The 280,283-nt window shown below is 46.7% G+C and overlaps 13 protein-coding genes, 3 long non-coding RNA genes, 1 other non-coding gene and 1 pseudogene across 29 annotated transcripts in view; 8 read left to right on the top strand and 10 right to left on the bottom strand.

The window, feature by feature from the left end:
- LOC146893543 (uncharacterized) overlaps positions 1 to 1,070 on the bottom strand; it is a 2,467-nt gene extending 1,397 nt beyond the window's left edge. Inside the window, exon 1 of the long non-coding RNA XR_015003171.2 lies at positions 851 to 1,070. This is a non-coding gene — a long non-coding RNA (uncharacterized LOC146893543). The remainder of the gene's footprint in view (positions 1 to 850) is intronic.
- Slc29a2 (solute carrier family 29 member 2) lies at positions 372 to 8,557 on the top strand. Of its 3 annotated transcripts, none has more exons than XM_048458247.3 (12): positions 377 to 821; positions 1,068 to 1,149; positions 2,381 to 2,541; positions 2,717 to 2,856; positions 3,434 to 3,568; positions 3,765 to 3,862; positions 4,396 to 4,480; positions 5,287 to 5,429; positions 5,645 to 5,750; positions 5,837 to 5,922; positions 6,854 to 7,049; positions 7,530 to 8,557. In XM_048458247.3, the coding sequence occupies exons 1-12, from the start codon at positions 793 to 795 to the stop codon at positions 7,571 to 7,573; spliced, it is 1,305 nt and encodes a 434-aa protein (XP_048314204.3). In that variant the 5' UTR covers positions 377 to 792; the 3' UTR covers positions 7,574 to 8,557. The 3 variants fall into 3 exon arrangements, with proteins under 3 accessions (XP_048314205.3, XP_048314204.3, XP_048314203.3); XM_048458246.3 differs by having other exon boundaries at positions 383 to 821; positions 6,850 to 7,049; XM_048458248.3 differs by lacking the exon at positions 7,530 to 8,557 and having other exon boundaries at positions 372 to 821; positions 6,750 to 6,870.
- Positions 8,558 to 15,064: 6,507 nt separating this feature from the next.
- Positions 15,065 to 16,050, bottom strand: LOC125415567 (uncharacterized). Its single transcript, XR_007236639.3, has 2 exons — positions 15,734 to 16,050; positions 15,065 to 15,272 (listed from the first exon to the last, which is right to left on the bottom strand). It is a non-coding gene; the product is annotated as an uncharacterized LOC125415567 (long non-coding RNA).
- On the bottom strand, positions 15,566 to 15,647 carry Trnas-gcu (transfer RNA serine (anticodon GCU)). The gene has a single exon. It is a non-coding gene; the product is annotated as a tRNA-Ser (tRNA).
- A 64-nt stretch (positions 16,051 to 16,114) lies between the features above and the next one.
- B4gat1 (beta-1,4-glucuronyltransferase 1) lies at positions 16,115 to 18,350 on the top strand. Its single transcript, XM_048457870.3, has 2 exons — positions 16,115 to 17,283; positions 17,692 to 18,350. The coding sequence occupies exons 1-2, from the start codon at positions 16,228 to 16,230 to the stop codon at positions 17,881 to 17,883; spliced, it is 1,248 nt and encodes a 415-aa protein (XP_048313827.1). The 5' UTR covers positions 16,115 to 16,227; the 3' UTR covers positions 17,884 to 18,350.
- Positions 18,351 to 18,510: 160 nt separating this feature from the next.
- Brms1 (BRMS1 transcriptional repressor and anoikis regulator) lies at positions 18,511 to 28,934 on the top strand. 3 transcript variants are annotated; one of them, XM_085693503.2, is made up of 10 exons: positions 18,511 to 18,894; positions 24,894 to 25,118; positions 25,207 to 25,297; positions 25,455 to 25,582; positions 25,726 to 25,805; positions 25,879 to 25,975; positions 26,507 to 26,599; positions 27,593 to 27,657; positions 28,049 to 28,083; positions 28,439 to 28,934. In XM_085693503.2, exons 2-10 carry the CDS (start codon positions 24,950 to 24,952, stop codon positions 28,500 to 28,502), a joined length of 822 nt encoding a protein of 273 aa, XP_085549629.1. In that variant the 5' UTR covers positions 18,511 to 18,894; positions 24,894 to 24,949; the 3' UTR covers positions 28,503 to 28,934. The 3 variants fall into 3 exon arrangements, with proteins under 3 accessions (XP_085549629.1, XP_048313830.1, XP_048313828.1); XM_048457873.3 differs by having other exon boundaries at positions 18,736 to 18,894; positions 24,973 to 25,118; positions 28,044 to 28,083; XM_048457871.3 differs by having other exon boundaries at positions 18,737 to 18,894; positions 28,044 to 28,083.
- Positions 27,060 to 29,849, bottom strand: LOC125415566 (uncharacterized). Its single transcript, XR_015003172.1, has 2 exons — positions 29,760 to 29,849; positions 27,060 to 27,252 (listed from the first exon to the last, which is right to left on the bottom strand). It is a non-coding gene; the product is annotated as an uncharacterized LOC125415566 (long non-coding RNA).
- Positions 29,768 to 35,696, top strand: Rin1 (Ras and Rab interactor 1). Its single transcript, XM_048457869.3, has 10 exons — positions 29,768 to 29,922; positions 30,068 to 30,248; positions 30,356 to 30,470; positions 30,559 to 30,631; positions 30,742 to 30,833; positions 30,955 to 31,695; positions 31,860 to 32,165; positions 32,434 to 32,565; positions 32,697 to 32,848; positions 33,660 to 35,696. Exons 1-10 carry the CDS (start codon positions 29,768 to 29,770, stop codon positions 34,107 to 34,109), a joined length of 2,397 nt encoding a protein of 798 aa, XP_048313826.2. The 3' UTR covers positions 34,110 to 35,696.
- An 11,095-nt stretch (positions 35,697 to 46,791) lies between these two features.
- On the top strand, positions 46,792 to 49,336 carry Cd248 (CD248 molecule). The gene has a single exon (XM_048458391.3). It carries the CDS (start codon positions 46,824 to 46,826, stop codon positions 49,116 to 49,118), a length of 2,295 nt encoding a protein of 764 aa, XP_048314348.1. The 5' UTR covers positions 46,792 to 46,823; the 3' UTR covers positions 49,119 to 49,336.
- An 8,958-nt stretch (positions 49,337 to 58,294) lies between these two features.
- Positions 58,295 to 63,193, bottom strand: Tmem151a (transmembrane protein 151A). Its single transcript, XM_048458369.3, has 2 exons — positions 62,964 to 63,193; positions 58,295 to 60,671 (listed from the first exon to the last, which is right to left on the bottom strand). The coding sequence occupies exons 1-2, from the start codon at positions 63,036 to 63,038 to the stop codon at positions 59,340 to 59,342; spliced, it is 1,407 nt and encodes a 468-aa protein (XP_048314326.1). The 5' UTR covers positions 63,039 to 63,193; the 3' UTR covers positions 58,295 to 59,339.
- A 2,766-nt stretch (positions 63,194 to 65,959) lies between these two features.
- On the top strand, positions 65,960 to 69,620 carry Yif1a (Yip1 interacting factor homolog A, membrane trafficking protein). Its single transcript, XM_085693509.2, has 8 exons — positions 65,960 to 66,179; positions 66,820 to 67,031; positions 67,157 to 67,261; positions 67,385 to 67,463; positions 68,523 to 68,580; positions 68,750 to 68,905; positions 69,228 to 69,321; positions 69,416 to 69,620. Exons 1-8 carry the CDS (start codon positions 66,149 to 66,151, stop codon positions 69,560 to 69,562), a joined length of 882 nt encoding a protein of 293 aa, XP_085549635.1. The 5' UTR covers positions 65,960 to 66,148; the 3' UTR covers positions 69,563 to 69,620.
- Positions 69,621 to 69,994: 374 nt separating this feature from the next.
- Positions 69,995 to 75,616, bottom strand: Cnih2 (cornichon family AMPA receptor auxiliary protein 2). 2 transcript variants are annotated; one of them, XM_085693510.2, is made up of 6 exons: positions 75,318 to 75,616; positions 71,861 to 71,929; positions 71,411 to 71,458; positions 71,039 to 71,151; positions 70,788 to 70,931; positions 69,995 to 70,628 (listed from the first exon to the last, which is right to left on the bottom strand). In XM_085693510.2, exons 1-6 carry the CDS (start codon positions 75,396 to 75,398, stop codon positions 70,601 to 70,603), a joined length of 483 nt encoding a protein of 160 aa, XP_085549636.1. In that variant the 5' UTR covers positions 75,399 to 75,616; the 3' UTR covers positions 69,995 to 70,600. The 2 variants fall into 2 exon arrangements, with proteins under 2 accessions (XP_085549636.1, XP_085549637.1); XM_085693511.2 differs by having other exon boundaries at positions 71,835 to 71,929; positions 75,322 to 75,613.
- Positions 75,617 to 76,363: 747 nt separating this feature from the next.
- On the bottom strand, positions 76,364 to 85,920 carry Rab1b (RAB1B, member RAS oncogene family). Its single transcript, XM_048458573.3, has 6 exons — positions 85,797 to 85,920; positions 84,213 to 84,285; positions 83,886 to 83,981; positions 83,698 to 83,793; positions 77,825 to 77,956; positions 76,364 to 77,746 (listed from the first exon to the last, which is right to left on the bottom strand). The coding sequence occupies exons 1-6, from the start codon at positions 85,808 to 85,810 to the stop codon at positions 77,552 to 77,554; spliced, it is 606 nt and encodes a 201-aa protein (XP_048314530.1). The 5' UTR covers positions 85,811 to 85,920; the 3' UTR covers positions 76,364 to 77,551.
- A 660-nt stretch (positions 85,921 to 86,580) lies between these two features.
- Klc2 (kinesin light chain 2) lies at positions 86,581 to 96,277 on the bottom strand. Of its 5 annotated transcripts, none has more exons than XM_048458569.3 (17): positions 96,075 to 96,214; positions 95,538 to 95,693; positions 95,160 to 95,398; positions 92,472 to 92,702; positions 92,312 to 92,381; positions 91,582 to 91,804; positions 90,789 to 90,876; positions 90,581 to 90,682; positions 90,324 to 90,497; positions 90,099 to 90,198; positions 89,331 to 89,380; positions 89,156 to 89,223; positions 88,630 to 88,738; positions 88,380 to 88,538; positions 88,182 to 88,306; positions 87,956 to 88,013; positions 86,581 to 87,522 (listed from the first exon to the last, which is right to left on the bottom strand). In XM_048458569.3, the coding sequence occupies exons 3-17, from the start codon at positions 95,385 to 95,387 to the stop codon at positions 87,439 to 87,441; spliced, it is 1,869 nt and encodes a 622-aa protein (XP_048314526.1). In that variant the 5' UTR covers positions 95,388 to 95,398; positions 95,538 to 95,693; positions 96,075 to 96,214; the 3' UTR covers positions 86,581 to 87,438. The 5 variants fall into 5 exon arrangements, with proteins under 5 accessions (XP_048314526.1, XP_048314525.1, XP_048314529.1 ...); XM_048458568.3 differs by having other exon boundaries at positions 95,538 to 95,688; positions 96,075 to 96,213; XM_048458572.3 differs by lacking the exon at positions 95,538 to 95,693 and having other exon boundaries at positions 96,143 to 96,277.
- LOC146893546 (uncharacterized) lies at positions 95,386 to 96,548 on the top strand (annotated as a pseudogene).
- Positions 96,549 to 108,652: 12,104 nt separating this feature from the next.
- Pacs1 (phosphofurin acidic cluster sorting protein 1) lies at positions 108,653 to 240,536 on the bottom strand. 2 transcript variants are annotated; one of them, XM_048457925.3, is made up of 24 exons: positions 240,001 to 240,536; positions 148,917 to 149,004; positions 139,273 to 139,362; positions 137,998 to 138,123; positions 132,926 to 133,070; positions 132,108 to 132,199; positions 131,947 to 132,027; positions 129,319 to 129,378; positions 128,137 to 128,297; positions 127,735 to 127,828; positions 122,733 to 122,813; positions 120,042 to 120,181; positions 119,794 to 119,929; positions 118,743 to 118,847; positions 118,280 to 118,386; positions 117,493 to 117,647; positions 117,224 to 117,334; positions 116,593 to 116,695; positions 115,970 to 116,012; positions 113,792 to 113,834; positions 113,476 to 113,611; positions 111,373 to 111,599; positions 110,154 to 110,273; positions 108,653 to 110,061 (listed from the first exon to the last, which is right to left on the bottom strand). In XM_048457925.3, the coding sequence occupies exons 1-24, from the start codon at positions 240,348 to 240,350 to the stop codon at positions 109,946 to 109,948; spliced, it is 2,910 nt and encodes a 969-aa protein (XP_048313882.2). In that variant the 5' UTR covers positions 240,351 to 240,536; the 3' UTR covers positions 108,653 to 109,945. The 2 variants fall into 2 exon arrangements, with proteins under 2 accessions (XP_048313882.2, XP_048313883.2); XM_048457926.3 differs by having other exon boundaries at positions 120,066 to 120,181; positions 240,001 to 240,534.
- Positions 240,537 to 241,710: 1,174 nt separating this feature from the next.
- Sf3b2 (splicing factor 3b subunit 2) lies at positions 241,711 to 258,384 on the bottom strand. 2 transcript variants are annotated; one of them, XM_048457989.3, is made up of 20 exons: positions 258,219 to 258,384; positions 258,000 to 258,046; positions 257,509 to 257,586; positions 255,764 to 256,003; positions 254,341 to 254,458; positions 252,009 to 252,115; positions 251,621 to 251,717; positions 251,217 to 251,308; positions 250,724 to 250,939; positions 250,442 to 250,579; positions 250,202 to 250,282; positions 249,811 to 250,038; positions 247,986 to 248,135; positions 247,249 to 247,338; positions 247,031 to 247,138; positions 246,172 to 246,279; positions 245,782 to 245,924; positions 245,591 to 245,692; positions 242,224 to 242,509; positions 241,711 to 241,932 (listed from the first exon to the last, which is right to left on the bottom strand). In XM_048457989.3, exons 1-20 carry the CDS (start codon positions 258,349 to 258,351, stop codon positions 241,861 to 241,863), a joined length of 2,634 nt encoding a protein of 877 aa, XP_048313946.1. In that variant the 5' UTR covers positions 258,352 to 258,384; the 3' UTR covers positions 241,711 to 241,860. The 2 variants fall into 2 exon arrangements, with proteins under 2 accessions (XP_048313946.1, XP_048313945.1); XM_048457988.3 differs by having other exon boundaries at positions 252,009 to 252,118; positions 258,219 to 258,383.
- A 1,452-nt stretch (positions 258,385 to 259,836) lies between these two features.
- Positions 259,837 to 270,970, top strand: Gal3st3 (galactose-3-O-sulfotransferase 3). Of its 2 annotated transcripts, XM_085693508.2 has the most exons (4): positions 259,837 to 260,953; positions 261,719 to 261,917; positions 264,496 to 264,732; positions 269,250 to 270,970. In XM_085693508.2, exons 3-4 carry the CDS (start codon positions 264,608 to 264,610, stop codon positions 270,421 to 270,423), a joined length of 1,299 nt encoding a protein of 432 aa, XP_085549634.2. In that variant the 5' UTR covers positions 259,837 to 260,953; positions 261,719 to 261,917; positions 264,496 to 264,607; the 3' UTR covers positions 270,424 to 270,970. The 2 variants fall into 2 exon arrangements, with proteins under 2 accessions (XP_085549634.2, XP_085549632.2); XM_085693506.2 differs by lacking the exon at positions 261,719 to 261,917 and having other exon boundaries at positions 259,838 to 260,953.
- Positions 270,971 to 280,283: the final 9,313 nt, after the last annotated feature.

Below are 280,283 nucleotides of genomic sequence, written 5' to 3'. Positions count from 1 at the left end.
TCCTGGATACAGCCAGTAGGGAAATAGGACAATAAAGTTTAACAAAGACCAGATGTTCCTACAGATATCCTATATCCTGTCAACATTTTTGTGATTTCCTGCAGACTTGCTGCCAGCAGTTAGTAGCTTCCTGCCTATAGCCTAGCCAATGATTTTAAAGAATGATCTCACCCTGCATCCCCTCACCCAATCATAAAACGCCAAGACATATAGCTCCCTGCTCGTGGTTTTTCCCTATATAAACCCTTTGTGATTGGGACTGGGGCCTTCTTCCCTCACTAGCTATCCTGGAGTGTTGGACAAGGTCCTTACCCGGGCTCTAATAAAGAAACCTTTGTTCTTGCATTGGAAAGTTGGCTCCGTGGTGGTATTTTGGGGGTCTCGCGATGCGGGGAATAACAACCCTCTCTAGAGATCCCGGCCCCTTGGGATCCCCAGAGGCCTACAGAGAGGACAGGAGCCTGCGGGAAGGGCAGTGGTAAGACCCAGCTAGCTGCATACGTGCAAGCAGCAGGAAATGGGATCCCAAACCCAAAGGCACAGCCGCCTGCGAGACGGAAAACCAGCGCTACGGGGGAGGGGTGCCCGGCCCTTTGTTCCCGCCCCGGAGGCGGAGCCGAGATCTAAACCCGCAAAACGTAGTTCGGGCCGTAGCCCAGCCTGGACCTCCGTGTCCCGACCTTGGGATTCCAGGAGACCCGGCTCCAGTCGCTGTCCTTCGACCACCCAGCCCCGCATAGGCTCAGGTGCGGCCGCCCCGTGCCGAGCCTGGCGCACTGGGCTGCGGCAGCCATGGCGCGAGAAGACTCCCCTCGGGACAGGTGAGGTGGGAACCCCAGGTGGTGCGTACCGGAGCCTCGGTGGCCACAGGCCTGTGAATTCCCGCTGGTCTGCATGCTCCTGGGCTTCAAGACCAACGGGACTACAATTCCCATCAGCCGATTCCCTTGACTGCTTGCTTGAGGGTGGTGGGGGTTGTAGTCCGGTCTACTGAGGGGCGGCCTCGGAGGCGACTAGGGCGGCCCAGGCGTGCGTCCTCGGGGTGACCTTCTGACTGATCCTCACAGCTACCACCTGGTCGGGATCAGCTTCTTCATCCTGGGACTGGGCACCCTCCTCCCCTGGAACTTCTTCATTACCGCTATCCCGGTGAGACCCGCGGCCAGTGAGCGACCGCATGGCCACAAACCTCCATCCCTCCAGCCGCCTTGGACTGCGGTTCCCAAGCCGCTTTCCCCACCACGCCTTCTATGTCTCACTCGTCAACAGAAGCACAGAGCCTCACAGAGGGAACGCCTGTTACCTGGCTAGGCAAACTTTTAGGAATGCCCAGATCCCCATGGGGCAGGGCCATCCTCGGAGGGAGTCTGACCAGCAAAGGAGCTACCAGCCCATGTTTTTTTGTCGTTATTTCTGGCCAATCATTCCGAAAGTGGATTTTCCAAACCTTTACCTTTCTTTGCAGTGACATGAATTATATTTATTCAACTAGTATTTAGTGTGTAACTACTGTGGATCAGGCATTGCAGCTGTGGAGGAACCATGAGAGAGGGGTGTTCTAGTCCCCAAAGCATGCATTCTTTGATGGAAAGGCAAAAATGTGTAGCATGCATTTTCTTTAGGACAGGGTTATTCAAACATATTCAGTGGGGCAACTTTCCAGGTGCCTATGGGGTGCCAGTGTCAGTAGTGGACCCTGGATGCCCAAAGATGAATCAGCTACTGAACTGGAGATCCATGGGACCAGAGTTATTAATAATGTAACGTGACACGTGTCTCTCCATTCCAGCCTGAAGCAGAGTGCTAAAGGTTCGCAGGAGAATATCTTCTGCTTCATAGAAGGGAGTTGTAAATTGGGAACTGAGCAGGCAAAGGTGGAGAGAGGGAATTCAGAGTGGAGGCTAAGAAGAGCTAGAAAAGTGTCTAGAGCCTGGAGCTTACCAGGATGATGCAGAAGGCAGACATGAAGGGGAGTCTGGGCCTAGAGTCCTAAAACATGAGATCTGCCCTGCAGGCCATGGGAAGCTAAGCACAAGAGTGGCGGGTTATGTGTGGCAGAGAAGATGTTGTTGCTTAGCACCTAAGCTGGGGCCTGGCATACAGTAGGTGTTCAATAAATGCCCACAAGATAAATGGACATAGAGCCGCTGCAGGTGTGGGAGTGGGGCTGGAGCCAGGACACTGAAGAGGAGATATGACCCAGATGTAGCAAGGCCCTGGACTCAGTCCCAGAATCCAGCCATTTATATACAGTGCATATCCATCCTGCTCAAGCTGTGTGCCAGGAGCTGGGGACAGAACAAAGACGGGCCCAAAGATTGTAGCCCAAGTGTGGAAGGGGACAGTGGTTCCTGACGCTACGCTGTCTCCCATCTGGCAGTACTTCCAGGGGCGGTTGGCAGGGGCCAATAGCACAGGTGAGGCTCTGGGCACCAACCACACCGGCCCCACAGACTCTTACAACTTCAACAACTGGGTGACGCTGCTGTCCCAGCTGCCTCTGCTGCTCTTCACACTCCTCAACTCCTTCCTGTATCAGTGGTAAGAGCCAGTGGTGGGACCCCAGCCTCCTTGTGGAGACGTCATAGAGGCCAGGAAGACCTCCAGCTTCCTGTCTTTTCCCTGCTCCCACCTTCCCGCTCCAGCTCCACTGCCCTGCCCCTTGCCCGTCTTCCCCTGTCTGGCCGTCTGATGTCCTCTGGCCCTTTCTGAGCAGCATCCCTGAGGCGGTGCGTATTCTGGGCAGCCTGCTGGCCATACTGCTGCTCTTTGTCCTGACAGCGGCATTGGTGAAGGTGGACTTGAGCCCTGGGCTGTTCTTCTCCATCACCATGGCATCTGTCTGGTTCATCAATTGTAAGTACACTGCTCCCCCCCACACACACCGCAAACACACACTTCTTCCTTGTACTAGAACAGGCCAGCAGATGCTTGAATGAAGATAATGCCATTATCACCCAACCCCCCCCCCCCAAAAAGAAACTGATCCCAGAGAGAGGGAAATCACTTGTCTCAGACCACTGCTCATAGTGACCTAAGAGCAGGCCTCTTAGTCAGAAGTCCCACAGACCAGTGGTTATATCTCAGAAGACAACAGGCTGGGTGTGGTGGCTCACACCTTTAATCCCAGCACTTGGGAGGCAGAGGCAGGCAGATCTGTGTGAGTTCAAGACCAGCCTGGTCTATAAAGTGATTTCCTGGCTAGCAAAAGCTACGTGGTTGAGACCCTAGCTCAAGAAAAATAAAACATAAGAGAGAAAGAGAGAAAAATAGATGGGGGGGATGTTCTAGCAGACTGCCCTAAATCCCTAGGAAAACCCATGCCTGCCCAGCCTGGACCAGAGTTTCCCATGCACTTTATGGAGACTGCCTCTCAGATGCCTCCAAGGCTGCCTGAGTATTGGTGCTCCCTCCCCCCACCATCTCTCTACAGCTTTCTGTGCAGTGCTCCAAGGCAGCCTTTTTGGGCAACTGGGTACCATGCCTTCCACCTACAGCACCCTCTTCCTCAGCGGCCAGGGCCTGGCTGGGATCTTCGCCGCCCTTGCTATGCTCATGTCCATGGCCAGTGAGTCCACCTAGGTGGCTGGAGGGTTGGGGAAGAAGAGATGGGACACAGGAGGAAGATGCCAGGGTATGGGGTGGAGACTGATGGGTAGGGGTCTTGGGCTTCATCCTAAAGGAGAATGACCAGGTGACGTAACAGGAAACCATGTGGGAGTGTGGGGCTTGCCTCTCCTCTGCAGCTGAAGTTTCTGCCATAGGTGGCGTGGATGCCCAGACCTCTGCCCTTGGGTATTTCATCACACCCTGTGTGGGCATCCTGCTCTCCATCCTGTGCTACCTTAGCCTGCCCCATCTGGTAAGCCTACCACTGGGCTAGACTTAGGGAATTTTGAACAAAGCCCTGGGAGATGAGACCTCAGTTAATGCTGATCCCCCTAAAGGAGGTGTTGGTTGGGGTACAGTCTTAGTTAAGGTTTCTATTGCTGTGAAGAGACACCATGACCATGGCAGCTCTTATGAAGAAAAACATTTAACGGGGGTGGCTTATAGTTTCAGAGTTTAGTCCATTATCCTCATGGCGAGACACGGCAGTCATGGTGCTGGAGAAGTAGCTGGGAGTTCTACATCTTGATCCTCAGGCATAAAGAAAGTGAGCTGTGACATTGGGCATAGCTTGAGCATAGAAGACCTCAAAGGCCACACCCAGAGGGACACCTCTTCCAACAAGGCCACATCTACCCTAACAAGGCCACACTTCCTAATAGTGCCACTCCCTTTGGGGGCCATTTTCTTTCAAATCACCACAGGGACCTCAGCCTCCCAGCGAAGGGTGTTGGGGATGGCTACAGACAGGCCTGGGGCAGGACTGACTTGCTGATTCTTCTGCAGGAGTTTGCCCGCTACTACCTGGCCAAGAAGCTGTCCCAGGCCCCAGCTCAGGAGCTAGAGACCAAAGCTGAGCTCCTTCAAGCTGGTAAATCCCAGGACCTTGCAGGGGAGGTAGGAGAGAGAGCAAGTTCAAGTAGACTCCTGGAAACTATTCCTTTCTGTCCCCATTACCGCCCCATCTCTTTGAGCCTTGTACAAGCAAAGGCAGGTCATGAAGGGGAGCCGTCCCTGCTACCCTGTGGTCTGCTTCCTCTTGAGCAAAGAGAAGAAGCGGCAGAGAGCATTCTGGATCCACAATCTCTAGGCTCTACAGCCTTGGGCAGATCAGTGACTTCCTCTAGTCTCCATTTCTTTTTTGTTACTGTGACTTTTGTCTTTTGGCGACAGGATCTTTCTGTGTAGGTTATGCTGGCCTCAGACTCAGAAATCTGCCCACCTTCCTGGGTGCTGAGACTAAAGGCGTTTGCCACCATGCCCAGCTTAGCCTCCATTTCTTCAGGGCAAAGAGACAATGAGAGAATCCATCCAAAATGCTTAACTAATTACCTGGCACATAGGCAGGATAGCAAGTCAAAGGTTGAGGTAACAGAGAGTTCTAGGCCAGCCTGGGCTAGAAAGAGATCCTATCTTCAAAAACAAACAAACAAAACAAAAAACATGGAAGTGCCAGGGTGTAATTCAGTGAGTGACTTGTCTAAGAGTCCAGGAAACCACAGACCAATCCTCAGCACTACAATAAATAAACAAATAAATTAATAAACAGGCTATGGACACTACTAATCTTCTCCTGAATTTTGGCTGGGAAGAGACACTTCTTTTCACCACCAACATTTCCTAGTTTTTGGAAATTTGAGCCACGGGGCTGATCCCCCAGCCTTCCCTCTCCCCTAGATGAGAAGAATGGGATTCCCATCAGCCCCCAGAAGGCAGGCCCAGCTCTGGATCTTGATCTTGAGAAGGAGCCGGAGTCGGAACTGGAACTAGAGGAGCCCCAGAAGCCGGGAAAACCTTCAGTCTTTGTTGTCTTCCGGAAGGTTCGTTGTCTTTTGGAAGGTTCAGCTGAGAGATAGCTCCTAACCATCTACCCAGGAACATTTTCTCCACCCCTGGGCATTAGTGCTTATTCCCTGTTGTCATTGGGTCGTGGAGGCTTAGCGATGCAGTGGGTGGGGCTACAGCAGCACAGTTGGGGACTGCATGATGGAGATGGGGCTGCCCTGCCCACTCACACCCTGCCTCCGGCTCCCAGATCTGGCTGACGGCGCTGTGCCTTGTGTTGGTCTTCACAGTCACCCTGTCTGTCTTTCCTGCCATCACAGCCATGGTGACCAGCTCCACCAGCCCTGGGAAGTGGAGTGAGTGTTGGGGTGAAGAGGGAGGGGCTGGGAAGTAAGGGGAAAGGACAGATGGGGATGGGGTGACTGTCCGCTCTCTACCCCAGGTCAGTTCTTCAACCCCATCTGCTGCTTCCTGCTCTTCAACATTATGGATTGGCTGGGCCGGAGCCTGACTTCCTACTTCCTGTGGGTGAGCTTGTTTGCACTGACCCAGTCAAAGAGTTAGGAAGTAACTGGGGACCAAAGGGTGCACAGGAACATGGAAAGGTGACCTTCATTAGTGCCCCTGATCTGACAATGAATGGCTCTCTTAATGGCAGTAAGTAACTGGCCCCCCGGAATGGGCAGGCCAGGCTGGGGATGAATTCCACCAAAGCCACCACATCTGGTGGAGCGCCATGTCCAGCCCTCTGCTTCGTGAAGATTCTTGTACCTGGTGAGAAATTGGACGTGATTCTTAATTAATGGATTGCTGTCAGTAGGGCATTGTTTCCTTAATAGAGGACTCCCTGGGAATGTAACAAATACAGCAACAACAACCCAAGTGGGGTCACAACCTTGAGACCCAGCCTCCCACTTGCTTGGAATCTGATGGGAGAACTGGCCAAAGGGTTCTGATTGTAGTTAGGTTGAAGAAATACTTGCTGGCGCTCCAGTGCACAGTCACTATAGATAATCTGCATGTCCTGTGTGTGTCAGAAAACCAGAGGACCAAATTTTCAATGCTCTCTCTTTTGTTTTTTAAATTAATTCATTTTGGTTTTTCAGCACAGGGTTTCTCTGTATAATAGCCCTGGCTGTCCTGGAACTCTCTTTGTAGACCAGGCTGGCCTCGAACTCACAGAGATCTGCCTGCCTTTGCCTCCCCAGTGCTGGGATTAAAGGAGTGAATGCTTTTATTATAAAGAAATGATCAGGGGCTAAAGAGATAGCACTGACTGATCTTCCAGAGGACCTGAGTTCAGTTCCCGGGATCCATGTCTCTCTGCTTACAGTTCCCTGTGACTTCATTTCCAGGGGTCAGACAGCCTCTTCTGGCCTCCTAGGGCACCCGCACGCATGTGACTTGCCCCTCACCTAGCTGCGGGGCCCACACTCACCTGAACCTCTGTCCCAGCCAGATGAGGACAGCCGGCTGCTGCCCCTGCTGGTGTGCCTGCGCTTCCTGTTTGTACCCCTCTTCATGCTCTGCCATGTGCCCACGCGTGCCCGGCTGCCCACCATCTTCTGGCAGGACGCCTACTTCATCACATTCATGCTGCTCTTCGCCGTTTCCAATGGCTACTTGGTGTCTCTCACCATGTGCCTGGCACCCAGGTCTGCGGAGCAAAGGGTTGGGTGCTGGTGGCAGGGAGACCCTAGCTCTTAGGACAGGGTTCTGCAGAGGGAGACCATCAGCCCCAGGCTGCTGTCTTCAGCTCTGGTGTCAGCCTACAGGACTGTGGCACTTGCCCCAGGCTGGGATCTGGGGACGTTACCTGTCTAGGTGGCCCAGCTATTTTCTCCAGGGGTGGTAGGGCTGGGACTCTCAGACGAGTAAGCACGGCAGGAAGAACTAACCAGGACATTTTGTTGAGAATTAAAGTGATGGAATCTAGAGAGATCAGGTGCTTTCTCAGCACCTTCATTTTACAGAGGAGGGACCGGAAGCCCAGAGAAAGACCAGGCTGTAGTGACACAGGGTGGGGTCAGACCAGACTAGAACCCTAGTGCAGAGGGACAGCAGAGGGTGCAGAAGCTGTCTCTAAGGTCATGCCCAGCCTTCTCCATATAAGTTTCTGTTTCTATGTGTTCTAGGCAGGTGCTGCCACATGAGAGGGAAGTGGCCGGAGCCCTCATGACCTTCTTCCTGGCCCTGGGACTGTCCTGCGGAGCCTCTCTCTCCTTCCTCTTTAAGGCTTTGCTCTGAGAGCCCTGAGTGCTCCCCACAGCCCTCCTCACCAGTGCCCCTACAGCCCTCCTCTCTCTCAGCACGGCTTCTGGAGCTGGGACTTTCCCAGGGGACAACCTCCGCTACACACGCCTCTTGGTCTGTGGGTGCCAGGAAGGGGCAGAGACGACCTTGGCTGGGTGCCATATTACATATGGCGAGGAAGAATCTACCAGCAGTCGTTCTGTCCCTCACCCAGGGAAGGATGGACCTCACTGAGACGCACAAAGGAACGAACTGGAAGACAATACTCAGGAGAAAGAGCGTGCAGGGCCAGGGCCTTCCCTGCCACCAGGACTGCGTTTGTTCATCCCACCGTCCACTGACCCCAGGGAGCAAAGCCACCGCAGGCCTTGCTGAGGACACCCTGATGGTCTCTACCTCAGCTCAGAGTGGGAACTGGGGCCGGCTCCAGAACAACACTTCCACCCTCTCACCCCCAAGGCCCATGGGTAGGGCGTGAGGTGCCACGGAAGTTGAGGGGAAGAGAAAGCTTAAAAGGGACCAACCTCTGAGCCTCCAGCAGTGTTTTTTTCATAGTCAGTACTCCCTAGCATCCAGACAGGCCTGTCTAACACAAAGGCAGCTAGCTTGCATGTGTTGTGCACTGCACTTTACAATTTGCAAAGTTGTTCCACAACCACTGTCTCACGGGAACCTCAGTGAGGCCTGCAGAACAAGCTGGATGGGGATTGCGCCTCCCTGAAGTATCCCTTGGCTGGTCCGTGGAGAGTGAGACCACAGCCTCCTCCTTGCAGGTGCTGACCTTCCAGCTCACCACTTGCTTCTCTTTCTCAAAGGTCTCCAGGCAGGTGCCCTGGGCACTTGCACCATCTTTTCACCCCATTTCTCCTGTGACCCTGTTCCTGAGACCAATAAAAACTGTTCGTTTTTATGATGGCTTCCTGGAGTGTTTACTTCTCAAGTCCCGCTGGCTCTGTTGGCTTCAGTAAACTGGGTGGGGTAGGGGTGGTCGTGCCCACTTGACAGATTGAGATGGCAGATTCCGTGATGGGCAGAGGATGTGCACTACTCTCCTGGCTCTCGGGACCTCTTGACAGCTGAGGAGGCTGGATGGGTCTGCAGGAAGCTCTGGAGAGGTGGCTTGGGGTTTAAGCTGTTTTAGATCACCCAGGTTTGATTCCCAGCACTCACAGTGGCCGGGAATGTTGCGACTCCAGTCCCAAGGCATCTAATGCCCTCTTGTGGGCTCTGTGGGTACCAGGCACACACATGGTGTACATACGTGTGTGCAGGTAAACACTCATGCACACAAAATAAAGATAAATCTAAACTGTAGGAAGCAGTGGCTCCGTGCTCCTAAGTGAGCGCTTGGCTGAAGAGCTAACTACCGCGTCCCTTTCTTGAGCCCAGCTCTCCCCTGCACCTGCTTTCTCTCCCAGTGTTGCTCATTCCCAGAAATCTTAGCCTCAGAGAGGCAGTCATTCTGAGTAGGAACCTAGTCAGGTCCCTGACAGATGGAGAAGAGGCTTCCTTCATCTTTGTACACGTGCACACCTGCTCTGCTCAATAAGGTTTCCTACCCTCTGTGTTCCATGAACATTCATGGAGCACATCACACACCAGGGGTTGAGCCAGCACAGAGCACTTGCTTGGAAGCCATAGGCTCTTGATATTAGAGGATGGGAAGGCAAGCTATGACTTTGGAAACAGAAATAAGTCACAAGCAAGAATAGTGATATTTCGTTTGTATTTTAATAAATAAAGTTTACCTGAAGATCAGAGAGTAAAACAGCCCCACTGGTCAGCCTTACAGTCCAAGCAGTGGTGACACACACCTTTAATCCCAGTAGCCACACTAGTTTGCCACAGAAACCGGGCAGTAGTGGTCCACGCCTTTAATCCCAGCCCTAGAAAGGAATATAAGACGGGAAGAGACAGCTCTCAGACACAGTCTTATTCCGAGATTCCTGGAGGCGGGATCGCCATTTTGGACTGAGGTAGAGGAAAGAGCCAGTGGTTGGCTGCTTTGCTTTTCTGACCTTCGGGTTGAACCCCAATATCTGTCTCTGAGTTTTTATTAATCGTGCTACCAAAGACCTCAAGTAAAGGTTTATTTCTCTCACTATTGTTTGTGGATACCTGCTCTAACTGGTCTGCCGATTGAAACAAAAAAGCCTTGATCTATGATCCAAGGCCATGAGAAGTAGATGGTAACCTGGACACAGCTTGTGAAGGTCGCAGAAGCGTGTGGTACAAGCCACCAGGGAGGTCAGGATTAGTTTTACCCAAGCTGGACTGTGAGGAGGGAATATGAGTTTTCTGGCGATAGAGGAAGAAGAGTGTCCCTTTCAGGGCAGCCAGAGAGTGGAAGACAAACAAGAAGCTTGCCATGGGGCTTTCCGAAAGGAGTCTAGGGGCACGGGCAGGGCACGGCAGAGGATGGCGGACATGCAGGTGACAGGAAGGGCAAGGACGGGCTTTATGTGAACAATCCTTTAGAACTTTGTCCTACAGTTAAAGGGCAGCAGTGGCAGGGCTCTCCAGAGTGTCCTAACCAGAGCTGTATGTGGACAGTGACTTGGGACAAAGGGACCAGAAGCAGAGAGACCACAGCCAAGTGTCCTTGTAGCTGGGGAACAGAGAACAGAATGTGGATGTGGACAGTACGGCTGTTTCCTAAGAGGCAACCCCCCCCCCCCACAGTGCTGTAAGGCTGGCCAGGCACCTGTGGTTCAGATCCAAACCTTTGAGGGCGGAGCTTGGAAGTTAAGGAGTTTGTCACCTGACACAGAAGGCGGAGGCAGGCCTTGGACCCAGCCCTAGGAAAGTAACTAGAGTCACCAGAACTCTTGGCAAAGACCTTCGGACTGAGACTCATAGTCCTGGATCCCAGTTCCTTCAGAGAACTCTCCTGGGACCAGAGAAGCACCCCTCTACCCACTTACAGGCCAGGCAGTCTCAGAAAACCAGCAGGGGCCACTGTCACCTGGAGCAAGCCAAGAGCTGGGTTGAGCAGTGGAGGACCAGTCCCAGAAAAGGACACTCGTGGTGAAAATGTCCTGAGGTCACACCTAGAATATCCATCTTCCCACTCAACTTTTTCATCAGACCAGGAGAAGCTGACTTTAAAAAAAAAAAGTATTTAAAAAAATTATGAGTACGAGTGATTTGCCTGCATGTATGGCTCTGTACCATGTGTGTGCCTGGTGCCCACAGGGGCAGACAAGCATCAGATCCCCTGAGACTGGAGTGACAGATGGTTGTGAGTTGAGATGTGGGTGCTGGGAACTGAACCTGGATCCTGTTCAAGACCAGCTGGTGCTCCCAACACTGAAACATCTCTCCGGTCCCTATCTGCCCCTCCTGTTTTTTGAAACAGGGTCTCACTGTGTAGCTCTAACCGGACTAGAACTCACAGAGATCTGCCTGCTCTGTCTCCCAAATCCTGATACTAAAGCCATGCACACCACGCCTGAAGGAAGCTGGTTTTCTGGTTAGGAACAAATGCTTGAGCAGATGGGCTGCACCTGTCCTGATACTGCCATGCTTTTCCTATGATGTAGCCCTGGCTGTCCTGAAAACTCACTCTGTAGACCAGGCTGGCCTCAAACTCTCAGAGATCCCCTGGCTCTGTCTCCCAAGTGCTGGGACTACAGGTGTGTGCCACCAAGGCCAGTCAGACAGTCCTGCTTTTTGAAGAAGACTTTGTATGTTGAAAGCCCAGATTTGTCTGCTGTTGTGGAGATTTCAGGGTGGGGAGGACGCCTCAGTGGGTGAAGCGCTGACTGGGGCTCCCCAGCGACTGTGATAAAGCTGGGCAGGGTAGTGCTTGCTTGTAATCCCAGCACTGAGAGCACAGAGGGCTAGATTCCAGGTCAGCCAGCCGGTCTAGGCGAGTGGTGAGCTCCAGGTTCAGTGAGAGATCCTGTCTTGAAAAGCAATGTGGTGGCGCACGCCTTTAATCCCAGCACTCAGGAGGCAGAGGCAGGTGGATCTCTGTGAGTTTGAGGCCAGCCTGGTCTACAGAAAAGTTCCAGGCCAGGCTCCAAAGCTACAGAGAAACGCTGCCTCGAGAAAACAGCAACAACAACAACAAACAAACAAAAAAAGAAAAAGAAAAGTGGAGAGTGACAAGGAAAACACCTGAAGTCAATCTCTGGCCTACACGTACATACACACCTGCACACACACACACACACACACACACACACACACACACCTGTACACACACACCTGCACATACACACCTGTACACAATGCACATACAACACCCGAAGTCAATCTCTGGAGTCAATCTCTGGCCTACACATACATACAAGCCTATATACATACCTGCTCATACACACCTGCACATACATACCTGTACACACACCTGCACATACAACACCTGAAGTCAATCTCTGGCCTGCATGTACATACACACATGTACACACATCTGCACATACAGACACATGACATACACACACCTGCTCATACAGACACACAAGCCTGAAAATACACACACACACACACACACACACACACACATATACATGACACACACCTGCTCATATAGACACACAAGCCTGGAGACACACACACATACACATATATGCATATACATACATACACACAGAGTAGAGCCAGAGCCAGAGAGAGACCGGTTTAACTGAGTATCTCAGAAGGAGCAATGCTGCTCATTTAAGGAAAAGAATACTGACTTTTATGGTTCTTTTTTTCAACTTTTTGTTCTGCTTATGGGTTTGAGTTTTTGCTTTCTGTGTGTTGTTGTGTATGATGTGTGTAGGTACAGGCACATACATGTCATAGAATGTACATGGAAGTCAGAGGAAAGCTTTAGGGAGCTGGTTCTCTCCTTCCACCATGTGGGTTCCAGGAGTCAAACTCAGGTCATCAAGCTTGGTGGCAGGTGCCTGCGTCTGCATCACCTAGCCTTGTTCTGTGTTTGTTTGGTCTAAGTTTTAAGTTTTAAACAGTTTTGTCAATAAATAATAGAAGAAACAAGTTATTTTTCTGGAAAAAAAGTTTAAGGCAACTAAAAATGATAGGAAAACTTTGTAGTATTTTACCTGTCCTTGCCCCCCACCTCCCCACCCCTCCAACCGGGATTAGGGTTGGTTGTTACAATTCGGCTCTTAAATGTTCCTTGTCCTTGCCCCGCCCCCTCTGGGGTTAGTGGTCCGTCGTTGCAGTTTGGATCTTAAATGTTTCCTAGGATCATGTGTTGGGCCTGGTTTTGTTTTTTGAGACAGGGTGTCACCATGTAGCCCAGGCTACCCTGGAACTCATCCTACCTCAGTCACTGGAGTGCTAGGCTGCCAGCCTGTGGCACTATCACAGGCGGTAAAACAATGAGGAGGTGAGACTTAGTGGAAGGAAGTTAGATCACTGAGGCCACACCTTTCAAAGGGACCCTGGGAAGCCAGTCTGTCTTTTTGCTTCCTTCCTGTCAAACAGCAGCGTTTTTACCTCATCACAGGCACCTCTGATGTTTTCCCTGCCACAGGCCCAAAGGGATGGGGCCAAATGGCCAAGGTCTGAAACTTCTAAAACCCTTTGTGAGTTTTTACGTCAAGGATTTTGCTACAGCCACAGAAAATCAGCTCCATAGGGGTGGTGGTGAGGAGCCAAATCATTGGCTCCTAGGGAGGGGAAGCCAACCTTGTTCATGTTTCAATATGTCTAGGAACCCATGCAAGGGACTGATGCCAAGCACGCATCTGTCGTGCGAGAGAATTGTCTGTAATCTGTCAATCACGTGAAGTCTCAGGAGGGAAAACGCTCAAGTCAAAGGCAGTTTTCTAAGACACAATGGGGCAAATTAATGCCCCATTCCTGTCTGCAGTAAAGGCTACAGGTGAGGCAAACAATAGCTCACAATCTGGCAGGAAGACCTGGGAGGGATTTTTTGTGGCAAACTGAAGCACTCCCTCAAATATCAAGGAATTTAGAAAGTCAGGTACATGCGCAGCGAGGTGCCTGTGAGAATCGGCGTGAGAAGACCCTAAGCTTTACCTCAGCAGGTTGTTGAGGTGAGGAGTGAAGGCTGAATTGTAAGCAGCTTGGTCGCTGTTGAGGACAGACTTCAATACAGAGTGAGGAGCCGCGCTGCCTCTCTGGACAGAGGTCACCGGTGGGAACGTAGACCATATCTTCCAAAATTTGAAACAGATTTTGAGTCAGACATAGTATGCATGCCATAATCCCAGCATTGAAGAACACAAGGCAAAAGAATCAATGTGAAGACAGCCTTGGACTCCATACTAAGACTATCTCAGGGCAGACTTGGTGGAGCATACTTTTAATGCTAGCACTCAGGAGGCAAAGGCAGGAGGACTCTCTGTGAGTTGGAAGCCAGCCTGGTCTGCAGATTGAGTTCCAGGATAGCCAGGACTACACAGAGAGACCCTGTCTCAAAATAAACAAACAACCCACAGAAAGAAAACCTCTATCTTGAAAACACAAACAGTAAAATAATAAAGCAGCCAGATGTGCCGGCTATAGTGCAAACCTATGATTCCAGCACTCCAGAGGTAGTAGCAGGAGGTTCACAAGATCAAGCCCATCCTGGACTACAGTAGCGAGATACTCTTTAAAATAATAATAATAGGGCTGGAAAGATGGCTCAGAGGTTAAGATCACTGACTGCTCTTCCAAAGGTCCTGAGTTCAATTCCCATCAACCACATGGGGTGGCTCACAACCATCTGTAATGAGATCTGATGCCCTCTTCTTGCCTGCAGGTGTACATGCAGGCAGAATACTGTATACATAATAAATAATAAAGAAGATATTTAAAATAATAATAATAAAATAAAACAGGGGTTACCTGTCGAGTGGAGCGGCACCCAGTGCCCACCCTAGCACATGCTCACTTCACCTCCCTCCACTGTAGCCCCTTCTCAGCCTTTCCTCTGTGAACACTATTTATTCTGAAGCTCTATTTTAATAGTATTTCTTTTGCAGAGTTTATTATTCTAAAAGCTCCGTTTGTGAAGAAAAAAAGTTAAAAACAGAAGCAGACAGATCTCTGAGTTGGAAGCCAGCCTGGTCTACAGAGCGAGTTCCAGGACAGGCAGAGCTACACGGAGAAACCCTGTCTCCAGAAACAAAATGAAATCCTCACAGGGCACAAAGTCTCATTTCTGAGCGCTGTGTCTACAAAACCTGTGCTGAGAGGTTCTGAACTTTTCTTCGAAGCCTGTCTCCAGTGAAAAGTGCAGAACCTGCATGTGCAGGCCCTGCCCCAGCGCCCAGCACAGCCTTGGCAGAGAGCTGGCACTCCCGAGTGACAGTATCTATCACTCTGTGAAACATAGGTCTCCCGAATATTTGGGCCCCTACAGTCTGTGGAAGACCCCACCCACCCCAGCCAACGCTGTCACTCCAGTGCTCCTTACCAAGACGCACAGTGTTCTGCCCTAAGGATGTCTCCTGACTTGGTTTTTAAAAAGTCGAGTATTTATTAAGTATAATTGCTGAAGCAGTTGAAGTGCATGCCCTTCCCCGACACTTCTGCTAAAGATTTTATGGTTCCCTTCATCCAGAAACACTAGGTGCCTTCAGTGTACAGTGGCTGGTGTTGCACAAGTCTTCTGCTTCAGTGTGTGTGTTGGGGCAACTGTGTGTAGATAAAATGTTTCCATCCTGGGGGAAGAGAGAGGAAACAGTAGCGCGGGATTAGCAGATAACATCAAGCGAAGAGCTGCTGGGCAAAATCCGGTTACCAGGCTTAGATGGCAACCACCCCTGCGCTGTTCTTAGGAGAAAGAAAAGTGGAGCAATGTCCCATCCCATGGCACGTTCTGAAGGCTGGAATACGTACCCACCGGACACATGGTCGGTTAGTGGGCAAATACGGACACCAAGTTTCTTTATTTTGCTGCTCAAGACAGGCGGGACATGGAAAATTAAGAAGACTTTTCCTTATAAAACAGGACCGACGAGGATGGGATTCGAACCCACGCGTGCAAAGCACAATGGATTAGCAGTCCATCGCCTTAACCACTCGGCCACCTCGTCCCACACAGGACGTCTCTTTCCACATTCCCATATCTCTCATCTCACGCGCACCTCCTGCACGCTTCCATCCACGTCCTAGTACCCACCTGGAAAAGTTCAGAGGAATAAGAAACAGTAACAAAGAGGTTTTTAAAATTTCCTCTCCAAGGGCTTCAGTCGGGAACCGCGCCATCGTTGACTGAGCCGCAGCTGAACTCTGCATGGGTTCCACTTCTCGCGGCCGGGCGAACGCACTGGGGTTTTCGGACGCGCATGTTCCGAGGGTCTGCGTCCCGACCCCACCGGAGAGGTCTGCGGCCAGGGGTCCGCGGCTACACGGATGTGGTCGCAGTTAGGTTCGGCGTTTGCAAAGCGCGCGCAGAACAGCGACCGCTGCAGTAGCTCCTCCTCTCTCACAGAGGGCGAGCTGGCCCGCACCTAGATGGAGGCGAACAGGCCGAGGGCGGGGTTGAGCGCTGGGCTCGGCTGGCCTCGGCTGGCCTCGGCTGCGTTCGGCAGGCTGCGGTAAAACTAGGCTTGCGGTGGCTGGCAGAGGCTACGGCCCGGTGGTACCCGCTTCGCGCCGGGAGCCCCGAGAGCCATGCAAATGTCCTACGCCATCCGATGCGCCTTCTACCAGCTGCTGCTGGCCGCCCTCATGTTGGTGGCAATGCTGCAGCTGCTCTACCTGTCGCTGCTCTCCGGACTGCACGGGCAGGAGGAGCAGGAACAGTATTTCGAGTTCTTCCCGCCGTCCCCGCGATCCGTGGACCAGGTAAAATCTCAACTCCGCACCGCTCTGGCCTCTGGAGGCGTTCTGGATGCCAGCGGCGATTATCGCGTCTACAGGGGTCTACTGAAGACCACCGTGGACCCCAACGATGTCGTCTTAGCCACGCATGCTAGCGTGGACAACCTGCTGCACCTGTCCGGACTTCTGGAGCGCTGGGAGGGCCCACTGTCCGTATCAGTGTTCGCAGCCACCAAAGAGGAGGCACAGCTGGCCACGGTGCTGGCCTACGCGCTGAGTAGCCACTGCCCTGAGATGCGTGCCAGGGTCGCCATGCACCTCGTGTGCCCCTCACGTTATGAGGCTGCTGTGCCCGACCCCCGGGAGCCTGGGGAATTTGCCCTGCTGCGGTCCTGCCAGGAGGTCTTTGACAAGCTAGCCAGGGTGGCCCAGCCCGGGATTAATTATGCACTGGGTACCAACATCTCCTACCCCAATAACTTGTTACGGAATCTGGCTCGAGAAGAGGCCAACTATGCCCTGGTGATTGATGTGGACATGGTGCCCAGCGAGGGACTGTGGAGAGGCCTGAGGGAAATGTTGGATCAGAGTAACCACTGGGATGGCATGGCCCTGGTGGTGCCTGCGTTTGAAATCCGCCGAACCCGCCGGATGCCAATGAACAAGAATGAGCTAGTACAACTCTATCAGGTGGGCGAAGTCCGGCCTTTCTATTATGGGCTATGCACGCCTTGCCATGCGCCCACCAACTACTCCCGCTGGGTCAACCTGCCAGAAGAGAGCTTGCTGAGACCTGCCTATGTGGTGCCCTGGCGGGACCCCTGGGAACCATTTTATGTGGCTGGAGGAAAGGTGCCCACCTTTGATGAGCGCTTTCGGCAGTACGGCTTCAATCGAATCAGTCAGGTGACTAAAGGGGAGAAGGCAGGTGGGACAGGGGCTGGAGTGTGTCAAGGATGGAGTGGCCACTAATAGAAAGGAGGCCATGAAGCAAGAGGAAGGTGGTTGGATGATGTAGAATTCCCGAATGGGGTGTTGGGGGTGGAGTGAACCTTTAGGGATGACTATTTGGGCCCTGGGGACGTCTGGGGATGTCATTAAATTATTGTGACCTCTCTCTCTCTCTCTCTCTCTCTCTCTCTCTCTCTCTCTCTCCGTGTGTGTGTCCTCTCATCTCTGTCTCTTCTCTGTCTCTCTCATATCTCTGTCTCTTCTCTGTTTATGTCTCTCTCTGTCTGTCTCCCTCCTCTCTCCCCTCTCTTTTTCTCTGTCCCCCTCCTCCCCCGTCTCTCCGTCTCTCTCTTCTCTCTCCAGGCCTGTGAGCTGCACGTAGCAGGATTTAATTTTGAGGTGCTGAACGAAGGTTTTCTGGTTCATAAGGGCTTCAAAGAAGCAGTGAAGTTCCATCCCCAAAAGGAGGCTGAAAACCAGCGCAATAAGATCCTTTACCGACAGTTCAAACAGGAGTTGAAGGCTAAGTACCCCAACTCTCCCCATCGATGCTGAGTTCTTTCCTTTCATGGTCTGAGAATGTTCAGCATCTGGCTCCTCAGGCCTGACTGGGGTGAGAAATACCCCTCCACTTTACAGAGGTAGCTGTGGTTTTGGAGCACTGGACTTGACTTTGGGGTGCTGGGATCAAGTCCTAGCTTTACCACTAACTAGCTGTGTGGCCTTGAACAAAAATCTGTTACCTCTCTGAGCCTCCATTATCCCGTCTGTAAAATGGGAGGTGAAACTACCTACCTCACAGAACTGTTGGCTCAGATGAGATGCTATATGTGAAAACATCCTGTAAGCTTCGTACAAATGTGAACTATTATTAATATTATTACAGTGTTACTATTGTTATTATTATATTGTTATTATTAACAATGTTGGGTGGATAGCAGCAGGGCAAAATGTATGACTGAAATAAATCTGAGAATCCTGAGTACTTAATAAAACGAGCTTTTTGGAAAGAAAGATGAAAACATGGAATGCAGTGCTCTGACTGGGGTAGAACGTAAGCTTCCTGGTTCTCCCTTTGCCCTTCGAGCTCCCTGAAGGAGGGGAGGGTCTGTAGGCCCCGGGGTGGGGGTGGGGGGTAAAGTATCAGCTCTGGGCCCTCCAGTAGGTTGTCTTCGTGTGACAGTGTGTAGATAAACGAGCGTTCAGACCCACAGCTGGCTCGGTTACTCTCCTGAGCTCAGGGGTTGCGGGCAGGAGCATCGTGTTATCGGCGGTGGACCCTAGGCCACAGATCACGATGCTCGGGCAAGTTGGAGGCCTGGGAGACAGTGGGCCAGTTGCTATGGAGACCCGCCCGCGGTATCCCGGCATGCCTGAACACCAGTGGCTCAATAGTAAGCTCCGCCACGGGCGCCTTCTGATGACGCACACGGAAGCGTCGGCACCTCTTGGAGAAAGGGAAACCTGAGCAGCTCTGTCCCTGAAGCCGGCGGCGGCGGCGTTTCCACCCGGTCAGACAGCTCTCGGGGAGTCTCGGACGTGAGGCCCGAGACCCCAGCCCCTACGGTGCGTATGGTCATGCCTGGCGCTAGGTTCGGCTTCCCGGGTCGGAACCAAAGCGGAGACTTAACCGGTCCGGCTCGCGCGGTGGCCTTAGGGGAGCCCGCGGTTCCCTGGCCAGCGCCGGTGAAAGTGAGGGTGGATCGCGGCTGGATGCTCCTGGAACGCCGCAGAGAAGCTGTATTTATTCTCTGTGTCTGTAGGGAGGAGTCTGCCCTTCCTGAAGGCTTGCTCTGGAGGTACTTAGACGTCTATAGAGAGAAATTGCATATGCACCGCGCTCTTTGTAGTGTGCCTCTTCCACTTCTTACGACCTTCAGCAGTGGTATATCCGCCCTGTTTGTACCTGGGTTAAGGAGAGACGGTTATGACTTCATTCAACGAAGTCAGAATCACAGTCAGCTGGAGGAAGGATATCTTTAAGACTTCACGCTGCATCTAAGAAAGGACACACACTTAACAGTAAAAGGGGATTGGCAGCGCGGGAATCTGAGACTAGAGAAGGGGACCGGTCAGGCTGTTTTGGAGACCTGTGTTTTCAGAGCAGGAGGAAATGCTACTAAACTCTTCTACAGGTCCATCACTATAATTAGTTGAGTGGGTAGCCACCGCTGTAAGTAGGGTTACCATGAAAAAAAGAAGTAAAAGCCAATTCCTGCACTGCAAAAGTTTTTTGTTGTTGTTGTTATTTAATTTGTGTTTAGAGATCTCCGGTCCTCAGGTGAGTTGGGATTGTCCTGGGTGAGTAAGATAGTTGTGCAGCTCCTGCCCTGGTGAGGTGTACACATTCGCCAGATGGATGGACATGAAAATGGGAGACTAGGAAATGGAGAGCCAGAAAGCCCGGGAGGAGGGAGTGTGGTCCACCCACCGGGAAGACTCAGAGCAGCAGCTGGAGATGTAGCAATACCATCCGCATGGAATAGAAGCCCCCTCTTGGCAGAGAGCAGCCGCCTCCAGGGTGGCTTATCTCCCAGGTGGTCTGGCAGCATCAATCTCTCACATCTCCTTCATTCTGGAAATCTCTTCAGCTCCCTGACTTTGAGCTTTTCCGCTCTATTTCTGCAGCGGTTTCTCCTGTCCCTCTTTTGTTTGTTGACCTTAGGCCTTCCATCACAGACCCCTTCTCACGTGTCTGCCTGACTAGTCTCTGCACAACTCGCCCAGTAGATAACCAGTTCCTGAAGCCTGGGTCTAGTGGGAGTACATGCCCATGTCCCTGGTCCCTTTTCTCATTTCTAGGTCTTTGTACTTGTTCTTCCCTCTTGTCTGCCTAGCCCCCACCTAGTCTCTCTTCCTCTGGAAGCTGTCACTGCTGCGGCAAGCTCCAGATCCTGTCTAGACACCTCTCCCATAACACTCTCATTTTGACTCTCTTCACACCATTACAGAGGTCTGTTTCTTCACCTTCTCTCCCAGGAACTTGTCATTTCCTTGAGGCAAAGACTGTGTCTGTCACAGCTATCTTCTAGCATCTACCACAGTGACTGTTCGGTACCTGGCATGTATTAGGTGCTTAGTAAATATAAGCGGGGGGGGGGGAGGACTTACCAGTGTTTAATATTAATGAAAGGCCACCTAAGGCAAGCACTAAAAAATGCTGGCAGTTGCTGCAAGGAAGTTGCTGTATAATTCTTCCAAAGTAGTTTCAGTGTGAGTGCTGGGTACCCAAACAGCAGAAGAGTAGGAGGTGGAAGTCAGAAGAGCAAGTATGTATGAAGCCTGGAGAACTAGAAGTTGATATGATGGGCCAAGTTTCATACGCATTCATTCGTTTACCACCTTACTTTCGGGACTTTTGACATCGCCTCACCAGCTGTTGCCAGCTTGAAGCTCACTCTGTATACCAGGCTGGGCTTGGATGTGTAGCAATCCTGCCTCTGCCTCCCGAGTATTAAGATAACAGGCCTGTACCACCAATCTGGCTCTATTTTTTTGTTTTTCCACAAGGCAGAGGAGCTAGTCCAGATGTCTCTGTAAGCAGAGGCTCTATCACTGAACTCCACCCCCAGACACTGCTTTTGTTTTTGTTTTTTATTTTAATAAAAATAATAATAAAATTATTATTTTATGTTTATTGGTGTGAGAGTCAAATGCCCTGGAACTGGAGTTACAGACAGTTGTGAACTGCCATGTGAGTGCTGGGAACTGAACTCAGGACCTCTGGAAGAGCAACCAGTGCTCTTAACCACTGAGCCATCTCTCCATCCCCTTGTTTTTGTTTTAAGGCAGAGTATGTGTCACTAGCTAACCCAGGATGGCTTAGAGCTAGCAGATCTCCTGCATCAGCCTCTGGGACTGGGATTACATATCTGTATCACATCAGGCTCTCTCTTTTTTATTTTTTCCTTTCTAGTTCGGAGAATTGAGCTTAAAACCCATGCATGCTAGCAACTTGCTCAAGACTTCTACTTTTTTTGGCTTCTATGTCCCCCGTTCCCTCCTCCCCCCGAGACAGGGTTTCTCTATATAGTCTTGGCTGTTCTGGAAATCATCTGTAGACCAGGCTGGCCTTGAACCCAAAGCTCTATCCACCTCTGCCTTCTGCATGCCTGGACTAAACTGGACTAAAGGCGTGCGCCACCACCCCCTCTGCTTTTCTTAGTGGTAGGAAAAGCCTGAGCCGATCTGAACTTTCACCTAGAAAGGTGCTCTCTGTCCAAGGCCGAAAGGAACACTGGGGTATTGCTCAGTGGTAGAGTTAGGGCTCGGCACTTATAAGAACCCAGGTCACAACCCCCAGTCTTTGACCTGAGACTGGGGTCATGTATAATGAAGAGAAATTTGACTGGGTGTAGTGGCACAAGCCTGTAACCCTGTAGCTCCAACCGTTTGGGCAGCTGAGAGGCTGCTGGTCTGGGCAACTTAATAAGACTGATTCTCAGAACATGCTGGGAACATAGCTCAGTAGTAAAATGCTGTCTTTCCCAGCATGCTTAAGAATCTTGAGTTTAAGCCAACAGTTTTGTGCGTGCCTTTAATCCCAGCACTCATGAAGCAGAGGCAGGATCTCTGTGAATTGGAGGACAAGTTCTCGGATAACCAGCACTGTTACATAGAGAAACCCTGTCTGGAAGAAAAGGGGGGGGGGCCAAAGTGGGGAAAAAAACAGTTTATAGCTGGATGATGGTGGTTCACGCCTATAGTCTCAGCACTCAAGAGGTGGAGTTCTAGACCAGCTTGGTATATACAGAGTGAGCTCCGAGACAGCCAGGGCTACACAGAGAAACCCTGTCTTGAGAAAAAAAAATCAATTTAATCCCCAGTGTGAGAAATTTTCTAAAATGGTGTTGGTGCCCTGGAGAGGTAATGGCTCAGCAATTAGGGCACGGGCTGGTCTTTCCGTGGACCCAGGTTTTATTCCCAGCCCCGCCATGGCAGCTCAGTTACATGTCTGTAACTCCAGTTCTAAGGGATCCTATGCTTCCTTCACAAGCACTGCACACACATGGTACAAAGACAATTCAAAGCACTCTTACATATAAAATAAAAATTTCTCAGAGTCCTATGTCTGAGGAACCTGTGTCTGGCAAGAGCCTATTTGCTGGAGCAGCTCATTTCAGAAGGTAGGGAGGAGAAACCCAAATCTTACCAGGAATCTCCTGCTGATCAGGCATCAGTACGTTGAGGGTGGACCTACAAAGGTCCCACCTTGGGCTAACCAAATGGTGCAGCAGGTAAAGGCAACTGCCACCAATGTCCAGCGTTGATGGCAGAAGGAGAGAGCTGACTTCTACGCGCTGCCCTCTGACCTCCACACTCTCCATGGCGTATATGAATATTAAATGAATAACAAGGAAAACCCTGAAGGCCTCATCTCTAAACACTATTTTTTTAATATTTATTTATTTATTATGTATACAATATCCTGTCTGTATATATGCCTGAAGGCCAGAAGAGGGCATCAGATCTCTTTATAGATGGTTGTGAACCACCATGTGGTTGCTGGGAATTGAACTCAGGACATTTGGAAGAGCAGGCAATGCTCTTAACTGCTGAGCCATCTCTCCAGCCCCTCTAAACACTATATTTTCTTTTTTTTAAATTGATATTTATTGAGCTCTACATTTTTCTCTGTTCCCCTCCCTGCCTCCCCCCTCCCCCCTTTGATCCTCCCCCAAAGTCCTCATGCTCCCAATTTACTCAGGAGATCTTGTCTTTTTATATTTTCTACTTCCCATGTAGATTAAATCTATGTAAGTCTCTCTTAGTGTCCTCATTGTTGTCTAAGTTCTCTGGGATTGTGGTTTGTAGGCTGACTTTCTTTGCTTTGTGTTTAAAAACCACCTATGAGTGAGTACATGTGATAATTGTCTTTCTGTGTCTGGGTTACCTCATTCAAAAAAATGTTTTCTAGCTCCATCCATTTTCCTGCAAAATTCAAGCTGTCATTTTTTTCTGCTGTGTAGTATTCCATCGTGTAAATGTACCACATTTTCCTTTTCATTCTTTGGTTGAGGGGTATTTAGGTTGTTTCCAGGTTCTGGCTATGACAAACAAAGCTGCTATGAACATGGTTGAGCACATGTCCTTGTGGCACGATTGGGCATCCTTTGGATATATACCAAAAAGTGGTATTACTGGGTCTCGAGGAAGCTTGTTTTCTAATTTTCTGAGAAATCGCCACACTGACATCCAAAGGGGTTGTACCAGCTTGCATTCCCACCAGCAATGCAGAAGTATTCTCTTTTCCCCACAACCTCTTCAGCATAAGTTGTCATCAGTGTTTTTGATCTTGGCCGTTCTTCCAGGTGTAAGATGGAATTTCAGAGTTGTTTTGATTTGCATTTCTTTGATGACTAAGGATGTCGAACATTTCCTTAAGTGTCTTTCAGTCATTTTAGATTCCTCTGTTGAGAGTTCTCTGTTTAGGTCTGTACTCCATTTTTTTTTATTAGATTATGTGATCTTTTGGTGTCCAATTTCTTGAGTTCTTTGTATATTTTGGAGATCAGACCTCTGTCTGATGTGGGGGTTAGTGAAGATCTTTTCCCATTCTGTAGGCTGTGGTTTTGTCTTGTTGACCATGTCCTTTGCTTTACAGAAGCTTTTCAGTTTCAAGAGGTCCCATTCATTAATTGTTTCTCTCAATGTCTGTGCTGCTGGGGTTATATTTAGGAAGTGATTCCCTGTGCCAATGCATTCAGGTATATTTCCCACTTTCTCTTCTATAAGGTTCAGTGTGTCTGGCTTTATGTTGAGGTCTTTGATCCATTTGGACTTGAGTTTTGTGCATGGTGATACGGGTCTATTTTCATTCTTCTACATGTTGATATCCAGTTATGCCAGCACCACTTGTTAAATATGCTTTCTTTTTTCCATTTGATATTTTTTGCTTCTTTATCAAAGATCAGGTGTTCGAGGATGTGTGGATTGATATCGGGGTCTTCTATTTGGTTCCATTGGTCCTCCTGTCTGTTCTTATGCCAGTACCAGGCTGTTTTCAGTACTGTAGCTCTGTAGTAGAGTTTGAGTCAGGGATTGTGACGCTTCCAGAAGTTCTTTTATTGTACAGGATTGTTTTGGCTATCCTGGGTTTTTTGCTTTTCCTCTAAACACCATTACATTGCAGATTAAGCTTTCAATATGGGCCAGAAAGGAGCTGAAGATGGGAGGGAGAAAGAAACGCTGAGCATTGAAAAAGCAGATGACAGAATTTGATCTAGAACGTAGAGAAAGACTAGAGAATTGTGGGACAGGACTGGGAAGAAAAGCTGAAGACATTGTAGGTAGAGCAATTACATGAACAAAAAAAAAAAAATGGGGTAGGATGTGAGAACTGGCCATTCAATGAAGTGAAGGAGCTGGACTTAAAAAGTTCAAGTCCGGTTCATGAAGGGTCTTGTAGGACCCAGTGAGAAGCTTGGGTCCAGTTCCATCAGCAATGGGAAACTTTTCCCATTGTGGCGTATCCCTTGGCCACATTTCCAGGTACAGGTGGAGCAAATTCCACCAGGTGCATGTCCAGTGTGGTACAGCAGTCTCTTCCCCTTATTTCACTCAAGGCTTCTGTTTGGTCGGCTCCCTGTTTGACCGCTCTGGTAGTGGGCAGTGGTGAGTGATGGCCCGTGCTCCCTCTCCCAGAGCCCAGATGCCCATCCAGCCTCCAGGCAAAGAAGCAGAAGAGATGGAGGCAGAAGGCGACTCAGCAGCTGAGATGAATGGGGAGGCAGATGAGAGTGAAGAGGAGCGGAGCGGCAGTCAGACGGAGTCGGAGGAGGAGAGCTCAGGTGAGCACCTGCAGTGTGTCACACACACATGTGCACACAAGAGCAGCAGCCCCTCCACAGAAGCAGCACTAACCGGCCTCTCCCTCAGAGATGGACGACGAGGGCTATGAGCGGCGCCGCAGCGAGTGTGTCAGTGAGATGCTGGACCTGGAAAAGCAGTTCTCAGAGCTGAAGGAGAAGTGAGCTTGGGAGTCTGGGGGCGGGCCTCTGGGCAGCGGGGTGCAGGTGCCTGGGTGATGGGCTGTAAAACAGGAGCAGGTGTCTGGCAGGCACGTGCCTGAGAGGGCAGGTGATCACGGGAAAAGCCAGTGTGCACAGCTGCCTTTTTACCTTCAGGTTATTCAGGGAACGGCTGAGCCAGCTGCGCTTAAGACTAGAGGAAGTGGGGGCTGAGAGAGCCCCAGAATATACAGAGCCTCTTGGAGGGCTGCAGCAGAGCCTAAAGATCCGCATTCAGGTGGCAGGTCTGTAGCTGTCCTGCCCTCCCAAAGCCACAGTTTTCTGTCACCCGCCACTTTTGTCCCTGCGCTGCCTTTCCCTATTCTTGTGGATCTGCTTTTGGGGGACATTAGGGCCCCAAGCCAAGCAGATCTCTTCCCCTTTGTAGGAATCTACAAGGGCTTCTGTCTGGATGTAATCAGGAATAAGTATGAGTGTGAACTCCAGGGAGCCAAACAACACCTAGAGGTGAGCAGCACGTGGGCCTCTGGGAGGGAGCCTGAGTCCAGCAAGTGCCCTGCTGAGTGCCTCTCCCCCCCAGAGTGAGAAACTGCTGCTGTATGACACACTGCTTGGGGAGCTGCAGGAGCGGATCCAGAGGCTGGAGGAGGACCGCCAGAGCCTGGACATTAGCTCTGGTGAGCCAGGGCCCAGTGCTGCAGTGCCTTCCCCCGCTTTGGAGCTCAGCTTCCCAGGCTGCACAAAGGAAGTCTAACAGCCCACTTCCTGTGAGGACTGAATGAGACTTCAGGAAAGGGCTTACCTCAGTATTTCACATATAGTGGGGACTCAGGCAGAGTGGGTCCCCTGCCTGCCTCCATTCATAAAGGGAGGTATCCAACTGTCACATGGATGCATATATAAAAACCACAGTCCTCTCCATAACGGTGACATCTGTTTCACATGGGGCCCAGGAATGCCCTTCATTCCGTGTACTGAGTGGAAAAACTGAGGCATACCCACAAAGGGCAGTGTCCCATTCCCGGGCCTGCACTAGTGTGCAGTCAAAAACCGAGTGGTCCCCAGAGGCTGCCAGCCTCAAGCCCAGGGTTGGGACCACTGCCCTGGAGGTGATGGGGAAAAGGGAGGCCTGGCTGGTCCATGGTAAAGCCACAGGGATGGTGGGAGTTAGCTGTGGGTCACTGTCCTGACCCCGACTCTCTGGGCAGAGTGGTGGGATGACAGACTGAACGCCAGAGGCGGCTCCAAGACCTGGGACTCACTGCCACCCAGCAAGAGGAAGAAGGCACCTCTCGTTTCTGGTATCCTTCCACTCAAGGTCACCTGAAACTGGGCAGGACAAGGCAGCCCTGGACTCAGGGAGGTGTGGGACAGTCACTCTAGAATCATTCATGGTCATTTGGTATTACATGCAATGTCCAGCTGTCAGAATTTTCTTCCGCATCCTAGGTCCTCAGCTCAGTGGACCCCAAAGAAACAGAACACTCACTGACTCCTAGTAATTCCCTGAGTAAGGATCAACCTCTAAAGCCTTCTGTCTTTCCCTCCATGTCCTAGGGTAGCCCTATGCTGTCGAGGCCTTGCTTAACCCTTCTGGAGCTATTGCATGTCGGCACAGTGGTGTCATGTCAGATGCTCTTTCTGAAGTCTTTCCTGGTCCATTCCCCCAGCCCTGTGCATGTGCTCTCTTCTGTACTGAGCATCCCGTGCTGCACAGCACTGAGCTGGGGTCTTCCATGTTCAGTGTCAGCCCTGGGACAGTTGTGGGATGGAGGCTTTATTGAACCCTTGTGGGTAAAGGTAGATTTCAGATACAGAGCACAGTGCTATCAGAAGGAAGGGGCCAGGATCCACCTTTAGGTAAGGAAGGGTCCAGTGAGCTAGTTCCTGACAGAACCAGACAAAACAGGAGGAACAGAGATCCTCAGGATGGGGTGGGCCTTGGTCAGCTGATCTGGAAAAAGAGAACTGGGTTAGGATTCTTGCCCAGCACAGTCCCCACACTCACCTGAGGCAGGAGGTGGACTTGGATTAAACCCAAGGTCTGGCTGAGTTTAGTGGCACACACCTTTAATCTCAGTACTCAGGAGGCAGAGGCAGGCGTATCTCTGAGTTCCAAGCTAGCCACGGCTACATAGAGAGACCATGTCTAAAATAAATAAAACTCTTGGCACCCCCTCCACACTATCCATGTACCACCTCTCTTAAGCCGTGGGTGGGTGGCACTGCCACCTGTGGCCTTCTAGTGGAGCTTTGTTGCGTGTCTCTTGTTGTCATCCTTGACCACTGTGCAGGCCCATACATCGTATACATGTTGCAGGAAATCGACATCCTGGAAGACTGGACGGCCATCAAAAAGGTTGGTCCCCTGCTGCCTGTTTCCTGTTTACTCTGACATACATACGGTGTCAACTCCGGTATCTGAGGGTAGCCGAGCAGTTTTCTGCTTGCCCCTCAGCAATGTCTGCCTTAGCCCTGGTGCCCCAACTTTGTCGTAGCTTGTAGTCCTCCTGCCTAAAGACTGGCCTGAGGAAAGGATGTGTTCGTGTTAGCCCCTGTTCCAGGGGCTTTGCTGGAAGGAGGGGAGGCTGCTCGACTGGCTCCTGAGAAGAGACGTCTCGGAGCTTGGTGTAGAAAGTTTTTATACTTCATGCAACTTTTCTCAGAGGCTTTGACCCTGGGCTGTGGTGGGCAGTGTTGGCAGGTTGAAGTGGACGCTAAAGGGCCTTTCTTCTCTCCACCCAGGCCAGGGCAGCAGTGTCTCCTCAGAAGAGGAAAGCAGATGGTAAGAACCAGCGCGGCGGCCCCCTCAGAATCTGTGGTTTGATTTCACTTTGAGGGTTTTGTAGGAGTTTGGGAAGTAGGAACCAGCTGGGGAAGCTCTGGCTGATGGAACAAGGACATGTAAAGGTGGTATGTAGGGCCCAGTGGTAGAGTGCTTGCCTAGCATGGTTAAGACCCTGGTCCCAGGCTTAGTACCACAGAAAGATCAAGGTGGACTGGAGCCCGTGGCAGGGTGGGTCAGCAAGGGCAGGAGAAAGAAACCCTGTAGTGAGGGAAGTCTCCCTCGGTGCCTTCAGGAAGTGGTGGTTGTCCTCCGGATTCAATGTCCTTTCAGTGCGTTTTCCTTGTGCCCCCAGGACCCTGACCCTGTGTTCACACTCAGAGGGTCCTTGGAGCAGCTGGTACCTCACACAGGACTAACACTTTTCTGCAAAGGCAGGGATTGCCTAGTAGCTGTCCAGTGTCGCTGCTGTCCCCTGACCTCTGCTCTCCATGGGATCGGCATAGCTGTGGCCCTGAAGCTGACCTGGCCAAGCAAGACTGTTGTCTCTATCCCTGACCAACTCACCATTTCCCCCTCCCAAAGAGTAACTTCCTCAGTGTCCCTCAACCAAGAAGATGGGCTTCTTCCAAAGCAGCAACTCTCCTGACTTTCAGCCCTGCCCCCTAGCCACCGAGCCAGGAACTGGGCTCCGCTGCAGGAGGAACTCTAGAGCCAGAAACATTATGTTGGGGTCTTGCCCATCCTGGCTGTCGCTGGAGATGACAGCTTCCCAGACTTTCTCAGGGCCATTCCTGGTGTCTGCCTCCCAGATTCCAAAGACTGGAATAAAACTTATCCTGGGACCTTGACGTGACTGATGTGTGTCTGCTGTTATCTTATAATGGAATCAAGGCTTTTATGGGGGAACACCTGAGACAGGTTCTTCTGGGGTCCCTGGAGTTTGGGATATTGTGACTTAGAATCTGGGCCCAGAACTGGAAGCTACTGGCACAGGCAAACAAGTGGAGCACGTGGCTTTGAGTGGTGAGGGACTGTTGCACGTGCCTGGGGACTGGGTCATGTCTGTACCTGCTCCAGTCACTTGGCAGATTGGCAAGGCAGGCTAGCAGAGCCTGTGTGTGGGAGGCAGCTAGCAGCAGCACCATGTGCTGACGACCTCACAGCCATACTCCCCCTGGTTAGCAGTGAGTGTCAGAACCACCCCCAGAACCTCAGTTAAGCAAAGGGTTTAGTTTCTATGGAGACACAGCATCCTTTCTCCATAGCAACCTGAAATCACAAAACCAAAGTTAGGTTCAGGAATGAGTCATCTGCGACCAGTAGGGGGTGCTCTCCCACAAGGCCGACCCTCTCGAAGGCTGGAACAGATGAGCAAGTGACCACAGACTTCTTAAGGTGATCCAGGGGTGAGTCTTGGGCCTATGGGAACTTGGTCTGCCTTGCTTAACTACTCCCTACCCTGCTGCAGTGTGAGGAGGCTTATGGGAAGCACTGTATGGAGGTGGTCCTCCCACAGCTGGGACCCTAATAGTGATAGGAACATGGAGGGGGTCCTTGCCATTCAAGGCTGAGTCTGGAATAGAAGAGGTGGACACTGGCCACATGGAGTGGACATACAAGAGTTAACTGGCGGGGTGTGACAGGGCGAACCGCCTTCAGGAAGTGTTACTCACCGCCAGGAATGTGCACGCCTGTGCCTTGGGGGTTGGATTCTCTTCCTGAGTCCCAGGAGAAGCTGAAGGAGCTCCCAGCCATGGAAGACCCTGGGGAGACAGGAGCACACCCTCTGGGAGCTGCCAACCTGAACTTTCTTCCCAGGCACCAACAGAAAGAAAAGTTAGTGAAGTTGGGAGGGCAGCCGGGTGCAGAGGGTAAGGGCAGTGGCAAGAGGGTCCGGCAAAGGCAGGATAGGTGGGAAGCCCAGAACCGGGAAGAGGTGTTCACCCCAGACCCCTGCTCAGGCCCGGGTGTCTGCCCCCAGGCCATCTCCAGACCCACTGTATGACACGCCTGACGCCAGCAGGGCACAGGCAGGCAGGTCCCAACAACCAGCACGCACTGTGAGCCTGCGGGAGCGGCTGCTGATCACCCGACCTGTGTGGTTACAGTTGCGGGCCAACGCTGCAGCTGCGCTGCACGTGCTGCGGACAGAACCTCCAGGGGTGAGTCTTTCCCCTTCCGCCCGGACTGGCCCGCCAAACGGGGGAGAGGGGAAGAAAAAGCGCCTCAACGTGGAGGCACTGAGCCTCCTAATCTTGTTCACTTGCAGACCTTCCTGGTACGGAAATCTAACACTCGCCAGTGCCAGGTTCTGTGTGTGCGGCTGCCAGAAGCCAGTGGCCCCTCTTTTGTCTCCAGCCACTATATCCAAGAGAGCCCTGGCGGTGAGGGGGCTGGCCTGGCGGGAAGGGGCTGGAGACAGGCGGGGGAGGGAGGTCCCCGGAGAACAGCCTCACTCCCGATGTCTCTCAGGCGTCTCTTTGGAGGGTTCAGAGCTCACGTTCCAGGACCTGGTCCAGCTCATCTGTGCATACTGCCATACCAAGTGAGTCTGCCTGTCAAGCACCTGGTGACCACAGGGCCTGCTTTCTAGTGCTGCCCGCCTCCCGCACCCAAGCACCACGCTCTCTTGACCACTCCTTTTGCTGACCTTAGGGACATCCTTCTCCTCCCACTCCGGCTCCCCAGAGCCATTCATCAGGCAGCCACCCACAAGGAGCTGGAGGCCATCTCCCATCTAGGCATGGGTAAGGGTTCCCTGCAGCCCATTGTACAGATGAACACATAGAGGCCAAGGGAGGGGGCAAAAGGGCAACCGGGCACCCTCTTGAGCCAGCTCTGAGGCCCCCATTGGTTTCTGATTGCTAGAGTTCTGGAGTTCCTCCCTCAACACCAAGGTTCAGCAGAGGTCTTCCGAAGCCCCACCGATACCCAGGCTGAAGGCTCGCTCCCCTCAAGAGCTGGATCAGGGCACCGGTGCAGCCCTCTGCTTCTTCAACCCCCTCTTCCCAGGAGATTTGGGCCCCACCAAACGTGAGAAATTCAAGAGAAGTTTCAAAGTGCGTGTGTCCACAGAGACCTCCAGCCCTCTGTCCCCACCTGCTGTGCCGCCTCCCCCAGTCCCGGTGCTGCCAGGGACATCTTCCAGCCAAACAGAAAGACTGCCTTCTCGACAGCTGCTGCAGAGGGAGAGCTCGGTGGGGTATCGCGTGCCAGGGAGTGCTTCCGGCCCTAGCCTTCCTCCCCTACCTTCGCTCCAGGAGGTGGACTGCTGCTCCCCCAGCAGCTCAGAGGAGGAGGGTTCTTCGGGGAGCCCTACAACCTCCCCACGCCTGGGCCGCCCAAAGCAGCGGCGGCCTCTGCTTCGGTCCATGAGTTCTGCTTTCTGCTCTCTGCTGGCACCGGAGAGGCAGGTGGGCCGGGCGGCCACAATGTTAATGCAAAACCGATACACAGCTGTGGGTCAACTGGTGCAAGACCTACTGACTCAGGTTCGGGCTGGTCCTGAGCCTCGGGAATTGCAGGGCATCCGCCAGGCCCTAAGCCGGGCCCGGGCCATGCTGAGTGCAGAACTGGGTCCTGAGAAGCTGCTACCACCGGAGAGGCTGGGTAAGGTCCCCCAGCCCCAGCCTCCACAGGTTCAATCCCTGGCTCTCCATCCTTTCTCGCGACTTTCTCGCAACTGCTACAGTGAATTCCATCCCCCACCTCTCTCCCTACCTCCTGCTCTTCCAGGCCCCTTTCCCCTGACCATGTCTACTCTCCTCTGCCAGAACTGGTCCTGGAGAAGTCCCTGCACCGCTCTGTTCTCAAGCCTCTTCGACCCATCCTCGCTGCCCGCCTGCGGCGCCGGCTTTCCACAGATGGTTCCCTTGGCCGCCTAGCTGAGGGCTTCCAGCTGGCCCGAACCCAGGGACTTGGAGCCTTCGGGTCCCACCTACACCTCTCCTCCCCAGTGGAGACAGAACAGGTGCGCCAGAAACTGCTTCAGCTGCTCGGCACCTATTCACCTAGTGCCCAGATCAAGCGGCTCCTGCAGGCCTGCAAGTTGCTCTACACGGCCCTGAAAACCCAGGCGGGTATGGCCCTCACCACCTCCCCCAGCTCAGCTCTTTCCGAGAAGAGACTGAGCCCCCTCTCTCAGGGAGAAGGTCCCAGGATCCCAGAACTGCAAACAGGGCATAGGGGTCCAACTCTCCCGTCTCAGGAGCTCTAGAGAGTAGAGTCTGTGGTCCTATCTAGGGGTCTAGCAGAGGGAGAGGAAGGGTCGCTGTCTAGGAGGGGGATTGAACCCTAGCTCTTGGGTCTTTAAGGAGGCTTGAACCCCCTCCTTCTTCATCTCCACAGGAGAGGATGCAGGCGCTGATGAGTTCCTGCCTCTGCTGAGCCTTGTCTTGGCCCAGTGCGACCTTCCTGACCTCCTGTTAGAAGCTGAGTACATGTCGGAGCTCCTGGAGCCTACCCTGCTCACCGGAGAGGGTAAGGGGAACGTTCCCTCACTTCCCGTCTGGGTGGAAACAGGGCTGCTTGTAGGTCCTGAGTGAGCATGGAAGGGAAGGCAGGACGCCCTATCTCAGCCTGAGCTGCATCCTATGTACCCTGTGTCCTAGGTGGCTACTACCTGACCAGCCTCTCGGCCAGCCTGGCCTTGCTGAGTGGCCTGAACCAGGCCCACGCTCTCCCACTCAGCCCGGCCCAGGAGCTCCAGCGCTCTTTGGCCCTCTGGGAACAGCGCCGCCTGCCGGCCACCCATAGCTTCCAGGTAAAGGGCCCTTCCACAAGTCAGCCCCAGGCTGGCCTTGCTTAGCCCCAGGCTGGCCTCTTACATCACCCAGCACAGTATCTTGAGCCCTGCATCAAGTTACAATAGAAATAGAGACCCAGCTGAGTATCAGAGCAGCCCCTGTAGGAATGGGTTCCATGGGACAGGTTGTGAGCTCCTGGGCCGCCTCCTTGAATCTTCACAGAAACTCTGAAGTAGGGCCATTATTTTCCCTATTTTACAGATGAGTAGGTAGAAACTGATACGGAGAGCAACAACTTCTTGTTCCCTAGAACCAGCCAAGGCTCTACCTTCCTTGTCCTCGAACTTCAGTTTATGCTTGGCCAGGATGCACCCCATTTAACTTCAACCTTCTCAGTCTTGCTATGAATCTAGACTTTGTAGCCAGGCCCCAGATTTGTCCCAGCTCTGTCACATTTTTCCTGTGCCTTGGTTTCCTTGTCTCTAAAATGGGCACCTGGGCTGCATGAAGATTAGGTGCACTGGTGAACGCTGGAGGTAGTTCTAGGTAATTAGCCCAGGAAGAGTTAAGCAGAGAGCCCTGTACACAGTGGACTCCTCTTGGGCATCTTTTCAGGATTCTGAAGCTCCCTCTGGGCTGGCCTTGCACCTATACCACTAGCTCAAATACATTTCTCTCTGCCCCAGTGTCCTCTTGGAGCTCACAGGGCTCCTGTCAGTCATTTTACATGAGTGTGCACCACCCCACCTTGTCCCTTCTGCCCTGGAGAATAGCTGAGGACTATTCTTGAATAGCATAGCTGAGGACTTATTCTTGTCTTCTGCACAGCACCTCCTCCGAGTAGCCTACCAGGACCCCAGTACAGGTTGTACCTCCAAGACCCTGGCTGTGCCCCCAGGGTCTTCGATTGCCACCCTGAGCCAACTCTGTGCCACCAAGTTCCGAGTGACTCACCCTGATGCATTTGGCCTCTTCCTCTACAAGGACCAGGGCTACCATCGCCTGCCCCCTGAAGCCCTGGCCCATAGACTTCCTGCAACTGGCTACCTTGTCTACCGCCGGGCAGAGAGGCCTGAGGCCCAGGGGGCTACAACAGAGAAGGCAAAGGCAACCAGTGGGAGGCCAGAGGCAGGAGCATGGGAAGAGAAGAAAGGAGGCCTCAACAGTGAGGGGGAATCTGAGACAACTGTTGACCAAGGAGGTGAGGACCAGGTCCAAGGAGGCCATGGGCAACCAGAGGAGCCAAAGGCAGAGGGAAGCCAGGCTGTGGAAGAGTAGCCAGAAAGAGCCAGGAGAGCTACCTGGGCCTCCAGAAGCTTCTCAATCCGCTCTTCCCAGCTGCCAAGCTTCCTTCACCACCCACACCCAGTTCTCTGTTGTGTCTGCCACCACCTCTAACTGATCTTTATGAGTCCATGTGCTGGGAACGGGGCTGACCACAAAGACTAGGGTAAAGTTAAGAGAGTTAGGAGACTCCAAACCCCTGTGTCCAAGGCCCCTAGCCTCTGCTTCTCCCTAGCCCACAGGAATAAACATGTCTGGGAAGGGACGAATCCATCTCATAACCAACTCCAGCACAGGGAGAGAGTGTTCCTGACTTCCTTGCCTCTCCCACTGTCCAGGGGCACAGGCAGGGTTGCTGGAGCTTCAAAACCCTGAACAGCTCCAATCTCTCCTAGTTCCATGGGCCAGGGAGGTGGCAGAATGATAGCAAAGGTCCCCAAACAAGTGGCTCTTCCCAGAGGCAGTGTCCTGGCCTGCAGAGAGGGAATATGAGTACTGCAGGGCTCTGGAGTGACCCACGCCTCACGTGGATGGTTGGTGGCTAAGTCTGGGCAGGGGAAAGAGAGGAAAGGACAGGTGTTGGCAGCTGTGTTATTCCTTAGAGCAGCTGCCCCCACCAGGCAGGTCTCCGTCCTCTGTTTCTTCTTTCCCAGTCAGTCCAGAGATCAGGTCACAAGAGAGAAAGCACTTATGTTCCAGTCTTTTTTTTTTTTTTTTTAAAGATCAGAAACCTACTGAGGCACTTCAGTATTTCTGGGAAGTAATGCCCACTAGCAGGGAAGTTTCCAGAACAGAGAGAGGGGTTCCACAAACATTGTCCTTGTAATCCTCTTTTTGGGCCTTTACCAAAAAAAAAAAAAATTTAACAATAAGGCACAGTGCATATAGTAAGCCCTACGGCAGGTGATTCCCAAGACGTCCTAGCAAACTAGCCCTCAAGGCCAGGGCTGCACCCAGAGGAAAACCAGCAGCGAATCTGAGCAGAGGAAAATACCCACCAGCAGCCACAAGAGGGTGTGCACAGCCTAAGAAGCTGCAGAGGGTGACCCCCACCAGCAGCTGGGAGGGGTGAGGATAGAGAATTTAAGAGCCACAGAGCATAGGCGTCACTGGCCTTATACGCTCACAGCTGTTGACAGCCTGGGAAATGCAGGGCAGAGGCCATTCGCTGTCAGAGATTCTTAGGAAAGAGTTGTTTCCAGACAAATGAGGGCCGCAGTCTCAGAGGTCCTCCTGGGGCCTCTGAGCACGAGGACCACATGCTGTGGACCCTGACTTTCAGATCCACATTTAGCCAGTGTAGGACTCCAAAGTAGGCCACCAATGTTCTTTCTTCCCCACGTCCATGCCTCTCCCCAGCAGGGGAAAGTTCAACTGGTCTCTAACGTCCTGGCGAGGGGGAAGGTGGTCCCAGCTCCTTTAGCCTCTCTCCACCACCCGGAGGCACAGACAAGGTTGCTTGGGGCTTGAAGGCCCATATCGAACAATATGGCTCTTTATTCCATGATATGCCTTCCTTTCCTCCAATGCTTTGTACAGGATGGAGCACTCCACCGGTGCCCAATAAATGGTGTCCACTGACTGAAGCTTGATAACAGCAGTGAGGGACTGATGTGGCTGGTGGGGTGGGGTTGGAAGGCTGGGGTGGCTGGTGGGCTGGGGTAGGAAGGCTGGGGTGGCTAGTGGGCTGGGGTAAGAAGGCTGAGGTGGCTGGTGGGCTGGGGTAGGAAGGCTGGGGTGGCTAGTGGGCTGGGGTAAGAAGGCTGAGGTGGCTGGTGGGCTGGGGTAAGAAGGCTGAGGTGGCTGGTGGGCTGGGGTAGGAAGGCTGGGGTGGCTAGTGGGCTGGGGTAAGAAGGCTGAGGTGGCTGGTGGGCTGGGGTAAGAAGGCTGAGGTGGCTGGTGGGCTGGGGTAGGAAGGCTGGGGTGGCTAGTGGGCTGGGGTAAGAAGGCTGAGGTGGCTGGTGGGCTGGGGTAAGAAGGCTGAGGTGGCTAGTGGGCTGGAGTAGGAAGGCTCGGGTGGCTGGGTGGGTGGGGTAGGAAGGCTCGGGTGGCTGGGTGGGTGGGGTAGGAAGGCTCGGGTGGCTGGTGGGCTGGGATAGGAAGGCTCGGGTGGCTGGTGGGCTGGGATAGGAAGGCTCGGGTGGCTGGTGGGCTGGGGTAGGAAGGCGGTTTCTGGGAATGAGACACAGGATGTGTGGCGCTCAGTCCCAGGGGAAGGACCTGGAATGTCTGCAGAGGCTGCTCTGAGAACCCCAGGGGCGAGATACGGAGCTGATCTCATGGGAACCAGGTCTCCAAAACCTCCACAGGCCCTGCGTTTTTGTGCTCAGTTCTAATTCTGGGCTCCTAGAATTTAATGTAGATCCAGCAATGGCTTCTTCACTTCCAGGGCCTGCCTGCTGTCTGGACTTTTTTTTTTTAATCTGATTACCCACCAATCGAGGTCAAATCAGTATGAGCGCAGGTTGGGATCAATGGAAGACACACCAGGCAGAGTTGGTGATAATATGCCAGTCAGAGACTGGTGTCTCCACCTTATTTTCCCCTTCCTGATGTCTCCATTTTATAAACTATGAACCCGAGGCCTTCTTCAGGAAGGTGGCTTGTTACAGGACAGAAAACTCAACATACACCTTCAGAGAGAATCATCTAATCATACTCTTCACAGACCAAGCCAGGCACAGGAGCACATCTGTAATCCCAGCACTTGGGAGGCTGAGACAGGAATCAGTTCCGGATCATGGCTATATAGTGGAAGCTAGCCTGGGTACATAGCAAGACCCCCATCTCAAAAAAAAAAGGGGGGTGTGTACCAATTCTGTGATCTAGGGGGTAACTGGACCACTACATTCCAGGGAATTCAACCATTCTTGCCATCTTCCATGTCCTAAAAGGCAAGGCTCTGAGATGTGCCTCATCTAGTGTCCACTGCTGTAGTGCAGGGACACTGACTTGGGTGCCTTAAAAGCAGACATGTCATTTCCTTGCTTAGCAATGTTGCATTCGTCATTTAAAGTCACCCCAGTTGTCTGTGTGAGTTTGTTTATTGTCTGCCTTCCCCACTAGCAGGCCAGAGCCATGCTGGCCTTCTTCCCAGCAGGCCTTCAAGGACCTAGAACAACGCCTGTGCCGGAACTGGCACTTGTAAAAGTACATACGGAACGATGCAGGATGCAGGAAGACCTCAGCAGAACCCGTCCTCTCTGTGCCGGGGTGGCGCACACTCTGCCACTTCTACCAAGGGCTGTGCGCACCTCTTCAGCCCTACAGCAGGGGCTCCTCTCCCCAGGTGCTGTCCTGCTGGTGGTCGGTGACCTTCAAGGCATCACTTGAAAGGGGGTCGGGGTAGAGTGAGGAAATTCTGGCTGCCTGGTTCAGGCTCGAGGGCCCAACTGGGCCCCAGCCCGGTCATCCAGACTCCCTCTGACCCACCCTCCTTAACATCCTGCTGTGGCCTTATGACCAATGTTCACACCCACAGCTTAGAGCAGCACCCTCTGACCCACATTCCAGGGCTAAGTGAGACTGCTATCCTGGTGGGTGCTACAGTGCCAGGCACCCCCAAAGGTAACAGGCACACCCAACACCACCTTGATATATATGGGAGCTGTTGACACAGGCCTATAGGGACACAGACTTCCTGACACAGGCCTATAGGGACACAGACTTCCTGACACAGGCCTATAGGGACACAGACTTCCTGACACAGGCCTATAGGGACACAGACTTCCTGACACAGGCCTATAGGGACACAGACTTCCTGACACAGGCCTACCTATGCAAAAGTGCCAACAACCCTCACGTCATCACTCAGCACAGCTACATCCATGCTCTGGAGACAGACTACAACTTCTCCTTCCTACTCCAAGTCCACGAAACGAACCCCCCCACACACACACACACCACACACATGATTTTATCTACTTCCTACTCCATCTAAGGCCTGGAAGTGAACCCCCCTTCACCCCCCCACACACGTTTTTACACTTTGGAGCATATACAGGAACTCCAACCTCAATCTCATATCTGGCCTACTCCTGCCTCATTCCCCCACCCAGCCCCTTGTGGGCCCCCTGAGGAGACTGAATTGCTGAGAAGACCCCTGCAAGGGTGTGGTGACCTCACGGGCTAGGCAAGAGCTGAGGCAGGCAGGCAGGCTGGGCGGGGCAGCCTGAGCTCATCAGATTCCAGCCTGATTCACAGGAGGAACTGGAGGATGGGGACCGGCTGGCCCTGGCCCAGGAGTGGGGCTCTGGGGGCCTGAGTGGGCTTCGGATCCAAGTGTCATGGTGATGTCCCTTCCTGAAGGGTGCCCCCTGGGTGAGACTTAGGCCCTGAGCTGAGCTGTGGGATGAGACAATCAGCCCCGCCCTCCAGGCTGGGACACCCTCACCTCCCACCCCCACCCCAAACCTTCCCGGGCCTTAGCAGCTGGATGTCTTTAGCTGGGGAGGTGACTTTCACAGTCCTTCTTAAATCCTCCAGGCTCAAGCTGGACTCTGAAGGTCGGGAAAGGCCAGACTTGTCTGGTCCCATTGCGTGGGGCTGATAGGGTTACAGACCCGTGCTGCCCTGCCAGGCGGAGCCTCTGCCAGAAAGTGAGAATACGAATGCACAGACTGCCCCAGTGCCTGGGATGTTTTCTTGCTGAGATCGAATCCTTTGCTCCAGCCTGCCATCTCCAGACTCCTTGTATTCCCAACTGAGGGATGCGTACAAGAGGTGGGGGGACCAAGCTGCCCAGAACCAGCTGCAGGGTGACAGGAAAAAAGATGGGGGCAGGGTGAGGGTACAGGAAGTGCCTTTCTTGGAACTCTGCACCAAAATAGCCCGTTCCATCCCTACTCTGGGTCTGGTGTCCCACAGGGGAGGTGTGTATCACCAAGGAGACCCTCGCTGGGGAGGAGCATGAACTGACCTCAGTCTGGCTTTTGCTTGCCAGCCCCCATCCACCCCCACCACAGCCTGGGCTCCACTTTGAAGTCTCAACGTAAATATCATGTCTGCTCGGGTTCTCCTTCCTGGCCTGGTCACAGACCCCAGACCTGGCTTCCACCCCAACCAGCTCCCGGGACACAGCGCAGGGAGAGAGGAGGGAGGCTAGACCACCCGGGGCTGGTGTCAAGACAGAGACACTGCTACACAGAAGGGGAGAGATGAGAGGCCTAGAGCAGAGACACAAAGGGAAGCTGAAAGCAAAGAGACAGACCCCAGGCCAACAGGGGACAGTTCTTGGGACAGGAGATCCCTGAAGAAATGGAGACCCCAGACACAAAGGAAAACTGAGGACTTAGCCAGGAGAGACAGAACAGGGATCCTGGGGGACAGTGAGAGACCAGGAAGGAATGCAGTCTTCTGGACAAAGAAGGGACAATAAGAGCCTCCGAAGCAAGGCCAGAGTAGAGGTGCTGCCGAGATCAGAGAGCCTGGGACTAGGGTAGCCAGGAAAGTATACAGCACAAAGAAACTAGTCCCTGAGTCAGTGGGACCAATCATCTTGTCTACCCAGGCCTGGGGTGTGTATGGTGGGGTAAGATCTTAGCAGCTGGGAATAAAATTAGAAAAGTCCTCAACAGCTAGCGGTGGTGGTGCAGACCTTTAATCCCAGCAATCCGGGAGGCAGAGACAGGCAGATCTCTGAGTTTGAGGCCAGCCTGGTCTACAGAGCTAATTCCAAGTACAGCTAGAGCTGTTACACAGAGAAACCCTGTCTTGAAAAACAAAAATAAACAAAAAACCAAAACAAACAAACAAACAAAAGTGTTTGCCTGTACAACTCAGGCAGGGCTGGTCCCTTCTAACCAAGACACAGATTCCAGGATTTCTTTCCTTGAGGGCGATGTGGCCAGATGTTCAGGTCAGGCATCTGCTAGGAGAGAGAACTGGGCTCCCGGCTGCATCCAAATTGCATATTCCAAGGAGCCATTTGCTTCCTTCTCAGGTGTGGGCCCAGGTGTGGACTTGCTGGAACACCCAGCTGTGCACATGTTTAGCCATGCCAAGGTTGTGCAAATACATGTGTGTGCACATGCCCGTGCACGCAGGCATATTATCCTGTAACCACAGGCACTCAAGGTCTTCATTGACAAAGGCCCGCTCTACCATCGGCTACCCCCAGCTGTCAGAATTCTTTGGCCTCAGGGATGCTGAGGAGCGCCAACACCCCTTCTTCCCAGTTTGAGTTCTCCAAACCTCTGTCTCCCACCCATCCTGTCCCCACCAGCAGCATGACCCCCTCCCTGCAGTGCTCTCTTGCCAGAAGCACAGAGGGCGTGGCCCCAACAGTGGGGAGGGGAGGAGGTCACAAATGTACCCTTCCCTCCACTGCAACTGCCCAGGGTAATCCTCTCTCACCCACCCACCTTGGCTCATACTCAAGACTGGGTGCCTCCCACCCTCTCTCAGCCCTTCCTCCTGACAGCCTGAGAGCTGGGATGGTTTAAGAAGAGTTTAGACAGGGACTGAGGTGGGGGTGGGGACAAAGAGAGAGAAGGGAAAGAGGTGATTTGTACACAAAGCAATGTGCTGGCTCAGCGGACTAGCATGCCAAGGCTCTTCAGGATGCCTGCCGGGGGGGGGGGGTGAGCACCCCCCCAATCTCACCCAATCCCCCCACCCAGCTGTTCCATGGGGCCCCTCTCTGGGCCAGCCATTCTTTAGGCCGCCTTCCCCCTTCCCTTCTGGGCCCACACACTGCATCCCAAGCCTTCTCCCTTCTGCTTTTCCCGGACAGGTTTTCCTGAAAACGCGGGCTTCTGTTTCCATGTCTATCTTCTACAGAGCATCTCCCATGTGGACCACTATCAGCAGGAAGACCTGGCCCTCTGGCTCCCACTGTGAGCAGAATTTGAGATGGTACACCCTGCCACTCACTACCCCCCACCCCCAGTTCAGACAAGAGGAAACACTGGTCTCAGGGCCCTGGTAGAGAACACAGTTGTGTGTGGGGACTCCTCCCATTTGTTTCTCAGTGGTAACCCAAGCTGTCCCTGTCTTGGACTGCCGTCCTGCAGGGACGTAAAGACCATTCTCAGCACGCCACTCATGAAGGTGGCCGGCAGTGACAATACAGGCAGCCTTCTTTATATCCTGTATATATTCTTTGCTTATATCCTACCTCTACCCATGCATCTAAACATTTTATAAACCAGGTGGTGAAAGCCTGTAATCAATCCCAGCACGCGGTGGTGAAGGCACAGAGATACGAAATTCAAGGTCATCCTTGGCTACATAATAAGTTTGAGGCTAGCCTGGTATATGTGAGACTTTGTCTAAAAAAAAAAAAAATTTCTACATATACATCTCCCTGCCTATCCACCTTTCCACTTACAATACATACATACATACATACATACATTGGTCTCTCCAGTCAGCCAGTCAACAACCCTTCCTCCCTCCTAACCATGAATATTCATACAGCTGTGTGTGTGTGTCAATCCATGTACCTATCATCTGTGTATCCACCCATGTACACAGCCATGCATCATTCACCCGTGCGCATGTCTAGCCATCATCTGCCTGGATATCTGTCCATCCTTCCATGCATCTATCCATCATTCATTCCCCTATGCATCCATTCATATATCCACCCACCCAAGCTTCTTCTCTGCACTGTGAGTGAAACAATATGAATCACACTCAACCAGAACGGCAGAAAACTTAAGTCAGCTGGCTCTCTAGCTCCTGATCTCCAGATCCTTGGTGCTATACTCATGGTGTTGCCCATTCGAACTATGAAAGAAAGTTCTTAGGCAACTTTCACCCCACTTCTCCCAACCTGGAAGAGGATTGGGCACCCAAGTATGTCTTTCTAACTTTTATTTTTGAACCACAAAACCTTTAGGTTTGTTGAAGTGAGAGGTGTGCCCTCACCCACTTCTCAGCCCCTTATCCTGCCTTGGCTTCCCTCCAAGGCCTAGCTAGTACATCTGGAAGTTGGCCTTTGACCCTCTTCCTTCTACTTCCTTTGTCTGCTCCCCCAATCCTACACTCCACTGAAACTAGGGTCCTGACCTCTGATCTGACACACCCACTTGCCAGACATCCTAGAGACTCTTCTTGGACGCTCAGCACTGGCCATTGCCCGAAACATGACTGGGCTCACCACACCCTTGGACCGAGCTCAGAACCGCCCCCAAGGAACCTCCAGAGGCTGCCTCCCCCAGCCCGGCCCGCCCTGTAGCCCAGCTCTCCAGCCAGATCCCTTCCCTTTCCCAGATGATTGCAACAGTCTCCTAACTGGTCCCTGGCCTTGGGTTCCCTCCACCCACCATCCACCAACCACGGAGTTCCCTCGCCATGACTCTGTTCCCATGGCATCCACGTGGAGCTCCAGCCTCTCAGGGGCAGCTTCGAAGCCTCCCAGCCCAGGCCTCTCCTCCTTGCCTGATGTTCTCTCTCTGCTCCCCGCCATTCCCCTCTCCAGGCCAGGAAATAAGCTCTTTGCATCCTCCAAACCCATCTGAGCTCTGGCTCCAGAGCTAGCCTTCGGCCCAGGCCATCTTCCTGGCAAACTACCTCCCAGCCTCTGCTCAGAGATAACACGGGTGCCGCTGCTGGAGGACTAGTAGGATGGGAGTCAGGAGTCCAGGTTCCAGGCTGAGCCCTGCCGCTAACTCCCTGTAAGACTAGTAGAATGGGAATCAGGAGTCCAGGTTCCAGGCTGAGCCCTGCCGCTAACTCCCTGTAAGGCTCTCAAAGCCTCAGTTTCCCTATCTACAAAAAGACAAGTACACCACCAGGAATGTCCTGCTTCAAACGGATAGCTAGCAAGTGTAAGTGCGGAGAGCAACCAGGCTTTTGGATCCAGTCACATCCCAGCTTCCCAGTGGCATCTTCAGGAGCCAGGTTCTTCCCTTCTCTGTGTTCATTCAAGCCCGTCCCGTGGCCACCTTTTCATTTATTTATTTATTTTAAGGTAGGGTTTCTTTTCTTTCCTTCCTTCCTTCCTTCCTTCCTTCCTTTCTTCCTTCCTTCCTTCCTTTTTCTGAGGCACAGTTTCTTTGTGTACCCCTGGCTGTGCTGGAACTCCTCTGTAGACCAGGCTGCCCTCAAACTCAGACCTGCTGCCTCTGCTGGGATTAAAGGCATGCACCACCACCTGGCTTCACCTTGAATTTCTACTCTCAGTTTCCACCTCTGATTTCAGCCATGTACCACCAACCCTAGTAACAAATTCTTACTAAGCAAAGTCTCTGGGCCTGGAACTTTCCAGGCTTTGCGGCACAGTAGGGACCATGATGAGCCTGCTGCCATGAAGCTCACAGTCTCCCAGGACAGAGGTTCTCCACTGGGCATGTGACATTTGGCAATATCTGCAGATTCGTCTGTGTTGTCCTAACTGGAAGGATGCCAAAGTCAGGGCACAGAGCAAACCACTGATAACCACTATCTAGTCCTGAGTATCCATAATGCCAGCCACAGGTGAGGGATTCTGGCTGAATTCAGGTCCTAAGAGACTTAACAAAGCATATACAAGGACAGAGAGTATTCAGTGAGGGGTGGGAGGTAGGGGGAGTGGGAGAGAGGAGAGTTGCGTGGGGGTGTGGTCAGGAACTCTGCTGACTCATCTGAGACTTCGAAAGGTAGAGCCTTTGGATGCTGCGGGAAAGAGAGTGAGAGAATTACAAGGCTCTAGATAGGAGATGGAGCAGTGACTGGGACAGATGGGAAGGGAAAGGCGGTACTGTGAGTGGTCACACTGTTGATGCAGTTTTTGAAAATGACGCTAACGGGATGTGCTGAGTTCCTGGACAAGGGGTGGGGGAGAAAGAGGAGTGAAGGATGAGCTCAAGGTTTGGCTCCTGCACCAATGGAAGGATGGACCCTGCTCTCCTGAGAAGGGAGTAACCCTGTGTGCTTTCAGCACAAGACTTCTAAGCATAAGGCAAATGCTGTACAGTGGTCTCACAGACTGGCTGCATCTGCAGGGCCAACTTGGGCACTCTGAGGTAGTTAGTGAAAGCAGCTTTGATCCCCACTGGCGTCTAGACTTGTTCAGACTACTGAACGTTTGTCTTGTGCTCTGAAGTTGACAAAACACATTTGCAAATAGAGAGTGCTGTGGTCCAATAGTCTGGCTGAGCTGCAAGATATGGACACACTTATCCCCATACTGTAGCTGCGAAAACTGGAAGCCAGGCATGGTGGCCTACACCTGTAATCCCGATACTGCTGCACAATAAGACCTGGACTCAACCAAAGGAAAGAGGGGGAAGGAAAGGAAAGGAAGAGAAGAGAAAGGGAAGTGAGATAAAGAAAGGAGAGGAGAGCCTGTGTGGTGTCACACATCAATCCCACCAAGAGGCAGCTGGAGCTCTGTGAGTTCCAGGCCAGCCAAAGTTATAGAACCAGTCTTAAAAACAAAAAAACCAACAAAACAAAATGACATCAACAAAACGGGATTGGGTGGGGTGGAGCAATGAAGGCTCAGAGACAGTCTCCGATTCACATGGATCAGCAGCAGAGTGATAGCATCTGGACCAGGGCAGTGTCCCAAGAACAAATCTCTCTCATCCATGGCTCAAAAGGTTTTCAGTGCTAGGAATCCAACCCAGGACCAGGTGTTACCCTGCCACTAAGCCACATCCCCAGCTGGCTCAAAAATCTGCTAAAAATATAAAGCATAAGGTGTTAAAGCCAGGCCTGAGGTGTTAAAGCCAGGCCTGAGGTGTTAGAGCCAGGCCTGAGGTGTTAAAGCCAGGCCTGAGGTGTTAGAGCCAGGCCTGAGGTGTTAGAGCCAGGCCTGAGGTGTTAGAGCCAGGCCTGAGGTGTTAGAGCCAGGCCTGAGGTGTTAGAGCCAGGCCTGAGGTGTTAGAGCCAGGCCTGAGGACGTAGGCAGAGCAGGAGTTCAAGGTCGTTCTTGATTACATAGTAAATTCCAGCTCAGCCTACACTACGTGAGACCTTGCCTCAAAAATCAAAAATAAGGGCTTAGAAAGATGGCTCAGCGGCTAAGAGTATTTGTTGCTCTTGCAGAGAACCCAAGTTTGGGTTCCAGCACCCACATGGTGGGTTACAACTACTTGTAACTCCAGTTCCAGGAAATGTGATGTCCTTCTCTGACTTCCGAGGGTACCAGTTTTGTACATGGTACAGATGCATATGTGCAGCAAAATATTCATAAAACAGAAAATAAAATTCAAAATATTAAAATAAAAAACAAGAGTATTACCAGGATTACTTGGTATTGGGTGACTGTAGTACCAGCTACTCAGAACCCAGGAGTTTGGGGCCAGCCTTGGCAACATAGCAAAATCCTTCTCTTAAAAAGAAAAAAATCGCCAGGCAATGGTGGCATATGCCTTTAATCCCAGCACTTGGAAGGCAGAGATAGGATCTCAGTGTTTGAGATCAGCCTGGTCTACAGAGCAAGTTCCAGGACATCCAGGGCTACACAGAGAAACTCTGGCTCCAAAAACAAAACAAAAAAATTTAATAATAATGATAAAATAATACTAATAAATAAAGAGTACATAGAAAATGCAGGCATTAATTCTTCAGACAGAGTCTCAGGGGCCATCCTGGGTGCTTGGCCCAATGCACAAACTTCCAGAGGCTTCTAGGAAGGGCAGGAAGAGAACCCGGCCAGGCTATGCAGCAGGCCCTGGGAGCAGGGAGGGCAATATGATGCCTGTGTCATACATGCCTATCCCATTGTGTACCCCATGCCCATACATGGCCTTGCACGGGTCCCCTCATAAGCAGCTCTGCTTGCCCTGCATATAACTCAGCCTCCACTTAGCCCAGAATCTTGCACCCTGCCCTCTTGCTGCAGGAGCCCAGAGAGGCATTTCCTGTTTGGGGGCTGCCTCCTCCCCCTCTAAGTCCAGGTTCCCAGGGCCCCTTACTGAGCCAGGGTAAGGAAACGGCAGCCCTTGGCCTCCTCCCCACTCACTAACCCCTAATGCTGGTCCTGTTGGAGCCAGAAAACTTGGATGTGAGATAGGCTGAGCAAAGGGGCTCATCAAATACATGTCTGGTTGAGGTTCTCCATTCTCAGCATGGGGGTTATCAAGCTGATTCTCATGTAGGGCCTGGCAGGAATGGGAGGAGCTTCATAGATTAGACCATTTAGCATGCCACATCATCCTCGCCCTTGCCTGTCCACCTAAGGGCATAGCATGTCAGGAAGACTGCATGTATGAGACTGGGGTTTGGCTGCCTGAGATAGACAGGGTGTCAGAGAGGATGCTCTTGCCAGGATTTGGAAGAGGAGTCTGCATACATACTGTGATGGGAAAGGGCTGGCCCGAGCAAGTCGCTGAGCTGAGAGTGCAGCCACATACTGATACTGGTGAATCCAGATTCGGGTCTCCACGAGTCTCTCAGGAAGACAACTGTCTTCACCCAACTGTCTTAGCTGCGGATCCTGATGAAGTTTCAGAGTGCTGAAAGGATGCCTCTCAGGCAGGCAGTTCCCCTTTTCCGTGACTCTCAGCTCTATAAGGCCTGAGGTAGCCCGTTAGTTAACTGCACCTCCTCCCCTCCTCTGCCCTGCTCCTCTCACCCCAGAACCCCCCACCCCACTGCTTCCTGCTCCTACAGCCCCCGGGGAGCTAGCAGGGGAGCTGGCAGCCTCCCCAGCCCACTCCTTACAAGGCGTGAGTCCGCAGGGCCCGCCCCCCGGCCCTCCCGCCGGAGGCCTTGATCCCTCCCTCTGTCAAGAGCAGCGGAGGACCCGAGCCGGGCCAGTCGGGGGGCGTCACGATGCTGCTGCGTCTGCTGCTGTCCTGGGCGGCCGCGGTGCCCGCTCTGGGCCAGGTCCCCTGGATACCCGAGCCCCGAGCCGTCTGCGGCCCGGGCAGTTGCTACGCGCTCTTTCCCCGGCGCCGCACCTTCCTGGAAGCTTGGCGGGCGTGCCGCGAGTTGGGGGGTAACCTGGCCACGCCACGGACCCCGGAGGAGGCCAGGCGTGTAGACAACCTGGTGGGCGTCGGGCCGGCCAACGGGCTGCTGTGGATAGGACTGCAGCGGCAGGCTCGACAATGCCAGCCGCAGCGCCCACTGCGGGGCTTCATATGGACCACTGGAGACCAGGACACCGCCTTCACCAACTGGGCCCAGCCGGCTACGGAAGGACCCTGTCCGGCCCAGCGCTGTGCTGCCCTTGAGGCCAGTGGAGAACATCGCTGGCTCGAAGGCTCCTGTACACTGGCTGTCGATGGCTACCTCTGCCAGTTTGGTTTTGAGGGTGCCTGCCCTGCCTTGCCGGTTGAGGTGGGCCAAGCAGGCCCAGCTGTCTACACCACACCCTTCAACCTGGTTTCCAGCGAGTTCGAGTGGCTGCCCTTTGGCTCTGTGGCAGCTGTGCAGTGCCAGGCTGGCAGGGGAGCCTCTCTGCTGTGCGTGAAACAACCTTCAGGTGGTGTTGGTTGGTCCCAGGCTGGCCCCCTGTGCCCAGGGACTGGCTGTGGTCCTGACAATGGGGGCTGCGAACACGAGTGTGTAGAAGAGGTGGATGGTGGTGTGTCCTGCCGCTGCAGTGAAGGCTTCCGGCTCGCCGCAGATGGGCGCAGTTGTGAAGACCCCTGTGCGCAGGCCCCCTGTGAGCAGCAGTGTGAGCCTGGTGGGCCACAAGGCTATAGCTGCCATTGTCGTCTGGGCTTTCGGCCAGCTGAGGATGAGCCACACCGCTGCGTGGACACGGATGAGTGCCAGATTGCTGGAGTATGCCAGCAGATGTGTGTCAACTATGTTGGTGGCTTTGAGTGCTATTGCAGCGAAGGTCACGAGCTTGAGGCAGATGGCATCAGTTGTAGCCCTGCAGGAGCCATGGGTGCCCAGGCTTCCCAGGACCTTAGAGATGAGTTGCTGGATGATGGAGAAGAAGGGGAGGATGAAGAGGAAGCCTGGGAGGCCTTTGATGACACCTGGACAGAGGAACAGAGGGTTCTATGGATGGCACCTACACAACCACCTGACTTTGGCCTGGCCTATAGGCCCAATTTCCCACAGGATGGAGAGCCTCAGAGATTGTACCTGGAGCCTACCTGGCCACCGCCACTCAGTGCCCCCAGGGGCCCCTACCACTCCTCGGTGGTCTCTGCCACACGGCCCATGGTGATCTCTGCCATGGAACCCACAATGTCTTCTGCCCACAAGACTTCTGTTATTTCAGCCACACACCCAGCCCTCAGCCCTGTTCACCCACCTGCCATGGCCCCTGTCACACCTCCAGCTGTGCTCCCTGAGTACCGGATCCCCAAAATCAAGGCCAATTATCCAGACCTGCCTTTTGGCTACAAGCCTGGGATTATCTCAGCCACTCACCCAGCCCGGCCTCCTGCTTACCAGCCCCCCACTATCTCAAGCAGATATCCCCAGGTATTCCCTCCCCACCAGTCCCCTATGTCCCCAGACGCCCACACGGTCACTTATTTGCCTTCAGTCCCACCTAACCTTGACCCTGAGGATGCCACTTCCAAAGCTCATCAACGCCCCCTGGCCCCAGATGTTCCAGGCATCAGAACCCAGGCTCCCCAGCTTTCTGTCTCAGCTGTCCAGCCCTCTCTGCCTAGCCCCTCTAAGTCCTTTGCTCACGAAGCCCCTGTGCCTGCTGCCACCCATCCTCCGGCCCTCCCGTCTTCTCTTCCCCCGCAGAACCCCGTTAACCAGACCTCAACTATCAGCTCTACCCGCCCCTATTCCAGAGCCCCTCTATTCCCGAGGGAAGGAGCTCCCAGTCCCAAACTGCTGCCATGGCTGCCCTCGGTGGCCCCTACAGCAGCTCCAACAGCCCTGGCAGAGGCGGGTCTTGCAGACCAAAGTCAGAGGGATGACCGGTGGCTGCTGGTGGCACTCCTGGTACCAACATGTGTCTTCTTGGTGGTCCTGCTTGCACTGGGCATCGTGTACTGTACCCGCTGTGGCCCCCATGCCCCCAACAAACGCATCACTGACTGCTATCGCTGGGTCACACAAACTGGGAACAAGAACCCAACAGAACCCATGCCCCCCAGAGGCAGCCTTACAGGGGTACAGACCTGCAGAACCAGTGTGTGATGGGGCACAGATACCCCTTGTGGGGTAGGAGGAAGGGACTTGCTTTGGACACATGGATGAGACTGCACCAGGGACTTATGGGGGCTCCCCAGATGGACAGAAAGAATTCTGCTCCTTGGGCCCAGCATTCATGGCAAAGGAGACACCAAGGCCTCCAGGACCTCAAGGGGTGGGTGCTGGGATCTTCTCCAATAAATGGGGTGCCAACCTCACCCAAAGCTCCTGACCCCCACTGATGCCTGAGGGGAGGGCCTGGGAAAACTTGTGGGAGAGATATAGAGTTCCCTTCCATGTTCTAAGTAAGGTAAGAATTCTTTAAAGGAGGTGTGCTTGAGAATTTTCCGTGAACTGAGCTGAGAGAGGGCAGGCTGACTGAGCCTTGCCCACTGTCACACAGCAAGTCCAGGATTCTAGAGGTTTGGCAGGGAAGAAAGTCCATATTTGCTCTTTTTATTAAAATCCAAAGAAAAGCAGGGAAGACCTTGAGACGAGGGTTTCTGACAAACTGGACTCCACCTGGGGCTTGGGAGTCACAGGTCGGAGGGTGTTGGAGATTCGGGGCACAGCGCTTGCATTTCTGAACTTTCTTCTGCGCATTCATTCTTACCAATGTCATAGGCTTCCCAGAAGTCTAGATGGGGGGGAATCAGAGTCACCCAAGGATGCTACCACCCCATGGTTGTAGGGACTCCTCCTTCATAGGAGGTAGTAGGGGAGGAGGTAAGACTAGGTGCCCAGGAGGCTGAGAAAGAAAGCCCAGTTCTATCTCCCTGGGTCCATTCAGAATCAAGACCTTCCCATTAGAGGCCACACTTTACTCTTCCCTCTGTTGAGTGGAAGTGGAGCTGCTAGGAGAGAACCCAGAAGACCCTAGCTTGAGGGAGGGCCCAGGATATTCAGGGCTGGTGTCTGGTCAAAAATCACCGAGTGTGGGATAACCTCCCCGTCATCCTCAGCTGATTGTCCTGGGGGGAAGGGACGAGACCTGGAAGAGGGAGGCGCCGGTTCCACCACCTCTATAATTTTTCAGCTCAGCCCTCTTGAGGCCTCTAATTAGGACTGGGGAAAGCCGCACTCCCTCCCCCTCCCCTCCCCCCTGCCTCAGGCAGGTGAGCAGGGGTGGCCCGGCGCCCTTTCTCTACCCGAAACCCCTATGCCACATTCTCGCCCAAAGATTGTACCTTAGGAGACCAGAACGGGTGTGGAACTGGGAACCAACTGGGAGTGGGGGTTAACAGAGGGGGTGGAGGGAACGCATCGCCGGGGTAGCCACTCTCACGTTCCCCTAACTCAAACCAGACGCTCCTGCCAGATTCTTCCCAGCTCTAACCTCGAAGACGCAGTCGAGGGGGCGGGTGGTGGTGGGAAGGTTGATGGATGGAATGGAGGGAGGTCGCCTGGTTTTCTAGAAAGTCTGGGTCTGAGGGGATGCAGGTATCACTTATGGAATGACACCGCCTGTTGGGACAGAGGCCTGAAGCTTCTTCCCGTGACCCCTGGCAGAGGGTCGATGGCACCCTGAGGGAAAGAAAGAGTTAAATGCGCTGCAGTCCGCGGGAGGATGGGTGTAGGGAAGGGGGCCCAGAGCCGGCTCTTTGTCATCTGGTAATGAGCACCAGATGCGGAGCTGCGTGCGGGCCTAAACAGACGGCCTCCCAGGGCAGAGCCCCCGCCTGCGCCCAGATCCAGGCTCCGCCTAGGCCGAAAGCTGAGCCTCAGGCTCCGCCCATTAACTCCTAGGCTGCGCTTCACCTCACCCGGGCGGAGAATGCTTAGGTTATCAGCCCCGCCCCTCCACGAGCCACACCCCTTGGAGGGGAAGAAAACTTTCCAGAGGCCCCGCCCTTCAAAGCAAGAGCCTCGCCCGCCCCTTGCCAGCTCAAAGATGCCTTCAGAGCTATTGCCCGCCCCTCTGCCCTATCAGCTCCGCTAGGGCCCCGCCCAAAAGTGACAAGCGGTGTCCCCACATCTGGACAGAAGCGGAGACAAGAGGAGTTTATTAATCCTGTCTTCCCTGAGGTATGAACTCCGCCCAGAATTTGGACATTCTCACGCAGTTACTCTGAGATACAAACTCTGTTCCTAAGAGACGCAACCAAACTCCGCCCTCCAGGGAAACGGAGTTGCCCTCAAGCTCTTCAGACTCCGCCCCCTCACTGAGCTCACGCCAGCGGAACTACCTCCAGGTAACCGACCCCCTCCTCTGCCCAGCACTATGAAGATGTTCACAAGCCACGCCTCTTCATAATGCCTTTAAATCGGGTCCACCCAATGAAGCCCTTTAAAGGCCGCAAGGTGGCTCAATGGGTACTGCTGTCAATCCTGACAGGGAACCCACATGGTGGAAGTAAAGAATAGATTCCCGCAAGTTACCCAGTGACCTCCACGGGTCCATTATCGCCAATACAAAACAAAAAATTTAAAAAGCATACGCCCTCTCGCCGGCTAGGCGGTGGTGGTGCACGCCTTTAATCTCAGCACTCAGGAAGCGGAAGCAGGCGGGGCTATCTATGAGTTCAAGGCCAGCCTGGTCTAAAAAGCGAGTTCCTGGACAGTCAGGGCTATTACACAGAGAAACCCTGTCTCGAAAACTCAAAAATAAATAGAGAAATAATAATAATAATAATGCCGTCTCTCCAGACTCCCCAGAAGTACCGTCCACTCTGGGAAAGAAACCCTACCTGTCCCCTCATGGTCCGCCCCACGCTTGTGGTTAACCCCCCCCCCCCACATCTCGACCCCGCCTCCCTGAATGCAAAATACACTCGGGGCGCGCACGCCCGAGCACACACGCGCGCGCACACACGCACATATACACACACACACACACACACACACACACACAAAAGAGAGAGAGAGAGAGAGAGAGAGAGAGAGAGAGAGAGAGAGAGAGAGACTCTCCTCTCCATCCTCTCCAATCCTCTTATCTCTACTCCCAGCGCCCCTGAACCTAGAGCCCTTCTTACCTACGAGAGAGCCGGGCAGTGTCAATGAATGGCTATTTAGCGCCACCTGGCTTTCGCACCACGGACTTGCAGGCCACCAGGAGGTGCTAAAAAGCATACTGGGGGCTGGAGAGATGACTCGGTGGTTAAGAGCACTGACTGCTCTTCCAGAGGACCTGGTTCAGTTCCCAATACCCACATGGCAGCTCACAACTATCTGTAGCTCCAGTTCCAGGGGAACTGACACCCATGGCAAAACACTAGTGCATATAAAAGAAAAATAAATAAAATCTAAAAGGCATATTAATTATTCAATAATTACTTGATTTGTTTGTGCTACTTAAATATCTTCTGATTCCCCTGCCCCACAAGACATATATTCATCCTTCTGTTTGGGATTCTGTACCCAAGGGTGCTTGGCTTTAGTGGTCAGGCCACCCTATCAAGTGGCCCTGAAAAACGTTTACATTGACTGGTGGGACTCTAATTGTCCCACCACATAATCCTGTTAGCAGAGGAGAAAGCACACCTTCTCACCTGGGAGCCCAGAATCCTTGGAACTGGCCCTGGCCGCTCCAGTGAGTGCTCTGACATTCGGGTGTTTACTGTCCGTGGGTGTGATTTTCGGCTCCGAAGCCCTGTTTGGAAGCCCAAGGTGGTAGTTTTTAGGGAAGTGTTGACATCAGCCAGAATCTCAGGAGATTCTCTCAGCCTAAACACGACCTAAAATCACTTCCATCCACTCCATCATGAGAACATGTTTTAGAGGGCAAAAGTTCGCAGGGTTCCATAGAACCGTTTCAAGCATCACTAGGGTCGTGGAGTATCACAGGCGGTGGGGAACCATTGTCACCTAGAAGACTTCTGTGGGGCACCCTTTCCCAGTATGTTTTAGTTAGTGGTAAAGTGCTCACCAGTCCCATAGCCCCCTGGGACAGCTTCATGCCCAGAGACTTGCAAGTCTTTACAGGTAAGGTTCCAACTGCAGCGCCTTACCTGGAATAGCAGGGAATTTCCTGCCCATTCCTAGTCCAAGACACACCTGACTCTATTGAATGCTACAGTATAGGACACCATGGTTTAGATGCTATTTTTTTTGGGGGGGGCAGGGTTTCACTGTGTAGCCCTGGCTGTTCTAGAACTCGCTGACCTCAAACTCACAGAGATTCACCTGCTTCTGTCTCCTGAGTGCTGGGATCAAAGATGTGCACCACCACTGCCTGGCTTTAGATACCATTTGTTTGGTTTGGTTTTGTTTTTTGAGACAGGAGAGACAAGATTTCTCTGTAGATTTGGAGCCTGTCCTGGAACTCACTCTATAGACCAGGCTGGCCTCAAACTCACAGGGATCTGCCTGCCTCTGTCTCCTGAGTGCTGGGATTAAAAGCATGTGCTACCACTACCCGGCTTTAGATACCATTCTTATTACCATAAAACATATAGGAAAACTGAAGGCCTTGCTTGAGTAAGGGACCAAAGCAGAAACAGAAAGCAGATCCAAGATTCTGTGGTCTTTGAATTTTTCTTATTTATTTATTTATTTATTTATTGTGTGTTTGGGAGTGTGATCATCATATCAAAAAATGTGGAGGTCAGAGGACAACTTGGAGTGAATTCAGGTCATCAGGCTTGGTGGCCAGTGCCTCCATTGAGCCATCTTGCTGGCCCAGATCCCCACATCTGAGTCTGGCCAGATCAGACAGCCATGTCTCTAAATTAGAAAAAAATTCCCACCTCCCAAAGACTGGCTTTAATCTTGTTTTAAGTTTCTGAGAGGTGTGTGTGTTTGTGTGTGCCCAGGTGTGATCTCGACCATAAACTTGATGGGACTTAGCATTACCAAGGAAGTGATCGTTTGGGTGTGTCTCAGAGGGATTGCCTAGATTCGGTTATTGAGGTGGTAAGACCAACCCTGAATATGGCGGTGCCATGCCATGGACTGGAGTCCCTTTGACCAAAGGGAGCTAAGGGCAGCAGGCATCTCTCTCCTCTTTCTCCCGCTGCCTCGAGTCTTGCTGCTGTGCCTTCCCCGCCATGACTGTACCTTAAAACTGTGAGCCAGAACCAACCCTTCCTTTCTCAAGTTGCTTTGGTCACAACATTAAGACAGATAACTAACACAGGAGGCACACGTGTGTGTGTGTGTGTGTGTGTGTGTGTGTGCGCAGGTGCATGTGTAGAGATCAGAGGTCAATGCTGGCTGAGTGTTGACAACGTGGGTGTACTTCCTTGGGGACTGTCTACCTTACCTTTGGAGACAGGGTCTCTCACTGGGTCCTGGGGCTGGCTGTCCAAGGAGCCTCGGGGGTCCTCCAGGGCTCTTCTTTCCCAGCTCTAGCATCATGAGCAAGCACTACTGGGTCCTGGGGATTTGAACTCAGGTCCACATGCTTTCCATGCAAGTACTTGCCCAAATATCCCCAGCTCCAAGAGCTTTAAGGATGAGACTGCATATGGAAGAGTCTCCGGCTGATGATACTGGGATTGACGACTTCTCTCAGTGTGGAGTTAATCACCTGTGGCTTGGGTTGGGGGGATGCTGGGAAAAAAACATTTCCTATGAACATGGGATCCGAGCAGTGTGTCCGAACACGCTGTGGTGGTGGTGGGGCTCTGCAGTTCAAGCTTAGCAGAGGTTTTCAAGAGATCAGAGATTTTTCACAAGATGGTCAGTACTAGGAGCTGGTTCTCAACACAGGTTGGGGTAGGTTCCAGCTTTGTAACTTCATGGCTGGGGCACCTCAGGCAAGTTTTCTGATTTCTTTGAGTTTGCCTGCTTGTCTAAAAATGAGGGGCCTTCTATAATAGTTAGGACACCCACAATCTATTACTCATATACCTGGTCACTCATCTCTTCAGTTTTTCTTGAAACCCTGCCATGATCAGACTCTACTAGAGATCCGGACACGAAAGGGGCCGGAGAAGAGAGCAGCAAGAATTCATAAAGTAAGACCAGCTGGAGCACTGCTGGGTGTCCTAATCAGGCTTCTGTTCCTGTGATGAAGATGCCTTGACCCAAGCAGGTTGGGGAGGGCAGGGCTTATTTCAGCTTACAGCTCTCAGGACCCACTTTGCCACTAAAGGGAGTCTGGGCAGAACTCAAGCAGCGCAGACGCCTAGAGGTGGGAACTGAAGCGGAGGCCCTGGAGGGTGCTGCTTACGGGGCTTGCTCCCCATGGTTTGCTCAGCCTGCTTTCTTACAGTACCCAGGACCATCAGCCAGGGGTGGCACTGCCCACGGTGAACTGGGCTCTCCCACGTCAATCATTAAGCAAGAAAATGCACTATGGACATCTGGTGGGGGCATAATCTCAATTGAGATTTCCAAAATGACTCTGGCTTATGTTGACGTAAAACTAGCCAGCACAAGAGACAGTAGAAACTCCGGCCTGACCACAAGCAGTGGTGGAACTGGGCTGAGAGGAGTGAGCATGCAGATCTGAGCAGGACCCAGGGATGGATTGATGTGAAGGAGAGGAAGGGCTGATGAAGACTTCTGAGGGTTTTGTTTATTTATTTATTTTGAGACAGGGTTTCTCTGTGTAGTCCTGGAACTTGCTCTGTAGACCAGGCTGGCATTGAACTCAGAGATTTGCCCTGTGCCACCACTGCCCAATACTTTCAAAAGATTTTTAACTTTTAATTATGTGTATGTTACATGTATGACTGGGGGCAGAAGACGGGGGTCACAGCCCCAGAAACTGGAGTTATAGGTGGGTGATTATGAGTCGCTCGCTGTCTATGAGTGTTGAGAGTCAAACTTGGTAAGTGCTGTTAACCACTGAGCCATCACTCCAGCCTTAACTTCTGGGTTTTGACTTATCCCCCAGGTGATGTCATTTATTGAGGTGGGAGCTTAGGTAGCCAATCTAGTGAGGTATCATGGTTAGTGCTGTGGCTTCTCGAATTTCAATTTACAATGTAGCAGTGCTGAGAGGTGATGGGGCCTAAGTGAAATGTACTTGAATCATGAGGGCTGACTCAGACAGCCTGTTTGCCAATGCTGAGTTCGAAGTGTTTAGAGGTTATCCCTGGATTGCCCAAGACACGTGGACACTGGCATCTGCGACTCTAGACAGAGGACCAGACTGAAGATGTGGGTTTGTTGTCCATCCTATTGTGCTGCTGAGGCTCTCAGAACACTGCCAGGGCTCCCAGTGAGCCCCGGTACTCCAACCATTGTGTGCCTAAGTTCTCTGGGGAAACAGACAGGTTGAATTTTGTTTTGTTTTGTTTGTTTGTTTTTTGAGACAAATTTCTCTATGAAGCCTTGGCTGTCCTGGAACTCACTCTGTAGACCAGGCTGGCTTCAAACTCAGAGATCCACCTGCCTCTGCCTCCTGAGTGCTGGGATTAAAGGCGTGCGCCACCATCACCCAGTTGGACTGATTGGTTTTATGTTACTATAACTGAACGTCACAGACTGGGTGATTTATAGCATTAGGAGTGTACTTACACTGGACAGGGTAAGTTTCCACTCAGTGGGGAGGCCCAGGCCAAACAGGAGCCATGAGAGGCTGGTCTCACCAACAACTTCAGCTGATCCCTTGACCCCTTTGTCAGACCTGAGCATGATGGAATCTCAGAGCAGCTCAGACTGACTCCGAGTCCTCTAGAGGTAGTCTTCTGTGTAGGCAGAGAGCGAGTCTTCATTGTGCCTCGACTGAATTCTTGATCCACAGCAGCCAGAAGAGAGGGCAAGGAGTACAGTTTCTTAAAGCCAGATAATTAATACAGGCTGTTGGTAATAGAAATAAGGGGAAAATAGTGACTTAAATTAACATTTTGCTTCTTCTTCATTGAATTTGGGAACCCTACTGTGCCAGTAGAAACCCAGGATCTTTTACTTGACCTGACGACTCTCTGCATGGGGCTGCAATTTTCAAGGTCACTTCCAGGTCCACCGCAACTGCTCAAGTTTCAACCCTCACCTATGCATTCTGATGTGAATACAGGATGTAGCAAAAATGACAATAGCCTTTTCCAGTATGGTCTGTTCCACAGGGCATCTTTGGAAGTCCCTTCTCACTCCTCGCTTATGTCTTAGAATCATGTCATTCTGCATATGCAAGGAGGATAGACCTGTCTTTTGGTTGGGTCATTGCCATCTAAGGCACAATTGGACTTCTACTATTGAGAAAGAGAGAAGAGCCAGCCAGTGGGCTGCTGGTGACTGTGGTACCAGTGGAGAATGAGAGAGGACAGAGCCTCCCCTGGGAAGCCTTCTTCATGGTTTGGATACTGTAAGGTTTTCTACTTCAACTGTTTATTATATGGAGTCTCAGGTATCCCAGGCTGATCTTGAACTCCATGTGTAGCTAAGGATGACCTTAGACTTCCAACCCTTCTGCCTCTACCTTCTGAACACTGGATGATAGGTCCGTATAATAACAATTACTATTCCATTTTGGGGCTGGAACTCAGAGCCTCTTGCATATTAGTCAAGCACTCCACCCACTGAGCTACACTCCCATTCCACGTAACAGGACTTTGGCTAAGCGCTTCATGTAGAGCCTTGCCTTTCCCCTTCTCAGTCACTCGCCATGGCTCCAGTTTGCCCCAGTTTAAAAACAGATTCTGGTGTTTGGTTTAGAGCCATGGATTTTTGCTTCTACTTCCCCATGCTACTCAGGGCTAGGTTTTGGGGATCTGATTGCTCTTCTGCTTCTCCCCCAGCCCAGCGCTCCTGTGCAGTAGATTTCCCAAATAACAACATACAATGTTGATACTTTGCCCAGACGCTTTCTGGTGCTGAGGCCCTTCCTTTGTTCTTTATTCTCTTTCTTTAGATCCCAATCTGGCTTGCCCTGGTTCCAGCTTTGTGTCCCCCAACCTGCTCAGCATCCATTGTCCCAGACTGATCAGTAGCCACCGAAGGAACTGTATTTCTCCCTGTAGTGGAAACTAGACCTCACTTCCTTAGACCTCTGCATGCCCAGCAGATTTTCATTTGCCACCTAGCTGGAAGAGGAGTCATTTGGGACAATCCATAAGATGTAATCAGTTTCCAATATTGGGGTTGAGTGCAGTTAGCTACTCAGGGTATCTCAAAGCCGAGTCTCAGAGGCGCTGGGCGAGGCAGGAAGGTTCCCACTCTGTTTATTTTATCTGAATGCTAAAAGCCACTCTGAGTCTCCGCCCTGAATCCACCATTGCACCTGACTCAGTGTAGCCCAATGGTCTTGCAGTGGTGGCCTTGGACCCATCACCCAGGAATGCACGTGGGAAACCTTTCCTGTTTTCCTGTTTCATAACTTTATTTAATGTTCTCTGTCTCCCCCCGCCCCGCCAGCCCCTGAGAAGGGAAAGGACTATTCTGTTCTCCCTAGGGAGGGGTGGTGTCCCCAGGACAGGCTCCATGAATGGAAGAAGCAGGGGCTTTCAAGACAAGGCAAAGGCATCGTCCAAAAGGCTGTGGCCAGGGCAGAGCCCCTCAGATGCCCTATGGTCCTACATCCTGTGGATCACCTAGAAGATGAAGAGCAGAGAAACCTGGGGGAATGGTGGAGACAAGGCTAGGGTATTGTGCAGCTGACAGAGAAAGGTGTGGATTTTAGGATGCTGGGATGGGCTGTGATGAGGCTTGGCATTGGGAATCCTGGATCACAAGGGAAGCAGGATGTGGTGAAGGTGCAGCAAGAATCAGGGAGACCAAGGTGGGGGCAAGAGGGTAAGTCTGTGCTCTGAGAACTGGGCTTTGTGAAGGAACTGCACCTTAGGGTCTGGGAACAAACAGGGCACTTGCCCTGAGCAGAGGCTGGAGGGCAGTTGAGAGGGCTGCAGCAGAGGAGGAAGAGAACTCTGGTGGGCAGGGGACCAAGCTGTGGGGTGTCCACAGCCAGCTGTCCAGCTTCAGGACAGCCATACCTGCTGGGCATGGCCCCAGGCCACCAGTTTGTGCTTCTATATTGCTGGAGGGCTCCCCATGTAGCTCAGCCATGGCAGAGAGGTAGGCAGCTTCGCCCAGGTCTCCTCCCCATCCCAGTCTCTCTGGAGGCCTCTCTCCCTGCCCAGCATCATCTGCTATTACAGGAGAGAATGGTGATGGTTGGGGGAGCCATGCTGGGGACAGATCACAGACTCAACTTAGGTGACATTGACTTCCCCCTCAAATGACCACAAGTAACTGCGTTTTAGTCTAAGGATCCCACCCCACTCCCGCCCCTTGTGCACGGCTATCTTTTTTTTCCTGTTTTTGAGAATTATTCAGACATCCAAGCCCATGGTGAGATGGTGAGGAGAGAGGGGTGTTTTGGGGCTGTAGGGGGCGGGTATCTCAGAGTGCACCCTGTCCATCTCCCCGGCAGCCGCTGTCCCCGTGGACAATGAGCACTGGGAAGTAAAGGGCATCCTCATAGCATGGAGGACTTTCCAGAGGCTCAGTGTCCTCCCCTCTGCGTCCCAAGGGACCCCCACTCAAGCTGCGGAAGACCCCTGGGGTGGCCCGGCCCCCAGCACCCAATGAGAGGCGACTGCGGCTGAAGGGCAGGCGAGGCCCACTGGGCCGGGCAGGAGGCAGGGAGTTGCTGCTGACCGAGCGGCGGCAGCGCTGGCAGCCTCTCAGGTAGGCCCCGGAGCTGGCACCCATGACCACAGCCTCCGAGTAGCTGGGCACCAGTTGCCGATTGGAGCAGATGTGCCACTCAAGCTCTGTGAAGTCCACGGTGGCCACTCGAGAGAGTGGTGGCCCGCTGGGCACAGCCCCTGGGGGCGGTGAGCTGGCACCGAAAAGCTTCTCCACCTGGTAGTGTACGTGGGCTGTCCCATAGGCTGCCACCACGCGCAGTGGCCAGGACAGTGTGGCTGCGGACACCAGCCAGAAGACCCAGGCTCGGGCGTACCAGGGTGGGCTGTGGGGGTCTGCAAAGACCATGAGGGACTCACGGAAGTCCACGTCCTTCAGATGCATGCCCTCACGGGCCTCCAGGTAGTCATCCAGGCCCTCATTGGCACTGAAGAAGCGAGCCCTCTGCGTGAGGTATGAGGCCTCGGCCTCAGCACTGCCAAAGCTGAAGCACTTGGTGAAACGCAGTCGTGTGGCTGCGTGGTCTGCCAGGCCCACAAGCTCCTTGGAGACATCACGGACACCATGTGCAGTGTAGTCGAACTCACCCCGAGCTGTGCGACTGTCCGCCCTTTCATGGTAGACCTGTGTGGTGGTGTAGGCATCCCCATTGCGGTAGCGGGTGATCTGGCGAGTGCGGCGCACATAGTGGTAGCTGGTGGCCTTCCACCAGACACAGGGCGGAGCCTGCTGCAGCCGGTGGATCAGGGCAAGTACCGTGTTGGCATCGGTGCGAGGCGCCTGGCATGACCGCACATGACAGTGCCAGCACTCTGCCAGGTAGAGGAGGTAGAGGAGGGAGACGAAGGCCAATGGGATGTACAGGTAGCCATCAGAGCAGGGACTGGCTGGGTAGGTGGGCGGTGGACCGCCGGCCCCACGAGCCAAGGCTGCCTCAGGCCCCAGGACCAGGCGAGGCACAGTGGCCAGGCGACACCAGGCCACCACAGCCCCACAGGCATGGATGAGCAGTGTGAGGAGCAGGCACTTCCAGTGAGACTCTCGACACAGAGAGCCTCCCAGGGACTGCTTCAGGGGCCGCTGCTGCAGGGTGGGCAGAGAAGGAGAGGCACATGTCAGTGGGCACCACTGCTGTGAAGGAGGTGGTACCCTAGGACCCACTTCATAGAAGAAACTGAGGCTTCTAGAGATTGAACTATTCTGCAAGCCCCACAGTAGCAAACCTTGTCTATTTGCTTAGAGCCTGCCTCCCTCTGTGCCCTGCTGTCTCTCAGTCAGGAACCTCCCTACCCCGTAAGAACACAATGGAGAAGAAACGACCCCCTCCCCGTGACTACTGAGAAATATGACTTCTGGTAGTTCCTGCTGTTTCTAATTTGCTGTGTGCATTTGGCCACATTTTTACCCTCTCTGGGTCTGGATTTTGGTCCTGTTGGTCTGGGAGGCTGATGTGGTAGGGAGCAGTGTGTGTGTGTGTGTGTGTGTGTGTGTGTGTGTGTGTGTGTGTGTGTTTGAGAGAGAGAGAGAGAGAGAGAGAGAGAGAGAGAGAGAGAGAGGGAGGGAGGGAGGGAGGTGGACTACGGAGACAGCTATATACAGCAGTTCTGGGGTTCCAACTCTTCAGTGGCTTGGGAAGACCACTCTACTTTAGCACTGTTTCCTCATTCATACATCTGGTTGTTGAAGATGCAGAGAGATCACATGTGGGAATTTGCTAGCATAGGGTCTAGCCCTGGGAATAAACACTTTTGCTGCTACCCTGCGACTCCCATTGGTCCTTTGTTCCACTAGGGATGGCAGGAGACTTGGGAGAGGCTGTTAAGTGAGAGAGTGAGAGAGACATACATACACACATACACACACACACACAGAGAGAGAGAGAGAGAGAGAGAGAGAGAGAGAGAGAGAGAGAGATGGGAGACGGGGGAGGTATGAGTCTCAGGGCCGGGAGCAGATGGAGGGCCACCCTTCACTCAGTGCTGAAGGGAGAGATGGAATACAAGCCGCTGGACACCACAGACTACTTCTTGACCCAGAGGCTTGGCACATCTTCCATGGCTGGTAGGACTGACAGCCTGGCCACCTCAGCTCTGGTATCAATAGAAAGGGAAGGGAAAGAGGAAGGGGGACTGGGAGAGAGGAGGTGGAAGGGGTAGATGTCACCTACTCAGTCCCACCATGCCTTGAGAGGTCTAACAGGAGAAGGGACTGCCCTCAGTCCCATCCAGGGCAGCCTGCTCTCATTTGTATCAAATTTATAGGTGCATTCTGCCACCTAGACCTGTACCAGCCAGGTGCACACACCCACTCACCCACACCCCCAACACATGCTCATCACAGACCCACCCACTGCAAAGGAACAGCATCCCTCATAGAAGAAACAACAGACCTTTGCCTGTTTTCAGAGCACAAGCCTCATGGCCATAGCAAGGTATACTCAGACACACCATCACTTCACCACAGGACACACATGTACATACATATTACACAGTCATCCAGACACATAAGACCCTCACCTGACCACAGTGCACATCTACCCCACCCTATAGCAACCTGACACCCACAGCCCACACTTAGCCACACACTAAAGAGGTACAGCATGAAATCATACACACCCACACTCTTGGGTGAAGAAGACCCAAGGCAAGGAACCCACCAGAGCCTCACCTGACTACAGGGTACATATGTCCCTACTGGAGATACAGGGAACATACAACCAGAATTCTGTCTCACACACAAGCACATTACATCCACTCACACACACAGACCCAGACCGCTGGCCACCCTGCTTTCCACACTACCACCTATACATCCTACACTTGGCACATCTTCCTGACCAGAGCTGAGGAGGGGCTCTGGGGATCTCAACCACTGGAGTGAGCCCTCAGTCCTCACCTGGGGGTGAGGGAGAGAAGGGTATCAGCAGCCACTCCCTTCTCTTCCCTTCTTCCCTCCCCCACCCCCAGTCCGTGCTACAGCTGCTGCATTGCAGGCACCGCCCGACACCTCGTGAGCAACCGGGCAGTCCTGGGGACCTAACCCCAAGGCCCTGGCAGTCGGGGACAGCATCCCAGGCTGCGCTCCGGAACAGGGACGCGTGGGGGCCACAGGCGCTGACGTCACAGGGACGGAGAGGATGGTTGAGGGGGCGCCGAGGGCTCAGGTCTCCCCTACATTCCTGCTCAACCATTCCTGTCCTGACCTACACGGACCCCGAAACCACGACCCCAGCCAAAAAGCTGTCTCCCCAATGACGTCATTGCTGGAGAGGCTCCGGGACTTTCCTCCTCAATCCCCCTCTGGGGTTCGCCCCTCCACTTGTCCCCTTCACCTCTCTCCAGCCCTGGCTCGGTCCCCACCACACGCCGCCTGTACCTCCTCCCGCAGCGGCTCGCTGTCCGGAATGAGTGCGGGCACCTCCCCGCAGTCGCCACCTTCGCCCTCCGGCATGGTGTCCTGGCTGCTCCGGCTGCCGGGCCCGGGCCCCGGGCATGATAAGCGGTGGGGCGCGGAGGGCTGCGGCGCTGCCCCGAGGGGCGTCCGCTCGGCTCGGCGGCCGCTGAGGAGTGCGCCGAGCCCAACCGGAGCACAGCCCGAGCGCGGCGGCGTTGGCGGCCGCGGTGCCCGGCGCCCCGCCCTCCGCTGACCCCGCCCCCGCGGCACCGGCGGCGCCGCTGGCCGCGCCTGGCACCGCGGGCGCCCCTCGCCTCTGGGAAGCCCAATCTGGGCCGCCGGACGCCTGGATTCTCTGGCCAAGCTCGCACTTGCGACCTTGGGCGAGTCCTTGCTCTATGGTGTTGGAGTCTTCCCAGCTGCGTAACGAGGCCGGTGGTTGTGCAGGTGGGTGGGCGCCCGCCCGGGCGCCCGCCCGGCCCCTCTCTAGGGAATGGGCCCAGCGCTATAAGCCCACCCAGACTCCACCCCAAAAGCTTTGCTTGTTAATACCCAGAAGGGAAAGATTAGTTTCATTCGCTGGACTCTGCTTATGGCTGGAGGGCTGGAGCTAGGGCACCAGGAACTCTAGGCTGCACGATCTTTGACCATGTTTCACCCCTAAACTCAGCTTTTCTATCTGAGAAATGGAGATGGAAAAGTGTAGGATTAAATTCACTAGCTTTCTCAGATCAGGCAGGGGAATAGGTTCTGCCCTGAATGGGACAGCGTTTCCCCAGATGCATAAGGCCCCAGTACTCCTCCTTCTCCCTCCCAGGGCTGGGTTCCTCACACCCAGGCTTGGGTCTGGACCTTGCCTCCAATCTAGATAATTAATGGGTAGGACAGAGGGAGCTGTAAGCTAGGTGGGCTCTTCATTGTGTGTTTGAACAAACGGTAACTCCATGATTGTTTGAACATTAGAAGATGGTGTAACAGTTATAAAGAACTGTTTTGTGCTTTTTATTATTTTTGGTTTCTTTGAGACTTGGTTTCTCTGTGGAGCCCTGGCTGTCCTGGAACTCGCACTGTACATCAGGCTGGCTCTGCCTCCTGAGTGCTAGGATTAAAGGCGTTTGCCACCATCATTCCAATTTGTTATTTGTTTAGTTATTTATTTCGTGTTTATTTTTTAAATTGTTATTTTGCCTGTATGGGTGTTTTGCCTTTATGTGTGTTTGTGTAGCACATGAGTGCAGTGCCCACACAGGCCAAAAGAGAGTGTTGGGTCTCCTGGAGCTGGAGTGAGAGATGACTGTGAGCTGCCATGGGATGATGGGAATCCAACCTAGGCAAACAGTGCTCTTAACTGTTGAGCCATCTCTCCAGCGCCCCATTTGTTTACTTGCTTAGTGAGCACAGATGTTTGCTGGCTAGCTTCTATGCGTAATTCGTGTGCTTGGACACTAGGAGGACATAGACGTGGAGAATGACAAAGTCCTTGTCTCATAGAAGTTATCCAGGGAAAAGTCTGGCTAAAGATGGGAGGGCTAGAGACCTGAGCCTGGCCTCTGTAAGAGCTTTGACCCTCTGTAAGAGCTAAACTGACCCCCCCTATTTAAAATGTAACCACGTTTTAAATTTATTTCATCTCTCTCTCTCTCTCTCTCTCTCTCTCTCTCTCTCTCTCTCTCTGAGTGGGGTGTACGTGAAGCGGTGCACTTTAAGCACAGTGCAAGTCAAAGGATGACCTCCGGGAGTTGATTCTCTTATTCCACTGTGCAGGGTCTGGGATTGAATTTAGGTTCTCGGGATTGGCCATCTGCTGAACCATCTCACACGAAGGCTAATGTGACTCTTAAAGGTTCTGGACAAACTGATAAGATGGGAACGGGCATCCCAGGTGGAGAAGCAAAAGCAGCAGTTAGACCATCATGGGCTAAGTTTGGGGAGCAGAAAGGTCTCACCTTATGTAACTGAACACTTAAGTAGCTAATCAACTGCAAGATCAGAGGGCATGTCATGCTCTCTGGAGAACAACGTCCACGAGAGAGGGGCCCTTGAAAACTGTCGCCTGTAAGGGCGGGAGTGCTTACAACCTGGTGAGAAGAAGAAAGTCTGGGAGACTAAGAGCGTGGATTAGGGGCCTCACTTTGAGATCCCAGGACCGGTGATGACTAAGGAGTTTCGACTGCACCTCAGGGGACAGATCAGCACACTTCTGCCTCCCAAATCCACTGGACCACTGGAGAAAACAATGGGACAAGGCCCAGTGCGGATTCCTGCCTCATGTATATCACCATATCTCCGGAATTTCGTATCTTCTGGGTCTCAATTTCTGCCCCCTGCCCCGTGCGTGCATGCATGCGTGTGTATACACGCGCGTGCGCGCATGATGTATTGAGTGCGATCCTAAACCCTCCCAGCAGAGACCCTCGCAGATGAAGAGAGCGGCGGACGCTAAATGGTATTTTCAGCACCAGCTGACGGACAGCACCTGCTCGGAAAGGAGTGGGAGGACAGAGGAGGAGTCAGCGTTTTAGGGTTCTGGACCGCGCTGTCACTCGTCTAAAGCGGGCAACACCACCACATTCCGCTGCAGGACTGAGTGAATTGGAGGAAAGAGAGAACAAGAGGACGGTCAGGGATCGGTCAGAGCTTGACCGACTGCCAAATTCCTCCTGAACTGCGTTGCGGCGGAGGCAGCTCAGCATCGTGACTAGCTGTGTCGATCCTGAGTTTCATCTTCCTACCGGCGTAGTCGTGGCAAGGAGCGTCAAGCGTCCCTCGGCGCAGACGCGGAACTAAGTTACAAATCCTTCCCACCTATTGGCTGGTCGTGTCGCAAATTAGCAAGCCTCCTACTCAATCGGAGACCGTCTTGAATAGTTCCGCCCCCTACCTATCGGAAGTTGAATATAACCAAATCCGATTGGCCTAAGGCATACTAGTAGCCAATTGGGAGTGTGTGTGTATGTGTGTGGGGGGGATAACCGGCTCCTCCAAAAGGCCAATGGTAGACAGCGGACTGTGACGCCCCGTACATGGCGGCTGCGATCGGCCAGCCGTGGGACGTGTCTGGCTGTCGGGTAACTTCAGTCAGTTCTGGCCCAGAGAAGCAGCTGTTTCAGTAGTGTTTGTATCCGACTCAGCGCAGCCTGCCCTTGGGTAGAGCGATCGTCTTGGTCATGGCTTATCACTCGGGATACGGAGCCCACGGTGCGTGAGGAATGGGGAGGGCGGGGCGCGGCCTGGCAGCAGGGTGCCAAATCCCCTGCGAGACCCACTCGCCCGGAGGGAGACGGCCTGCGGTGACTGCTGTCCAGGGAGGGGAATGTCTCTCGGGTTCCTGCCCTGCCACACTACAGCGTGTCCTGGACTTCGCCCTTGCTGGCCAATCCTGAGATTAGGTGGCGATAGCACAACTGAGATTCCCAAGTCTGATCCTACATGAACCGGCCTCGCCTCCTGAACTTCCTTCTATGTTAAACTCTGGCAGCATTCCTGACCACTGTCCAGGAACTCTGAGTAGCCAGTGTTGACTTTTCTACCTGTGTTAAGGGATGTCTTTCCGGTGATCGTACTCAAGCAAACAACTGTTCACTCTCTAATATTCAGGGATCATCTCCCTTGTGAGACTTCCCAGAAATCCCAAATTCTAGGTGCGCGTCATCCCCCACCGGCATGTAGTAAAGGATTGCTCCAAAAGGATAGGAGATCTTTCTAAAACTGCATCCTTACTTTTCCTCAACCGTTGTTTGGTGTCCCAGGACCTATGCACAGCTTCTCATCCTGGGACAATGGTTTGGGTTCTTGCTCAGTATTTCTGTTACCTACTTTGGTACTCCCACACCTGCAGGTTCCAAGCACAGGACCCGGGCAGCTCCAGATCCTCCTCCACTCTTCGATGATACAAGTGGTGGCTATTCCAGCCAACCAGGTGGATACCCAGCCCCAGGAGCTGATGTAGCCTTCAATGTCAACAACCTGCTTGGAGACCCAATGGCCAATATGGCTATGGCCTATGGCAGCTCCATAGCATCCCAAGGGAAGGACATAGTGCACAAAGAGGTGTGACCTGTGCTCAGGGAAAGGGTGACAGGATTTCTGGCTAGGGTTGGGATGTCACAGGCTCCCATTTGACTCCCCACGCAGCCTCTAGGAACACATCTGCAGTCTCTTTTCTTTACTTCCAGCTGCACCGCTTTGTCTCTGTCAACAAACTCAAGTATTTTTTTGCTGTGGACACAGCCTATGTAGCCAGGAAGCTAGGACTGTTGGTCTTCCCCTACACACATCAGGTGAGCTTCCTACCAGGTGAGCTGGCAAACCTCTCCCCACTTTCGGATAACCTGATCCTCAGACCTCAACCCGTTTCTCCTGTTTTCCCCTTCTCCTGCTTACCTGACCCCTGCCACTGCTAGAACTGGAAAATGCAGTACAGCCATGATGTGCCTCTGCCTCCACGGCAAGACCTCAACGCTCCTGACCTCTATATCCCCAGTGAGTCTCTGATGTGGGCTTGGGGACATGGGCACTTGTGTCTTGAAGTATCATTAGGAAGGAGGAGGCTCAACTAATGACCCAGCCTCCATTCCTGGTGTGTTCATGTGTGATTGTTGCTGGACACCAGGGTGACAGGGTGACCAGTAGGAAACTTCCTGAATGGGACCTTGACATTTCCATAACGCCTTTTTGCCTTTGGACCCTGTCTCTTTCCAGCCTGGAATGCTAGGTTACCTGGCCCAGCCGCTTCCAGCTATAGGACTTTAGGCTGATTCTTTCAGTCTTTAGTAAAGCAAGACCAATAATGGCTTCTACTTCAGAGAAGTGTCATGGAGAGCCAGGGAGACGATGTGTGCTGTGCATTCCACCTGGCGTGAAGGAGACACACCACACAATAAATGCTAGCTGTCGTTATATTACCCTGTCCACTGAGGCCTGCTCCACCCCCACCCCCTGCCAGGAAACCTGAGCCCAGGAGCAAATGCCTTCTCTCCTCTGGATTCTCACAGCTGCCTGTCTCCATGGCACCTGTCGGGCTAGCTACATAGCCTCTGCACCTCATTCTTCTCTGTCCTGTTGGCTAATCAGGGTCAGGCTCAGAGGACACCCACGAGCAGATTTGCTAGGGCGGGGCTGTCCAGAGGAGCTGCCAGGAAGGGCACCTGCTAAGGTTGTTCCATTCAGATCCTCTCCTGATCACTGTTACAAGCTGGTACAGTCATCCTGTCTCATATGTTGAAGCCATGGCTCTTGGGGACTTAGCTATCCCATAGTTTACAGGTGGCAATGCTGTGCCCTCTGGTGGCCACATCAATTAATAAGAGGGAAGGTGATGGATGGCTTATAATCCTGGGTGGTCCAGTGGTATTCAGCTGGAGGGGTAGTCAGAGGGGCGCATCAGACAGGACACTGGAGAACTGAATGCGAAGGGTGAGCCATGTTGGGATATTCAGGGGGGAAGTATGGGAGACTTTAGGATATCGGTGGACTTGACTGCCTAATGAGAGGCTTTGGGCGAGGAAGCCAGACTGACTACTTGCTTTCCTCTCTTGGCAGCCATGGCCTTCATCACATATGTGCTGCTGGCTGGGATGGCACTGGGCATTCAGAAGAGGTTGGTGCTAACCCTTTTACTCTCCCTTCCGGCTTCTCTCCCTTCCTCTCTAGGGAGTGGGTGCCGGGCTCTGTGCCAGGCCCCAGCTCACTCAGTGCTACCCTTAGCCTCTCACCTCACACCTGCTCCAGGATGGCTCATTCTGACCTACCTTCTGCCATGGCTGCAGGTTCTCCCCAGAGGTGCTGGGCCTGTGTGCGAGCACAGCACTGGTATGGGTGTTCATGGAGGTGCTGGCCCTTCTTCTGGGCCTCTACCTGGCCACCGTACGCAGTGAGCTGAGTACCTTCCACCTCTTGGCCTACAGCGGTTACAAATATGTGGGGTGAGTGCCTGTGGGGAGCTTGCAGGGCCTGCGGCCCCTGTGTAGCTGCAGCCTTCACTGCCATGCTGGCGATGCCTCGACCCCATCTCTACCCCACTCTGCTCCAACAGTCTCCTCCTGGAGCTAGTGACTTCAAAGAGGTTGAGGATTTGAGTTATCTTGGGGAGCCCAAGGAACAGGAGGGGATTTCAGGTCCTGGGGCTGATCCATCTGGAGTCTGGTTCCCCGTGAAGACGGCCTGCTGTCATGGGTGGTGGTGCTGGGTGGCTCTTGGCCCTGGTGCAGCCCTGGTGGGGCTCACCAGTCCATTGCTGCTCCGCAGGATGATCCTCAGTGTGCTCACAGGGCTGCTCTTCGGCAGCGATGGCTACTACGTGGCCTTGGCCTGGACATCATCCGCGCTTATGTACTTCATTGTGAGTGCAGGGTGGTCCCTCCCCTCTCCTCCCCTGGGCCGGCTCTGGATCACATGTCCCCTCCTGGCCCAGCCTTAGTGCTCCTCTCTTCTAGGTGCGTTCTTTGCGGACTGCAGCCTTGGGCCCTGACACCATGGGGAGCCCAGCCTCTCAGCAGCGTCTCCAGCTCTACCTGACTCTGGGAGCAGCTGCCTTCCAGCCCCTCATCATCTACTGGCTGACCTTCCACCTGGTCCGGTGATCCCTGGTCCCAGGTGGCACTGATTTTTTTCCATACATTGAAGATTTGGTTTCCTTGACTTGGCTTGACCCTGGTTCCTGGGGCCCAAGGGGGAGCCATGAACACCTCTGGGCCTGTGCATTGTCCAGGGGACTCAGCTTGGGGATTTTTAGGAGAAGGGTAGGTAGGTCCAGGGAGAGCATCCTGGAGACGACTTTTATACTGCCTTGAAAAACAGCTGGAAGGGTTGCATCAGACACAGCTGGAAAGGTAGCATGGAAAAGTGGCTGCTAAGGAAACCTCCAAGGCCTTAGACACATCCACGAGACTCCTGGAGAAGCCTGGAGCTAGTAGGGTGAGATCCAGTATGCTGGGGATTTAGCTCCAGGTCGCCCTCTTCAGAGTGCCCCACCTAACCCCATCTGTTCAAGCCTTTCAGGAACAGAACTTTGGTTTGTGTATTTTCAGTCATTTATTCATATTTTGTCACAAATGGCCGGGGAGGGGGTGCCGGACTCCTCCAGGCAACATAGAAAAGAGGACCAAGGGACAGGGTGGGCTGGGTGTGGGATAAGTAGAGACTGGACTGGGAAGAGAGCTTGGGGAGAGGAGAGGGCAGACTAGGGATGGGGCTGCCCCCACACTGAGCCTGCTCATTCCTGGTGCAGGTGCCCCCCCACCTGCGGGGGGAGCTTCAAGGTGAGGGCCAAGGGGGGCTGCCCAGAATTTCCAAGATCAAGGTCTGCCTGGCGGCAGGGCCCAAGTTCTCCTGAAATGGACAGGACCAGAAGTCCAGCCCCTTCCAGGACAACTGCCATGCCTAGCTGCAGGCTAGCGGAGGAGCCCCCACCCCTGTTTAGAGCTTTGCCTGGCCCTAGTTGGAGGAGGAGAGCTCTGAAGGCGGGGGGTCCCCGCAGCAGCAGTTTGGGGGGGTGGAGAGGCTGGAGGCACCAGTGCCCCCGTCTCCCCAGGGCTGAGGCCTCTCTGGCCAGAAGGGCAGGGCTAGGGGTGCACAGGCGTCCGGTCCATTCTGGGCTTGCTCCCTGGCCGGCTTCACCCTTAGAAGCTCACCAACGTATAAACCATACTGTGGGCGAGATGAAGCTGTGAATGTGTGCCTGAGAAAGTCTGCCACCCTCCCAGTCATGCCCTGTAGTCCTCAAGGGCAAAAAGAGGGCCTGGGGATTGAGAGCCTGAAGCCTGGGATCCCCCTTGCCAGTTCCCAGCTGCTGTGGCCAAGCCTCACCTGTACAGGTAATAGAAGAAGGAGAGCAGGTAGAAGGCGAGTTTGCACCAGGACTCCTTCTGGCAGTAGTTGAGGATGTCAGCATTCATGATAGAGACCGCATCATACATGACCTCAGAGCCATCCGCGGGACGGTGGAAGTACCTGGGTTGGGGAGGTCTGAGTGCCCCCTCTAGCCACCCAGGTCTGACCCCCCCCCCATACTGCCCTGCTCCCATCTTCACCTCCCCCAGGTAGATGCCGTCCCTCACCTCCAGAGGTGGTAGAAGAGGAGGGGGATGTTGAGGCCCAGGGTCACCCACTCTGCTGCACACAGAAACATCAGACAGAAGAGGCCGTGGATGGAATATTCCGGGACCACGAGCTGGGGGAGTGAGGGTGAGAGGTCAATGGCTTGGTGCCAGGACCAATCCAAGCTTCAATGGCACAAAGGGGTGATGAGGTTTAGGAAGTACCAACCCACCATGATCTCAGAACTAGAAGGCCTCTCCGGCTTGCCATTCCCACCCTCCCAGGCAGCAAAGTGGATCAAACAGGCTCAGAGAAGAGCAAGACCTCACTGGGCTACAGAGCTTGAGGGCAGCACTAGCTAGGAGCTCCCTGACCCCTGTCCTGACACTGACCTTCCTCAGGAGGCAGCAGATGCGTTCGATGTTTTTCAAACGCTCGCGCTGTAGGGAAGGAAAGGGCCTAGATAAGTGAGGCCGAGGAGCAGAAACCAGGGCGCCTCCCACGGCCCTGCGTGTGGTCGCCAGAGGGCGCCAGAACACTCTGCGGTGTCTTTCTCTCAGGAAAGCAGCCGGGTCCCCATGGCGACTGTCGCCATGGCAGGGCCTTCACCCGCATCTCCATGGCAACGGCCCGGAGCCTGGAAAAGGCTGCCCCACCAGGAGGAACCCGAGCCCTAAGCCCGCTCCAGGTGTTTGTGAGAACGGGGACAGGGAAAAGGACAGGGTCACGTCACCGGCCCTCCACATCGCACCCCCATCTTCCCAACCCCCATTCCCACCTTCCACCCCTGACAGAAAGACAAACAGACGGACACACCTCAGCACAGCACATGTATCACTTACTGCCCGCGCTGGGTTCCCCTGGTCGATGGGGTTCTTGAAGTCAGTCCGCAGTTCGTCAAAGGCTATAATCTGGGGGTGGGGGCATGTGCCTGTCAGGGTTGGGGCAGGCCCACCACCATCCCGAACATCCCAAAGAACATGGGCTTCTTGGAGGGAGCTGGATGGCAACTCCCCCCCCACACACACACATATGCACGCGTGCCTGTCCTTCCATGGGATAGGGATTTATACTTGGGGACCCTGCCATATGGAGTTTACTGCAAAGTGAAACAGAAGGACAGGTCTTGGCCCAGGCTCACACAGCAGTCGACAATGGAATCTACTGTACTCCCCAAACATTTCAAGACATGGCCTCTCTCTCCCAGGCCTCATGCTGAGCACAGAAACCCTAGAGGGCTGGAACACAGTTCTTGCCCTGGAGGTGCCCCCAGGGGAGCCGGGGGGCGGGGGAGAACTTTGACTGAGTGGTGAGGGGCAGAGCCGGACTCCATACGGGTTGGTGGGTTCAAGCTAACTGAGAAAGCATATGGTGAACAAATGGGAGAAACGCAGTCCAAGCAGGATAATGACAGGCACGAAGGCACAGAAGGTTGAGAGAACATTCAGCGGTTCACGGGGCTGTGCTGTGTGAGAATGGGGAGGGAGGGAAGGATGCAAGGCTGGTGGAAAAGGTCAGCAGAGCCTGTCCCTGCAAGGCCAACCAAGACGGCGCTTTACTGCAAGAGTAGAGGGGTCCTAGAGGATTATAAAGCAACAAGGGGGGCAGTCAGATTCAGGTTGGTGGGGACACAAGCTGGCAACAGCCACAGCCAAGATATCCACCCAGCAGGCTTTATTAGCTCACTGAACGCCTGCACCAGCCTAATGGCTTAAGCCCTAGTATATATTCATTTCTGACCTACAGATGAGAAGACAGGTGAGGTGTCCTGTCCAAAGTCACACAGCTACTAAATGGTAAACTTGCAATCCAGTTAAAAGTACTGCCCACTTGGTTACACTCAGAGCAGACCACTGACAGGCCTGTTCCAGTCAGGGAGGGCTTGGCGGTGGTCTAAGTGAGAAGGATGGTGGCCATGGCAGTGCTGTCGACCAGCTCCAAAGGGCCTGTGTGGGAGTGGGAGTGGAGGTAGGTGATCCCAAGTGACTTCTGGTGTGGTGTTCGGGGGAAGGCAGTGTACTCAGGAGTGGGGAACTCCTGAGGTAGCGGATATTTGAGATGATGGTGTGGACCTGGAAGAACCTGTCACTGGGGGAGGCAGGCTGGCAAAGAAGCTTGACTGAAAGGGAGGGGGGGAAGGGGAGGGAAGGGGAGTTCCCTCCCCTTCCCCTCTAGCCCCAGAATGAGGCAGCAGGCCCACCACCCCCAAACATCCTAGACCCCATACGGTTCAGAGGAAAAGAACATGGGCTTCCTGGAGGGAGCTGGGGCCATCTGGAGCCCCTCCCCCAATTCCGACTCTGGGCAGCTGCTTGCCTGATAGGCACAGCAACCGGGTCCAACAGGGGCGGAAGGGTGCCGTCTGTCTGCCCCAGAGCTGGCACCACCAGCAGGCAGAGGGTGTCGAGCCTCCCACCCCCCAGGTTGCTTGGCGCTGACTCAGCGTTCCCCCACCCCGGAACAAACAATTCCCCACTGTGACAGCTGATACACGTCACTCACCAGGGTTGCCTAGTGACTAGTAGGGCCTGGGCTGAGGGTTGAGGCAGGACCTGGGCTCCTGGTTCAGAAGGTTCTACTTCTTAACAACTTTGAATCAAGGCTCACATCTCCTCTCCCAGACCTCATTCTACAAGCCCATTTTACTGAGAGGGCACAGCTCCAGCTAACTAAGATGACCCAGCTAAAAGGCTGAAACAGTGTCTTGCAGTAGGGGCTCCAGAAAGGTTTGTTGACACAACAAAGGTGCTGCTCCTTAGCAGACTTCATCTCGGCCTGGGCATTCATTCTGCAAGGGCAAAGTCTGTGTCTCATGTAGCCTGACTCCCATGCAGCTGCCATGCAACTGTGCTAGGCAGGCTGCTCTGAGGTCTCCTGAAAAGAGGGGTCCTACCAGAAAAGAGGGTATGTGAGTGGGAAGTGGGCTTCTTGAATTTCAGGAGCTAGTTACCTCCTGTGCATCCCCATTCTTTTTAATTCTTAGGATCCAAGCTCTCCCGCTCCCACAGGACTGCCCAAGGCCCTAAGCCTGGGACAGGAAGCTCAGAAAGCACAGAATGGATCTGAGATGATAGAAGGGAGCAGTGGGCAAGAAAAAAGCAACTGGGAAACTCGGATCAAGACGAGCAAAGTGAGGGGTAGGGCTGGAGACAGGGCACATGTCTGGAGATACTCGTGGGGGCTTAGGATCTTCATATAGTAGGGAGGGCAAAAGGAGAGATGGGGAGACTTCCCCGAGTGTGTGTGGGGGGGGACTACTGGTGAGCAGTCAGCAAATTCAGGAAGAGAGAGGAAGTAGGAGAGCAGGGAAGAGGTAGGTTTAGGTTTGCTAAAGCAAGGAGGAAGGGAGGCATGCTCATGGCTGTTGGATACGAGGACCCCTGAAGGAGGATATGCCAAGACCAGGGAGGTGTGCGCAGGTGTGAATAAAGAGCGCTGGCAGCTACAACAGACGGGCCTGCATGGGGCAGAGCGGAAGCTGGAAGGGGGGCTCAGGACCCCAACAGTGAGCCAGAGGCTCACAGTTCTATAGTGAAGAGAAAGGGACCAGGTAGAGGGTACCCTTGGAAAAGCCCAGGAGAGAACTGGGTAAGAACCCTCCCCAGGGGAAGCCATCAGGATGAGACAGAGCCATTCTGGAGTCAGGCTAGGCCAGAGTGAGAGCAGACCGGTGGGTGGGAGGTACGAAAGACAAAGGGCATGTGTGTGGGGAATAGGAAGGAAACCGGGAAGTGGAAAGAGGACTGGAGGGTTATCCAAAGTGAGACAAGGTGGGGGCTAGCTTTCTGGGGTTACTTCGAACCAGTCCCTCTTGGGTCAGATAAAGGTCCAGAAGGGGACTGGGTTAATGGGTTCCAAGATATGCGGGTATTGTAAACAGATGCAGTTGCCATAGCAACCAGCTCCATCACTCTGCTTGGAAAAACCCACAGAGGAGGGGTGTGGGGGGGAACAGACAAACTGCCCGATGGACAGACGGGGGTGGATAGATAAAGATGTAGAAGGATCAAGAATTTCGCCCCCCTTCCCAATGACTGGATGAGGCAAGGAAAGGGTCAGGACCTACTGACATATCCACAGACAGGCGGGGGCGGTGAAGGAAGGGGGGCTGCCCTCGGTGGGGAAAAAGCCGACAGCAGGGGATGTTAAGGGGGGGGGGCGAACAGAAACCAATAGATGGGGGATAGTGGAAAAGGCCATTCAAGTTTCCCAGGGGCACTAAGTCCATCCGATCCAGCCCCATCCTGCTCCCTAAGCCCACTGCCCCCCACCCCGCCCCCAGAGTAAGCCCAGTCTTACGTGCCAGATGACAAAGAAGATGAGGGAGGCGCACAGCACCAGGGTGAGCATGTAGCAGAATGCTGCGAAGGTGAACGCCATGGCCCCCGCGCCGGGCGGCGGCCCGGGGGGCGCCAGCGCGGGGTCTGGGCGCAAGGGGACGCCCCCCGGCCCACACTTAGGGTCGGCCGGGCATGGCCCAAAGGACTCGAGGGACACGGGCGGCGCGTCCGGGACCGGGGCCGCGGGGCCGTGGGGGACGCGGGGCGCGGGCCGTGGGGCTCGGGGGGCGCGTCCGCTGCCGGCTGCCCGGGCCCCAAACGCTCATCCTGCGATCCCTCGCCCGCGGCTCCCTCGCTCTCCAGCCCGCGAAGCCGGCGGGGCGGAGCCGGGGGCGGGGCCGCCGTGCAGCGGCCTCGGGCGGGGCTGAAGCTCTGAGCTTCCCTCCGCCAGCCTCTGCCAGCCCGGACTGAGGGCCTAGAATCGCCACTCGTGCTCCGTCAGAATACGGAAGACCTGGACGCACGTTCCTAGCACAACTTTCACACTAGCCCACCACAGCCGCCTTCAGTACTTCGTCTCTAATCCTCACATACAGTGCTGGCGTGGAGAGACGACTGAGGCCCTAATGTGAAGCACTTGTCATAGTTCAGGGTAGCTGGCATCTTGCTTGAAGTCAGAAGAGGGGACTGAACTCGACTGGAGGAAGGTGAAGACCAAGTTCAATGTAATACGTCTGTGCGGTCTAATCCCCACTCCTGGGTCCGGCTCATGCCCAACTTCATACCTTGCAAGTTGTCCCAGTGAATGTTGATGGTGGATCACCCAGTGGCCTTCTGCCTGCCTCCCTCTGACAGATCCGGATCCGTTCTGGGCCCTTGGGGACATCCCACAGCAGCACAGCAGGCTTTCCCAGCCCCAGTATGTGGGTCAAGGGCTTTTACCAGCAAACTTAGGCCACAGTCCGATCCAGGACCCCCTGTGTATCACACCAAACTCTGGATTCCAGTTCCATCCAGCAGCTCAAAGCCAGACTCAGACCATATAGACCACACTCACACCACAGCTTCCTTGCAAAAACCCTCGGCTTATCCAAGGGCCAGTGGAAATTTATTTTTTTCATCCTTTTCCATCTTTCCCCAAGTGGCTTTTCCTTGCAAAATGCCTGACATGACACCAGAGGGGGACCTGGGAGATGAGGCTCCCTCCCAGAGGGGCAGCCCAGGGATTTAAATACACACTGGAAGGAAGGGAGGGGTGTAGGGAGAGATGGCAAGAAGACAGCATAAAGGACATGGCTTCTTAGGTAAAGACCAAAGGATTTCTGCAGGAAGCTGTGCCAGACGGTAGTGGCCAGGATTCTGAGTGGGGAGGGGAGTGTGAGAGAGACCCACAACCCCCAAGTGGCCCCCACATTCCCCAGAAAAGTAGGTCTGGCCGCCTCAGGCTCTGAGGAACGGAGGGAGGCCAGATGTGCTGCCTCAGGGAAAGAGAAGTGATGCTGGCAGAGTGAGGGTTAAGGCTGGTGCCCGGCCTCTGGCGCGGTGGGCCTTCCGCCTCCGCCTTTCTCAGGGACAAAGGGGCTCGGTGGGCAGGCAGCACATGGGCCTGGCTCTGGCAGGGCAGGGGGAGGCAGGAGCAGGCTCCCTCTGGGCTTGAGACACAGGCCCAGCACAGCCACCCGCCCACCCACCCTAGTTGTGCTCAAGACCCAACAGCAGCTGGACGGCTCAAGCTGAGTGTGGGAGCTGTAGAGGGGGGCAGGGGTAAGGAAAAGGTAGGCTGTTGGGCTCTTGCATGTCCCCTTGCCTGTCCTGAGGTCCGATGCAGGACCCTGGATCTGAGGCCCTGGATCCCCTGGCCACTGCCTGCAGCCAGGGGCAGCAGAGGCAGGGAGGCCCTCAGTTATTGGGAAGGAAGAAAGGAAAAGAGAAACCCAGTGCAGCATACATGGGGGTGAGTGACAGACAGCGGAGCCCTCATTCCAAAGAAAGGTGCGTGGTGGCATCTTTTCAAGGTACCTAGAGGCAGCAGCAGAGCAGTTCCTGTGACCACCCCAGTCGCAGGTTCTGCATGTCCTCCATGGGGGCCCTGACAGGACTAGGACTCAGAGCAGAAGGCAGATGGGCCAGAGGAAGATGGGGAGCCCAGGACACCCCAAAGCCACAGACTCAAATGCCCTAGGAGAGGGAGGCACTTCCTGTCCCCTCCAGGGGCATCATCTGGAGAAGGTGTCCCTTCCCCAAGTGCCCCTCCTAGCAACAGCCACCACTAGCTGGCTTCACAGGGGTGCTGTCGATCTTCAGGTTGGGTCGTTCACCCCCAGAAGCTGCTCCTGGCCCCATCCGCTTTTTGATCTCTGCAGCCATCGTCATGAATGCCTGCTCAACATTGGTGGCATTCTTGGCACTTGTCTCCAGGAAGGGTACACCCAGAGAGTCTGCAAATTCCTGCCAAGGAGAGAAGAGAGATAAGAGCAATGAAGAGAAGGCCCTAGCCCCCGGACAGCCAGGGCTGGCCCTGCTCACCTTAGCTGTGGTGTTGTCCACGACCTTCTTGGTGGTGAGATCACTCTTATTGCCTACCAGGAGTTTATTGACGTTCTCGCTGGCGTAGCGATCTATCTCCTGCAGCCACTGTTTCACATTAGCGTAGGATTCCTAGGTACAGGGTCCAAAGTTACTGAACTCCCAAACCCAGTCTAAAAGGGCTCCTTTGAGGGAAAGGCAGAAGCCCTGAACATGGGAATACAAATAAGTCTTCCCTTCTAGGCTTAGCTTTTCGTCCGGATCTCTTCCATGTGGAAACCCAGAAACCAGATGACATCAGACATGACTGATGCAGGCAAATGATCCTAGCGATGAAGTAAGCTGAGGCATTAAGATCACAAGTTCAAGACCAGTCTAGGGAACATAATAAGACCCTCCTCAAAAAAATGAAAAGGGGGTCTGGGGAGAGGGTTAAGTGGTTGATAGCACCAGCTGCTCTTCCAGAGGACCTGGGTTCAATTCCCAGCATCCACATGGCAGCTCACAACTGTCTGAAGCTCCATTTCTAGGGGATCTGACACCTTAAACTTGCAGGTAAAATACCGATGCACATGAAACAAAAATAAATATATCATTAAAAATAATGAAAAGGAGCTGGGCATGGTGGTATATTCCTTTCTTTAATCTCAGCACTTGGGAGACAGAGGTAGGCAAATCTCTTGTGTTCAAGGCTAGCCTGGTCTATAAAGGGAATTCCAGGACAGCCAGGGCTACACAGAGAAATGCTGTCTCACCCTCCCCACACTCACCCAAAAAAAGATGACCTAAGCAGTTCATGACTAAACTACGTACATCTCCAGTCTTCCCTTTAAATTCTGAAACCCTGGAGACCAGTGGGAGATGAAGGTTCCTTATAGGGGAGACCTTGGCCAGTGAAGGAGACAGGTTCATTCCACTTCTGACACCAACAATCACCTCACTGAGCCTCAGACCCCCTAGCAACCTGACACTGAACTTGTGAAAGGGATGTAATTTCTAGAAATGCAGTCAAGCCAGAGCTGTGTTTCCTCTTCTTTTAAATAATGTTTCCTGCCTGCGTGCACGTATACCCTGTACATGGTTCATGCCCTTGGAGGCCAAAAGAGGGCATCAGCTCCTCTGGAATTGGGAGTTACAGACAGTTGTGAACTGCCATGTGGGTGCTGGGTACTGAAACCCAGGTCTTCTGTAAGAGTAGTGAACACTCTGCCAAGCCATCTTTCCAGCTCCTATTTTTCCTTCCTCAAGGTATACTGGGCTCTAATGTATACAACCTCATGTTCTAAGCTGGGCCCTATACTAGAAGAAGGAAACAGAGGGACCTTAACTATACACCCACATTAGGTCATTCAGGGAACAGTAGAGGAACAGACCACCAGTACACACACATATGGCAAGATGGGATCAAAAGCCAGAGTTGTGCAGCATCAGGGCCACTTCTGCCTAGAAAGCTACAGCTGACACCAGCTTGTATGCATGAACTCAACTAATGTAAAAGCTACCAGTTGAGGAGACACAGCAGCTGCTAGAATGGGAAGGTGTGGTGTCTTTGGGGAGTAGGGAGTGGGAAGTGGGAAAACAGCAGGCTGCAGGTTGGGAGGGGCTGCTGGGGGTGGTCAAGGACAGAGATGAAAGGTTTTAGCCTGGATAAACTTGGCATACCTATGAGACATGGAAGGCTTCCTCTGGTGAATAGTAACTGGCGCATATTTGTGTTTTGGAAATAGGATTAGAGCACACTAACAAGACGCAGAGCCACTGGGAAGTGTCCAGAATAATCTAGAGTAACGTCCCAAATCAGGAAATGCAGCCAGGAAGAGCAGAGGCTTAGAGTTAGACTATCCTGACTATTGATAAGCTTGGTCATCTACTATGTGACCTCAGATATCTAGTCACCTGACCTGGGTCTCAGTTTCCTCTTTTGTTCCAATAACACTTCCCAGCAGAGCTGTTTGCATGAGAAAAGAATGCAGGGCTGTCTCATAACATAAAGTGCCCAATTAGCAAGAGCTGCTATTATCCTCATCACTGCTATTATTATGAAGGGACAGCTCTGAAATGATGGGGAGAGAATAGAGGTGCCTTGAGACTCTAAGGAGAAGGGAAGTTTTCTGGTCAGACTTACAAGGATTGTTACAAAATGAGGATGCAGGAGACGGGCGGGGAAGATGGGAAGGCTAGGGCTAGAATCTGAATCCTGCAGCTGGTATGGAGCCCACAGAGGCAGCTGAAGGCAGGGCTTTTTTTCTTTACTGGGACATCAGAGGCAAGTTTTAACACCTCTGGAAAACAATTTCTTCCTGTAGGAAACATGGTGTACTAGTTAGCATTTTCCAACTTGACACAAACCTAGACATCTGGAAAGGGCTTCTAATCTGAGGAAGTGCTTCCATCAGACAGTCCTGTGAGCATGTCTATGAGGCATTTTCTTGATTGATGGTGGATGTGGCAGGGCCCAGCTCACGATGGGCAGCATCACCCTTTGGCAGGTGGCCTTGGGTGGTCTAAGAAAGCAGGTTGAGCAAGCTATGGGGAACAAGCAGTAGGCTCCCCATGGTTATTGCCTGAATTCATGCCTTGGCTTCCTTTGATGACTATTACCTGGGAGTTTTAGGTGAGACAAGCCCCTTTCTCCTACCTGGTGTTTACTGTGGCAACAGAGTGCAAACTAGGGCACAGAGGCCTCAGCACTTACTTCACTGGGTAAGAGCATGAAGATCATTCTGTTATAGACACCACGGGCCAGCACAAGCACACACAGTGATGGAACTCATGGGACATCTGTCCGGACATAAGAATTCCAGAACACAAGGCAATGGTCAAACCACAGAAGTGGTGGGGTTAGCTGGGATATAGAAAATACAGGGCTAATGGGCAGTGAGGGGCTGGGGTGTAGCACACTGGCAGATGTATGCTTAGTGGGAGGCAGTGCTTCAGATAGGAGTTTTCAGGATAGAGAAGAAAATGGAATACAGAGTTACAAGAAGTCAATCTGGGCAAGAAGTTGATTGGATCTGACAGTTAAAGCCTTGGTGACCTCTGAGTGGCACCAAGCTCACTCCGCTGTCAGAAGAGCTGGGAGGTGAAAGCATGGGTATCAGGAGTCTCTGGTAAGTGGTCACTGCCCTTCAAAGCAGGAACTCTCACAACCCAGGACTAACTGGTAGAAAAAGCAAAGCAGATGGATGACGAGTCTAGGCCTTTCGCTTCTGCCACTAACTAGCCGGAAGCCCTTAGTAAGTCACTGCCCCAGCCTGAACCAAGTCTTCATCTTTAAGAAAGGAATGTGAACAGATTCAACTTAATGCCCATCAAAATCCCAACAAAATTCTTCACAGACCTCAAAAAAATGGTACTCAACTTCATATGGAAAAGCAAAAAACCCAGGATAGCCAAAACAATCTTGTATAATAAAAGAACTTCTGGAGGCATCACAATCCCTGACTTCAAACTCTACTACAGAACTATAGTACTGAAAACAGCCTGGTGTTGGCATAAGAACAGACAGTAGGACCAATGGAACTGAATAGAAGACCTGGATATTAATCCACATATCCTCGAACACCTGATCTTTGATAAAGAAGCAAAAAATATCAAATGGAAAAAAGAAAGCATATTTAACAAGTGGTGCTGGCATGACTGGATATCAACATGTAGAAGAATGAAAATCGACCCATATCTATCACCATGCACAAAACTCAAGTCCAAATGGATCAAAGCCTCAACATAAAGCCAGACACACTGAACCTCATATAAGAGAAAGCGGGAAGTACACTTGAACGCATTGGCATAGGGAACCACTTCCTAAATATAACCCCAGCAGCACAGACATTGAGAGAAACAATTAATAAATGGGACCTCCTGAAACTGAAAAGCTTCTGTAAAACAAAAGACACGGTCAACAAGACAAAACCACAGCCTACAGAATGGGAAAAGGTCTTCACCAACCTCACATCAGACAGAGGTTTGATCTCCAAAATATACAAAGAACTCAAGAAACTGGACACCAAAAGATCACATAATTCAATAAAAAAAAATGGAGTACAGACCTAAACAGAAAACTCTCAACAGAGGAATCTAAAATGGCTGAAAGACACTTAAGGAAATGTTCAACATCCTTAAGTCATCAGAGGAATGCAAATCAAAACAACTCTGAAATTCCATCTAACACCTGGAAGAACGGCCAAGATCAAAAACACTGATGACAACTTATGCTGGAGAGGTTGTGGGGAAAAGGGAACACCTCTGTATTGCTGGTGGGAGTGCTAGCTGGTACAACCCCTTTGGATGTCAGTGTGGCGATTTCTCAGAAAATTAGGGAACAACCTTCCTCAAGACCCAGTAATACCACTTTTTGGTATATATCCAAAGGATGCCCAATCGTGCCACGAGGACATGTGCTCAACTATGTTCATAGCAGCTTTGTTTGTCATAGCCAGAACCTGGAAACAACCTAAATACCCCTCGACCAAAGAATGAAAAGGAAAATGTGGTACATTTACACAATGGAATACTACACAGCAGAAAAAAATAACGATAGCTTGAATTTTGCAGGAAAATGGATGGAGCTAGAAAACACTATTTTAAGTGAGGTAACCCAGACCCAGAAAGACAATTATCACATGTACTCACTCATAGGTGGTTTTTAAACATAAAGCAAAGAAAGCCAGCCTACAAACCACAATCCCAAAGAATTTAGACAACAATGAGGACACTAAGAGAGACTTACGTAGATCTAATCTACATAGGAAGTAGAAAGTATAAAAAGACAAGATCTCCTGAGTAAATTGGGAGCATGGAGACCTTGGAGAAGGGTTGAAGGGGAGAGGGGAAAGGCAGGGAGGGGAGCAGAGAAAAATGTAGAGCTCAATAAATATCAACAAATAAAAAAAAAAAAGAAAGGAATGTGAGTAACTTCTCATGAGCATCAAAAGCAAGGCACAGTGGTAGGTACCCAGTAGCCCCAGTTACTAGGGAGGCCAAAGAGGGACAGGCTTGCAACAGAGTGAAACTCCCATTTTGTGGGGTAAGCAACCAAGGAAAGTTTCTGTAACTGTAATGTGATGTTTTATTTGCGCTATAACGAATAAAGCTTGCCTGAAGTCAGAGTGCAGAGCTAACCACACTAGTTGGCCATAGAGGCCAGGCAGTAGTGGCACACACCTTTAATCCCAGTACTTGGAAGACACGCACCTTTATCCCAACACCAGGGAGGTGGAGACAGGAAGGGACATGGCTGGGCAGAGAGAAAAATATAAGACAGGAGGAGACAGGAGTCAAGGCATTCAGTCTGAGGACTTGTAGAGACAGGTACCCCATTTGGTCTGAGGACTTTTGTATACATAAGAACCAGTGGCTGGCTGCTCTGTTTCTCTGATCTTTCAGATTTCACCCCCTAATATCTGACTCCGGAATTTTATTATTAAGACCAATTAGAATTCGCGCTACACTGGAAGACACAGTCAGGACAATTTCTGGCTGCTGAAGCCACCAGAGTAGATACAGGATTCCAGAACTTCTGCTTACCCTGGGCTCCCAGTTTCTTGTCTAAAGTCTTACAATTGTTCCAACTGTCTGCAGCCATCAGGAAGCAAGGACCCAGCAGTAACTGACCAGCTGACTAACTACCACCAAACATGGGTAGTCTGCAAAGTCTAGAAAAAGGCAGCAAGAGCCATGAAGCCTGGTTCTATCAAGACTTCACGACAGAGTCTTGGTAGGATCCATTTTTTGTGGCCTGTTGATCTTTTTATGAGGCAATTCAGCATAGGGTCTCCCTTCCAGAAAGCTTTCAGAAAAAGAAAACAGGAAAAGAAGCAAGAGTCAAAAGTCAAGGCTCAGGAGGCAAGGCTGTGAGGTAAATTCAGGAGTACCTGGTCAGTGACGTCATACACCACGATGATGCCATGAGCCCCCCGGTAGTAGCTGGAAGTAATGGTTCGGAACCGTTCCTGACCAGCCGTGTCCCACTATGAGACAGGAGAAAAAGGGTCAGCCACAAGAGAGCCCCCACCCCAAGGCAAACCCTTCAGTCTCAGTGCTGGAGAAAACCCATACTCACAATCTGAAGTTTGATGGTTTTGCCATCCAGCTCAATGGTTCGAATCTTGAAGTCCACCCCGATAGTGCTGATGTAGCTCTCTGTGTATGTGTCATCCTGAAAGGTTGGGGCAGGGAAACAGCCTGAACAGATAGGCCCAAGAACCTCCAGCTCTCTGCCCCTGCTATGCTCCTCATCACCAAGCCTTAGTTCTAAGTACCCCAACTTGCGAGGCCTGGGCCCTTATTCTGGCAGCTCTGGTAACTCCTGTGTTCTGAGTTGCCCCTTTTCCCTCCCAGTGGCCAGCTAGGACCCCAAGTGAGTGGCATAGGGGTGCTTCTTACTCACAGCAAACCGCAGGAGCAGGCACGACTTGCCCACACCCGAGTCACCAATCAAAAGCAGCTTGAACAGGTAGTCACTGGCAAGAGAAGATGGGAAGGTATGAGGGCAGGCAGGAAGTTCTCCCCAGCCCCTGCCCCTGCAGCAGCGCGGCAGCACTTTGAGGCATGCTTCTGATTGGTGTACTATGGTACTCACTAGATCCCCCCACTATCTTGAAAAGGGACAAAAAATAGACCCTCACTATCCCCAATAACCTAGCCCACAAAACCTTCAGCTTGCTATGTCTGAATACTCACTTTGTGGCAAAAGCAAGGAACACAATTTGCCAAGAAACACAATCAGTTGGGTGCCAGAGCTGAGACTAGTTTGGTAGGAAGTATTTAGGAAACCCACACTAGGCCGTATAGTGTGCCAGCCTAGGACCCAAAAATGAAAACCTGAACCCGTGAAGCCAAAACAAACAGGAAAGAGCCTGCCATGAAGTCACGAGTAAGAGGCAGTCAACAAGTGGCCATGGAAACAGCAGCTAACACTTCTTCAGTGGCCTTGTGTGAAGCACTTAAATGCAAGCTCTCATTAGACCCTCACCACAGTGTAACGGAGTGAGAGTGTTACTTCCAAGTACCAGGAAACCAAAGGTCAGAGAAGGGAAGCGACTTACCCTAAGCAGTAGCTAACTGTGAGGCTGGGTACTAGGCCTGTCAGCCTCCCTTCTCTGTTTTCCTCCTAACCCTGCTGAGCTTCACCCTTTCTCAAGGAAATCTGAGGCCTAGAGCTGAGGAAGAAAAAGGAAGCGGAGAAGGGGAAGAAGATAATACGGGGGCAAAACTGTCTGTGGGCCATCTACTCCAAAGGGTTTGAGTTTGACAAATAAAAATTCCATTCTAAGGGAGCAAGGAAATTCCACATTCACCTAAAGTTCTTTGGCAGTCTGACAGGTGAGGGAAGCCGTGTGACAGAGGCACTGGAGGCCCGAGTAAAGGTGAGAGGGCAAAAAAGGACGGACCGCCGGCAGCGATTGGACAGCGCGACCCAGGTAGGGCAAATGGCAGCCCCAGAGGGGAGGACTTGCAGGGGATGTGACTCTAGCAGGGGCTTGGGCTCCCCTCTTGTCTGGTCAGCTTCTGTCTGGGCCAGCCCCGAGAACCAGGCTCCAGAAGAAAGTCAAAGGCACAGAGGCTCACGGCCCGACTAAAAGTACTGGACTATGGGACCAAAAACTATTCTGATGGGATCCAAACCGCCTGCCCGTGGTCAAGCAGCGGATGGGGAAACTGAGGCTCTGGGAGAGCCTCAGGGTCACATAACCGAAAAAGTCTGGGAGAGCCGATGCTGCGGGCTCCAAGTGCTGCCCTTCGAAGTTGTGCCTCCGGGCCCTGGCTGAGAGAACTTGGGGTGTTGAGCCGGGGTCCTGGGGTTCTCGGGGGGAGGGGCAGGACCCGGATGTGTGGGGGGGAGTCAGCGGAAGAGGGACCCGGATGTGGGGGCGCCGCGCAGTTCTGACCAGGGCTAGACAACTTCGATAAGCATATAGCCCCATAGACATGATCGAGGCTGCGCCACACAGCGCGGGCGGGGCTCACTCACTATTCGGGGTTCATGGCGGCAGCGGTGGCCCGCTCGGTCGCTCCCAGTCGGCTCTGCTCCGCCTCCCGTTCCAAGATGGTGGCCGCTCCGCCCTAGAGGCCCCGCCCGCACTGCGCAAGCGCAAACACTTCCGACAGGGGTTGCCCCGCGGTGCCTTGCGGAACATGTAGTTTCTTACATGATTTGTCACTGCTGCGCAGGCGCAACCCAGGCAACCCAAGCGGCCGTGCGCTTCAGTCATCGCCCGTGAACTGCCTTCTGGGGTCTGTAGTCTTCCCAACCCCTGAACGACCTGCTGCGGAATCTTGGTTGGAGACTCTTGTTAGCGCCGCGGTAGGTGTGGTTTACCCCTGAGATAGGCAGCCACCCTCTTTGTTCTCAGATTGAAAGCATTAAACGAAAAGGTACGAGGTATTTAGGACCAGAGAAACTTGACTTATTCAGCGTTCTTCATGGGATGAACACTCCGCAGCTCGTCTCAGAACTGTCATCACAAGTATTAATTACATACAGGAAAAAATCGTCTCGGGACACTTAATTCAATCCAAGAACATATTAAGGTGTAGAACTCAAAGACAGAATTGTCTAAAACCCCATAAGGGCATGCTTTAGGAGAAATCCCAAATCTGTAGCATCCCCTCAAACAGTTCAGGACAAGGGCAGAGTATTAGTTCCAGCCTCAAGGGACAGGGCATGATGTGTGTGTTGTGTCCCTCACTCCTTCAGATTCCACCCCACCCTAGGGATGTTCAGGGGCTTTGGGCATTCTCAAAACAAGCCTGGCTCAGATTCAAATCGTCTTTATTTCTACAGCAACATCTGAAAATAGAGAGCGACTGCCTCGCCCAACGAATAGGGTAGCCCCTCCTACTGCGGGGGTGTGTGGAGGGTACAGGAGAAGCTGAGGCAAGAAAGGCGTGGCAGGATGGCTCAGCGGGCCGTGCCCAGGGCGGGGTCAGGCCATGCCTGGGCGGGGCTGGGTGGGAAGGATGGTGCATAAGTCCGGGAGTCAACGCAGGGCCCGGTGGTGTGGGAGTCCGGGCATCTGCAAGGTTGGGTAGAGCACAGACCTCTAAGACCAGGATGGCGAGGAGGTCGGGGAACCCTTTCGGAGTCTCTGCTCCTAGAACTTGGAGCTTGGGAGATACCACCACTCGGAACGGGGGTTATTTAAGGCCTGGGCGGTACCACTGGAGAAGGGAGAGGCAGGTGGCGGCCCGGGAATACCGTGGACTAAAGGGGGTCGACTGAGGATGACACGGCCAATAACTTATTTCTATATATACAGAAGCAACGGCCGGAAGTTGGGGGGGGCAAAGATGCTGAGGGACAGCAAGTACTTAGTGTTCTTGGCTTTGGGGGTTGGGTAGGCAGGCCACCACTCCCACAGGCCCTGAATGTAGGGAAGAGAGGCCCCCTGCTGGAAGGAATAAATAAGGAACAGAGTTGGAGCCGGCAGACCCGGCTTCCAAGGGCCCTGGCTGAGGGCTGAGATGACAAGGGAAGAGGTTACCCTGAGTTTGAACAGAAAAGACAGGGGTCCTTGGGAGGGGCAGGCAGGACAAGCAGCAGGCCCATGCGCAGGGCTGGGGTAAGGGATCGTGTCAGATGAAGGCTCTGGCGATTGGCTGCCCCTTCAACTTTAGCCCACGAGGGAGCTTCTTCGAGAGAGGTCCATGGAGCTGGAGCTCAAGGTGCGACTGTCGGAAAGACCTGTGCCTCCGGGCTGTGGGGCAGAGTAGAGAGAGCATGCATGCGGCTTAGACTTAGGCTGCTGGGACTGACGGGAAGGGGTAAAGGGAGCGGGCCACAGCAGAGTATAGGATGATGAAAAGGGCCTGACCCAATCCAAGTCCCTAGTCCAAATCCAGTGAGTCAAACACCGGCCAGAGTTAAAGTTTAGCTCACACCTCAGGCCAGAGAGATTCAAATGGGTACTAGCTAATTATATATCTGCCCCAAGGCAAGGGCTACATACCCTGACCTGCCTGCCCCTAGTTGTTTGTACCTCTTTCCTCCCTGCCCGAAGCGGGCCTGGAACCAGACAGAGCTGGTGCTGGATGAAGACTCACCAGGGAAAGTTGGGTGGGAACATACACAGATGAAGGGCCGGGAACTATGGGTTAGTGGTCTGGGTCTAAGCTGCCCTCCACTCTTACCTGAACTGGCTCTTCCACACTCTTGTTAAGAAAGTTGAGAGAGCTAGCCCTCTTCATCCTGAGGGAAAAAGAGAACCAGGATTTGTTCATGGTGAAGCAATAAAGGGACATCAGGCTGGGTCTTTGGAGGGAGGGCAGAATAAAGCAAACTTGGTGGTAGTGTTTCCTGGGAGGGATGGGAAGTCACTTAGGAGCCAACGGGATATGATCAGAGACAAAAACTCACCTAGAATTAGGGGGCTCCTGCGGGCCACCCCCCTGCAGCTTCCTGACCAACATCTCACTGCTACGTCTCAGGGCATCCCTGAGCTTCCCAAAGGAGCCACTGCGCCGCAGAGAGCCACTGCCATCCTGTAGGGAAGAACTGTCTCTAGGCCCTACTTTCTCTGTAACCTTACACCCTATCTCAGCCTCCCACACTCACCCCACTCCACTCAGCTGCAGGCCCTGACTCCTCCAGGTCAGACTCAGACCGAGGCCCAGCACCCCCAGACACATCTCGGCTGCCACGGCGGTCTCCTCGTCCACCACTACCATCTTTTAGGAGTTCTACCACCTTGGTCTGGCTGGCAGGATCCAGGCCCTGAAAGGGGGCAGGAAGCATCAGGCCCTGGATGAAGCACACGTGGGGTCTCAAATGTCCCTATTCACCCTCTCTCACCATGGAGGCCCACCTGCTTGCGGCTACGGCTGGCACAATCTTCCAGTGTGTGTGCAGCTTCCAGCTTGCCCTGGCGCCGGTACAAAGCACCCAAGCTTCGCAGAGTGGTGTTGACTGTGGGACTGTAGATAGCAGGGAGTCTCAAACTCTTTATCCAGCACCAGCCCACATGGGGTTCTAGGGACCAACAGGCCATCCAGAATCTGTCCTTTCCTATTCATCTGACCCTGTGGTAGACCCACTGCTCTGTCCCATCCTGAGAGAGCCACTCTTGGGCTAGAAACCTGGCCTGGCCCTTAAGTTCTCTTAGGACATTGCCACCACGACCAGAAGCTAGGAGACCCAGGAGTGATCAAACCAGTTCCAGGGGAGCTATCTCAGTACACAAAGTCTTCTTGGGTTCAGGCCTTGAGAGATGAGCTATCAGAAGAGAGGTGTCTCAGAGGTGAAAGGATAGTGTGAGGCCTGGGTCTCACTGACCAAGGACGCTGTTTCCTTGGTCCTCACTTTATCCCTAACCCAGACCTATCAGCCCTCACCTGTCAACCTTACAGGCTTTGTACCAGCTGCCATATTCCCCATAGGGGGCGTTGTCCCGGCGCTTATCCTGAGAGAAAGAACAGTCAGTGAGGGATGGGAATAAGTTCTCAGCTCCATACCTCCCAGCCTCATACCCGTCCCACACTTGCAAGCTCTGCCCACAGTGCTACTCACCTTGCTCTCCTCCCTTTCCTCTGCGTGCATCCAGATGGGCTTGTTCTCTCCTAGGGGGAAATAAGGAACTGTCACCTGCCTGTCATATAGGTCTTTACAATTGGGCTGGACAAGGGACTAATTAATGTCTGGGGAAAGGGACAGAGGTGTGTAGGAAGGACCAGGACCAGGACTGGGCTTCGCTATAAATGAGGTGGGGTTAGGAGTGATATGGCAGGCCCTTACAAGTCGTAGACCAGAGACTGGTCGAAAACTGGCCTAAGACTGTTCTAAGCCTGGGCTGAATGAGGGGCAGGGGCTGGAGGATGGGGAGTAGGAAATGGCTAGCACAGGGGCCAGAGGCTTTTCTGAGAAGGAAAGACACCTGGACCAGCTCTCAAAGTAAACAGTAATTGTCATGCAGAGAAAAAAGACTGGGCATAGTGGCACATGCCTTTAATCCCAACACTTGGGAGGCAGAGGCATGTACAAGTCTGGTCTACGTAGTGAGTTCCAGTACAGCCAGAGTTACATAGTTAGACCTTGTCTCACAAAAACAAAACAAAACAACCCCCCCCCCAAAAAAAACAAAGGGGGGATGACTCAGCATGGGGTTTTCCAATTTGAATTAGGTGAGTGGGTTCCTGCAGGCACCATCCACAGCTGAGGCTGGGTTTCCTGCCAAACACTAGACAGGATGATCTGCAAAGCCAAGTACTATACTGGGTGCTCCTGGCTGAGTAGGTCTCTGCTGAATGAACTGGAGGCATGTGGCAGTCATGGACTCACCATTGACAGAGCCAAACTCCTTCTCATGAGCACGGGTAAGGATCTCCTTGTACAGGGTCTCTGCATCCTGGTACTTGCCCTGTTTCAGGTAGCAGGAAGCCTGGAGAGGAAAGACAGTGGGTAAGCAGCATGCAAGGACCTTAGTCTTCCTTCTCCTTCCTCCTGGACATCAGCCCTCACTCCCTGCCTCCTTCCTTTCCAGCCTCCAGCCCAGCCTCAAAACACCAGATTGTTCTTGGTCTTTGCCACATTGGGGTCATCTGGTCCAAGGCGTGTAGCATAGATCTCCAGGGCCCGCCGGTAGTAGTATTCCACCTCCTCAGCTTTGCCCTGGTTCTGGCACAGCAAGGCCAGGTTGCTGAGCTGCTTGGCCACATCTGGGTGAAACTTGCCCAGGACCTGGAAAGAGTCAGTGGCTGCGGTCAGAGTTGCTTAGACTCTATTCTGTCTGGCCAGCACTCCTAAGCCCTATCTGCTCCCACCTTCTCCCGGATCTCCAGTGCTCGCTTGCACAGTGGCTCAGCCTCTTTGTACTTGCCCCGCTTGCCATACAGAACAGCCAGATTGTTCAGGGTTGCAGCCACCTGGGTGTAGGAGAATGGAGGTGCCTTCATTCAAAGCCCTAACAGGCAAGAACTCTAGGACTTTTGAAGGGTGGAGGGGGCCACACTAAATCCAATTCTTACTCACAGCTGGGTGGTCTTTGCCCAGTGTCTTCTCCCGGATAGCCAGGGCATCATTGAGCAAGTGTGCAGCATCCTTGTACTTGTTCTGGTCCCTGGGAGCAGGCAGGACATTCAGAGATGTCCTCCAGGCTGAAGCCTGCCCCCAGAGGCCTGCAGTTCCCACAGGCACTCCTCCTGAGGTCATGACAGGAGTGCAACTCAGAGCATGGGAGGCCTGGACAGCCCTGCCCTTGAGAGCACGGGAAATAGGCAGTTTATCACACATCACTAAGGACTCACCTCATACCCAGACCCCTGAGCAACACTCAACTTTAACTGACCCCCAGTGCCTTGGCTCATTGTCACTTTCTGTCACACAAACCCTGTCACACATTTTGAATTCTGGGTCAATTTATGTTCCCACACCACTTTTCTTTTCCCATTCTTTCTCTTTCTAGGGTCTCGTGTATCCTAGGCTAACCATGAACTAGCTGTGTAACCAATTCCTGATTGTCTTGCTTCTACTCCTAAGTGCTGGAATTACAGTGTGTACTACCATATCTGGCTTCCAATTGATGTTTCAAAGCCCATACTCAAGCCTGGGTGCCTAGGGAAGCTATGCTGACTCCCTGTGACCCTGGTGTTTTCAGATGACACCTTGCTGTTGTTCACAGTCAATCTTTTCTTAAAGCTCTGACAGGCTTATTTCCAGTTGGAGGCCAGCTCTATATATGCAGGCCCTTCCTCTGCTGCTTAATTGTCCCTTGAGACATCCATCTGGAAGGATGCAGGCTTGCCCACACAGCCAGAGGCCTTACCGATAAACCAGTGCCAGAATGTTCAGCATAGTGGCCACGTCAGGGTGGTCATGGCCTGACGTTTTCTCCAAATCCTCCAGTGCCTGCTTGCAGAGGGGCACGGCCACCTCATAGCGGCCTTGTGAAGCATACTGGATTACCAGATTGTGGAGGGTACGGAGTCGCGCTGGTATTTCATAGCCCCCATGCTGTGCAGCTACATCCCCTCCTCCAGGACTGGGAGCTACAAGACCAAAGACAGGAAGTTAGATGTACCTTTTCCTTTCTGAGCTAGGCTGGCATATGTCAGCCTAGATTCCTATCCATGTGTTCCTGGGCAAGTCACCACCCTGCCTCAGCTTCTGCACTTACAGAGTAGGTCTAGTTATTGTACAAAGAGTGAGTCCCAGCCCTTCAATCTCATCTGCATTATGAGTGAGGCAATCATGGCCAGCTCAGCAAGGCCCTGCATGAGTTTTCTCTTACTGTTTAAGGAGGCCCAGAAAGAAACTAACAGTAGAGCCAAATTTGGATCCTCAGACCTGCTAAGCATGCCACCTGCTCGCCATAGAACTCAGGGATATAAGATGTAACAGGGAAGACTTGCCTTATAAGTCATAACATGCTGGGATAATGTGATTGGAAATGAACAAAAAGAACACAGATGCCACTAATTCTCCATCTCCTGTGACCTTCAGGACTTTACACGACTGTTTCTTCCCTCAACCCAGGGCTAAGTGACCTTCTCTACCTGGGCTCTGCTCATCCTCATTGGGAAACAAGTCATCTAGGGAGTCTTTGGGGACATCACCCTTCTCCTCCTGGAAAGGAAGACAGGAATGAGTGTCAGAGAAGGTGGCACAGGTATCAGTCGGCATGTGGGAACTGGATGTTGGCCAGCTGAGGCTCACATTTGGGGAAGCATCCTCATCCAGCTTGCGGATCTGGCTCATGAATAACAGGTGCTGCTTCTCTTCCTCCAGCTGAGCCACCGCCTGTTCGCTGCGCTGCAGCTTCTGCTGTGTCCCTGCCAGTTCCTCACGCAACCACTGGTTCTCTTGTACCAGGCGCCGCACCTGAGCCCGCAGTTTCTGCTTCTCTGACTCCACAGCCCCCAGATGGCTTGACAGTGCCAGGATCACCTGTGCAGTCAGGCAGAAGAAGGTCAGAGTCCTAGCCATCCCTGAGCTCGCAATTACAGCCTAAGCCACCTGGGGAGCCAGTGAAAGGCCTAGCCATGGCTGGCCTGAGTTCTCCCCTACCTAGGGTCGGACTTCAGTTGAGGGCTCAAACCAAGAGGAGGTCTGGTGATTTTGACTGCCAGGATCCTTGTGGGATCTCTGAGCTCTCAGACTCTCCCTTTAGTTCTTCAGTTTATACTCCACCCACTACAGCCATGGCCAGTGTATCACTGCTTCCTGCCCAGCGCTGTGCTTGCTCAAAGAACCCTGATAGGTGGCCGAAAGGCCACAGAAAGACTCATACTGACTTCCGTTGAGCATCCACAGCACTCTGCCTGCTGAAGGGGAGAGAAGCAGCATGTGTCCAAAGTCCCCAAACAGTCTGAAGAACCAACCCAGGGACAGGTAAGAGGATCCACTGGCCCTCAGCCTCACTCAGCTCTTGCAACATCTGAAGCCCAGATTAATGCTCCAGGTTCTGTCTGTCATGGGCCCTTGGCACAGGCTATATATTCCTCTCTGTGCTACAAGGGCCAGAATCATTGTCTCTTCTCAGGCATGCTTTCTCCTCCACTCCATCTCCACTGCCAGAACCCTTTATGCCGTTCTGCTCCCAGTCTGTGAAAGAGCTGCACACTAGTGAGAGTGGAACCCCGTCTACCTCTCTGTACCTGACAGCTAAGTGCCTGAGGGGGCGACACTGCCTTTCCAGAAGCCTGGGAAGTCTAGGATCCTGCATTTTTTAATTTGTTTACAAACATTTTAAAATTTAATTTACTTTTGTTTTTCTTTCAAGACAGGTTTTTCTCTGTGTAGCCCTGGCTGTCCTGGAACTCTTTAAGTAGACCAGGCTGGCCTCAAACTCAGATATCTGCCTGCCTCTACCTCCTGAATGGTGGAATTAAAGGCATGCATCACCATACCCAGCTGTTTGAAAACAGTTTAAGGGACAGGTGTTTTTATAACCACTGGTTTAAAAAAAAAAAGTCCCTATAGCACATGCTTTTAATCCCAGAGCTCAGGAGGCAGAGGGAGGTGGATACTTGTGTATTCAACACCAGGCTGGTCTACACAGTGATCAGGACAGCCAGAGCTATGTAGAGAGACCCTGTCTCAAAAAACAAAACAAACAAAATGGTCCCTAAGCAATCTGGAAATATATACAACAGATGGCATGATCCCTATTTTAAAGAGAAGGAAACCAAGGCAATACAAGCAGCCCAAGATTCTGAAGCCAGGCAGTGGCTTGGCCAAGAACCAAAGAGACTAAAACCCTTTCCCACAGAACCTAACCCCTTCCCTGCCCAACAGTCCTCTTTATGGGGGCCTCGGCAGAACTCCTAAGAGATCCAGGTTCTTTCATCACTGAAACTGCCGAAATCACAAACTTCCAGGAGCTGTACTGCACCTTTTCTCTCTCTTCCTCCCCTGGCCCTGCTAAGCCGCCTTTCAGATCTAGAACTGGTGTCTTTATGGCTGCCCATTTCATCTGAAGCCCAACAGTGGCTTCCTCATCACTGTTGCAAGGCCATTCTTGACCTGCTAGTGTTAATTCTCCAGAGCTCACATAGAGTTTCAATACCTAAGTCGGACTATGTTCTCTGCTTGTTAGCACCCTCCCAAGGCTTCCTGATGCCCTGGACATATGTTGGCTTCTGTTCCCCACAGGTCTCTCCTGTCCCCCTCTACAAGCTCTAGTCACACAGTTCTCTCCTAGCCTAGCTGCCTCTTCTGGACACTGGCCATCTCCTCCTTCAGCTCTTGAGTTAATGTCATCTCAGAGAAGTCTTGCCTGGCCAATAGACAAGACTTCCTACTATAAACTCTCACAAGATCTTATTGTCTTTGAATCACTGATCACAATTTATTCTGAGCAATTAATCAAATGTGTGTATGTGTTTCTCCTATTGCACTAGGGGAAAAAAAATCTTAATTTGGAGGGGACACTAAGGTGGGACCGGGTCTCACCATGTGACCCAGATTGGCCTGGAACTTGAACTCCTGCCTCTGCCTTTCAAGTTCTGGGATTACTGACAGCATGCCCAGTGAGGACAAGGATGTTGCCTGCTTTGTTGAATCCTGCATCCTTGACATTAGTGAACTGCCTGGCACACACTAAACAAGTGGTAAAACTGCAGAGTTTAATGAATTAATGCAAGATTGAACTGTGAAGGGAGGCTACTGAAGCATTTCTGTTTTCCTCTGCCACCCAGTCTGTTAGGTAGAAGGAATGGGGCCTGGATGTGGAGGTAGGGGTGTCCACCCAGGCAGGGCTGGCATCTCCAAAGTGTACTCATTTAACATTACTTACTGTCCTAGTATGGCACTTTCAGAGACAAGTGTTTCCTGGTTGAGAGTGTTCCTACATTTCCAAGACCCTTTTAGTAATCTTCCACTTTAGCCCCAACACTGACCTACCTGAGCCTCCCCAAGTCCCAGCTCGATGGCCTCCAGGGAGCGGCGCAGGAGGAGGCAGCGCTCCTGCGAGCCTGGCTCGGCCTCGCTTGCCTCATGAGAAGCCAGGGGAGCCAGTAGGGCACGATGCTCTCCGCGCAGAGTCTCTAAACCTTGGATAACAGCCTTGGTACCGAGCACGATCTCGTCCTGGCTCAGCTTCTCCTCCCGCGGAAGCACCATCGTAGCCATGGTCGTGTCTTCTGCGGAGGCGAGAGGCGGACAGGCCGGCGCCCGGCCAAGGGTCACACCACCGTGCATCCAAGGTTAGGTAAACACCGGGAAGTCCCCGTACGCCTAGGTCCCCAAGGGTGCCCAGATCCCCCAGTCCGCAGCCCTCACCGTGCTAGCACTCAGCCTACAGGGGGCGCGCCAAGCTCGTCTCGCCTAGGGAGACGCAATGCGGTGTGGCAAGTGAGGCTGGACCCTGATTCCTCCCTAGACCACCGGCTAAGATAGGCTTTCGTAGCCCAGCCACGGGGCTTTCCCGGAACTGTCCTAGTCAAGACACAGAGCACTAGGGGACAGTAGGGGGATCGTAGGCGTTCCCATGCCGGAGACCACAGCCCCTCCGGGAGGTCGGGTTTCAGGCGACAGCCCCCTCCCCCAGGGCAAGCGGAACCGTAGAGCCCCTCCCCCAGGGCTGGCTGAGCCCAGACTCCCCCTTCCACCGCCCCCGGGGCTGCGGTCTAGAGTTACGGGACAGGTTTCTGCAGGCCGCGCCCACAGCGACCCCTCCCACAGACTGGCCAAACGCCCGCAGACCCTCCCTAGAAAAGGCCCCACTCCTAACCCCAGCCCAGGACCGCGCCCCCTCCCCGCAGGCCGGTCGGGTCCTCCCACAGGCCGCGCCCACGACGACTCCTCCTCTAGGCCGACCTGCAGGCGCTCCTCACTGTCGGGCCTGACTCGGTCTCCCGGCCAAACCGGCCCGCGCCAACCTGCACCTTCTGCTTGGGCCAGTCTCAGGCTGCGGCTCCTGCCCCGCTTCACCCGGATCCGCGACCGTGAGCTTGTCTAGCTGCCTCCATCCCGCCGGCCTTCCCAGCAGTCCCCGCGCCGCCTTAAAGGTGAAGCCGCTACCTCGGCGGCGTCGGAGGGGGCGAAACGCGCTCTGGCAGGCCAGTTCTCTGCCTTAAAGGGGCCCGGCGGGCCTGCGGGCTCCGGGGTGGGGCCAACCCTGAAGGGACACCGAAGGGGCGTGGCTGGACTGGCCCCCTCGGACCAGAGCTTCCTGGTCTAGTGTGTGAAACACCCTGGGGCCCAGTGGCTGAACAGCGCTGACTGAGGAGCAGGAAGATCCGACCTCCTCCTCTGAGTCTGGAGCAAGACAGTTCACATTTATTGAGCAAAGTCAAGTGTTTTGGTTATTGTCTTTTGTTTGTTTAGCTTTGGAGCCTGTCCTGGAACTCGTTCTGTAGACCCGGCTGGCCTCCAACTCACAGAGATCCGCCTGCCTCTGCCTCCCATGTGCCGGGATCAAAGGCATGCGCCACCAACACTCGGCGTGGTTGATGTTTTAAGTGTATTAGCTTAAGGCTCACAAAGGCTTGTTGAGCTGGGTACTGCCATTACCCACATCTGACTCCCCTCCCGAGGCTTGTTTGTTTCTAGAGACGCCCCTCTTCCTAGCTTCGGAGTTGTCCGTGTCTCTGTTGGGAATTCTCAGTTTTCTAGGGTTACTTTGTGAGGGAACGGAAGGAGGCTTCTTGGTAAAAAGGATGGAAAGGAGCAGGCTAAGAATGGTGGAGAGAAGACCCATGTCCCTGAGGGGACCATCCGAGCTGACCAGATAGAAGTCAGAGGAGTTGTCTTTGGTCTGGGGTGGTGTCATTGGGGACTTCGGATTAGGTGTCACCAACTTGGAAAGACCTCTGTGCTGGCTAGTTTTATGTCAAGCTAACTCAAGCTAGAGTCATCAGAGAGGAGAGAACCTCAGCTGAGGAAATGTCTCCATAAAAGCAGGCTGCAGGCACACCTGTGGAGCATTTTCTTAGTGACTGTTGTGGGAGGGCCCAGTCCATTGTAGTTGGAACCAGAAAACGGGCTGAGCAAGCCAGGAGGTACAAGCTAGTAAGCAGCTCCCCTTCATGGCCTCTGCATCAGCTCCTGCTTCCAGGTTCTGCCCTGTTTGAATTCCTGTTCTGACTTCTTTTTTTTTTTAATATTTACTTATTTGTTTATTATGTATACAGTATTCTTTCTTCAGTCCAGAAAAGGGCACCAGGCCTCATTACAGATGGTTGTGAGCCACCATGTGGTTGCTGGGAATTGAACTCAGGACCTTTGGAAGAGCAGGCAATGCTCTTAACCGCTGAGCCATCTCTCCAGCCCCCTGTCCTGACTTCTTTCACTTATGAGCAGTTAGCCAAACAATCCCCCCAAGTTCCTTTTGGTCATGGTGTTTCATCACAGCAATAGAAACCTAGGACACCTTGCTCCTTAGCCTACCAGATTTACAGCACTCTCTGATCTCCACAGCACACCCACTTGGCACTGTCCGCAGGATCAACATTACTAACATTCCATTGGTTTGCCTTCTCAAATGCAGTTCATCACCTACCGGTAAGCACCTGAAGTAGCTCAAGATAGAGAATACAGCAGCACTCAGTAGATGCTAGTTTATAAAAAGTGCGGGGAGGGTAGGGGAATTACTGGAAAGATGGCTCAGTGGTTAAGAATGCTTATTTTTCTTGTTGAGGACCCAAGTTACATTCCCAGCACCCATGTGTTCACTCACAACCATCTTTAATTCCATTTCCATGGCATCCGGTGCAACCGTCTAATTTCTGCAATGCGCCAATCAGCCACGTGGTACACAGGACAAACACATGACTGAAACACTCATTCACATATAAATAAATCTGGAAGGAAAGAAAGGACAAGAGAAATACACTTACCAGTCCTCTCAAACCTAGGTTTGATTCGATTCTCTGTAACAATGGCCAGCTAAGATCCTCACCTAACCTCCTGGTTGACAACTCTAGGAGATGACAGCAAGCTCATCCCCATCACAAAATCCACACAGTGAGAACTGGATGAGTAGGGATGAACTCGGGACAACGTTCAGCACTTGGTGCCATCTTTCACAAAGAGATTGCCCAGTACTCTTAGTTTGAGTATATGCTGTGACAGGGAGCTCTCTTCTGAGACACCCAAAATATGAGAAAGTGCCCTCACCCCACTCCCAAGACAGGGTCTCATGTAGCTCAGGCTGGCTTCAAATTTGCTATGTACCTCAGGGTAACCTTGAACTTCTGTCTGCCATCATCTCCCATGTGCTAAATTTGCTACCACATCCAGTTATATGGCTTGCTTGAGACCAAACCCAAGGCTTCATGCATGCTAGGCAAGTACTCTACAGACTTAGCTGCACCCCCATCTTAAAATGCCTTCCTTTTATACTCATAGTTTCTCTCTCCAGCAAGGACTCTGCTTCCTTTCGCCAACGGAGATACTCAGAGACAAGTAACATGCCCCACTCAGTCTTTTCTTTATCTGGCTTAGTTCCATGTCTTTCAATGAGTGCTATTATAGCTTCCTGGCCCTTCACCCCTCTGTCATTCCAGATGCTGCTCATTATGTGGTGGCAGGGCCTAATGATCCAGAATGAGTGAACTGTATAGTCACCAAGTGATTGGGGCTAGTGATGCATGCACCTGCACCATATCAGTGGTAGTACCTGCCTAACATATATGAAGCCCTGGGTTCAATACCCAGTGCCGCAAATAAACAAAGATACAATCTTTCCACTTGTGAAGCCCAAGATCAGCCTGACTTTGACAGCTACCAGGAAAGTTTGTGGTCTGATAAGACACTAAGTTACCACTTCTACTTCAGCGAAAACCCTGGCTGTCCTGGAACTCTGTAGACCAGACTGGTCTTGAACTCAGAGCTCTGCCTGCCTCTCCTGAGTGCTGGGATTACAGTTGGATGCTGCCATGACCACCACCTGGCAAAGGGACCATCTTCTTAGCTGCTGTTCTCAGGTAGCTAAGGCTCCCAGTGACCAGTTCTTCCCTCTAATCCAAATAGTTTGTCACTACGAGTGTGTGAGGAAACTATCATGGAAGCCAAGTGGCATGCCATTGCCAATGCAGTGGCACAAACGTACATACCCTCAATTTACCTGACACAGGGTCTCCCAGAAGTGGAGATACCTGCTGTCTCTCTACACTCTCTATGCTTCTGTACGCCCCTGAATTGCATGAAACACCCCGGAGTATATTATCCACTACCTCTGTCTCTCCCCCTTTCCTCTCTACCTAACAAAGGAGTTCATTCTTTTTTATCACCTTGTCCCAGGTAAACAAGGAGCAATGTTCACTCTTGCTTTGTGGCTTTTGTTGGTTCTAGCAGAGGCTGGTGTGCAAGCCTTAGTGGTTTCTTCTGTGCTTCTGTTTAGGCAGCTGGCTTTGTCTCCAGGGTGCTGGGGAGGAAGGGCTGGGCCTTTTCTGATTGTTCTCTTCCCTTTATCTTACTTTCAGTACTCAATCACGCCTGTGTTCAACCTTTCCAGCCACTTGTCTTGTTATCTGGTCTCTGAGGACTACAGTGTTCCCTGAGGGAAGGGACTTTAATCTGTCCTGCTCTGTCCTGGGCTCCTCCACTTCCAGCTGCTGATTTCCTGCCAGGCTGCTGATGGGTGATCAGTAAATGGAAAAAAAGGAAGAAGGTGTGGAGGGGTGGTTCAGCTGGGACTGTTTCTGTGATGCTCAACAGCATGCGCACCCATCCCCAAGCCTTTAGAAGTTGTACTTGCTACTTATTTTTTTTTTTAATTTTATTTTAGCCCACGACCTTTAATCCCAGTACTTGGGAGGCAGAGGAAGGTGGATCTCTGCGAATTTGAGGCCAGTCTGGCCTACAGAGGGAGTTCCAAGACTGCCAGGGTTTCACAGAGAAACCCTGTCTCCAAAAACAAAAACAAAATAAATTTTAATATATGGGTGTTTTGTCTGCACGTGTATCTGAGCACTGTGTGCATGGAGCACCCAAGGACATCAGGAGACGACATAGGGCCTTCTGGAACTGAGTTACAGACAGTGGGGAACTGCTATGTCTGTGCTCGGAATCAAACCTGGGTTCTTTGGAGGAGCAGCAAGTACTCTCCAGCCCAACTTTTTTTTTTTTTTTTTTTTTTTTTGAGCCGGTTTTGGTGGTAGTTGAATGTAATTGGCCCCCATAAGGCTCATAGGGAGTGGCGCTAGTAGAAGGTGTGGCTTTGTTGGAGTAGGTATGACCTTGTTGGAGGAAGTGTGTCATTGTGGGGGAGGGCTTTGAGGCCTCCTGTGCTCAAGAGAGTCCATTACCTGTTGCCTGCAAGACATAGGTCACTCAGCTGCTTCTCCAATTCTCCAGCATTGTGTGTTTACAGACTGCCATGCTTCCTAGCATGATAATGAACTGACCCTCTGAACTGTGAGTGAGCCACAGTTAAATGTTTTCCTTACAAGAGCTGCTGTGGTCCTGCTGTCTCTTCAGAGCAACTGAAACCCTAAGGCAGAAGTTGGTTACCAGGGACTGAAGCTTTGTTGTGATAAGCCAGACCATGCTTTTGTCTGGAGAAATATGGACATTGATACTTTGGGTTATGAAAGCACTGCTTAATGGGCCACACTAGCAGGAGCATGGAAGACAGAGGTGCTAAGAGTTATTGAACTGTGGGGGCTCATCTGAAAGGTTTCAGAGGAGAAGAACTTTAGTATGTTGCTTAGAGATCGTTTTTGTGATATTTTGGTGAAGAAAGTAGCTGCCTTTTGTCCTTGTCTGAAGAGTGATTGAGGCTAAAAGTGAAGAATTTTGGATTAAATTGGCAGAGGAAATCCCAACACAGCCTAGTATAGACTGTTGTGTGATTATTAGTGGTAACTCTAGTGAAGATTTATAATGAAAAGATGCAACCTGAGCAGAGTAAATTACAAAATGTAAATTTTGAGGAGAAAAAAAAACACACCAGGAAGTAGAATAGAGTTAAATCCTATTTCCCAGGAAATAGAATGATTAAGAAATGGGTTAAAGGAAGCTTTGGTGACTTTAGGGCAAATTCCCACCCTGCTAAGTTTCCAACTTGTGAGAAAGAACTAAAGAAAAGCTTACATCTGGGTGTAGTGGAGCACACCTTTAATCCCAGCATTCCAGAGGCAGAGGCAGGCAGATCTCTGAGTTTGAGACCAGCCTAGACTACAGAGGAAATTCCAGGACAGCCAGGCTTAGGGAGTGAAGGACAGAAAGCAGGTGAAGATGTAATTAGATAAGGGTGCCACGTCCCAGCCCCAGTCAACAGCTGAGCTTCTGTCTTTAGAGTTATGGATAGAGGAAATGGGCTATGGAATTTGCCCCTAACACTAAGGAAAGCTGCTGAGGCTGGGCATGTATCAGGGGTGTCCCTGAATGGACGCCCAGAGAGACCATTTTGTGAAGCTGTGAAGGAGAAACCTGGATTGCCTTGGAGACCCCCAACATGTCAGAGACGCCAGAGTGGTGGGAACCTGCTAAGGAGAGCTGCTCACAGGGAGTGGAACCAACCTCCACTGGAAGAACAGAGAGGGAAAGAAATGTTCAGCAGAGAGAAGGCTCAATGGCAAAGAGCACTGGTGGCTCTTCCCGAGGTCCCACCTGCACCCACATGGTGGCTCACACCTGTCTCTAACTCCAAGATCTGACACCCTCACATAGACATACATGCAGGCAAAACGGCAATGCACTCGCATGCGCGCGCACACACACACACAAAGAAGTGTGTTGCAGTCAACAAAGCTGAAAGGAGTTGGAGATCTGAAGAGCGCTTTGACATTAGACATGGAGATGCAGAGTTTGAAGTTTGCCCACATTATAATTCTGCATGAGAGGGACCTTGGCAGGTGGGTCCAAACCACAGTGAGTAAGAGCCCAGGGCAGGTGAGGGACAGGCATGCTATGCAGATACAGCTTAAGTGAGGAGTTTATTCAGATAAAGGGAGTGGGGAGGGAACAGAGAAAGAGTCTAGTGGTTTTAGGTCTTGCTTTGGTCCAGTATTTCTTCACTATGCTCCCTTCACTATGTTTTGGAATGATAATGTGTATTTTGTGCCATTATATATTGGACTTATGTGATCTGTTTTTCTATTTTGATTTTAAAATAATTTAAAATTTATTTACATTTGGTATTTTGTCTGCATGTATATCTGTATGAAGGTGCTAGATCTTGGAGTTACAGACAGTTGTTAGTTGCCATGTGGGTGCTGGGAATTAAACCCAGGTCCTCTGGAAGAGCAGTCAGTGCTCTTAACCACTAAGCCATCTCTCTAGTCCTTGATTTTGATTTTATAAGGGATTACAGTTAAGAGATTGCATGAATTTCAACTGGGTGGTGGTAGTACATGCCTTTAATTCCAGCACTTGGGAGTCAAAGGCAGGTGGGTCTCTGTAAGTTTGGGGCTAGCCTGGTCTATGGGGTGAGTTCAAGGACAGCCAGAATTGTTATACAGAGAAACACTGTCTCAAAACAAAATGGCATGAATTTCAGAAGGGATTTTGAACTTTGGGTTTTTAAACATTGTTGAGACTGTGATAGGTTATAGGGACCTTTGAAGTTGGACTAAATGCATTTTGCATTATGATACTGTTATAAGCTTATGAGAATCAGGGAGTGGAATGTGGTAGTTTGAATGTAATTGGCCCCATAAGCTCATAGGGAGTGGCACTATTAGGAGTTGTGGCCTTTTTGGAGGAAGTGTGTCACTGGGTGGGGAGGACTTTGAGGTCTCCTATGCTCAAGATATCTCCCAGTGTCACGATTCATTTCCTATTGTCTGCAAGATGTAGAACTCTCAGCTCCTTCTCCAGCACCATGTCTGTCTGCATGCTGCCACGTCCCACCACAATGATAATGAACTGAACCTCTGAAACTGTGAGCCACCCCAATTCAATGTTTTCCTTGTAAGAGTTTCTGTGGTCATCACAGCAATAGAAACTCTTAGACAGTTTCTATGTATAATCTCTTCCTGCCCAGCTATAGGCCAGTCAGCGTTTTATTAACCAATGAGAGTAATGCACTTTTACAGTGCACAGATTGTTCCATAGCAACTGGGGCACTGTCTCTGAGGGTCTGATGCTACTTGAAACTTCTGTGGATTCACCATAAGTGCTCAAGACTGGCAACCCTTTAAAGAAGTGTCTCTCCTTTCCTATGGACATTTCCTTTTCTTTCTTTCTCTCTCTTTCTTTTTTTCAAGACAGGGTTTCTCTGTAACAGCCCTAGCTGTCGTGGAACTCACTTTGTAGACCAGGCTGGCCTTGAACTCACAAGATCCACCTGCCTCTGATTCCTGAGTGCTGGGATTAAAGGCGAGGCCACCACTGCCTGGTTTGGACATTTCTAACTGTCCGCTTTTTCTACAACTGAGTCAGGTTCAAGTCCACCCAGAGCTCTCAGGAAAGGCCTCTGGTTTCTGTCCTGGCAGCCACAAGGCTAATCTGCTTATACCCTTCCTGTGAATTCCCAGTCAGGCTGGAAGGGTTCTTACCCTGCTCAAGATGGAACACAAAAGGCTGGAGATGGTTCAGCAGTGAAAAGGACTAACAGCTCTTGCAGAGGACCTAGGTTAGAGTTCCAGCACCTACAAGGCAGCTCACAACTCTCTGTAATTCTAGTTCCAGATAATCCAATGTCCTTTTCTGGCCTCAGCACACTGCATGCAAGTCGTACACAGACATATATGGAGGCAGAGTACCCATACACATGAATAACAGAATAAGAACACAGGGGTCAGACTCCACTGAAGTCAAAGTCACACTTCTGTTTCCTAGTTGTGCGGCATTTTAGGGTGCTGTTGTTTCTACCCACTTCTTCGTCTGAGTAACGACTTACCTAACAGCTGCCTTGCTGGGGGTGGAAAGCAGTGGAACACAGAGACTTCACAGCCACAGTCACTGCTCCTCATACGTGCTGTCACCTACACAGAAAGGTTACGAGTCGACAGACTGTACTAGGAAGCAGGGGCAGGAAGAAAAGTGTAAACTATAGATAGGACAGTCTTTGTTTACAGTGTTGTTGGAGAGGAAACAGGGACTGAGATTGGTGGCAGAGAGAAAGGTGAGCCCAAACAGAAACAAACACGGAGGGATCTGGGGCTTACAGGAGTGGGTGTGGGAAAGATGGAGGACTGTGTGTCCCTCTTCCCATCTCAGCTCTGCAGCATGCCAGGGGAGATGCCCAGAGTCCCAGCTCTAGTCAGACCCCAATCCGCTCAGAATGGCACAGCATTCATGTCTGTACAATCTCATTCTCAAGTCTGCACATGTGGGGCGGATGGCCAGTCCTGTCCTCAATCTTCTCTCCTTCAGCCCTGCTGTTACCCCTCCCTTCCTCTTCTTTCCTCCCCTAGGTTCCCTCTTCCCTCACTACCCTCCTGCTTTGAGAGTCTCATTGTATTCCAGACTGGCTTTGCACTTGTGATCTTCCTGTTTCCCACCCTTGAGCAGGGGAATTCCAGATGTGTACTACTTCCCTAGGCATTAGACCGGCTTTCTAACTATCCACCCTGCTTATTCTACCTCTGAAGTTGTTCTACACACTTCCTTTAGTATACATCCTCAGTATATTGTATATTATTTCTTTTCATTTTCTCAGACAAGGTCTTTTGTTTTGGTTTGTTTTTTCCAGACAGAAGAACTTCTCTGGGTAGCCTTGGCTATCCTGAAACTCACTGTGTAGACCAGGCTGGCCTTAAATTCAGAGAACTGTCTCTGCCTCTTGAGTCCTGGGATTAAAGGTGTGTACCACCATACCCTGCTACAGACAGGGTCTTAACTATGTAGACCAGGCTATCCTTAAACTCACAAGAGATTGCCAACACCCTTCCCCCTAGTGTAGGGATTAAAGGCATGTGCCACCATGCTTAGCTGCTGCTGCTTCTCCTCCTCTTCTTTTTTTTTTTTGGTTTTTCAAGACAGGTTTTCTCTGTGTAGTCTTGGCTATTCTAAAACTCATCTGTAGCCCAGGCTGGCCTCCAACCACAGAGATCCACCTGCCTCTGCCTCCTTAATGCTGGGTTTAAAGGTGTGATCCATCACTACTTTGGTGTCCCATGTCTGGCCACGTTTATCCACATAACGCCTGAAAAAGCTTTAAAAGGAAGTTCAGAACACAGAGTCAACAAAGCTTCATGGTGACCTTCATCTAAGGGGTAGGTTAGGTGCTGTACAGAAACGCTGCTGCAGGTTGGAGCCAGCTGCCAGTGCCACGTGCTAAGCTGAATCATGTGGTGGTTGACATAGCAGTTTAAGATTTGTCTCATGGGGTCAGAACATTGCAGGTGCTCAGTAAAGACAGATACAGACATCTAGGCGGTGGTGGCAGCCACCGGTCTTCATGGTTTGTCTCTACTTTTCTCTTCAGCTTTCCACTGCCTTTTAGTGGCTTGGAATCACCAGTGGTTCTCAGATTAGGTCACCCCCACCCCCAATGGTTTTTATACATGCTGCTTCCTGTGCCTAGCACATCTACCTTGTTCAAGCATTTTTAAGATACCACTCAGGTACTATTTCCTGTGAACCCTTGGACCTTTTTTCCCCCTCCAGGTTGGATTAGATACCTTCCTGAGGGCTTCTAATCATATCACAACTGTCCACTTAACTCTGCTAACCTTGAGTCCCTATGTATGAGAACTCAAACATAGCATATCTTTTTATCAGCGGAGCTGTGTCTCTTTCCTTTAGCTGTCCTTCAAGTTTGCTGTATGGACACAGGTCACTGATCGACTGGGTACATTTTCTGGTAAGCTTGAATACAGGATGTATGCTGGCACTGGTTACCAAGACTGAGAAGAGTAGTGTATCAGAGTCCTGCTTCGGCCAGATGAGGGCTGAAATGGTTGTAGGACCTAGGTTGTCAACACAGTGGTTAAGCTAGTGAGGGTCTAGTGCTGGGATCAAAGATTTCATGTGGAGGAGGCAGCAAACAACAATGCACAGATGACTTCTCTGAGAACTCACAAAGCGAATGTAAGCACTTGGCAGAGGCCTGGCTCAAAGACAATGTCCTGGGAGGGGTGTGTGTGTGTGAGAGAGAGAGAGAGAGAGAGAGAGACAGAATAGCTACTAAAGCTTTCCTTGGATACAGCAGTTGGGAGATAAAATAAGTATTTTCAGTCTTGCACATTATGGTGGCACAGGTCTATGATCCTAACATTCCAGTAGCTGAGGCAGAAGGATCACAAATTCAAGGCCAAGCTTGGCTACATAGTGAGACTGTCTCAAAAAGTAAAATAAAACAAAACAAAAAAACCACACACAAAAAATAAAAATGGGGGCGGTGGAGGATAGATGACTCAGTAGTTAGGAGATCTGAGGCCTGTTGCCTCTGTGGGTACCTATACACATGCATATTCATATGCAAACACACACACCTGCTCATAATTAAAGATAAATCTGAGAGACTGCTCAGTGGTTAAGAGCACTGACTACTCTTCCAGAGGACCCAGGTTCAATTCTCAGTACCCACATGGCAGCTCATACCTGTCTCTAACTTCCAAGATCTGACCCCCCTCACATAGACAAACATGCAGGCAAAACATCAATGCTCATAAAATAAAAATTATTTAAAAAAAATCTTTGAAAATTTTAAATGGAGCTGGGTGTGTGATGGCACACACCTTTAATCTCAGCACCAGAGGAGGCAGAGGCAGGAGGATCTCTATGAGTTTGAGGCCTGGCCTACAGAGTGAGTTCCAGGACAGCCAGGGCTACATAGAGAAACCCTGTCTTGAAAAAAACAAACACCAAAACCAAACCAAACCAAACCAAAATTAGTGGTGAGCTAGCTCAGCAACTAAAGGTGCTTGCTGCCAAACCTGATGATTCGTAGGACCCACATAGTGTAAGAAGAAAACCAGCTCCTGGAAAGTCTCCTCTGATCTCCACACGTGTGCTCAACACCCCCCCACACCAAATATGATAAAAGTCAGTGTAGAGTTGGTGCAGGTTACATAGGTCTTCTTTACCTGCTCATCAAAATGTACCCCGTCCTTAGACAAGGTCTCTGACAACCTGGGGACTGTGTTTCTTCATCTTAAGGTCTAGGCCAGGGCTGCTGTATCCTGCTTGACAGAAGGAACTGTTCCTGCCCAGCTTCGCTTCTCCTTGTGGCTCCAAATCACTCTTCCCTGTTCCTTCATGCCTATGAGAAAAGCATCTTTTGTGATGGGGCATAAGCAGCTGTTATAGATATTATTCTGAGTGCAATAGCTGTCATTGTTATCAGAGCAGTTGTGACTGTTTCTAAGACCCTCAGGCTTAAGCCTGTTGGTCCTGGATGTTTCCTTGTGGGAGGGGGGCAGGATCACTGGACCCCAGTGAGTGTACTCATGGTCCAGAGTGGGCATGAGCCCAAGTTCCTGTGTCTCAGGCTAGGCAGTGAGGGAGGGCCAGGGAGCAAGGCAGGAAGAGACCCTTGACTCGGCAGCCCAGGTCAGCAGGAATTTCTGCTTGGTCTCTAAAGGACACAGCCTGAAACGATGTGAAATGACAGCAGCTCTGCTGAAGGGCTCTCGCGGGTGTCACTGCTGTGGAGAGTATAGCTTTATGAAGTCATCCCGGCTCCCATTTTCCATGGGCTTCAGGGATCATCAAGTGTTCTTTCCCAGACAGCTCACCAGTCTTCTCTGAGGCACTTTTCCCAGCCCTCACTGGCTTCTGGTTCTCAGGAGTTAAATACTATTAACCACCCTGGAAAGTCTGTCCCTCAGCCGGTTGGGCTCTGGATTTTTCACAGCAGGGCTTCTAGGCACAGGCTATAGGAGTAACTGTCAGTCTGCCCATTTGTTGCTGTTTCTTGGGGCTACACCTGCATGGTGAGGCCAAGTTTTGTTCCTCTTTCATGTGAGCCTTCATTTTGGGTACCTCTAGGAAGGCTCTGTGTCTGGGCTCCTGGGAGTGTAGAAGAGTTACACCCAGGACATTGGTAGTGGTGTCTAGTTTTTTTTCTTTGTTTTTTGAGACAGGGTTTCTCTGCATAGCCTGTCTAGGAACTCACTCTGTAGACCAAGCTGGCCTCAAACTCACAGAGATCTGCCTGCCCGTGCCTCCCGAGTGCTGGTTTGTCAGGGTACTTTATAACAGTAGTGGAAAACAAAACTAGGATGCTGACCCCCATCTCAGGTCAAGGAACAACAGGAAAATAAACGACAGATCCAGGCTCCAAACCATCCTCCAGCCAGAGCAAAGACCACTTGGACTTAGAAGGGAGGGACGGGTGTATATGCCACTGCCTTGGGAGGTGGGGTCTGGAGAAAAACAGGATCTAACATGGGAACAGCACCCACCCTTCTGCCTGCTTCCTACTGGGCAGCCACTTTCACTCCTGTTTCCACAATGAAGGGACACAGAAGCATACTCCTTCCCACTTGTGCTTCTGGCTTATTCTGTTGAGGGTGGATGGTTGCAGTAACAGAGTGAGGGGCAGAAGCACAAGGCAGTTGGTAAGAAATCACCAGTTTATTGAATGAAAAAAACCCAACATGGCCCCAGTCTTCCCACCCCACTTATTCTCAGGCCCAGCCAGGAGACACTCTGGACAGTAGGGCTGGGCAGTGGAGAAGGACGTGAAGAATCTAGGCTGTGGAGAATGAGAAAACACGTTCCAAGTGCAGTTTCGTGCCACACTGCTAAGAAGCAGTGAAAGGGCAACAGAGAAGCTCCAGAGATGCCAGGGGGCATGGAGGCTGGGCCGGCTCTGCCCCTTCTCAGCCTCTCCTCAAGACACTGATGAGGAGGCTGAGGTAGGTCTGGGACCCATCCATGGCAGAGAGGGAAGGCAGCTGCTGGAGGAAGACCTGGTGGAGATGGGCTTCTTTCCGCTGCCCTGCCACGGAGGAAGTAAGGAGACAGAGCAGTGAAGGGGAGGCAAGCTGACACAGGAAAGGGAGACATATGGCTGGATACGAGTCACAGACAATGGATGTTGGGGGGCAGGGCTTGCTGCCTCCTACCTCATGAAACCACAGAGTTATCTTAGGTGGGAGGAGGAGGCAGAGGAAGGAAGGAGCCTCAAGGATAGGACCAGTGCACAGGACAAGTTACCCAAACAACCAAAAACAAAACAAAACAAAAAAAACAAAAAACAAAACAAAAAGAAATAAAAAAAAAAAAAACCAGACACCACTCAGGACACAAGACGTCCACATGGACTTGAGGTGGCAGGAAATCATGCATGGGAAGAGACTGGGAAGGCCCTCCATCCCAGAAACGTCAGGATGCTCAGGTGTCCCCCCAACTCTATTGGGAAACTGTGGTGCAGGTGAGGTCACAGGAATGGTAGGAGGCCCCACCCCTGTAACAGTTATCATGTAGGGAAGATAGGGTGTGTAGCAACTAACAGAAGAGCCTTGGAAATAGAGCCTGGTGGCCAGGCTACGGTAAAGTGCTGGGCTGTCTCCCTGTGTACCAGTGTTCCAGGTGTTTCATTTCCAGAAGGGGTGAGTGACGGGAAGGACGGTTCAGATTATTCAATTATAGGGATTATGGGCACCAGAAGGCAGAACCACCCAGCTCTGGGCCTAGAACAGGATGGAGAAGGGTAGTCCAGAGATGGGCTGGGCAGTGAGGGGAGGGCTGCATCCCCAGTGGCAGTGTCCGTCAGGACCGGGCATGTAGAGGCAGGCCCCAGTGCTGGGAAAGGGAGGCTGGGCCGGGGCTTGCTCGCCTTTCCCTGCCTGCAGGTGGTGAGGCTGGGTGGCAGTGCCAGGAGGGAGTGGTTGGGAGGCAGGGTCTCAGGTGGTCTTGCTGCCACTGAAGAGGCCCACGGGAAAGTGCTTGACATGAGTGGGCCACTGGGCAGCCAGCTGGAAGAACTTGATGTCACTCCACTCAACTCCATCGATGGACACTGGGTGACAGAGAAGAGGAAGAAAAGGAAGATTAGGGGCTAGCTAAGTCATCTCCCTACTTCTCCCTCCCCTGCTCTCACCACCATCGCACCTCTCAGCATGGTCTGCTGCTGCTTTGCGGAGCAGATGAGGCGGCTGATGCCCTCGATGACCTGGCTCTTAGAATCCACCTCCTTTTCCCGGGGCTTCTTGCTCAGGAAGATAGTGGGCACTGGAAAGGCAGCGGGAACCACCTGTCACAGACTTGGGAAGCAGCCATCCCTTTCCTTCCCAGCCCATCTGCTTCCTTCTTGCTTGGGATGGGGAGGTAATATGCTCCCCAAGCTCCCTGGCCCTGGTTGTTTGTGAAGAACTTTAAACTCCTGCGTCACTTTGCTAAAGATTCTGCATTTCTGCCTGGGCCTATCTTCACCTGTACAGTGAGGCCCTGGGGTCAGAATGTCTCCCAGGTCTCTTCTAGTGGGGGTGTTCTGGGCACCTTGGGCCAGTTCACCAAGCCTGTGGCTGAGGAGTGATGAAGTGGCAGATGTTTGCATTACCTCCACCGAAGCAGTGGAAGTACTCCCAGCTGGTTCTACTCTGGGAGGAGGGTAGGCAGGGCAGGCCCCTGCTGAGTTTCTGGAAGGTCCCTATGCCAGTCTAGTGGTGAGCCAGGCGTGCAGCCCTTGGGAGAAATCTGGAGGGAGGAGAGACTCATAGAGCACAGCTGCTCGGGATCTTCTGTAGGGGCAGATTTGGGACATACACTGCAGGTGCACACCTGGAGCTACAGTGTGTCACGCTTCTGGAGCACAGGACCCACGACTACTCCACAACTCTGCTTTGGATGCTTTAATCTCCCCGCTTATTCACAATGGGCTGTATGCTCCTTCCCACTTTTGTACATGTGTGCGTTGTGTGCATGTAATTATTTTGAGGTAGGGTCTCATTATGTAGTCAGGTGGCCTTGAACTTGTAATTCTCCTGCCTCAGTCTCCCAAATGCTGGGATTACAGATGTGTACCTCCAGGCTCAGATCCTCATCAGATCTTTCGTTTCTGAAGCTTCCCTGGAATGGCTACCATCCCTTGGCACGAGTGTTCTGCTCTAAAACCATGGTGGCCATGGAGGGGGCCATCCCACATCCATCCTAATGCAGTGGCCTTGTCCTCTAGGAGATGCAGAGCTGGCTTTTGGGTCCTAGGCTGATCTCAAGATCTACATACTAATACATGCATTCTATCCAGAAGCAGATTCCTGCCCAGACACTAGGACAGGGACTTGGAGGGAGGCCACCAAAGTCTGCTGGCCTGGTGTCCTCCCTGGCCTACCTTTCTTGTTCTTCTCTTTGGTGACAACAGTCATTGCCATGGTGCCAGAAAGTTGGGCTTCCCCTGCATGTGGCAGGCGAGAAACCTGCACCGAGCGGAATACACTCTTAAGAGTATTCTTTGAGCTGGCATCCCTCTTGTCACCTTCTCGCCTGCGCTCCCCAGGGTGGCCCAGCCAGTAGTCCACCTGGAGGCCAATCACATCCCCATATGGACTATTTGGGCTCCTGGAGAAGTGAAATAAAAACAAGATATTGGCTTTGACCTTAATGCCTAACCACATGGGAGCAATGAAGGATAGAAAATACTGCTTTTGGGAGCAGGAGATGGGGAGGAAGGCCAGCCAGCTGGCTCTGTTTCTGCCTGCAACATAGAACCTGCTCATGTGGGGGTGGAGAACTGGGGTGATTTGAGAACAAAGCCAAAGAAGATAAAAGCCCAAGTCACTGTGAGAAAAATCAAAACTGTCACAAAATGAAGGAAGCAGAACAGAAAGATTTGTGAAAATGTACACTCATACACAAACATACATGTACACACACACATGCAAGCAAAGCCAATGCCCAAAGTAGGCAGATGGCTGGAGAGAAGCAGCGGGCAGGGGCTGAAGCAGCACCATGGCTTCACAGCCGCCTTGGGAGCCAACGGATGCTGCCCTGCACTTTTGGTTATGTATGGCACTTTTAGCTCAGTGATAATTTTAGCTCCTGGGGGAAAATGGAGTGTTTTCTTGAAAGAAGGCGTCAGACACAATAGGTATCCAGGCTATGAAAGTCATCTGACTTTTTCTTCTGCTGGTGGCTCCATTAAAGACAAGCTTAAACTGGATGAGAAAAGAGGTCAAGGTAGAGGTTGGTTCCACAGTCCTGAAATCCAAGTTGGACAGAAGCCCTTCAGGCAGTGGATGAAATAGGAGAAAGCAGGCTTCCTAGAAGTCTACACGACTGAGGCAAAATGTGGCTGTGTTCCTAAACTGTCTCTTCCATGGACAGCAGAAGACCATGAAGAGGATGGAAGGAGAAGGGCTGGACCCTAGCTCCGGGGCCCATTCCTTCCTCAGAAGAACGGTCATGGGCACACCTGAAACCTACTGGGAACGCCTCCCTATTGGCAGCTATGAGGAAAGGAAACAGTGAAGACAGAAGAAAGAGTGAAAAGATGTTGGATACCGTGCCTGGCCACACCCAGCTTTTCTTTGTTCTCTACCTCATTACTTAGGCTTGTCCTCCCTCAGATATGGCAGAAAAGCAGCTTGCTGGCCATCTTCCTCAACTTTAAATACCTAGAATCCTAATGTCATCTCCCTCCCACCACTCCCTGCCATCTCAGTTACAAGGTCTTTGCCATCTCAACACTGTAGGCCCAGTCTGGAACCTGAGCCATTGGCTGCTACAGCTCCAGGGCCTCCTATGAGACAGGTACAAAGAGTGTCAGCCACTCTGAGGCAATTCCCACACTGACAGTGCCGTTGCCACTCAGGCCTCACAACATCCTTGTGAGCTGGCTCATTCACCTCTGCACACAGCACAAACTAAGGTTCAATAACCTGCTTAAGCCAACATAGTGCACACAGGATGGGGTGCCACCTAACCCAGGCATCCTTGACTCACAGTCCCACACCATTCTTCTAGCTCCAGCACAGTGCTTCTCAACCTTCATAATGCGGTTTCTCGTGTTTTGCTGACCCAACCATAAAATTATTTTCATTGCTACTTCATAACTGTAATTTTCCTACTGTTATGAACTGTAATGTAATCTGTGTTTTCTGACCATTTTAGGTGATCCCTGTGGAAGGGATTGTGACCACAGGTTGAGAACTACTGCCCTAGGTCCTGTAGGAAGCTACTTGAACCATACTTTAATAACCCACGGGGGTCACTCTGTCAATACAGCCCCAGCTGACCCCACAACAATGCAGTGAAGACAAAGCAAGAAGCGTCAAACTTCACTGAACTTTCCTGCAATGTCTCAGACTCTGAACTTTAATCTATGCCAGTGCTCTCACCCAGGTGGCTGTGTTGTGCCTGTGTGCCATGCCCGAGAAGGGAGTGGGCCTGGTTGGAGGAACATGGCAGGACAGACAGGGTTGGGGAAGAGCCTTACCCCACAATGGCGAGGGCACTGCTCATGGATGGGGATGAGGGAGGGGTTGCTGTGGCATCTCGGCTCAGGCCTGAGCTTGAGGGTGGTGACGTGGAGGGCACAGTGAGGCTGACCACAGGTGCGTCGTCTCCATCACCTGTCAAAGGGACAAACACAGTTGGCCACTGGTGGCAGGAAGTGTGCTTTCCTTTCAGGGGACCCTAGGGCATCTTGAAGGAGCGGGGCGCATGCCTTCTTATTCAACTCAACCAATTATAGCCCGGAAGACCTGAGAAGTGTGACCCTCACTCAGAGGATCAAAGGAGCTCTAGCTCACCTGCGGTGGACGGCGAGTCTTCAACAAGCCCCACTTTCACAACCTGGAGGGAAGGAACATGTATCAGGTCCTCTGTCAGGGTAGCAAGTCCAAATCCAATTGTTAACAGATGGCCAGCACCTCAGCCATGACTACATAGTGTTTTGTCAATAACTAAAAATCTTCACATATCTGGAACAGTCTAGTATTTAAAATGACCCACACCCCACAAAAAAAAAAAGGAAAGGAAAGGAGAAGAAAAAGAATAATAATAGTTCATGGGCTTGAAAGAAAAGAAGTCAAGTTCTGTGAGGTGGGCCATAAGACTTGGCATCCCTTCTCTGGGGGTTAGAGCAGAGACTACTTTGAGGGCAGTATCCTGACCTCATTTCTTCTAAGAACAGCCTTGCAGGGGCCTAGGAAACTGGCCTGTGTCAAGGCAAGTGAGCTTTCCTACTTCCCACTTTCCTGGAAACTGAAGTAACCTAGGAGGGATGTCTCAAGAATTTGACATGGACAGAGTATTCTGGAAAGGATGGAGGGAGCCCTCTAGTGGCCAGAGAAAGATACAGCTAGAGGCAACCTAGCTAATATATTCTTGTGTTCTAAATGACCAGGGGTGGGGAGGTGGGGGGTGTCTGTGTCATGACACTGGGAGACGGTCTATGTAGCAGAACAGTTGGACAGGAGGCCAAGGGCTGGGGCTGCTACAGCAGAGACCATGTGCCTTTTTCAGGTGGCTCCTGGAGGATACTTTGGGGTTTTCTGAATACAGCCAACCCCTCTCTAGCACCCCTGGCAGTTTGTGAGTTAATCCATTTTTTTTTTTCTTTTGAGATGCTGCAAATGAAACCCAGGATCTTTTATGTCCATTTCCCTTTCCCTTTGTCTTCAAGTTAGGGTTTCTCTGTGTAATAATCCTGGCTGTTCTGGAACTCACTCTGTAGACCAGGCTGGCCTCAAACTCAGAGGTCTGCCTGCCTTTGCCTCCTGAGCGCTGGGATCAAAGGCATGCACCACCACTGCCCAGTGCAGAACCTAGGGTCTTATGCATGTGCTCTGTGACTGAGCTATGGCTGAAAACTTTAAGTGTCTCACTTGGTTCTGAGAGTCCAGAGACTAACAATTCATGTTCCTAGTTTCTCGAAGGCAGCAGCTATACTGTCAGCCCAGGTGGCAGCCAGGATTCTGAACTGCCACAAGCTATGGGAGTTTTCCAAGGGCTAAGTAGGCAGTGAGTAACTAGGTGGCTGGAAAGGTCAGAATAAGCCTACTCTGACCTAAGTCACCCTGGATGTGACCATTCAGGACATCCTTAGATGTTCTGCAATCAGGACGGGGACAGTTAAACCCAGGCCTGCTTTGCTCTTTCCCTGTAAAGATTGTGAGATATTTTCAAGATTATAGGAGATAAAAGTCAACTTTGAAGGGCAATCAGAATGTTTTCCAAATGGAAACACCAGGTTTTAGCCCTCTGTAGGGTTAGAACTCCTAGGTTCCTGAGATTCAATTACTGATAAATGAAAAAAAAAAAAAAATCAGGGCTGGAGAGATGGCTCAGAGGTTAAGAGCATTGCCTGCTCTTCCAAAGGTCCTGAGTTCAATTCCCGGCAACCACATGGTGGCTCACAATCATCTGTAATGAGGTCTAGTGCCCTCTTCTGGCCTGCAGACATACACACAGACAGAATATTGTGTATATATAATAAATAAATAAATAATTTAAAAAAAATCAAAGGTATCACAAGATTCTTTATTTCAAGATAAATTCACTTGAATTTCACTAATTCACTAATATATAAATCTGCATCAGGGAGGCTTTTCTCTAAAGTCAACCTTGTGAGGTAGCTGGTTCTAGACTTTTTAGAATGCCAAAGTTTAACTATTTCTGAGTCCACCTCCTCTTCTCTGAGCCGGGAGAAGCCACACTGTGGATTGAGCTCCAGAGATATAGGGCCCCAAGTTCATGGCTTGGTACAATAAACAGGAGGCACCAATAACTAATCTGGGGATAGTTCTTGATTAGGGAAAGGATGTTGCTTTGTAATTCTAGCATTTAGGAGACTGAGGCAGGAGGATCACAAGTTCAAGGCTAGCCTTAGCTAGATTGAACACTGTGTCATGGACAGCGTTTTCTTGTATGGAAGGAAAGCAAGAAGGCTGGGAGGCTGGGGTTGGAGGAGAGGGGCAAGTACGTACACCAATGAAGGGAATAAACTTCTGATAGGAGTCTTCATCAGGGCTGTTGGGAAATAGAAAAGGATTGCAATTAGTGGGTTTGCAAGAGTGCTGGACAATTAAGCTTCCCACACTGAGTCCAGAACACAAGGCTATAGCTTCCTGTCACACTGCAGGGAGGCCACTCATTGAGGACAGAGTGGAGAGCACAGAACAGAGGCAAACAGCACTGCTCAGACTTGCCAGCTGATTTCAATCACTATGGAGGAAATAACTGATGCCTAAGCAGGTGAAGGCCCAGGTGAGGAGGAAGCGACCTGCATGGAGGCTATAAGGAGTCAGGCATGTCCTGTCTATGACAGGAAGTGGAATTGTGGAAAAGGAAAATATGAAAAACAAAAGGATTCAAGGTTCCTCTAAAATACCCAATCTGTTTTTTTTTGTCTGTTTGTTTTCTCCTTTGGTTTTCTGAAACGGTTTCTCTGTGTAGCCCATGCTGTCCTAGAACTCACTCTGTAGACCAGGCTGGCCTTGAAATCAGAGATCTGCCTGCCTCTGCTCCCGGGTGCTAGGATTAAAGGTGTGTGGTACCACCGTCTGGCTACCTAATCCGTTTTTAAGAAAACTCCTAATGTTGGACTTACAACTTATGCCTGCAGGTTAACATGGCTTCGGCCACAGGCAGCTGGTGCGTTGTGGCTGCTCCATTGACATACTGCATCACACGACCCACCACATCCAGTGGCTCTGCAGAAAAGCCAGGAGGGACGTGTCCATTTTAGTGTGCAGCTATACAGCCCCTCAGAGAGGCCCCTAAGTCCCCAAGGCAGGGTCCTCAGAGCTGAGATGAAGAAACAATTCTAAGATCCTCTTGGCCATGCATCAAAGGACTCATAAACCAAAGCACAGTCCTCCCTGACCTTAGCTGATGCTAAGTACTCTGATGCTAGCATCACCAGTGGATGGTATGGGGACACCTGCTGGAACAGTGTCACTCATTCAACAACAGACTATATCAGTGGCACTCCCCGTTGCCTATTTCATCTCTTCAAGCAGAGCTGGCCCATGTACCAGCCATATGACCTCCTTACTTTTAGCTGTAGGCAGAAGCTATCCTGAGGAGAGGGTCACACAGGGTATACCTACATTAATGAATACCAACTGGGAAAGGGGTGAGAGCTATAGGAATGGGAATAAGGTTGCTCCCCACCCTCTTCAGCTGCATGGGGGAACCAGAAGCCTCACTCTTTGCGAGTTTCCTTTAGGGGCCCTTACCTGACACTGGGGGCTCTGAGCGACTGAACAGGTCTCTCCAGGCAGAATCAAGGAAGGTGCTGCTATATCTACTATCTACTGAGCCCAAGTATTTGGCCACTGGATGAGAACCTGGCAGATGGAAAACCAGAGTAAACGATTAGTGGGTAGAAGAAAAAGGGAAGCAGCTATCCCCAGCCAAGGTTTAGCCTTTAGTTTCCCTGATCAACTCCCATTCTGCAGGAACCGAGTCTGCTGACAGAGGTCTCCTGAATGCTGCCAGACTTTACCTAAGGGAATGATGAGGAAGCGCATGTAACCCAGCCAGTCCGGTGTTTTGCTGGCAAGGGACTTGACAAAGAACCGGAGAATGGAGCTCAGATAACTCTGGCTGCCCACAGCTGCCACCTTGACTGGCCTCGGCATGGATGAGTTACAGTTGCAGCTGAGGAGAAAGGGGACACACACCATACTTAAGTCTCAGGCCTCAAGCTCTGACTTCATGCATTTCTAAAAGCCATGGGGACACATGCCAAGAAACAAAATGATACAAGGAGGCATCAACAAGCTATATGTGCTCGAGAGGGTAGGCAGCTTTCATAGAGGAGGCTGAGGCTAATAAGGACAAGCTGCAAGTGCTGCCTGTGGGGCCTAGAGTTAGCCTAGGCCCAGAAAACTGGAATCTCCTTGCTGTGTCACATGTGAAGATGTGACAGGGCCTCCCTCAGATGGCCCTGCAGAGGGAAACACAGGATCCCATTAAAAAACAAAATGTTACCATTGAGGAAAGGAATTTTAAGATATTTTAGAACCCTGGATTCTGTTCTTTATCTTGGGTTTATGAGAAAGATGAGGCAGGTCAAAGTGAGGCGCGAGTCCAGGGTGTAAAGGTGGCAGGGGCAGAAGTCAGGAGCTGATATTCTAGGGGCTCTGAGCACTATTGCTGACTCTGTCTCTAAGTACAAGCTGGAGCTGCAGCCTCCTAGCTAGAGAATATTGCCATTGCTAGAAGTCAGGGTTGGAAGATGAGGTAGAGAAATCAGAAAACATTGTAAGAAGAAAAGCCAGAGCCCTTACTAGCGCTGAATCCTAGTGAGCAGGGCAGACAACACGGCCTGGACCTCCACTATTGAGCAGGTGCATACCACAGGCTTCCTCTGGTCTTGGAGCAGTTCAGCCACATACTGGAGGGGAGGAAAGCAGGGACATAGGTAAGCCACATCACTCCCTACAAATGCTGAGAGGTCAGGCAAGGCCCAGAGTGAGCTGTAGAGCCCCAGTCCTCTGGCAAAGATAGTCAGGTTTCCTGGCTATGTGTAAAAAAAGGGCACAGCAGACCCTGTGGAAACATGCTAACTATGAAATGGGAAGGATTAAAAGTTCCAAATATCACCTATGTCTAGGCATCTCTGGAACCAATGTCTTACAAGGCAGACAATAAATGGCAGATGAAGTCACTCTCCTGCTTCCCTGTGTGCATTTCAAGTCACACACTGGGAACATCTATAGACCCCATACCCTTTGACCCTCAATGTTCTACCTGGCCCTGCCAGTCTGTGGTGTTCACCAGGATGACATTTTCTGGGAGGGCTGCATCGGATACCAGGATCTGATTCAGTTGGTCATATACCACCTTTCTTGGAATCTGCAGAAATAAGTATTGGTTGGGTATTGCCCAGAGAGGTGGGAGTAGACAGAACTCCTGGAACAGGGTAACTAAGGATGTGTGGAGACAGTCTCCCATTGATCATACTAAAATGGAGATGAGAAGGAGGAAGATCAGTGTCCTTGGTGAATACACTGACATACTAGGCACAAAGTCACAGCAATGGTTGCTCTGGGGAGAGCCTGTGGGGCTGGGAAGCAATAGCTTCCCATGAAGGGCACAACTCCCAGATAGCAGGGTGAGGAGTTGCAAGCAGTAAGCTGGTGCTTGGAGAATGCAGCAAGGGCAGTGGGGAGAAAAAAAATGAGTAGTAGCAGGCACCATGTGGGGCCCACGGTCTCAGGAAACAAAGGTATTTCAGGAACAGCGATTAAACAGAAGGACAATACTTCATCCTAGGGGTCAGGCTATTCTAGTCTCAGGTTCATTTGCAGATTTGTGATAGCATCGAATTTAGGAAGTCATACCACCCCAACTTTGTCCTTTCACAATATTTATCAGAGAAACTTGGCTGCATAACTCTAGGAGAAGGGTAACCAGCTTGGGTTACTTGCTACCTTGACTCTGATACCAGTGTCACAGTAAGGACTTACTTGCCAGGTCTGGTTTATGTTCACATCTTTTCCAGCTAACCTCAGGCTCGAGAGTTACTAAAAAGAGCTTGAAATAACCATGGCAGCTCATTGACTGGAGAACAAAGCCAGCAGTTCCTACCCAGAAAAATTCGAAACTCCTACCCCTCAACTCAACTGGACTCCAAATTCTACATTAGCAGATAACAAATGTGGTAGACTCCTCTAACTTAGGTATCTCAGAAAAACCTTGGAGTCATAACACTTCCTCCTTCTTCTCCACCCAGCTGTCTAAGAAACAAACACTGAAATCCAAGGGAGGGGTTATGACCGTGACAGGAACCCAAGATTACCTGTGTGCTGTGGCCCAAGTCAGGAGACCGCTCACTGTCGGAGCTGTTGGTCCTCTCACTCAGGGGCTTGGAGAGCTGCCGCTCCTTCAGGGGCGTGCTCCTCTTCTGCCGGGGTGTGTGTGTCCCTTCCACCTTGCTGATTGTAGCAGGGAGGGGGTTAACAGCCTTTCCAATCCCAAAGTCACATCAGCCCAACCACTCTTTCCCACATGCAATTGGCATTGAGTATGGCTGCAGGTCTGTGTTACCTGCTTCCTTCCTCTCTGGAGTACCTGGGGGAGGCAGAGCCCTGCAGATCTGTTTTGCTGGACTTCATAGGAGTTTTGACTTTTTCTGGTACAACTAGACTTGTGCTCACATCTCCAAACATGTCCTGATCAGTGATTTCCTGCCACAGAAAAGGTGACAAAGAATGTTACCTCTTTCTTGGTAACTGTGCAGGAGACTCCTCAGAGCCCTGCTAGAACCTATCTTCACTCTGAGGACCACCATTTTCCTGGGAGCATCTGAGTAGGCGCACACGGTTCTAATATTCTGATCCTAGGAGGAAATGTTTAACTACTGTCCCATTGTGCTGAACACCATGTGCTCCTACCCAGGCACAAGAGGGAGTAACTGATGACATGACTCCACTGCACCAACAGCTCTGCCTACTTAAGAGGCCTTTTGAAGCCTTCCCTGACCCCTGGACCACTTTCATAAATCAATCTTCACCCCTTACTCCTTGAAGTACCGCTCTCCCAGTATGTCAAACTTGCTTACCTGCTTGCATCTGCCTGTCTACCCTTCAATTTTTTTAAACTGATTCTTTTTGGGTTTCACACCATGAATCCAGATCCCATGATCCCATCTACCTCCCTGTCCCTTCATATCAGCCCACCCACTTTGCAACCTCCCCCCCCAAACAAAACAAAATTCAAAAGAAAAATAAGAACATAAACTAAAACCAAAACAACCAAACTAACATACCCTTCAAAAAATTTTAAGCATTCACTCCTTGAGAGATAACTTTACAAAGTACTCAATCTAAAATATAAACTTGACTCAAGAATAAAAAGATGGAGATAAGGTCATACGTATCCCAGTGCGGCTCTGAACTCCTAATCTTCTAGATCCTGCAAACAGGGATAACTGGCACACACCACTACATCCAGTTTTATGTAGTGTCAGGGCTTTATGCATATTAGGCAAGCATCTATCAAACTGAGTTATATCCCTAGCCCCAACCTTGAATTTGTATGCGCTAGGGATGAAACTTAAGAGCTCAAACATACTAGAAAAGAAGTCTACCAATGAGCTACATCCCTAGCCTGAACTGAATTTCAATGTAAATAGGGCCCTGGGACCATTAATTAGATCAAGAGAGAGCACTCCAGCATACCTGAACTACTATTTGCCTCTTTCCACTTCTATAGTTATCATGTATCCTGACTCCCATATGGATAAGGAAATCCTATGGCATGAATGCTTTGCACATCTGCCTACTTTCCTGGACAATGAGTTAAGATTAAGTCTGAGATTTGATCAGTCGCTGGAGAGTCTGAATCAGGAAGTGACAAGATTGAAATTTTATCTTGAAAAGATCACACTGTATTGGTTGTGTGTAGTATGGCAAGCAATGGGTAAGGAGGTAGGGGTTTATTTCAATTATTAGAAGTAATGGTACAGCAGGTCTTTAATCTTGGATAGACCTAATAATGCTTTATCATTTTGTTTATTACAGTGGCTACTTACTATAGAAGACATAAGCCTAAATACTCTTAGACTCAAGTCAATCACTAGAAGGTCTTGCCATGTGGCTCAGATGGCATTTTGTAAAGCTCCCTCTCCTTGCCATCCAGTCTAGCTCCTTGTCTCATTGGATATACATTTCCAGGTACCTTATGAGTGCAACCAACTCAGAGGATCTTCAGTCTGCATCCCAGGGCCTCCACTGAGCCTGGTTCAGATTTGCACAGGTGGCTTCCCCTGGGGAAGGCTTTGATAGCATCTTTGTATTCTCTGTGCTCAGCATTAGCAGGTGCATAATGAACAGTGTGCTTATGTGATGGTGTTCAACTGATTCAATTCTACTTCATGGGGGCTTTGAACTGCACTCCTAGGCAGTTCCAGCATCTCCTCAAAGGAGAAGCTGACCAGTGACCCTTAGAGGCTTTAACACCATGAGCTTCCTGAACATTGAAAAGGCAACAGGGATGGAGAAAGGGACAGATTCCCAGGACAAGACACTGGCCATTGTCTTTCAGAAGGAAATGAGGGTAAGAGTGAGAAACTAGCATTTGGTCAGTTCTACTTAGGGCAGAGCGGGAACATCTCTGGACGACTGGTCTGGAGGAGGACCTTGGCCTCACGGATGTGTCCCATTGGACACATGGATAAGGATTTCATGGGAAAGGAAACAGAATATTCTTTTTTTTAAAAATCTATTTATTTATTATATATAAAGTATTCTCGGTATTCTGTCTGCATGGATGCCTGCAGGCCAGAAGAGGGCACCAGATCTCATTACAGATGGTTGTGAGCCACCATGTGGTTGCTGGGAATTGAACTCAGGACCTTCGAAGGGCAGGCAATGCTCTTAACCACTGAGCCATCTCTCCAGCCCCCAAGGAACAGAATATTCACAAGCCCACAGATTAAGGCAAAATGTTCAAGATGGTCCTTTCTCAACATCTTTCTAAAAAGTAAATCTATTACTCAGTCCCTCCGTGTGTGTGTGTGTGTGTGTGTGTGTGTGTATTTCATTATGCTGCCTTGGCTGACGTAGAACTCATTATGTAGACTAGTAGACTAGGGTGGCCTTAAACTCACCTGCCTCTTGACGTGGGATTCTCTATACCACATTAGTTTCTGCCTCTTGACTAAAGGTTTTTCCCTATAGTTTTAAAGGTACAGAGATACCCTGAAGTGATCAAAGCACGGGACTAAAGCATACTTACCAGAGTATCTGTTTCAGTCAAGCTGTCATCTTGATTTTTAATCCAAGTAGATTTGACTTTTTCTAGAGCGGCCAATTCCATCTGAAAAAAAAAAAAGATTACTAATAATTAATTATCCCTAATCCAAATAACCAGCACTCTAACTTATTTTACTAGGTCCCCTAAGAAGCTTAATATATTTTCACTTCATCCTCAACCTCATGCAGCCTTTAATGTTTTCATCTTTTGAGAGGAGACGACATTTGTGTGTGTGTGTGAAAATTAAGCCCCAGAAGGGCCCATTTGTTTCAGGAAACAATTAAGTATGGATTGGAGAGATGACTCATTGAGCACTTGCTGCTCTTGTAGAGAACCTGGGTTTGATTCCTAGCACCCATATCACATAGTTCTCAACCACCTGTAACTCCAGTTCAAGGAGATCTAATACCTCTTCTGGCCTTTGAGGGCACTCATACTCAAATGCATATTCTCATATACATACAAAATTAAAAATAAATATTTTAAAAATCATTAAGTAAATGATACACTGGGGTACAGAACTAGAAACTCTACTCTTTGGTTTTTATAGACAGAGCTTCTCTGTGTAGCCCTGGCTGTTCTGGCTGTTGCTCTGTAGACTAGGCTGGCTTCAAAACTCCATCTGCCTCTGCCTCCTGAGAGCTGGGATAAAAGGTGTGTGCTACCAAGCATGGCTCAGAGTCAGAAATTCTGACTCCCTGTTATGTAGTGCAAAGGGGCTTAATGTTAGATGGTTTTCTGTTGAATCTGTAAAATTCTAACGTTTTTGCTTCAAAGGGACACATGGCATGGCACTTCTCTGCTTGTCAAAGAAGGTCTCAGTTCTGGACCTTCATTTTGAGACTAAAGATACCAATGGTAGTTAAATGTTTTGCTTGGTAGAAGGATCCAGAAAACCTTCTAACAGTATATTAATCAAAAGAGGTTCCATGTGAAGCTATCAAGTGTGAATTAATTCACTGTCTTATTAGCATTTCTCATAAATGCAAAGAGTTTATTAAGCAGACACAGATGCACAAGCAAGATTATTCATATTTGGTAATAATCTGGCCACACAAGCATCAAACCTACAGTTATAGGCCAAAGGGTGCAGATGTCAGTGAGGCACTGGCTTCAGAATTTCTTTCTTCTAAGGAACCAAAAGAGGAAGAAAATATTTAGGATATCCCACTTAATCTCAACACTCAAAGTTCTCTCTCTGTGTAAAACATACATCCAGAAGTGACAGGCTAATTAAGTCCAGGATGCTGCTGAGTAGCCAACAAGGGCTACAAAAGCAGCCTTGCTCTGCTACACTCCACCCAGGGTTTCTCCACCTGGACTGACATTTAGGGCTGCATCATCTGTGCACTGCAGGGTGTTCAGCAGTGTTCTTGGCCTTGAGTAGTAGTAGCTCTATCTTGTTGAGTTAAAATTTCTCCAATCAATGGCAAATGTCTTTTGAGAGGCAGACTATCTCTAGTGGAAAACCACTGTTCGAGGCCATCTGCAAGACAAGTCTGACATACCTGAGCTAGGCAGTGACCTCAGGGCTTGAAATGGCACCACCTGTGTAATGACTCATAGCCACACAGAACAGGTTGCCTCCAGACTGCACAACTAGTCCACTTACACGATGTTGATTGACCAGCATTACAGTCTAGAATCTCAGAGAAGCCCTGCTTGGTTGAACCTAGGGTAGAGCTCGGCACAAATTTCCAATGGGTGGTTTTGAGGTAATACGACTTGTCAAGCCCTGAAACCGTTACAGTGTTGTTGTCACAGCAGCATTTGGGAAGATCTATTCCCCATCTCTACAGGAGCTGTATTAAGGCATGTGACAAAGAAAAAGGAACACAATTCCTGACTTGTTGAAGCTCTGTTCCTGCTCAAATATCTGAAGGGATGGGCTGGGCTGTAGCTCAATGACCTCAGCATGTGCCTGTAAGTGAAGCACTGGTCTCTAATGCCATCACTGACAGTGTGATGAAAACCAGTAACTTCCAGCAGCAGGCAGTCTGAACTGACTATATCTTGGGAAGATGTCCTGAAGCACTCACAGCCTAAACTTACTCTTACCAACACAGAGAATCAAATTATGTGCTACTATGTGTTCGAGTCTTGAGAAAATTCCCTAACTGCCACAATTTGTGTCAGCAGTAATCCCTTCTGGTTCTAGCAATATATTGAATTCTTTAAATATTGGTGCTTACAAGTATAAGATTAAGAAAAATCTACAAGGGGCTGGAGAGATGGCTCAGAGGTTGAGATCACTGTCTGTTCTTCCAGAGACCTGGGTTCAATTCCCAGCAACCACATGGCAGCTCACAACTGTCTGTAACTCCAGTTCCAGGGCTCTGACCCCCTCAACAGACATACATTCAGGCAAACATCAGTGAACATAAAATAAAATTAATTATAAAACAAAATAAAAACCCACAAGTCTGAAGAATTGGTTGAGGGAATAACAGTACTTGATGCTCTTGCAGAGGATCCAGGTTCAGCTCGTGACACTCATAAGGTGGCTCACAACCATCTGTAACTCCAGTTCTAGGGGATACCATATCCTCTTCTAACCTCCATGGGCACCGGGCACATATGTGGTGCACATACATACACCAAGACAAAATATGCATACACAAATAAAATAAATAAAGAAAAGAAAATGAGGCTGATAATACAGCTCAGTGGTGGATAGTATCTACATAAGAAAGCTGAGTTCTAACCCTGTACCACAAAAAGAAAGAAGTTAAAAAGCTGGGCATGGTGGCACACGCCTTTAATACCAGCATTCGGGAGGCAAAGGCAGGCAGATCTCTGTAAGTCATGGGCCAGCCTGGTCTACAAAGTGAGTTTCAAGACAACCAGAGATACATAGAAAGACCTGAGACCCTGTCTTGAAAAAAACAAAACAAACTCCTCAAAAAACAAAACAAAACAAAAAAACCCTAACAGTGCTTAGCAACAGGAGTTCTCAAGGTGAGAGCAGAGGTGCAGGGCCCTTGGATCAACAATCACACTTTCTCCTCATCGACCCACATGAAGAGCATGAGCACAGCCTTGTTCCACCATCCCAGTGTCTTCATACTAAAGGATTCCACAGCTCTACACCCACACCAAGACATATGGGCTCTTCAAAATAGAATCTCAGCAGGGGAACAAAGAAAACCTGAGCTCTGGCCAAGGGAATCAGAATTTGAAGGACTTATGTATAAGACATTCATAGTCTATCAATTGTGGGACCCCAAAAGTGGAATGTGCTAAGGAATTGTACTTCTTGTAAGTCCATCAGTCAGCACACACTGCTGAGGACTGACCCACAGGATCTCACAGCATTCCCACATGGCCTTAAGAGCATGTGCTTTCCATGTAGGCTTTGAAGATGTGGAAACAGTCTTGAGAAGCAAGTCAATGGGAAAATGGAATAAAGATTCACTCTGGAAAACCCACCCTTCACAGTTAAGGATTTTATTTCCTTGTTTGTTTGAGATCAGCCTGTCTCTGTCTTCTAAGTGTTGGGATGAAAGCCATGTACTACTATGTCAGGCTTGTTTGTTCTTGCCAAATCAAGGGCCTATCAAACTAGCTACACTGCCAATTTCTGTCAATACTGAAACCCTTCTTTCCCTCCTAGGAAACAGCTCCTCCTCTTGCTGATTTAGTAGTCATGGGCATTGACTGAACAATCAGTGTATGCCATAATCTATGCTTACTGCTTCATGGTCACCAGCTTGGCCAACACCTTACTTATACTCTGTCACAGTAGTACATTGCCCATCGTTCGCAGAACACTGTACAGTAGCCCTCCCTTCAGCAGGTCCTGGGCTTCTTCCCACAGAGCTACTCTAAGTGATTCTAGTGTCAGTCATTTCTGCACATGATAGAGGCTTTCTGTAGGATTCTTCCTGTGGGGAAAAGCTGCTGAGTTATGCCCCAATGCTACAGCACACTAAATGCTGCCTCCTTGACTCCAGATCACCGTGAACATGCTTGAAAGGTGCTGGCGTGGAGATCAGCAAGCAGCAGGGTGAACTTTCTCCACAAGGTAATTTTTAATATGGGCGTGATTTTCCTTCTTTCAATTCTTTACTAGGAAACAGTTCTTGGTGGGGTGGGTTGCCAGCTGCTCTTTAATAATGAAGACAGATAAGATGGGAGACAGCCCCACCTGGTGGCAGAAGGAAGAAGGGTTGCTGAGATGCCCCAGAAGAGGGCACACAAAAGACAGGAGAGCCTGGCCAGCTGTGGACTGCTTGTCAGCAGATGGAGCGCCCCGTACCTTGAGCTCAGTTCCCCACAGTTAATAGCCACTGTGGGTGAGATGTGTGTTCTCCCCATGAACAAATGACTGCCTCATTGTGCCAAGGCAGCAACAACTGGAGAACTTCAACTTCTCTCAGCAACAGAGAAACATGGCCCTAACAGAACACCATAACTCAGTTCTAAAACTATATTCGATGACCATTTGCCTTTAATTGTGAAGAAAGTCACAACTTCTTCTCCAGGTCTAAGGAAGGCTTGGCATCCACAGGCTCCTATCTGTGACTAGCTGCTGGAGCCACAGGAGATCGCTCTCTCCTGCGCAGCAGGCAAATAGAAACCTGCTCACTAAACTGTACATTCTTCCAAAGTATTGCTCTCCCCTGAATCCTTCATCCAGCAAAACCTACACTACCTCCTGAACAGATCCCTTTGTCCTTGTCCTTTTATATTCTTTCTTTTCATAGCCCGAAGGCAGAATCAATACCCGCTGGCCAAATGGTATGCACTATGCCCTACACTCTCAGCTACCTCACAGAGGGGAAGGTCCTGAGGCAGGGAGAATGGCTCTATGCCATGCTGGAGCAGAATGAAAGAATACTCTACTCTTGGATTGCTAAACTCCCAGCCAGGGATCAGAGGAGCAAGATTGGAGCCACACTCAGAGACATGGAGGGCTCAGAGTGAGAAGCCAATACGATAGGCAGGTCCCTCTCCCACCCCTTTTCACCATGAGTCTGCTCACAGGGCTGGTGGTGTCTTTTCCGAGGCTGCCCTTGCTGTTGAGGCTGCCAATCTCCGTCTGTGAGCTGGACTGAGACATTCCCTCAAAGAAGGGCCTGCAGCAAAGAAGCACAGCGGAGTCAGCGGCGAAGGCTGAGTGGGGCCGCTGATCCAGGCAGGTCAACAGCCTAGGCTCTGAGAACACTTGTTAGGTAGGTTAGGAGTTGGTCAAGGGATTTCCAGAGACTCCTATCGGGATTTTTGTCAGTTAGAAGCAAAACATTGATCTCCAACAAGAGAATGAGAAGCTTGGAGATAATGAAAAGCCATGACTCCCTGGATGAAGTAGGAGAGGATGCAAGGACATCATGATGAAGGGAAAAGGGAGCCCTGGAGGCAGCCTAGGAGCAGCTCTGGGCCTCACTTGAGCTTGGGCTTTGGGGTGCTGAGGATGCTCTCTGTTTCCTCCATTTCAGGCCCACTGTCGCTGGGGTTGTACATCTCTAGACTGTCGTAGAGTTCGTCCAGATCCTCTTCCACTTCCCGAATCTGCTCCCGTGACACATGTTCTAGCCCAAAGCCTACCTGTGAGCGAAATAAAGATCTATGAATCTGGGGCTCTTTTTTATTATTAACATTTGTGGTTAGACAAACAACTGTCTTCTAGGTCATCGGTCAACTAGTATTCTCAGTAATTCCTTCTAGCGGGACATGCTAGCATCACGGTAGAGTAACCTTTGTGTCCTTTCTTTTCCTTTTTTTTTTTTTTTTTTTTTGAGACAGGGTTTCTCTGTGCCACCCTGGCTGTCCTGGAACTCACTCTGTAGAGCAGGCTCTAGGCTGTACTTGAACTCAGAGATCTGTCTGTCTCTGATTTCCAAGAGCTGTGATTAAAGGTGTGTGCCATACTACTACCACTGCCTGGCTCTTTGTCCTTTCTATGGTCTGATTCTGAGAGCAGGGGCATGCTGAGGTTACTTTCCCTCTCTGCTACTACTGATATCCATACCAGGGCTGGCACCAAGAGGAAGAGATGTGTTGATGTGCCTCCCAAGGAACAAGAAAATCCAGGTCTGATATGCTGGTCCATCTTCTGTTCTTCCTTCAAATTCAGGTACAAGCTGCTTTTCTTTGCAGCACACAGTGGGACAAAGACCTTTTCCCAACATTTTCTATCTTTATTCGTTTTTAGTTTACTTAAAAGCCTGTGTGAATGAAGACAGGACCCCCAGGGCCTAGGGGATTCTGTCAAGAGCTGACCAATGAGGACATATCACACTCGGGTTATCGCTCACTTGTAGCTCCTCTTGTGCTACGAGGAAAAATTAAATGGTTGGATTTGTCACTGCTGTCATTTGTCAATAGCAGAGAATTGATTATTGACTAACGATTGGATACAACTGTGCTAAGTGTTTCCAAATACACGAAACTGCACTCTCCATGTGATGCCTTTATTCTCTCTTCATGAAGCATAATGCTCTTCTCAGCTGCCTTCTCTCCTGGGCTCTGTTATGCATGCAAGTGGGCAGGAATCATTCTTCCATGATCCTGATGAACAGTGGCCACACAGGACCTAGGTGTGAAACTGGAAGTAAGGGGGTCATACCTCATCGGAGACTTTGAATCGTTTCAGGAGGGCCACAAACTTCTGTTTGATGTTAGGTTGCTGTGGGAACAAATCATACAAATTATTCTCAAGTGACACCTACTGAGGTCAATTAAAGAGAGTCAGTCTACCAGGCTCTTACCCTCACAAGGAACAGAAGAAAAATAGCTGGCAGATATAGCAGCTGCACTTGCACTGAAAACCTCTTTAGAAAGAGAGGCAAATGCCGATGCAGCCCAGGACCCTGGGCAGCTAGCTCAATGGAGATCTCATTCCCCAAGGAGGCCAATGATTTCCAGAGGTACAGCTCCAGCCCACCTTCTGTTCTGTCCAGCAGATGCAGGGACCAGCTGGTGAGTATCCTGTACCTACATGCTCAACATTTCAGAATGGCATTTGTCATCTTCTTGCACAACCATCTTGGGTAGCAGTCTTACCAACCCACTTAAGACTACTCCTGGAGTTTTTCCAACTCTGGCCCATCAGCCTGCAACGGACACTGCCAGAAGAGGTCATTTTTCCTTTGTGTCATGACTGTCCCTATGCACTCACCTGCTGTGTCATAGTTACTTGCTGGGATGAGTTTACACTTCTAGGCTCTAGAATTCACTGATGGCCCTGCCTAGGCTCCTTGATCCATGTTTCTTGTTCTGATTTAGGTACCAGGCTTAGTTTGTGGTCACACATATTTCTGGCCTAAATAGCCAGACCCTCATGTGGGAATGGAAACAACTGACATGCACTTGAGAATGAGAGTAGTGGCTGACCATAGACCCTCTGTCCAGAAACTGATGGAAGCAGATGCAGAGATCCACGGTCAAGCACTGGGCTGAGCTCCAGGGGTCCAGTCAAGGGTAGCAAAGAAGGATTATGTGAGTGTGTGTGCGTGTGTGCATGTGATCATGATGGGGCAACCCACAGACAGTTGACCCAAGCTGGTGAGGGCTCAGGGACTCTGGACTGATAGCTGGGGAGCCTCCCTGGGATCAAACTAAGTACTCTGCATGTGGGTGGCAGTTGTGTGGCTTGGTTTGTCTGTGGGATCCCTGGCAGTGGGACCAGGAACTATTCCTGGAACATGAGCTAGCTTTTTGGAGCCCATTCCCTATGGTAGGATGCCTTACTCAGTCTTGATCAGCAGGGAGGGCTTGGTCCTGCCTCAGTTTGACTCCTCATAGGGAGTCAACAAAGTCTGAGTAGTGGATAGGGGGGTGAACAGAGAGGTGGGGGAAGTAGGAGGGGAACTGTGGTTGGTATGTAAAATGAATTTTTTTAAAAAAAGAATGAGAGTAGTGGGAAGAGTATGATCAGCAAGGGAGAAATCCAAGTTCATACTGACAGAGAAGTTAAGACATAACAAGTCCATCACTGAGAAAAAAGTACTCTTGGTGGGGAAAGAAGAATGTGCATGGACAGAAGGAGACAAAATAAAGGATTGTTACCAAGTGTCCAGAAACACAAGTGGGAAGTACCTACAGCTTCTGGTAATGTCTCTGGGAGATGGATATTATCACTGATCTCTGGCTATAAACTGGTAATGCTATGGAAAAGACCACAGGAGAGGGGACTTAGGAAGCTCAGGAGGTATCCTTTGGGGGATAAAAAGACTTTCTTATAATCGCAGAGCAGAAAAGATAAAGACTCAGAAGAAGGAACAGTAAGGAGGTCTTACAGCTGTTTTCCTTCTGGAGTTTAAAGGAGGAAGGGTTGGTTTCAGGGGACCTGTCCTCCCAACAGGGCTTGAAAACCTGGGAGAAGGGGGCAGATCTTATGCTCTGAGTCACTGATACAAAGGGGAAGCGAGGGCTTGCTCTTGAGTCTTATGAACTCCATGCAGAGGTTAAGAGTGCTATGTCTTGGTAGGAGGCCAGGCTGGGATGTACCTTTGAAAATCATTTGGCCTTAATTTTACCCCGAAGGAGAAAAAAACCCCACTTTTAGGGTATTAGTCTCTCAAATGGCCCTGTGCTTGAGAGAACCAGAATGAGATTTTTTTCTTCCTAGAAGCTCTTGGTACTTCTGACCATTTTATTCCCTAGAATACAGGAGCTCCTGGATCAGTCAGAGGTCACTGAAGACCTCAGGTTTTAGCTTCTCAGCCCAGGACTCCAATTTTAATATGTGCTCAAGAAATCTTAGTTAGGAGACATAATTCAAACACTGTCAACTTCAAGGTTAAGAACTGTATCTAACGTAACTGAATCTCTCAAGCCCAGAGTTTCTGCAGTTCTCCAGTACTAGTCCAGCACAGCAATAACCTAAAAGGCTGGCTTTACTCTGCAGTAAACAGTGCACCACTTGACACAATCATCCAGAGAGGAAAAATCTGAGGCATTATGCTCCTTAAAGAAATATCTGGATTGTTTTAAGATTTAGAAAAACGGTTATAGCCTTCTTTCTATTCTGCATTATCTATGGCCTATAATATTCTGTGTACCACCGGGGTTCCTAACATGCTGATTCTTAGTGGGTGGTAGTAGGGGTGCTGGTGATATATCAGAATATTGAGAGTGTGACCCCAAGTAGACAGGGTTCAAAACCCCACAAGGTCTTAATGTACCACTCACTCCTCACCTACTTTAGACCAAGAATCTGAGTTGTGCCATGCCCGGGACCTGGGTGGCTCACCCTAGTGATGGCTGAGGTTGAGGTCAGTTTCCTCCGAGTCTTCTTGACTTTCCGAAGATCCTCATCTTCGTAGAACAGGTCCTGAGTGAGCAGGAAACAGAATGAGCTGGGAAATTCAAGGCGCCTCTCAAACACTGTACAGAAGAGTCATAGGAAGTTACCTGCCCATGCAATGGGTCATCACTGCCTTCCTGCTCTGAGGAGAAGCTTTCTTCCTCTTCTTCGGAGTAGTTGTCGATATCTGGGGAGCGATCTAGAACAAACACTCTGGTAAGAACCTTGACCTGATTTGATCTAAATGACTTTCAAGAACAGGGATCAATAGGACTGGGTTGGAGAGGGAAGGGTCACATAGAAAGTCATGGCCACACATTACTTTCAGGGATCTATAAGTGCCTCTTTCTTGGGCACTTTTCATGTATGTTTGACTCAGCTTTTCTAGGATGAAGGCCAGTGCACTGGCTCCCTTATCTTCTATAGTGTCTGCAGACATTGCATATATATATATATATATATACACATATATATATGTATATATATTAAGATTTTATTCATTTATTATGTATACAGTGTTCTGTCTGTCTGTATGTTTGCAGGACCAAAGGAGGTACCAGATCTCATTATCGATGGTTGTGAGCCACCATGTGGTTGCTGGGAATTGAACTCAGGACCTCAGGAAGAGCAGTCAGTGCTCTTAACCTCTGAGCCATCTCTCTAGCCCCTTGCATATATATTTTTAAAAATTATTTAAAAATTTACTTTATGTGTATAAATGTTTTGCCTGCATGTATTTATATGTGCCACATGTGTGTCTGATGCCCTTGGATGTCAGAAGAGAGTGTCAGATCTTTGGGAACTAGAATTAGGATGGTTGTAAGCTACTACATGGATGCTTGGAGTCAAATCCAGAGCCTCTGAAAGAGCAACATGTGCTCTAAACTCCCGAGTCATCTCTCCAGCCCCACTGTTTATATCTTACCAGACAGTTTAGACTTGATTCCTTCATGGTCAATGGGCTGGCTGGATAAAGAATAGATTTTTATTTCTGCCACAGGCACAGAGACATCCTTCACGTTGCTGTGCAGGCCAAGCACCAAAGCACCCTCGTTAGGGTGTTGCATCACCTGTGAGCAAAGTATATAATAAAACACCTTAGCCAGTGCCAGGTTATCACTATAATAAACCCACATGACATGTAACAATGCCAACAGCATTCTGTTAATGTATTTTCCTTCTCACTTCCAAATATATGCCTACTGCTTTTAAGGGTTTACTTTAAAAACTATCTCCAGGAGATAGAGATGGCTCAGGGGTTGTGAGTGCCTGAAGTTCTTGTAGAGGACCTGCGTTCTGTTCCCAGCATCTATGTTAGGTGGCTTACAACCACCTGTAAATCTAGCTCTAGGTAATCCAACACTCTTTTGGCCTCCTTAGATACGTGTATTCATTGCACATACTGCAACACCCCCATACTCATAATTCAAAAATAATAATAAATCTCAAAAAGAAAAAAAATCCTGCAGTTGCTTCTAAGCTATTAGCGATGCTGAACCTGGCAATTTAAAACAACAACAACAACAACAACAACAACAAACAACAATACCGCTACCTCTAGAAATACCAGCTGCTAATCAGGGTCATGTGCTTATAGACAATAACTGAGGCCGGGCAGTGGTGGTGCACGTCTTTAATTCCAGAATTTGGGAGGCAGAGGCATGTGGATCTGTGAGTTTGAGACCAGCCTGGTCTACAGAGTGAGTTCCAGGACAGCCAGAGATACTTAGAGAAGCTCAGTCTCGAAACAAAACAAAATGAAACAACAAAACAACTGAGGCCTGAGGCTGAAAATGGTTGCCAATCTCCAGGGTTCCATGTTAAATTAAGTCCTTTACATGAATACTAGCTTTTGAGTCTGGGTAAGGCCAGGCCTGTATGCATGGTTGGTCAGCTGTGTGGCAGTGAAAATAAAAGAGCCAGAAAACAGGAAAATGGCAGGGCTTGGCCCAGGTGGAAGAGTGGGATGATGCTGTTAATTCCTCCCCACAGTACCTCATCCTCAAATAAAACCTCAAGAGGTCAGGAAGATGGGTTGGGAGAAGACACAAACACATTACCAGAACCGTAACATTTTTTCTATTCCACTTATTATTATTTTTTGAGACAAGTTCTCCCAATCTATCCCTGCCTTTTCAGGAACTATGTATAGACCAGGCTGGTCTCTAAGTCACAGAGATCCACCTGCCTCTGCCTCCTGAATGCTGGGATGAAAGGTGTGTGCAGCCAAATCCACTGTGTTTCATTTATTAAGGTACAGATAATTTAAAAAGCCTTCTTTCAGCATCTTTTTTTTTCTTTCTCTTTCTTTTCTTTCTCTGGCATACAGGAGTACTGTGTAAATGAGCAGAATATCAAGGAAAATGGGAGCTTAGTTTCTTGCTGTTGGAGAAAGGAACTTGATAGGAAGAAGAAGGAAACAAGATCAGGCCCTATGCTATTGGGTTGGAACAGAAGTAAGCACAGTGTGCTCTGGGTGGGATAGCTATGCATAAACAGGAAATGGTCATGGTGTGTTCATGTATACACACCTTCTAGTTTCTTAGTTCTTTCAGCAGAAGTTATTCCGGTTGTGCACAGGAGCACTGCTAGGATTCTGATCTGATTTTTTTTTTTTTTAAATCCCGGACAGGGTCTCGATATATAGCTCTGGCTGTCCTGGAACTCACTAGTAGACCAGTCCTGCCTTGAACTCATAGAGATCCAGCTGCTTCTCTGCTTCTGCCCCCAAATACTTGGATTAAAGGCTTGTGCTATCACACCATGCCTGACGCTACCTGATTTTCTTTAAAATTATTTATTTATTTATTTATTTATTTATTTATTTATTTATTATGTATGCAATATTCTGTCTGTGTGTATGTCTGCAGGCCAGAAGAGGCACCAGACCTCATTACAGATGGTCGTGAGCCACCATGTGGTTGCTGGGAATTGAACTTAGGACCTTTGGAAGAGCAGACAATGCTCTTAACAGGCAATGCGCTTAATCACTGAGCCATCTCTCCAGCCCCCACTATCTGATTTTTAAAGTACTGTTTGCCACTAAAACACCCAGAAGCCTCAGAAAATCAGCTCTTCCAGGACTGGGTCAAGGCAAGAACAAGATAAGCTTGAGCTATTTTGTACCAGAAAGTAAGATGGCCTATAAAGAAGGAAGGGTCTTATCAAAAACGACACAGAAGACAGCTTGGAAGAGCTCTTACTGGCCAAACTAGAGCATTTTATTTAAATTAAAATTTAACCCCATCCAAAAAAAACCCCACAAGAATCCACAGTCCATAACTGACAGAAATAAGTAGATCAAATGGTAAGTGGAGGAAGAAAGAAATGCTCTATTTGTCAACTGACCAATACAGAAGGGATAGCTAGTTTAGAAATTCACAGTTGGACAGGCATCAAAATAGTAACTAATTCAGTTCAAAATCATTAATAGGTGGGGGCTAGGGAAATGTCTCAGTGGGTAAAATTTCACTATGTAAAAGTAAGAACATATGTCTGGGTCCTCAGAACTCATGTAAAGACAGATGCAATAGTTCTACAGTAGCATGCTTCTGTAATCCTAATGGCTCTGACACTGAGATAAAAGGTGGAGCCAGGAATATCCCTGGAAGTCCATGGGCCAGTTAGCCTAGAATACATGGATATAAACAACCAAAAGACCCTGTTTCAAACAAGCTAGAAAGCAAAGACCAACACTTGAGGTTGTCATCTGATCTCCACAAGTATGTCATGGCATGTTTACACCCATATTCCATAATACACCTTTACATACCCACTCACGCACATATAAAAATAATTAATACATTAATCAGTGAAAGATACAATAATATAGTCTCAAATACTTCTATATAAAATATTTTTCACTAATGAGGACAAAATACATTTTCTTCTCTTCCTTCCTTCCTTCCTTCTTTCTTTCTTTCTTTCTTTCGTCCTTCTTTTTTTTTTTAAATATTTTATTTATTATGTATACAATATTCTGTCTGTGTGTATGCCTGGTGGCCAGAAGAGGGCACCAGACTCCATTACAGATGGTTGTGAGCCACCATGTGGTTGCTGGGAATTGAACTCAGGACCTTTGGAAGAACAGGCAATGCTCTTAACCTCTGAGCCATCTCTCCAGCCCCTTTCTTTCATCTTTCAAGACAGCGTTTCTCAGTGTAGCCCTGGCTGTCCTGGAACTAACTCTGTAGAGCAGGCTGGCCTTGAACTCACAGAGATACACCTGCCTCTGCCTCCTGAGTGCTGGGATTAAAGGTGCGCACCATATCACCTTTCACTACACAAATTAACGTGCAGCTGTGCAACCCATACTGTGTTGGAAAGAAGACTGCTTCTTTGGTAGTTATTTTGACAAAAATGTAGACACTGAACCTAATTTAGAGACAAGGACAGAAAAAAACAGACTGAGGAACACTTGATAAAGTAACTAGCCTGTACTCTTCAAGAACCTGCATCAGTGGTAGTGTACACCTTTAATCCCAGAACTCAAGGGCAGAGAGAGGCATGTGAATCTCTCTGAGTTTGAGGTCAGACTAGTCTACAGACCGAGTTCCAAGACAGTAAGGGCTGTTACACAAAACACTGTCAAAAAAATAAAAAATAAAAAATAAATAAATAAATAAATAAATAAATAAAAAAGACCTACATCACAGTCATAAAAAGCAAAGAAGATATGAAGATCACCTCAGACTGATGGAGCCCAAAGAAATATGACAAAGAAATGTAATGAACCAACTTCTAGGTCTCATCATGGGTCTTGGGAAGTTCACTGAGACATGGTGAAGTACACCATGAGGCTGGGGATTATGAGTTAGACAGAACCTTATGTTAGTGTCAACATTCTGACTGTGGTGGGCAATGAAGCTTAGGTAGGACAGTATCCTCATGCTTAGAAAATTAAAATGGTATAACATTAATATGTAATGGTATAATGGGGCTTCATGCAACTGTCAAACTGCTCAGGAAAACAACAACAACAACAAAAACCCAGCAGGTGGTGACACATACCTTTAGTCCCAGAACCTAGGAAGCAGAGGCGGGTGGATCTCTATGAGTTTGAGGTCAGCCTGGTCTAATCAGTCCCAGAACAGCCAAAGCTATATAAATTCTCTTTCAAAAATCAAAAAACCAACAAACAAACCCTATAAAAGAATAGCCACATTATACAGAGAGACTATCTAAGCATAATAATGTGTTATCAAGGAAAGTATTTTGGTGACTCTGCATACAGAAATTTTTTTCATTATTCCTACTAAAACTAACTTAAAAATACATACATACACACACACATATGTGTATATATTAAAGTTAGAGCTGGTCCTGATGATGTACCTCTAGTACCATTTACGTGGAAAGCTGGAGTAGGAGGACCACTTGAGTCTAGGAGTTTGGGCCTAGCCTGGGAAACATAGCAAGACCCATCTCAAAAGAAAAAGGGAGCTAGAGCAACAGCTTAGTGTTTAAGAAGACATGTTCTTAACCAGACTTGGGTTCAGTTCCCAGAACCCACATGGTAGTTCATAACCATCCATAACCAGTTTCAGGAGGCACATGATCCAGACATGTATTTGAGCAAAATTCTAATACCCATAAAATAAGATAAATAAGTATTTTTGTTTTGTTTTGTTTTGTTTTGTTTTTCAAGACAAGGTTTCTCTATGTTGCCCTGGCTGTCCTGGAACTTGCTTTGTAGAACAGGCTGGCCTTAAACTCACAGAGATCTGCCTGCTGTGCCTCCTGAGTGCTGGTATTAAAGATGTGCACCATCACTGCCCTGCTAAGATAAGTAAATCTTAGAATGAAGTTTAAAAAGTTAAAAGAAAATACTCTTGTGTTAGAGAAAGTAATTGATAAAGCTAGTTATAGACTGAAGAATTTCCAACAAAATAATTAATCTACAAAGAAAAAAGAAATACCTGCCTGCTGGCTGTTGAAATCATTTGTAGGACCACAACAGACTTAGAGGCCTGCAGTCTAAGACTGTATTCTGCTTACCTCTGCCATGTTGATAAGTCCCATAGCCAAGGTTTTATAGCCCAAGATAGTCCGGTTCTTATACCGCTTCCTCCTTTGCAACATAATCTGCAGTTTGTTGGCATCTCGCTTGAGGAAATGAGGGTACTGAAGAGGAAAACAGTTCAGATGGTTAGTCAGCTCATGCATGGGTCAGGTCCTGCTAGAGGACTGTGCTTCAGTTTCTCTTGCTTGTTAAGAGTGACTGGTCAGGCCAGGCGGTGGTGGCGCACGCCTTTAATCCCAGTACTTGGGCACTTGGGAGGCAGGGGCAGGTAGATCTCTGTGAGTTCGAGGCCAGCCTGGTTTACAAGAGCTAGTTCCAGGGAAGGCACCAAAGCTACAGAGAAACCCTGCCCACCCCCCCAAAAAAAATTGGTCAGAATAAGAAAACCCACCAGAGGGGCTGGTTCTGCAGGGTACTGGTATGGTTTACCCAAGCTTAGGAACATCTTTCTCTGCCATCTGGACAGGTGTTTCTGCGTAGGGTTACAAGGATTATGATGAGAGATGCTCTAAGAAGGACGAAGAGAGATGGATGGATACAACCATATGATAGAAGTGAGTTCTTGCTATGGGATAATGCTCTTTTATCCTATAAAGATTTGCCACTCATATTGGTTTAATAAAACACCGAGTGGCCAGTAGTCAGGCAAGAAGTATAGGCAGGGCGACCAGACTAGGAGAATTCTGGAAAGAGGAAAGGCTTGGTCTACAGTCACCAGTCAGACACAGAGGAAGAAAGATGAGAATGCCTCACTGATAAAAGGTACCAAGCTACATGGCTAACACAGACAAGAATTATGGGTTAATTTAAGTTGTAAGAGCTAGTTAATAATAAGCCTAAGCTAAAGGCCAAACAGTTCATAATTAATATAAGCCTCTGTGTGTTTCTTTGAGACTGAACAGCTGCAGGACTAGGTGGAACAGAAACATGTCTTACAAGTTCTGTTCTTACTGATTCAGACAGTAAGGAGAGGGGAAAGGCCAAGGGTAGAGTGGAGGCTCAATGGTAGCTGCTAGTCATATATGGTCAGGTAAGGGGAGACTGGGCCTCAGCACCCAACTCAGCAGCATATCCAGTACACTGGCTCAAAGACTTCTCAGGCCTTCCAAGTTAGTCTTTAGTACACAGGTGACTTTTTTCTTTCCTGAAGCTAGGCTCTAGCAGTTTTTGGAGAAAAAAAGTTTTAAAACTATTTGAGGACTAAACTATTATAGCATGTTAGAAAACTTAAAGATTTAGAAAATTCTGACCTGAAGGGAGAAGGTTAACTGGAGCTCTGTTTCTACCAGGCCACTTGCTGGAAGGATGATCTCATTGGAGCGAAGAATCCTTTTTGAACCCTGAAACCAAAAAAACTTCTGTCAAAGTGGTGTCACTAAAAGTTAGACCAAAAGAACAACTACCGTGCTGTGGGACACTCAGGATCTGTGAGTGTCCTCCCCACAGGTCTGCTGTGCTGTGGGACACTCAGGATTGATAAATGCCCTCCTACACAGGTCTGCTTTTACTCTTGCTAGGTTTATTTGGCAAGTTACAATTATTTTATTTTATTTATTGTCATTTTTTGTGATGCCGAGTACTGAAATCATGGCTTTGTAAGCGCCTACCACTGATCTACACTCTTAGTCCTTTAGACTATTTTAGATACAACTGTACCAGATGAACATGCATAGAAGCATAATTCAGCTAGGTGAGTTGACTAAATTTATAGCCTCCATCTTAAGTGGGGTAAGTAACATTGCCTAGGAACCGTGTCATAATGTCTTAAGTATATTCTCTGTAATCTCTCTTCTTTTTTCTTTTCAAGACAGGGTTTCTCTGTAGCTTTTGGAGCCTGTCCTGGAACTAGCTCTTGTAGACCAGCCTGGTCTCGAACTCTCAGAAATCCACCTGCCTCTGCCTCCCGAGTGCTGGGATTAAAGGCATGTGCCACCTCTGCCTGGTCTCTTCTTACATGATATACTATACCTTCTCAGTTTCCCTAACATTGAACCCTTAACAAACACTTCCTTAATGCTGCTAACCTTGATTCTCTTCTCTGAGAAAGCTAGTGCAGCTCCTACTTCATAAACCTGCCCCTGGGCTTCTATCCTCACAGTACCCTCCCTTCCCTTCTGTCACAGACAACTACCCATGTTCCCATCCGAGGTTGAGGGAGCACCCTGCTTGGGGACTAAACTCCTTCTAAAGGCACTACTGAAGCCATTCTTTCTTTTCACATAACCAATGTTCCTCACTGTCCTAGATCATTCTCATAAGCAAATGTGCTATTATTTCCAACAAAGCAAACAAACCCCTCCTGCCTCACAGGTGTGTCTTTTCACAGTAGACTTCTTTTTTTGAGTCCCCTATTCCCATTTCTCCTAATGCATTTCAGCTGCTCTATGTCACCTCTGCTCCATCAAACTACCACTACAAGATGGGTGAGTGACTCTCTTAATGAGTCTGATGGCCTAGGTCCCTTCTTGTTGTTTCAATTCCCTCTGTTGCTGTAGGTACTCTTGTTCTGAGTCCTTCCAGACTTCCTGGCACTGAAGGGTTAGAGCTCTAATTTCTATTCACTCCCTTTACTCCTGTTACTTCCCGGCCCTCTTTTCTGACATGTCTCCACTGTTTCACTAGCCCTCAAACAACACAATAAACTGAATTTCAGGTTTCCCTATAATTTGCTCTACCCCAGTCCTCCCTGCCTCACCAAACAGCAGATTCACTCTCTCAACTCGCTGAGTCTTCTCAGTCAACCCCGGCTCTCACCCAAATCACCACTAGTATAGGGAGTGTGTTATTATCTAGCACTCCTGATTACCCACTTTGAGTAACAGGGAACAAGAGCTGGGTGGGGGACTCTGCCTTTAAACTCTACTCCTCCCGGTCTCACTGACTTCCCTTTCCTCTCAATTCTGTCAGACATACTAGACCCAACAAAGCTAGAGAAGTCAGAGAACCTAGAGTTGGCCATGTTAGACAAAAACAGGCCACAGCTAGACATCTGAGAGCCGGACGGACAGCACCATGGCTGTGTAGGGCTTTCTGGCTGGCTTTTCTCTCTACCTAGAGAACGCCTCTTGAATCTGTGTAGCTCACTACCTTGGTTTTGCATAAACGTCATCTTCTTAGGCCTACATCCATCACCACCTGTAATCCCTTCATCCCTTTATCTTGTATTTTCTCCAAAAGTCGTATCACTTTCCAAAAGTAGCAGGCCTCACTATTTGAACTTTCATCACCTAAATACATGCTGTTAAGAACTGTAAAAATTTCTGCTTCTCTCACAGGAGTGAAAACCCAAGTTCTAACCCCAGAACATACATAGAAAGAGCCTGGTGTAGTGGTGTGCACCTGTAATCCCAGGTGCTGGAGAGACAAAAACAGAAGAATCCTTGGGGCTTACTGATATTCAGTCTAACCTAATTGGAGAGTTCTAGGCCACTGAAGAGAGAAATCTTGTCTTTTAAAAATTAAACGTGGACAACATTGTGGAATAATATCCAGGATTGTCCTCTGGCGCGCGCGCGCGCGCACACACACACACACACACACACACACACAGAGAGAGAGAGAGAGAGAGAGAGAGAGAGAGAGAGACCCCTTTCTACACACAAACACCTTCTATCCCAAATACGCTCTCTGGGGCTGGGGATGTAGCTCTATCTCTAGGACTGTCTGGATGGTAAGCTTCTGAAAGAAAGCTGCACATGTAGGTAACAGGGCGTAGAAAGCAGCCTACAGTCAGGTCTGGCCCCTTTGAAGCATGCTACATGACTATTCTTATCTTTCTGTCCTTCCGGGAAGATTTAATTTCCATGAGTCTCAATATTGGATTCCTGAGGGCACTACCAACTTGGGTTCCTTTTCAGGATTATTTTTAATACCCTTAAATCTTATTTGTCTATTTTTAATTTTTATTTTATATGTATGGGTATTTTCCTTCATGAATTTCTGTGTTCTATGTGTGTGCTGTAACTAAAGGCCAGAAGAGGTATTGGATACCGTGAGACTGGGGACCCACCAGATGGCACTGAGGATGGAACCCAGGTCCTCCCTCCGGAAGTGCTCTTAATTACTAAGCCACCTCTTAAGCCACTTAGCAATTTCTTTCTTCCTTCCTTCCTTTCTTTCTTTCTTTCCTTCCTTCCGTCCTTCCTCCCTCCCTCCCTTCTTTTTGTTGTTTTTGAGAAAGGGTTTCTCTGTAACTTTGGAGCCTGCTCTGGAACTAGCTCTTGTAGACCAGACTACCCTCAAGTTCACCGAGATCCACCTGCCTCTGCCTCCGAGTGCTAGGATTAAAGGTATGCGCCACCACTGCCCAAACACTTAGCTATTTTTTTAATTTAATTTCTTTTGGGGGGGGTTTGAGATAAGGTTTCTCTGTGTAGCCCTGGTTGTCCTGAATCCCACTCTGTAGACTAGGCTGGCCTCAAACTCACAGAGATCTGTCTGTCCTTGCCTCCCAAGTGCTGGGATTAAAGGGTGCATGACCACTATTAATTTAATGTTTAAAAGCTGTTTATGCATCTTACCGAAAGCAACCTACAGTTTCAATGCAATGCCCATCAAAATCCCAGCAAAATTCTTCAAAGACCTCGAAAGAACGGTACTCAACTTCATTTGGAAAGCAAAAAACCAAGGATAGCCAAAACAATCCCGGACAATGAAAGAACTTCTGGAGGCATCACAATTCCTGACTTCAAACTCTACTACAGAGCTATAGTACTGAAAACAGAAGACCCGGATATCAACCCATACACCTGATATTTGATAAAGAAACAAAAAATATCAAATGGAAAAAAGAAAGCATATTTAACAAGTGGTGCTGGCATAACTGGATATCAACATGTAAAAGAATGAAAATAGACCCATGTCTATCACCATGCACAAAACTCAAGTCCAAATGGATCAAAGCCTCAACATAAAGCCAGACACACTGAATCTCATAGAAGAGAAAGTGGGAAGTACACTTGAATGCATTGGCACAGAGAACCACTTCCTAAACAGAACCCCAGCAGCACAGACATTGAGAGAAACAATTAATAAATGGGACCTCCTGAAACTAAAAAGCTTCTGTAAAGCAAAGGACACGGTCAACAAGACAAAACCACAGCCTACAGAATGGGAAAAGATCTTCACTAACCCCACATCAGACAGAGGTCTGATCTCCAAAATATACAGAGAACTCAAGAAATTGGACACCAAAAGATCACATAATCCAATAAAAAAAATGGAGTACAGACCTAAACAGAAAACTTTCAACAGAGGAATCTAAAATGGCTGAAAGACACTTAAGAAAATGTTCAACATCCTTAAGTCATCAGAGAAATGCAAATCAAAACAACTCTGAGATTCCATCTAACACCTGGAAGAATGGCCAAGATCAAAAACACTGATGACAACTTATGCTGGAGAGGTTGTGGGGAAAAGGGAACACTTCTGCATTGCCAATGGGAGTGCTAGCTGGTACAATCCCTTTGGATGTCAGTGTGGCAATTTCTCAGAAAATTAGGAAACAAGCTTCCTCAAGACCCAGTAATACCACTTTGGGGTATATATCCAAAGGATGCCCAATCGTGCCACGAGGACATGTGCTCAACTATGTTCATAGCAGCTTTGTTTGTCATAGCCAGAACCTGGAAATAATCGAAATGCCCCTTGATCGAAGAATGGATAAGGAAAATGTGGTACGTTTACACACAGAGTACTTACTACACAGCAGAAAAAAATAACAATAGCTTGAATTTTGCAGGAAAATGGATGGACTTAGAAAACATTATTTTGAGTGAGGTAACCCAGACACAGAAAGACAATTATCACATGTACTCACTCATAGGTGGTTTTTAAACACAAAGCAAAGAAAGCCAGCCTACAAACCACAATCCCAGAGACCTTAGACAACAATAAGGACACTAAGAGAGACTTACATAGATCTAATCTACATGGGAAGTAGAAAGTATAAAAAGACAAGATCTCCTGAGTAAATTGGGAGCATGGGGACCTGGGGGGAGGCTTGAAGGGGAAGGAGAGAGGCAGGGGAGAGCAGAGAAAAATGTAGAGTGCAATAAATATCAATTAAAAAATATAAAAAAGAAAAAAGTGTATGAATGTACTTGTGTGTTTAGTGTATGGTGCATGCACAGGTGTATGCACATATGTATGAAAGCCAGAGTAGGACATCAAGTGTCCTGTTCTATTACTCTCTACTTTATTCTCTTAAAGCAGTCTTTCTCACTGAACTTGGAGTTCAGCTGGCGGGCAACAAGCACCTGCAATCGGATACCCCCGTTTCTGGCTACTATAGCACTGATGCTACAGGTACAATATGACTATGTTGGCTTTTTTTTTTTTAAACCACTGTCCTGCCTGTCCTGGAACTCACTCTGTAAACCAGGCTGGCCTTGAACTCAGAGATCCTCCTGCTTCTGCCTCCCAAGTGCTGGAATGAAAGGCGTCTGTCCTATGTTGGCTTTTACATAGGTTTTAGAATTCAAGTCCTCACACTTGTGCAGCAAGCACTCCTACCTGCTAAGCTATCTCCCCAGATCCTCATTTCCCTACTCCACAGTACATTATCAGTACAGAAGAAAAAAAAAGTGTTTAAGGCCATAGCATCATTAAGACCATAAAAACTTTAATGAATATTAACGTCTTTCAAACTAGGCTTCTGTTATTTCAAAATACTTGTTTTTGAGACAGGTCCTTACTATGCAGCTCAGGATAATAAAACTCTCATTCTTCCTGCCTTAGTCTCTTGCTCTCACCCTCTCCCCCACCCCCCGTGGTGTGAATTACCAAATGTGGTAGTTGCCCAGAGCAAGGGATGGAGGATAGACAGTTTGGTAAGGATAACAGTAAATGAATGTGAAGTCTCTTTTGAATAATGTAGCACTGCCTGCAGTTGTGTGTTTCAAGTAGGTGAGACGAATGGAATCTGAATTATAGTCCAGTGAAAACGTTATTTAAAACAGTATGCTATGTTTATGCCGCATGCAGTGGTGCAGTGGGGCATACCTTTTATCTCATCACTTAGGAGGCGGGGGCAGGCAGATCTCCGAGAGTTTCAGGTCAGTCTGGGCTACAAAGTGAAACACTGTCTCAAGAAACAAAACAATCAAACAAACAACAACAACAACAACAACAATAACCACTGTGCTGGGGGCTGGAGAGATGGCCCAGTGGGTAAGAGCACTGGCTGCTCTTTCAGGACCCTAGTTTGATTCCTAGCACCCACATAGTGACTAATTACTATCATTCCAGTTCCAAGGGATCCAATGCCTTCCTCCCACCTTCTAGAACACTGTACACACGATACACAGACATAAAATAAAAACAAGAAAAAGAGTTCTTACCCATTGAGCTATCCTTTTCCTTACCAAAATCTTTAATCTTAAATAAAAAGCACTTAAAATAGTATGCATAAGAAGAGTCTGATAGGAGGAAATCAGACCACTGAGGGTGTGCTATTGAGGGGCCTGTGTCTTCTTAGTCTCTTCCTTTCTTTCTCCCTTACCTATGCACACAGGCCCATAAAGGACTGAGATCTCGGAAACGGTGAATCGAAAGACATCTTTACTCCCTCTAATCTGATTATCTTGGTTAATTACAGTAATGGAAAGCTGACAAACACTGGTGTTCATGTGGACTGTAACATGAAGAATTTCACTCAGGGTTGCACTGGTATTTTCAGTGCAAGTATCAACTCAGCGTGAATGACAGATACCACAGCATTACTGTGGAAAGGATTTTGACTCATATTCTCTAATGGTATCTTAGGGAGCTCTTTTTAAATACTGCTGTGTAATTAGAATGGAAAGCTCATTAAAGGCAGGGATTTTTGTTTTATTTACCACTCCCTCACTTGTGCCTAAATCCATGCTCAATATATAACGAAATCTCAATCAGTATTTACTAAATAAATCAATAAATAGGTAATCGAAACTGAATGCAGTAACAGCTATAATTATTTTCAACTGTTTGGAAAAAAAGTGACATAAACATTCAGGATATTTATAGTTTTTGCTAAATCACAGATTTTACAGAATGGCAAATATTTAATCAGGAAATGAAATTATTTCCTTTGGCAAGAGCATTTGATGACAGGAAGGGCAAACACAGCAAGTTCAAAATTGTACCCACAGTGTTTGTCCCTGGACACTGAGACACTGCGCAAGACCTGGAGTGGGGGCAGAACCAGGAAAACACATGCTTGTTTCCCAACGGCGGTGTTTATTAGTAGCATTTCACAGGTTTTGGAGGAATCATGCACAAAGATGAACGGGGAATAAAATCAGACTATGTCTTAAAACAGAGGAATTCATCAGGAGTGATAGAAGTTTTAAAGTTAAAATTTTTTTTAGGCCAGGTGGTGGTGGTGCACATCTTTAAACCCTGCACTTTGGAGGTAGAGGCAGGTGGATCTCTGAGTTTGAGGCCATCCTAGTCTAGCAAGCAAATTCTGGGACAGCCAGGGCTATAGAGAGAAACCTTGTCTCAAAAAAACAAAAACAAACCAGGCCGTGGTGACGCTCGCCTTTAATCCCAGCACTCGGGAGGGAGAGGCAGGTGGATCTCTGTAAATTCGAGGCCAGCCTGGTCTATAAGAGCTAGTTCCAGGACCAGCTCCAAAAGCTACAGAGAAACCCTGTCTCCAAAAACCAAAAACAAAAACAAAAAAATTAGGTTTATTTTATGTGTATAAGCATTTTGCTAGTAGCATTTATATATGTGTACCATGTACATGCCTGGTGCCCATGGAGGTCATAATAGGGCACTGGATTCTCTAGAACAGAAGTTAAAGATGTTTGTGAGCCACCATGTGGGAACTAAACTCAGCTCTTCTGGAAGAACAAGAAGTGTTCTTAACTGCTACGTCATCTCTTCAGCCTGAAAAATGTGAAGTTTTAAAAAATTATTTTTATTGTTGGGCATGGTGGCACATGCCTTTAATCTGGCACTCTGGAGGCAGAGGCAGGAGGATCTCTGTGAGTTTGAGTCAGCTTACTCTACATGGTGGGACATCCAGAGCTACACAGTGAGACCCTGCCTCAAAAATTTTTTTTAATAATTAATTTTAGTTATGTACATATGTGAGTCTGTGTATTATGCGCACATGCCTAAGGAAGCCAGGAGTTGGATTCCCTGGATGCGGAGTTAGAGGTAGATGTGAGCTGCCTGACATGGATAAATACTGGGAACAGAACTCAGGTTCTCTGAAAGATCAGTACATATTCTTTTTGTTGTTTTTTGAGAAAGGGTCTTTCTATATAGACCAGGCTAGCCTTGAATCACAGAGATCAGCCTGTCTCTGACTTTCTTTTTTTAAAATTTATTTATTTTATGTACATTGGTGTTTTTGGTCTTCATATATGTCTGTGTGAGGGCATTGGATTCCGTGGAACTGGAGTCACATAAAGTTGTGAGCTGCCATGTGAGTGTTGGGAATCGAACTCTGGTCCTCTGGAAGAGCAGTCAGTGCTCTTAACCTCTGGGCCATCTCTCCAGCCCCCTGTCTCTGCCTTTCAAGTGCTGTGTTCAAAGGTGTGTCTACCACACCTAGTTAGTACATACGCGACACCCCCCCCCACCCCCCCACCCCCCACCCCGCCAACCCTCAGGATTTCTCTGTGTAGTCCTGGCTGTCTTCAAACTACCTCTGTAGACCAGGCTGGCCTTGAACTCACTGAGATCCTCCTGCCTCTGCCTTCTGAGTGCTGGGACTAAAGGCATGCCCACCACCATCCAGCTAGTACATACTCTTAACTGCAGATCCATTTTTCTAGCCAGTTGTGAGCCACTTTGTGGGACTTAAATCCAGGTTCTCTGGAAGAGTAACCAGTGCTCACAACCACTGAATCATCTCTCCAACTGAAGATTTTAATGAAGGCCATTTAGTACAATAAATACCACAAAGCAGGCAAACTAGCTAATAAAGTATGCTAGTTTGTAGGGAATCACTACATAGCTCACTGTTTTTTTTTTAATGAATGAGACTTAGCAAACACACCATTCTCAAACTGAAGGATTCAGTCATTATTTAACCACTGCAGAGGCACTTAGGAATCTCACTAAGCTCCAGGGAGTCATCATTAGGAAGGATTGATCAGCTAAAGAGGATCTGGGAATGGAGTTTAATTAAATATAAATTACATACTCTTTCCAATCTCAGCTCTGCCACTTAATAATTAGGTGGCAACAGGTAAATTCTTAAATGCTTTTGTAGTTTAGTTTCTCTGTTTTTGAATTCAAAAATATTTGGGAGTCCAGATATTTGTGAAATGTGTTAGATCCCCTGAGGACACAGAACTAATGTAGAAGTATTAACTGTGAGTGCTACCTAGATCATACAATACTCCAGTAAATTTTAAATTGCTAAGACTAATAATCTATAAATTTTTTACATCCTATGAGAAGGCTCTGAAAGTGCTTCCTTAATCCAGAAATTGGGGAACTAAGACTGGAACAGCTCTATTTCTTTTTTTTTCTTTTTCGAGACAGGGTTTTTCTGTAGTTTTAGAGCCTGGCCTGGAACTAGCTCTTGTAGACCAGGCTGGCCTCGAACTCACAGAGATCCGCCTGCCTCTTCCTCTCAAGTGCTGGGATTAAAGGTGTGCGCCACCACCGCCCAGCGCAGCCCTACTCCTTTATGATGTTGTCTGTTTCACTGATATGATTAGGCAGGCAGAAGAGAAGGACCATTTTGATCTTCAAGACAAGTATCAAGAAACTGAGGATCTTAGAGGAGGAACTGGAACTCTTGTCTCATTAGCTCAGATGCTCCTCTCTGCTCTTCAACTGCTCCTCTACCTAGCTGAGGAGAGGGGTGGCTCAGGGAGTTTCTGTAGCTGGGACAGGTAAATGCACTGTCTAGTTTCCGCGGGTCCTGAAAATTCACTGTTCAACTCACCTGCAGCTTCACGGCAATGACTACCGAATTAAGATCTTTGTCCATTTCTTTAAGCATAACAAGTTTCTTTAGGGTCAAGCTGAACAGCCTAGAAAAATACAGAGAAAGAAGGTCCTGTTAAATATTAGAACGTGTGAAGGTAACATTTACCGTGGGAATCTGCTCTACTACAAGTAAGACTATGAGAACGCCACTCAAGGTGGCTTTAGCTTGTATATTTGGCAAGTGTTAAAGGTGTATCACTCTGTGGACTTCAGTAGATGTCTATATATCTCAAGTCCAAACCCACAGATTGTCACTGTTAATGTGGAGCTATTTCAGGGGAATTTAGGAGGCAAAGATATGGTTATTCAGTTTTCCCCTACCTGCCACTTAAGCATATCTGAAACATTTACATATGTAAGTCTTAGCAACATAGAGAACACACATACACACATATGAGCATGCAAAGTAAGAAGAGATACTTCAGACTCTCAGGAAGGATTTTAGAGCTAACTACAAAATACTTCAGAATAATACAAAAGCAGATAAAACCAATACAATAAAATCTTAATGAATGTTCCACTGTGGAGAGAAACAATACAGGAGCACATTAACTCTTTCTGTCTTTCTGTAGGATTTTAAATTTTCATAGGAATAATAAAAGTAAGGTATCTTCTGGCAGGGGGAAGAAAATAAAAAAAAGTTTTACTCAACAAATATTAACATGCACTCTAGGGTCAAAGTAATTAAGTTAAAGCACTAGCCAGGCAGTGGTGGCGCACACCTTTAATCCTGCACTCAGAACACAAAGGAAGATGAACCTCTGTGAGTTTGAGGCCAGTCTGGTCTACAAGAGCTAGTTCCAGGACAGGCTCCAAAGCTACAAAGAAACCCTGTCTCGAAAAGCAAAAAACAAAACAAAACAAAAAAATAATAACGGGAAAAGAATAAACAGAGAGATCAGTGGCAAGGAACAGCGTCTGTATATAGGAATTTACCATGTAGGTAGACAAACTACTCAACAAACAGTACCATACTGGAAAACTGGCTATATGAACAAAAACAATGACAGATAATTGTTTTATTCCTTATATAAAGGGCAGCTTCATGAGTTAAATAAAATGAGAAAAGCAATCAAGCCACAAAAGTTCCAGAAAAAAAAAATATCACTTAAAAAAAATACCAAACCAGGAGCACATGTCTTTAATTCCACCACTTGGAGGCAAAGGCAAGAGGATCTCTGTCACTTCAAGGATAAACTGGTCTACAGAGTGAGTTCCAGGACTGCAGTGATATTTTGTTTATGTTTTAACAAATGAAGCTTGCCTGAAGATCATAGTGCAGAGCTAAGACACTAGAGGCCAGGCAGGAGTGGAACACACCTTTAATCCCAGTATTTTGGAGACAGAGGTAGACGGATCTCTGTTAGTTCAAGGCTACTCTGGACTACACAAGATTAAATCTGTCAGGCAGGGCAGTGGTGGCACACGCCTTTAATCCCAGCAGTTGGGAGGTAGAGGCAGGCGGATCTCTGTGAGTTCGAGGTCAGCTTGGTCTACAAGAGCTAGTTCATGGATGAAATGCTTTAATTCTGTGAAGCTCACAAGAGGTACAGCAATAGCTAACTATGAACATCTTTGTCCTGTTTCTTACTTCTGGAAGCATCACAGGCATCCAGACACATCAGCTTCACAAAACCTGAAGAGCTAAGAAAGGAAACACTATTCTGTGATTTCAGTTCACTCCCTTTCTTGCCAGTGTTCTCTTTTCTCTCCTTATTTTACTCCCTCCCCTCTCCAAGAATACAGCTGCTCAGATTCTGTTTGAATAAACAAAACAAGAAAATGGAGTAATTTAGATTTAAGATGTTTTTCTCCACCAAGACAATAAACATTTTCAAAAGCAGGTCAGGGTGGGGACTGGAATAAGTTGTCATCACCTTTAGGTGGCACATTTAAAAGTATTCTAATAGTTAACTTGCTTTGTTTATGGAAAGACAATTCCATCTTTCTCTGATCTTTCTATCTACCCATTCCAGATCAAAACCTGCATTTTTCTAGAAAAATAAAGAGCTGCTGGGACAGGGGTGGAAGTGAGAATGATAGAATAATCTTTACACATCTCTGACAAAGTGCTTTGCTCAGAGAAAGTTATTATTGTTTGAAACCACTGAATTTTGAATATGTCAGGAAGGAGTTAAGAAAGCACCATCTCAAAACTGGTATACTGACTACCTCAAGTGAATTCACTTGAGGAACTGGCTTAAGTTTGCCTGCAAACATGAAACCATTAAGGGCCATTCTGGGAGGGATGTCCTTTACACAGCAGGTGGGATGAAATAGCCTTCACCAAGAGACTGAAATCCTAGGCAGGGTCGCCAGGAGGCTGAATAAACAGGCTCTGACGTGACACTCATTTTACACTAGGTTCACACCCTGACCACGTACACGCCCTTTACTGACAAAGCTAGAGTCTACTAATCTAATCTCATTTGTCCTGTTCTCTCACACCAATATTTATTGCTCTTTTGAAATGTAAAAAGAGCCAGGCGATGTGTTTTTATCATGTCTACCCCTTACTCTCCTGTTTCAACTTCTCCTAAGCTTCTCAAACACCCCCCACACATACTTCATCTCCTCCTCCCCCTCCTTTATAACCCAGTGAGTCCAATTAGTGCTGCCCATATGTGCATGGTGTGTCAGAATTCTTGTTTTCAAGGTCTTAAAATAGTTAGCTGTGGTGTGAAACCACAGGGGAGAAAGATGTCCCCCACACTCCTTAGTGTGTGCACTCTTTGGATGATGCTAAGAATCTGAGGTAATAAGAGGAAATAATACTTTCATACTTATTTTTATTAATTTCATATGTAAAGTATAAATCTTCAGAAGAGAGTGAAGTCCAAGAGTACAAAGAAATGACTAAAGCATGATGCTTTTTACATTTCTTTTCTTTTTTTTTGAGACAGGGTTTCTCTGTAGTTTTGGAGCCTGTCCTGGAACTAGCTCTGGTAGACAAGGCTGGCCTCGAACTCACAGAGATCCACCTGCCTCTGCCTCCTGAGTGCTGGGGATTAAAGAAGTGAGCCACCACCGCCCGACTATGCATGGAATTCTTAAAGAACAAATAAATTATTATGTATATTTAAAAAATTCTGTGACATAAATGAATATCCTTCAAGTCTACTGTGGGACCCAAACACATCAAGTACAAGTTTCAGATCTAGACCTACTTAATTGTCTAGCTTTGTATACGCAGACTTCCAGACAATATGAAGCTAAGCTAGCAGGTCTCAAAGTAACTTGATACTGGGGTTGGCAGAGATACTGAGGGAAGAACAGCAGGTCAGACTCTACCGATAATCACTATCAAGGGAGACCTGGGAGTCAATTTTACCTGATAATATATGGAATGGGATAACCCTTACCCAATAGTATCATGTGTAGCTATTTCTTTATTTATAACTATATAGCTGTTCATAAATAGTTTTATTTTTATTTAAGGACTCATTTTTTGTTTGTTTCTGTTTTTGTTTTGTTTTGGTTTTTTTTTTTTTTTTTTTTTTAAAGACAGGGTTTCTTTGTGTAAACCTCACTGTCCTGGAACTCACATTTTAGACCAGGTTGGCCTCAAGTTCATAGATCCACCTGCCTTTGCCTCCTGAGTGTTGGGATTAAAGGTGTGTGCCACCACGGCCGGTTTAAAGACTCATTCTTCAAAGAACAATCTAAAGAATAGCTTTAAAAAATAAAATCACGGTCAAGGTATGGTGGCCTACTCCTTTAATTCTACCATTCAGGAAGCAGAGGCAGGTGAATTCAAGGCCAGTCTGGTCAATGTAAGGAGTTGTAGGACTATAGCCAAGGTTGCATAAAAATAATCTGTCTCAAAACAAACAATAATAAAATGAAATAAAATTAGGGGGATGGAGAGATGGCTCAGTGGTTAAGAGAACTTGCTACTCCTTCAGAGGACCAGAGTCTGTTTCCCAGTACCTATTCTGGGCAATGTACAACCCCCTGTAACTTAGTTCCAGAGGTTCTGACCTCCACTGGCACTTATACTCGAGTACACATGCCCATACAATAGGTGCACACATAATTAACAAGAAAACAAATCTTAAAATTACCTTTTAGGGCTGGAGTGATGACTCAATGGTTAAGGGCATTTGTTCCTCTTGCAGGTAACTAAACCCAGTTTCCCAGCATCTACACGGTGATTCTCAACCATCCATAACTCCAGTTCTAGGAGAGCTGACCCCTTTTCAGACGTCTGCAGGTAATGGTGCAAATAATATACATGTGTAGAGGGCACAAAGTCTTTGTGCTCATAGATAAGCTCTGGGGAAACCAGGGATGTTATACCCGTACTCTTGTCTCTTCAAGAGAAGGAATGAATTCCGGTTTTCCATACAGAATGCTGAGAGTAGATATAGTCAGAAGACTGGTGGTCTGTGCTATCTGTAAGGCTTGGCCCTACCTGAACCCCTGATACTATATATTTATCCCATATTTTCTCTGTAGACCTTTATCTTGACATTGCTTCTCAGTCAATAGAACTTATCCTTAGGGGAGATGTCACATGTACTTTGTAGCTTGGTGACTTCAATAATATCTGTATGAATGAGACCATATCTGATCCTTCACTAGGCCCTTAAACTCAAGAATCTATCTTTATGGAAGAGGTTACATGTATACTACAAGAGTTTCAATGTCGTCACATCTCAAAGCTTTACTGTGCACAGGGGATTGTGACAATTGTTACTGGGAGGATTTTTTGTTTGTTTGTTTGTTTGTTTTTTGTTTTTAAATTGCACCATACTTAAATGTCTAAAAAATAAATGGCCTGGGGTCACATTCTACAAGTTTGAATCAATACCAGCTACCAAGTTGTACTAAACTGGATTTCCTTCTTGCCTCACTTAGATCATTACTCTGCTGGTCATGGCCCCACATATGTGCAGGTCAAATACTTATACACGCAAAATAAAACTAAACAATTTAGATTAAAATGTATTTGTGTGGGGGCACAAAGGTACCACAGTGCATGCTGAGGTCAGAAGCTGTTCTGTAAGAAACGGTCCTCCCCTGCCATGTGGATCATTATTGTGACTGGACTGAATCTTCAGGCGTGGTGGCAAGAGCCTTTACCTTTATTACTTTCAAATTCCTGGTGGTACACTTTTATGATTTTGAAATGAGACATTCCTTTTAGTAAGCAAACATCTACATTTTTTCCAAATGTCCAATCCTCCCAGGGTAAAAGCATCATTGTTCCTGAGAGTTAAAACCTTTAGTTTTAAATTGTGGGTTTGAGCTGGGCAGTTGGTGGCGCACGCCTTTAATCCCAGCACTTGGGAGGCAGAGGCAGGTGGATCTCTGTGAGTTCGAGGCCAGCCTGGTCTATGAGCTAGTTCCAGAATAGGCTCCAAAGTTACACAGAGAAACCATAAAAACAACAATAATTTTTGTTTCCTTCTCTATTCTAGCTTGGTTATTTGAGACAGGGTATCACAACTTATCCTCAGTTGGCCTAGAATTTGCAACTCCCAGCCTTAGCTTTCGAGGAGCTGAGATTTCAGGTGTGTACTACCATACTCCGCTCCCAGTACCTTTATACAGCTATCCTACCCGTCTAAGTCAAGGGAACCTTGTGGCCATGTGTGTGTTCTCTGCAGCACTTTGACAGCATGCTTTCCACAGCCTGTGTCTCAAACTAGACAGAGAGGCAGCTAAGGCCCAATGTGAATAAATATAGTTGTAATTGCAGCCACTTGCAAAACTGAGGCAGGAGGATTTCAAATTCAAGGTCAGTCTGAATTCTCAAGATAAAAAAGGCTGGTAGTAATGTAGCTCAGTGGGAAAGCACTTGCTTAGTAAGCATGATGCCCCAGGACTATCCCAACTTGTGAGACAGAAAGGGGAATGGGTATCCGAAAGCCTTCCCAACAAACATCATTTCTGGCTGTTCTACAGCCCCCACCTTCTGATTCTCCATTGTAGGCCAAGCTTTCTCCCTCTCTGAAGTCTGCAGTATTCCTACCTCCTTAAGCTCTCATGTAGTTCTACCTTGTGCCAATGGACATAGACTATGTCCTCTTACTTGGATCCTTCCAACTTTTAACACAGCTATGTGAAAGTAAATGGGTAATGTATAGTTTATTTAGTTAAAACTATCTAATGCAAAAACAATAAGAAGAAAAAAATATGTGTTCACTTCATTGAACATAAAACCCATGTTTTTATCCAACAGCTTCTTAATTGGACAACACTAGCTTAGATTAAAGGACACTAAATCACCCCTTTCTAAACAGTGTCACAAATGCAGAATATTTTCCCCTTTGTTGCTGGATGAGCTGGGCACACGGCCAAGTCTTTTTCTAATTAGGTCCTGTGGTTAATGCCTTAATCTATTAGCTAGCATTTCCTTGCCCCCCCCCCCAAAAAAAATGGAAGGGGCAGGAAGATTGGGTGTAGCTAGTAATTTAGCCTAAACTGGAATAGAATTTGAAATCATCCCACCTTACTAAGTGTGGTGGCACATGTCTTTAATCTCAGCACTCTAGAGGCAGAGACAGGCTCTGTGAGTAGGTCAGCCTGTTTCTACATAGGAAATTGCAGGCCAGGGGCTACAAAGTGAGACCTTGTTTCAAAACTATTTCTCTCTTTCTTTATCTCTCTCTCTCTCTCTCTCTCTCTCTCTCTCTCTCTCTCTCTCATTTTTTGGGTTTTTCTTTCTTTCTTTTTTTTGTTTGTTTGTTTTTGAGACAAGATTTTTTTTTTTTTTTTTTTTCTGTGTAGCCCTGGCTATCCTGGAACTGGCTCTGTTCACCAGGCTGTCCTGGAACTCAGAGATCCACTTGTCTCTGTCTCCTTAGTGCTGGGATTTAGGAGTGCAATACCAACCTCCACCAGCCTTATCTTTTCTTTTTTTTCAAGACAGGGTTTTTCTATGTAGTCTTGGCTGTCCTAGAACTCACTCTGTAGACCAGGTTGGCTTTGAATTTAGAGATCCGCCTGGCTCTGCCAGAATCAAAGGGGTGCACTACTATTGCTTGGCAGTATGCTCTCTTAATGACACCTCTGCAGCCCTTCCACCTTACTTTTTGAGGGTCTCTCTATGTAGTTGCAGCTGTCCTGGAACTTGCTATGCAGATCAGGATGGATCGAAACTCAGGGATTGCTGAGTGGTGGTGGCATATGCCTTTAACCTCAGCATCCAGGTGAATTTCTGTGAGTTCGAGGCCCGCTTGGTCTACAGAGCCAGTTCCAAAACAGCTAGGGCTGTTACACAGAGAAACCCTGTCTCAAAAAACCAAAAACAAACAACAAAAAACAAACAAACACAAAACAAATAAAAAAAAATCAAAATAAAAACAGCTCCCTGTCTCTGCCTCAAAGAGCTGTGACTAAAGGCACAGCCATTATGCCCTGCTCCACCTTACTTTTTGAGACCTGGTCTCTCAATACATCCAGAGCACACTGGTAGCAAGATTGATTGGCCAGTGAGTTTCAGGAATCTTTTTTTTTTTTTTTTTGGTTTTTCGAGACAGGGTTTCTCTGAAGCTTTGGAGTTTGTCCTGGAACTAGCTCTTGTAGATCAGGCTGGCCTCGAACTCACAGAGATCCACCTGCCTCTGCCTCCCAAGTGCTGGGATTAAAGGTGTGCGCCACCACCACCCGGCTGAGTTTCAGGAATCTTGTGCCCCCTTTTCTCTTTCCCTCTATCCCAATCACAGCTACATCCCACCACTTGACTATATCCCGGAGGTTCCACTCACTTTTCTTAAGTTTTTCCTTCTCTTCTTTCAGTGGGTAATTTCTAGCAATTTAGCTTCAAGTATCCAGATTTTTTTTTACTGTTTACAAAATACTACTACTGAGCATATCTATGAGCATATTTTTAAACTTCAGTTACTATTTTACTTCAACTCTAACTACATGTTTTATTTCTATATTTCAGGCATAAACTTGTCTGTTATTCCTTTAATTCTTTAAGCACAATTTATAATATTTCATTCCAAAGGCACTTATATGAAAACAGGAACTTGGTTAGTTCTTACAGATTGCATAGCTTTTCTACCTCCATGTGAGTTCTGCTTCTCTACATGTCTAATAGTTACAGATCAAAACAGGACATTACAGCCATGTGGTGGTGGCCCATGCCTTTAATCCCAGCATTTGGGAGGCAGAGGCAGGCAGAGCTATGTGAGTTTGAGGCCAGCCTGGTCTACAGAATAAGTTCCAGGACAGGCTCCAAAGCTACACAGAGAAATCCTGTCTCAAAAACAAAACAAACAAAATACCACCCCAACAGACTCACCTTCTGGCTTACTGATCACTCAGCACCCCACCCACCAGCAGCAATTGGGTAAGTTTCTCCTTTAGCCAGAGTAATCATTTCCCTGAGTCTAAGGAAGTAACCCTTGAGTGACTGGCATCCCTCTGGTACTCTTAAAGGTGAAGGTACCCCAGCCATGGTCTTTAAGTCTACCTAAGCTACCTCTTCACCTGACCCCATCCACGCACTTTGGAGCTGCAATCCTGCAGTTAGTTTCTTTAGGCCAAACCAGGCTACTGTGCCCCTTCCTGCTCTCTTCTCCCACCTTCCCCCTGGAGCTGCCCATAAGCCCACAGCTCCTTTAGGCCCTCATGGCTTTTGTGACCCTATTCTCCAATGCTTTCCTATGGAGGAGAACCTAGAGCTCACTTTTTCTTGTCTTCTTGCCTCAATAGAAGCCCAGGTACCAGGCATTCAGTATCTCTGTTGGCTTAGTCAGGTTAAGCCCTGACCCCTATTAAGTGTGGTGATCACCCACAATGAGCAAGGGTCCTCCCTAGGTCCTGGGGATGCCCATGACTACAGGTTGCAGTGACATTTTCTTTTTCTCTCATCCATGGGAACATGTCTTCCATACCCTCTCATTCCCCCTTAGGATGCCTTTTAGAAAACCCTACCTGGGGGCTGGAGAGATGGCTCAGAGGTTAAGAGCTCTTGCAGAGGTCCTGAGTTCAATTCCCAGCAACCACATGGTGGCTCACAACCATCTATGAGATCTGGTGTCCTCTTCTGGTGGGCAGACATGCAGGCAAAACATTTTATACATAATAAATAAATTAATAAAAAAAGAAAACCCCACCTGAAGAGCACTAAATTTATTTCACTTTTGCAATTAAATTTGGCTTCAGTACCCTTTAGATAATCAATCCACAGGGCCATCAAATGGCACCTTAGATCCTAATATTATTTGGGACATTTACAATACTGTGAGTGATCGGAGAAATGAACAGAGATTTTCCCATTTCCTATTTCTCTGCTCTAAGCCCTGTCTTTGTCTAGTCCTCCTCCTCCCTCAAAGCATAAAATGTCCTACCTTTTAAGTTATTATAGATGGATCTGTAAGTTTGTTGGAAAGTGGGAGCTAGAAGCAAGACCTAGCAGGAGGGGAAGAAAGCAAAGGTGCAGGCCAGCAGCAACACGCACACACCCTGCACACACTCTTTCTTCACTGCTTGGAGCTTTTCTCAGCTCCCTCCTGAAGCATCCTTTGTCTATAGCCAGACTCAAAAACTACACCTCTAAGCTTTCTTTTCTTTCTTTTTCTCTTTCTTTCTTTTTTTTTTTTTTTTTTGTTACCTTACTAGATTAAGTTTTACAGGGATTCAGGTGTCTTTTAAGTATGAGTGGCATTAGAACGTTGTTTTTATGCTGTCTCACTTGAGTTAAAATCTGGCTCTAGAGTTAGGGTATGGTTACCCCTCCTCTAGAACCAAGCATGCTTGTGGAAAGGTTTTTTCCAAAATCTTTGTCCCATTTCAGGTGAGTCACTTGTTGTGTGACTGAGAAAGGAGAGCAAAACAAAATAAAGGGACAGACTATTCCCAGTAGGTACCATTGCTACTCATCTCATACCCCTTTGGTTTAACTCTAAAAATTTTGCTAAAGTATTAATTTTATCTCAAGATTTGTAGAACCATTGTGTAAGCTTTCTGTACCTCAAGATTTATAAGCATATTGGGTTTGATGAAAACCCTGTAAAATCTGTAACCAAAGAGTTAATTTAAAACTCATAACACCAGAAATGATAGTTAAAAATCTATATGTAGCCGAGCGGTAGTGGCGCACATCTTTAATCCCAGCACTTGGGAGGCAGAGGCAGGCGGATCTCTGTGAGTTCGAGACCAGCCTGGTCTACAAGAGCTAGTTCCAAGACAGGCTCTAAAACTACAGCAAAACGCTGTCTCAAAAAATCAAAGAAGAAAAAAAAATCTATACGTATGTTAACTTACAGGAATCATGTGATTTGCTACCACCTTAGCTGCTGCCCCTCCCACCCCCACTGGGATGGAGGTAGTCACCTGGTTGACAGTAATTTTTGCTAGGGTTGGGAAGGATGGACTTTGCCATGTGGCCTCACTCCATCGTGAAATAAGTGACCACACGACATAAGTCAATCAAGGAAAACAACTCCGACCTGTGGGGCCCAAACCAGATGGTTCTTCCACTGCTTTCAATCACACTTAACAAGCTTCAGCCAAGGTCCCTCCTCTTCCTTTCCAGCCTCTCTGGTTTCTCTTCCTCCTTTCTCAGTCAAGGGCTGCCCACCCAATCAGGGCTGAGGCAGTCCTTGAAAAAGACTCCGAATGAAATTACCATACCCCCAGGGAGCATCCTTGCTAGGGATCCGTTTTTGACTTTCCTCCTGGCTGGTCACCCTTAAAGAGGTAAATTATGAAAAAATCCACGAGGTCACCCAGGACAAACACGATAGCCCATCTCAATTTCTAGGCTGCCTCACAAAGGCTCTTACAATATTCCCCCACACGGAAGACACCTCCATGTGACCCACTTCTCTCAGAGTTTCCCTGATCGTAGGGCCACATGTAAACATCTATAGAAAGGACCTCTGACCCCACAGGCAGATGTCTCAGCAACAGCCTTTAAGGTGTACCATAGGAGATGAAAAAGCCCCAAAACAAAATTCCTGATACTAGCAAAGGCCTTTTGTCTGGCCATAGTAACTGCCCAGACTCCCTGACCTCCCCAAAGCCTGAGAACCTCCCTGTTCCTGTTTCAAATGCAGTCAGGAAGTTCACTGGGCCGGGATTGTCTGATTCCTCATAAATCATCCAGATGATGTCCAAGGTGCCACCAAGAAGAGCACTGAGGTGCTGACCGTGCCCATGTCCCTCATGGCATAGGGACATCAAGCCTAGAACAAACATTTTGTTCCATCTTCCTAAATAGAAATTTCATCTAACTTGCTCTGTAGACCAAGCTGGCCTCAAATTCACGGAGATCCACATGCCGTTGCCTCCCCACTGCTGGGATTAAAGGCGTGCGTCACCACCGCCCGGCGACGGCACTATTTCAGTATGCTGCCATACTAGTGCTAAAAGTTTGCAATCAAGCATTTGTGTCATATAACCAGCACTAAAACGATTGTGATACACTCACAAAACTTCCAAAACTGCTTCCTTTCCCCCTTAATTAAAACAAATGGCTTCCCAAACTGAGTATACATCATAGCAGAGTAAATTTCCCTTCTGCTTCTGTCCCTGAGTTATTGTCCAACAAGATAAGCATGTGGGAAGGGAAAGAGCAAGCACTAAACAAAAGAGGGCTCAGAAGCAACCAGATCCAACTCAGCCAAGCACACACAGGGCACCTGCTACAAAACAAACTCTCTGGGCCACCAACTGCTCCAAAAGCGCTCCACAGGAAAGCTCCACCTGAGAAATATGAAAATAATCCAGAGAAAGACAAGAGAAGTCAAGTCATGAGTAACCCAAAGTCTTTTGAAGCCAATGGTTCATTACAAGCAGAGTTAACTGATAAGGTCAGATTGATGACAAGAAGGGAATCCAATTGCAAGCCTCTATAATCTAACACAGCTCCAGGGCAGAGGGCCACTCTTCTTTAACAGCAGCACCACCTGACTGCAGTTTTGAAATGCTGCCTGAGGAAGAACAGCCTCTTTTCCCTTCCTTCTCCGAAAGACTGATCCACATTTATCTGTGAATAATGGAGCACCTTCACATATTACAGCAGCACCAGAGGCAGGTCCACCTTTGGTGCGATTAATTTTGTTATTTCAGCGACGACATTAAGATATAAATACCACCAATGGATCCCCCCACTCTCCAGTAAAGAAGGCTAAGATATAAGAGGGCACGGTGTAAGACCTTGGGCATAGTTTAAGAACCACTCCAAGCATCCAGAGCTGATTGTGAGAGAGAAATAGTGTCCCATGAAAGCCAGCTTGATTCCCCTTTCCTTCCTTTCTTCTTTTATTATTTTTTTGAGACAGGATTTTTTTTGTAGCTTTGAAGCCTTTCCTGGAACTAGCTCTTGTAGACCAGGTTGGCCTTGAACTCACAGGTCCCTGCCTCCCAGTGCTGGGATTCAAGACGTGCACCACCACTACCACCTGGCCTTCCCCTCTGTTTCTAAGGAGACCTGTCCCTTTTGATTTAAACTAACATTTATTTATTTACTTACTTACTTATTTATTTTTCATGATATTTATTGAGCTCTACATGTTTCTCTGCTTCCTGCCTTTCCCCACATCAATCCTCCCCCAAGGTCCCCACGCTCCCAATTTACTCAGGAGATCTTGTCTTTAGATACTTTCTACTTCCCATGTAGATTAGATCTATGTCTCTCTTAGTGTCCACATTGTTGTCTAAGGTCTCTGGGATTGTGGTTTGTAGGCTGGCTTTCTTTGCTTTGTGTTTAAAAACCACCTATGAGTGAGTACATGCGATAATTGTCTTTCTGTGTCTGGGTTACCTCACTCAAAATAATGTTTTCTAGTCCATCCATTTTCCTGCAAAATTCAAACTGTCATTATTTTTTTCTGCTGTGTAGTACTCTGTGTGTAAATGTACCACATTTTTCTTATCCATCCTTCGATCGAGGGGCATTTAGGTTATTTCCAAGTTCTGGCTATAACAAACAAAGCTGCTATGAACATAGTTGAGCACATGTCCTCGTGGCACGATTGGGCATCCTTTGGATATATACCCCAAATTGGTATTACTGGGTCTTGAGGAAGCTTGTTTCCTAATTTTCTGAGAAATCGCCACACTGACATCCAAAGGGGTTTGTACCAGCTTGCATTCCCACCAGTAATGAAGAAGTGTTCCCTTTTCCCCACAACCTCTCCAGCATAAGCTGTCATCAGTGTTTTTGATCTTGGCCATTCTTCCAGGTGTTAGATGGAATCTCAGAGTTGTTTTGATTTGCATTTCTCTGATGACTAGGGATGTTGAACATTTTCTTTAGTGTCTTTCAGCCATTTTAGATTCCTCTGTTGAGAGTTTTCTCTTTAGGTCTGTACTCCATTTTTTTTATTGGATTATGTGATCTTTTGGTGTTCAATTTCTTGAGTTCTTTATATATTTTGGAGATCAAACCTCTGTCTGATGTGGGGTTAGTGAAGATCTTTTCCCATTCTGTAGGCTGTGGTTTTGTCTTGTTGACCGTGTCCTTTGCTTTACAGAAGCTTTTCAGTTTCAGGAGGTCCCATTTATTAATTGTTTCTCTTAGTGTCTGTGCTGCTGGGGTTATATTTAGGAAGTGGTATTCAAGTGCACTTCCCACTTTCTCTTCTATAAGGTTTAATGTGCTGGCTTTATGTTGAGATCTTTGATTCATTTGGACTTGAGTTTTGTGCATGGTGATAGATATGAGTCTATTTTTATTTTTCTACATGTTGATATCCAGTTATGCCAGCACCACTTGTTAAATATGCTTTATTTTTTCCATTTGATATTTTTTGTTTCTTTATCAAAGATCAGGTGTTCGAAGATGTATGGATTGATATCCTGGTCTTCTATTTGGTTCCATTAGTCCTCCTGTCTGTTCTTATGCCAGGCAAATCTGATTTTTATCAATCTAGAAGGAATCCACAGCCTTTCATTTCCTCTGGAAACAAAAGCATAACTTCTTCCCCAACAAAATACGTTTTTTGACTTATATTTAAAAAAATAAGGCACTCTTTTTTTTTTAATGTTTATTGGGGTTTTGCCTGCACGTATCTGTGTGAGGATGCCACATCCCGTGGAACTGGAGTTACAGACAGTTGTTATCTGCCATGTGAGTGCTCGCAACTGAACCCAGGTCCTTTGGAAGAGTGGTCAGAGCTCTTAACCACTAAGCCATTTCTCCAGTCCAAGTTAAGGCATTCTTAAAGTATCTAGGCTGGTTTAATTCAGCAGTTCCTTTCATAATCCAGTGTCTCTCAGCAACTGTTGTCTGTTTATTAGCATTCAAAAAATTCAAAATTAGCAAAGCACCAGATAAACTGGGGTGTGCCTTTTAATCCCAGTGCTTGGAAGGCAGAGGCAGGTGGATTTCTCTGAGTTCAAGGCCAGCCTGATCTACAAGACCTAGTTCCAGGACAGACTCCAAAGCTACAGAGATACTCTGCCTTGAAAAATCAGAAAAGAAAAAGAAAAAAAAAATCAAAGCACTAGACAGGATCCAGACTCCTTGTGCATTTTCCATCTCTATGTGGCTTATTTTTTTAACTTTAATTTTCTCTTTAAGATGTTACTATTCTTTTATGATTGTCTATTCGCTTTTTCATTTCTTTCTTTTAAGCCTATAAACTTTGTTAAACACACTGGAACCTGTTTAGAAGCTTTTCCCCTCTGGATCTGTCTTTACTGTGTATCTCTATCCTTTTCTGCCTGCATGAGCAAAACCTTAAACCTGCCATGAGGCTTAGCTCACGATGCACTGGTGGCTCAAGCATGGGAGATGTCTCAGAACCAAGGCCGGCATGACACAAGAGACTAGGAGGCCATGTTTGGCTCTGTTTTTGTGTGTTTAGAGCTTTTTTTTTTTTTTAAGTTTAACTGGATCTTAGGTGGATATATGTGGCCAGACATTGGATGTCATTTGTAGACGGACTTTTCTGTCCTGCCTTCCAGTTCCCAAATAACCACATATAGACAGACTTACTAATTAAGAAAGCTCAGCTGATAGCTTAGGCTTGTTTTTAGCTAGCTCTCATAACTTAAATCAACCCATTTCTATTAATCTATGTGCTCATTTACCTCATCTACGTAATTCCCATCCTCTTTGCTCCGTATTTCATGACGTCTCTAACCTTCTTCCCAGCATTCTCTCTGCCCTGAAAATTCTGTCTATTTATTGGCCATTCAACTTTTTACTACACCAAATCCAAGTGACAAATCTTCACAGGGTACAAAAAGATCATTCCACAACAAGGCACCAGTGTGATCACAGGAGATGGCAGCAGTTCAGGCTACTTATCCACTATTGCTAGGAGTCCAATTTGGGCTCTTCCCCATAGACTCCTGGGAGAGTCCCCTGTGACCCTGAAATGCATTCCCAGCAGTCCCTTCAGCACCTTTCCCCTCTGTGCCGCCCCCACTCTGACTGTTCATGTTTCCATCCCCACCTGCCCTCAGGCCACTTATGAAATCTCTTTTATTTCCCCTTCTCAGGAAGTTCTGGGTGTCCCTGTAGGAGGATTCTTATGCAGAGTACTGGCCAGTGACACACTTTTAATTAATGCTTCTTTTTCTTAACTATAAAACCATGCGACCAAAGCTGCCAAGTTCTATTGCTTACTGGGGCTGGAACATGGCCCTCTCGTTCAATTACACCTTCACCAACTTTACTGTTTGTTGTTTCTGTTGCATTTATTTATTTATTGTTCATAAAGTATTCTGCCTGCATGTATGCTTGGATGCCAGAAGAGGGCACCAGATCTCATTATAGATGGTAGTGAGCCACCATATGGTTGCGGGAATTGAACCCAGGACCTCTGGAAGAGCAGTTAGTGCTCTTAACCTCTGAGCCATCTCTCCAGCCCTTAATTATGCTTTTACTATTCTTTTGTTATTGTTTTTATTTTTTGAGTCAGTGCTGCAGAATATTTGTATACACTGTGAAGATGTGTCTTTGCCAAGGCGCATTTTGATTGTTTTAATAAAGAGCTGAATGGCCAATAGATAGGCTGGAAGAGGTTAGGTGGGACTTTTGGAGACAGAAAGGACTCCAGGAAGAAGAAAAGTGGAATCGGCAGCCAGATGTGGAAGAAGCAAGATGGACAGTACAGAGACAAGGCAATGAGCCTCGTGGAAGAACACATATTTAAAAACATGGGTTAATTTAAGTTATAAGAACTAGTTAGGAGGGCTGGAGAGATGGCTCAGAGGTTAAGAGCAGTAGCTGCTCTTCCAGAGGTTCTGAGTTCAATTCCCAGCAACCACATGGTGGCTTACAATCAACTGTAATGAAATCTAGTGCCCTCTTCTGGTGCGTAGGTGTACATGCAAACAGAATGCTGTATACATAATAAATAAATAAATCTTTTAAAAAAAGAACTAGTTAGGAAAAAGCCTAAGCTAAGTCTGAGTTTTTATAATTAGTAATAAATTTCTGTGTCATTATTTGTGGGCTGACAAATATTTGTCATTATTTCCTGATGAGAAAGTACTATACTACAAGTCAGGATCTCACTGTATAGTCCTGGCTGTCCTGGAACTCAGTAAGCAGACCAGGGTGGCCTTAAACTCACAGAGATCTACCTGTTTCTGCCTCCTGAGCGTTAGGTTAAAGGCATGTGCCAACATGCCAGGCTCATTTTCACTACTTAAAATAGTTGACATTTGAGGGAAAAAAAAAAAAAAACCTCACTAGCAATCATGAGTATCCAGGTGAAGTTTCAAGCCAGTTTTCCTCTGTGGAGCACTACCTGAACAACCACTGTGGACACCAGAGCTCAGTCACTAACACCTCATGCAAATCAAAGAATTAAAAAGTAAATGGTATATCCTGGTGTTTTTAGGTTGTAAGAACTGGTTTCACAATGGGGCTGGAGAGATGGTAGCAGTGAGAGCATTTTGCTCCTGTATAAGACCCTCAGTACCCAGCACCCATGTCAGGTGGTTCACAGACCCCTGAGACTTCAGTTCCAGGGAATTCAACACCCTCTCCTGACTTTTGTGGGCACTCACACACATATGACACACAAACACACATGAGAAAAATAAAATAAATTTGATAAAAAACATAAGAACTAGTCTCACAAAGAACTGACTGGTGTGGCCTGGCCAGCGTATCTCGTCAATCTTTTTTGTCACTTTATGTCAATGGCCGAGATGAGGACATTAACCTGTAGATGGCACAATAGAGGCAACTTTAACTGCAAGAAGCTAGTCAGTTCACCTTGCTGTAGAGATGGCAGGATGAAAATTTAACTAGAAAACATGTAAGAAGTTACAGATTAAGGCTAACTTAGAAGTGAAGGTTTAAGATGTGTGATGGTTTGCTTGTCAGGAAAACATGAAAAGCTATGGGGGTAGGTCTGCGGGATAGCTCTAAGTATACCATTAACACAAAACAGCACTTCCAGTTGAGGAGAAAGAATAAACCATACTGAATAATTGGGTACCTAGTTGGAAAAAAACATATGAAACCTATGTGGCATAACAAACTAAATTTTAGATGATCAGAGACGTAAATACAAATATACATACATTAGAACTAATCCACCTAAATAAATAAAAGGTTTAAGTAGCTGTAAAATAAAGAAAGGCTTTTGTAAGCAGAAAGAAAGAAAGACAGACAGACAACTAAAATCCAGGGATTTTGTTGTTGTTTGTTTCAACACAGGAGAGTCTCACTAAATAAGCCTGGCTGGCAAAGGGCTCTTTATGTAGACCAGAGGCATCTTGAATTCACAACTACAGTTAGAAGACATCAAGAAGGCCGAAATGGTCTTCTATGGGCACCCTACGAGCAGAATAACCAAGCCATTTGCTGCTACAAATGGTTCAATCAGGATTGGTGAAAGAAATTTCCACGAATTAAAACTCTAGCTGTACACAAAATTTTCTAACAATGAGGGCAGTGAGGGCCCTCACTGTGGAATGGATCTCCTTAAAAAGTAATAGTTTGGAAGCTGGGCATGGTGGCAAATGTTCCAGAATTTGGGAGACAGAGGCAGGCAGGTCTCTGTGAGTTTGAGGTCAGGTTGATCTACATAGCAAATTCCAGGACTTCCAGGGTTAATAGAGGGAGGGAGGGAGGAAGGGGGTGGGAGAGGAAGAGAGGGAGGACTGGACTGGACTGGAGAGGCTTTGTGGCAGAGCACCTGTGTCAGCCTCAGGGTCAGCGCCCAGCTGCTTGCTGCATGGTGCTCACAACCATTCTAGTTCAGTTCCAAGGGATCTGAAGCTCTCTTCTGATCTCCACAGGCATCAGGGCACACAGATGGTATAAATGCACACATGCAGGCAAAATATTCACAGACATAAAACAAAACTAAGGAAAAAAAAGTTAAAAAGATAAAGAATTTGTGTTTCGTTGAAGCATTTTTGGTAAGGCTAGAAAGTAAACTTCTAGGGTAGTTCTGAAAGGGAAAGTTGCTTCAAACTCTAAAATAAGGCAATTCTATACCAAAGATTGCGTCAACTTTGGAAAAGTTGTAAGAATGAAATAAAATCATGATAGCTAACCACACTTCCAGAAAGATCAGAAACCAAGGTACTTATGATTAACTTTTCATTTCCAGGTATGGTTAGGCTTTGTTGCCCGGCTGATCTTGTACTCAGTCTTCCTGGCCAGCCTCCCAAGAGCTGGAATTATAGAGTCTGTCACCAATGCCCCACTTATTCTATTTCTATTCAAGATCAAAGTCATCTTTCCTTTTGTTTAAGGTATAGTTCGAACTTATATCTAAAGTTTTCTCTGGAGGGGAAAGGAAAAGTATACTGTGATTTAGTGAATCATGACTACTGTACTCAATGTCTGGCACTCTGTGTCCTTTGGTTATAAAAGATTCTTGTTTTGCAAGACAGTGAATTAGGGTTGGAGGGTTAATTAAGTATTGGGTCTCAGGTGTACAAGTCCTGCAAAACTCATGATAAAGACTTAAATATGGATGCCACTTTTGTAATAGTTGAAAGCACAGACAAATAGTACTCAACTTGCAAATGGACATACTCTATAAAACTAGCTTTTAATTCAGTTGGGTGAAATCTGAACACAGAAAAGGAATGTTTAGTCTCCACTGACTTACCAACTCCCCATGATAGGTGGTGATCAACATTCTTCCAAAGCAGAAAATATTGATGGAATTTATATCACTTATTACAAAATAAACTTAAAAAGCTATTTTGGGGTTTCATTTATTAGAGACAGATCTCCTGTAGTCCAGGTTGGCCTGAAACTCACTATATACCTGAGGAAGACCTCGAATTTACTTTTGATCTTTCTGCTCTCTACCTCCATAGCTCTTAGTTAGGGTTGCAGGAGTGTGCCACCAAGGCCAACCTGGAGTCGTTTTATTTAGGTTGAAACCTAAGCTTAAGACAAAGCAAATTTAGCTGATGTACTGACTAGTTTTATGTTAACTTGGCACAAGCTAAAGCCATCTGAGAGGAGGAAACCTCAGTTAAGAAAAAGCCTCCATAAGATCGGGCTGTAGGAAAGCCTGCAGAGCATTTTCATAATTAGCTTATGGGGGTAGAGCCTGGCCCCCATAGTGCTTCATCACAGCAACAGAAAACCTAAGGCAGCTGGGAACGTCAAAGGTTGACAACTGCGATGATTCTTGGGTGAATGGCGCATACAGCCAAAAACTCTAGGTCGGCAACACCAAATCTTAGTGTGTCATCTAAATTCTCTCATTCACTCTTCCTGGATGTGAACATGCCTCCAAAAGTATAATAATAATAATAATAATAATAATAATAATAATAATAATAATAATAATAAAGGAGGATCTTGAGTTCAGGGCCAGCCTGTGCTATATTCCAGGACTAAAAGTGAAGCTCAGTGGCAGAGTGAGGGCCGGGCCTGCACAAGACCCTGACTGGATCTGCAGTACTGAACTGCTCCTCTCAAAATAAAGAAGGAGTGAGGGTATATTGAAGAAAAGGGGAAGAGGAAATGAGAAACCAAAATAGGAGGTAAGAAAGCTCATCCAAGTATAAATAGTACTGTGCGAGACACACTGAGAGAAAGGAAGAGTGGGGAGGGCAGCAGGCCCCAGGAAGGTGGTTACTGTAGGCACCATGAGCCAGGGCACCCAAGGCCTGGGAGATATGACGTACCCCAGGAGAACTTATGTAAGACTTATACATTACTTAGCATAAGAAAGATAATTCCACTTTGGAAATAAGATACTAAACTACTACAAGCCATTAGGAATGTTTCTACAGCCCCCAAAGTGAAAGAAAACATCACAAACATGCACAGCTGGTTACTTTCCATCTGTCCCTTCATTTCCTTATATAATTCAGAGATGACAATAACAGTGTCATTTTGGTATCCACAATAAAAGAAGCACAGGGAAGGCTAAAGAAATTTCATTTTGGAGTTCCTACCACTGAAACTCAATAAGTGGTCAGGATGGCCCCGGGCAGCAGCACACAGTATAACTGTGGCTCCCTACCCTCACCCCACAGGGACCTCAGGTTAGGGAAGAGGTAAACTAAAAATTAAGAATGTTTGATAGGCACCGCAGGAGTAAATAATGATATGGCTATGTTAAAGCTGGCTGTTTATGTGTCTGAAAAATCAGAATAAAAATGGAGTCTAAAACAGGCAATTAAAAAACAAGGTCATTGCAAGTCTTGTTGAATATCACATTTAAGCAGGACAGGTGCCCATTTCCCTTATTGGCCCAGGTTTGTCTGTCTTGAGATTTATTTTTATCTTATATGTATGAGTGTATTTTCTGCATGTATGTCTGTGCACTCCATGTGTGCCTGGTGCTCACAGAGGCCACATGAGAGCATGAAGTTCCCTGGAAATGGAGTTACAAATGGTTGTGAGCTACCATGTGGATGCTAGAAATTGAACTTGGGTCCTCTGGAAAAGCAGCCAGAAATTTAACCAATGAACCACCTGAACAGTCACCCCATCTTTAAATAGCTAGATTTGGAATGAGAAAAAAGGGAACTTTAAAAGTTCCACATAGCAAAAATCTCTGCTGAACGTCTTTTAAGCCTCAGAGCTAATACACAGAAGCATGGATATTCAAGCAGAAATCACTCTATAAGGCCTTTCAGTGACGATCTGCCGGTAAAATCCCTCTACAAAATCTCATGACCTTTACTATCCTATAAAATGTAAACATTATGGGCTGTTAGCAAGATTGAAGCTTCGTGTCAGCCAATAAATAGTAATACCTCTAGCAGCCACTAGTCAAGTCAAGGAGAGGATGGAGAAGGTCTAGGAACTAGAGGAAAGAGGAGTGCAGAAGCATGACTACAAAGCACAAAAACTGGTTTAGTATGTCAAGACTCCACTGAGGACCGCCACTGTCACTAAGTGACACTGAACTTGCTGTTTTCATTTGTTCCCCAAGCAGAATTAGAATTGTTATGACTTGTACAATTTTATTAATACTGATTTTAATTTTATATAACAGAAACATACTATAAGCCGAATCAAATTTGGAAATACTGATTTTACAGAGCTAGGAGATGGTTAGGCAGCAAGAGTACTTGCTGCTCTTGCAGACAGTCCAGAAGATTCCCAATTCTTGTTCACAACCACTTGGAACTCCAGCTGCATGGGATCTGATGCCCTCTTTTGACCTCTGAGGGCGTTAGGTACACATGTGGTGGTTAGGCACAGACATTGTTGTGGTTTGAATGAGAATGGATCTCAAAGGTTCATATACTGAAAGTTTGGTTGACAGTTGATAGAACTATTTGGGGGAATTTGAAGAGGAATGGCCTTGTTGGAGGAGGTGTGTCACTGAGAACAGGCTTTGAGGTTTCCAAAAACCACACCATTTCCAGTTAGTCCTCTCTGCCCCCCCTCAACCCCCACTCTGCTTCCTACTTATAGATAAGGATATAAGCTCTCAACTATTGATCCTGAGCCACGCCTGCCTGCCACCATCCTCCCTACTATGAAGGTCATGGACTCCCTCTCTAAAACAATCAATTGTTTTGGTTATGGCACTTTACCAGGGCAGTAGAAAGTAACTAAGATGGATATACATGCAGGCAAGTAAACATGCGTATAAAATAAAATAATCTAAAAAAAATGTTTTAAAAATTACTGATTTTTAAGCAGGGACTGGTGCAAATGCCTTTAATTACAGCACTCAGGAAGTGAGAGTTCTGTGAATTCAAGGCCAGCCTAGTCTACAAAGTGAGTTCCAGGACAACCAGGGCAGTAACACAATTTTTTTTATTTTGTCTCAAAAAACCAAAACCAAACAAACAAAAAAAGAGTACTGATTTTACTTTCAGATACTTGGTGTTTAAGAGTCAGAGTCAGCCCTGAAGCTGGGTGATGGCTGTGCGTTCATGGCCAGCCTGGTCTACAGAGCGAGTTCTATGACAGCCAGGTATACACAGAGAGAAATCCTGTCTCGGGGTAAAAAAATTCAGCCTCGACAGCCAGATGTGGTGGTACACACCTTTCCTCCCAGCACTCAGGAGGCAGAGCTAGGCAGATTACCGAGAAAACCTCACTTAAAAACAAACAAACAAACAAACAAAAAACAAAAAGCCCAAAGTCAGCCCTGAATAGGAAATGAATTTCCAGAATGTACAAAAGCACATCCTCATGTTACTGGAGTGTCGGCTATGTTTGAGAGACCTTTCTAAGTTATTTTATCCATTCTTTTTGTTTTGTTTTCTTTCACTTGTTTTTGTTTTTCGAGACAGGGTTTCTCTGTAGCTTTGGAGCCTGTCCTGGAACTAGCTCTTGTAACTCGCAAAGATCCGCCTGCCTCTGCCTCCTGAGTGCTGGGATTAAAGACATGTGTCACCACTGCCTGGCTTATCTATTCTTCATAGAACACGAATATGGTATGTGATATTTCTGTACTAAAAATAGGGGGGCAACTCACTCCTAGCAAAGTGTCTTAGGGTCTTATAGCTGGGATATGGCACCATAACCATAGCAACTCTTATAAAGAAAAACATTTAACTGGGACTGGATTACAGTTCAGATATTTAGTCCAATCAATTTGGTGGGAAGCACGGTGGCATGCGGGCAGACTTGGAGAGGTAGCTGAGAATTCTACATCTGGATCGGCAGGCAGCAGGATGAGAAAGACACTGAGCCTGGCTTGAGCATCTGAAATCTCAAAGCCTCTCCAGCCCAGTGACACACTTCAATAAGGCCACAATTAATAATGCCACTCCCTTGCGACCAACTATTCAAATCTATGGGCCCATGGTGGGCCCATTCTTTTGTGTGTTTGTCTTTTCAAAACAGGTTTCTCTGTGTAGCCCTAGCTGTCCTGGTACTCACTCTGTAGACCAGGTTGGCCTTGAACTCAGAGATCTACTACCTGCCTCTGCCCCCAACCCTCAGTGCTGGTAGTAAAGGCATGCACCAGCAACGCACGGTTTGGGGAGTCATTCTTATTCACAGCACCACAGAAAAGTAAGTGATAGTCCTAGCCGGGTGGCAGTGGCACATGCCTTTAATCCCAGCACTCGGGAGGCAGAGGCAGGTGGATCTTTGTGAGTTCGGGGCCAGCCTGGTCTACAAGAGCTAGTTTCAGGACAGGCTCCAAAGCCACAGAGAAACCCCGTCTCGAAAAACCAAAAAAAAGAAAGAAAGATAAGTGATAGTCTTAAAACATCAAAACTAAATGAAAGAACCAGAATTAAGCATAATATTCTGATATGACAGCTACCATTCTCTCATTGAAAAACAATGTGATTTCTCCTTCTGGAAGTATATGAATCATCTAAGACTGCCCTTGCTGCAAGATGTTATCTTTGAAGCCCATTCATTCATTGGGAATACAGTCATTAACTGCCACCTAATGCTTAGTATCTGTCACAGATACTAACACAATGGTGAATGTGACAGACTGGGTGCTCTACTCTCACAGCTGGCAAGACATGATGATATATAAATTATTACAAGTAAACACAGCAAACAAAGTATGTGTGTGCTTATGTGCATGTCTGCACTAGTGCTAAATAATAAGACCTACAGAGAAAAAAACCAGTCATGCAAATAGCTAAAAGCAGAATGCCCCAGGTTAGGAGCTGTAAAATTCCCTGAGAAAAGACAGACGTGAGCCAGAGAACAAACCTATTTGGCTACTACAGAATGAAGAAGAGAACAGAGAAGGTGGGTGGATGAGCAGCAACAGGTCACAATGGTCTTAAGGGAAAGGCAAAAACTACATTTTATTTTAACTGCAATAGGAAGCGTCAGAGACATCCCATTAGTCAGGAAGCAATGGTCTTGGATATGCATGAAAAGCTACTTTAGCTCTAAAACTAGAGGAAGTCCAAAGTGAAGCACAAAGCCAGAGGGAGACCACTACCCAGTGCCCTGAAAACAGATGGCAGCAAGATGCGTTAGAGCAGCATCAGACAGAGATGAGGAGTCATGGTCAGGTTTCAGAGATACATGCTTGAGATGGAATGTACAGAACTTGCCAATGGCCTAGTCATGGATAACATGAAAAGGAAAGCATGACTTCAGCTTCTGGGTTGAACAAAAAGGTAGACAATGGGAGCATTTATTCTGAAATAAAAAAGAAAGACTAGGGAGAAGTAGTGTTTTTGGTTGTTTTGAAACAGAGAAAGAATACATTTGCTACAGCAATACTGTTTTGAGACTAATTAGATATTTAGATAGAACAGCAAAGTAGACAATAAGTATATAAACTCCAAGATCAGCAATTGTATCAAGCTGGAGATTTAAGTTGGTTTTTGTTGTTGGTGGTGGTTTTGGTTTATTTGAGATAGGGCTTCTCTGTGTAACTCTGGCTGTCCTGAAACTAGCTCTGTAGATCAGGCTAGCCTCAAACTCACAGAGATCTGCTGGCCTCTGCCTCCTGGGCACTAGGATTAAAGACATGAACCGATGTAGTGAGAATTCTAATTGGTCTTAATAATAAAAACCTGGAGTCAGATATCAGGATAAATGCTGAAAGATCAAAAAAGTAAAGGAGCCAGCCACAAGAGAAACTTTTAACCTCTATCGAATCCTCAGACTGAATGTTCTGAGCTCCTCTTTCCACCCAGCCATACTCCTTCCAGTCTCCACATTCCTAGTGCTGGGATTAAAGGTGTAAGCCATCACCACCTAGCTCTGTTTCTCCTTTAGACTGGATCAATCTTGAGTAGTCCAGGGTAGCCTTGAATTTACAGAGATCCAGCTGCCTCTCCCTCCCAAATGCTGGGATTAAAAGTGTGAGCCACCACTGCCTGGCCTCTATGGCTAACAGTGCCTAGTTCTACACTCTGATCTTCAGGTATGCTTTATTTGTTATTGCACAAAGTATCACCACAAACCACACTGCTTGGCTCAAGCATATTATTAGCTATCATGTATTGTAAAGCAACCAACAAATAAATTGGTAGATGAAGGTGGGTATGGTACTGCACACCTTTAATCTCAGCACTCAGGAGGCAGAGGCGGGTGAATCCCTATGCGTTAAGAACTAATCTACACAATCTACAAACTACAGTCTACATAGTTCCAAAATAACATGGCTACACTTGTCTCAAAACAAACAAAAAATGGTATATGAATTCTTGGTATTTTCTTCTAGGATCAAATATCCTTTGGATGACAGACAGATAAACAAACATACAATTCAAGCTGTAAGGTGCTGTAGGAAATCTTATAGCCAGTAGCCTTTAAGATACCTGCCCACTTGGGTGTGGCCTCTTATACTCTATATACCAATGTAAAGCATGCGGCCGGTCTCTCTTCCTGCTACGGGATTTGCCTGCTGTTTCCCATTTGAGCAGAGGACTGTGATCTGTGAGGCTACCCCTAAATAACCCTCTATAATACTCAATTCTGAGCTAGCATGGGATTTCTTTTAAGTGTCCTTCTTCATCTGGCGCTCATGTGGATCTGGACTCCACACCTATCGGGTGGACTGGCTTAAAGGCCTAACCAGTCCACAGTCCAGAAAATCTCCCATCCCCAGCCACCTGTCTTGCTTTTACCTAAGCGGTATTTTGTAAAACCCCCACCACAACAGAGCTAAAAGCGTGCAGTAACATGGAAATTTCCCAAGCTTGCACACATCCCCTTCCCCACTACTACATTCCCTGCCACATGGCGACTTGCACAGCTTCCAGTATGTGCTCCCTACCTGTGAGTTCTGGGCTTATGCTCTGTGTACAAAATTGATTTAATTGCTTTTAAACAAAGCCCTATCCTATAGCCACACTGATGAATATCTTGCATATTACCACAGAACCTTCATCTGGCGATGGATGGAGATAGAGACAGAGACCCACATTGGAGCACTAGACTGAGCTCTCAAGGTCCAAATGAGGAGCAGAAGGAGGAAGAACATGAGCAAGGAAGTCAGGACCGCGAAGGGTGCGTCCACCCACTGAGACAGTGGGGGCTGATCTAATGGGAGCTCACCAAGGCCAGCTGGACTGGGACTGATGGAGCATGTGATCAAACCGGACTCTCTGAATGTGGCTGACAATGAGGGCTGACTGAGAAGCCAAGGACAATGGCACTGAGTTTTGATTCTACTGCATGTACTGGCTTTGTGGGAGCCTAGTCTGTTTGGATGCTCACCTTCCTAGACCTGGATGGAGGGGGGAGGACCTTGGACTTCCCACAGGACAGGGAACCCTGACTGCTCTTTGGACTGGAGAGGGAGGGGGGAGGAGGGAGGGGGAGAGAAATGGGAGGAGGTGGAAATTTTTAATAAAAAAAAAACAACAAAATTGATTTAATTGCTTTTAAACAAAGCATATTTCTCAGTATTTAACCAGTACCAAGGCAAAAAAAAAAAAAAGTGGCTCAGGACTGTTCGTGGCACCAGACTGCACTGCTAGTCACAACTCTGCAACCATAACACCTGCTGGACAATAAAGATTGTAATACCTAAAACAATTCACCAGACCTTATAACAGGTAATTACTAACTCAAAACACATGAAAGTTGTATAATAGCAGACAACATTATCATGAAAAATTTTAGTAACTTTTTTGCTAATAATATAGATTGTATTTTGCAAGGCTTATATGGTTACTGTGATACATCCATTTATTGGACTAAGTTTTTTTCTTCATATTATATCCTTAAGAATTCTTAAGGTCTGAAGAATAATCCAGACCTTGGATTCACATGTGCAGAATGAGGACCAGAGGCTAATGCCTCAATGAAATCACTAGTGATATATACAGGCCAGGAGATTCGAGCTTTACAAAAGATAATAGTAGAAAGATTTGAAATGATTGAGGTTTGATAACAGAGCCAAGAATGAGGCATTTTTAGAAATGATACAGTCTTCTGCCAGGCGGTGGTGGCGCACGCCTTTAATCCCAGCACCCGGGAGGCAGAGGCAGGTGAATCTCTGTGAGTTCGAGGCCAGCCTGGTCTACAAGAGCTAGTTCCAATACAGGCTCCAAAGCTACAGAGAAACCCTGTCTCGAAAAACCAAAAAAAAAAAAAAAAAAAAAAAAAAAAAAAGAAATGATACAGTCTTTACAGACTAATAATGAGCAGCTAGCTGACAGGATTAAAAACCATCAAAAATCAAAAGTTACCTGAAAAAATTAACACTATTGAAAAGGGTAACATTAATTTGACAAAATTAAATCCATGGCAAAGGATACTGCAAAATTATCTGAAAGAATTCATACTGTTGAATTTGACAATCAAAATTTGTTTAAAAAGTTATGATGGGTTAGCAGACAGGGTATCTCTCCAGGAAGACAATCTACACACTATCCAAATAATGTCCAAGGATGAGAATGTTATATTTAAAGGAAAAACTTCAGACCTTGGATTCACATGTGCAGAATGAGGACCAGAGGCTAATGCCTCAATGAAATCACTAGTGATATATACAGGCCAGGAGATTCGAGCTTTACAAAAGATAATAGTAGAAAGATTTGAAATGATTGAGGAAATTATTAGAGCTGATGAACAGGCAAAGAAGGTACAAGGACAGGATTTAACATCACCAGTCGCTGTCAGAAATGACTTACCCAGGGTTTTAGCTCCCTACCCTGTAATCTACTCAGACAAAGCATCAAGTTCTAAAGGCCCAAAAGGATCCAAAGAAGGTAGATGGATACCTATAGGAATGAATGATCTAAAAGAAATTAAGCAAGCAATAGTAACTTATGGCTTGCATTCACATTTGTTAGGGAGATGGCAAAGACAGGGACTTCTAGCATTAAAACTACGTCACACGACTGGCTTCAGTTAGCTTCAGCAGTCCTGGATGATGGGCCTCAACTGATGTTTAAATGTTATTTAAGGGAAGAGGCTAAAATTTTAGAACAACAGTGAAAAACAAAAAGGCTTGAGACTTCCAAAGATCAAATTCTTGGTGAGGGCACTTATGCTGACTCACAGGCTCAAGCTCTTTACGATGAACAAATCTTGTCCCTGTGCCACAAAGCAGCCTTAAATGTTTGAGACAGGATTCAAGAACCAGGAAAACTAATTGAATCACATACCAGGGTTAAAAAGAGCCAGAGAGAACCCTTTAGTGACATTTTACAAAGATTAACTAAGGTTGTACAAAAAAATGGCATACCAGATCCAGATGCTAGATGAGTTATTGAATCTCTGGCTTTTGAAAATGCCAACTTAGAATTCAAAAAGATACTTGGGTCTTTAAAGGTCAGATCAGCACCAATGGATGAATGGATCCTGCATACAATGAACATTAAAACATTTGACTATAATACTGAATCTTGGGTGGGAGAAGCAATTTTCAAAGGTATGAGGAGATATCAAAATATCAAATGTTTTAATTGTGGTAGAATATAACAACTGAAAAGAGATTGTAGACAAGGAATTCCTAGGAATAATGTCTCCTCTGGGAATGGCAAGAATAGGAAGACTCAGCCTTCAGGTATATGTAGAAGGTGTGGCAAAGGCAGACATTGGATCAATGAATGCAGATCAACAAAAGACAGACAAAGCAACCTGATACCATCAGGAAACTCCTTGAGGAGCCTCTCACAGGCCCCCAAGTCAAAAATGGTCCAGTCATTCTCAGTCATTGTGGAGGACATGTCTCACCAGGAAAAATTAAAAATCCAGAGCCTTCTGTAAAAGACTATACTTTTATGGATGATGGAATAAACATGGAGGATAAATAAAACATTCTAACAGGAAATAGGAAATGTATATTCTGGCAGACTTCTAAAAATGATCAAAGACCAAAGCTAAGAGTGAGTAAAAATGGCATTGTAAATGTTGGTTTGATAGACACAGTGCGAATGTGAGTATCATTACTACAGAATCTTGGTATCCAAATTGGCCTCTTCAAGAGGCACATGTTTAATTACTAGGAATTGGAACCCTATCTCAAATTAAATAAAAGCACGAGGTGGGTTGAATGCACAGGGCAAGAAGGACAGAGAGGAAGGCTGAGGCCGTACATGGCTAATATTGCAGTGAAACTATGGGGTTGTGACCTGCTACGGCAATGGAATACCCAGATTAACATTCCTGCAGTTCCAGAAACTCATAATTGTGGAAAGGATATAAGGTACTATGCACAAAGGTCACCAGCCATTTAGACTCTACAAGAACACAAAGCAACTAGCCAACGTTTAGAGGTACCAACAGCCCTACCTTTAAAATGGTTAAATGAGAAACCAATATGGGTTAAACAGTGGCCATTAATAGAAGACAAACTGCAGGCTTTAGAACAGCTGATACAGATGCAACTAGAAGCTCGCCATATTGAAGAATTAACCAGCCCTTGGAATTCTCCTGTATTTGTTATTAAAAAGAAATCTGGTAAATGGAGAATGGAGACAGAGCTGTCAACAAGGTAATTCAACCTATGGGCCCCCTACAATCCGGAATTCCTCTGCTTTTTCTATTACAAAAAGGATGGCCTTACAGTTATTGATTTAAGAGATTGTTTCTTCACTATACCTTTACAAAAAAAGGACAGAGAAAAAATTTCCTACTTATATTCTCAGCCTACTAGGGATGCCAGTGGACCATCCTTCCACAGGGAACGCTTAATAGTCCCATCCTATGTCAATACTTTGTAAGTCAGTCATTGGAAATAATATGTAAAAAATTTCCTAAATCTATATTTTACCATTACATAGGTGACATTTTGCTATCTGATTCAAACATAGATGCTAACAAACACTGCAGGGACTAACCCAAAGAGTACTCAAAGGAATGAAATCTAGCAGATGAATGTGTTCCACTTTGCAGAATTTGGAGAAATAAAATATGTACACCACACCATTGACACTTATTCAGGTTTTCAATGGGAAACTGCTTTAAGCTCAGAAAAGGCTGATTCAGTAATCACACATTTATTAGAAGTTATGGCTATCATGATTATAGCACAAATAAAGACAGATAATGGTCCAGCATATGTTTCTAAGAAAATGAAACTTTTTTATTATAATATAAAGCATATTACAGGTATATTACACAAACCTACAGGTCAGGCAGTTACAGAAAGATCAAATCGAACTATAAAGGATATATTAAACAAACAGAAAGGGATGCAAAATACCCCCAAAATAGATTACACAATACTTTATTAACCTTGAATTTTCTTAATGCTAATGAGAAAGGGAGAACAGCAGCAGAGAGACATTGGATAATAGAAAAGTCTTCTGAATTAAATCAGCTGGTATTTTTCAAGGATGTGTTGACCTCACAATGGAAGCCAGGAGATGTGCTACGTTGGGGAAGGGGTTTTGCTCTTGTTTCAACAAGAGAAGAAAAGATATGGATACAATCAAAATTAATAAAGACTCGGTTTGAAAAAGAGAAATCTCTTGAGAAAGAGAAATGACAGTTCATCCACAGAGGTGACAACCAATCAGTTGGTAAGGAAACCTCATAAGGGCTGGGGCAGGGTTCTGTTCTTGTCTTTGCAGGAAAATACTCATCTTCAGAAAGTCAAGAGACCCTGGACATCTAGATGTCTAAAGAGGAAAAAAATAATTATCCAGATAGGATCACCAAGCAAAGAGGATTATCACTTGTGAGGCCACGTAATCTAAGGGTAAGAATCTCTAAATACTAAAAAAAAATTATAATCATGACTCACTTAAAAATCAAAGTTGGCTTTGAAGTTGGACACTGGCTGTGTTCTTCTTTAAATACAAGCATGTTGTTAAAATAAAAATTCAGAGTTTCTGTCTCATTTAAGGAGCCATGATATGGGACAGAAATAAAAAACAATTTAGAAAAAATTTTACTTTTCTTCATATCTATTTTTGTCTCTATCGTACCTTTCATTGAATATAGGTTTGTATAAATAATGTTTAAGTTTTCCACAATGAACAATAAATGTTCCTGCAGTAATCTTTGAAGTTTCCTGGGAGAAGATGGGACCCCACAACAACAACTCCACCTGGTTGACATGATGTCATAATGCTGATAGCACTACTAAAAGACCTGTTTTGGGTAACAGCTGCTCAAGATGGTTCCAACTTGGTTAGGTAAAATGGTACATTTTTTTTTTTTAACAACATTCTGGCCAGAATTCCAAATAGGAACCTCATAAAAACCCTAACAAATCCTCAGAGACTATCTGCAATTATACCAGACAGGAATCCTGGAACTTAACAATCATTGTGTTTTCACAGGATCCCATAGAAAGAACATCGTACCCATGACAGCTGGAAGTAATTCTAGAAAACCACATCACCTCTCCTAACAAAGTTTGTCCTCAGGGTTAGGGACATCATGTAAGGGTTGATTATAATTGTTATAGGGTTAGGGGTTGGAGGAAGATTAGGTAAGCTCAGAGATCTCTTTTTAAAAAAGGAAATTGGATAGGATAATAGATTAGTGTGAGCTTACTCACACTAATAATAACAGTGAGTAATGAAGCGAACATTTGTAAGCTATTATTTATAGGTAATTTACACAGGTATAGATTTCTTGTATATTGATACAAACTTAAATTATATTGAATATGTTCCTATTTTTGTCTACAATATCTGTATACCTAGGCAAAGTTATTTTGTCATATTGTATGCATGCTTGCTTCTACCTCTGCTTAAGACATTTTGCATACTGATACAATTTTAAGATATATTTATCATATTGTAATATACATTTCTACCTCTGATCAAGATACTTATACGTTGTTTACATTTTGAGATCATTGTCCTCATTTGTTGCACAGTTATTTAAAGATTGTTTAATATTCTAATATGAAGTCTTAGTCTTTAAGTTAAGCTATTAAGATTTATAGGTCAATAGTCAGTCATGTTTGCCATACTTATAATTAGAGTAATCAGGTTCTTTAGATACATAGAGATTGTATTTTACAAAGATAGGTAATCTTCAACCACTTCAAAGAGCTGTAGAATATGGCATTTAAATAACTTAGGGTTCTGCTGATGTGAGATACAATTGCTCCTGACAGTACTGATCTATTCCCGAGAGAATGTTGATCACCAAAGACACTCCACTTGGAGCTTGTTTTCTTCTTGACAAAACTGGCCTTTGGGCAAAGAACTACCCATGCACTGACCACCAACAAAATTCACGATGTTCAGACAGGACAAGCAGGATACAAGAAAAAGACTGTCAGATCTTGCCAAGACAGGGTAAGACGGTTTTGAAAAATTTCCTCCCTCTGAAAATGGTCTGACAGTTAGTCTAGGCCTTAGCCAAAGTTGGTTGCTCCAACGCTGCAAATGAGACTTTGGATGCTTGCCCAGGTAGCCAGTTGTCTCTGTCATTTGTTGCACATTTTGTAAGTTGCTTGACTACACTTCCTGCTTACTCAAGTAATATTATTTCCCTTCTCAGGTCTTCAGTGGGGTTGAAGACTAGATAGTTGTAGTTACTTTCCTCTCATGACTTGGCCAAGTTATTTATTTTACAAGATGTAAACTCATTAGGATAGGATAATTACTGAAACATTTATCAGATGTTTCTTGCTGATATTGTTTATGCTGGTTGTAATTCCAATTTTTATATCTGATATTTGCTCTTATTGTATATAACTTTGTATTAGGCTTAGAACTTTCTTATTTAAACAACAGGGGGAGTTGCTGTAGGAATTCCTATAGCCAGTAGCTTTTAAGTTAACTGCCCACTTGGGCGTGGCCACATATACTCTATATGCAGATGTAAAGTGCGAGTCAGCCTCTCTTCTGGATGTGGGATTCAGTTGCTGCTCCCTGTTCGAGCAGGGGACTGTAATCTGTGAGTCTACCCCTAAATAAATAACCCTCTATTATACTCAATTCTGAGTTACTGTGGGATTTCTTTTAAAATCTTCAGCAAGAAAATATCAGAGATGCCACAACACAAGCAGAGGTTTGAATGCTGAGAAGAGCAGCAGAGAATGCAGGACAAATCAGCAATGAGTAGTACCTAGCCTCTAAATCACCAATTTAACACTACACTTTTTTCATTTTAAAGCAAAATTGTTGTGAGGCACCATATACACTGTAGCCTAGGCTGTCCTAGAATTTTACTATGTAGCACAGGGTTGTCTTGACCTTGTGGCTATCTTCCTATCTCAGCCTCCCAGGTCTGGGATTACAGATTCAAGATAACATGCTCAAATTAAATTAATTTTCAAAATAATTTTATTATAATTTACAAAAAATAAAACACAAGCTGGAGGTCTAGCTCAGTAGCTAATATACACCAGGTCTTGACAGTACATAGCACCAAAAATAATAAAAGACACGGAAGTAGAAAGAAAGGGAAAGGGATAAATAAGAGGAACAGTTAAGAAAACATGCCCATCTTATGTGGGTTGTTTTGTGGGGTTTTGAGGGTGTCAAAACCTGAGAAAGGGTCTTGCCCTGTAGCCTGGTCTGGCCTCAAACTGACTATGTAGTCCAGACTGGTCTTATACTCATAATCCTCCTGCCTCCTGAATGCTGGAATCACCGCTGTGTGGCACTATGTCCAACTTTAAATGCACCAATACAAGCAAGTAGTTCAGTGAGCTCCAATGTACATGCCACTACCACATCAAGATGTAGAACAGCTTCCTCCGGTCCACCCTTTACCCCTGCTGCAGGGCCCTGCTGACTCTACAGTCTGTCAAGCTAGCTTATTTATTTTAAATCAGGTGTGGTGAACTACACCTTTAATCCCAGCACTGGGGAGACAGAGGCAGAAAAATCTCCGTGGGTTGAAGACCAACCACAGCTAAAGAGGTTATTTCAAAAACAAAACAAAACAAACAAACAAACAAAAAAGCAGAAGTGATACCTGCTATTAACCACTAAGCATCTCTTCAGCCTGAAATTTAAAACTGTCTTTTACAGTCTTTTACATTATATGTGTGTGCATGTGTGTGTTTGCACACATATACACAGCAAGTTTGTGGAGGTCAGGGCTGGAGAGATAGCTCAGAGGTTGAGAGCACTGACTGCTCTTTCAAAGGTCCTGAGTTCAATTCCCAGCAACCACATGGTGGCTCATAGTCATCTGTAATGAGATCTGGTGCACTCTTCTGGTGTACAGGGATACATGGAGGCTGAACACCGTGTACATAATAAATAAATAGATCTTTAAAAAAAAACAAACAAGTTTGTGGAGGTCAGAGGCAACTTGTGGGAGTCATCTCTTTCCTTCCATTACGTGGGTTCCAAGGACTGAACTTGGTTCATCAACATCTGGCTTCAACACTTAAAACAAAAAAGGCTGGGTGGTATTAGCACATGCCTTTAACCCCAGTACTCAGGTCCAGGACAGCCAAGGCTACACAAACTCTGTATCAAAAAACAAACTAAAAAATATTTTTTGATTCATTTTACGTTATGAATGTTCTGCACGCATGTATGTGTACAATGTGCATGCAGTGCCCATGGAAGTCAGAAGAGGTGTCCCTCTGTATTTACCTGGTGCAGACGAATTGTTTGTATCCTGTCAATCATGTTTTAAATAAATGCTGATTGGCCAGACAGGAAGTAGAGGCAGGGCAATGGAACAGGAGATTTCTGGGAAGGAGGAAGCCTATTCCTCCCAGACCTGCCCAGATCATGGAAGAAGTAAGATGTGGCCTGCCCCGCTGAGAAAGGTACCGAGCCATGTGGCTAACATAGATAAGAATAATGGTATAATATAATTGGTAAGAGCTAATAAAAAGCCTGAGCTAATGGACCAATCAGTTTATTATTAATAATAGACTCTCTGTGTGATTTTCTTTCGGACTTGCCAGCTGTGGGAACAGGACAGGATGGAAACCCCCACAAGCCCGGCCCTCATGTTACATTTGCCACTCTAGTTATCATATTATATTCATCACTCATGTGAAGTTATACACAGAAGACAATTTGACTTGTTCATCTTTGTGCTTGAAGTGAGTTTCAGTTATATTTTTCCTCACAGAGAAAGAAAAAGTCTTGTCTTATGCTCAACCCCTCCTACAACAGCCGCACACACCACTAACACCAAGTGAACAAGAAGAGTGGCTGCAATCCCCTCCTGGTCTCCCTTCATCTTTCAATCAGCTAGTCCTCTTTGATTAGTTCCTCATCAGAGCCACCAAATGGAACATACAGGAACCAGAAGAAACATCAACAAGTCAGGCATGGTGGTGAACGACTTTAATCACAGCACTCAGGAGGTAGACACAGGTGGATCTCCTCCAAGTTCAAGGCCAGCCTGGTCTACAGAGCGAGTTCTAGGACAGCGGGGGGGGGGGGGGGGGGCGCTATACAGAAACCCTGTCTCAAAAGAAAAAAAAAAAGTGAATAGTAGGAGCTTGTGCTGAGAACCTGAAAATACTGGCCATCAAGGAAACCTGTTGAGTAAAGTGTGTCTCTGCTTCAATGCCTTTTGTCCTCTTTTCTGGGAAGTATGTGGGAAGAAGGGAGAGAGGAAGACAGGAGAATGAGGAGGGAGAGGCAGAAAAAAGAAAAACAATCAGTCATCTTCACTTACAGACAGGATCCAGAGCCAGATAAGGTGGCTGGCCATCTTTACTAAGACAAATCTCAACCTGACTAGAGCTAAGCAATCATTAGGAAAAAGAAAAAAAAGAAAAAAAAAAAAACCAAAAAACAGTGAAGGCACACTTTGGAGAAATGCAGGATGGGGAAGGAGAGAAAAGCAGTTTACACCCCAAGCTCACCACAGAAACTGGCAGTGAGGCACACAGAGGAGGTCCTGTCACTAGCAGAGCACAACAGGTCTCCCTCCCTCCCTACTTGCTGAAGCTTTGTACACCTGCAGTTCTGGGCGGCACTAACAGCAAGGCCCTGAGCTGCCAGTTATGCCCCACTTATCTCTGTGCTTGGTTAGTTCTTTGCTGCCTCCAGAAATAAAAGTTAGAACCTGATATTTATTATGCCAATTACCACTATATGATAAACATAAACTCCAGAAGCTCTGGACTTTGCTTACTTACAAAGAAAGAATACAACTCTAGATGCAGAGGATACAGCTCACTCATCCATGTTCTCTCCTGGATAAGTGCAGCTTAAATTAAGAATTCTCAAAATTCCCAATGGTGTCCAAAGTATTTAAAATTGCTGGGTCAAAGATTCCTTTTTGCAGCAGTCAACCACAAAGGATTTCAGTGTTACATACAGAGGAAATGATGGCAAGACATTCTAAATATGGACAAACCAGTAATTTAAATCCTTTTCTGAGCGGCTGATGCTTCCTTTTCAGTTCAATATAAGACTCTAAGTCAGACTCTGGTAAATGAAAGCAAAACCTAGCCTTCAGGTTCCACTGGGATTTCCTTGGGGATATAGCCTGTTCACCAGTTGTGAATCTCTTCTGACCAACACAGATGTGTTTCACAGCAAGGAAACACCCAAATACTGGAAGTCAAGGGCGAAGCTAAGTCCCAAAGCAGTCTCTCTTGGAGTCCTGGAGTATTTTCCAGCAACCCCTCCTTTGTCTCTAGCCAGTAGGAACTGTGTATAACTATGAGACCCTGACTGATCTAGATCAGAAAACAGGGCTGGAAACTAGCACATCCAGGTGAGCCACTGCAGCAAACACTTGAGAAGCAAGTATTGAGGATGCCTGGCTGGTTCAAGTAGGAAAATTTTTCTTCAGTGAGTTGGGTATCAAAATTACCCTAGTTTCAAACTTAATTTTGGCTTTGTAAGAACAGTCACACACTCATGGCTTTGGTTGTTTTCTTGTTTGTTTTGTTTTTGCGTTTTTTTTTTTTGGGGGTAGTGTTTTATTACTGGGTAGCCTCAAACTCATGAACTTTCTGCCTCAACTTCCCAAGTGCTGGGTTATAAACATGAGCTATCATGCCCAGCAAGTTTTATTTTGGTTAGCATAAGACATAAGGGTGCTGGGTGTGGTGGCACATGTCTTTAATCCAGCACTTGAGAGGTTGAAGTAGAAGTAGGTAGATCTCTACAAATCAAAGAATAACCTGGTCTTATAGTGACTTCCCAAAAAGATGCAAATAGGGCTGAAGAAAGGCTTAGAGATTAACAGTATGTATCTGTCTTACAGAGGACCTGAGTTTGAGTGCAGCATCCATAGTGGACAGCATACAACTGCCTGTAACTCCAGTTCCAGGTTATTCAATGTCTCTGGGATCTTCAGACACCTGCATGCACATACCCACACAAATACACAGAACTAAAATTTAAAAACTTTAGAGATACAAACAGTAATTCTATTCTGTGACTACTATGTATTTTTACACACTTTCATTATTTAATGCAAAATAGCTCTCTGACCCTAAAAAAACCATTGTGAATCCAGAATGTCCTCAAAACAGATGGCATAAAATTACTTCTAGGATCCCTTTCATTCTCCACCCCCCTATGTGTGTGATTATGTTAGGAGATAAGTCTCATGAAACTGAGGCTGGCCTTGAAGTCACTCTATAGCCAAAGATGCCCCTGAACCACTGACCCTGCTGCCTCTCTCTCCTGACTTCTATGCTCACAGGTGTGCAGCACCTCACTGGGGCTTTCTTACTTATCTGGCTATGTTTATGCAATGGGATCGAATCTCTTAACCATCAATTTAATGAATCAATTTATTTCAAATACTAGACTTTGTTTGTTTGTTTTATTTTTTGAGACAGGATTTCTCTGTAGCTTTGGAGCCTGTCCTGGAACTAGCTCTTGTAGACCAGGCTGGCCTCAAACTCACAAAACTCCACCTGCCTCTGTCTCCCAAGTGCTAGGATTAAATTCATGTGCCACCACCACCCAGCATCAAATACTAGACTTTCAATATAGCAAACGATGCTAAAATAGAATTTTGATTGCAATTTGATTATGATTTGGTGTAATGAAATGATGCTGCATTTAAAAATGATCTCAAGTGTTTAGAGGTGCTGTTCAGTCTCATAAGTACAGTATAAGCTTAGTCATGTGCAAAATCCTGGATTCCACCCATAGCACAATGAAAATAAAATCTATTGTACATCAATGTTATTCACAAAAGCCAAGGGAAATCACTCAAATGTCTATTCATAGAAAGACAAGGAAGAAGCTTTTCTTCCTCCGCTGTTATCTATCTACCCATGGTACCCAGAATTGTGATTGCCTGAGACCAGGAAGAGCCAAAGAATGAGCCCATGTTGAGAATGACAGAGCAAGAATATGAAATGAATGTAGGTCCTTGATGTCTCAGTTGAACCATTCAGTTAATCAGCATGGCTGTCACCCTAGCCCAGACTTAAAGCAGTAGATGTGCATGTGCCTGTCACTGAGTTGGCTTCCCTGTTTTTGGAAGGCAAAAGCATCGTAACTGGTAACATCTGCTGACCTAGAAATTTGGACACACTAATATTTGGGTAAAAAAAAGGCTAAACTCTCTAATTAAACAAGGGAATGAAGCCTAGCAGTGGTGGTGCATGCCTTTAATTTCAGTACTCCAGAGGTAGAGGCAGGCGGATCTCTGTGAGTTAGTTTCAGGCCAGTCTGATCTACACAGCAAGTTCCAGGACAGCCAGGGCTGTTACACAGAGAAACTCTGTCTCAGAAATCCAACCAACAACAAAAACCCACAAGCAAATGAAAGAGCCTATCAAATAACCCTATTTCCATCACTAAAGCAACACAGAGGCTTTAAGTAAACAATAAGGATGCAGAAAAAGCTCCACAAGTAGACCTACACACTCAGCAACTCAAGAAAACTGGTGGGGCCAGTGAATCAACTATGCTTCATTGCAGAAGTGTAACTTAAAATTCAGTCTTTATGGACAATGACAACCCTATGAGGTGGTTATTTATCCCATTTTATAAATTAGAAAACTAGAACACAGAAGAGCTGAGTCCCTTAGCCTAAGCTGTCCCAGCCCCAGTTTTATCCACCTAAATAAATACTTCCCCTTCTGCACTTGGCTGACTTCTACAATTCATCAAGGTTGTGACTGAATGGATATTACATCCATAGAATGTGCTTCTTTGAAGTATCCTGACAAGAGCTAAAGCTCTAGCTAGCTTCTCTGTACTCTGCACTCTGCAATCTTGTCAACAGGTAAATTCTGCCTTCTCTGCGAAAAGGCACACTACCTGCCTTGAGAATGTATCAATCATGTCCACCATTAGACAATATTTCCAAAGCTGGGTGGAGTACCTGCCCCCACCTAGAAATGATCATAAAGGTGAAAAGCAGAAAGGGCATGCAGAGGAATCCACAAAATAATGTGGCTAGGTAAGGGAAGGCCTCCGGAACAGCCCCTTGAACTGGGCTCTGAAGACACGTTAGGAGGAAGAAGGTCAGGAGAAAAGTGGTTTAGGCAGACAGACACACAGTCAGGAAGATGTCTTGTAACTAGAGAACAGCAGTTAGTTTATTATGACTAGAGTTTGATAAGAACAAGAAAATAAAGGTTAAGAGATAGAAGATCTGGTTCTACATTCAAAGAAGGCAATGTGCCTTACAGACCTAAAATGCCCAATCAAAAATGTACACCAGGTACAGCATTCAGTGCCTTACCTGGGTAGTTTCAGTGCATATCCACAGTGACCATCAGTGTTTATCTCATGAGAGCTGGAGTCAAGATCTAAACAACTAGTAGGTAAACAGCAGGACCAAGTTTGAATCACAGCTGCATAATATGGCTCCCGAGGCTATGTTCTTAAGCACAAGTTAAGACATGTCTAGCTTACACTGATTGCTGGACAAAGATAGCTGCATATAATTCAATGTTAATTCTATGAGAAAAGCCAGTTACTGAAAGGAACCCCATATCTTTTTCATTACGTAAGTCATAAACACAGATGGATATTTCATGCATTTAGTTTGTTGAAAGTAAAGCACATTATTAGTATTCGATAGTCTTTTGAAAATAAAGATCAAAGGAAAATTACTAAAAAACAAAAGGCTTTTTTCTTTATTAATCCATCTAAAGGCAAGCTGTGTCACCAGCAGCTTTACTGAACCACCCAAGGAAACTTCTCTAGGATTCTCACTTTTGCTGAGTCTGCTCAAATGGGAATGGTTCTGATCCAGAAATATGATTTCATGTGTTCTAGTCATTCTGTATGATAGGTTTCACTGAGCTAGCTAAATTATTTTCCTGAATAGACTATCAAAGACACCTATCCAATCAAAAAAATCATCCTAGCTCTTTATACATAAAAAATGTTGTTTATTTGTTGAGAGAGATCTCACTCTATAGCCCAAGCAGTCCTCAACCTTCAGCAATCCTCCTGTTCTGAGTACTGGGGTTACAGGAATAAACTATTACATTTGGTAATAACATTGTTTTTCCTCTTTTTTATAGTAAAAGATTGAACTCTACCACTGAACTACATCTCCAACCGTGAAAAATTTTTAAGTTTAAGAAAATGCAGGATCCTGATACTACAATATGATCACTAGAATTATGCTCTCTCTAAAAAGTCAAAAGTATGCTAAGCAAACATTAGACCCATTCTGTCTATTCTTTCTGGGTCAACAAGATGGCCCAGTGGGTAAAAGTATTGCTGTCAAGCCTCAGTGGTGGAACAAGAACTGACGTGTGGCATGATATGCACCCAAGCTGTTCAAAGTCATGACGATAGCTAGCCTCTTCCCACTGCTGCCTAGAAATACCTATTTACAGAACCCTGCAAAGAGGTTACTGGATGGTTTTGGTGTCCTTTGATTTTATACCACACACCAATTGAGGACCCTGGGTTTTCCTTCTTTTCAGGTAGGCGTATCTGGAGTCACTGTGATCAGTATCAGATACTTCCTCTTTGAGAAGTATTAAAAATTTTTCCAAAAACTAAATTCAAAACAGAAAAAAAGAATGAAGTAATACTTCTTACTGTAGAGAAAAGTGAATAAGTTTCAAACATTTCCTGTGCATTGCTTGCAACCAGCGAACAGAAAACCACAGGATACCCTTTGCTCTTTTCTGTTTAGTTTTGGGAAATGAGATCTTTCCATTTTGTAGCCCAAGACGGCTTCAAAATCCCAATAACTATGCTTTTGCCTCCCAAGTACTGTGTGTGTCTTCGCCTCCTAAGTGCTAGGAGCTTACAGGTGTATGCTATCATCCCTGATTCATGAGGATTTTTTTGTCATACTATCTTCTCAGTCTTCTGGTCCCAGAGACTCATACTAGGAGGTGTGGCCTTGTTTGAGGAAGTGTGTCACTGAGGTTTCAGAAACACAAATCATGTCTAGAGACTCACTGTGTCATCAACATCACAAGCCCAGAAAAAGAATTAAAAAAAAAAAGAGAGAGAGACTCACTGTATCTTCCCGTTGCTTGTAGATCCAGATGCAGAACTTTCACCTACCTACCCAGCACCAGGTCTGCCTACATGTCATCATGCTTCCGTCTATGACAATAATGGATTAAACCTCTGAACTGTAAGCCAGTTCCAATTAAATGTTTTCCTTTATAAGAGTTGCCATGGTCATAATGTCTTTTCACAGCAATAAAACCTAAGACAGACACCAAAAACACTGAAGCAGGAGTCAGCATTATTTTCTGCAAAGGCCAGAATAGCTAAGGTCTTACAAGTCATAAAAGCCTCCAGTGCAGCTGTTGGAAGAAAGTGGCTCACAGAGCATTCACAAAAGATGAGCACACTATATTCTAATGAAGCTATGGACATAGAAGTGTAAATTTCATGTAACTTTTACATGATGCAAAACACTATTCTTTATTTTTTCAGTTATGGAGAAAAGTATGTCTTATGAACTACACAACAGCAAGTGGTGGGTTAGAGAATCAACAAAACAGTGCCAAAAGGCAGGCGAAGCTACAAAGAAAAGAGCCCAGGAAGCCTTCTTTCTCCAGCCATCCCACCATGACTCAGCTCAGGAGACCACTTTTACAGTCTGATACCTGGTCCTCTCTGTCTTAGGACTTAACACAATATATTGTGACTGACTGACTGTTGAATTTCCATATCTCCCCAATAGAAAGGTAAGAAATGTTTTTATTTTGTAGTCTCTGTATTATTTAAAAAAAAAAAGAACCAACAAAACATTGGAAAGAGAAATAAATGGGTAATTTCCAAAGAAAGTGTTCTTTAAATGGTAATAGGCTGTTTTTGAGACTCTTCTTCATGTCTGTTTGCATTATCTACTTGTTAGACCTGTCTTCAATCTGCCCATAAAGATACCCCAGCTCTTTCTATTATTCTTACTTCCCATAAGGTTCAGACAAACCTAGATGAGAATGGTGCAAATGTAAATTTTAAATGATCAGGACAAACAGCTCCAGGTTCATTGTGTAGATGAGGTTGTGTAGAATATAAACAGAAACTGAACCTATAATATTACTATCAAAGTGAAAAATAATTTAGAGAACACTCAACAGGCCCAAATCTACTAATTAAAGATAGAAGCTTAGGTAGAAAAATCTGGCACATCATTAAACACGGGAACAGCTAGAGGAATGACCCTCTTGTGTAGTGGGGGTCCTTACCCTTTGCTATGACATCATCCCTCTGGAACTCTGTGCCCCTGATCAGAATGTTTTTAGATAAATAAAATAAAATATATAAATCAAAATGAGAAAGCAGCTACAATATTAAACAAGTCACATGACTACCCGGACCGTTTCTATTTTCTTTCCTGATTTCTGTATTTATGGCTGTTCCCAGCTTCTATCACTAGCACTCTATGTTGTCTGTTAGTGAGTGTCTCTCCGGCTTGAGTATCAGCTCCATGAGGCCAGAGACATTCAAATATTTTGTTTACTACTCTATTCTCTAAACCTAGAAACTGCTTGATGTATACATGTTAGTAAGTAGTTGAGTTATTAAATGAACTGTCTTCTAAATATTTTATTTTTTTCAACAGCAGTCCTATGGTTTGCCTTCTTTGAGAAAGATTTTTTGAAAGATTTTATATAATATTTTAAATTTGCAAACAAACAAAAAATATGTCATATTTACAAGTTCCTTGTTAGAAAACTTTTTTTTTTTTTCCCGAGACAGGGTTTCTCTGTAGCTTTGGATTTTATCCAGGAACTAGCTCTTGTAGACCAGACTGGCCTCGAACTCACAAAGATCCACCTGTCCTGCCTCCCAAGTGCTGGGATTAAAGGCGTGCACTACCACTGCCCGGCTTAGAAAATATTTGAAAACACTAATTCATTTAATGAAAATTAGTCTCTACTGACTGAGGGCAAAGACACACTGTAAAATACCTCAAATATTATTCAATGGACAAAAATCAACGACACCAGCATGTCCTACCCCTTCATTTGACCCTCTGCCTGAAGCTTGCTACACTGCTAGAAGTGGGGTGTATCTCTATGAAGATGATCAGTTATACTAATATTAGTATAGCATTAGTTACACTGGGTGATGGTGGCCCACACCTTTAATCCCAGTACTCAGGAGGCAGAGGCAGGCGGATCTTTGTGAGTTTGCGGCCAGTCTGGTCTACAGAGTAAGTTCCAAGCAGCCAGGGCTACACCATGTCTCAAAAACAAAAATAAAAACATACAAACAAGAAAAAGAGCATTAGTTACTTGATCTGAGTAGACACTTTCACAATAAATAACCAATGTCCTCTGCAATTTCTAGGGGTTTGGTTTTTTTTTCTTTTCTTTTTCTTTCTTTCTTTTTTTTCTTTTTTCTCTTTTCTTTCTTTTTTTCTTTTTTTTTTTTGCTAAGGCAAACTATAAATAGAAGAAACTGTTTTCTTTAAAAATTTATCTTTCAGCTGGGTAGTGGTGGCATATGCCTTTAATCCCAGCAGAGGCAGAGGTAGGTGGATCTCTGTGAGTTTGAGGCCAGCCTGGTCTATTATCTTTCATTTGGTTTGGTTTTTTTCAAGACAGGGTTTCTTTGTGTAGCCCTGGATGTCTCACTTGTAGACCAGGTTGGCCTCAAACTCACAAATACCCATCTGAAAACTTATCTTTATCACAGTAAATTAAAAAGGTCATAAGAACTAAGCATGGCGACACACGCCTTTAATCCTAGCACTTTTAAGGCAGAAGCAAGCAGATCTCTGACTTCAGTACAGTCAGAGTTATACCAAAAAAAACCTTATCTTAAAAAATAAAAACAACCAACCAAACAAAAAAAGAGTTCATAAGAACATAAACCCTCACACATGACAGGCTGCCTATACTGTGTGTCCACAAGGAAGGAAGCTGACCGCCCGCCCAGACAACTAAACCAGAAGAGAATGTGGTCGTTTCTAAACAGCACATCAGTCTCAAATTGAGGTAGTAGCAAGTCAGAAGCCAAAAGCAGAAAAAGGCGGAAGGAAGGTGAGGGTAACACCAAGGCCAGTTAATGTGAAAGCAAACCAGGTCTCAGAGGGTTTCATAATCAAACAGGCAGTCAACACCAAACAGGAAGGCCATTTGGCCCTCCCTGTTTTCTGCCTAAAAACAACATGGAGGAAATACAGTCATGTCACACAGGCATTTGACAGACTCCAATTTTCCTGCCTGAAATACAGCTTTCTAATTCTGCTTAATCAACAGAATTTTCCAGATCACTTATTGGTGATTCTGCTCATATAAAATAAACCCGTATTTCAATATATAAATGCTTAGGAAGAGATCTGGCCAAAGTCTTGAGATTTTTGTGTGGGAGGACACAGAGGTCACAAGGGGCAGATTTCCAACTATATCCTATATATTGCTTAAGCACTTTATTCATATATGCTTGCTGAGAAATAAAGTCTCTTTTTGTTTTGTTTTAGAGAGCAACTCATGGAGCCCAGGCTAATCCTGGTTGCACTGTGTAGTCAAGAGTAATTCTGATGCTCCTGCTTCTGATTCATCCAAAGTTCTGGAATTAAAGGTAGAAGCACCATACTGGTCCTGGAAGAAAAAAAAAAAAGACTGCCTTCTTTTTTGGTTTCTTGAGATAGGGTTTCTTTGTGTAGCCCTGGCTGTCTGGGAGCTCGCTCTGTAGACCAGGCTGGCCTTGAACTCAACAGACTTACTTGCCTCTGCCTCCCAAGTGTTGCGATTAAAATAAAAGATTAAGAAATGTATCACAAAAAAAAGAAATGTATCACATTATTTATTTGGGAGTGTGTGCACCATGTATGGAGATCAGAGGACAACTTGCAGGAGTTGGTTTCTTCCTTCCACCAAGCAGGTACCAGGGAGCCAACTCATGCCATCAGGCCTGGTGGTAAGCACTTTTACCCACTAAGCCATTTCACTTGCCCCAAATAAAGTCTTTCTAGGCATTTGAGTGTTTTCCTGCAGGTCTGCATGTGCACCACATACGTGTGTCTGGTGCCTGTGGAAACCAGGAGTCATCAGATGCCCTGGAACTCGAGTTACAGTTGTGAACCACTATGAGGGTCTTGGGAACTGAATCTGGGTCCTTTGCTAGATCAGCAAGTGCTCTTAATTACTAAGCCATCTATCTCTCCAACCCCTTCCCACACCAAAATAAAGTGTGGAAGAAGTGTTTTAGGACATCCAAAAACAGCTACAGACAGCAACAAGATACATCGTGAACAAGACTTCATCTATTATCAAAGCTAAGTTGTCATATCTCAAGATCTGAATGTTTAAAACATCCTTGGCCTTACATCTTCCTATCACACTAAACACGCTGCAAACACTGTGAAACTGTCACACTTGGGTTGCAAGTGCTGACTCTTTGGAATTGAAGCAAACCAGCTTTGATGACAAGAGCAGCACTACAATCACAAAATGGTTTGACAAATAGAAACAGGACAGGATTCCCACAGGACCGAGCTGCTGGTTCAGGAAGAAGAATATGAATGCACAAGCTGAGTCAGAAGGTGAGCAGGAAGTATGAAAATAAAAAGCCACCTCGCCAGGAAGAGGCAAAGCATATTTATATGTCAGTCACCAGAGAATTTTCTCTTCAATTTTGTTGAGATACGGAATATATACTATAAAATGGACCTGCTGTAGCTGTGTTTCAGTATTTTTGTTTTGTTTTTTTTTTTTGGACAGGTACTCACAATTATGTAGATCAGACTGGTTTCAAACTCAGAGATCTATCTGCATGTCTCTTGAGTGTTGGGATTAAAGGCATGCAGCACCATCCCTGGCTTCTACATGTTTTAATAAATGTATACCCTGTAAAATCACCACCATTTCCAAGATACAGAGACTTCTACAGCTTAAGTTTTCTTGCGTTGCGTCCATCCTTTTGATTTCTCTTGTCCTGGGCTACAGCTGTTGAGTATATTTCTGTAAATGAAACTGTGGACTTTAGAATTAACTGATGAATCTTTTGAGATTGTCAATCTACCTTTCAAAACTACTACCCCACTTAATGTTCTTTTGCTTTTATCAATTTTACATACCACATATGATAATTCTAAGGACAGACTTGAGTGTATTTTGCTGCTATTTTGTTTGTTTTGTTTTTTAAATTTATTTTGATACTGGGTCTCACTATGTATCTCTAGCTGGTCTTAAACTCAGAGATCTGCTTGCCTCTGCCTCCCAGTGTGGGAATTAAAGGCACATGCCACCACCAGATTGTTTAATTTGTACAGCTAATGATATTTAACATACATTCCTGTGCTTATTTCATGTTTTTTTTTAACATCCTTTTAAGTCTGTCAGTTCAGAAAAGCTTAGTAAATTTGGAGCTTGCTGATTACCTCGTAAGACCATCATCTATCACCCATTTACTCATCTTGGTACTATGAGGTCAAACTATTATCTCTACTTACAGATAAAGACACAAATATCAAATTCCTTGATCAAGAAGACACAGAAGGAGAATTGCAGAGGAGCAATATGGCTAGGCTGGACATCTCTCTCTCTAAAGTCCATCTTCTTCAAATTGGGTCCTGCTGAGCAGAAGAGAATGAGGTGCTTGAAGGTCTATAAGCTGAACTTTTGGAGGCAGTACAACCAAGTCAAAAATGATGTGAGTTGAATCCTAAAGGTAAATCCTAAAGGTGGTTCTTGAGACTCATTTTAATCAGAATGTATTTGTGGGATTTTGTTGCTGCTGTTGTTATAGGCTCTCACGTAGTAGAGAACGATCCTGAACTCTGGAGCCTCTTGTCATTATATTCTAAGTGTGGGGATTACAGGAATGAACTATAATATCTAGCTAGTTATATCAATAAAAAGTCTAGATAAACCAATTTCTCACTCAAATTAATGGGAATTATTCTGATATGGTATAGTTCTGATATGGCCGTGGCAAGCTTTCATGTTGGACTATCTTTGGATCTCCAATCCCCAAATAACAACATGGTGATTTACTATTATTATGAAAAGCTTGGCCTTAGTTTAGGCTTTTTCCCAACTAGCTCTTACAACTTAACCCATATTTTTTAATCTACATTCTGCCACGTGGTTCAGTTATTCCTTCTTATTATGGCATATCCAACTTGCTCCGAGTCTGTTAGTGAAATGACATGCCTAAATTTCTCCTCCCAGTTTCTCTCTCTTTGTCCAGATGTCCCACCTATTCTCTCTCCTATTGGACATTTAGCTCTTCATTAAAACAATCAGAAGGCGCCTTAGGCAGAAACATATTTAGCATGTAAACAAATAGTCCCCAACGTACAGTAGGGAGCCAAATACTCCAAACATATTCAGTGTTTATTTTTGAAAGAACAGTGACCACAGCCACTGTCCACAAGGACTAACTATGCAAGAGCTGCTGAAAGCCTCAGACTATAAGCAGAGTCCGTCCACCTTCGGTAAGGACCTTACTGCTCCAGGCACTCCTGAGCCACTCTCAGAATTCTAATTCTAATTCTCTGGACAATTACAGCTGCTACCACTTCTCACACTTGCTAATGTATTAAACCAAGTTAGAACCTAGCATTATCAAATGGTCACAAAAATTTGCATTTGCAAAAAAAATCACCTATGCCTAAAGTAGAATTGTCTTGCATCAAGATTCTTTTGTTTTATTTGTGAGACTTCTCTATGTAGTCCTGGATGTCCTGGCTAACCTCCAACTCAGAGATCCTCCTGCCTCTGTTGAGATCAAAGGTGTGAGCAACCACAGCTAGCCCTATAACAGATTCTCGATCTAAAACTCAAACAGCATAGCAATTGGCTAATTGTGACTACTAAGCAATAAAAATGTAGGTGGTACAACTGACGAACAACATTTTAGCTGGCAGTTGTGGTGCAAGTGTTTAGTCCTGCCACTAGGGAGGTATAAGCAGACAGATCTCTATGAGTTCCAGGACACCAGAACTATTATACAGAGAAATTTGTCTCAGAAAACCAAAAACCAAAATGGTAACAACAACAAAATCCAACATTCTAACTTTAAAAAATGCTTTATAAGCCGGGCAGTGGTGGCACACACCTTTAATCCCAGCACTCAGCAGAGGCAGAGGCAGGCGGATCTCTGTGAGTTTGAGGTCAGCCTAGACTACAGAGCTAGTTCCAGGAAAGCTAGGGCTGTTACACAGAGAAACCCTGCCTCAAAAAAACCGAAAAAAAAGGCTTAATCAATTTTTACTTTATGAGTATTAATGTTTTCCTAAACTTATGTTGTGTACCATCTGTGTGCCTGGTGCCCTGAGAGGCCAGAGAGAGAACTGGATCCACTAAAGCTGGAGTTAAGGACAGTTGTAAACCATGCTGTGAAGGCCCTGAGTCAAATCCAAGTCCTCTGGAAGAAGCAACAAGTGTTAACTGCCAAGTCATCTTTCTAGTCCAACATTCTAATTTTTTACTTAATTTCAATGAATTTAAATTTAAAAACAAGCTGCATGATATACGTATCTGTAATTATACCAGGTGAGAAGCTAGGGCATGAAGATGGCTAATAAAAAGCTGATTGGCCGATAGTTGGGCAGGATGTTCAGGGCAGAGATAATGATGAGAAGAAGGGCGGAAGAGAGAAGTGGCCAGCCAGATGAAAAAAAAGCAGGACATGCAGGCACGGTAAAAACCACAAGCCTTGGGACAGCACATAGATTAATAGAAATGGGTTAATTTAAGTGTAAGAGCTAATTAGCTATTGGCCAAGAATTTATAATTAATATTAAGTCTCTGAGTGTTTATTTGGGAATGGCTGTTTGATGTGGGATTCCCCTCTGTATGCTGTGAATACCATTGATTAACAAAGGAACTGCTTTGGGCCTATAGCAGAGCTATAGGGGAACAGAGCTAGGTAGGGAAAACTAAACTGAATGCTGGGAGAAAGGAGGTGGAGTCAGGGAGAAGCCATGTAGCCAGACGGAAATTTACCCGGTATGCCACAGCCATATGGCAATACACAGATTACTAGAAATGGGTTAAATTAAAATGTAAGAACTAGCCGGTAAGAAGTTAGAGCTAATAGGCCAAGTATTGATTTAATTAATACAATTTCTGTGTGATTATTTTGGTTCTAGACAGCCAGGACAAACAAGCAGCCTTCTTCTATAGACAGAGAAACTCTGCCTACAACTCAGCCACAATAATGAAAAAGGACGGGGAAAAATGGGAAGCCATATTTATTTCCTAATAATATTTATAAAAACAAAGCAGGTAAAATTCTAACTAAAAAAAAAATCTACTAAAAGCCAGACCTGGTGGCCTGTACCTGTCATACTTGAGATAAGATTATGAGTTTAAGACTAGCCTGCACTACATAGTAAGTTCCTGTTACTTTTCTTTTCTTTTCTTTTTTTTTTTTTTTAGTAAGTTCATGTTTCAAACAAAACAAAAACAAACCAATGGTGCATGCCTTTATTTAATCCTAGCACTCTGAAGATAGAGGTAGGGGGATCTTTGTGAGGCTCTGGCTAGTTTGGTCTATGTAGAGAATACCAGGCTAGCCAGGACAACACTGGGACTCTGTCTGAAACAATATATAACACAAGGAACAACAACAAAAGGGATGTGGGGCTTGGAGAAGTGGCTCAGCTGATAAGAATGCTTACAGTTCTTGCAATCAAGAGTTGGTTTCCAATCAGGTGGTGGTGCACACCTTTAATCCCAGCAGGCGGATCTCTCTGAGTTTGAGACCAGCCTGGTCTACAGAGCAGCTCCAGAACAGCCAAGGCTATGCTGAGAAATCCTGTCTTGAAAAACAAAACACAAAACAAACAAAAAAGACTTGGTTCCCAGCAACAACATGGTGACTCATTAACTTTAATTAAAATCTCAAGGAATCCAATACCATCTTCTGACCTCCATGGGCTCTTGTACAAATGTAATGCACATATATCTTAAATAAATAGATAAGTCTTTAAAAAAGCAAGAGATATTAAATATTACCTTCACTAATTCTACCTCAAAACTTTGATATTACTAGAAGATACTCCATGTGAGAATGGAATTGAAGAAAGGAATAAAGAGAACAACAAAAATGTGTTGTTATAGAAGAATATTTGATCACACTGTGTGAAGATGTGAATCTATCCTTCCTTGCCTACCTAAGGCACCTTCTGATTAGTTTAATACAGAGTGGAACAGTGAACAGTTAGGCAGAAAAGGATAGGCAGGACTTCCAGGCAGAGATAGGAACTCTGGGAAGAACCTGAGGTAGGAAATTCACCACTGAGACAACATTTGGCATCCAACCTGGAGGCCGGTATATCTAAACATGGGGTCTGAGTACCAGTATGATACCTGGCAGGAGACTAGGCAGAAACACCTGCTGCAACAAAGCCCAGCAACTTGTAGACGCAGCTCCCAGTCAGTGCCAGCAGGCTTGAAGCTTGGCTCCCACAGACCCGAGGGGGATGGAGATGGCCACTAGTGTCATGTGCTAAGCAGAGCTGCAGGAGCCTACAGATGCACAGAAAAGCCTTGAAGCATTTTTCTGGAGCCACAGTGCACAGAGGCAGTAGTCCCTCTGGCAAGCTTGTAAATGCTCACTGTATGTGACAGCCCCTTCCTGTTGGGTCAGTTGAGGCAGGTGGCCTGTCCCTTTAAGGCTTGGCTCACATAGTCAGAAAAGGCTGCAGGCATGCAGAAAGCTAGGCCCAGACCGAGAGAATTTTTGAACAGGTATAGTATGCTTAAAAACGTGCTTAGGTATTGAATAAGGAAAAGAAAGTCGGTAAAGACAGTCATAGAAAAATAGTTGTAAAATAATAAAGTCTTTTTTTATTGATATTTATTGAGTTCTACATTTTTCTCTGCTCCCCTCCCTGTCTCTCCCCTCCCCACTTCAATCCTCCCTCAAGGTCCCCATGCTCCCAATTTACTCAGGAGATCTTGTCTTTTGATACTTTCTACTTCCCATGTAGATTAGATCTACATAAATCTCTCTCAAGAGTCCGCATTGTTGTCTAAGATCTCTGGGATTATGGTTTGTAGGCTGGCTTTCTTTGCTTTATGTTTAAAAACCACCTATGAGTGAGTACATGCGATAATTGTCTTTCTGTGTCTGGGTTACCTCACTCAAAATAATGTTTTCTAGTCCATCCATTTTCCTGCAAAATTCAAGCTGTCATTATTTTTTTCTGCTGTGTAGTAAGTACTCTGTGTGTAAATGTACCACATTTTTCTTATCCATCCTTCGATCGAGGGGCATTTAGGTTGTTTCCAGGTTCTGGCTATGAACATAATTGAGCACATGTCCTCGTGGCACGATTGGGCATCCTTTGGATATATACCCCAAATTGGTATTACTGGGTCTTGAGGAAGCTTGTTTCCTAATTTTCTGAGAAATCGCCACACTGACATCCAAAGGGGTTTGTACCAGCTTGCATTCCCACCAGTAATGAAGAAGTGTTCCCTTTTCCCCACAACCTCTCCAGCATAAGCTGTCATCAGTGTTTTTGATCTTGGCCATTCTTCCAGGTGTTAGATGGAATCTCAGAGTTGTTTTGATTTGCATTTCTCTGATGACTAGGGATGTTGAACATTTTCTTTAGTGTCTTTCAGCCATTTTAGATTCCTCTGTTGAGAGTTTTCTCTTTAGGTCTGTACTCCATTTTTTTTATTGGATTATGTGATCTTTTGGTGTTCAATTTCTTGAGTTCTTTATATATTTTGGAGATCAAACCTCTGTCTGATGTGGGGTTAGTGAAGATCTTTTCCCATTCTGTAGGCTGTGGTTTTGTCTTGTTGACCGTGTCCTTTGCTTTACAGAAGCTTTTCAGTTTCAGGAGGTCCCATTTATTAATTGTTTCTCTTAGTGTCTGTGCTGCTGGGGTTATATTTAGGAAGTGGTATTCAAGTGCACTTCCCACTTTCTCTTCTATAAGGTTTAATGTGCTGGCTTTATGTTGAGATCTTTGATTCATTTGGACTTGAGTTTTGTGCATGGTGATAGATATGAGTCTATTTTTATTTTTCTACATGTTGATAGCCAGTTATGCCAGCACCACTTGTTAAATATGCTTTCTTTTTTCCATTTGATATTTTTTGTTTCTTTATCAAAGATCAGGTGTTCAAAGATGTGTGAATTGATATCTGGGTCTTCTATTCGGTTCCTCCTGTCTGTTCTTATGCCAGTACCAGGTTGTTTTCAGTATTATAGCTCTGTAGTAGAGTTTGAAATCAGGGATTGTGATGCCTCCAGAAGTTCTTTTACTGTACAGGATTGTTTTGGCTATCCTGGGTTTTTTGCTTTTCCAAATGAAGTTGAGTACCATTCTTTCAAGGTCTTTGAAGAATTTTGCTGGGATTTTGATGGACATAAGGTAAAGTCTTAAAGAGAGAGTAAAGTAATAGACTATAACACAAGGCAACTGGGTCCTTTACTGTGCTTTATTAACTTTAAAATTTTTCAATCCTAATGAACAAAAAACCAGCAGCTACTGAGAAACACTGGATTGTGGAAAAAACCCCTGAATTAAATCCATTTTTATATTTTAAGAATGTCTTAACTTCAGAAAAGTCAGGAAACATGTTGTGTTTGGAGAGAGGTTATGACTTTGTTTCCACATAAATGAAAAGCTATGGATTTTGTCAAAATTAATAAAAATCAAATTTGTCTGGGGAAGACCTCCTGAAAAATCTTGGCTGAAGGAAGAATCCAGGAAAAACTACGAGGCACGTAATGAATATGCTGATCCCTCTACATGGGAACAACTCCAAGACAATGAGAAATTATAAATCTTGTTGGCTAGAGTCCTCATGAATTATTATTAAGTGACATCCTTTCATATGGCATAGATAGAAGTTTGCTTATACAGTACAAATAAACTTATAAAGCTGACAGATGTCTTTTGCCTGCTCAAACATAGAACAGAGCATCATCTTGATTTGTGCACACTGCACATTCCATACTTGTGTTACTGCAGAAATGCACGTTATCTTTAATATAATAGTTTGTGTGTTTTCAGGGAAAAAAAAAAGGCCAGGCACCAATGAAGACAAAACAAGTAGCTCAGGTAATCCAGACTCTCAGAATGCTTCCATTGCAGTTTCCTCAAGAGTCTGCATCCAGAACAACTTCAAAACAGCTAGCTAAGATGATCCAGCCTCACAGACTACTCCAGCCAGGCTTCAGGTAAATCCTGTATTTTTCCATTACATAGAGATTGGACAACAAATGACACAGCTAGCCCTCCCAGGACTTGACCATTATTCCAATATTCTCAGGGTCCCCTAAAGATGCCGCTACCCTCAGACACCAGGAAATGAAGAACACATGCCCATGAACCCAAGAGGAGGGGTGGGTAGTTTCTGTTTGTTCAGTGGGTTATAGATATTTGTCATATTTGTATGGCTGGGGCAGACTGCTGGGCCACTGGCAGTGGAACCAGGACTTATCCCTACTGCTTGTACTGGCTTTTGGACTCATTCTCTTTGGATGAAAACCTTGCTCAGCCTAGATATAGTAGGGAGGGCCTTGGACCTTTCTCAAAGCAACGTGCCTTACCCTCTCTGAGGAGTGGATGGGGAGTGAGGTGGGGGGTAAGGTTGAGAGAATGGAGGAGAAAAGACAGTGGGAACTGGGATTGGTATATAAAATGAAAAAAGATAGTTTTTTTTTAAATAAAAAAGGTCAACTATACCACACACACACAAAATTTACATATGTTTTGCCTGAACGTATGCAGGTGCACCACATGTGTGCCAAAGAAGCCAGAAGAGGATGTCAGAGCCATTAAAACCGGAGTATGAATAGCTGTGAGCCACAATGTAGGTGCTGGGAACAGAAAACTCCTCTGCAAGGACAGCAAGTACTCTTTAACCACTGAGCCATCTCTCTAGTCCCAGTGGGTACATTTACATCACACTCCTGAATCTATGGTTCGGGAACATCTCCGAAGACGGTCAGAAAGAGTGTAAGAACCAGAATGCCAGGAAGTTTGCTGTCAAAGAGTCTCAGTCTCACAAGACTGGAACACTGGCAATGTCAATGCACTTGCTAATGTCAAAGGGGAAATTCTGATGAGTTCCACACTTAGCCATACATGCATAAACAACAAAAATAGGCTCAACAGGTTGTATGTACATATTTGTGTATACACATAAAAAGATACACATAATAAAAATGAAGAAAGAGAAACTATCTACTTGAGATTGTGGGGGGTATGACAGAAGTTGGGGGTCGGTATCTGGGAGGGGCTAAAGGAAGAAAAGAAAGTGGGAAGTGATGAAATTCTGTTCAAATTAAAAAAAATACATATATTGTTGGGCCAGACATGGTGGCACATGCCTTTAATCCCAGCACTATGAAGGCAGAGACAGGCAGATTTTTGTGAGTTTAAGATCAGCCTGGTATACATACTGAGTTTCAGGACAACCAGGCCCATATAGAAAAACCCTGACTCAAAATAAATAAATAAATAAATAGTATCTATCAATATATACATATAAAGATATATATTCAATTAACATAGCAGGTCACCTAAAAAATGGAATTTAACAGCCAAAAGACAAGAAACATCATAAACAAATGCTTGGTAAAAGAAGACACAGAACGAAAAGTATCAAATTACTTACCCACCAGACTGAGTTTTCTGTTGAGTGTGCTATGAAATAAAGGCAGGCTACCAGGCATGCAGGCCCATGCCTACAATCTCAGCACTTTGGAGGCTGAGGCAGGAGGAATGCTTTGAATTTAGGACCAACCTGACATACAGAGTGATACTGTCTCAAACTGCTCCTCCAAAAAGAAAAAAACAAGCCATCAGATTTTTAGTAAGTTACTAAAAGGATGAGGAATCAGAAACAGATGGAAAGACACTTCTCATTAGCTCACAACCACATACCATCAATGAGTTCAGGGTAGGAAAAGGCTAATTCCTCCACGATGTCGGAGAAATCCATTACATAAATATATAAATACATCTGGGAATAGGCAGAGAAAGTGAGTGAGTGGCAACCAAGACAAACTTAATTTAATGTTATTTGTATGCCCACTGAGCAGAAAGGAAAAATGCTGGCTTACTATGCAAGGAATTCTCTGGAGCTGTAATTTATTAAACCACTTGTGCCATTTATGTAGTAAGAACTTTCCGAAATGCTACATCAGTAATTGCAATTTCATAAACAGAACATCAGTGCTGGCTGAAAACCTCACTTATCATTTATTAATGGAAAACAGGAGGCTCTGACAAAACAGCTTTCACTTAACTCCAGGAATTGCCTTTGCAGAAAGCTGGGAGATGAGGAGGAAGACATGTACACGTTTATAATCCAAACACTCCTACGGTGAGATGGAAGGTGGAAGGAAATGGGACAGTCCTCTGAAGTGGAGGCCAGCTAGCCTGGCATAACTGTCTCAAAACGGAAGGTAAAGACCTACACTCAAGATTCTCCTCTGACCTCCACACACATGCTGCAGCACATCTAACCTGTACTCATATAGACACATACACACTTCATGTACACATGGGCACACACAAAGATTAAGAAAGAAAATGGGGCTAAAGAGATGGCTCAGTAGTTAAGAACACTTGTTGCTCTTGCAAAGGACTCAAGGTTGATCCCTAGCACCCACACATAGACTTCCTTGAACACAGGAATGTACATGGTAAACATACACAGACACAGGCAAAACATTCATACAAAAAATAAATCTAGGGGGCTGCAGAGATGGCTCAGAGGTTAAGAGCATTGCCTGCTGTTCCAAAGGTCTTGAGTTCAATTCTCAGCAACCACATGGTGGCTCACAACCATCTGTAATGGGGTCTGGTGCCCTCTTCTGGCCTTCAGGCATATACACAGACAGAATATTGTATACAGAATAAATAAATAAATATTTAAAAAAACAAAAACAAAACAAACAAAAAAATAAATCTAAAAAATAAAATTTAAAAGGTAGGTAAGTAAAAGGAAGGTAGGTAAGTAAATCACTAACAGTTGAAACTGGAAAGAATGCCTGGGAGGGCAATGTTGCAGAGAGGAACTGAGGATGCTGAGAAGGAAAGGCACACAAAGACCAGGTTCAGGCACTGTGCTGTCACTAAGGCTGGACGATTACCACAATGACAAGGATGACGACGTGACATATTCACTATTGTGCTGGAGATTAAGAAATATTGATTGAGGGACCTGCAAGAACATATAGGAATCTATCTCCCCGCCAAAAAACAAACCTTTCCCTGGCCCAGATACACACTTCTGTAGTGTTCTACCCATCTCTTTCACTGCCTGTGCCCTGCATACCAGTTTTCAGTAAGTGCTCTGAAGGAGTGAGTGACAGCCACTCAATTGTGACAGTCAGCGAAACAGCCCATGTTAGGAACTGAATTCTAGTTACACAATGTGACAGAGGATATGAGACCTCAGGGAGATAATTACAATGAGGCTGGAAGGTAGAACTCTGGTTTGACAAGACTTGTATCATATACCAAAGTATGCTCTATCTTCCTTTTCTCTTGCCTTTCCCTTCCCTCTCTTCCTTTCCTTCTTCAGAGAGGAAATAGAACATTCTTTAGGTTAATGTGACAGGGTAGTAAAAAATACATGTACACAAACAAATTCCATGTAGAAGGTGGAACCCAGCTTCCTAGCCATTTCATTCATTCAAAAAATATTTGCCATGACTTTTAATACGCGTTTGACCCCAATCTAACTACTGGAGATACAACAGTAACAAGACCTGCAAAACTCCCAGCCCTCAGATGGCCCATTCTAGCTCAAAGCAGGGAGATAGTAAATAATACACACGGCAGATATGGGCTGGATGAGAAATGTAAGAAGTTGTCATGAGCTGTAGAGGTGAAACAGCAATGATGTGAGAAGGAACCTCACTAGGAAGGTGACATCATAAATACTTCAAGGGAAAATCCATGATTCTAGCCAGCAGAGGTAGTACAAGAGCCAAAACAAATCATGCCTGACATTTTTTAAGGAAAAGCAGAGTCTGAAGAGGCCATAGGCTTAAAATGGAGTAACCCCGAAAGAAAAACTAGGTGGTCAGATTTAGAACACCAGGAGGAGCTGGGCTGTAATAGTGCACACTTTTAATTCTGGCAATGGAAAAGCATAGGCAGGATGATCTCAGAGTTCGAGGCCAACCTTGTCTACAGTTCCAAGACAGTCAGGGCTGACAGAGAAATAATACCTTGAAAAACCAAATTAAAAAAAAAAAAACAAGACAAAAACAAACTGCTAGGACGACTCTGGTTTTTATTTTGAATTAAATGAGAATAGGTACTCAAGGAATTCTCATTTGCTAACCTTTGGAGGTAATACTCTCCCATAAGAAACAGATTCTGGAGGCTGGAGAGATGGCTCAGTGGTTAAGAGCACTGACTGCTCTTCCAGAGGACATGGGTTCAATTCCCAGCAACCACATGGCAGCTCACAACTGTCTGTACCTCCAGATCCAAGGGATCCATCACTCTCTCTAGCTCCCAAGGGTACTAGGAATGCATGTGGTACAATAACATACATGTAGACACAAAGATAGACATGTAGGCAAAATTCTCATAGGCATAAAATAAATTAATAGTAAAAGGATTTTTTAATGTGTTTTTGCTTTTTCAGACAGGGTCTCACTGTATAATCCTGGCCTGGAATGTTCAAGTTCAACATCAACCACACTGGCCATGAACTATGCTTGCCTCTGCCTTTCAAGTGCTGGGATTAAAGGCCTATGCTAAAAAGTTTTTAAAAAGGGAATATATCAATAAAAACAAAATAAAAAAAGAAAGAAAAGGAGGACGATAGATTAGAGGTAAAGTGTGTGTCTAGCACTTAAAAATCTTAGATTCAATTATCATACTGGAATGGGGGCATAAAGAAGTAGGCTTCTGAAATTAAAGAACCTTTCTGCTTCGCTTTGTGCTACAGAATTTCAGCTCTTGGGGCAAGAATGGTCATATAAAGACCAAGGGGGTATGCACAATGTGCGCACACACACACACATGCACATACGAAGAGTATAGGAAGGTGTGGGCCAATGGATAAAGTGCTTGTTGAACAAGCATAAAATTGTGAGTTCTGATCCCCACGACCTACATAAAAGACAGTTGCAATACCATATCTAAAACCTTAACACTAGAGGACAGGACAATAGAATCCCTAGAGTTAATGGCTGGTCAACCTAGGTGAAATGGTGAGTTCCCACTTACATGAACCATGTCTCAAAAAAATTTGGCTAAGCCATGTGTGATGGCACATGCTTTAATTTCAGCACTAGAGAAGCTGAAGCAGGTAGGATCTCTGAGAAATAGAGGCCAAGTTGGCCTACATATGAGTCTAGGACAGTCAAAGAAACCAAAACCAAAACCAAAAAAACAATTAGCCAGAGAGCTCCTGAAGAAGACAACAGATGCTGACTGCTGGCCTGCCTACACACACACACACACACACTCACACACACACACCTCTAGACACATACACAGAAGGAAAAAGCATACAGACTTTTTTAATATTTAAGAGTACGGCAAATTTAACACACCCTTAATTTTGCATATTAAAAAGCTAAAGGACAATTAAGTTTTTAAAAGCATACAGTGTGAGGAAAGGTAAATGACAACCTCCATTGGACAAGGCTGCCACTGTGCAATGTGCACATTAGCGTACGATGAAGACAGGAACAGTACTCTGGATAAACCTAAATATAAGACGTTGCCACCCAGACTACCTCTTCCTAGCATACCTGTTTAGATCTGACCTTAAATCAAAAGGCTTCATCCCAATTGAAAGTCTATAAGCCCAAATCAGGCTCCAGTCAAGGATGCTTTTAGGAATATTTCTGCTCATAAGCATATGACAGCATTCACTACAGGATGCTTGCATAAAATTTAAAGGAAGCGTATAAGCAAGACAGTGACCATCCCAAATGTTTACCCACATTTCTATAATCCTTGTAATTACTAGTTGTTTTATTGTTTGTTTGTTTTGGTTTGCTTTTGTTTGTGTTTTGAAACAGGGCTTCTCTAGAGTGGCCTTAACCATCCTGGAACTTGCTCTGTAGACTAGGCTGGCCTTTTAATGGCTACATATTACTCCATTGTATTGATGAAACAATTTCCTAAACTTGGGAGAAATCAAGGCTGGGCATGGTGGTGCACACCTTTAATCCCAGCAGTGAGGAGGCAGAAGCAGGTGGATCTCTGTGAGTAAGGCCAGCCTCATCTACAAAGCAAGTTCCAGGACAGTCAGAGCTGTTATTACACAAAGAAACCCAGTCTCGAAAAATAAATAAATAATAAACAATTTAGGAGAGAAAATAATAGATTTATATAATATCATTCCTGCAGTCTACAAATATACCATTCCTATACTGTTTAATACAAAACATTCAAACTGTTTAATACAAAAGAGAAGCATCTTAGGGTGTTCTATTAATATGATAAAATGCCATAACCAAAAACAACGTGGGGAGGAAAAGGGTACGTCGCACAGCCTGTAGCCTACCAAGTAGTCTTCATTCCAGCTAAGTCAGGGCAGAAACCTGGAGACAGGAACTGATGTAGAAGCCACAGAGGAATGCTGCTTACTGACTTGCTTCCCATGGCATGTTCAGCTTGCTTTCTTCTTCTCCTTCTTCTGTTGTTATTTTATTTTGATTTTTCAAGACAGGGTTTCTCTGTGAAACAACAGCTCTGGCTGTTCTGGAACTTGCTTTGCAGACTAGACTATCCTTAAACTCACAGAGATCCACCTGCCTCCTGCCTCTGCCTCCTGGGTGCTAGGATTAAAGGTGTGACACCATTTTTTAATCTTTAAACATTTTTTTTATAAACTATATTTTGGTCATGTTTTTTCCCTCCTCAGATTTCACCTACCTTTTTCTTTTTTTTAAAGATTTTTTAAAAATTTTTTTAAGATTGCCTGCACACCAGAAGAGGGCACCAGATCTCATTGTGAGCCACCATGTGGTTGCTGGGAATTGAACTCAGGATCTTGGATGAGCAGCCAGTGCTCTTAACCTCTGAGTCATCTCTTCAGCACCCCCACCCAACTCTATATTCTCTCTCAAAACAAAAACAAACACCAAGAGCAACACAGGTATAGAGGTGCAAACCTTTAATCCCAGCACTCCAGGGGCAGAGATAGGCAGATCTGAGTTCAAGGCCAATCTAGTCTATTTCATTTCAGGACTATATAGAGAAACTAGGGCTTTGTACCCAGGGCTACACAGAGAAACCCTGTATCAAAAAGCCAAAGCAATACCAAGAAAAACCATACCAAAACCAAAACCAAAAAAAAAAAAAAAAACCCAACCGCCCCCCCCCCACACACAAAATCAAAACAAATCAGCTGGGCGGTGGTGGCACACGCCTTTAATCCCAGCACTCGGGAGGCAGAGGCAGGCGGATCTCTGTGAGTTTGAGGCCAGCCTGGGATACAAGAGCTAGTTCCAGGACAGGCTCCAAAGCTACCGAGAAACCCTGTCTCAAAATACCAAAAAAAAAAAAAAAAAAAAAAAAAAAAAAAAGGCAAAACAAAACAAGAAGCTCCCCCAAACAAACAAATGAGGCATTTATTTTGTCTGGAGTGATTCATATACCCACTGACACTCTATTGGAGAAAGTAAATTTTCCCTTTGCTAGCAGGTATCAATTATAAAAAGCTTCTTGGTTAGAGGGAAGGCTCCATATCTATTTCCTGATTTCAGTGCAGGGACTCCATCTGTCTTAACCTGTGCAGGTCTTATGTATACTGCCACAGTCACTGTGAGTTCTTATGTTCAACCTAGTTTCTTATACTGTCCATGACCACCCACCCAGGGATTGCATCATCCCTGTGGAACAGTCCCACTTTCATTAGTCATTAATCAAGAAAATGCCCCACAGGCATATTCATAAGCCAATCTAGTGAGAGCATTTTCTCAACTGAGGTTTCCTCTTTCCAAATGACTCTATGTTGATCTGGCAGCCAGCACAAAGTGGATAAAAGTACTCATTTATTCAACACCTATTTACTATATGTCTGCTGAGCATCTAGTATGGATCCAGGTCCGGACAGCAGAATATTTACCAAAAACACAGGAACCCTTGACTTCATGGAGCTTGATTCAGTGGGAGAAAAACAATACACAAAATAAAATTGGGGACTAGTCAAATGGCAAAGATACCTGAAGACCTAGTTTCTTAAACTAGAATGTATGATGAAGACACAGCAAAACAAAACCCAAGGGCTCTGACTCCTACTTATATGACAAAACAATGGCTATTCCCGGTCAATACTTCACACACCTCCTTGGACAGCACTAAACCCACCACCCAGTTTCTTCTAAACTAGCGGTTAGCAAGCTTTCTCTATAATGGGCCAAAAGATAATAAAGATTGGGGCTTTGCAGTTCAAAGGTCACTGCTGTTAACTAGCACCATTCTACCACTATATGGCAAAAGCAGCCAAATATAATATGTCAATGAATGAGTACGAATGTGCCAAAAAAAACTATTTACAAACAGTGGTGATTTCAGGATTTGGTGTGTAAGCCACAGTGGTGATTCTGTTCTATATGGTCCAAAATGAGCAAACACTATCAATCCGGGGAGAGAGACAGAGACAGAAAAAAGAAATCACTCCTCTTTTAGAAAATTCCACTAAGTCCGTTATTGTTTTTCTATAAACAGTTAATCTGAATTAATTTCCTTCTAACCACTACCTATGAAAATTGTCTTTTGTAAAGTACAACTATGCTGACTAGTAAATAATTAAGGACTCACTATTATTTTGGAGAGATGATGGCATTGTAACTTTGTATTTTTTGTTGAATGTGCTTATCTTTTGGAGATACACACTAAAGTTACTACAGAATAAATAGTATGTATTTGCTTAAAAATAATATGGTAGGATGAAGCAGGAGTAGAGACAGGCAAGACACAGTGGAAACAAGCTAACTGTGGGCTGGTAACAATGAGTACTTAAGAGAGTTGGTACACATCTTTATCTGCATATGTAAAAACTTTCTACAACAACAAATTGGAAACTAAAATTGCAATTCAAATGCTAGACAGCAAAGGCATCAGTGCCCTCACCCTGCCTTAAGCACACCTCTCTGTGCTATCACATCCAACTGCTCTGAAATGAACTACAGGGTTTACACCACGGCGGAGCTCCTTGAAGATAGGCCTGATCACCTTCACCTCTGTAGCTACCCTGGCATGTTTCACATGTAATAGGTATCTCATGTTTTGCCCCAGTTATTTGAACATAGGCCAAACCCAAACAGATCACAGGGGAAAACAGTAAGATTTGTTCCATCTCTAGTCAAAATAAAACATTAAGGCATGCTCTCATTTTGACTATATCATTTATATGTTGTTCATGAGTTTATATCTCAGTTCTAGTAGTCTAACCTAAAAGAAAGAACACAACAACCATTTTCCTGGAGTCTGGAGCATGGGAAAGTAAGAGTTTTATTCCTAAATAAAGAGAGCCAGCAGTGTAATTCTTCACTAGTGAGTTAAAGGCCACTGTGAGGTTTAATAATGAGTAATGATAACCACCACCACTATCTCAATGGAATCCGAGTGGCCACCCGATCTAGCCTGCTCAAAATCCATCAGAATCACATGTCTGGGGCTAGGAAGGGGAGAGGGCAGTAAAACATTTGTCTGGTATGATAAAGGCCTGAGTACACCCCTAGCACAGCTCCCCTAGGTAGAGAGAGAATTTAAAAAACAGAATTGTATGCATGTCTTACTCTTCAGGCAACCATAACTTGGTAATGTCTTAGGGTTTTGTTGCTGTAAAGAGACACCACGACCACAGCAACTCTTATAAAGGAAAACATTTACTAGAGGCTGGCCTACAGTGTCAGAAGTTTAATCCATTGTCATCACTGCAGGAAGCATGGTAGCATGCAGGCAGACAACATGCTGGAGAAAAGAGCTAGAAGTTCTACATCTGGATCCACAGGCAGCAGGAAGAGACAGTGACAAACTGGCCAGGCTTGAGCATCTGTGACCTCAAAGCCCACCCCCAGTCACACACTTCCTCCAACAAAGCCACACCCACTCCAGCAAGGTCTCACTGCCCAATAGTGCCATTCCCTGTGAACCTATGGGGGCCATTTTCTTTCAAACCACCACAGGTTATAACATATCTTCTTCCTAACATAAAAAGGAGAAGTAAAAATAAAACCTTTCTTAGCCATGCAAATATTGGGCCATACAGAGAGGCTATTACCAAGCCCAGCTGCAGTTGGCTTCACAGGGAGGAGAGAACAGCAAAGTTACAATAGCTCTGGTTTTGCATTTTAAATGTCTTAAGTGCCTCAGCAAGACCAGCAACTCAAAATGCTATACTTAGCAAGATCCCTCAGCCTGCATTATATAAAATCTGTGTCTCAAAATGGGTAGCTTTTTAAAGAATAAAACTTAATGCACCAAGAACACAGGACCACAGACTGGACTAAAGAACTCCCAATGCTCTGCTAACAAACGATATTTAATGCTGAGCAAGACACAACTCTCCCTTGGGGATGTTCTATACCTCAGTGTTACATACCAGCTCCAACCCTATCCCTTGGACTTGTGCCCTAGTCCAACATCTTTATGACCTGTTAAATCATTTCACTGTATGCAAAAATACTTACATGCCTGAAAAGACCAAACATGTCACTCCCCACCATTTTTCCAGCTACCCTATCATCTACCTCAACAGCACAAAGGGTCTAGGATATGTAAACTAGGAGGATTCCTGGAAAGAGGCTGTCTGCAGTAGGTTGACCAACAGATAAAAGCTAAAGTTCCAGCTGGGCAGTGGTGGTGCACACCTTTAATCCCAGCACTTGGGAGGCAGAGGCAGGTAGATTTCTGTGAGTTTCAGGCCATCCTGGTCTACAAGAGCTAGTTCCAGGACAGGCACCAAAGCTACAGAGAAACCCTGTCTTGGAAAAATGAAAAAAGAAAAGAAAAAGAAAAAAGAAAAAACTAAAGTTACCTTTACCCACTAGAGAGCTAGTTATCCTATGCCCACCTCAGCAGCAGACCTAACTTCCATCCTGATAAACATCAAAACTTTTGAAATGGGGGCTGGAGAGATGGCTCAGAGGTTAAGAGCATTGCCTGTTCTTCCAAAGGTCCTGAGTTCAATTCCCAGCAACCACATGGTGGCTCACAACCATCTCATAATGGGGTCTGGTGCCCTCTTCTGGCCTGCGGGTATACACACGGACAGACTATTGTATGCATAATAAATAAATATTTAAAAAAAAAAAAACTTTTGAAATGGCCAGGTGGTGGTGGCACACGCCTTTAATCTCAGGACTTGGGAAACAAAAGTAGGCAGATCTCTGTGAGTTTGAGGCTAGCCTGGTCTACAAAGTAAGTTCCAGGACTGCCAGGGCTGTTACATAGGGAAACCCTGTCTCAAAAAACCAAACAAACAAAAAAAGAGAGTTTACTACATGTCTTCTTTCCTGCACTGGCAAGTGCATGTGTGTATGTGTGTGTGCATAAGCATGTGTGACAGGACAGACGGAGAAGACCAGGCTGGTCAGAAAGCTAGGTCCAACAAGCTGACAACGAGGACAGGAGAGTTAGACGGCTCCTTGTTAGAAAAGGTGTCTACAAAGATGAAAAAGAATATGATCGGGGGATCCCTGAGATGCTATGCTGGAATTAAAGCTGACAATTTGAATTGATGATTTTAAAGACAACTATATCTATATACCACATATATATATAGTTGCATTTCCTGGCTCTGATATCCTGCACCAGAAGCAATAACATCCTATCACAATCAATACAACAAACTCCTAGACACTGGCTTCTAAATGTCAATCATCCACTAAAAGGTCTAGTACCCTGTGGCAGTTTGAATGAGAAATGTCCCTCAAAGATTCGTGTATTTGAACACTTGGTTCTCAGTTGAGAGCTGTTTGGGAAGGTTATAGAATCTTTAGAAGGTTTATCCCTATTGGAGGAAGAATAACACTTGGCGGGGGGGGCGATTTAAAGGTTTTCACCTCCCCTTGCTTTCTGCTCTCTCTTTGTTTTCTGTAGGTGAATGAAAAATGTGACCAGGTAGCTTTCTGGTCTTGCCAACATGCCATACCTTTCTCTGCCATTATGGACTGTAACTCTCTGGAACCATAAGTCAAAATAAACTCTTTTTTCCTTAAGTTGCTCCTGGTCATGTTATTTTATCATAGCAAGAGAAGAGTAACAAATACATACTCCTTAGAGAAAGAACTGATCCCAGAGCCAAGGACAAGAATAAGACAATAAAATTGCACATCCTGTTCTAGAAAATCATTACATATTCAAAGAAGGATAAGGACAGATAAAAGGTAAATTACGTGAAGGGCTGGCTTTCTTCGGCAGATTTACAATACTGGGCATCAGTGATACTAACAAACTACAAAGCAGTGAATAAATAGATATCATTTAGTCCACACAGGAAGGAAGGAAAGGGAAACCTAATTATTACAAATGCAAGACTAACGGGAGAAATAATGGAAACAAAAATACCATCACTTAACAACTATAAAGTGGGGACTGACTTATGGAAGACACATTGGTAGCTTCAAGTTTGATAAGGGAAAGGACTTTGTCATAATCTCAAATATCTGCATATAAAATTCCTATCTGTTAGGAAGAAGAAAACAATGACATTCTAGAGGTGGGGGAACACCAGACACTTAGCCAACACCAACATGACCAGGTGACCAGGGTTAAACTTCTCAGCAGCAGGCTGGTTAATGCAGTGTGCCTTGATGTGTTAAGTTGGAAATGCACAGTAGCATCTTTGTGATACTTTTGGCCAAGAAATCACAGTCTAAGTCTGGTCGTGAGACAACATTAAGGGGTTTGGTTTGCAGATCTTCCTCGTGAATACAGGACACAAATGATGGAATAGATTAAAGGGCTATGCAGACTGCAGGACATCTAGAGCCATAACAACTAAGAGTGGTTCACGTGCCTTAATAGAATTTTTTTTTCTTTTAAGACAGGTCTTAGCTGGCCTGAGACTAACTGTGTAGACTAGGCTGGCCTCAAACTTATAGAATTCTGCCTGCTTCGGCCTCCCAAGTCAGTTTGGAATTAAAGGTGTGTGCCCAGAGGAGCTTTAAAGATTTGCACCAGTGAGGTGGTGCATATTGGTAGGATTTGCTGAAGGAAATAGAGACAGTATGATCACAAGTTTGAGGACAGCACGGGCTACACATTGGCTATTAGTTTGTCAATAATCTCCTTTCACCATGTGGTTCCTGGGAATTAAATTTAGTTCACCAAGCTTGGCAGCAGGCACCTTCACACACTTAGCTATCTCTCACCAGCCCACAACGGTATCTTGGACTATTAATTACCTAACTAAGAGAGACATTTAGTAGTTAATCGGAGCGTGCTTTTTTAAATATATAAAAGACTAACTTTTAACTGTGTATACACATGTGTAAATGTCTATATGTGTGCATGTGTGAGTGCAGGTGCCTACAGAGTTCAGAAGAGGGTATCAGAACCCCTGGCACTGGAGTTACAGGGGGTTGTGAACCACCAGATGTGGATACTAAGAACTGAACTCAGGTCTTCTGGGAGAGTAGCAGATGCTCCTAACTGCTGGCCCTGGGAGGACTTCTAATGGGGAAAAATAAGAACTGAAGTATTACAGAGAGACAAAAGGCATCATTTGTGTAAACTGGACTCACATGGCTCTGAAGAACTTAGAGAACAGCAGAACAGAGTAAATATAGTAAAATGGGAATCTGAGTGACATGGCAGAATAAGGATGTTCCTCGTAGTCACAAACTGGAAGAAAATAGTATACATTACATTAGATATAGACACAAATGATAGAGGATTTGGTCTGTAAAATGATCTACAAATAAACTACAAAAGGGTAAACACTAATTTTAAAAATAAGAAAGGGACTTAAACAAATACTTTATAAATGCAGATAACCAAATGGTAAATTAGCAGATATTGAAGGTCATTGGTTATGAAAAGGCAAACTAAAACCATAAAGGTTGGTGAGATGGCTCAGTGGATAAAGGAAATTGTTGCCAAGCTGAGACCTGAGTTGGATCCCCAGAACCCCCACTGTAAAAGGAAAGACCTAATTCTTGCAAATTGTCCTCTGGCCTCCTTATATGTGCTATCACACCCATGTGCATGCACATATATACACATACAGAACAAATAAATATAAAAAATTGAAATCCACAAGGGACCTAAACATTCATATCTATTCACAAGACTAAAATTAAGGAGAATGATAAAACTACATATTGGTAGAAATGTAAAGTAATAGAAACTTTGGTATAAAACTACTATACTATTCTATAAATAATAATAGTAATATTATATTACTATCATCATCCATCTACTGTTATATGACATATTACAAACTTACAAACTACAAACTTATAAACAGACAAAAATAACGTAAGTTGATCAGAGCTGAGGGTATAGCTGGGCCTTCTATGGTTAAAATCAAGGTATCAGCCAAGACTGTGGTGGAACAAGCTCTATTCCAAGTTTACATAGTTATTGGCAGCATTCAGTTCTTATGGGCTGTTGAACTGAGAGCCAAAAGTTCCTTGAGGTGGGAGTTATGACACATGCGTTTAATCTCAGAAGAGACAGGCAAACCTCTGAGTTTGAGACCAGCCTGATCTATATAGGACAAACAGGGCTACACACAGAGACAATGTTTCAAAAATAACAACAAGCAAACAAACAAACAAAAAGCAAGTTGGAGTTTTTTTGGTAGCTATGTCTTGAAGTTGCCTAGAACTCCAAACCATTCAGACTTCTCCACTGACAATTCACAATACGCATATCCAACAAAATGGAATTATAATCTCATAGAACATTATCATGCAAATCCCACCAGCTTTGCCATATTAGAAGACTCTACTCACAGGTTCCACCTACATCCAAGAGTATGGGATTACACAAGAGCAAAAATTCCAGAAGACAGATCATGGGGCCATCTTGAATCCATCTGCCACAGTCAGTGAGATTTTAAAACTGATACAACTGCATTTGATAAGCTGATGTTTCTCCCAGTTAATTCAAACACACACTCACTCGAAGACTTACCACTCCACCCTCACATATTCACCCCTTTATGTTCACAAAAAGACATGTACAAGAATTTTCATAATAAGTCTGGCATAGTGGTACACTCTTTAATCCGAGCATTTGAGAGGCAGAGGCAGGTGAGTCTCTGTGAGTTCAAAGATACACAGTGAGACCCTGTCTCAAAAAAAGCAAACAAGCAAGCAAACAAACAAAAAAGAATGTGTGCCAACAACCTCAATGTCCACTGAAATCAAAAAACATCAGATCCCTGGAATGTTAGAGATGGTTGTAAGCTACCATACAGATTCTGAAAACCAAACCCAGGTCTTCTAGAAGAGCAGCAAATGCTCTTAACAACTAGGACATCTCTCCATCTCCAAATTTAAACATACACACACACACACACACACACACACACACACACACACACACACACATCAAAAGCCTAAGATCTATGACTTTCACTGCATTTAAATTAACTTTGATTTGCCTGGCGATAGTGGTACATGCCTTTAATCCCAGCACTGGGGAGGCAGAGACAGGCGGATCGCTGTGAGTTTGAGGTTAGCCTGGTCTACAGAGTGAATTCCAGGACAGATTCCAAAGCTATAGAGAAACCCTGTCTCAAAACAAAACAAAATCAAAACAAAAACAACTCCCCACATACAATACGTCTTTTAAGAAATTTAAGGATCTGAGCATAGTGGCGCACACCTTTAATCCTAGCACTTCAGAGGCAGAAACAGGCAGATCTCTGAGAGGCCACCCTAGTTACATAGCAAGAATTACATGGTGAGACCCTATCTCAAAAAACAAAGGGGAGAGCGGGGGAGGGGACTAGAGAGAAGGTTCAGTAGTTAAGAGCACTCATCACTCTTTCAAGGGATCTGGATTCAGTTCCCATATCCCACATGGTAGCTCACAACCCTCCATATCTCCAGTTCCAGGGGATCTGATAGCCTCTTCTGACCTCCACAGGCACCAAGCAAGCATGTGGTACACGTGCAAAAATGGAGAACACTAATACACATAAAACAAATACTGAAAATAAATAAAATAATAAAAAAATGTGACAGAGTAGTTAAGGGTATACATTCAAAAGCTAAATTACCAGAGATTAAACTCAGGCTATGATTTCCTGAGCAAGTTTCCTAACCTCTGAGCTTCTGTCCCTATATTTGAAAATCAAGTTAACACACAGATTGATTAGATAATTAGAACAGCACTGAGAATATATTAGGTACTCAGTATCAATGATTATTAAGCAAATCATTTTTTAAGATTATTTGTTTATTATGTATACAGTGTTCTGCCTGCATATATGCCTACAGGCCAGAAGAAGGCAGCAGATCTCATTACAGATGGTTGTGAGCCACCATGTGGTTGCTGGGAATTGAACTCAGGACCTCTGGAAGAACAGCCAGTGCTCTTAACCACTGAGCTATTTCTCCAGCCCTTATTAAGCAAATCTAAAAATGCAGTTATTAAAGCTAGGGAAAATTAAAGTAGGCCAGGAAAGGAAAAATTGTAATTTACTGTAGAGCTTAACAGTGTCTTGCTTGACTATGGTCATAATTATAAGAACCCTGAGTAATTATCTAACTAAAATCACATTCTAGCTGGGTACATGCCTATAATCTCAGCAACAGAAGGCTAAGGAAGGAAGAACAAGCAACCCTGGGCTAATGGACAAGACATTATCTGGAAAACACAAACAGAAGAAGCATCAAGAGCAGGACAGCTCTGGATAAAAGCCATTACTGTGGATCCCAGCAGAGAGAGAACTGACTACAACAGTCACGTGGCCTTCACAAGAGTACTGTGACTCACAACAATAAAAACAACCTGTAAAAAACAGTTGGTATGAGCCGGCGGTGGTGGCACACACACTCGGGAGGCAGAAGTGGGCAGATCTCTGTGAGTTCGAGGCCAGCCTGGTCTATAAGAGCTAGTTCCAGGACAGGCTCCAAAGCCTGTCTCGAAAAACAAAAAACAAACGAACAAATTAATATTATAATTAAAATATTAAAATTTATATATTAAAAATTATATTAAAACACTCCCCAGCAATTTACATTACAAGGGCTCACTGCTCTTCTATCTACTAATAAACCATGGATTTCTCAATTCACTGGCTGGAAGGCCAGGGTGATAATGAATTCATATGAATGGGAATTTTTGCATTTTTTTTTGAGGAACCCAGGGCTTCAAACACGCTAACACTTGTGCTCTATTACTGAGTTATATCCCTGACCTAAGAATTTAATTCTCACAATTCATTACCTATGCTCACAGTATGCTTCTCACTGGAGAACATAAAGTACTTAGTGATTTTATCTTAACTCTCAAAGTGTTTTTTAAGCAACAAGACAATGAAGAAAAATGAAAGTGAGTGGTTTACCTACTCTTCATTTGCAAAGCCAAAATTAGCCATAGGCATCCCAATAGGCAAATGCTCCTGCTGTCTTCCCATAAACACACATGCTTCTGGAAAATGGATGCCAATTTCCATGAGTAAGCTATGGCTCTAGTTCCCATGCTCAAACTGGACATATCCAAACTTTAGCAGGCTTCATCTTGGTAATTATGTCTTTATTTCTGGCAAAGCCCAGTTAGCAAATAAATGGACACTAGGGGTTCTGTAACTTATAATGAAACTTACTGCACCTGCTCTTCCCAACAATCAGCCAGATGGTTGCCTTTATTTCTTTCTACTTTAATAAGATTGGGATCCAAAAGGATTCTAATTTAATTAGAGCTACAAATCCAGTGTTTAGTCTACTTTGTCAGGAAACCTGCAAACAGAAGTCTGAAGATTATACATGGTAACAGTTAAAACTGTTGACCTGGCAATAGTAGACAGGGAACCTTAACTCCCCTTCCCCTGTAAAAAGATTGATGACCCCCTTAATTGTCGTCATCATAGAGCCTTCATCCAGCAACTGGTGGAAGCAGATGCAGTGATCCACGGTCAAGTTGTGGGCTGAGTTACTGGAGTACAGTTGAAGAGAGGAAGGAGCAATAGTATGAGCAAAGGGGTCAAGACCATGATGGGGAAACCCACAGAACAGCTGACCCGAGCTAGTGAAAATCAAATTAAAAAAAAAATCAAAACAAAACAAAAAACCTGTTAGCTTGGGATACGGATGTAGCTCAGTTGGTACAGTGCCTGTTTAGCATGAACAAGGCCCTGGGTTCAATCCCTAATACCACAGAAAGCAGGTGAAGTGATGCATTCCTGTAATCACCTATAGAGGTGGAAGCAGAAAGACTGGAAGTTCAAGGTCATCCTTTACTGCAGAGTTTGGGGCCAGCTCTGGCTACGATATCCTGTCTCAAAAAAGCAAAGCAAGAGGCTAGAGATAGCCCAGTTGTTAAGAGTAGAGCTGTCTGTAACTCCAGTTCCAGAGAATCCAACACCCTCTTCTGACCTCTGAGGGCACCAGGCATGTATGTGGTACACAGACACACATGCAGGCAAACATTCATTCACATAAATAAGAATATGTGAATTATTTCAAAAAGCAACGCAAAACAAAAACAAAATACCTCTAGGTTTTATGTTTCTTCCTACAAATAAGCTCAAGAGAAAAAGTGAGCGGTGTTAAAGGCAAAGGTTCAGAACCAAAAGAAAAAAACGGATATCAACAAAAACTTAACAACAACAACACCCTGCGACACTGCTTACGCTGGCTCGGAAGGCTCGGAAGGCAAAGGCAAGGGGAGCTCTGTGACTTCCAGGCCAACCAGGACTGCATAATGAGACCTGTCTCAAAAAACAACAAAACCAGACAACAAGAACAAAACCCACTTGAGGGAATTCAGATACACAATGAATGGAACATCATAATTATAGTAAAGGCAAAATGTTCTTAACAAGTGAGTCTTAAAGGAGTGCCATGGTAGTAGAAATACCTCTAAAGTACTTTCTAGACCAGGACAGTAATTGCAAACAGTACAGACATTTGGTGGCAGAAAAAAAAAAAAACAAAAGAATGCCAAACATCTTACAATCCACATGGATAGGTACCTTTAAATCCCATACAACGAAGAAATGACTAACTTTCCACATCGTTTCCGTCATATATTAAGTGACTGAATGTTTAATTCTAAATGGGACAACTATAACAACTTCCCACTAGCTCCCCACAAGGCTTAGGGAACATCTTGAAAGAGGGGGATGGAAAGAAAGTAAGAACCAGAGAACGGAAAGAAAAGCTATAAAATGCTGTCTTTTGGACACAACATGGCTTATAAAAGTTCACTAAATTGTACCCACTCAAAGTACAGTTGATACCTGAGCTAAGACCAGCACAGGATCCAAACAGTCAAAAAGTCAAAATCCCAGCAGAGGATTGGGAGAGCCTCACAAGTCCTCTCCCCTAGCTGATGGGTCATTAAAAGTTGATCTAGGATGGGTAGTCATTTCTCTTTGGCAGGGAGTGGGGGATCTGGGGCGGTGAACTCTGCTAAGCTGGCCAAGCTCCAGTGGATGGCCACACAAATACACAAATACAGGCAGTAATAATGGGACTCAGTGAGTTATTAAAACAAAAAGAATGAAATCCTAAAGTAAATAGAAACACAGAAAAGGAAACTGACCTGAACAAACAATTCCTAAAGGATAATATCCCAATGATCTTGACAATCAAAAACAGGAAAAGGAAAATCTAAATTAAAACTACACGAGAAACCATCTTAGCCCCTGCCAGAAAGACTAAAACAAAAAGGGAAAATACCAAATGTTAGTGCAGGAATGGAGCAACAGAGGCTACAAAATGATATGAATATGAAAACACATGTACCCTGTGACCCAGAATTTCACATTCAAGAGAAATGAGTGTCAGGGCTGGAGAGATGGCTCAGTGGTTAAAAGCACTGACTGCTTTTTCAGATGACCCAGGTTCAATTCCAGCAACCACACGGCAGTTCACAACTGCATGTAACTCCAGTTCTAGGGAACCTGGTACTCTCACACAGACATACATGCAGAAAAACACCAATGCACACGAAATAAAATAAATTATTAAAAAAGAAGTGAGTGCATAGATCAGATCTACCAATATTCAAAATTGCTCCAAACTAGAAAATTCCAACACAGCCAACATTGGCAGAATAACTAAGAAACCACAGTATCCATACCATGAAATGCTATGTAGCAATAAGAAGAGATGAACTACAGCTAGTATTGAAAGATTCACAAAGTGCATACACTAAAGCACGCAACACTATCTTATACTGTCAGAAGTCAGACTACTGGTTTCTTAAGTGGCAGGCGGGAGAGGCAGTGACTAGATGAGGACAAGGTGACATTCTGAGATTAGAAACGCTCAGCTTCTTGATGTGGGTACTAGATATGTGTGTCTGGCTTATAAAAGTTCACTACATTGTACTTATTAAATTGTGTGCTTTTCTTAGCATTATGACACTTTCAGTAAATTTTTTGATTTCTTTAGTTAGGTGTAGACCATGTGAAAGGCCTTCAAAATTTACTTTCATCAACTATAAAATCAGCTGTTGGTCCCATTCATAGATAATTCAAACTACTTTTTATTTAAGTCTGTAAGTCTTGACCCAAAAATTTTTGTTTCTTTAACCATTTAGCACAGAGTAAGTAGTTCATGAATGTAAACTCCGTGCACATAGAGGACAAATTTCACTCTATTTTGAACAGAACTCAGATTTATTCACTATTTTGGGAAATCATATTCCAGTAGCATTGCCACACATCATCTGAGTCACCAATGCGACACACCTAAGTCAATCTCTATTCATAGATGTCACATCCACAAAGATAAAGCTACATGTACCCGCAGGCACACAACAGCTACGGCTCCTAATTCACTGAGTGCACTTACTGACATTTGCCTCCTGAGAACTTACACATAGAAAGACATCCTTGATTATAACTAACACACCATTTACTTCCTCTGTATTGCAGTAAAGACAATGTAGACCTGTCAGCAAGTTTTATTATATAAGCATTTCATTTCAGGATGGAAGAGGGGTCATAAAGAAACCGGGTAGAAGACCACCTATAAACCACCAGTCTAAGCTGGGAATGGTACATGCCTGTAATCCCACAACTCCAGAAGCTAAGACCAGTCCAGTCAGGACTACAGTGAGTGAGACCCTGTCTCTCAATACATAAAAAGAAAAAATAAACCAGTTCATTACAGAAACTATAAAGAGAACTCAAGAATTCTAAACCCAGAATTAAGTAACTGCTTTAATTCTAACACTCGGGAGGCAGAGGCAGGAGGATCTCTGTGAGTTTGAGGCCAGCCTGGTCTACAAATCAAGTTACAGGTAAAGAAGAACACGGCAGCCATGGCTACCTAAGGAAATGTGTCATAAACCTCACTAGACACAGTGAAGGAAACAGGAATTCAAAGTATAAGATCTGAGTCTGTTTTCTTTTAAGTCACTGAGATACAATTTGGCATTCAGGAGCAAAGGGCCCTATTATTTTTCTGTTCTCTTTCAAAAATAGCTCCACCTTCAAGATTATACAAATTAGATCATTCTGCAGCAAGATTTCTCCTTGCTGAGCTCCTAGGTCAGATAGGAAGTATTTTACAGCAAACTAATGATTTTACAAAAAACATGGTTTTTTAATCTTCAGTTTCATTAGGTTTCCGGCAAAGGATTGAAGTTACCGTTATCAATGGTTTCTGCAATACATCATCTCTTCAAAAAGCATTCAATAAACATAGATCAGAGTAAGTTAGCACAGAGTAAATACACAGCAGAGTAACTAGAAATGCTGAGATTCAACTGCCCTAAGGGTTACATCATGGCCTAAAACACAGGAACAATGTAACTAGATCTTTAACACTTAAGGAACCAACCCTACCAATTATTCTATAACCTAGAAAATGCTCAAGGAAATGTATTTCCAGTTAACCAGGAATGACAAAAATGGAAATAAACTCCAAAACTGCTCTGAAGCATTCTGTTACAGATACTGTTTTCATGATGTCACTAAGACAGTGAAATGATAATAAAAATGACTTGAAATAAACCAGAAAGCAAACACAAAGCTGTTAAAAGAAACACTGAAGTTATTATTGAGCCCTTTTGCTTTGTCATACCTCAAACTTGGTAGAAAATATATTCAGGATTCTCACCTTCTGAGTTCCCACCCTGCTCCTACCTCCATTATCACAGCCTCCTACCACTGTGACCTCACCTGCCCCTGCCCTTTTCTCGGGATGATTCTGCACAGAGACCAATAGTTTTACAAAGGTTGAAGTAACCATAATGTCTCTTTTCTAGCTCTAAGCCTTCTCACTCAAGGTTAATTCAGGAGTTATACAATGACCAATACTCTTGCCAGGTCAGTGGTAGAGCACTTTTGCTTTGGCTCTCTCACATTGCAAAACATGCGCACACATGTGCGTATACACACACACACACACACACACACACACACACACACATCCCTTTAACTTCTCTTATTTTACCTGCTACAGTTTTCTCCCTTATTTATATGACTGCAGTCACACTGGTCTCCTAGATATTGCGGGAACCTACCAGCATTTCCTGTCCCCTCTACTAGGAAGGGTCCTCCCAAAAAATTTACTTGGCATGACTCACATAATTGTGTGCTTCACCTGGCTTGCTCAGTTCTCAGGTTCTTCTCACCTTATTTGTGTGACTAGAGGAAAACTTTGGATGTTGAGGAATATACCTTGTTTTGTTTAATTTTGTTTTCTGACACAGGATCTCTCCCTGGGATAGGGCTTACCAAGTCAGCTAGGCAGCTGGCCAGTGAGCCAAGAGGATCCTCCCATCTCCACCTCCTCAGGCCTTGGGATTTACACGTGCACACTACCACACAGATCAACACCTTCTACAAACTGCACTGCCGTCCCTATCCTATTCCCCACCTTCATACCTGTCATTTGTCAACTGACTGATGCTTATCCTGTTCCTAGAGGTAAATATAAGAGCTGGAAGTTTTCTATTTTATTCATTATTCTGTCGCAGTTCCTACAACAATGGATACAGAGCATTTGCTTGACATGTGTATATTTATTAAAAGATAGCACCAAGAAGGAGTAAATAAAGAGACATCTTCTTTAGATGAGCAGAAAGAAAAAAAAATAAAGAGACATCAAAACCCATACAGCTAAGAACAGCCAAATGAGAAATCAAATTTTAAAGTAAAAGCATTTTCTAGAATGTGATTTAAATGAGATTGCTACTGACTTTTTCTTCAGAAAAACACCTGAGTGAGGAGAGAGCCAGTGCTGAGAGAGAGAGAGAAAGAAAGATAGAGAGACAGAGAGGGAGAATATCTTAAAATTATTCTTAAAATATTTTAAAATGCATTTCAAAAAGATGAGGTCTCATCATTCAGGGCCATGATGTCCATTTCAGTGGCCCCCAGTTCTAGGTCCTACTGGAATGTTAAGTAACTACACCACTTTCCTAAATTCTCAACCAGACAAGTTAATCTGATGCCTTAGGTTAGGCTAAAAGTCCATTCCCAGTCCAATGAGATGGGCTTGCTTCCCCAATGAAATAATTCTTTCTTTATTCTCCATGGAAGTAAAAGTTAATCAAGGATTACTGGACAATGTTTCAAAACGTTACTACTATTCTTCATTATAATTTTTTAAAGGAAAGCTTTAGGACTCTTCAGTCATAAAAAACAAAGTGATTATGAAATTACACATACTTAATGAACAATCCTCTCCATTAAAGAAAAAGACATAAACAACTTTACTGCACATCTTGGTGGCAGAGAGGAAACAAAATTAGACCATTAATAGCCACAAGAGTTATATTCCCAGTGGACCTTGGTTTCCAGAACTGCTTATTCATTTTCATCCACAGCAAAGACAAAACGCTGCAGCAACTTGTCATGTATTTTAATTTCAAGAAGATTATTTTATTAAACAGTAGATTTATGGATATTTCACTGTCATATTCTAGTGTCCGTGACTGATCCAAAGACTAATGAAAACATGCTTGTGAAGACAATGTCAATGCCGGCTATTATAAATCAGATCGACCTGAGAACATTTTGCTCCCCCATGTTCATAGTTTCACTGATATAGCCAAAACATGTGAAGGTAATATAACATCTATGAAGATAGAAGCCCAGACACCTTACATACATCTTACACCTTTCCCCTGGTAACAAAGCAACAGTGGCTAGGGAGTATCTTGCCTTAAACTACCATGGAGAAAGGGGGTTAAAGGTAAACAAGGCTGACTTAACCAAGCAAATAGTGCTTAAACACACACACACACACAACTAATTCATAGTATGTATTTCTATCTCTAAATAGCCTTTAGTAGAGTGCTTGATTCCCGGAGATTATAAAAGATTAGACACTTCCTATATTTTCTATTTCTCTGGAATACATCCTAGACCAGGAAGTAAACAAACTATTCTGTTTTTAAAACACCCACCTCTGAACCTCATATTCTTAGGCTATGCTGCTAGCTCTTAGTTGCAACTTCAAAATCTGCCATCCTTCTTTCCTTTCTGGGTTGTTTTGGTTTTTGTTTTGTTTTGAGTGCTGGGGACAAGTCCCAGGCTTTGTACATGCCAGGCAATGCTCTATCTCTGACTTATATCCCTAGCCCTCATTACTGACATTTTTTAGTCAATGGTTTCATGGTATATTAGAAGCAAAGGAGAAAGGGATTATCTTGATAACAACAAGAATCAAAACTAAACTGAGAAAAGGCAAACATACAACTTGAATAGTTATGCACCATGTAGAGTTGATACTATTCATCAAGCTCCTTTCCTGAAAAACCTGGTTGGTCATGATAACCTAGGCTCAAGGAAAGGTTAATCTGCTTTATGACCCCTTAAATATAAACAACAAGCAAACAGGGTTGCAGACTTCCAACCATAATGGGAAAATAAAACCTTTGTGCTGACAGAGGAAAATAAAGTCAGGTGTAATAGCACACACCTATAACCTCAGCACGTGGTGAGGCAGAAGAGTCACAAGTTTAAGGCTGGCCTGAGATACAAGACCAGACTCTTTCCAGAAAATAAAGGACAGAAGGCAAAAAAGGAAGAAAGTAATGAGAGAGAAGGAGGAAGGGAGGCAACAAAGGAGGGAAGGAAGAAAATACACTCCAGATACCAATGCTTCAGGAGAGATCACAAAGCTACATTTCTCCTGTAAAATAAGAACATAACTTTTCTATAGTTTGAAATAAAAAGGAAAACTTAAGGGAGACAAAAGAAAAGTATCAACTCCAACTTAAATCCTCTCTTTAGAGTTGCTCAGCTTTCTTTGACTAAACTGTGAGCTGTAAACCGGTTTAGTTGCTTCTCTGGCTGCCAAATAAAAGCTACAGAAGTCAGCAGGTAAAATAGAGAAGCTGTCAAGTCAAACCAGATCAAAATAAAGTTGTGGTTTGTAGGCGGGGCCTGAGCCATCTCTTCCGTTCATGTAAGTGAGCAGGATGTGGCAACAGGATCCCAACCCCGCCACTGCTTCAGACCAAAATATTTTGTTTCAGCTTTCTAGTCTAATATGCTTGAGGTCTGGCAAGAGTTATGCCTAAGGTGAACTCAATCAGGAACGGTGGTGCTCTTCTGTAATTCCAGCATTTGAGAGATTGAGGGAGGAAGATGGAGAATTCTAGGCCGGACTGGAACACATAGCAATACTTTTTTGTAAACAGAAACAAATAAACAAACAAATAAATAAAGATCAACCCAAGATCTTGTAATAATACCAATAAGAAATCAGAATATCAAGCCAGGCATGGTGGCACACACTTTTAATCCCAGCACTCAGGAGGCAGAGGCAGGTGGATCTCTATGAGTTTGAGGTCAGCCTGGTCTACATGAGTTCTAAGACAGTCAAATAAAATAGTAAAAATCTGTCTCCAAAAAGAAAAGAAAAGAAAAGAAAGGAAGGAAGGAAGGAAGGAAGGAAGGAAGGAAGGAAGGAAGGAAAAAAAGAAGGAAGGAAGGAAGGAAAGAGAAAAGAAAAAAGAAACTGAATTGGTAAATAAGAGTGAGCAATAAAAATAACTAATATTTAATTTCTATGTGCAACACATGCAATTAACAATGTATTAATCCCCTACTTAGTTCTCACAGCTGTGTGAGACATAATTATTAGGCCCATTTTATAGCTGATAAAATGGGAGCATTAGAGAGGTTAAATAATTTACTCAAAGTTACTCAGATACTAGTAGAGTCAAAATTCAAATCCAGGCTAAAGGACTCCAAAACCCACACTCATAGCCACTATACTAAGCATTCCCATGGCACCCACAATGGTGATAGAACAGCATTCTGCAATTCCAACAAAGCATAAGGCAGCCTATACTACTGCTAACTACAGCCAGGTATTGGAGAGCCAAGCTTAAATAGAGGTATCTCTTGTGACAATCACAAGTTATGAGAAGAATCCCAACGTTGTTCATCTAAACTGTGTGGCAAATAAAAATGTCTCCCCAAGAGTGAGAAGAAACTTTGTCTAGTTTGGTAGTTGCTGCATCTAGGTGTTTTGATGTGCTTGGTAGTTTGCGGTTTTGTCACATTTGTTAATAGGCCAAAATGCAAATCTTTGTGAAGAGCCAGACCCACAAGACCATTACCCTAGAGGTGGAGCCCAGTAATGCCATTGAGAATGTGAAGGTCAAGATCCAGGATAAAGAGGGCATACCCCCGACCAACAGAAGCAAATCTTTGCAGGCAAGGAGTCGGAAGGTGGCTACACTCTTTCTGATCACAACATTCAGAAAGAATCCACCCTGCACCTAGTCCTTCATCTGGAGGATGGCTATTCCCTGTGGGCAGTGATGGCATTACTCAGTACTATAGCCATTTGCCCCAATTTAAGTTCAGAAATTACAAGTTTCAGTAATAGCTGAACCTCTGGTAAAAATATTAATAAAGATTTTTATGCACAGTAAGCTAGGAAAAAAAGGAAGAAAAGAAAGAAAGGAAGACAGGAAGGCAGGAAGAAAGGTCTCCCCAAGAGAACCTATCTCATAAAACAAAAATGAGACACTTTCTTGATTTCCTCTTCTGTGAGGCATGAAATCTCAGGCACTAAGATCCACTGCACACTCCTCAACAGAGGCATTCCTGGCCTTCCTGTCCATCAGGAGTATTCAGTCCCCAACACTCCCAATTACACCACCACCACCCACACAGATAGTGATACCACTCACTATCTGACCATTATCACAGATCCAGTTATTTGCTTTTTTTTTCTCAAAGTTTATTAAAATACAAAAGTCTCCATTTCTGCCCCTCCTCCCAACTTCCTCCCACTCCCCCCACTCCCTCCTCTCCTCCTTCTCCATCCCCAAGAGCAGTCAGGGTCTCCCGCCCTGTGGGTAGTTCAAGCTCATCCCCCCTCCTTCCAGGTCCAGGAAGGTGAGCATCCAAACAGACTGGATCCCAGAAATCCAGTATATGCAGAGGAAACAAGTCCCAGTGTCATTGTCAATGGCTTTTCAGAAAGACTCCGGGCCAGTCACATTCAGAGAATCCGGCCTCATTCAGAGAATCTGGCTGGATCACGTGCTCGCTCAGTCCCAGTCAAGTGGCCTTGGTGAACTCTCATTAGATCAGTCCCCTTGTACCAGTGGGTGATCGCACCCCTCGCGGTCCTGATTTCCTTTTTCATGTTCTTCCTCCTTCTGCTCCTCATTTGAACCTTGGGGGACTCCGTCCGGTGCAGATCCAGTTATTTGATGGTTTATTGTCTGCCTCCCTGTACTGGAATGTACACTCCAGTAGAAAAGTGATATTGTCAACCTCTTTGTTACCCTTCCCTAAGCACCTAGGCATCTGTGTTTGATACACAAAAACAAGAATTAAATATTTGTTGAATGAGTGAATTGTGTATAATAGATATTCATTTAATAAATATTACAGATAAACAGGTGTTATGGGAAAAATCAGTTATCAGCTTAACAAATGTATTTTTGACTGTATAGACAATAAGTAAATAAGAAAATTTCAAAAATTGAGACACCAGAAGAAGCTTCACAAACATCAGGGTGGACTGGGCAGGTGACGACACCCTTTGAAGGTACAAGAATCAATAGACTTCCAGTGAGTTAGTTTGCCACTTATGCAGGGGTGAACTTTTCAGTGGTGTAGCTACAAGAACCACCCATGCTTCTCCAAATAAGCTCAATATTTCAACAATTACCAAGTTAGACTTAGAATCCACTCTCTGATCTGTCATTGGTGTCCTATCTTGGGTAATTTATTCACATCTCCACAGAAAAAGTAACATAATACTTGGCAGACCCCAAAAGTCAGCCACCATGGATATTCCAAAATATGAGCACCTCAGCCAGAAGGAACAGCAAGCATGAAAGCCCTAAGAACAAATTTGCCCAAATTCATGAGAACAAGGAAAATAGAAGTCTCTATCAGTCAGGAAAGGGTTAACCACATTATTAGGAGGCATCTGTCTCCTAAGTCATGGAAAAGCTTTTGCTTTACTATTTTTTTAAGGCAAGGTCTCATCCTAAAACTCAGTGGTTTGTGGCATACACAGCAGGTCTTTAAGTGAAAGACTATGGGGGAAGGAGTAACTACCCTAGAACTCTTTATATAGACCAGTCTGGCCTTGAACTCACAGAGATCCTGCAGCATCCTCCCAAGTGCTAGGATTAAAGGTGTAGGTACACATTGAAGGGACACCAGCCCATCGAGCATGTGACTCTAGCAGGCCTTGCCTTCTCCATTCCCCCTGCCTTGCTAAAAAAACGTTAAGATTATCCAGGCGGTAGTGGCACACACCTTTAATCCCAGCGCTCAGGAGGCAGAGGCAGGAGGATCTCTGTTGAGTTCGAGGCCAGTCTGGTCTACAGAGAGAGTTCCAGGACAGGCCCCAAAACTACAGAGAAACCCTGTCTCAAAAAAGTAAAACAACAACAACAAAACTGTAAGATTACATTCTTTTAAAGCTAGCCACCAAGGTCTATTTCCTTATTTGACCACTTCCTCCTCCTGAGTTTGACTACCAAAATCCAACAATCAAAAGCCCCCTCACTTAACTAACATGCCCAATTAAAATTAAACACCTCATCCTAACACAGGGTTTCCTATTTTACCTTCAAAAACTCTTACAAGTTGTTCTCAAAACCACACATATGCTATGGCACACATGCATATGGATTCTGGCCGGCATTTATTACTCCTTGTCGTTTTTTTATAACATCTATTCCAATTGAAGAGAAAGGATATCTCACTGTGGTTCTGATTTGATGATTAGTGACTGAGAACTCTTTTCTTACACCTGTTGACCATTTGTAGGTTTATTTTGAGAAGTATTAGTTTAGATAGTTTATTCTTTTTCGTTTTGGTTTGAGACAGTTTTTCTTCTTCTTTATGTAGCCCTGACTGTCCTGGAACTCAATTTGTAGATCAGTTGATCATCTCTGCTTCCTGAGTGCTGGAATTAAAGGTGTGTACCACCATACCTGGCAAAGTGCTGGGATTAAAGACATGTGTCATCATGCCTAGCTGCAAATATTTTCTAAAGCCATACATATTAACACTAGAAATATTGAAGCAACTTTTTTTCTCTAAACTCATATTATCAAGTAGGTCTTTCCAAGGTTCTCGATCTGTCCTATCCAGTATGGAAGCCACTAGTCACGTGTCTAGAGTGACATGAAATAGAGCTGCTATAATGCCAGGTGGAGTGACGCACACCTGAAATCATAACACTACAGAGGCTGAAACAGGAAGATCACAAGTTCCAGGCAGTCCAGTCTGTGCAACATGGTGAATTCCAGGCTAACCAGAGCTACCTAATAAGACCCTATCTCAAAAGTAAAACAGCAACAAAAGAATAGAAAGACAGAAAGAAATAGAATCAATGTAATGAAAGAAGCAAATTTTTCTTTGTTTTCTTTTGGTTTGTTGTCATTGTGAAACTGGTTTGCCTATAGCCAAGGTGACCTTGAACTCCTACTCTACTGGGCTGAGGAAATGAATCTCAATCCAAGTAGTCACAAATGATTAACACAAAACAACTTTAAAACAAAACATCTCACATCAGGCGGTGGTGGCGCACGCCTTTAATCCCAGCACTTGGGAGGCAGAGACAGGCAAGGTGGATGGGTCTCTGTGAGTTCGAGGCCAGTCTGGTCTATAAGAGCTAGTTCCAGGACAGGCTCCAAAGCTACAGAGAAACCCTGTCTTGAAAAACCAAAACAGATAAACAAACAAACAAAACACAACATCTCATCATCTTAAGACAAACGAATATCTATTAATATACTGTTAGACAGTTGATTGGTTTTCACTGCTTTGTTTTTTAACTTTTTTTTTAAGTTTAGTTTTTCAAGACAGGGTTTCTCTGTAGCTTTGGAGCCTGTCCTAGAACTAGGTCTTGTAGACCAGGCTGGCCTCGATCTCAGAGATCCGCTGCCTCTGCCTCCCGAGTACTGGGATTAAAGGAGTGCGCCACCACCGCCTGGCTGTTTTTTTTTTTTTAACCTTTTATTGATTCTTTGTACATTTCACATCATTCATCTTGATCTCATTTATCTCCTCTCCTCATCCATTTGTAGCCATCCTGCCCTTGCAACCTCCCACTCAAAACAAAACAAAAATTAAAAGAAAAACCAAAACCCAAAAATAAAACAAAATCTCAGTGTGGAATTGTCTTCATTTTTAAAGATTTATTTTCATTATTACTTACAAGAAGGTGTGAGTATCTGCATGCAGGTTATGTGCACAGAGTGCAGGTGGCCAAGGAAGCGGGAGGCATCAGATTCCCAGAGGTGGAGTTACAGATGCTTATGACCCCTTAGGACTGTTGGAAGAGTAGCAAGTACTTTTAATTGCTAAACCATTTCTCTAGTCCTTTGACTACTTTCTGCTTTGGTTTTTTTTTTTTTAACAAATCTTTTTTTTTTCTAACTTTTTATTTTTAGATTTATCTATTTTATATGATGCGTGTTTTGCCTGCATGTCTGTATGTGCACCACCTTTGTGCCTAGTCAGAAGAGGGCATCAGACTCCTTTAACAGGAGTTAAAGACTATTATGAGCAACCATAACTCTTAACTGCTGAGCTAAATCTCCAACCCTGATTATTTTTTGAAAGTAGCTGAGGTTGACTTTGAACTCACTATGTCGCAAAGACTGGCCTAGAATTCCTGATCCTCCAGCCTCTGCCTATGAAGTACCCAGATTACAGGTTCATGTGCCACCACGCCAGGCTATTGGAATGTTTTAAGAAATTATATTCTCACTAGGAGAAGGATCTTTGTGAGTTCAAGACCACCCTGGTCTACATGAGAGTGAATCTGTCTAAAAGAGAAACAGAGTCAAGCAGTGGTGGCTCACACCTTTAATCCCAGAACTAGGGAAGCAGATGTGGGAAGTGATATGGCTGGGAGTAGAGGGGAGCTCGGATTCAGTCTGAGGTTTTGTAGAGAAGGCATTCAGTCTGAGGACTTATAGACACAGGATACCCCATTTGATCTGAGGATTTCACAGAGGTAAGAACTAATGGCTGGCTGCTCTGCCTCTCTGAACTTTCAGCTTTTACCCCCTAATATCTGACTCTGGGTTTTTATTATTAAGACTAATCATCCTCGAGCTACAACTGGATGTGGTGGCATGTCTCTACAATTCTAGAACTTGAGAGGCAGAGACAGGAAGATCAGGAACTCAAAGTTAGCATCAGCTACCTTAAGTAAGGCCAACCTGGGCTATGTGGTACTCTCCACATGTAAAGGTGGAAAATGTGAATCAACTCCATAAAATTCTTCTCTGATCTCCACACAAACATCATGGTAACCACCTTCTTACCCCCTGCAAAAAAAAATTAAATTAAAAAGCTAATACTTTTTCTGAAGGTTCTCTTGATAAGCAGCAATGTATTGTTAGTGATTTGCACTCCAGGGGAAGATGCAAAGTTCAAGGCTGTTGACTGAAACAGTCATTTTCTGATTTTCCAGTCAGCTTTCTAAATAACTGCCTGCAAATTTCTTTTTTTAAAATAATTTACTTATTTTTATTTTATGTGCATTAGTGCTTTGCCTGCATGTATGTCTGTATGAGGGTGTCAGATCTTAGAGTTAGTTACAGAGAGTTGTAAGCTGTCATGTGGGTACTGGGAATCGAACCCAGGTCCTCTGGAAGAGTAGTCAGTGCTCTTAACCGCTGAGCCATCTCTACAGTCTGCCTGTGAATCTCTATGTAATGGCACCACTGCAGAGGAGTTACCAGCATACATACATCTGGGCTCTCTAAAACCTTCCCGCAGTGCTGGTGACTCCTGGGTCCAGGCCTAGAGAAGAGGGAATCCTGTGAGGTTTGTCAACTGGGTCCACCTTGTTTGCCGTCCTCTCTGAAAGAAGCACTTGGGCCAGTTTCAATTCTCACTTTTCTCATGAACACTCCAAATCCTATGCTGGCAAATCATTCCCAGTCAGAAGGATTCCCAAAGTACTTCTAGAACATGATGTCAGATGCAAGCTAGACAAGACAGGTCTACTTCAACAGTTTTAAGCCCAGGCCAAAGCAGGCCCCATCTTCCCAGGTAAAAAAGTGGAAGGACAAAGCCCCAACAGTCTCAGACAAATATTTCCCTCCTTCAAGAGCAGAAATTAAGAACAGCAACTCACTGGTTTGGCCACAAAATGAGAAACTGGAAAACTAGCTTTAAAAGAAATCACATAGCCTGATAGTATTGAAGAAAGCCTTTAATCCAGCACTTGGGGAACAGAGGCAGTCAGATCCTTGAATTTGAGGCCCATCTGGTCTACAGAGCAAGTTCCAGGACAGCCAGGGCTACACAGAGAAATCCTGTCTCAACACAGCCCTCCCCAAAGGAAAAAAAATCACGTAACTACTAATGTGTCCCAAAGATCTGTAAATCAATACATGTAAAATAGACTCAGTGAAAGTCATTCTCTTTCTGCCTTAACGAATCTGAGCTTCCAAGGGATGATGGATGATATTGCCCTGATAGGGAGGATATTCTATTACAACACTCACACTGTGAAATTCAAATCTCCTAGGGCACAAACAATGCTTTTAAGACTTTCAATGCTAAGGAGATAACAGACATTTCACAAGCTCTCTCTTATTTGATCAATTGCATTTACTTTACATCTATCATTTAAGAAATACTTGTTCCTGTGGCTTTATAAGTCTTTGTTGTTATTTGTTTGATATACATCTTAGGATGGGTGATAAGTAAAAGTATTTGTAACCAATGGTTGAAGTCTAAGGTACAGAAGAGTATGTCCTGCCATACAGTAATCAGAGCGAGAGCCCAACTTGTATGTGTTTTTGTAGTTAAAGTAGCATCTCTCCCCAAATGCTTTCATGCAAATAACATTTCTGCTGCAAGTTATCCATGCCAGTTCAGCGTGGCCACCTTCTTTGGCTATAATATTTTTGTCTAACAAGGGTTAACCATAGTACTTTTTCTGTTTGTTTAATATAATTCAGTAAGAAATTGTGAGGAATAGTTACTGAACCCATTTCCGAAGTAAGCACAAAGATAAGGACATTCAAGTGTGTTTTGAAATGAAGTCCCAATTCAATACAGTTTCTATGTTATACAGAAGAATATATATCAACTCCTAATCACTTTTATATGACTAACAAAATTTTGTTTGCTTATAAAATTTAATAATTTTCTGACTTTCCTAATATTAGCAATTCAGAAGAAAAATGTGAGAAAATCTCACCAAATAAAAATTGAAGAGAAAGGATAGGTTAATAAGACTCTAAAACCTTTGTTTTACTATCAAGCAACATGCTACACACTCTCCTCCTCTCCCCATTACACCCCACACATCTCCTTGCCATACCCAGCCACAGTAGGGGAGGAGAGCAACCCCAGCTCTTAAAGCTATGAATTTCATAATGAACAAGAGCAGAGCTGCCTAGTCATATAACAATTTTGATGGGTTTTTGTCCAAAGATAATCATATTTCATGGTGGCTATTTTGGAAAGGTGCAAACAGATGGGATCAGGACCTTTCCTTTTATATGGTTTATCTTTCTATACTGCTTGAGTCATGGACATGTTAATGCTGTTTTTTGTTGTTGTTGCTATTTTAAATGTTGGTAAAAAAAAAAACAACAAAGCAAAGAACAATTAAGCCTTTTTGTTTTGATTTGTTTTTTTGTGTTGTTTTGTTTTTCAGGTTTTTTTTAGATTGGGTTTCTCTGTGCAGCCCTGGCTTTCTTGAATGTCACTCTAGAGACCAGGCTAGTCTGGAACTCATAGAGATCCTCCTGCCTCTGCCTTCCGAGTGCTGGAACTAAAGGCATGCACCACCACAGCCTGGCCAATTAAGCCTTTTTAAAGCCAACTATGAGCATGCTATTGAAAGTTTTAAAAATAATACTATCAATCCTGAGAATTTAGTAAACAATAAAAATGAGCAGACATGTACCTAAAAGCATAGATGCTTTTATAATGCTTACCTTTATTTAAACATCCAATAAAGGAAATTATTTTTTTCAAAAACAAGCAAAATTTTCAAACGTATCAAGGACAGCAGCATTACCTTCCTACTGCTCTGTTACACTCCCTCTTGTCTGTACTAGGTGACACCCACTCCTACAGTGATTGCTTTTCAGTTTTGTTTTCAAGTCTTTGTTTTTGTTTGTTTGTTTTCAAGACACAGTTTCTCTATAGCTTTGGACCCTATCCTGGAACTAGCTCTTGTAGACCAGGCTGGCCTTGAACTCACAGAGATCGGCCTGCCTCTGCCTCCCCAGTGCTGGGACTAAAGGCGTGCACCATCACAGATCGGCTCAACTAAATCTTGTTATATCTCCCTGGCTGGCCTGAAACTATGAAACTCTGGCTGTCCTTAAGTCATTAATCACCCTGCCTCAAACTCCCAAGTGCTCTAAGCATATGCCAGTATGCCTAGCTCCCACGTGTTCCTATGCACACCTAACCTCAGATTTGCATTGCTTAGGTGCCTATTGCTCATAGGTTTGTGTTGCACTGGAGTTACATGAGAGAAGAATGTTAGTTCCAGGTTCTATACAGTTTCATGGTGTCAGTGTATTTTAAGTAACATGAACAAGGAAACAACAATTCACCAAATGACTCAATACTTAGAAGGGCCAATAACGGCCTTTTTCTCCCCACAGGGAGTTTTCTATCCTGAAGACATGCAACATGCTCCAAGAAGCACAAGTGTTTCACAAGGTGCTGGGAGGCACAAGGATAATTGCTAGAAAACAGTCATAGAAGGGCAGATGATAGGCCAGGACTAAACAGTAAACAAGACATAACTACACACATCCACATACAGAATACCTACCCTGTATCTTGGGACAGTAATTTATTATGCAGGCCTTCTAGTAACCAAGAGCTCTTACGGTCAAACCAAAACTCAACATCAGTGATTCTTCCCTTTGTTCCCCTTTGTGATAGCTTCTGCCCATTAATTCATGTTTTTTTTAAATCTAACATGCCAGAAAAGGCAACTACCCAAAGGTCACTATTCAAACACTCCCAGATACAAAGGAGAACATGTTTCACTAACAGCAGACCCCTGCAGGATGGAGTAGAGGACTCTGATGCAGTGACTAGGAGGAGCTGCATACTTCAGCAAGAGAAAGGCCCACATAGAAAGAGGCCTGCTTAGCCAAAAGGCATACTGTACCATCCCACAACAAGATCTCACTTGAGTTTGGTGTCGTGCTAGATCTCTGGCCAAAGTAAATTACTATGGTTCCTGATTTCCTTAAAGGAAGAACCAAGAAAGCAGACAATATAAATGAGAGCAGCAAATGAGAACACGAGGGCTGAGGGTAGGGTGGAAATGGCAGTCTACCATCATCTCCTGAAGCTTCAAACCCACACTTCTGGCAGCAATTCCAGTCCTACATACACATATACGCTAAGGAAACTTCTGCCTAGGAGCACAAATCCTGGGCAAATCCATACTACACATATACACATTCTACTGCCCATGTTAGCAGGAAACAACTCAATATTCATCAGAATCGAATAGTAGTTCATATAACCAAATATTATCCATTAGGAAAAGTACTAAAAACTTAAGAGCTACCAAACAATATTGATAACTTGCACAAGCCTGAGTTAAAAGTGACAGAATACATACAGTATAAGACATTCATTACAAGCTCCAAAAACGGTGAACCCAGGAGTGGAGGTGCAGTCCTTTAATCCCAGCACTAGAGAAGCAAGACACAGGCAGATCTCTGTGAGTTCCAGGCCAACCAAGGCAAGTAGGATTCTCTCTCTCTCTCTCTCTCTCTCTCTCTCTCTCTATCTATCTATATATATATAAAACTAAAAAATATATTGCTTACAGACTCATTTGTAATAAAGCTATAATTAAGAGAGACAGACAGACAGAGGTAGAGGAAAAACACAATCCAAAAGAGTGTTCACCTTTGTAGGGGAAGCCAGATCATTGTTCAGGAAGGGACACACTCAGAGCTTTAACAGGAGGGATAGAGCTCTGTATTTTTCACTAAATGACATGAAAAGATGGGCTAGTTATCACTTTATATGCCCTATATATTGGTGTGATATTGTTCAAAATAAAGGGAGACAAGGAAATAGTAAGAGAGTTGAGGGTGGAACCCCACAATGCTCCCAATCTCTAATTTACACACACATCCACCTGCCATGTTGGGCTAACAGAGTGAGGCTAGAACCTGAGAAGCACAAAAAGAACACCTCCAGGCATCTCTTTGTGCTTATTGGGCAAAACCAACCCTGCAGGCTGTCTTATTACAGGACCGGTTACAACACACTGTCCCCAAAGAGCTACTGAAGAACTGCTTTGCCACAGGGAAACAGAAAACATTTTCAAGTATATCGTTTGATGCAAGATCCCAGATGGTTCCAACAACATAAAAATAGATTGAATTTAGGAACAAGGCAGTCATTTTACAGATCCCTGAGGAACTGGGAGACCCTATGACCAGTATCTAGGGGAGGAGGAAATGAAAACTTGCATTTGAGAACACATTCAATTGATGCCCAAAACGAAGGGCACAAAGTACCCATAGAATGTATGTAATGTGAAGCACAAAAAAAACGTGTGTACTGAACCCCCCAAGTGTCATTAAACCAGCTTTACCTGCAACAGGTAACAACTGAATTTGGCATTTGCTGAGTATATTGGGAAATACCAATCTCTACCACATCTGGGTAACATATGTACAGCCCACAAGTGCCAGAGAGGCAGGAAGCAAGAGTGACTTACTGATCGTAAGGAAGGCCGTATTATTCGGTCAGACCCAAGGAAGGCTGGGTTCAGAAGGCCAAAAGGGTGGTCCTGGCCAAGGCAGAAGGTGGGGCTACTGGGAGAGGGCAGGCCCACACAACAATCTTGGAAGGCCCAGGCGAAGGCAGCACCCCCGCCGTCACACACACACACCTCCCCCCACTCTCTCCACCTCCCTCTCTCACCCGAGCCGGGACGAGCTTAGGGTGGCGGACGTCCCCCAACCAAACAGGGAGAAATGGGGAGGTGGGGCCTGTCACAGAGCCAACCTGACGGTCCCCTAGGCGCACCCGCCCGTTGCTCACCTGGGCACACAGCTGGACGAGCTCCGGTCCACCTCCCAGGTGGCATACAAATTCATCTGCACCGGGGCGGGGGTGCGGCCTGGTCCTGGACCGCCGGGAGGCGCAGAGCCCGAGGCCACCGCGACGGCCATGGAGGTGGAGGTGGAGGAGGACGAAGAGGAGGCGGCCGCAGCAGAGGTGGACGAAGAGGACGAAGTGGCCTGGGCCAGCTTGGGGGGCGTTGGCTGTTGCGGCAGCGGCTGCTGCTGCGGTGGCTGCTGCTGGGGAGACTGGGCGACCCCAGAGCCCCGCTGGCCGCTGCCGCCCCCGGCGCCACCGGGACCACCGCCCGCCCCTCCGCGTTCCGCCATGGCCTGGCCAGGGGTCGAGGGGGCGCAGGGCTTACGCAGACTGAGGCCACGCCGAGTGGCTCGCAGGCTTCCCTCCGCGGTGGCGGCAGCGGGGGCTCAGCGCGACTCAGACCGCCCGGCGGAGCGCGAGCCGCCAGCGAATCTGCACGCACGCGCGGGCCTTCGCTGCGCGCGGTCCTCGCGCTCGCCCGCCGCCGCCTGTTGCGGCCCGCGCGGCCCAGACACTGGGTGGGCGTGTCCGAAAGGGGCGGGGAGCCGCGGTCCCACCCAGCCGGGCGCCAAGGGGCGGGGCCAGCCGAGCTGGGCCCCGCGGCCTCTGGGGAGGGGGCTACAGTCTGAGCGTTCTCGCGGCGCTGCTCTCAGGCTTTGGAGTGCCTGCTCCGCGCTCCTCCTCCCCCTCCGTTGGCCGCTACCCCGCCAGCGGAAACCCGGGTTTTCCGGGGCGCGGTCTCGGATCGGAGAGGGCTGCACGGGAGCGCGCTCAGCCCCTGGGATCTGCCGAGCACGTAGCGGAGGCCAACGCTCAGCGGGTCACGCGTTGCGTGAGAATCGGATAGCCTGCTGTGCGACCCCTTCTGTGGGCTACTGGATACTTTGCCCACTCCTGTAAAAGGAGCTGTAAGCGGAGATCCAGCGACTGGTCACCACCTCGGGCACCTGAGCTAGGAAGTTTGCTTATGAGGGTAGGCAGGAGCCCATCTAACAGCCTTTCTTCTTGGTACAGCGCCCTCACCCCCCACCCCAGCCTTCATTTCAAAAGTCCCAGAGTGCTCAGTGCTTTCACAATTTCAAAAATTCTATTTCTCTCAAGGCCTGATCAGCTGCCATACCCCACCCCCACTGCACTTGCACCTTCCTACACCCACACCTCACTTCTCCCCAGTACTTGAGCAAATGTCATGGGATTCCATGCTCCATCCCAGTCTCAGAACCCAAGGGCACCAGGAAAAAACAAGTCTTTCAAACATGAATCCAAGGGTTAGCAGAGACGCTGGAACAATTTAGATTTTGAAACGTAGATGTTCTCCAGTAAGTAAGAAGTAGGCCTTTCTGCCACAAGGTCAACGAGGAAGGCGTGACCTGGCCTACTTCCTTAGCCTACAGTTACTTCCCAGCCTAACCTGGGTGCTAAGCTGGCTATTTTTATTCCCCAGGGACAAAGCAATAAGGTCAGACCAGACCTAAAGGTATTTCCCTCAGAGCCTTCAGACAAAGGAGGGGTAATGGATAGTAAATTATCCACAATTTCAGCACAGCAACCTAAGATCCCATAGTCCTATGGGGTAGTCTGTGATTATCAGCAAGAAGAATGCTTCTGCAGAAGTTAAGGAGAGATTCAAGAGTGTCATGTACTCATCTGTCCTTGGGAAACAGCTTTATTTACAAAACAAGTCTAAAATAAGAACATGAAATGACAAGCCTAGGGAAGTACAGAGTTAGCTTTGAGGACCCACATATAAAGCCCAGACATACAAAGGGCCTAAAGGAAGGCCAGCTATGTGAAGGGGACCTAAAATTTGAATTCCTTGTATTTCTTGCTGCCTCCACGACTGTCCTGGGGCTGAGCTTTCCGTTTCTTTTGCTGTAGGAGAGAGAGAGAGACAGGTTACAACAGGTTAAAAAATCCCCAGACAAGTCATAGACATAAAAATTGGAAAATAAGCACTGAAAACCACAATCTCTCAGATTTGCATCACTTTCTTCTGCTTCCTGTGCCCTAGTATCACGTCATTAAGAGATGGCAACCAATGGGAGAGCTCTAAGAGTTTCAGGCACTGGGTCCACCTTCCCTTTCAGCACTGAAGCACACAGCTCCACCAGGGCAGACAGACTCTCCTCCTAGGCTATCCCCCTAGGTCCCAGTTGCACCCACCTTCTGTTTAGCAGCATGCTCAGCCACCATGTCACTGAAGTCTTCCTTCTCCACTTGTGCCTGCTGCTCCCGCACATGTTCCTCGTACTTCTGGGTCATGGCCATGGGGTCCAGCTCCAACTCCTCAGGGGCCAGCGCTACTTCCACACCTTGCAGCTCAGGGGCTGGGCCCTTCCGACTCATGACCGTGGACATGTCATAGATGTGGGTTGACCCCATCATGGCTCCCCCAACAGTGGCTGTTCTCTTCTCTGGCAGTACAGTGAACAGCTGAGGTGTCTCACTGCTATAAAGGACAAGAAAGTAAACCCAGTAAGGGACAAAAGGGTCTCTGGAGTCAAAGAAACATAGGTAGCATGTAGATTCTTGGGAGAATTCCACAATGACTGCAGCTGAAGTATTAGTAGAATTTTGGGGTGGGGATGTGGTGTGGGTCAGTGCTGATCCTATAGGACAGAATCTGTAAGGGCTACAGACACTAAACTAAGGGATCTTCTGAGTCAAATTAGGAGGGCAGAACCAAGACTTCCATGTAAGGAAAGGTTAGTGGTCAAAAAGGCTAAGTTTCATAGAGAACTTTAGAACAGAGAAACTGTCAAAAGAACAGGCTAACTAGAGCCAGTGAAACAGCTCAGCCGTGCAAGCCAGACTGACCTCTATATAGAACCCATATAAAAGAGAAAGGAGAAAAACAACTCCACCAAGTTGTAACCGTTATGAGCTTGCTGCGGCACAATAGCACATACACACATATGCCCACACAAACTCACCATGCATAAACACACAATAACTGTTTTTAAAAAAGGATAGAAGTCAGGCAGAGGCAGGTGGATCTCTCTGAGTTCGAGGCCAGTCTAGTCTACAAGAACTAATTCCAGGACAGCCTCCAAAACTACAGAGAAACCCTGTCTTGGGGAAAAAACAAAACAAAATTATATACTGATCAAAGTTGAAAATATGTGGAAATACAAATATCCTGGGCCCAGTAAAGTAAATTTCACAAAGCTAAGCAGCCAGCCAGAAACTATTAGACATAAGGCATGGTACTGCACACCTATATTTAATCCCAGGATTGGGGAAGCTGAGACAGGGAGTTCAAGGCCAAAAGCCATCAGTGGTTACATAGAGACCCCATCTCCCCACACCCCCCAAAAAAGCTACATGGCTTTCACCCGAGCACTAAAGGAAGCAGAGAAAGGCAGATCTCTGTGAATCCAAAGGAAGCCTGGTCTAGATAGGCAGTCACAGGTCAGCCAGGGCAACATAGTAAGATTCCCATCTTAGAAAAAAAAGAGAGAAAGAGAAGTTTCAATCCACAGAAAGGAAAATAGCAATCAAAATCAATCCGGAAAGCTACAGGTAGTAGCATACACCTATAATCCCAGCCCTCAGGAGGTGGACCCTGGAGGTCAAGAATTCAAGATCAAAATGTACCATCTGCATGCAAAAAAAGAAAGAGGAAAAAAAGAATTCAAGATCAGCCTAGGCTAGGCTACATGAAATCATCTCAAAAAACAAACAAACAAACAAAAAAACCTGATAAATGTTATAATTAGCAAGCAATTGGGACTGAAGAGATGGTTCAGTGGTTACGAGCACTGACTGCTCTTCCAGAGGACCCAGGTTCAATTTCCAGCACTCACATGGCAGCTCACAACTGTCTGTAACTCCAGGATCCCCAACACCCTCACACACATATATATAGATGCAAAACACCAATAAAATAAAAATAAAAAATTAGCAAGCAAACACATAAAGTGTCATTACAGGGCCTGGGGAAATGGGTCAGCAGGTAATGTGCTTGCTATTTAAGCATGGGGACCTGAGTTTGGATCTGAAAACAAATTGTGTCTCTAAATCCAGCATAGGGTCAGTGGAGACAAGGGCATGTCACAGGGTCTGTGAGAGATTCTGTCTCAAAAAATAAGGGGGAGAGCAATAGATGAAGACTCTTGGGTGGCCAGAGCCTGGTGGTGCACATCTTTAATCCCAGCACTCAGAAGGCAGAGGCAGATGGATCTCTGTGAGTTTGAGGCCAGACTGGTCTACAGATCAAGTTCCAAAAAAGAGTCAAGGCTACATAGAGAAACCCTGTCCCAAGAGAATAGGGGGAAGGGTTAAGAACAACTGAAGACATCTTTACCTGACAGCAAGAAACCTCTGGCACTTACACAGGTGTACACATGTGCACTTACACACATGTGCAGATATACAAATCATGACAAGGAAGCTATTTCATGATAAAGGGGTATGCAGCTAGGTTTTCTGCCAACCTGAAACAAATTAGGGCCATCTGGGAAAAAGAGAATCTCAGTAGGGAAAATGCCCCCACCAGATTGGCCTGTGGGCATACCCATGAGAGAGACATTTCTTGATTGATTAATATAAGGACCCAGCCCACTATGGGCTATGCTACTCCTGGGCAGAAGGTCCCAGGCTGTATAAGAAAGCAGACTGAGCAAACCATGAAGCAGCACTCCTCCATGGCCTCTGCTTCAGTTCTTGCTTTGAGTTCCTTCCTTGACTTCCCTTCTTAATGGACTGAAAGTAACCTGTTTACCAAATAAATCCTTTTGTCCCCAAATTTCTTTTGGTCATGTTTATCATAGCAATAGAAAGCAAACCAGAATAGGGGCCAATCCAATGGGTCTACATAGCAAAAACAGCTGTACAATCCATGACAATGCAAAGTCTCCCTCATGGCCTTTATGCTGGCTTGTGCTTTTATCTCTGCTAACTGCAGACCACCGCAAGCTGATTCAAATACTACCTTTTCAATGAGGCCTTCCAAGGGCCTTTCCATCATTCAACATTCTTCTCAAACCTATTACCCAGTTTCATCGGCCTCACATTGCTAGTCAGACCTGAAATTACTTTATTCTGATCATTTCTCCACCTCAACTATCTACCCTGCTGACTTCCCACTGGCACAAAGCTGGTGTTTAACAACTGTTAAAAGATGCAGGCAGTGGTGGCATACACCTTTAATCCCAGAACTCAGGAGGCAGAGGCAGGCAAACTTCTGTGAGTTCGAAGCCAGCCTGGTCTACAGAGTGAGTTCCAGGACAGCCAAGACTATACAGAGAAACCTTGCCTCAGGAAAAAAAAAAAAAAAAAAAAAAAAAAAAAAAAAAAAGACAGACATACATGAACCTAAGGGAAGTAGAAAAAGACAAGATCTCCTGAGTAAATTGGGAGCATCGGAATCGGGGGGGGGGGCAGAAAAAAATATATAGCTCAATAAAAACAATTTAAAAAATTGCTAAGAAAGGGAATAAAGAAAAACGGAATTAAAAAGTCAGCCAACCAAGCTAAAGACCAATTAAAAAGTCCTCCCCCACAATTACTGCCCGACAACTTCTCTTACCCATCCATTGCCTCCTCAATCTTCTTCTTCCTCAGCTCAATGAGTTCAGGGGTCTCCATTCCAGCTGGTACTGACGAGAATCCTCCAGGAGTGATGAGGCCACTATGAGGAGAGAAATAAAAGCTCCATTGTAAAGCAGCACCTCCAGGGACAAACAGACTGCTCTGGAGGAGGTGGGCTCCACTTCCTACCTGTCTGCAGGTGTGACAAAGCCAGTCTCATCTGGCTTGTCTTCATCACTTTCTTCCTCTTCCTCTTCTTCTGAGGATTCTTCATCAGACGGTTCTAGTTCTCCCCAAGGGGTCCGATCAATCTCTTCTTCTTCAGTTTTGGTCTAAAAGAGATTCTTCATTCATTCAACAAGTACTTACTGTGTGTCTACTGCTCACCCTGCTGTGCACTGAAAGATGGAAGAGCAAGCACATAAATGCCCTAAAGGAAAGCTGCGTGATACCTCAAGAAAATACATGCGCCTTTCAGATTGAACTACCAAGTCCAGCTCCCTGATAATGAAGTTACAGACCAACTATTCCTAACCTTTTTAGCACTGAGTAAAATCAAACTCAGCAGCCTCCCCATACCTGAAACTCAGCAGCATTGGTTCCAAACACATCCCCATAAAGTGGCTTCCCAGTCTCATCTACTGGAGGTTTGCCCCATCCACCAGCATGGTATCCAAAGGAACAGCTCTGCAGAAGAGGGAACATGAATGAGTTTCTCCTAAACTCTAGAAAAGACTGAAAAAAGTTCACACTCCAGGATACGAAGCTCACTCTGGGAAACTAGGACAGCAAAACATAGTTAAACATTAGAAGACATTTAAAGAAAAACAAATAAACAAAAACAAAACCATGGAAGGTGGTGCACACCTTTAAGTCCAGCACTTGGTAGGCAGAAGCAGGTGGATCTCTGTGAGTTCCAGGCCAGACTGAACTACAGAACAAGTCCAGGATAGACAAGGCTGCTACACAGAGAAATCCTGTCTCAAAAAACAAGCAAATAAAAATAAGAATAAAAACTACTGGGGCTAGAGAGATGGCTCAGTGGTTAAGAGCACTTTCTTTTTCAGCAAACCTGGGTCCAGTTCTCAGCACCTACATGGCAGCTCACCACTGTCTATAACTCCAGTCACAGAGAATCTGACACCCTTTCCTGGCCTCTGAAGACATCAGGCATACACACAGATGTAGGTAAAACAACGATAAACATAAAAAAGTAAATAAGTAAAAGCTACTACTTTTTAAAAAAAGAATGTTAACTCAGTGGGTAAAGAAGGGCTTTTGTTCTGTAAAAGTAAGGACCTGAATCAAATATTCAGCTACACAGGGATGCTCACACCTATAATAAACCAGCATTAGGGGGTGAAGACAGGTGGATCCCAAGAGCGGGAAAAAAAAAAAACAACTGGCAGTCAAGAGGGAAAACAAGCTCTCTGCTCACCTCAGGAATAGGTGAATTCAGCCCAGGAATTTTCAGGTTCGGGTAGGATGGGGGTGGCCCATATCGCTGCATGGCAATCAGCCATGGGGGAGGGACTTTGTGGGCATTCTGTAGGAAAAGCAGAACAGGATATGACCCATCTTTCCCTACCCATCTTTCCCTTCTGCTCCTATTCTCATCCTCTTTCTGTTTTCCCCAGCCACACAGTCAACACTTACAGGTCCTACTGGCATCCCTAAGGAAATCCTTAGTTCATCAGATAGGTCTCCAGGCTTCTTCTCCTTCAGCCGTGTCTCAAACTCCTTCCCCTGGGGAAAAAGCACAGCCTGCTCTATTAGGGACTCCAGACACATCCTAAGCTCTCAGTGGCATGGGGATATGAAAATAGACAAGAAATCCTAATCCCCATCAGATAAAAAGTCTCACGAGGACTGCCGGGCTCCCACTTAGATTTTGGGTAGAACAGGAAAAGGAAGAAGGCCAGACTCCTTCTGCTACAAATGTTGCTATGAATGCACAGTGAGAGTAAGGCCAAATGCAGCACCTGCTTTCTCACCTGTGAAGCGAGGCCCCTAGAAAGGATGGCTGTCAGCATCCTTCTATAATCAATCACTTTTTCATGCCATGGTGATTAACATTTCAAAAATTGGGGTAAGAATAAAACTTTCTCCCACTTAAAACACAAAATGTTTCTGCATAACACCTGCCACTTGGCATGCTGTCCCTAAACCACCCGCCAAACATCACTTCAAATACCTGGTCTATAACTCTCTATGAAAAAAGGACTTGTTTGAGGGCGGGAAAAAAAAAAAAAACAAAAAAACACATACTGTCTTACCCAATGCCAGCAATGGGAAATATTAAGGCTAAGGATCACTATACTAGCTTTGAAATGGACTTTAACCAAAATCAGCATCAAGATTCAGTCCTGTTCCTCCCAGTCCCCTTTCCGAACCTCATAATATAGGTCCCCGTGGATAGTGAGCTTTGGTTTGGTCTGCCACTTAAAGAAGGCATCATGCAGTTTCTGGTAGTCAATATCTATCTTCCCCATCTTGGGCCGAACTTTCTCTCTCATTTTTGACTTCATGGTCTTTTGTTCTTCCTGTAAAAAGTATCAGAAGAGATGAATTCCTAGTATTAGTCAATTCTTTATTAGACACTCTGGCTCCAATTCAATGGAATCTCATTTATCTCACTCTGAAAAATCAGCTTAGCTTCAAGAAGCTCCTGAGCACAACAGTAGTACCTGAAATTCAAATGGCACGGTCTGCTGAACAAAACAGACCCACTCTATGAAAGCAATCTCAGCTTTCCGTCAGTACCTACTGCTTGAATGTGTGACCAAGAGAACGGGACAAGGCTGGAGAGTTGGCTCACTGGTTTAAAAGCACTATTGCTTTCGCAGAGGCCATAACTTCAGTTCCCAGCACCTACATGGTGGCTTACATAAGTCTCAACTCTAGTTCCAAAGGTATCTGACATCCTCTGATCTCCACAGGCACTGGGTATAAACCCAGTACACACACATACATGTGTGCAAGCAAAACACCACATATAAAAAGTAAATAAACCTAAAACTAAGAGAGTGAAAACTGGATGACTGCAAGCTAAATGGAAGACAGTTTTCATGTAAAGTTTTTAATCACAGATAACTAGTGCTCAACATATTTACTTAAAATATTTAAACTTAAAAATTTACACAAACATTGTGCTAGGCAGTTTTATGTCAACTTGACACAAGCTAGAGTCATCTGAGGGGAGGGACCCTCAATTAAGAAAATGCCTCCATGTGATCTGGCTGAATGAAAGCCTGAAGGGCAAGGTTTCTCAACTTTCCTAACGCTGTGACCCTTTAACACAATTCCTCATGTTGTTGTGACCCCTAATCATAGAATTATTTTCATTGTTACTTAGTAACTGTAATTTTGTTACTGTTATGACTTGTAATGTAAATATCTGTGTTTTGTGATGGTCTTTGGTGACCCCTGTGAAAGGGTCGTTTGACACCCTCCACCCCCAACAAAGGGGCCAGCTGCTGTTGTAGGACATTTTCTTAATTAGTGATTGATGGGGGAGAGCCTATGCCTGGGCTGGTGGTCCTGGGTGTTATAAGAAAGCAAACTGAGCTAGGTGGTGGTGGCAACGCACACCTTTAATCACAGCACTTGGGAGGCAGATCTCTGTGAGTTCGAGGCCAACCTTGTCTACAAGAGCTAGTTCCAGGACAGCTAGGGCTATTACATGGGAAACCCTGTCTCGAAAACCACCCCCCCCCCCAAAAAAAGAATGCTGAGCAAGTCATGTGGAGCAGGCCAGTAAGCAGCTCCCCGCTATGGTTTCTGCATCAGCTCCTTCCTCCAGGTTCCTGACCTGCTAGAGTTCCTGCCCTCATTGCTCTTGATGATTCACTGTTACAATGGAACTATGAATGAAATAAACCTTTCCTCTCCACATTACTTTTGGTCATTGATGTTTTATCACAGCAATAGTAACCCAACTAAGCCAAGCAGTATTGGCACCTCTAGTTACAAATGCATCAGAAAACAGCAAGCTGACCCAAGTGAAGGCAGGCAGGAAGAAGAGAGGAAGAAAGTTGCTGTTCAGAACCAGGAACCTCAAGCTAGCAAAGGAGTGATGCTCTAAGCCCCAACTCAAGGTCTACTTACAGTGCTGACTTCTAATCTGGAAAAGGTTAATTAGGCCAATTCTAAGGCAGGCTGCTACTACAAAGGGTAAGGGCGGCTGAACTCAAGACTTGTGCCCCAGTCTGGCCTCACCTTCTCCTGCAGGGCCTCTCGCATCTCCTGAATGCCGGTGCGTTTGATGAAGTCTGGCAGCTCAAAGGGGGGCTTCTCAATGCCCCGTTTGCCTTGCAGGTACTTGCGCTTAAAACACCAGTGGCGTGGCACAGGGACAGAGTTCCGGGTGGCCTTGAGGTGGACCAAGAGCTTAGGGTCCTGTGCTGTCACGTCGTGCATCTCCACAACATCAGGCCGAGCCACCAGCTGAAAAGCAGAGCAATACAAAGCCCACCTCTTGGTTAAAGTGGTCTTCTCTTTCTCAAGCATCCATAGTAAGCCCTCTAAGGCAAGTGCACAAGGTAGGTCTGAGTGCACTTCACCATTCCCAGTCAGCCTCCAGATCCGGCTGGGTCATCTCAGGTCTAACCTGCTTGAGTTCTGCCACAGTAAAGCGATTCATTCGGCGCAGCTTCTTCTTGGACAGTTTAGGAGCTTCTGGCTTCTTTTCCTAAAATAAAGTAACATCTTAGGTGGGCCTCAGGTGGGAATCAAACTGCCCAGCCCACTTCAATGCTTAAGTGTCATAAAAGCCTTTTTCATGGTGCCTAAGGGAAGCACCTCAACTTTCTGTGCCCTGCATCCGCCTCCAGCTGTGAGGGGGCCTGACCTGTTCATCATCACTGCTGTCATCGTCACTGTCCTTGTGCTCCTCCTCAAAGCCCTTCTTCTTAGGGACTGCAGAGTTTTCCATTTTGTCAAGTTTCTCCGGCTCCTTTTCCTTTTCTTTCTTCACATCATCAGTGAGCTAAGGAGACAGAGCATTTGAAAATCTCATTCTCCTGACACACCTCCATTTTGACCCCTGTATGCAAACAATGATCCCAGTCTCATCTCCGCCGCATCCCATACCCATCGAGTGTGGCCCACTCAGAGCACACACTCCTTGTACCTTGAAAGCCTCAAAAATCCTCTTGAAGAAGATGAAGTTGGGCTCGTAGATTTCAGGCTCTTCGGTCACATATTCAATCTCGACATCAGCAGCAGGGGAGTCAGAGCCTCGAGACCGAGCTGCGTCTTTCTCTCGGTCCCCAGAGCTCTCTGAAGATGCTGCACGTACCCGCTGGGGCTTTTTCTTCTTCTTTCGGTTTCGACGCTTCCGGTTTTTCTATGAAGACATGAAAACTACCTCAGTCACAAAATCTGCACCCCATGCCTGCCTTTACTACTTCATCCCTGAGTCTTCACCCAAATAGGCAGAAGCCAAAGTTTTGCCTCTCAAAAGGTAAGTTGCTGTGCAGCCTGGAGCCACAGCCTTTTCAGCTGGGCATCAACAGTACTCAGAACTCATGGGCGCTGTGACAAATGAAGGTCTGCGAGATGCTCAGATGACATCAGCACACGTCTGAACTGCATCACCCTTCTGGATGAGCTTCATCACATACCTCCTTTTTGGATACGGACACGGTGTCCTCCTCAGTCTCTGATGCTGACTGTCCCAGGGATGAGCGAGTATCTGTCTCCATTTCTTCTTCCTCTGCTCAAGAAGAATGTGGCAATCAACTTTTCTAACAGTAACTTCACAGTCATCTTTTCCTTTTCTTTTTTTGAAACAGGGTAGTCTCAAACTTACTATGTAGACAAGGAGGACTGTGCACTTCTGATCCTCCTCTCTCTACCTCTAAGTGCTGGAGTCAAGAATGCGTGTGCTACCACACCCAGTTTTCTCGTCACTAGAGTCAGCTGTTCTCTAAACTATGATCTTCTCAGGGATGAGAAAGGAAGGATGTGGCCTCAGCACCACACTGTGGTTCAGTCCTGTGCTGCAGCTTTAGGACACACTACTCACCCTGCTGAGAGTTCATCTCTTCCTGACGGCTTTCCTTCAGCTGCAGAATCTTCTCCAAAGCCTGGGGGATCTTTGGGCCCACAGAGGGATCATCCATCTGCCAGAGACAACACAATCAGAAGAGCCAACTCCCTAATTCCTATCTCTTGCCCTGGAAAGGCTTCTGGGTGGGTAGTGACACACACAATAGATAAGGCTCTGCATCCCTTACAATTCTGCCCAAGATGTCTCCCAAGTCCTTAACCCTAAAGTTCATTTTAGCTAACTGTGGTTCCTGCCTATGCCCAAGAAGTTAGCCCACCCCACACCACAGACTCCCCTGAGGTCCTAAAGCAGTCCCCTCTAAACTACAACTTTTCTAACCCAAGGAAGAAGCCAGCAATCTCACCTCTCTGTTCTCATCTCCAGGGGGCGGTGGGGGACCCCGAGGGCGAGGAACAGGTGCCCCCATGGGCAAAACAGTGGGAGTGGGAACCACAGGGCCTACTGGAGCAGCTACTGTGTGAAGGAAAAGAGAAGTCCAATGTCAAAACAGTATCCTGGTGGCAGCTGTCCTATAGGGCACGAAGTGGTGAAGGACACAGGAGAACTTGTGGGGTGCTGGCATGTTCTGGTACAGGCTTCCCAGGCTGGCTGCACAAGTACACATAGTATGTAAAAGCTTATGACCTAGCGTACACTTGGTATACTTAAGTTTTCCTTTCTTCTTTTGAATGATTATTTTTCTATTCTCTTCTTTCACATTCCATCTGTGTGGTTATAGCCCACAGAGGCCGTAACAGGAAGTCAGATCCCCTAAACTGTAGTTGTTAGTGATCATAAGTCACCCAATGTGGCTGGTCGAGTAGAACTCGGGTCCTCTGCACGACGAGCAGGCACTCTTAAGTAATGAAATATCTCTCCAACCTCTTTGTTTTTTCATTTGTTTTCTAATTTTTATTTATTTTATATGTAAGAATGTTTCACCAGGCATTGGTGGCACACGCCGTTAATCCCAGCTCTCAGGAGATAAATCTCTGTGAGTTCGAGGCCAGCCTGGTCTACAAGAGCTAGTTCCAGGACAGGCTCCAAAGCTACAAAGAAACCCTGTCTCAAAAAACCACACACACACAACCCAAAAAAAGACCGTTTCTTCTTCACACTTATGTACACATGCACTCCTGGTGCCTGAAGAGGTCAAAAGAGAGGATCAGATCCCCTAAAAATTTAGTTGAGTTATGATCCAGCATAACTCAGAACACAACCCAGAACTGAACCTGGGTCCTCAGCAAGAGTAACAAGTACTCTAAACAACTCTCTTCATCTCTCCAGCCCTTTTGTTTTGTTTTTGATATAGGTTCTATGTTGGTCAAGCTCATGATCCTTTCTTCAGCCTCTGACAAATAGGATTACAGGTTACAGATACACACCATCATGGCTGACTCTAATTGTTTGGTTTTTGTTTTGGAGACAAGGGTCTCCCTATGTAGCTCAGGCTGGTTTAGAACTTGCTTTGTAAACCATATTGCTCTCAACCTCACAGAGATGAGCCTGTCTCTGGCTCTGGAAGGTATACACCACCAAGCTCAGCAAGTAATGTTTATTGATGTGTATGGGTTTTTTATCTGCATGCATATATGTGTACATGTGTGCCTGGTGCCCAAGGAGGTCAGAATAGGGCACTGCATCCCTTGGAAGTGGAGTAATAGATAACTGTAACCCACCACATGGGTACTAAGAACAGAACCTGGGACCTCTGCAGGAGTACCAAATGCTCTTAACCAATGAGTCATCTCTCCAGTCTCAGTACTCTTTTAAATTTGATATAAATATACTCGTCCCTTGGTATGTATGGGGGCTTTGTTTTAGGACCCCACCCAAATACTGGAATCAGAATGCTCAAGTCCTTTGTAGAAAACATAGGATGTGCACAGAATCTGTAAATACACTTTGTGTATTTTAAGATCATCTCTAATACCCACGACAATACAAATGCTATGTAAATAGATCTGTTAAAGTTTAGGGAATGACAAGAAAAAGTCTGTATGTGTTGAATACAGATGCATATTTTAAATATAATATATATCAATATATAAAAACATACATATATCTTTAAATACACATATACATGTGTGTATATATATATATTTTAAATGATAAACTGCAAGGAATTTCCAGCTTTAAATTATTTAACTTCATTTTATATGCATTGGTATAACAGTGTCATATTCTCTGAAACTGGAGTTACAGACATGTTATAAGCAGCCATGTGGGTGCTGGGAACTGAACCCGAGTCCTCTGGAAGAGTAGTCAGTGCTCTTAACTACTGAGCCATCTCACCAGCCTCAATATATATATTTTTAATTATAAAATCAAGCCTCAATATATATATTTTATATATATATATAAAATCAGCCTCAATATATATATTTTTAATTATAAAATCAAAATTAAGTCAGACAGTGGTGGTGCATCCCTTTAATCTCAGCTTTTGGGAGGCAGAGGCAGGTCAGCCAGATCTACAGAGTGATTTCCAGAACAGCCAGGGCTACACAGAGAAACACAGGTTTTCAAGTAGTCCAGACCATCTTTGAAATCGATATATTACCTAGGATGACCTATACCCTCCTGCTGTTACCTCTCAAGCAGTAGGATTATAGAAATGTGGCACCATGCCCAGATAAAAAGAAATATTTTAAAAATTACCTTCTTTGCTCCTCCCTTCCATTCAAGGATCTTACCTCGAGGTCCCAGAGGAGTACGAACACCCAGCTGACCCATATCTTGAGGAGGCCGAGGGACTGCAGTGCCCATCTTGGCAATCTCTTGCTGTCGTTCCTGCTCCATTAACACAGCAGCCTGTAAGAGGGGAGTGAAGATGTAGCGTGAAAGAAAGAACTTGGCACCAGCCCTTGACAAATGCGTTCTTTCAGGAGTACAATCAGAAAACCCCGAGGGGCTGACAACCTCCACTCCTACATTTGCACAAAACTTATTAAATTAGAAACTATTCACCACAAGGCAAAATTCCTAGAAACCAATGAGAAAAACCCCAGGAAATTTTTGGTTCCTAGAAGAGAATTCACTATTTAACTAAACACTACCATCTACTTTTCAATGAATTTTCGTCCCCCAGAGTTCAAACTATTTAGAAAGAACCATGAGTCATTTTCTTTTAGTTATCCCTTAAAATCTGCCACAATTTAGACAACTAATATGTCACACCTGTGCCCACATTCGTATTTACTGCTTACCCTCTAATACTCCTCAATTACCCACTGGGTAAAACTGATATGGGGCAGAACATCTTTCACATCATTCCCAAACCTATACTCATCACAGTCTAAATTCAATACAAATGACCACATATGCCAGCATTCTCCACAAAGTACCTAAATGATGCCACATAAGACTAGCAGTAATCAGCCTGGCACTGATGGCACACATCTTTAATCCCAGAACTCGGGAGGCAGAGGCAGATATCTCTCTGAGTTCAAGGCCAGCCCAGTCTACAGAGCAAGACCCAGGACGGCCAGAGCTACACAGAGAAACTGTCTTGAAAAACAAAACAACAACAAAAAAAGTAACTGTAAATATTTTCTGTAATAGATAAATATTATATGTGTCATTATCACAGAAATTGTGCTACATACTTGATTTAGTTTGATTTTTTTTTAAATGACAACCCACTAAAAATTTTTAAAAAATCACTTTTAGTTTATACACCACACAAATGCAGGTTGCACAATGTTAAATCCTTAACTCTACATAAAAATAGAAATACTGGAACTTAGTTGATAACGAGGTAGCCTCCAAGGCAAACTTGAATGAAGCATCTTGATTTGTACACTAAGTAATATACGGCATCCTATGGATGGATCATGATGTGGAAAGTTAGGGCTTCTGCTGCTCTAAGAGCTCATGTTCCTTCAGTGAATGATCTTCTTGCTTAAAAAGAAAACAACCTCATTCCAGTAACAATACAGCCCAGGCCACTCTACCAAAATTCTTGCTTCTAAGATTCTCTGTCACCTTGTACCTATGTTCTAATCTTCAATCAAGACCTTCCTAAAAGGCATGGCCTCAGGGTCTAGCTTTCGAAGGCTCCATTTCCCCATCAAGGACCTATAGTGTATGCTAGGTACAAGTTTCTACCTGTCCTACCTGTTTGGCACGTTCCTCCTGCTGCATCAGCAAAGCTGCCTGCTGCTGTGCCAGCTTCAGCCGTTCTTCTTCTGATAATGCCACAGGCTCACCAACTCGGAGAGGAGGCGGGGGCCCCAGATTTGGTGGGTGAGCCATAGGAAAGCCAAGGCCAAGGCCTGGTGGAGGTGGTGGAGGTGGTGGAGGAGGCTGTAGAGGGGGGAGTCCCATAGGTGGTGGAGGCATAGGAATCCCAGACAGCTATGGGGGAAAGAAATACAGTTATAAACTAGAAAGCATTTCTTCATTTTAGAAGCATTTGCTGGGAACCAAGCAAAAAGAGCTAGGCATTCAAAATCAAATGATGCAGAATCGAGAAAAGGCTAACTTTAGAGCACTGATCAAACAAAGCTATTGGCGCCTCTGAAAAATAACAGGAACATACATTTTGCACTCAATTTAAGGAGATACAAGGACACCTCTAAAATCCATATAGGAACTTTACAATACACACGCACCAATAGACCCTAGGTCAAAGCCACTACTTTAGAAGAAGATACTCAAATATTAGATTCTGAAGGGACTTAAAGAAATAGGAAGCAAGAAAAAAATAAAATAAAATAAAATAAAAAAAAGAAAAGAAATAGGAAGCAGGGCCGTAGAGACAGACCAGCAGTGAAGAACTGCTCTTGCATCACAGGGCTCAATTCCCAGCAGCCAGATGATGGCTCACAATCCTGTCACTCCCGCAACAGTGATCCCACTCGCTATGATAGCTTCCTGTTGACACTGCATGCACATGGTGCCCATGCATGGAGGCAAAACACTCCTACACACATAAACACACACACACACACACACACACACATTATTTTTTTTTGAGACAGAATTTCCCTGTGTAACCCTGGCTGTCCTGGAACTCCCTCTGTAGACCAAGATGGAGTCAGAGCTCCACCAGTGCTGGGATTAAAGGCATTCACCATCATCGTTCAGCTATAAATATTTTCTTTAAAGAAACAGAAACCAAAGTGCCAGGGCACAGAATGCCAAAGAATTACTAAATACAGGAGGTATATAATAAGATCAGAGCATTTGCCTTAATGTCTCAATGAATAACTTGGGAGTTAGGCCTGATAACAAGCACATGACTATATCCAACTGGGAGAGAAACAAGTAAGAATGCTAGGTATTCAAACTGAATCTTGAATAAATCCAGTTTGGAAGAGCAGACATTGAGGACTGAAGCAATACAGGCACTAAGTCAGAAGTGAAAAGGGAGCTGGAGAGATGGCTCAGGACCCTTCCGAAGGTCCTGAGTTCAGTTCCCAGCAACAACATGGTGGCTCACAAGCATCTGTAATGAGATCTGGTGCCCTCTTCTGGCCTGCAGGCATATATGCAGACAGAATACTGTATACATAATAAATAGATTTTTTTTTCTTTTTTGGTTTTTTGAGACAGGGTTTCTCTGTAGCTTTGGGGCCTGTCCTGGAGCTAGCTCTTGTAGACCAGGCTGGTCTTGAACTCACAGAGATCCGCTTGCCTCTGTCTCCCAAGTGCTGGGGTTAAAGGCATGTACCACCACTGCCCAGCATAAATAAATAGATTTTTTAAAAAAAGTGAACAGGCCCCAATTTTGTCTCATTAAACCACTTTCCCCCCCCCCCCCGCTTTAATTCACAATCCCATCTGCTAGCTTTATCTCCAGGCCAATGCATGTGAGAAAGGCTACCCTGAGCAGAAAGGGCCTCTAAACAGTCTCTTACCTGGGCTGACATAGGAGGAGGAGCGGCTTTGTCCCCATCCTCTCCTCTTAAAACTGGTCGATTCAGCACGATGCCAGTCTACAAAAGAAAATAGAACTCTGTCAGACTAAGAGAAACTATTCCATTACACGACCTCCTCTCCCATTCATTTATTTAACAAAATTCACCCAACGCCCGTTTGCCGGAGACTGGGGCTGAAACCTGAGAGAAGCAAGCGGGATAGAAGCGATTACAACAAAGCAAAGGCAAAAAACTGGCTTGGTCTTCGTTTCTTATGTGTATTTAATCCCAGAGCACTCCGGAGGCAAAGGCAGGTTGATCTCTTTAGTTCAAGTTCACCTTGGTCTACAGAGTGAGTTCTAGGACAGTCAGGGCTACCAGAAAAAACCCTATCTCGAAAAACTGAAAAAAGTAAAAGAAACGAAGACCCGTCCATGTGGAGTCTTAAAGCCTCTAGTAAAAAGTTAGACCTATCTTGAACACTCACTCACCTGGCGGGTGTAGGTCTGCAGCCGTTCAACCAGCTCCTCGCGACTCCCTGTGGGACGAAGCACAGAATCCGGGGGTCAGTATCAACCCAAGGAGACCAGCTGGGCCAAGTCGGGTCTCAGCGGCCTGTCTCCGCCCCCCACCCCTGGGTCTCCTGGGTAACCAGGCTCCACTTCTCCACAAAACCACGCAACTTCCCTTTACCGCCCCATGAGCCTCACCCTGGATCGGAGCTCCTATTTCCGCCAATTTGGCCTGAAGCTCCTGGGCAGCCCAGGCGCCATAGTGGCCTGGAGGTGGTGGCGGTGGCAACTGCAATTCTCCTTTGGGAGGTTCTGGATGCTCCGCCGCCATCTTAGCCACAAGAAGGCGCGCGACCAACACGGAAGTTCGGATCAGCCACCGAGCCTACTTCCCGGAACTTCCGGCAGCGCGGTCCACCATGTCCCCCGGTGATTGGAAAGCACTTGATCGAGACAACCCCACCCACTCCGCCCTTTGCTGGGAGAAAGAATACGCCACTAACCAAAGGCTGCAAAGCCTTCTGGGAGTTGTAGTCTGCGGCTGCACCGCCTACAGGCTGAACGCTTGGGGCAACAGGCAGTACCCAACCGTAGATCCGCCGCTAGGACCGCGGGAAGGGCCGCGGGAAGGGCCGCGGGAAGGGCGGCTCTCCGCAGAGCGGGTTCTTTCTGCTTCTCACCGGCCCAAATGGTTACTGAGTCTTCTGGCCCGACATCCTCAGTGATGAGGTACCTGGATGCTTATTTCCCCAGGAGCTCCTAGAGACTGCTCTCCGGCGCCCGCCAAGTAGGAGGTTGGAGCCGATGCCTCTGAATAAAACAGTGTCCGATTGTTTGCCTGTTCGCTCCGACCCGGGCGAGCTTGAATAGACTGAAAGGGGATCAGAGTCCGTGGAGGAACGGACCCGCTGGGCTGAGTTCCAGCTGCTTGACTTGGGGGAAGGGCAATTCTAAAATCCCCCTTTCCACATTCGAGAAAGGCTTAAATAAATGCCTTCCCTGCCAAATGTTTCCCTTCCTTTCTAGGAGATTTCATACCACATTCAATTTTCCACCTTTCAGTTTTAAAACAAAATGTGCACCACGTCTGTGGAGGCCAAAGTGTCAGATCTCCTGAAACTAGTTACAGACGGTTATGACTCGAACCCAGGTCCTCTGCAAAAGCAACAAGCGCTTTTAACGCTATCTCTCCAACCCCAAGGTTTTCGTTGTTAAGACAGTGTGCGGTGGGGGCGCACGCCTTTAATCTCAGCACTCGGGAGGCAGAGGCAGGCAGATCTCTGTGAGTTCGAAGCCAGCCTGGGCTATAAGAGCTAGCTCCAGGACAGGTTCCAAAGCTACAGAGAAACCTTGTCTCGAAAAACCAAAAAAAAAAAAAACAAAAACAAAAAAAAAACAAAACAGTGTGTCACCATGAGGCCCAGGCTAGCCTCGAACTCCTACTCCTCCTCCTTCGAGAACTATACATGTACACTACCATGCCCTGCTTCATGGCTTGGGAGGCCTGTTATTTGAGATTTAGACTCACTATGTAGCTCTGACTGCCCTGGAACAAACTCTAGCCCAGACTAAACCTCTAGTTTTGGCAAGCCACCTGCCTCAGCTTCCTAAGCTGTGAGCACACCCATTGCCCTGTTTCCTACCTTTTATTCCTACTTCCATTCCCAAAACAGGAGCAAGAACTTTTTCTGTCACCCAGCACTCAGCATCCAGCAGGCATCTAATATTTACAACAGGCACCTAATGATTACTGGGGGGGGGGGAGATCTAACTATGGGATTTTATCTTCTTGTAGGGAAAAACAAACAGAAACCTACTCAGGCCTTTCCTGGGGCGAGACACCAGGAGCCCTGCTGCCCAGCATCACTTTCCCTGCTAGTCCTGCCCTCTCAATAAGTCTGTCTGTTTCTGTGTGTGATGAAGAAGGGGAGGACACAAATGGTCTCATTCCCACCCACACACTTCAGATCTTCTTTTCCTAGCCACCTCCATTTCACCAGCTGTCCCCACAGGAGAAGTAATTGGAAAGGTGGGGGGTGGGGCACACAAGATGCAGAAAAGGTGAGGTTTGAGAGAGACAAAAGAAAGTGGAGGGGGGCGGGCTCTCTCAGACAGCGTTACAAAGAAATAGATGCCCATTTCAGTGCTGACAGTAACAGGACTCAGGAAGTTGCCTCCTGACTCCAGGATGAAGTAACAGTAAAAACCAGAAATAAACTGGAGTTTCTGGTTCCCAGTGCAAGAGACCCTAGACCTGGCAATAACTCTGGTCAGAAGTAAGACCTCTGGAGTCCTGCAGGGTCAGGCATAGGTGAATTACTAGGAGCTGCCTCAGGAGAGCTGAGGGACAAGGGAAGAGGACCAGACAGGGCTAGTGGTGGGAAGTAGAGGGGAAAAGAGAGGAAATATAGGAGGCTGCGACTGTACCTGAACCTCTAACTCAGCCTCAAGACGCTGCAGTGACCAACAGGACCCAGTAGTGCTATAATGTTGAAATTTTACTGACACCTTCCCAGCCTCGGTTTTCATGTCTGATGGAGAAAGTGTGTTGAGCACAATGGTGTTGAGCGCTCTACAAGATTGCAGGGGAAAGATCCAAAGATGCCAATATCACCGGAAAGTGCTCAGCAGCAGCAGGCAAGCTACAGGGTCCCCCTCCCCTTGCTGCTTCTCCTTTTCCCCCTCCCCTGAGCCACCAGGCCCCCGCCCCCGCCCCGCCTCCGGTGTGAGATGGGGGGCGGGCGGCAGGCAGAGCTGAGCTGAGCGGACAGACACAGACGCTGCCACCTGATCCCATCCAGGCGCAGCAAAGCAAGCTACCGGCACAGGCGTTCACGGCCCCGTTACCTTCAGACCCGGGCAGATTTCAGGAAAAGGAGCCCAGAGGAGTGGAGGGTAACCCCTTACCCAAGTTGGAGACAGAGCCTGCCTGCGTGAGTACTGCAGTAGCCAGCTGGGGCTGGAGGAAACAAGGGTGCACTGCAAAGGGGATGGGAGCCTGGGCAGTTGCAAAAGATTATCTTGGGGGCCTAGTGCCAAGAGAGCCTGAGGGGGTGGAACGGTACCCTCAGGAAGCAAGGAAGGGGATGAATCTGGCCTATTCCCTATAGTGACCAGATCTCTAGGAGCTGTTGGGAGGAAATGTGGGGCGCGGTGGGGGTGGGAGTGGGTAGTGATGGAGAAAGGAGAATGAAGAGAATTCAGAGGCATGGATAAAAGCGGGGGTGGAAAACAGAGAGCAGAGACTGGGGAAACCTGGTGCAGCGGGAAAGGGATGGAAAGATATTCAGTCTCTTAGGCCCTATTGTGTTATCCTCTCGGCCCTTTTCTCTTGGGGACCTGTGTGACCTGGGATATGCCATGCCCCAAGTCAGGTTAAAACTCCACATCACTGAGAGGACAGATCCCAATGGTCCAAGCCTCGGAGCCACTTCTCCAAGGACATCATCATCAGCCCTGGAGCTCTGAGGGGAGATGAGAAAGAGATCATTTGGGAGAAGGGTGGACATCTGGGTTAGTTTTCAAAGCTCTAGCTGGCAATACCATTTCTTCTTTGGTTCCCCAGGGAAAAGAAAGCAATTTACAAAACTGGGCAGCAGCCTGAGGTAGATTGCTCCGACTAAAATTAGCACTGCTATTCTGATAAGGCTGGCACCCTGACCTGCTGGGGAGGTGAGGGAACCTCTTTCTCGCCATAGAAAAGACACTGGAGATGGGGACTAGGTGAAGCCTCTCTGAGCAGCAGCCAGGGCCATCCCTCCAAAGCTGAGCACCAGCAGCATGGCCACCAATTCACTTCAGCCTCAAGACCAGAGGAAAACTCAGCCCAGGGATCTCCTCCAGGCCCTCACTGCTAAGTCCTCCACAACAGAAATGACCTGACCTGGCCCAGGGAAGGTAGGCCTGCCTGCTCCAGTATCCAAGTCCTACTATCTCTCTCAACCTGCAATGGTTTCTCTGGCTGAGTGTCCATATACAGGATACAGGGTTCTTGCTTTCAAATACCTGAATGTCTGTCATGAGGAAAAAAAATCTGCCTTGTGCTCTGAAAAGTGGTACCTGCTACAGCACAAAATAGGACACAAAAGGGCAGTCAAGCCTAGGAGGGTGACTGGTCCTTACAGCCCCGGAGAGGTCCTTGGGATTGTGTGCAAGAATGGACTAGACTGTATCTGGAGGTGATAAGCAGCCTATCATTGCCAGTGGCCCAAATCCCTGGTGTTCCCATTCCTGGGGACTGGTGCCTAGGGAATTCCTATACTGGTGAAGGCCTATTCCCCTTGCAGACCTTAGACAGCAAACTGGCTGGCTCCCCAGATCCGAACTTTGTAGTCGGTGGATAAAGTCCTGTTAATATAGTGGATGGGGTACCAGGAAGCACCCCCATTCTCCATGATCAGGAAAAGACTCATTTAGCTCCCCGTACACTGGCCTCCTTGGCTGACTCAGACTCCTCTGAGAAATATGGTGGTTTCAGCATGTTTAAGAGAGAAATAGACTTGCCCTCTAATTATCTCTTGGGAAACCATCTGGTCACCAAGTTCTCCAAGCAGGACTTGTGACAGAGAGAAACTTTGAGTCCTCAAAGGCCCAAGAACTTGACTTCCTCCTACTGGAGGTGAACCCTGCTCTGCCTCCGAAATCCCCAAAGTTAGGGAGGACCTGGGCTGCCTCCTCTGTGCCCTTGGTTGCCCTCTGTGGCCAGACCCTTGGCTCTCTCAGCTCCAAGATGATTACTGTCTCCCAGACTGGTGGAAGAAATTGGACCTGGAGATAAGGGGAACTATAAACCGGACATCTTTCCACCTAAATAGATTTATGGGTAATCTGGGATTAACAGGGGAGGGGGCACAAAAGAGAGAAACTGTAAGCCAAGCCCAGAGCCAGCGTTAGCTCATCCCTCCTGGGACCAGGTGTCCTAGTTCCATATCCATGCATATTCTCCTAAGGCTCCACACCCTCCTTCCCTTCCAAGAGAGCAGTGTGAGCCTGATGCGGAGTCTGAACCTGCAAGACACCCAGGAGTAAAACAGGCCTACCCTGGCCTGGGAGCAGGCATGGCTGCAGGAGCTAATGTTGAACCTGAACTGCCAACACATTCTTGAAGAGAAAGAAAGCCTGGACAGAAACCAAACGCTTCTCTTGCCTCTCTCCCTCTTCTTCCCTACTATGAAGGCTTATCTCCTGCTGGAAATTCTCAGCGATGTATCTTTATTCCCCTATCCCTGCCCCCATTCCACCCAGGATGCTTTTCCCTTTGCCTTGGCCAAGCACTTGCACCAGTCAGTTGATGGGGTCATCTTTTTGGATGTCTGGAGATCGAATCCAGACAGGGATAAAGTCCTTTCCCTAGTGGATTTAGTTCCAAGCCCTTAAAGCAGTGACACAAGCAGGAGGGCTCAGAGCTCAGAAGCATGCAGAATTACCAGACAAGGCAGGGATGAAAAATAAGGTTTCCTTAAATTATTTTTTATTTTATGTGCATGGGAGTTTTGCCTACATATATATCTGTGCACCGTGTGCATGCTTTGTACCTGCAGAGTCTAGAAGAGGGTGTCAGACCTCCTGGAATTGGAGTTACAAAAAGTTGTGTGCCACCATATGGGTGCTAAGAATCAAACCTGGATTCTCTGCAAAAGCAGCCAGTGCTCCTAACCATTGGGCCATCTCTCTAGCTTGAACAAATCAGTTTTGAATGGGAACACTCACATAAAGTTACACCTTTAATCTCAGCATTCAGAAAGCAGAGGCAGGTGGATCTCTGAGTCTGAGGTCATCCTGGAATCCTGGACTAGATAGCAAACTTCAGACCAGTCAGGATTATCAAAGTAAGACCCATCTGTCTTTTAAAAAAATTGAAATAAGAGTAGCTTTGGGTTCCCAGTCTGCTATAACTGGCTGTGTGACTATGAACAAGTGACCATCATCACTTAGGACTCCATTTCATCATTGGCTTAGTGGGAGATACCTGTGTGGTGTTAGGTGTTAGTCATAATATAGCAGGCCTGTAGCACTAATCCAACTGAAGGAGATGAGGGTTGGCTGTTTCTGAGTTTATTCTCAGGGAACTCAGGACCACCCCTTAGCTCAAAGCATCAGATGATGAGTCCTGATAGAGAGATCTTAGACTGAGACTTATGTCCTGAGCCACGTTATTGCTGATGGCAGACCTGCAGAGCTAAATTTAAATGACAGAGACAAGTTAGACACAGTCAGAGAGGTAAACACACAGGGCTCAAGAGACAGAACGGCTTTAGTCTTGATGGCTGGACACATCCCAGACCTGTAATTCCACCCAACACGAGTTTATCTGGACAGTGAGGTGATAGGGTCTTGGTGATGGAGGTGGAATTCGATCTACTCTGGCATCTCTGTTCGCCCCACTCATTTAAGCTCTCTTTTGCCGAAGTCCTACTAAGCCTGGAGTGTAGCTCCTCTGTCCGCTGCAAACCTGTCTGTTTCCTTGTTCTGCTAGGCTTTTTGGGAACACTGGCCCTGCTACTAGAGCCCCAGGACCCCCCATGAGTGCTGGTAAAGGAAATCCTGGATAGTGAAGCCCTGGCTGGTCCAGGAGTGAGCACTCCAGCATGCCACCCATCTTCCAGCGCCTGCAACAGTCCACCACGATGATGAGCCGCAGGAAATTCCTCCTACTGGTACTAGGGTGCAGCACCATAAGCCTCCTCATCCACCAGGGGTCTCAGCTCAGTTGGTAAGTGGGGAGATCTCAGTGAGGCGGTATGGATGGCCCCATAAGAGGGACTAGTTCAGAGCAACCAAAAGGCTTCTCTGGGCTTTCCTCCCTGCCTGTAATCCAAAAGTATTTTTCATACATATCCTCTAGAGCAGTGGTTCTTAACCTTCCTAATGCTGCGACCCTTTAGTAAAGTCCCTCATGTTGTGGTGACCTCCAAGTTTAAAATTATTGTTGCTACTTCATAACTGTAAATTTGCTACTGTTATGAACCATAATGCAACTATCCTTGTTTTCCAATGGTCTTAGGTGAACCCTGTGAAAGGGTTGTTTGACCCCCAGGCTGAGAACCACTGCTCTAGAGCCAGCTGGGCTACGACTGGACTCTGTAAGAGTGAGTGAATTGCTCAGTCACAGAATTACTATCCAAAATTTGACTCTAGCCTGAGTCTTTCCTACAGCATCACAGCTGAATGCTTCCTCAAGGGCACCAACAGCATTTTCTGTTGCTTCATTCTTCTGAGACAGGGTCTTTCTTCGTAGCCCTTTTTATTTTTATGTTTTTATTTATTTTATTTTTGGGTACAGATTGCTTATCTTCGTAGCCCTTTTTAAAGCTCTCTTTTGCAACCGAAAAGCTCCTCCTGGAACTATTTAGAGCAGGCTGGTCTCAAACTCAAAGACTGGCCTGCCTCTGCCTCTCTAGAGCTGGGATTAAAGGCGCTCACCACTACACCTACCTGCCCTTGAGCTCCTGATCCTCCCACCTCCATCTCCTGAGTGCTGTGATTATGGTGTGTACTACCACACCTAGACACCAAGTTTATGAAGTGCTAGAGATCAAACCCATGGCCGCAAGAATGCTAGGCTAGTATTTTACCAACTGCGTTAAATCCTAAATCCTGCAAACAATTTCCTAGTTAGTCCATTACTTAGATATAGGCCTCCATTTCTAAGATTGTGCCTTTGTCATTCCAATAGAGGGCACCAAACAATAAGAATTGGTGCTGGGCACATGCTTTTAATCCCGGCACTCGGGAGGTAGAGGCAGAGGTAGAGCCTGGTCTACAGAACTAGTGTCAGGACAGGTTCCAGAGCTACACAGAGAAACCCTGTCTTGAATATATATATATATATATATATATATATGAATTGGTTTCTGTTCCTGATTCCCTGTGTAAACCTACCAAGTCCCTAGATGTTTCAAGGTGTCAGTTTCCCCTGTATTCCTAAGAATAGTATAAATAGACCCAGTGTAACTTGCCAAAGGATTTGCTGGTTTTATAGATGATGTTTGTATAGACATTATCCTGAGCCCAAACCAGCTACACACAGGAAATCCCCATGGTGTTCTCAACCTGCTTAGAGCTGCCTTTGTCACTTGATGCTTGGACAGTACAGAAGAATCAGGAGTGAGTCAAAGCCTGTCCCCATCTGATAGGTAACCAGTAATTCCAAATGTCCTTGCTTCAGGATCAAAGAACAGAGGTGAAAACGCCATCAGGGCTATACTAAGGTTTAGAATATCTTAGCACACAGCAAAAGCTCAAAAAATGCACATATAAATAAATGAATGGGTCTCCAAAGACCTTAATAGAAACATGTAACAAGAACAACCAATGTATTGCTGCAAAGTTTGATGTTAACCCCCACACACCAAAAGTGATGAACTAGTTAAAGAAGAGAAATGAGGACGAAGACAGAAAAAGATTTGGTGACTGAGTCCTCAATTTCTATAGATTTAAAGTAAGATCCCTCAAGGATCTCCAAGGACTGTTGGCCCTTACACTATTTCTACGTTTAAAATTTACCTTAGGTCAGTGGAGGTAGCTCACAACTTTAATCCCAGTACTCGGGAGGCAGAGGCAGGCGGATCACTGAGGTTGAGTTCCAGGATACCCAGGGTTACACAGAGACACAGAGAATCCCTGCCTCAGAAAAAAAAAATTACATTAGATAGGACCAGGCATGGTGATACACACCTTTAATCTCAGCACTCAGGAGGCTGAGACAGGGGGATCTCTTTAAATTCAAGGCTAGCCCCTTCTACACAGCAAGTTCCAAGACAGCCAAAGCTACACAGTGAGACTGTCTCAAAACATTTTAACCTTAAAACTTAGCAAAGAGGACTGGAGGGATGGCTTAGAGGTTAAGAGCACAGGCTGCTCTTCCAGAGGTCCTGAGTTCAATTCCCAGCAACCACATGGTAGCTCACAACCATCTGTAATGGGGTCTGATGCCCTCTTGTGGCCTGCAGACAGAACACTGTATATAAATAAATAAATCTTAAAATAAATAAAATAAAAATAAAAACTTAGCAGAGAAGCCAGGTGTTAGTGAAGCAGGCCTGTAATTCCAGCACTCAAAAGGCTGAGGCAGGAGGACCACAAAAGCCGAATGAGAAACACAGCCTCTGCAGACTTGCCTGGGTTACAGACTAACTCTTCTTTTTTTTTCCCTCTTGGTTTTTTGAGACAAGGTTTCTCTGTAGCCTTACAGCCTGTCCTGGAACTAGCTCTTGTAGACCAGGCTGGCCTTGAACTCACAGAGATTCACCTGCCTCTGTCTCCTAAGAGAAAAATGGAGATGGCTCAGCAGATGAAAGTGTTTTCCAAGTGAACTTGATGCCAGGAGTTCCAGCCACAGATTCCAAGCTTGCCAAAGGGCATGCATGATGACTCACATCTTGAATCCCATAACTTTTTTCTTTATTTCTTGTTAATACAAGGTATCTCTATGTAGCCTTGGCTGTCCTAGAACTCACTAAGTATTCCAGGATTGCCTCTAACTCACTGAGATCTGCCAGCCTCTGCCTTGAGAGTGGGATTAAAGTGTGCACCACCACTGCCTGAATAATCCCAGAACTCTTTTTCTTAATTTATAATTTTTTTTATGTTCATTGATATTTTGCCTACATGTATGTCTGTGTGAGGGTGTCAGAAGCCTTGGAACTGAAGCCGGGCGGTGGTGGTGCACGCCTTTAATCCCAGCACTTGGGAGGCAGAGGCAGGCAGATCTCTGTGAGTTCGAGGCCATCCTGGTCTATAAGGGCTAGTTCCAGGGCAAGTTCCAAAACTACAGAGAAACCCTGTCTCGAAAAACCAAAAAAAAAAAAAAAAAAAAAAGAAAGAAAGAAAGAAAGAGAAGAAGCCTTGGAACTGGAGTTACAGGCAGTTGTGAGCTGCCATGTGGGTGCTGGAAGAACCCAGGTCCTCTGGAAGCTCCCAACCACTGAGCCATCTCTCCTCCAGCTTCGAATCCCAGAACTCCTAAGGAGATATAGGAAATGGAGACAAGAGAATCAGCAAGAAGGGCACAGTCCAACTAACCTGACCTACTCAGTACAGAGACAGAAACAAGAGTCTTAGCCTCAACAAGGTAGAAAGAACAAATTTCAAAATTGTCCTCTGATCTCCACATGCATGCCATAGTACATGTGTACGTAAACACACACACACACACGCTAGATAAATAAAAATTTAAAAACCAAGTCCACAAAACAGCTACTGAAAACAAAGCATTTATTCTCTTTCCATTTCTTTGAGTCATGAATCCAAATGTGCTAAGAACTCCTGATTCCAGGTCTTCTGTAGGTTTTTCAGTTAAGGTGTCTTCCAGACATACAGTCTTTTCTGAAGGACTGACTGAAAGAGATCTGAAAAAATTCATTCAGATAGTTTGCAGTCTTTAGTTCTTCAAGCAGGCTGATGGAATCGGTTCTCAAGTCTCTTTGAGACTGTCATCATATGGTTTCTAGGTCTGCCTGTCTCCTAATATAAATTATCCTGGCTGGACGGTGTTGGTGCAGTCCTTTAATCCCAGCTCTCGGGAGGCAGAGGCAGGTAGATCTCTATGAGTTCGAGGCAGCTTGGTCTACAGCGCAAGTTCCAGGACAACGAGGGCTACACACAGAGAAACCCTATCTTGAAAAATCAAAAAAAAAAAAATTAAATAGCCCAGTGGTGTTGGTGCAGGTCTTTAATCCCAGCACTTGGAGGTAGAGGCGAGCTGATCTCTGAGCTACAGGCTGGCCTCGAATTTACAGATATCCACCTGCCTCTGCCTCCCAAGGGCTGGAATTAAAGGTGTGCGCCACCACACTCCCCAGTTTACTACTCCCTTGCTCTTTCCCTCACCCCCGAAAAAACAAACAAACAAACAAACACCTTTATTTGTATTGTAGATGGGCTACCCTTTATTTGTATTGTAGATGGGCTATTTTGCATGCCGTGCCATATAAAGCCAGAAGAGGGCATTGAGTCCTACGGGATTGGAGTTAAAGACAATTGCGGCCAAGTGGAGTCCTGGGAATTGAACCCGGGTCCTCTTGAAGGGGCAGCAAGTGTTCGTTCATAGAGCCCATCTTAAAGGCTAACAAGCTCGGCAGGGCCCATCTTAAAGGTTACCTGCCACTTGATTTCTGCCATCACAGAATAAAGCCCAGGCGGGTCCACTTTTGCGCACTGGCCACATTTGGTCCCCCCAAATCGCCGCACCCCTGCATTTTCTCTTCTCACACACCCTGGGCTTTGCAGGTACCCCAAGTTGTTCCCTCTGAGCTGCCCGCCTCTGCGAGAATCGCCACCCCGTGCTAAGCACACGGCCGTGGCCTTCCTGAAGACTCACAAGACAGCGGGTACCACGGTGCAGAACATCCTGTTCCGCTTCGCCGAGCGCCACAACCTGACCGTGGCCCTGCCTCACCCGAGCTGCGAGCACCAGTTCTGCTACCCGCGCAACTTCTCGGCGCACTTCGTGCACCCGGCCACGCGGCCTCCGCACATGCTGGCCAGCCACCTGCGCTTCGACCGCGCAGAGCTCGAGCGCCTCATGCCACCGGACACCGTCTACGTCACCATCCTGCGCGAGCCCGCCGCCATGTTCGAGTCGCTCTTCAGTTACTACAACCAATACTGCCCGGCCTTCCGGCGCGTGCCCAACGCATCGCTCGAGGCCTTCCTGCGCACGCCCGAGGCCTACTACCGTCCCGGTGAGCATTTCGCCATGTTTGCGCACAACACGCTGGCCTACGACCTGGGAGGTGACAACGAGCGCAGCCCTCGCGACGACGCGGCCTACCTGGCGGGCCTCATCCGCCAGGTGGAGGAGGTCTTCTCGCTCGTCATGATCGCCGAGTACTTCGACGAGTCGCTTGTCCTGCTGCGGCGTCTGCTGGCCTGGGACCTGGACGACGTGCTCTACGCCAAGCTCAACGCGCGCGCCGCCACCTCACGCCTGGCCACCATCCCCAAGGCGCTCGCCCGGGCCGCGCGCGCCTGGAACGCGCTCGACGCGGGCCTCTACGACCACTTCAACGCCACCTTCTGGCGCCGCGTGGCGCGCGCTGGCCGCGCATGCGTGGAGCGCGAGGCGCGCGAGTTGCGGGAGGCCCGCCAACGCCTGCTGCGCCGGTGCTTCGGCGACGAACCGGTGCTGCGACCCGCCGCCCAGATCCGCACCAAGCAGCTGCAGCCGTGGCAGCCTAGCCGCAAAGTGGACATCATGGGCTACGACCTGCCTGGCGGCGGTGGTGCCGGCCCTACCACGGAGGCCTGCCTCAAGCTTGCTATGCCTGAGGTGCAATATTCAAACTATCTGTTGCGGAAGCAGAAGCGCCGAGGCGGTGTGCGATCGAGGCCAGAACCGGTCCTGGATAACCCTCCCCCTCGGCCCATTCGAGCACTGCCCCGCATCCCCCAGGCTACCTGAGTTCTGTCCGCCTCCTGTACTCAGGTCTTGCTCCATTAGGGCCCTTTTATCCCCCACGGGCTTGAGCCCTGTGTCCAAATGAGGTGCATCTATCTGCATCTGAGCCTGCCATCCCAGTGTCGCCTGAACCCCACTTTCTGGGATGGCATTGATGGGCCACCCACTCCTTCCCAACTGGTTGGTGACTTTGACAAGAGATCCAAGGGCGTTCCAATACTGCCCACCCTGCCTTTTTCTGGGGACTGAGCACCCCACCTGTCTTTTTGGGGGCTGAGCCCCCACCTGTGTGAAGTGGATGACCACACATCCCAGAGAGGGCCTAAGTCCTGGGAAAAGGCCCGTACTTCCTGTCAGCACCTGAGCTTTTGTTCTTCCCAGGGCTGCAGAGGTCCCCTACTGTCTGTCTTCCAGGTTCTGTCTTCCCTAGACACCGAAGCTGCTCCCAGACACCCAGAACTAAGAGTTCCTGGGTTGGGCTTTTTGTTTGGTTCTTCTTCTTCTTCCTCCTTCTCCTCCTCTTCTTTTTTAATAAAATAACTTTAAATTATGCCGGGTGTATGTCAGTCATTGAAAGCTAGTTTGAGGATGAGGCAGATCTTTGAGAGATGCTGTGACTGAACCCAGACCTCATCAAGTTCCTGCTGCCCTTTCCAGAGTTCCACACCCTTTCTCAGTCCTTCGACCTGGCATACCCACAGTGACCAGAGCCTTCTGAGCCTCACTTATTTGCCCAAATGCCTCTATTCATTCAGTTCAACCACATTTCCCTAGCATCAAGTTTGGGAACGCAGATGAACAAGAAAGATAGGGCCTTAAACCTCAAGGAGCTCCTAGGGACTGAGTCAGAAGCAAACCTGGGACTGCCGCACAGTGTTGACAGACTGGGAGCAGGGTCACTTTCAGGCAAGGGGGTGGGACTTAACTCCAGTGTTACCTCCCCCTGGAAGACCTTGACTTCACCACTGGACAGTCCATTCCACAGAAGCTCTGACAGGGCATGATGGCAAATGCCTTTAATCCCAGCACTGACTGGGAAGTGTTTGAATTTGAAAGCAGCTTGGCCTACATAGTTCTAGGCTAGTCAGCTATATAGTGAGACCCTGTCCCCCAAAACAAACAAAAAGAGAACTAGGAGGGCTGGAGAGATGGCTCAGCGGTTAAGAGCATTGCCTGCTCTTCCCAAGGTCCTGAGTTCAATTCCCAGCAACCACATGGTGGCTCACAACCATCTGTAATGAGGTCTGGTGCCCTCTTCTGGACTACAGGCATACATGCAGACAGAATATTGTATACATGATAAAATAAATATTTAAAAAAAAAAAGAGAGAACTAGGAATTCTGTTGCTTTCTCTAGAGCTACCTTGAAGTAGCTAGGCAAGTAACAAAACAGCAGCTCACATGGCCGCTACTCTTTTAGAGCTTTGCTTGAATTGATTGGTGAGGGAAACACTACTTCCCATATGATGGAACTGTGCCTAGGCTCAACGATCCTGCCACACAGCTTGAAAGACAGGATTTGAACCCAGACCCTGCAGATTCAATATCTGCCCACACGTGCAGTGTTCAGTGTCACTCAGATATTGAAGGTCACATGCCACAGGCTGACCCTTTGGACCTTCTCCCAAAAGAATGTAAAGTAAGACTCTGCTATCAGCTTTTATTTTTTAATGAGACAATGGTTGGCTTGTTTGGGCAAGGGAGGTGGTAGTGGTTGGTTGGCAAGCTTCATGAAACTCCATTTTATTATCTGTTTACTCTTAGTATAACAAAATACCTGAGACTCCATAGCATATGAAGGGAGAAATCTCTTTTGGCTCAGAGTTCTGGAGGCTCAGAGCATGGCTCCAGTCTCTGCTTAGCTTTGGGTGAGGGTCTCATGGCCGAAGGACAAGTGTATGAAGACAAAAGAGGAAGAAACGAAACAATATGGCACACTCTCGCAAAAATTAATTCAGTACCCAAGAACAAGAGCACACACCCAGCCCAGTCACTTCTCAGAGCCTCCCTCCCTCCTCTCGACAGTTTCAGACCAAATGTCAGCACAAGGTTTGGAGGAGAAAAACAATATGATAACCACAGCAGTCTGAGTTTGAAAGGCACTGTTTTTGTAGCACCCTCTTTTCAGCAGCAGAACTCTGGAATGAGGAATATCCGTGTCGTGCAATGCTATAATTAGGTTTCTGCTGCTAAGCAGCAATAGAGCATTGTACTAGATTCATCTTAAGACCAGCGTCCTCTGGTCCCCAAGCCTAGAAAGCACTCACTATTCTACCACCTTCCTGTAGCTCTAGCCTTGGCTCATGCCTCTGCAATGAATATCTTTTGTCTTGCCCTTGGTTGCTGTAGAAAATTCAGACATGTTGGAGGCTGGAGAGATAGCTCAGTGGTCAAGAGCACTGGCTGCTCTTCCTGAGGACCTGGGTTCAGTTCCCAGCACCCACATGGCAGCTCACAACTGTCTGTGACTCCAGTTCCAGGGGATCTGACACCTCACAGCAATGTACATAAAATAAACTTAAAAAAAAGAAGAAGAAAATTCAGACTTGCCTTGTATCTGCCTTGATGGGCCTCTCCTGTGCTCCCTGGCCCTTGGGCATGGCCTCGTTTATATGGTCCAAGTACAACAAAGTACAACTCTGGATTCAAAAATACTTGGGTCCAGAGACTAATGCCACCCTTGAGCACTAGGAGAGGGTTCTTCTGTCTGACTTGGGGCAGAGGTTCTAGACTTTGATCCAAACAGTTGTAGTGCCAGCTAGACCCAGGAGGCAGGATCAGTCTCTCGGGTCTCCAGTGGCTTCCAGCAAGATTCCTTATATAACAAGCATTTGGTTTGTGGCCTATTCAGTGGCCGACTTCTTGTGACTCTGGAGTGTAGCACTGGCAAATGTGGCCTGCTGCAAGACGGTCACCCTAAGGTCTGGAGCAGGTGGAGAAATAGTCCGCAGTGTGAGTGGTAATGCATCTGATTTGTATAGCAGTTGCCATCAGTGTTCTGAAGCTCAAAGCTGGCTTTGTCTCCTACTGGCTACATACTTTGAAACTGGCCTTCAAACCCCATTTTGCTTCCCTGTAAGGTCAAGTTTCCTAAATGGAACTTTGGGAACAGTGGCCAGTCTGCAGAAGCTCCCTCAAGGTGCCCCATCTGCTTTTTGTTATTATGTTGGTTTTTGGTTTTTGAAGACGAAGTTTCTCTGTACAGCCCTGACTGTCCTGGAACTTGCATTGTAGACCAGGCTGGTCTCAAAGACACAGAGATCTGTCTGCCTCTGCCTCCTGAGTGCTGGGCTTAAAGGCGTGCACCACCACCATTCAGTTGCCCTGTCTGGTTTTATTAGAGTTTCCCTAATATAATTACTCTATACATGGTATATGTCATAGGTTGGCATATCCTATAAGAATTGTTCAGCCAGGCATGGTGGAACATGCCTGTATCCCAGCACCCAGGAAAAAGAGGGAAGAGGATTGCAGAACTGAGGTCATCTTCATTTACTTAATGAGTTCAAAACTAGCTTGGACTACATGAGATTCTGTCTTTTAAAAAGAAAAAAAAAGCTTTTAGCTGATAGAAGAAAGCATTTGAGGAAGAATGCCATTGTCTGCTTTGTCTGAAGACAGCATCAGCCTGGATTTTCACAACTACAGAAGAGTGTGCAAAGTGTGTGGGACACCAATGGGAGAACAAGACTGTAGTCAGGAGAGGCTCTTTGGAGGAGGTACAGACAGCTGAGAAGGGACAGTAGAAGGTACTTCAAACAGAGGGAACAGCCACACAGACACTTAAGTGTGAGAAAGGCTGGCCTTCTGTGAGACAAGGGTACTGGATGCTATACTAAGGGACTATTGAGAAGAGGTGTAAAAACACAGTTAAAGAGAAAGTTCTTGAAGGCCACATCCTGAAGCCTTTCCCTTACTTTGTTTCATGTCTTGGCCATGAAATAAATAGCTCACATTCCTGCCGAGTGTGCTGCCTCACCACAAACCAGGCATGGTGGTGCATGCCTTTAATTCCAGCACTCTGGAAGCAGAGGTAAGCGGATCTCTGAGTTCGAGGCCAGCCTGGGCTAGAGTGAGAGCACCTTCTACATTTCCAGAGGACCCTGGCTCTGTCCCAGCACCCACAAGGCATCTCACACCATCTGTAACAATAATTCCCTCTTCTGACCTCCACCAGCACATACATATATACAGGCTAAACACTCATAAAATAAATAAATCATAAAAAGGCCTGATGAAATGGTACCTGTCTGTTAATTCCAAGGAGGCAGAAGAAGGCAGATCTCCCTGAGTTCGAGGCCACCTTGTCTACAGAGTGGCTTGTACATATATACATAAACATACGTACATACATACACATTCACACACACACAAACACAATGATCAAAGATCAGGGCTGGAGAAATGACTCAGCGGTTAAGAGCATTTGACTGCTCTTCCAGAGGTCCTGAGTGTAGGGGAATGTGGTACAGTAGTGGTATTAGGATATCCTGACTTATCAGGAAGCCAGTTTATACTCAGAGCTGCAACAGGACAGCTCTGGAGGTTGGGGCTGCAATGGGGACAGCTCAGCCCTGGAATAAAGGTGTCCTAACTATCGGGAAGTCAGAATACCTGAAGTTGGGGTGCGGTGGGGGATGGTCTCCTCGCAGGATATGGGGATCCTGCTCCTCTCCTGGAGAGCAGCTACAGCTGAGTTCTGCTCTGCTCTCTTACCAGAGCGTCCTAGCAGGACTATCTGCTTCTTCTTCTCCTACCCAAGATGTTTCTTCTGCTAACACTCTGCTCAGGGAAGCCCCCTGCAGAAATGTAGCAATCTCTTGAGCTCTTGCAAAAAGTTGTTACTTTTCCTCTGCTGGTCCTTGCTCAGCCCCCACAAGGAGCACCCTAGCAAGGTTCTTCTGTTCTGCTCTGCCTTGTTGAGGCCCCTAGGAAGTGTCTCAGCAAGGTTTTTCAGCTCCGTCCCCTAAGGGATGTCCCAACCAGGTTCTTCTCAGCACCGGCCAATGAAGGTCGTCACCCAAGACTCTTTTGAGAAAGAGACTTATTTAGGAAGAAATAGTCCAGGAGAGTGGCTGCCTCTGCTCTCAATTGAGGGGATGGAAAGGCTTATATAGGGGTTCTTAGGGGCGGAGTTTTTCCAGGGAGGAAGGGGATTGGTTAATTTTTTCCCAGGTCAGGGATTGGTCAGTTTAGCTGGTCAGTTTAGGAGCAGAGATGGCTCTGACTTCATGGCCAAACTGTGTTTTTCACTGGTCCTTTTAGCTTTTTGACTCTAATCTTAGGACCAGGGCATATTTCTTTCACTGGCTCTAATTCCAGGGACAAAATGTGTTTCTTTGACACTAGTTTCAGAGCCAGGGCACATGTCTTTAGTTCTGAGTTCAGGGATAAAGAGGTTTCTTTCCTTGACCCAGGCCTCAAATGCATAAAGATGTTTCTTTCTCTGACTCTGGGTTCAGAGTCAGAGTGCTCAGTGATTGGTTGGTTTCCTGCCCCGGTTGTCCCCTTTACTCTACACTAAGTTCAATTCCCAGAACTCATATGGTGGCTCAGCTCACGCCCATCTGTAGTGGGATCAGATTCCTTTTTCTGGTGTGCATGAAGACAGAGCTCTCATATACATGAATAAATAACTTTTTAAAAAATTTTTTAAAATGTCAAGGACCTGGCACCTGACGACATCAGAGGACACACACACACACCCCAACCCCATCCACACTAACATTGGCGAAGCCAGGACCGTCCAGGAGCAAGAGGAAGCAGCTGTGAGCATAGAGCACTCCTGATGGTGGTGGTGCTCCCAGGGTGGCCTTTTTGTGGCCTGGGAACAGGAATCATGCCTGCTGGTTTCGCTGTCCCTCCCACGCAGCTGGCCAGAGCATGTGGGCTTCCAATGTGGTCGGTGGATGCAGAGTTAGGTGCGAGAGGAGCCATGCTGGGAAGTGTTGCCCCCCTCCTCGTGTTTCCAGGAGGATCCTGGAGAGAAAACCAGCCAGCCAGCCAGGTGGCCACAAGCCTTGGAGCTCTCGCCTGTCTTGTGAGGGCTAACCCCCCGGAGAGCGTCATGGATGGAGCCACCACCCTGTTGCTGCTCCTTGGAGCTGGGACGTGATCCCCACCTGCACAGTGGAGGTGTGGACCTTAGAGTGAGGAGGAGGAAAGTGTCCCGCAAGAGCTGCCCCAGCGCTGGAGAGGTACTTCTACGGAGGCTTTGGCTAGATCAGTATAAAAAAAGATGTTTCTGAAAATAATTGGAACGGGTTTGGCCTTTAATTTCAGCACTTAAGAGGTAGAAACAGAAGGATCTCTAAGTTCGAGACCAGCTTGGTCTATATAGGGAGTTACTGAGTTACATAGTGAAACCCTGTCTCTAAATAAATAAGTAAATTTAAAACTAATAATATTTAAAGCCGGCTGGAGAAATAACTCAGCAGCAAAGAGCCTTGACTGCTCTCCCAGAGGACCTGGAATAGATTTCCAGCACCTACATGGTGGCTCCAAAGGTCTGTAACCCCAGTTCCAGGAAACCTGGTGCCCCTTTTTGGCCTCAACTGACACCAGGCACACAAGTGGTGTACAAACACATACAGGCTAAACACCCATACACTTAAATTAAAAATTGGAACCTAAATCATAAAGAAGAAAGTGAAAGAGAGAGATTCAGAGCAAAGATGGAGTGAATTCTAAACCCTCAAAATGCAAAAGTTAAAATGGAGATCTGAAATTGTTGCCAGTTCTTCAAGACACGGGTAAATTGAAACAAGACTAACAGTTTTAAAACTCTGAAAGGCCACTTAATTGGATTTAATATATTGAGCAAGAATAAGAGATGAAGCTGGGTGGTGGTGGCTCACTCCTTTAATCCCAGCTCTTGGGAGGCAGAGGCAGGCAGCTCTCTGAGTTTGAGGCCAGCCTGAACTACAGGGTGAATTCCAGGACAGTCAGGGTTGTTACACAGAGAAACCCTGTCTCATGTGTATTAGTTTCCACACCGTAGCAGGCTGTCTGTACTGCCAAAGCATCATCACCTGTCACTTGGTACCTTTCCTCTGTCAGCTATGGGACACGTGCACCCCTTTTTTGTTTGTTTTGTTTTGCTTTGTCTTTGGGGACAGGATTGTCACTCTCTTGTCTCTTTTCTCTCTTGCCTTTTTTTTTACTCTCTTGCCTCTTTCTCCTCTCTGATGCTCTTCTTTTTCTTATCTCTCTGTCTGTCTGCCTGTCTCTCTCATGTTCCCACTCTGACATAGCCTTTCACTCTTTTACACACACCCCCAATAAACCTCTTGCACTAACTCTGTTGCACATGGTGTGTTTGCTTAGTGGCATACCTCGGTGAGCCAACCAAAAAGTACCTCGGTCTTATTCATCATTACAGCTGAAAACACACAAATCACACCGTTGTGTTCTGGAACTGTGTAATTCGTGATAGACTCCTCCACCATGCTCATGAACAGACAACAGGAGTAAAGACAGAAGCTCAAAAGACACTCATCAAACCTCCAGAGAAAGTGACTGAGAGTGCATCTTCATTTGTTCCTCCGTATCTGAGACTGCTTCCTTTTAGATAGTGTCCAGCTCACCTGCTTCCACTTCCACCAGCAAAAGAGAAAAAGGGAAAAAAGCAAACTTACTGCTTCACTGAGTAAGCAATCCATCCTCCTGAAAGTGATCATATTTATTCCATGGTTTAGGTCCTGTAATCTAGGACACTAAGTGTCTTCTATTCTGCTGTACCTAACTTCACTGATATTTGCCTTGAAGCAGAGCAGATGCCCCTGTAAGAGCAATGGTGGCTCCTCCAGAGGAGCCAGGTTTGACTCCCAGCACCTGGAACTTCAGTTCCAGAGAACCGGTTGCCCTCTTCTGGCCTCTATGAGTACTGCATACACATGGGGAACAAAAATACATGCAGGCAAAACATTCACATACATGAAAGGAAGGAAGGAAGGGAGGGAGGGAGGAAGGGAGGGAGAGAAGAAAGGAAGAAAGAAAAGAATAGGTGCCCATGGGACTATATAGATGGCTCAGTGGTTTAGAGCACCTGCTGCTCTTGCTAGGACCTGAGTTCAATTCTCAGCTTTCATGTGATGGCTCACAATTATCCTAACTCCAGTTTCAGGGTCTCCAACATTCTCTTCTGACTTCCACAGGCACCAGGCATGTACATGGTACACATACATACTAGAATATAAAACATTCATATACATAAAATTTAATAAATCTTTTTTTAAAACTTTAAAATGTTTGTCTCTAATAATAGCCTTTATCTTGGAAGGTCTACTGCCATGCCAGCATGGCAACTGTTGTTCTTCTGAGTGAGGGACATCGGGATTAACACGCAACACAACTTCAGGTTCTGCAGACAAACCTTTATTCCACTTTCTCACACAGTATATATAGCCCTCAGCAGGGGAGGCCAAGATAGCAAAAGCAGGAAGCTCATCACCATAACCCAATGGCTTAGGGGTAAACATCCTTAGAAAGGTTGCTGAAAACAACAGATTGGTCCTGTTTTTGTTCCTGTTTTCAACCAACTGCAAGAGTGCAAAACAGATCAAGTGGGGGTGCAAAGGCCTGTCCTCTAGGGACCCAACAATTCCCCCCTTTCTATTTTAAAAGCATGAGAGCCCCTGTCTTAGGGCTCCCCCAGATAGAGACTCTTACCCATCTATGGGAGGCCTTAATCCCTGTCTTAGGCGAGCTCGCTATACCAGGAGAGTTCCCATCGTAGGGATCCCTCATGACTTCTGCAGCATCTGCAGCCAGACTTGGGGCACTTCCTGATTACCGGAAATCAGCCCAAGCAACACTTGTGGAGTGACAGTGTGCCGTACGTGGAATTGCCACATAAAGCAACAGAGAATCCAAAAACAGATAACCCCAATAGCAACATTAGTACAAGTGGGTATTCCAGACAATCGCTGGACCCAGCCCCCAAGCTGGGCCATGGCATTCTACTGACTGGATCTAGACACAGCAGGGACCCACGTGCTATTAATATTAACAATATGATAAGCTGTCTGTAGGGTGAAATTCAAAAAGGAATTCCAAGGGCCATCCAAACATTCAACTGTTCAATCACATCAGAAGCATTTATAACATTAGCAGGTATAACGTACAAGACACTTGTTGCAGGAGTCAAAAGGAATCTACCTGTTCTTGCAAAAGCACAGTTTGTTGATTTAAATTTAAAAGTCCAAGTCCAATATGAGAGTCCAGAGCACTCTGTGTCTGCAGGGACTTGCTAACCCTTCCAGACAGCTGATTCACAGTCTCTGTAGTCACAGTTGTCTGTGAAATGGCAACTCCAGCAACCGTAGCCGCAGTGACAGTGACAGCAATAGCAGCAACAATTGCAGCTGTTCGCCTGCTGTCAATAAAGGATGATCTCCTGATGTTCTTGAGACACCAGCACCGGCAGAGGAATCACAGCAGGCACTCGAACGATCAAAGCTCCATCAAAACTGTCCTAGCAATTACTCGGCTTGCAGATCCTGGAAGAACAATTAAGAATATTGCCCCCCAAAGTGCCATTCCACAATACAAAGAAAAATGGGGCAGGAACGCAAGCAGAGGATCAACTAGTCATATTGTGTTCAGTAGTATAACGAATCAGATTCTTGAGTGATACATTTTTCCCACATAACTGTGGGGTAGAGATTAAAATCCCAACACTGAGGAGCAGGTTTGGGACCATAGGTATTATGCAATACTAACAGGCATTAAAAGTGGGGGGTTTCTCAGCAGACTCCCCATCACTCATAATTCTGTTGTTGTTACCAAAGTCATTACCTGAAGCAGAAGGAGCATCATGGTCTTCATCCTGGGTCACTGGCCTTATGCACTGCTCTGGCACC

This window comes from Myodes glareolus, chromosome 7, assembly GCF_982192425.1.
Source record: "Myodes glareolus chromosome 7, mMyoGla1.1, whole genome shotgun sequence".
Lineage (NCBI taxonomy): Eukaryota > Metazoa > Chordata > Mammalia > Rodentia > Cricetidae > Myodes > Myodes glareolus.
This window is presented reverse-complemented; position numbering and strand designations above follow the sequence as displayed.

What these genes read in the sequence shown, in the direction of transcription:
- Slc29a2 (XM_048458246.3), top strand. Translation starts at nt 793, where the DNA reads ATGGCGCGAGAAGACTCCCCTCGGGACAG. An exon ending in GAAGACTCCCCTCGGGACAG is followed by an intron (nt 822 to 1,067) that starts GTGAGGTGGGAA and finishes TGATCCTCACAG; the next exon opens with CTACCACCTGGTCGGGATCA. An exon ending in TCTTCATTACCGCTATCCCG is followed by an intron (nt 1,150 to 2,380) that starts GTGAGACCCGCG and finishes CCCATCTGGCAG; the next exon opens with TACTTCCAGGGGCGGTTGGC.
- B4gat1 (XM_048457870.3), top strand. Translation starts at nt 16,228, where the DNA reads ATGCAAATGTCCTACGCCATCCGATGCGCCTTCTACCAGCTGCTGCTG. An exon ending in GCTTCAATCGAATCAGTCAG is followed by an intron (nt 17,284 to 17,691) that starts GTGACTAAAGGG and finishes TTCTCTCTCCAG; the next exon opens with GCCTGTGAGCTGCACGTAGC.
- Brms1 (XM_085693503.2), top strand. Translation starts at nt 24,950, where the DNA reads ATGGCCCGTGCTCCCTCTCCCAGAGCCCAGATGCCCATCCAGCCTCCA. An exon ending in TTCTCAGAGCTGAAGGAGAA is followed by an intron (nt 25,298 to 25,454) that starts GTGAGCTTGGGA and finishes TTTTACCTTCAG; the next exon opens with GTTATTCAGGGAACGGCTGA. An exon ending in ACTGGACGGCCATCAAAAAG is followed by an intron (nt 27,658 to 28,048) that starts GTTGGTCCCCTG and finishes CACCCAGGCCAG; the next exon opens with GGCAGCAGTGTCTCCTCAGA.
- Rin1 (XM_048457869.3), top strand. Translation starts at nt 29,768, where the DNA reads ATGTGCACGCCTGTGCCTTGGGGGTTGGATTCTCTTCCTGAGTCCCAG. An exon ending in CATCTCCCATCTAGGCATGG is followed by an intron (nt 30,834 to 30,954) that starts GTAAGGGTTCCC and finishes TCTGATTGCTAG; the next exon opens with AGTTCTGGAGTTCCTCCCTC. An exon ending in GGCCCTGAAAACCCAGGCGG is followed by an intron (nt 32,166 to 32,433) that starts GTATGGCCCTCA and finishes TCATCTCCACAG; the next exon opens with GAGAGGATGCAGGCGCTGAT.
- Cd248 (XM_048458391.3), top strand. Translation starts at nt 46,824, where the DNA reads ATGCTGCTGCGTCTGCTGCTGTCCTGGGCGGCCGCGGTGCCCGCTCTG.
- Tmem151a (XM_048458369.3), bottom strand. Translation starts at nt 63,038, where the DNA reads ATGCCGGAGGGCGAAGGTGGCGACTGCGGGGAGGTGCCCGCACTCATT. An exon ending in GCGAGCCGCTGCGGGAGGAG is followed by an intron (nt 60,672 to 62,963) that starts GTACAGGCGGCG and finishes CCCACCCTGCAG; the next exon opens with CAGCGGCCCCTGAAGCAGTC.
- Yif1a (XM_085693509.2), top strand. Translation starts at nt 66,149, where the DNA reads ATGGCTTATCACTCGGGATACGGAGCCCACG. An exon ending in TCTTCCCCTACACACATCAG is followed by an intron (nt 67,262 to 67,384) that starts GTGAGCTTCCTA and finishes TGCCACTGCTAG; the next exon opens with AACTGGAAAATGCAGTACAG. An exon ending in CCGCGCTTATGTACTTCATT is followed by an intron (nt 69,322 to 69,415) that starts GTGAGTGCAGGG and finishes CCTCTCTTCTAG; the next exon opens with GTGCGTTCTTTGCGGACTGC.
- Cnih2 (XM_085693510.2), bottom strand. Translation starts at nt 75,398, where the DNA reads ATGGCGTTCACCTTCGCAGCATTCTGCTACATGCTCACCCTGGTGCTG. An exon ending in CTCTTCTACCACCTCTGGAG is followed by an intron (nt 70,932 to 71,038) that starts GTGAGGGACGGC and finishes TCCCCAACCCAG; the next exon opens with GTACTTCCACCGTCCCGCGG. An exon ending in TTCTTCTATTACCTGTACAG is followed by an intron (nt 70,629 to 70,787) that starts GTGAGGCTTGGC and finishes TCTCGCCCACAG; the next exon opens with TATGGTTTATACGTTGGTGA.
- Rab1b (XM_048458573.3), bottom strand. An exon ending in TGTATGACGTCACTGACCAG is followed by an intron (nt 77,957 to 83,697) that starts GTACTCCTGAAT and finishes CCCTGTACCTAG; the next exon opens with GAATCCTACGCTAATGTGAA. An exon ending in TGGACAACACCACAGCTAAG is followed by an intron (nt 77,747 to 77,824) that starts GTGAGCAGGGCC and finishes TCTCCTTGGCAG; the next exon opens with GAATTTGCAGACTCTCTGGG.
- Klc2 (XM_048458572.3), bottom strand. Translation starts at nt 95,387, where the DNA reads ATGGCTACGATGGTGCTTCCGCGGGAGGAGAAGCTGAGCCAGGACGAG. An exon ending in TGGGCAAAGACCACCCAGCT is followed by an intron (nt 90,683 to 90,788) that starts GTGAGTAAGAAT and finishes TCCTACACCCAG; the next exon opens with GTGGCTGCAACCCTGAACAA. An exon ending in GGAGTTTGGCTCTGTCAATG is followed by an intron (nt 89,381 to 90,098) that starts GTGAGTCCATGA and finishes ATTTCCCCCTAG; the next exon opens with GAGAGAACAAGCCCATCTGG.
- Pacs1 (XM_048457925.3), bottom strand. Translation starts at nt 240,350, where the DNA reads ATGGCGGAACGCGGAGGGGCGGGCGGTGGTCCCGGTGGCGCCGGGGGC. An exon ending in AATCAAGTCTAAACTGTCTG is followed by an intron (nt 132,200 to 132,925) that starts GTAAGATATAAA and finishes TGTTTGTTCTAG; the next exon opens with ATCGCTCCCCAGATATCGAC. An exon ending in CTCACTAGGATTCAGCGCTA is followed by an intron (nt 117,648 to 118,279) that starts GTAAGGGCTCTG and finishes CTTTCTCCTCAG; the next exon opens with CTGCAACTGTAACTCATCCA.
- Sf3b2 (XM_048457988.3), bottom strand. Translation starts at nt 258,351, where the DNA reads ATGGCGGCGGAGCATCCAGAACCTCCCAAAGGAGAATTGCAGTTGCCA. An exon ending in TTTGTCACACCTGCAGACAG is followed by an intron (nt 245,693 to 245,781) that starts GTAGGAAGTGGA and finishes CTCTCCTCATAG; the next exon opens with TGGCCTCATCACTCCTGGAG. An exon ending in ATTGAGGAGGCAATGGATGG is followed by an intron (nt 242,510 to 245,590) that starts GTAAGAGAAGTT and finishes TGTCCTTTATAG; the next exon opens with CAGTGAGACACCTCAGCTGT.
- Gal3st3 (XM_085693508.2), top strand. Translation starts at nt 264,608, where the DNA reads ATGCCACCCATCTTCCAGCGCCTGCAACAGTCCACCACGATGATGAGC. An exon ending in CAGGGGTCTCAGCTCAGTTG is followed by an intron (nt 264,733 to 269,249) that starts GTAAGTGGGGAG and finishes TGGGCTTTGCAG; the next exon opens with GTACCCCAAGTTGTTCCCTC.